Raw genomic sequence first — 243,793 nt, forward strand, 5'->3', positions numbered from 1 at the left:
GCTTGGCTTCCAAAAGCAACAGTCCAGGTATGGAAATAAAAACTCTTTGCATTAATTAGTACAAGTTGAATTTGGAGCTTATTTGTGAAAGACGTACCGATTTAATTTATTCAGAATAAAGTATTAAAAGTATCAATTGTGCCCATCTCTACCTACCTTGTGGGGCAATTTTCCCTTTTTTGCGTCCCCAATAAATCTAAAACCTCAAGGGGCCCATTTTTTACAACGACCGTGTTTTTAGTTCATTATCAAAAATTAGTGTTGGGAAAACTCTAAAACATTACTTGTGATTTGTTAAAATAATTTTGAGAATTTAATAAATGTTGAATAAAAGTTAAAAGCTAATCCACTTTTTAGTGAAAAAATTACAAACTGGCAAGAACGTATATCCCTGGAACATGATCTGATATTGAGGAAAATCTTACTTATTACAACTTATTACTTCAGTTCCGTAAGACAAGTATTGATCACGGCCGTTTCTTTGCAGCATGACAGAGTAACTTGTATGTTTGACAGGCTGCTCTAGCCCCAGACGCCCTGGACATGGTTCGCAAGTCTTCAGAGAACCCTGACCCTATAGACATTGACCGTGGAGAGCAGATCCTGACCATAGCAGTCCTCAGCATCTTAGTGACCGCTCCTCTAGGCTCCATCGGCATCACGCTAGGAGGTCCACACTTACTGTCTCAGGTAGATATTGTAACTCTAAAGGATTAAACTATTACATTAGTCATCATGAAGTTGATAGAGCATTGTACTTTTCCATTGTAAGGTCGCTAGTAGCCAAAAATACCCAATTTAGGGTTGGGATGGGCCAACAGTTGGCCAGAGAGATTGGTTCACAAAGGAAATAATTGTCAAGATGTTAAACACCTGCAAAGATGCGTTGACGATTATTCCGCTCTCTTGTATGATATGTTTTGCATCGTACATTAGGGGGAAACAATGATGATGTTGCTGCTACCAAAGAAAAAGTTCACAACTTTGCTGTGACTGCGGAAGATATTCACAAGTTTGACATGACCGCTGAAGACATTTAAAGATTTCCCCATTATCACAAAAGATCATGCAAGAAATGTTCACGATTTTGTCTTGACCTCAGAAAGTTTCACACTGTGGTAAGGTAGGGATCATTTACAAATAATGCAAATTTAGTATTACCATTAACATTTCTTAAAATCATTACACTTTTCCATGAATTTTGGCTTCGAGAAACCCAAAACTTTTTTACCGAATACAAAGTATAAAAGTCTGGCCCACAAATCCCTCCATGATCATATTTAAAGAACATATTAGAGGCTATATTGCAGAATCAAAAAGTAAAGGTAGATTAATTAGATAGCTAAGTGTAGGCTTAGGATCATTTGCAAACAAGATGAGTATCCTTGTCTAGCTGTAGGAAAAGTCCATAAAATTTACCTTCAAATTAAAATAATTTTACTTTGCATAGTGAACTTTAAAAACACATTACTGTACCATTACTACTTATATCAACATCTTTAAAAATACCAAAGTTCTTGTATTTTCTTCTTCTTCTATACTACACCAACCTGTTTCAGGAACATCCTGAATCGACCTCTGAACAAGACAAGTCCCATTCCAAAGAGAAAGAAGTGGCCGTGGAAAAAGTTTAAACAACTAGAATATGCTGCACGGGCAATAGCTACATTTCCTCAGGCTTAAGTTAAAGGTAAAGCAACATAATTGCATTGTCTTATGGTAAATTTAAAGCACTTCAACTGCCAAAAAGTGGTAAAAAATTTAATTTTTTTAAAGTCCTAAATGCTATCAAAAGTCCTGTATTTGGCCTAACACATATAGATTTGTAAAAATGATAGTACTCAAGTCATGAATTTGATTGTATAACTAATGATAATAATATACTGACGACTAAAAGCTATAATGTTTGAAAATACTCAGATCATTTTTGCCTTTTACCAGATAATTGCCTGTGCATTTATACTTCTTTGTTCAAAAATACGTAAGGGCAATTAATGTAAATATTGTTTAGATCAATAATAGCTTTAATGTTAGATTGTCACGTTAATTTTAAGCGTTTTAAACTTTTTTACTTTTCTTAGTTATAAAGAAGTGCAATATGACAACTATGTAGGTACTTAATTTATTCTTTGTACTTTGAAACTATATTACTCATCTGATTTTGAAACGCTCTCGTATTTTATTCCAGAAACAGAATGTGTTCAATTTTATAAACACAGGGATTTAACGAAAATAGAATTCAATCAAAATGTATCTATTTAATTTCTAACATTGTATACATTTATTTCACATAAGCATTTTATTGTAGATCCAACTGTGGTTGTAACAAGTAAGAAATGATTCCACGTTTTAGCTTCCTGTTTTTAGTATTGTTAGTCGTAACATTGATTGTTCTCCAATGGAGTAATGCATAGTTAAGTGTTCAAGAAGTTTTAGAATATGTATAGTGAAATTTTAATAGTGTTGATTTTATAGCTAGTTTATGCACCATTGGATTTTTTTGTATTTTCTCATTTATTTTGATTCATTCAATTATGAATAACTTATGGCTAGATTATCGTGGCTGCTGATTTTCAATCAGTTTATTTTGTTGTTTTAGTTGGTAGGATTTCCTAATGGCCATTATTAAAAAAAAAACCCCTTCTTACTTCCCCTTTATGAATTTTTACTAGATTAAAAATGTCTAACTAATTTAAATTTTTCCGGAAAAACATTAAAGTTTTTTAGTGGATCAACGCATTTGGTAAAAGAAAGTAAACTTAAACTAACTTTTTTTTGTCATGACTTGCTTCTAAATTTAATATACAAAAAAATCCAATGTGTACGAGTATTGTTACTGTATATTTTCTTTGTAAATATTGTACAGGGTTCTTGTTAATCTGTGGCATTACAGAATTTAACGTTAGTTCCTTAGATGTAAGTAGAATCTGTTATAACAATTGCTCTTTCAAATATTCTTTTTTATTTCTCCTAATATCATCAGTAACTACCTTAAAAATTCAGTTGGTATTTTCAAATTGGCTAATTTAATTTTTAAGTAGACAAAAAAAGTTTTATACACAGATAAAAACAGTAATAAGCTCTTTTCAGTATTGATATTGTTGATAGAGTTTGGCTCCCTTAATCAAGTACTGTAGTTTTTTTCTAATGAAACTTTCATTATTATCTATGACTTTTCTCTCCCTGGGGGAGGGGGATGAAATCCTTCACAATTCTTAATAACTTTAAATTTGAAATCTGTTTACTAATTGAAAAGTGATGAGATTGTTCATTTAAGAATTAAAGTTAAATCTATAATTTTAATAATCTTCTATCTAGAACTACAGTATTAAAAATATCGGATGTTGGAAATTGGTTGACCTGTTCATGTAATAGTGAAATTAGAAATACAACATTTAAAGGTAGAGTGAAGAGAGCTAGTTTCGCTCAAATTGAGGGTTGTGTTGTTTATATAAACTTACATACATACGATATAAATAAAACAATAGTAGTACTTAATTATTCCTCTTCCCATAACAAATTTGTCTTTTTGAATTAATGTGATAACAAAATATGTTAGGCAAAGTAGAATTTAGATTCAATGCTATTATTGAGAATGAAGGGTCGTTTTTATATCATATTTTCCATTTCTTCTCTCTCCCTTTTCTTCCTTTGTTTGTTACTATATTCAAACAAATTTGAAAAAAGATGTGCACAAAAATTTTAATCAATCTTTCATTGAAAGGGTAAAACAGTTGAATACAAAGGGATATGTAATATTAGTTTTGCTTATTAAAAAAATGTTTTATAATATTATTGTTGTTATTTAAATTAATATAAATTATTCATTGAGTGTTAAAAATAATAATTTTAAAAGATTTATATTTCTGTTAATTGTTTGTTCTGTAAAAATGTATTTTATCATAGTTCTAATAACAAAATGTTAAATTTTTAAATAGTTTTATTGTAAGTCGGTTAAAGTTATTTTGATCTTAATTTGTTGAAAAAAAATATCTTTTTTTAATTAATTCTAGTAAATATTTTATAAATGAAGATAATTTATGGAGCATTTTTTTTAAATATTAGTTGAATATAATCATAACATATTTTAAATAATTTATCCTCCATCTATAGTTTTTTAAAGAAAGATTGTCATAGTGCGTTAAATTTCAAGGTTAAATGAAAACCATAAGTTTGTTTAATATAAATATTAATCACACACTTCCAAAATACTGTTAAAAATAGGTACTAATAAATTAAAGCCTGCAAAGAATTTAAATATATACTTGTAAAGAAGGGCACAATTAGATAACCTTAAAAAAACTGTTTTCTTCTTTAGTTAAATAGAAAATTCAATTCTGTAGATGTTTTTCAAACAATAAAAAGTAGATTTGAAATAATTTGTCCAACCCTGTTTAATAACCAAATAAATTTAAATGTTATACTGTACTCTAAATATTGAAAATAAAACTTCAAATATATTTAAATATAAAACTAAGAATTAAGTGTCGATGTATAATTTACTTTTCATTTTTTAATGTTAATTTCCAATCAGTTTTGAATTCAAAACTCCGAACGCATGAACTGCAAATGTTTCAAACTATTGTTAGAGAAACGCCAAACAAAAATATTGAAATGTTTAGCCAAATAGAATATTAGGTTAGACTAGTTGTAGCCGTTAGATTTGTGTGAAAACCACTAATTTAGGTAGCTCTTAATTGTGCATGGAAAATGTTCTTAACTGTCTTTTATTCTCAAGTCGCTGTTAGTTGGATAAATTAAGTTTTAAGTCTAAATTTACAATTCTCTGTATAATTTTGTTAAATGACTTTGTAGAGGTTTCTAATATAGTGAGATTTGGGAAAAGAATGAGATTTAGCAGTGCAATATGCGCGATGATTTTTCTTTCGACTAGTCAATTTAAGGTGCATTATTAACGTAAAGTTTTATCGTGGGCTCTGCTGCTATATTCACTGACTATACATCTAAGTCTATGCTACATAGTGTTCTATATGCAGTGCCAATCAAACAAAACTTTAAGACATCAGATTGGTTAACATCAATGGTTTATAATTTTGATTTAATATAACATTTGAGTTTTAATAGGTTTAATATTTATTTGCCTAGTTGTGTTACCTAAATATACTTCATAGCATATCTTAACCAGAAAATGTGTAAAATACATTGTTTATTGAATCTAAAAATTTAAAAGGTATACATTTGAATTTTTGGCCAATTTTAAAAACACTTTAAGCACTTAAAGGCACTTAGGCTATTGGCAAAACTATTCTGGTATCCATTTTTATAATTTGTTTGTGCCTTTGCATTTATCTCTTAAACTTTGCACCTAAGAGAAACCGTTGTAAAATGTTTTGTTTAAAAACATGTCTTTCCACTTTCATTGTTTTCATATTGGCACTGCATTGTATGGAAACCACCCATATCAGTATTACTTGCAATGTAAAAAGCTTGGAAGAAATTTTCACTTGAAACAGTCACTACTCCAAAATCAGCACCTAATAGTGAGATTTAACATGTGCCAATCGATATTCACCCATATTCAATATTCGCTCAACTCAGGCATACTAACATGGCTCCGTTACGTTTTGATATATTTTATATTCTATGTACATAACAACAAAACTGAGTTTGACTCACATGTAGGTGATGTAATCATGTAGGCTGTGAAAATGCTTCTATTGGTTTTAATGCTCAGCAAATCTTAGTCTTCAATTCTTTTGTGAGCGATGCAACATGCAACCAATTATTAAGTTAATTCTTTATAATATAGGGCACAAGACCTTTGGTGTTATAGATTTTTTGTCAGAATGGCACTTACCTGAATGGAGAAGAGTCCAAATTGGCACAAGAAACACAAACCCTTATACTATAGACAAAAAATTAGAATATTTCACTGTCACTGGCAGGGTTCTCAACTGAGAAAGGTATGAGATGAAGAAAGGTTCTTCTTCACGCCTGATGGTGGCCAGTGTTCTGTGTTTCTTGTGCCGGTTTGTTTCTTTCCAATGTAGGTAAGCTTGCTATCCACACAAGAATCCTCATTCCTTAAAAGGTTCAGCCTTTTTCAAACTTGTTATCTATTTGTTTAAAGCTTTCACTACTAAGACTCACAATACTCACAAATAAAAAAAATTGGATCTTGGTAGGGAAAGTTTTAACCCATCAAACTCTTTCATACACCTTAATGCCAAGTTTATTTCAATAAAATAATTGTGTTCAAAAAGTTTTGCTTATGAAGCGAAGACACTAAACTTCCACCACTCATTTCCAGATAAATCTCCAGTTTTAGTTCCAGCAGTATTTATTTTGTTAGAGTTGCAGCTCCTTGCCAAATTTACGTATAGGAAAGTGTGTAGGGTAAGGTCGTAGGTTGTAATGTGGTCCCCTGAAAGAGATGTGTCGATCGTCAACTCTTATCGTCAATTGAATATTCAAACTGTCAAGCAATAAATGAAGTGAGTTTTTTTACAATTATGAATTTTAAATTAGAATCCACCTTGCTTCCCTCGCTTATTTAGGCCTAATGATTGTGTGATTCTAACCTATTTACGACCATTTTTTGTAAACGTATCACTGTTCATCTGTAGTTTTTTGACTCAAGATTTACTGTCGGAATTTTAGTAAAACAGCATTTTATTCTTTAAATATTTACAAATCTGATATTCTTATACAGATTTATTTAGTATAGTTATTTATATTAGTGTTTTGTGATCTGTAAATATCCAGATAAATAGACAATTTAAATAATAAAATTTCTTTTAATGTGTTTATACATTTTAACATGATTTTTTGCAATGTGTACTTAACTTTTGTAGTACTGTACTTATGTTCGCATATCAGTTATATCTTATTGTTGCATTTACTTTTTTATTTTCATCTCTAAATCTGGATGTTTACTTGAACAAACACGCTTAAAATTGCATTTACTATCAGTCTTTTGACTTTTTACTGTAGCACTGTAGACATTTGATTAGAAAACTACTTATGACCTAGATCTCTTCTACAGTTGTTCTAGTTTAGTTTAGAGTCGAAGATGGTAAGTTCAGTTCTGTGATCCCAAAGACCAATCGTATGTTTTCACTACACTGTGGGACACATCTCTTGAGTAGCGTTCGTTGTCTGGTGTACTCTGTACAAATTGTAATGTGTCTTTCATTTGACAAATTACATCTCAAAACTAACTTGTGTTTGTTTTTATTTAACCTTTCCTGATGTTTTAGATCTATGGGTTACTAAAAGTATTTTTTGTCTAACTGCGGCAAAAACGTCCGCCATTAATGTGAGACTAGCTCTATTTGTCTCCTTAGGCCAGAAAGGAATCAGCTAGAGCCGAGAATGCCAAATTATATTTTTAAACCTTTGAAATTTGTCAGCTGATTTTGCCAGAGGAAAAATTCAAAGAATAAAATTGTTGATTTGACCCTCGCTCATTTGGCGTCCTTGACATGATGAGCATCCCTAACTCATTGGAAGTGAATGTAAGCTTCTCAATTTGCTCATCCTGTGTAGATGATTCCTTCCTCAAATAGAGCAAGGTTTCCCTCCTAACCTCTTTGAGCTCCTCATAGTCAAAGATGACCTTCTCAGCAGCATCACACTTGATGGATAATGTGTTCTCCTCATATAGACCTATACTCCTAAGATTTTCTCTGACCAGTCCTATTGTCTGTCTCATTTGTTAAAGTGGTAACAATGTTCCCATATCAACCTGTTTGGATGACAGTTACACGACGGAGGTATATTCTAAATACATAGATTTGGTGGATTAAAAGCATTTCATAGGCTAAATAATGAACCAGTTTATAAAAATGGTATTTATTAACTAATAAAATAACATTAGGTATTTACACATGTACATGGCAGAGAGAAAAGAAGAAGTTGTTATAACAGAGAGTCTATGGCATGTATGACACCGTTGGTAGAGGGAATGTTCCTGGATATCACATTGGCTGCATTTACTTTGATCCGACCTGGAAAATAAAACATTGTTAGACGAATGTATCTCTAAACTATAGTTTGGCCGCTTAGAAAGTGACCTGCGCACTAATGCTAAACGAATGCTAGAGGAGGTCGCTTTCTAAGCGGCCGAACTATAGAACTATTTTCCCGATTGTGAAGACCGTAACACAGTTTAATAGCTTAAACATATTGTTCAATGATAAAATACTGATGAAGCTTTTGAGAACTCAATAAATAAACGGTATCAGCAATCTGACATACTTTCTCCCATAAGCTTCTTGTCAACAACCTTTATCATAGGCATGTGTAAGCGGTTGGGTGGGAGTAACTATGATATTTTATATAGAAACTCACAAAAGTTGATATAATCTTTGAATCGTAATGTTACAGCGATGGGGTGTTGCACTATTTTGTTTAGAATTATAAGGAGCATAACACACTAAACTGGTTATTTCCTAAAATCAGATTTTTTTTATTTGGTGGGGTTTTTATGGGAAAATAAAGCAAGTTAAAATAAATTTTACCAGTAATTTTTTTGCTAACCTTGATCTTTGAGCACAGTGAGTTGTTTCTGTTTATCGAGTGACTCCCTCTGCTGGTAGTACGTCATACCAGCGGTGTACAGTGAGCCTGTCGTCACGTGGCGCAACACCAGCGCTCTAGCTTGCGCTCGGTTCTCTTCTAACCGTTTTAGATCAGATTCTGTAAACGCAGCGTCCACTGGCGCAAACACCGTCAGTATCTTGCTTCCTGAAAGCAGAGGTGGAGTTAGATTTATTTGTGTTGCAACTCTTGGTAGAAAGTGATTTTTGAGAAAGTATTGTCATAGATATAACATACTCCCTTAGTTCTTAGTCTATGGTATTGTTTTGTAAAGATAGGTCTGGTTGAGGTAAGGTTGAGTGTTTACGAATGATTTACTAGTAATAATTTGTTAAATTTGAATACATGGACTGATTAAAGTAAGTTATGTTCTAAAGACTTTTCCACCTACTCTATCAATAAATTAGCCTTTAAGACTAAAATTTAAATTTGTGATGAATCCAGATTCTGTTGTGTTTTCCTATGTCCCCTTATTCTCATTAAACTTAGCTAAACACTATGCCCTTTACAAAATTAAACTCCAGGATTATTAAGACTTCTTTTACACTCACATTACTATAGTACAACATTGACATTTGGATGAAGAACACATGCCATATGGACCAGCGATTGCCTACTTTGTTTTTTATTAGAACATGGTTTAAAGAGCTCCACACAGGAGTTTATTATTGTTATAAATGCATTCTTAGTTATTGATTGGTAAATAATTTGACTTAAAAGGTGCTATAGTTTGTAATAAGTTCTATGTTTGGTTAAAAAGTTCAACTGGAGTAACTGACATCAGCATGCCCTGTTCGTTGTGGTTCATTTCGACTATGTTCGCTTTTATTTAATTATTGTAATATTGTATTACGATTATACACATTTTCTACACACTTACAACCCTGTAAGCACTCCCCACCTGTTAGAGTGGAAGACAGGCCAGTGTCCTGGATGAGTTGAAGGAACCTTGTGAACCTGTTCTCCCGGTCGGACTGCAATGTCTGGACAATATCTCCCACAGGAAGAGGGAACATAACCCGGTCCACAGCATGAGCCACTCCCTGGGGAATCACCATGTCTTTCTTGTCTTGGAGGACTACAGCGCCGTTGATGGTCACCACCTACAATACAATGGTTGTTAAACCTTTGAATCGCCAAGCCACCTCGTTTAAGAGTAACAAAACAAAACCGTTTCAAACTGTGTGAGTAAACTCAATAGAAGAGGGTGGAGGCTATATCTGTAATATCTGCTACATTCATCAGTATTTATGTTTAGAAGTACAGTACTACTTTGGATTTACCAGTGTTGTTAGAGCTCTAGACTGTTAGATCTGATTGATGGCAGAGCAGTCTAAGAAGGTGTCTCTTTGGCCCAGGATAGAGAGACAGCATTGAAGGTAGATATGAGGGTTCAAATCCAGTGTCAGTCTTGACCGATGTACAACTCTTAAGTAGTTTATCCTAGTGCTTGTGTGTCCACCACAAACTCATTTGATATGAATTTAGATTTTTTTCATACGATCATGACCAATTATTGTGATTAAAATATGAATAAATAAATCTATGAATAATTTTTGAGGCTTGAACGGTTACAGTGATGAAGATTTTTTGAAAAACCAAATATTACCTGTGGATGAATATTATTGAGATTGATAGCAATTTTGTTTCAACGGTAAATGAAAACAATTAAACATTGTAAAGAGTTGTTCTGAACTGAAGGATATGTATAACTACTGTCATCATTGCTTATGTAAAAGAGGTAAGCAATTTCTTATACTTGGATTGAATAATTTGAACTAAAAGAAAAAGAATATTAGTTTCAAAAGGATTACGATGCTTTTCTTCTAATGAATCTTTGACTTATTTTGCTACTTGGGGTGGTATTGTGAATTTCTAGTAATCCGTGGTGAAATACAGGACTTGATACCTTGACGTTGTTCCATTGCTCGTCCTGAGTAGTGTAGGAGTTGACTCTCAGCTGAGTTCCAGCCAGACTGACTCCGGTCATCTCGTCCTGGAGTGACTCCAGAGGGAAAGCTCCTGGGATAACGTGGTGCAGCAGCAACTGAAATCAACAATTTTTATAAATATTTCATTGTAAATACTGTGTAATCTTTGGCTACTCCACAGAGTTGTAAAGTACAGAATAAACAGGCTTATGGTGTTCTTTTAACTCTGTATGTTAGTTGGGAATATACTGATGACAAGCAAGGAAGAGCCCAAACAGCGAGAACTGTGCGGAAATTCCTATTGCACAGTACACAGCGCGGGTGTTCCTCCGTAAGCGTTGAGTACATGAGGGCGAGGGGGACTTTACCATAGACACCATCAGTAGTGCTAGACACCACCTAAGTTTACCATTGAGTGTTTCCTCTGTACCTTAATTCTCAAAAGCTACTCCAAAAATTGGAGGATAACCATGCAGTGTCTTGTTATTATCAGAGTTGCAAGGTTCAAAGTTCAGCGGTGCCCAGGCCACACTCATCACTGCCTCTGGTCAACAGTTACTTTCTCCGTCACTTCTCACGACAAGACTTCGCCTTCTGTCACTTGTGTGAATTAATGAGCTTGTCTAATGTCCATAACTCACACACAATGGGACTGATAGCCTTATTGTCATTCACATTCACTGATACGGTCAACTACATCGATATAATTAGACAACTCTCGGATCTTGTCCGTGGTATAATTTAATTGGTTTCTAAAAAGCGTTCGCGTCATTTCAGTTAGTTGACTATAAGATTTGAAGCTTAGCTTTCGAAAAAGTCTATAAACTTTTGATAATTTCACAATATTGGGAAATTTTTGTTGAAAGTTAAAATGTGTTGGTTTAATTTACATTCTTTTTATGGTGTGCCAGCGATAAAATACTCCGATATTTAATTAGGTCGTTCAAAATATTGAGCACTTACAATTCTTGTGTCTAAAGAATTATGAAAACGATCCGAGTAGTTTTTAACTTCCACTGTTGAATTATATCAAATATAGGCTTAAGTAGTTTTTTTCACTCTGTCAACGTAATGTTATGATTCTTTGGTTGAAGTTCATTGTTTGTGATGGTGAGTTAATGTTGTTCAAAGGTTTATTGCGGACATTTTCCATCACGATGGTAAAAACAAAAAAAAATACCATCGTGATGGAAATGTCCACAAAACCTTTGAACAATAATATTACAAGTTTCAGTTTTTAAAATACAAACAATGTAATAGTCCATTTCCTGAGTCCAAATAAAATGATATAACCAGTATTACCTCGCCATCACTGATCTGATACAACATTCAATGTGCGTGTGTGTTTGTGAATACTCACACACACGACGGAGGTATGCACACGGACATGGTCCTGCGTGTTAGACCGTTTCCGACCGCAGGATTGTTGTATCAACTATTTCCACACATCTGCATCGTCACCCTGTTACGAATGTTATCCTGCATTCCTTCGCTGATTGAATCTCTTGCAGTTGGATATTGTAGTTTGTTTGTTGGTGTAAAATAAGGAGTTTTCACTCTCTTTGGGTCGTATCGCTGGGTGCGTGTATTTGTTACATCAGCGTCGCAGAAATATCTAAAGATTGTTTTTGTAAACAATTAACTCAGAGTATTGTTGCCATTTCACACTGTACTTTATGAGATGAACACATAACATATCACATTTCACATAATACTGTGTTTTACGAATGCAGTAAAAAATACGAAATTTATTAATCAAGTGTAAGTCATCTTAAAATAGGTTATTTTATGTCGACATTGCATATTTATACAGCAAATACTAAATGTTAACATATAGCGTGTTACATTCAATCATGTTTATAGGATGATGTTTTCTTTTCTCTGTTAGCTATGCGGCGTTTTTAAAGGGAATTAATTTATTGTTCTTATAAAAAGACCCAGAATGACACTTTAGGCTAGGATTATACTAGGACGCTGGCGTCCGAGAGGCCAGCGTCCGGGACGCTAGCGGGGCATTAAATCAAATGGGGGCGATTATACTATGGATGCTAGCGTCGGATGCTAAAAAAAGCCACCGGACGCCCGAAGTAACTACGGTAATAATTATTACCGTAGGTGGCATGGTAAGACCGAGGCCCGGGACCGATTTACTTTTTCATTTTGATGTCCCCAGAGGCTAAAAACACTATCCGTTCATATATGATATAGATCCTTCTATAGATCTAACCCCCATCCTTCAATAGATTTAAATATTATATATATATGTCTGTAAACGCGATAACTTGAGTAACTTGTGTCCTATTTTGATTAAATTTGGTGTTAAGGTGAAGGGTGGGATAAACTTGAATGAGTTCGCGAACCAGCATGAACAGACCATGGGAACGGGGTTTTATGGGGTATAAAATGGGTTTTGTCATTTTTGACCCATAAAACTGAAAAGTTCCCAATTTCTCTCTAGACAATTTTAATGAGCTTAAAACAAATAATTTAGTATATTTAAGTGTTTTTGTACTGTTATCAGTTATGGAGAAAATTAAAAAAGAGTATATTAAAAATCGCCATGTTATTCTTATAGAAAATGTTGTTAAGTGTTGGCATTTGCTTGTGTATGCATATATTTTGATTAAACTTGGCCAATTTGTTTTATACTAAGTAAATAATACAGCATTTTACTAAAAACACACTTAATTAGCCATCTTAAAGCATCAAACCTTGGTACTCGTTAAACCTAATGTTATTTAAATAGATATAAATAAAAAGTGACTAAACATTGAAATAAAATGGCAGTCCGAGAGGCTAGCATCCCAACACAAATCACGTCATTTTTCGGCTCGAGGTGGGACGCTAGCCTCTCGGACGCCAGCATCCCGGACGCCAGCGTCCTAGTATAATCCGCTGGCGTCCGGGATGCTGGCGTCCGAGAGGCTAGCGTCCCACTTCGAGCCGAAAATGACGTGATTTGTGTTGGGATGCTAGCCTCTCGAACTGCCATTTTATTTCAATGTTTTGCCACTTTTTGTTTATATCTATTTAAATAACATTAGGTTTAAGGAGTACCCAGGTTTGCTGCTTTAAGGAGGCTGATAAAGTGTGTTTTTAGTAAAATATTAATAGCTTAGTATAAAACAAATTGACCAAGTTTTATCAAAATATATCCCAAAATATATCAAAATATATCATACACAAGCAAATTCCAACGGTTAACGATATTTTCTATAAAAATAACATGGAAATTTTTAATTTACACTTTTTTTAATTGTCTCTGTAACTAACAACCGTACAAAAACACTTTAATATACTAAATTATTTGTTTTTAAGCTCAATAAAATTGTCTAGAGAGAAATTGGGAAATTTTGTGTTTTACCAAAAATGACAAAACCCCTTTTTTACCCCATAAAACCCCGTTCCGAAGGTCCGTTCATGCTGGTTCGCGAACTCATTCAAGCTTATCCCGCCTCCTTACCTTTAAGCCAAATTTCATCAAAATCGGATAAAAATTACTCAAGTTATCGCGTTTACGGGCATACATATAATATTTAAATCTATGAACGGATGGTGTTTTTGGCCTTTGGGGACATCAAATTGGAAAAGCAGATCGGTCCCGGGTCCAGGTCTTACCATGCGACCCTATGGCTACGACCTCGGCCGGGAGGCACAAAATCGAGCATCCGGTGGCTTTTTTAGCATCCGACGCTGGCATCCCTAGTATAATCGCCCCCATTTGATTTAATGCCCCACTAGCGTCCCGGACGCCGGCCTCCCGGACGCCAGCGTCCTAGTATAATCCTAGCCTTACTGTTGAAAATAGTTTAATTATTTACGGAAAGTAAATAAAAGAAACGTCTTATAACACTTAAAACATATATTTACGCTTATACTGTTATTCACAAGACGGTAAATATACAAAAAAGATGGTAAGTGGTGATCGATTTCGATTGGACACTCCAATCATCATCAGACCCAATAGGCGAATGACAATTGTATAAGCTTAAATATATGTTTTAAGTGTTATAAGACGTTTCTTTTATTTACTTTCCGTAAATTTAATAACACGTACAATGCTGATCAAGAAGTTATTTAATTATTTGTACTAACATTGTATTTAATTTCTGCAAGAATTAGTTTTACCGTATTTTATTTATTGACTAGATTTAGTTGTGGCCAGCTTGCTTGAGAATTTCTAGAAAGTATTAATGGTATTACATTAACATAATAACACCTACCAGTTATGAACATATGCTTTTTAATTCAAGGACAGCGAAGTGGCGACTTAAACTAGATAGGAATTAAAAATATATATATATCTGTTAGACATCCCTTTCACGTTTGTTCAGAAAGTTAACAAACATCGAAGGGCTACTGTAACTAATAAATTTGGAGTGAAACGAAAATTTAGGCAGAACATTTCTACAGAGGTACGAGATATCTGGTTTCAACAATGTCTAATTCTTTAAAAAGTTTTTAAGTCTTTGGAAGCCTTCCTCAACACTTGCCCCCCCCTCCCTCCCCCGTCACGGGGTCTGCATAGGTGTTAAGTCACACCACTGTCCAGGAAGATAATCAACAAGGGTCAAAAGGCAGAAGGAACAAGAAATTCTACCACTAGACACGGAACTTTCTACAAGCCATCATTTTACTTGCACAAGCATACTCCAATAGGAATGCGGATGATGCATTTGATTGCATTTAGTGGCATTCTTGACTTATGTTATCTAAATTTGTTCCTACCATACATATTCACATTAAACTTTCTAAAGAAAAATATTTGAGAATTAAAAAAATAATCTTGTTATATTGGTGTGTAAAAGAAGTTTGACCATTATTTTTTCAGAAGTTGTAGCCTACTGTTCCAGGATTATAATAAGTCCTTTGAATCCAAGCCACCCTTAATCTTTTTTCCAAAATATGTATACAAGTTTTAATTTTCAAACAGATTTTTTAAACAAATATGAGACTACTTTTTACAGTATTTGGACGTAGATTCACATTTTATTGTAGGCCTAATCGTATTTCAATTCACGGTTCCGACTTTTTAATTGTATCAACTATTCGTGTTTCTTACTTCACTCTTTGCATAAATTAGGCGACAAGCATATCTACAATTATATTTTATTTAACAAAGAATCATTTCAATATCAGCATGTCGATGTGTGGGCTTTGTGATCACAACTCACAACTAAAATCAAGATTTATTTTAACATGTTTTAAACATTGTAACACTATTACTATAGTTCGGCCGCTTAGAAAACGACCTGCGTGCTAATGCTTAACCAATGCTGGAGGAGGTCACTTTCTAAGCGAGATGTATTCAAGTCAGTACCTTTTTTTAGCTGCAGTTAATAAAACAGCTGATAAAGATAATTTTTTTGCAATCTATGTATTTATGAAGGTGTATTAAAATGTTTTCTTTGTATCATCTGAAAATGGTTCACATTGATTACCGTGCATAATAAATTATATTTAATTTAGCTAAATAACTAATACATTTAATTGTTAATTCAATCCCGGTCTCCTGGTACTATAGTTCGGCCGCTTAGAAAACGACCTCCTCTAGCATTGGTTTAGCATTAGCGCGCAGGTCGTTTTCTAAGCGGCCGAACTATAAACATAAAATAACCATACTAATTCCAAACCTACCCACTGAAACAGCTGATTTATTGTAACTGACTTCTGATCTAAAATAAACCACAAACTAGTTAGATGAGTACAACTGTTCTGTGGTACAACCCAGCTGTGCCTAACTAACTAACATGTTTGGCAGCCACTTTTTGCAAGACCTCTCATTACGGAACCGGAAGTATGACGTGATGACGTCACTTCTTGTATGTTCGTCCGTCACTGGTCAGTCCTTTCATGGAAGGGTCAAGGGTCAGATGGTAATTTGGTCACTTTTCTTTACTTTCGCCGGCGCCGTGGGAGGTGGGAGGTCAAAACGCTTAATCATACTGGTTCTCGATCGTCATTCGTTTTAAGACAAGATTGTGATGGATTTGAAGTGTTAAGTGCTGCAATCGTGAACAGTAAGAAACAAAAAAAAGTTTGATTGCATAGTAATTTCGCAACAAAAATAAACACTACCTACAGGGCCGGTTTAACCCATACGCGAACTACGCGGCCGCATATGGCGCCACGAAAAATTGGCGCCGTGGCGCCAACGGAACAATTTTTTTTTTAGTGAACAACGTAATTTTGTTTATTTTTGCTCAGAGTTAAAGTATTCAAAGCACCACAATAAAGGCATTTATTCTGTTTGTATTAACAGCATATGAAAAATGCGTATATTTTTACAGCACTACAACTCAAGGACTTAATGCCATTTGTAGTTTCGATTTGTAGTGAGCTGACGCTCGGCAGTCGGCAGTCGGCAGCGTACTTCAGCGCGGCGCCTGTGGGTTTCATTTCATGACTCATGTTCTGAACCACATTCTGATGTTCTGAACCAGATTGATACCAACTCTGCAATTAAAGAATTTGCCAAGATCAAAGCTAGGAAAATTAATTTTTAACTGCTAAGAGCTTTTGAACTGTTCAAATTGATAATTTTGTATTCTTTTTGTCAAGGTAATAAATTTGGTTTTTCATGTTTTCTTCATGTTTAATGTGTTCAATTAAAAATTCCTCTCTTGTCATCTATCTACACCTGTTTTCATTGTAATAGGCTTTAACTTATATTGTATCAAAGTTATCCTGTAATAGTATATTTCGTACCTAGGGCCGAAAATTAGGTCTTTCCGGCTCGAGATAGTTTTTAAATCGATCGAGAGCTGCAAAACCATTTCGGTCCGTGGTAAGAACGCTATTTTTCACCACACTATACCCTATTACCACTATTCACAAAAAATCACTAGTCATAACCTTTAAGAGAGGTTATGTTTTTGTTTATAACCACTCATTGTCACCCAAATACAGTGTAATCAGCTGATTGGTGTCCGGTAGGGTGAAACTCATTACAGTACAGTAGTACGCAATGAAACCCCCATTTGATTAAGCTGGAGGCAAACAGCTGTTTTCTGGACTAAATCCTTAGTTCGTCAAAATAGTGTAGTGTGGCGTAAAAATTGTTTTCACATTTAGAAATAAATTGTTAACTTAGGCCGTGATGCTCGTCAAGCATGACGTCACGATAGAAGACCCATGGGGTGGTGGGGGGGATTCTAATTGGCGCTGATTCGGGAGTTCGCTTGACTCTGAAAAATTCCTAGAACCGGCCCTGACTACCTACATGATATAATTAAGGGTATGGCATGTGCTTAATTGTTTTTTGTCGTTTGCGCACAGTTCTGATTGAGTACATTTATGTAGCAGTAGCAGTGTACTGTACTGTAGCACTGTAGCACTGAATTAGGTGGAGTTTATCATTATCATTAGATTGATCAAGAAACCCAATGCTCCGTTTTTTAACCTGAAAATGGGTGAAGCATGAGTGGTGAGATGCCTCGTGTAGCTTTGTTACTGACAGACCATCGAGCTCCAGCTGTTTTTAAGCCTATACCTAACACCCTCAAGAGATAAAGTCAGATTTGATGATTCTCATTATAAGCTGATCTTCCATTCACTGTATTTACGCAGAAATTCTTTAATTTGTATCAGGTGTATCCCGACAGTACATAAAACTAATGAAAACATAAATTCAAACCAATTCAACAGGTGATACTGTAAGTATAGACTAGCACAACAATTGGAGTTCTCATCCCCTAGTAAATTTTGAACCTCGTTTTTCGTGTCTAGTTCATATATCCGTTGACATCGCTAGTGACGACAAAATTTTGTTTCTATTATTTTAGGGCTAATTAAATGATTTGTGCTTTACTGTTTAGTTATCTAGCTAGGAACGATTTAGTGTTTATAATAAGATCGTTCTATCTGGAACGAGGGTTTAAAAGACTAAAACAACAAGAAACAAATCGTTAACAAAACACGACCTCTACAGAGTGCAAAACCATAGACAAAAAGAATTAAATATAGACTGTCAGCGGTGTTGCGGTTACCATAGGTTCTGGCGCACACCGCTGGGAGCACCGTGCAGTTACGTAGTGCCATTGACTATTGGTTGTGCTAAACGCCGTAATTACATGGTGCTCCCAGCGGTGTGCGCCAGAACCAATGGTAACCGCAGCACAGCTGACAGTCTATATTTAATTCTTTTTGTCTATGGCTAAACTAACAGAACTAACAATAAAATTGGCTTCAGCTGTTCCATAAGGATGAGAAATCAGCTAATGGAATATGTTTTATCCATGCTGTAGGCTATTACCTATCGACGAACTACCCATTGTCCTACGAATCAAATCAATCTCTCGAATGCAAATACCCCATCAGGTTATGTAAACCAAATGAAACCAATCCCGAAGCGAACACAATCACTTGTAAACCAATCGCACCTAATTCGGTTACACTTTGTTCAACTCGTCCGGAAACAATCAGCGGAGAGCGTCATTTCAGTGTTGGTTGTACATTAGCAGAGAACGTGCGAAGGAGAAAGTAGTTGAATCAGATGCTGATCCTGCGGGATAAAAAGGACGTGAATCTGATCTTGTACATCAGATAGAATATTATAGTGTAAAATAGTTTGAAACCAGTCGGATGCACGTACTGACCACTTCTCTGTTTTCGCTCAACGATCGCCGTGGATTAAACACATTTCCACGTATTTGTCGTCATTTTGGATCAGCTGATGGCTATTTTTGTATTCAAGTTAGCTTGCCCAATTAACTTAGGTGACGGACTGCTATTTATATATTACTAGTGTTCTTACCAATAGAAAAAAATATTGCAAGCAAAAAGAATATTGATGAACTACTATTTTCTTCTGGTTTTCAACCAGGCAATCGTACACTGAAATTAACACCATGACATAGAGTAACATTTTTAAATAGACTTATATAGAACACTCAAGCATACACAAATTGCGGATGACCCGGAGCACCCGATGTCCTAACACTTTCAAGAAACTAATACGTATACAGTATAATTATATTGTTTGGCTTATAACATAACTATTAAAAAAGTATTATTTTTAGCGAATTTCCCATATAGGGAATAAGCTATTACCGTAGATCTCATGGTAAGTCCTAGACCCGGGACCGATTTACTTTTTCGTTTTGAGGTCCCCAGAGACCAAAAACACCATCCGTTCAAATTCATATATATATATATATATATATATTTATTTATTTATATATGTGTCCGTTAGCGCGATAACTCGAGCAAAAATGATCCGATTTTGATGAAATTTGGTACAAACGTGTAAACCTACGTTTATTTGTACGAGTTCGCGAACCAGCATAATCGGACCATGGGAACAGGGGTTTATGGGGGGTTTATGGGGGGTTTTATGTTTTTTAAAAACAAAAAATGTTGCAATTTCTTTCTCAACCATTTTGTAGAGCTTAAAAAAAGAAATAATTTAGTATATTGAAGCGCTGTTGTATGCCTAACGGTCACGGAGAAAATAAAAAAAGTGTAATTTAAAATTACCATGTTATTCTTATTGAGAAAATTAAAACTGTTGTAGTTTACTTGTTTATGGATATATATCTTTTTACCTTCCCCGTAGCAGCAAACCTAAGTACTTGTTAAATCTATTGTTATTTAAATTGGGAATAAATATGTCTTATTTATGGAAATATTTTAGTAAAAATGTAATCAGACAAGTTGAAATTCGCTTAGTATGCAGGTTTGCTGCGGCGGGGGTATTTAGTTAATTAATCGGGAACCATCATAATATACCAAGATTACATCGTGATTATAAGGCAAAAATTGAAGGGATTTTCATTGGTTCGTTTGATTGTACATGTGAAATAGTTTTTACATTATTACAAACTAATGTAATCGGTTATCTCATACATTCAATAAGAAGAGAACAAATCAGCAAAAACCTCTAAGTTTAAAAATTGAATTTAATGCTGAAAAGGTCAGTTAAAAAATTGATTAAAATCCATTTTGTGACATGTTCATCTAGTACCAAGTTTCAAGACTCCTTGGAGCAGTTTAAACCGTGTAAATTCATAAAAGACTCCCCCCTCAAAGGACCTCCATTAAAACGTCTATGGAAGTTCAGGTGGACAGGTTGTGTAGTCATTCAATCTCAACAATATAAGTTGATTAAGATTTTCAACACAGTCTCAACAACAAAACAGATCAAGCCATTTCAACATAATCTGAAATTACGCTATTTGATTCAACACCGCTCAATGCAGTCCGTTCATTGGAATCATTTGCTTCAACCACAGGTGCGGTTTGATACAATACGCTCGCCCGTGCGTGTGTGCATGCTTATGCACGTTTGTGCATGCTTGCATATATTTACATATGCCAGCAACATTGCAATCTAATTACTGCATACCAGGACGCTAACCTGCTTCAACTCGGTTACTTCATACGGTCCAGAGGTATTAGCGTAATTACTATCAGCCAAGATACTGATCTGATTTAAATAAACAATTATTGTATTTTCGTTGTGATGCAAAATTGACTGTTTTCAATACATGCGGTGCGGATCTAAAGAATCAGCTGTTGATGTTAATGACTTTAAAATTAGTTCACTAACTTGGTCAAAGAAAATAGTTCCATTTAACGGGTCAATCAATGTATTCGTTTTTATAATATTTTCAATCATACTGTCCGGAAAACAGCAGTTTTTAGTTCTTCAAATCGTCCGAAAAATCATAATTACCGAGTAATTACAAATAGGGAGCAAAAAAACATATGGTGAATGTTTCTGTTTGCTTACATCAAAATTTGTTTATTAATGTTGTTTACTATTTGAAACACACATAAATGACAAAAATAAAACAACGTAAGAAGGTGTTCCTGATTTTGTGTTGGAAGAGTCGAGGAAGGCGATGGTATGATTGCTTCCAAATGAGTTGAGAGGTGAGTAATTAAGTAATTTAATTAGTGGATTACGAAAACGCGGCTTTTCACAGGTTATTTTAAGTTGCATGTCTCAAACGGACTATATAAAAATTGATCTCAAATTTGTATAACCTCAAATTATGTGGTCTAATTTTGTTACGATTTGAAGGTTATTCACACAGTATGATTAAAATAGTTGTTCATCACAAGGAGCGAAAGTGTCTTTTTGGTACTAGTGTGGAAAGTGTCGTATTTCGGCTATTGTATTTGTATCTACACTTCTCTCTACATACAGATTTAAACTGAAAAGTACAAGAATTTCAGTAGAAATATATGAATGAAATATTGGGATTGGCGGTAATTTAAAAAGACAAATAATGTACTAAATCATTGTTTTGTAAATTACTTTCTTCGTTGAAGAATAGCACAGGATGACGTAAAATATACATCGTCACACGATCGAAAAGTGTATTTTCCGACCATCGCTTATTTTCCGACCTTAGGACCTGGTGAGGGGATATGCTACTGTATAAGTTATACTGAAGCTAAACAGTATGTTTTCAAAACACGCGTTGCGGGGCTAAAGCAGTTCTATTCACCCCTAGGGTTAAAAATAATTGACAGTCCATCTTTAAATTTTTCACTTCGAAACGTTGCCTGTTAATTAATCAAATGTACTGCAACTGTATCGATATCAAATTATAAACTCCATCGAATTTGTTGCTTCCAGTGAATTGGCGTGCTTCAAAATATTAAAAACCAAGCTATTTAAATAGTGAACAACTTGTAATACCGTACTGTGTTATGTCGAAACATATTTTTTGCTCATTTTCTAACCTTCTACTTAACGTCGGTCGTTGAAATTGTGCCGATTTTAAAAGAATCACTTTGGGTTCTAGTGATTAAATAATAGTGACAGTACTATTCTTTGAATATTTTATCTCTCGTTAGTCATCATTTTAAGGCAATCAAAACACAATTTAAAATTAAAGAAAACTAATAATTTGTACTTAGCTGTATCCAGAATTTTCCTTAGCATTCCTTTTCAAACAATGTAGAACAGTATCTAGACTTGTATACATTATGCTGGAGATATTCCGTAAGCCAAAACGTCATCCACGGATGAACACTACGTACTAATTTGAAAGTCCATCTCGACAGTTTTCGCAAGCTCGCTCCTCGCTTCTGAGGACTGTAAACACGTTCCGCTCCTTCCAATTGCAGCAATGTGTCATTAACAGTAATCTAGGTAATAGGTACCTCGCAGCGGTTGCAACGACTGGTTTCACTGTTCCACATACAGAAACTGTTCCAGCCGTTTGTTTGTGGAGTTGATAATGAGTGGTCAATGTGTCACTGAAATAGAAATTGCTTGGTTTCCCTTGAAGTCTGAAACTTGAGAAGGTGGTTATCTCGTGTTGGGAAACTTTTTGTATCGCGTGTAGAAAATAATTATGTTCAAATGTAAGGTAAGGTAGGCATACACGCTGATTGTGAGGGGATAGTTTAATTTATCAAGGTTTGTTTTAATGCGTACGGATGTATTTTAAGTAAGTTTAAAACTAATATTTACTAGAAAGGATTAATATGCTTAAAATAGAATAAACCGTTGAGGCGGCGTTCAGTAGCTCACTGCCAAGTTATTTTTAACAAATCGTTCCTTTGTCGATCGTCCCGTGCTTTTGTTTGACAACCACTAAATGTATGACTGGATATGAATCCATATGAATTAAGAGAAACTTACAATCGACACAAAACAAAAAGTAGACAAAATTATACTCGTAATTTAACCATGTGATTTATTTTTAATTTTTATGGGTTATCAATTCTTTTTAATTCAGTTCAGGTGAAAGATTTAGGAGGAATTTTAACATCAACAACAGAATAAGAAACGTCGAACATGACATTAACCACAGATTAACACATTTGTGTAACAAAACATGCACAAGTGCCAAGTTTCAGCCACGTACCCCACTCAGTAGTCTCGGGTTCTCCTGAAACTTCTCCTCAGCTTTGTCAGGACCTCCCAGCTGTACCAGGAGCGCCCTGAATGCTCTGTCTGTAGGGACGAACACTGTGTAGGGTCCTGCGAACAACAACAACAGTTATAATTATTGTCCTCATGGGTTAAAATACAATTCAATAAGCTATTACAAGCAAGCATTATTCTTTAACCCATCTCAAATTTGGAAAAGCCATACTTAGTTAACTTTAGAGATGTATTTCTTCAAATTTAATGACGATAGTTTAATATCTATTGCGATTACATAATGTTTTATAGAAAACTATCTGCTTTTGGCGTTGTTTCTTTCGCAATATTTCAATTTTCATTCCTTTCAACGCCATAGTCGTAAATCATTTTCTTTACGTGCATCTTAATACTGCAATATTATAAGTGTATGCACCTATAAAATCAACTTTGAAGTTAGGGCACAAAAACCCTTAACCTGACATTCCGCATGCTATTCCATTCAAGTATCTTTACCGAACTATTTACCTTTACCTTTAATTATTAGTTTTTGGGCCAATAAGGGCTGCTAACGCCCCGGCGCTCAGCCTCGGTAGCGCAGTAGGCAGCGCGTAAGTCTCATAATCTTAAGGTCGTGAGTTCGATCCTCACCCGGGGCATGAACTTTTTGTTTGAAAGTAAACTCGCCTTCAAATCATTCTTTATGACAGTGACTAGATTGTTTAACAAATAAGATAAAAAGCGTTTGGGAATCTTATTGATAAAATAATCAAGATTTGAATAAAAAATATTTTAAAAACAATATTTGCAAAAGATTGATATATTTTATTCATTGTGGTATTATAAAAAAGAAATATCACGAACTAATAAAAATCCAGCCATGGATTCTGTACGAATTTTCCATTTGCCAAGCAGTTTAATATACCGTCAGATTTACAACTGTATTATATGGGCTGATATTAAATGTTTAATAACTGTTTTAATAGCTATTACAAAGAATATAATTAGGGCCTAATAAATGTTACAATCGTTTTTATGAAAAACAATCATGAATTAAGTTACAATAAAAACCAACTACTTAAGGTTAAGCCAAAGATTGAATGATGACCTGTGAGTTCAAGAGGTTATCAAGGTTAATATAAAATGATATTCATATTATTATGATGACATGTGATAAGAGAAGTAATTCAATAATAATGACTTCAACGAGTTCCGAATTAAATTAATTTGCTTAGGAAGTTTTATGATCTAAGTTAATTGTTTATGAAAAGCAAACCATACTACTGTTACGGTCAATTGTTACGAGCTATTATCATCACTTCGAAAGGTTACATACACTAATAGCTGATGAAAAACTTTATTGTTAAGAAATAACTTAATATTATGCAATTTTACCACTGGTAACTAAGCAAGTATTGGCAAGTCTATAAAATATTAATTGCAAACTATTTTAATTTTAGGATTCGAGTACCTATTTGATAAGCCTATCAAAGATTTCCTACATTCTGCCGTTGAAGTCACAAAACCTTACAAAAATAAGTAGCCTAAGAAAAACATGTCACCATGGTATGAAACCCTCCTTGTAAAAGATCATCAGTTTGAATTTATCTAGCGTTTGGAAGGGAATATTAATGGGATCGTTGAAAAAAATCTACCATACCCTGTTCACAAAATTTAGGCGGTTTAAGGGGAGGGTTCCTATGATTCCCCAACACTTTTTTAGCTTAATCTACATATCAGCTGAGCAGCTGGCTGTTGTTTCAAAGTTAGGGTGATGTAGAGGAGATGGAATTGCTTCCTCTCCAGCCGCGTAAATTTTGTGTGTCAACGGAATATAACAATCAACGGGAATATGTGTAGAAATTGGCGACCGATAAAGTGAAGTTCAAACATTGAAGGTTCTACGCTTTAGTTGCATTCTTCAGGGATGAACCTGAGTAAGTCAATCGCAAGAATTGTAGTGCAGTTTTTAAAATGGTCGAGGTCTCGAGATTAAGATAAATGATTACAGCTGATAATACATGTTTTGATACCGTGGCAAACCAAACCTGGTCAACATTGTTCTATAGGTAGCTGTATAATCTCTTAACCTGTTACAGTATTTGATTACCTGTAGAGTTCAGTATAGAGTCAAGCCCAGATTGTCTCAGGAACTTGGACATGGCGTAGAGACCTTGGTTCCGCAGCACGTCCACCAACGACGTCTTCTCTGTCGTCAATATGGGCGAGGCCTCTTGGTTTACCTGGGTACAAAACATAACAATGAGTATGATGATGATACAATTCCTAACAGAGTAAAGCCTAATGTTTCTAGTTTTTTTATTAAGTTAAATTTAGCATCAACAATTATCGTTTAAACCACTTGTGTTCTTAAAAACTAAATTATACCATTGGCTATTGGATACTGAATTATCAATAGTCAAAGATTATACTAATTCCTAGCAAGCACGTAGTCTATCAGAAAAAACATCGTTTGCAAAAACTTTGAAATAAAATTGATCCAAAAACTAATTAATTACCGAAACAGTTAATCACTGGTTGTACCCAAAGTTCAGTAAATGCCAAACTGTTTAAATATTTGCCAGTTAGGATTTTGGTCTTTAAATGAGTAGAAAATGTACCGTATCTTAACATTTACTTTGAATGAGCTATAGTGATATATTGCAGTTTCCTAAAACAATCTAAGAACCGTGGTAATACAACCGACCTTGTTCGTACGAGTCACTAGAGCGGCAAGCTTGAAAAGGAACCGGTTGCTATACTTAATTTTGTTTGAGTTTAGGATAATTGACACTTTTTTGAACCAGTGACAAGGTAGATTCCAATCGGGCTCCAAAGACAGCCGTTTTTGATAGACTAGGCCAACGATGTAACTAGGCAAAACAAAAAGCTTATATAGCTTATGATGTTTTTTTTTTATCAGAAACGACCGTTCACTGGTGCACTCACTCTATATTAAAATAAACTCCATCTTTGTAAGACATCAAAATAAGTACAACTACCTGCTGAATGGGCACAGGCTCTGTAGTAGTCAACGTCAGGTCCACCTGTTGATTGATGACGTCAGGTTGGTAAGCGTCAGCCAATGTCTGTCCGAACTGGTTGTTAGGTTGGTACACTGTGTTCTGCTGGAAGATCTGCTTGTAGAAAGGATCATCGAAATTGTCTTGAGGTGAGAAGTTCACTTGACTGTAGTGAGAAGTTGTAGACACTGAAGGAGGAGGAGCTGTGGTTGGTTGAGTAGGAACTACGGAGTTGGTGGAGTAAGATCCTTCAGCGATATCTGAAGGCACGGTTGGCAAGAAGGAAGGAGTCTTTGAAGGAGATCTGGAAGTTGAGGTGTGATATTGGGGACTCACCGGTTGTTGTACTGAGGAAGGATTGTACAGGAAGGGTCCTGTGTATGTGTTGGGAGACGTGTTTGACGTTGAAGAAACCGAGCTAGAAGATCTTGACGATTGGACAAATGGTTGACTAGTGGTTTTTGTCACAGCAAAGTTTGTACTGTAAGTTGGTTTTGTGGATGACTCGAAATAGTTGGGGGCTGGTGTTGGTTGAAAACCACTGTACTTAGTGTTTGGAACTGGCTTTCCTGAATGCTTAACGTAAGATGGAGATTCGACTGATTCTTCCGGAGTGGCATTTGCTAAGGAATTTGAATACGTTTGATGGTCGTGTTCCGCCTTTGTGGATTTCGGTAGTTTAATTTCTCCCTTTTCGATCTTTTTAATTATAGAGTCTACTTCTTCACCCTTTTCATTCACACCGTTTTCATTTCCCCTGACCCCTTGGACCTTGAGTGATCCATCTGGTTGTTCTTCTAGGATAACGAAGGTAACCTTTTTCTGTGGTAACGTTTGTGGTACACTTCCGAGCTCTTCTAAGCCACCGTCTTGGTTTTGTCTTATTATTTCGAAGTCTCTGGGCAAGCCTCTGGTCAACTCCTTCAGTAGAAGTTCTGGTGGTCTAACCGTGGTGGTAGTGGTAGTGGTGGTTGGTTGGTTGATAACGATTGTTTTTATTTTTGGTGTCGGTTTCTTTGAATTGGGATCGATTTTACTTGGTACTTGAATGATCTTTATATTTTGCCCGTTGGGTAGAAAGATTGGCGATGAGGAATTTGAGTTGGACAAGAAGTCTAGATTGGGCAAAGCATCGATCTGATCAGATGTTGCTGGGATGGTGCCTTTGATTTCATCCAAAAGCCCTTGTTTCTGAAGTTGTTGTTGGATGTGCTTTTGCAGTGCGTCTTCACTATCAAACTCAATCACATTTTGTTTTGGCGTTTGTTTAGGGGCTGGTGTAGTCGATGTTTGTAATTTGCTTTGTTGCACTTCTAAAAGCTGCTGAAACAGTTTTTGACGGTCAGGTTTGATAAGAAGCTGAGTCGGTCTAATCGACACTTGTGGTTTGGGGCTCTCTGTTGTGGATTTATATTTATGCCTCAGCCTGTAAGGTATCCCGTAGGTTGTGGTTGTAGGGGGTGTCGTGGTAGTTGTCAAGGCAGCCTTTTTCTTTTTCAAGTAATTGTATGTCGTATGCCTTGTGGTAGGTTGAGTCGGTAGGAACGTCGGCGGCTGTGTCTCAAACCTGTATGGTGGTTTTGTCGGAGCAGGTTCAAATTTATAAGTCGGTTTTGTCTGCACCGGCTTAGGTGGAGCTGGCTCGAACTTGTAAGTCTGTTTTGGCGCAGACTCAAACTTATAAGTAGGCTTTTCAGGAGCAGGCTCGAACTTAAAACTCTTCGTGGGTATCGTCGGTGGCGCAGGTTCAAACTTATACGTCTGTTGTGGTTGAACATCTTGCTGATTGAAAAACACTGGAATCTCTTCGTTGAGACCTTGGTTATTCAGCTGGTTCGTGAACTGCTGCGAGGCAAGCAGCCTGTTGTACTCCTGCTGAAATTGAGCTCTTAAGTTTGAATTCGTATTTGATGGTAACTGGGAGAAATTTGGCAGAGAAGGAACATTTTGTTGGTGAGGATTGTTGAACGCTTGAGGAACCTGTTGAGGGAACGCTACTTGAGGATTTGATGATGTAGCCTGAGGCACTCTTTGTTGAATCACTTGCTGAGGTGTGTAGTGTGGTTGTCGCTGTTGCTGAGTCGGCGGCTGCAGATGCTGCTGCTGCTGACGTAGCTGAGCAAGATACTGAGCGTTCGTCAGGAACGGTTGTTGGCCGAGCCCCAGGGACTGTTCTATCGGCGGAGGGCGACTCTCCTGTGGTCCATGACTCTGGTCGTACTGGAGGTTCTGGAGATGCCTCTGGGCCGCAGTCAGTTGGAACCGGTGCTGCTGGATGTCGTTCAGGATCTGGCTTTGTTGTTGCGGTGATAGACTTTGCCTCGTCAGTTGCTGGTTGTATGGCTGAAACTGATAAAAAAGGCATTAATTTTGAAACTGAAATGTTATCTATATGATTAGTTATCAATATACGTAGCGTTATAACTAAGATTACAACTAATATAACACGTGTCTAGTAATGTTTCATTGTAATAAACTCTATTATAATAGTGTAGTCATTTTAAGTCAAAATTTCTCCATTACCTAAAAAAACTCTTAGAAGTGTAAAACTTGGTACGTATGTTGAGTTTTACTTCCTAAATAACATACTAAAAGTCCTCGAAAAAAAAACTTGTGCTACGGCCGCCATCTTGGAAAATGGCGCCCAAAAACCAGTTTTTTTCCCGATTACTCAAAAACTATTCATCCTATAAAAAAACATTAAACGTAAGAAATGTTCAACAAAATAAGAGCTACAACTTTTGTATTTAGAATATTTCGATATAATTAACCGTTTAGCCATTAAATGCAATATTTAGAAAATAAATTTGAAAATTCTTAAAAAAACATTAATTTCCATTAAAAAAAGTTGTAGATAAATTATTTAAAAATGTATTTTATTATTTCAATTAAAAAATTGAAACGTTCTGAACATTTTCATACCATTAACATAACTTTTCCTTTCCATTTATATTTGCTGTGACATTTTAAATGGTACACTGCTGGTGCTTTCGTCGATAGTGTTGCGGGCTTAACGGGTTCTTTACAATAAAAACTTGGCGATTTTATAATAACTATTTTATTCACACTAATTATTCTATATTTACAGATATTACAATTACCTAACACCTAACTAACCCTATCTAACCTAGCTAAAGCCTATTCTAATTTACAATGATTCTACTTACAGCTAACCTTTACAGGATTTATCACCACTTCTGTTACAGCACTGTCACTACACTGTCACTCGTGTCACTACACTGTATCTACACTGTTACTGCCACTAGCACTAGCACTGGTCACCGACGGGCGCTTGCCGCGACGATTCTCGGAAGGCTCGACTCAACTCAACTCCCGTGTGCTGGAGGACGGTCCCTTATATAAGTTTTTCGTGGAACATTCTAGAGTGGAGAGTTCGAGCATCCGTTGTTTACAAACCGGGGTAGAAGTAGAAGGTTCTAGGGCCCCTATTGAGGTAGTCCGTTGACATAGGTCTTTTGTCTATCAGTGGTGCGTTCTGAGAAACCCGTGTAAACAAACAATCCTTTTGTGACGGCGCCTGGCTATTGTTGCGCGGGGCTCCTGACTTGTAACACTGCCCCCTCCTTAAGACTGTTCTGACCCAGAACAGATTTCTCTCGAAGTTTGGGATCTTCTGGACCTATAATGTCTCCGGTTCCCCATGGGTTGTATACGCAGACCACAATGTCGATGCCAGTGTCCTCAAAAAGTTCCTGCACCATATTTCTTACAATCCTCCATTCCAGTCCGTCATAACCACATCCCAGCCTGGGAATAGCAAGCTTTTTGATTCCAATCCGAAGAAGCTTGTCTCGCAGGTCTTGCAGGCTTTTCTTCAGCGATTCGTAGGAGGGCTTCTGGCTTGACGCTTCCTTCGTAACGAGGTAGAACAAATGCTGTCCATTGCGCTTCAGGTGAAGGGTGGTACCAATGGCGGGTCTCTGACGCTCAAGATCTTCAGTCCCTCCAAACTTCTTCCTGAAGACTGTGGCTATACCTCGCGACGCTCTCAGATCTTCTGCTACGCAGTGGGCCAAGGCATAATCCACTGGCAAGGTGAAGAGGTCCTTATATAACAGTTTCAATTCCGCCTTTCCACGTGTCTCGGGCACGACGTCTCTTGGTTTGGTTGAGATGTTGCGAACTTGTTGTTCATTTTGTTGGCCGTGATCTCCTTTGTAGGGTGCAAGCCTGTTGAAATGGACTATTTTGGGTTTGCCATTTGGTTGCTTCTTAATCCGGTAGATGACGTCATTTAGACGGGAAATAACTTCATAAGGTCCTTCCCACGAGTTCTGGAGTTTTGGCGAATATCCACGACGCCTTCGGGGATTGTGTAGCCACACGAGGTCTCCAGGTGTGAATCCTCCTTTCTCGGCCTTCACGTCGTACCTCTGCCTCATCCTGTCACTTGCTCCAGATATGTTGTGATGGACCCTCTCATATATCTCGTCCATCATCTTCCCGTTCTTAGACAAGGGAGCCACATCCTGCCACGATGATCTTCCATTATTGTCCATCTTCCATTGCTTAGTGTGTTTTAAGTCTGGGCCCCACTTCTGGTCCTCTGACAGCTTCTTCCTGTCCCCTTCGTCGTTAATGGTGGTCACACGACGAACCGATGCAATATGGTCTTCCTTGCAAGCCCAACGATTGCCGCTGTCTCCACGTTGTCTTCTGGATGGTGCATCCGCCTTCTTATGGCTCGGCCCAGTGCGATGATTTGACTCGAAGTCATACTCCTGCTTCGATCCTGGAGGGGTTGAATGAGGTTTACTCCGGGGATGCCCCATCTCTCCGCAGTTCCAACAGCGTACCTGCCGGTGACGATTTTTGAGTGCCTCCAGAACTCTCTCTACCAGGTCTTCGATGTCCAGAGGAGTTGTAGGTTCTGCATCTGTCACACGGACTCGAGCCTGACCTCTCACCGACTGCCGTACAGCCTCGAACTCCAGCGCCTGTGTCAGTGCGTCACTCCGTGTCTTTGGTCTGGCGAGCTTCACTGCCTGTTGAGTCTCGGGTTCACGTAGTCCGTCTAGGAAATTATCCACCGCTAAGCTCTCGTAGACATCATCCGTGACTGAGGGATAAGCGTTTCTCACCAGGCGAGCAATGTCGGCTTCAAACTCCTGGAGTGACTCACTGGGCTTCTGGATCCGGTTCCGTAGCTGTGATCGGTAGAGCTGGTCCATGTGTCGATGTCCAAAGCGCATGTCCAATCTCCTTACTAATTCTGTGAAATTCTTCCGCTCCGCCATTGGCATAGCATGCAGAACAGCTAATGCATCGCCCCGTAGTGCAAGACACAGTGCTGAAGCCTTTGTCTCCTCGGTCCACCCATGAACCATAGCCGCTGTCTCGAAGAGAAGCATGTAGTCCTCCCAGGGAGTTTTACCATCGAAATGAGGAACGATGTTCTGAGGTACAGCGGCAGCAATGGTGGGCGCTGGCTTGGAGATCGTTTCTGGGGTGTTATCCTGCCGAAGTTCGTCAGTGCTAGCCGATGACGCAGGTGTGAAGCTCCCCGATGCAGCCATCTCCTGTCTAAGCTTATCAACTAACCTATCTTCTAGATTTTTTTCTATACAGTTAACTTTCTCATCGATTTCATTTATCCTACTTTCTAAACTATCAACTTTGCTAGAATATTCACCTAATTTGTTCAGCATTTTTGATTCTACATTTGACATTTTTGTCTCAATGCTAGTTTCTAAGTTTTTGTTATTTTCTGACATCTTTGACTCAATGCTAGCTTCTAAGTTTTTGTTATTTTCTGACATTTTTGACTCTAATGATTTGCTGTTTTCTAACATTTTAGACTCAATATTTGCTTCTAGGTTTTCTAACGTTTTACTAGTTTCCGACATTTTTGACTCTAGGTTTTTAAGCATTTTATTCATATCAGATGTTTCAAATAAAACATTATCTGGATCTTCACCTGCATCAGTCAAAGCTTGTTTAAGGCGTGCCTGAAGGGCTGATTTAGTTCCATTGGTATCTAGATCACGTTCTTCTAATTCTCTTCTAAGATCAGCTACTTTTAACTCATCAAGTTTCACACCTTTGAAAGCCATTTTTATGAAAAACAATTACAATTATTTTTACAATAAATTGTTATTTTTCAGATGATACAAGCTCAACAATAGCAATAAACTAATTTTTCCGTAAACAAATTTACGACACAAACTACTAATATGAAACAAAATCCCTGATTCTTACTAATCTCTAATACAACTAAAACAAAACTCAATATTTTACAATTAAAATCGCCAAAATAATGCCGCTTTCTGACACCAATTGTTGCGGGCTTAACGGGTTCTTTACAATAAAAACTTGGCGATTTTATAATAACTATTTTATTCACACTAATTATTCTATATTTACAGATATTACAATTACCTAACACCTAACTAACCCTATCTAACCTAGCTAAAGCCTATTCTAATTTACAATGATTCTACTTACAGCTAACCTTTACAGGATTTATCACCACTTCTGTTACAGCACTGTCACTACACTGTCACTCGTGTCACTACACTGTATCTACACTGTTACTGCCACTAGCACTAGCACTGGTCACCGACGGGCGCTTGCCGCGACGATTCTCGGAAGGCTCGACTCAACTCAACTCCCGTGTGCTGGAGGACGGTCCCTTATATAAGTTTTTCGTGGAACATTCTAGAGTGGAGAGTTCGAGCATCCGTTGTTTACAAACCGGGGTAGAAGTAGAAGGTTCTAGGGCCCCTATTGAGGTAGTCCGTTGACATAGGTCTTTTGTCTATCAGTGGTGCGTTCTGAGAAACCCGTGTAAACAAACAATCCTTTTGTGACGGCGCCTGGCTATTGTTGCGCGGGGCTCCTGACTTGTAACAATAGACTACCATAATAATCCCATACTGATTTCATTATGGTACAAGGATGGGATTAGGTATGTATGTTTTATTTACCTACTGGAATAACATAACAAAATCCCTCGCAAAAACACCTATGCATTGGCAATTATCTTAGTAAATGGATATTGAAATTTACAAAGGATTAAGGCATTAAAAGAATGCCATGATTTTAAACAGTCGTTGCTCGGGGACTATTGAAGATAATTAAATGGTTTGAACGTAAAATTGAAGGGAAAAGAATAACGTTTTTTCCCATTACTTGATATGATTCGGAATGATTTACTAAAATTCAGATTTTCATCAATCTTATATGAGCGTAAAACTGGCAAAGTCGCTTAAGGCGATCGGCGGGTTTATCTGATGCTCAATTAAATCTTTTTCGGCACAACGACTTTATCTTTTATGGATAACATCATCAAGTGACCAATTTAGGTTTGTTCAACTGAAGATTTCGTCGGTAAACCGACTTTTTCGGGCTTCTGGTGCAGAATTGTCGGATTTTTCTACTATGTCATCGCTTGTTTTTAGCTGGCCAGGTGAATGTCTTTTCAAAACACTTCGGTGCCACGAAACTCGAAACTTGAAGCTGGTTTGATGACTAGACTATAATTACCGGTATTGAATAAAATAAATATGTTTCTGAATCAATAAAACAAATCAAATTACATGGTCATAGGAATACTGAAAGGAATTCTATGTTTATAATATGGAGAATTCTCTCTACCCGAAGCTTATAATGTCAACTTAAATTGGGGTGAAGACTTATGTGTTAAAGAAAGGTTGAAGTTATGAGATATATTTTTTAAAGCGTCGAAATTCTATGAAACAAATGATTAACAAATGTTGAGACGAGATATTCACGAATGGCATTTCATCAACAGTGAAATACACGATTAGTCAGGAGATTCTCATAATACTGAATCCTTCATCTTCTCATCCTCGTCAAGTGTTAAACTGTTTGATTCTGATAGCTGAGGACATTTCCTAGCGTGTTTCCTCTCTCCACTTTCCCTGCATTGTTGGTTTCTCCCACACTGCCGAGTCTGGTGACCTTCCCGCGCTTTCCCCGCCCGTCTCGCGCCATTCCCGCCCCTGGTCAGCTGATCCGCCAATCACCTAATCAGCTGATTAGGTAGCAGTAGATCCGTGTAGTCACTCTGATAGCGGCTCCTAACTAGGAGTTATTACAACCGAGGAGTCTCCGTACAAAGGCTTAACAAAGGTGATCGAAGATAAATGATGACCAACGCTGTTTATAGTTCAGGGTGTGAATAAAAATAGATGTGGACTTAAAAAAATAAGAAGAAAGCATCTTGTTTACTATTCAACGGTAAAATGTCTTGTAAGTAGCCAATGACGATGTTTGATTTGAGTACTACTTTATATTATTTTATAAAAAAATTTACTTTAATAAAGAAAACATGGCCATCTACAAATGTTATTTGAGCCACTCAAGTTAAGTGTTACTAGTATTTGACTGTTTCGCTGTACATTTCTACAATAAAAAAAACTTCTTGTGAAACAGATACAAAATACCTTTTACGAAAATCATACATTCCCTTGGATTTGAATAAATGACGACTTTAGCCTTAGATGAATTGAAATTAAACACCCCCAGGGGGAAATTTGACATACTACTGTAATGTCTAACTATAGTAGCATGAAGGTACTATATCTTCATTGAGTAAGGTCATTGAAATTCTTCCAATTCAACAGAGAAAATGCTAATACAGAAACCAGACTATACGTTGTACTGATTGATTATTCAGTTACATGCAGTTAGCCCACAATTGTTCCACGACCCCAGATTAGCAGTATCAGTCTACAGCAACAGCAGAATGGGGAATTTCCTGTATCTCTAGTCGAAGTCTTGATATCGCCCATTATCATACAATGGCCCTGCATGCCCATTGGTCACTCCACACATGCTCGACCCTTTGACCCTTGCAATCCTTACATCACATCTGAGGTAAAAGTAGCAGGTCCACTTTCTGCACAGAGAGAGCTTCTCGACCTCTTCAGTCTTGAGGAAGAAGGGTCAGAAGTCAAGGTCATCCTGGGACGAAAGTGAAGTTACGCAAGGAAGAATTTACAAATGACAGGTTGAATGAGAGAATGTTACTGATTAGGATTATTTGTGAAGATCCATCTTCCTGTTTGCTGAAGATGACGGGAATTGCTCTGTAATTTGAATTAATGCCATGTTTCGCCCGTTTCGCCTAATGTGACGTTTGCCGTGGAAATTCGTTGTGGGAGACTTTCTAACTATGATTGTTTTCACGCAATATTGTTTTATACCGAGGCTGTATTTCGTGGTTCTGTGGATTGTTTTCGATAAGATTTTTTTGCGTGGACTGTTTCTATGTATTTTATCCAGACTTTTAAAACTACCGGTAACGATACAGCTAGTACAACTAATTTGTTGTTGAATTCTAATGGTGTAATCTTTGGTTTAATATTTAGAGTATTCTAATAGATGCACGATTAAATTTCTTATTAGATTTCAATACCGAAAGGTTGAAAATGGGAATTAGCCTCAATGAGAATGTGACTATTGAATAACTATCTTCGTCTGACTCGAGTATCAGCTAACTACTAATTTTTAACACCACGAAGCTTATATTTATTTCATCCACTTAACTCTGGGTATTCTTCTATTAGTCTAGTTTGCATTGGCCTTAAACATGACCTTAACCTGTATTATTCCAACCCATTTTCAGAACTTCCTAAAATATAAAATGCAAAACTACAGCCGTAGATTCAGTGTAATGGTCACCTGTAGTTTAGTGTTTTGACAACAGTTGTATTGAGACACAAAAAACTGTATTTTGAATAAAGCTGGCTCAATAAAAACGTTTTCATTCATTCATTCATCTTTAAGATAAACCTCAAAAGCATCACCTATGTTAAACTCTAACACCCTAGGTGTATGTATCTAACATCATGTGCAATACCAGAGGCATTTCCAACTTCTTTTCACCCTCAACTTTCCTCCCAGGAAGAGGAACTCCAAGTTTTCCTTGAAGGATGCTAAGTCCACTTACTGCAACAAAGCTTCTGTAATCGCCACTTCTTCTCTTGCACAATCCTCTTGCTCCGAATCCAGAACGACTATCAAGAGATTTAATAGCATTTTAAGAGGGTTGAGTGCATTCCTAACAAGCATCAACATCAAACTATGTGGTTTTATGGTCAGTTAAGGGCAAATTAGTATATGATGTAATGGGCTAGAAATGCAAAAATCTCAATTTTAATTTAGGCACAAAAAAGTATGAGATAGCACAGTAAAAAGGTATAACCCTTCAGTCTCTTCATATTGTTTATGTAAGCAGAGTCTGAGCTAATTATCTTCAACGCAACTGGAATAATTGTTCTGGAGTAAGTTTTGGACGAACATTATACTTCTAAACTAGCTGGGTAGCCGAGTGGTTATAGTGTTCACCTAACAATCAATAGGTTGCCAGATCGATCCTGTAAAGTAAGTAGCTTTTTCATGGTTCCAACCTGGACCCAGCTGTTTCTGATCATTGGGCTTTAAATAAATGATCCTGGTTAATGAAACAGCTGATCTTAGTCAGTGACAAAGCTACACAGATCATCTCACTCCAGTCTACACGCATCCTTCACTCATATTTGGGTTAAAATACGCATCTAGGAGGCGTCCCCGTGCCAGTCTCAATGAATAATGATATTGATATATAGTTTGGATTTGTCCACGGTAATATCGAATAGATAGCTGGTTAGCTGAATGGGTTTAGACGAAACCCCCCCCCCTAAACCCCTCACTAAGGTGTCCTAACCCCCCCCCCTCGTTCCCTAAGGCTCACTGGTTCAAATTTGAATAGTCATTAGCTTTTGGTGGCAACCGAACCCAGCTGTTCTTCGTAAGTTTTTTTTTATCAAAGACCCAGGTTAAAAACAGCTGACTTAAAAGTCTGTAACAATGAAATATATCATCCCATCTATCTATTAAACTCATCCCCCACTCGTCGTCCATCTAAACCACGCATGTGGCATTTCTATCTCAATCACTTCGATCTTGCACGTCACAGAACTTTAGGAACCCAAATATAGTGAGTTCCTGTAACGCCTGCCGTTTGGTCGCGTGGCTTGAACGTGACTCCCAGGTTAGCTACGTGACCTGGGTGCATGATAGACTACGTGACCTCTCCATCAGCTGTGAGGACATCACACAAAACACCGCCTCTCCTCATCTGCCTTTGTCGCAGAATTCTAAACATCCACCACGCTCTTACCCGGCTTTGTACCCCAGCGTTACACAAGCCCGTAAAATCCCCGGACAAAGTCAACGTGGGAACTTTAGAACGTATTAGCTTTTTCTATGAGGTAAAAAAAACTTAACGTGTTTGTTACCAAGGTGGCATTTGTCTTTGAATGGTTGCTTCTGTTAAGCGGTTCAATTTGTTGTATCTGAAGTTCTCATAATGAATTCGAGTTATAGTAATCTGTGAATGTAGAAAGAGTTTGTTGAAAATAGTAACATTTTGGGAAATTTATAGATTTATGCTATTGTTGTAGGTACATTGGATGATACAACTTTGTTTGTGATTGGTCATTTCACTCTCGGAGAGAGAATTTTTGTAAAGTTTCGACTCCCTAAATGCCACTTATTTGCACGTTTAAACAATGTATAGAATGATATATTCTCTACTACAAAAAAAATAATAACAAGTCTTGCTTAAAGCAGCCCCAAAAAGTGTAACTTCCTATGTTACCTACACTTTTTTCAATATAGCTATTGACCCTTAAATATTAGACTTAAACTTTTCGAGTTTACCATAACTGTTGAATTTAAAAACCAAGAGTTTAGTTTCCAAGATAATAAAAACACAACTTTGAAAACCAGTAAAGCAAGATACAAGCCGAAGACACACATGACTGTTATTTAATACCACACAGATCACCATTGTAAATGGAGGCGATAATTAAACTTTTTACATTCATTAGCATAAATGTGAAATAACACACTGCGGATGAAACCAGAAACAAAAACCAGCTCCTGAACTGGATCCAGGTCATGACATCTCAATTACCGACGCGTAGCTGGAGACAGAGAAACCACAAACAGCCTATCTAATGGCTGTTTCTCGCCATTAGCATGTATAACGTGTTCAAATGGTAATCTCTCAGCCGAATGGTTTGTTTGTATCTCGAACATTGCAGTTTATGGTAACCAGTTGGTGGGAAACGAGAAGTGTTTGATGTTTCTGATTGGCTTTCTTTCGCATAACGTCTCTTTAAAGCTGATACTAATACAAAATACCCTTTAGGATCAGGTAAAACACTAAGAAAATTTTATAATTAGGCCTAATCATTATTATCAATTGATATGGGGAGGCAACCTAGGTGCATATATTAAACCCAAATTATGAGTGTAGTAATTATTGACCATAATAGTCAAAGATAGAGTTAAAGATAGAAGTGCCTTGCAGTTGCCTTGTGTAACTTAGTTGCTGACTAAAATCATCTGTTTCATTAGATAGGGTCATTTAAGCTTAACATAACTATCTGAAGAATACTACTACCTTACTACGTAACTTCTTTTGAAAGCTGACAAAACACTACATACTTAAACAGCTGATTTTACACTTCTTAACCTCAATTGAAGGCTGATTACATACTGCATAGCACCTCTTGAAAGCTGATATAATTCTGCATAATCCCTCTTACAAGGTAGTCATCATTATCGAACAACATCTCTTAGATGCTGATAAAAAAACTCCTTTAGGGAGCTGGTACAATACTGAACAACCCCTTTTTAAACCAAGTAAAACATAAATCGCCCCTATGAGAAACCGGTAAAACACCACTTTGTCCCTCTTGGAAGCTACTACTGTACTAATATAATACTTACAGTAAAATACTTCTTTATTCCTACGACACTTTATTATTATTTACCCTTCTACTTTCCCTTTAAGCAGCACTGCAATTCTAGAATGACTGGTGAGAATATGTAATAGTAAAGTTACTACGTAAAGTAAAAGTAATTTGATAGATAGTTAAAGATGGTCGTGGTTAAACTGAAATAACCCTCGAATCCATAAATACTGTAAAAACCAAACAATACGTAATAACAGCAAAACTGCACGGAGGCAATCTAGGAAGACATAATCATAGCTGAAGCAGTAAAAGGCCAATATAAGACCTGCGGGTGTAATACTGTTCCTTGGTGGTCTGGCAGAGCGGTAGGAAGAAATGGAGGGAACTGTCGTGAGGCAGTCATTTTGGAGGGAAATGAGTTGTGATTGAAATACAAGTCGGCGAAAGTATAGACATTCACTGGGAGGTTAACGGTACTTGCTTCATGTGTGTTGGGCTCTGTTGTGTGGTTGTTTTTGCATAGGGAGACAGCATTGATGAAAGAGAGAATAAAAATTACTACAGTACATAGTAACCGTTGGTTGTGAATTAAATTCTGCTATGATAATCAATATTATATACAACTAGCAGAGTACCCGTCCTTCGTACGGGGTTGGAATATAAGTATAAAATGCTTATTGCAGTTATACTCAAGCTTTGCGTTTGCAATAAGGGAGGACACAGTTTGATAGTTTTTTTTTTTTTTTTATTTACAGTAGTTTGTAGTATTACACATCTACTATAGCCATAATGTTCTACCACTTCACCTTAACAATAGAGAAAAATAAATTATTAACAATTCGCAAAATATCACAAATTATTCATGAAATGAAAAACATAAACATAACTGTAAAAAATCCTACTTTGACAGTTCTCATTGCAAATCACAGTTTTGCTTAGTTCAAATTAGCTGTTTTCATAAATGCAAAAAAATATAGTGCTGCACCCTGTTGGTAAATCTTATAACTTTTTAATGCTTTTCCATATCATAGAACCAACTTTTTTAGTTGAAACAGCTGTTTCAACTGACTAAATTCTTTAATTCCCTTTAAATATGAATACTCATAAGGTTAACATGGGGAATTACAGAGCCACTGGGGTGGAGCCCGAAAGGATTTTTGAGATAAGAATATGCCTATATGTTAATCAGGAATGTAAGCTATCATCATGCCAAATTTCAGCCCAATCCGTCCAGTGGTTTATGCGTGATTGAACTTCAAACAAACAAACAAACAAACACACAAACTTTCACATTTATAATATTAGTAAGATATATTACAGTTAGGGCTATGCATACTTATGCATTGCTCAGTGTTAAGCTGTTTCTGGATATGTGTATTATTAAAATATCAACTTAGCGTTATACTATTTTAAAAGATATTTAACATGATCTCTCTGTCAATTCTAAATAATTATATTTCTTCTTGAAGACCTTTTCTGAAAAAGTTCCAAACATTTTTACTAGGGACATATAGCTTCTCTGGTATAAATTTTCATGACATACAATATAGTGTTTAAATTAATTGCATTAAGTGTTTAAAGTTTTCATCCTTCTGAGAGGTGTTTTTACGATCGGTTACGTATGCCTGTTGAGCGGTTCATTTTTTTACTTTGTGTTTCTTTTTACTTCGCCAAATTTATAGGTGTTTATACAAATAACACTATATTCTAATAGATTAATTTTTATATACTAATTTTATATTGTAAACAAAGCTTCCAGTGGAAAATGCTTCTCTGAAATAATGCATGTCTTTTTAGCGAATTTCCCTATAGGGAAGTAGCTATTACCGTAGGTCTCATGGTAAGACCTAGGCCCAGGACCGATTTACTTTTCATTTTGATGTCCCCAGAGGCCAAAAACACCATTCGTTAAAATTTATATATATATATATATATATATATATATATGTCCATCCGCACGATAACTTGAGTAATTTTTGTCCGATTTTGATAAAATTTGGTTTGAAGGTGTAAGGCGAGATAAACTTGAATGAGTTCGCGAACCAGCATGATCGGACTATGGGAACGGCCGGTTTATGGGGGGTACACAAAACTTCACAATTTATTTTTAAACCATTTTGTAGAGCTTAAAAAAACAAATACTGTAATTTAGTATATTGAAGCGTTATTATGCGCCTAATTGTTACGGAGAAAATTCAAACAAATTGTAATTTTAAAATTCTCATGTTATTCTTATGGAGGATAAGTCAACTGTTGTAGTTTGCTTGCTTATGAACATATTTTGATCATATTTGGAAAATACATTAATTTATTACTAAACTACAGTACTTTTTAACATTTTACATAAAAAAACTTTTTTACCCTCTCTGTTGCAGCAAACCTAAGTACTCATTAAACTAATTCTGTTTAAATAGGGAATAGGCCTAAATGTGATATTTTTAAGGAGACATTTTAGTTTAGATCCAATCAGGCAAATGGAAATTCGCTAAGTCTGCAGGTTTGCTGCGGCGGGGGTATTTCTCTATATAATAGAAAAAATGTTAGTTATATGGACGCCACTTAGGTGCGTATTTTATCCCAAATATGAGTGAAGGATGAGTGTAGAGTGTTGTGCGATCTGTGTAGCTATGTTACTGACTAAGATCAGCTGATTCATTAGCCAGGACCATTAAAGCCCAATGATCAGGAACAGCTGGGTCCAGTTTCGAATCACCAAAAGCTACTGACTTTTCTCAGGATCGATCCCGCAACATTTTGACTGTGTATGCGAGCACTATAACCGCACAGCTACCATAACACTCAACATACGGAGTTATTATACATCGATGACAGCTACCCAGCCAGTCCAATTGACGAATTTAATCCTAACCGTACTTGACACGCTCATAAAATGCTTCAGAATACAATAGGACGAAGATTCAATAGATGAATTTACCTAAAGAGTTTAACCTAATTTCCAAGTACCGAAACAATTAAATCCGGCGTTCCAATATCAAACGCTACTGTATTTTCTGGTCCTCTGTTCCCAATTCCAATATTCCAGCGAAGAGCTCCGAGGCACTTGATAACAGTAATTTGTCACGAACTACATTTCTCCGTCAGCTGATTATAGGCTCAAGGTCGTTGAGCTTTCCCGCCACTACCATAGAGGAAGATGCTATTGAATTAACCGACCGCGAATACTATATTCGGTGTGTAATAAACAACAGTGTCTATTTTGAGGTATAATATTGGTTAGGAGTGTCAGTGGTAATCTAGTGGTTGGTTTATAAGTGATTTTATGGACATTAAGGGCGTCTTTGCGAGATGGGTTGACACAGTTTTGAACAAGATGTTCATCTTTATTTACCTGACAGATTTGATTACTGGATATGCCTGTACTCATTATTATTGTTCTTACTTTTTTACCAAGATGGGTACGCTACTGGGTATATTTAAATAAAGTACAAACAAAGCATGAGTTTGGAAGATTTTTTGTGTAGCTTTGTTGCTGACTAAGATCAGCTAGGATTTCAGCTGATTTAAGTTTGTTTTTACTTAGTAAGCTGTATTAAGCTGTTTCTTATAACCAGTTAAAAACCCGACGACCCCAGCTGGTCCCCTGGGTCCAGTCTTGACCCATCAAAACGCTTCCAGACTACCTTCCTGTGTTTTTTCTACAACCACTCTCGAACCATAAGTGTGAATGATCCATTGTTGTGCCTTGCACTTTCGATATGCAGTTTTTCGTTGCATCAACGATAATATACAATGAACAAAAAACCTAATAGTGTTTCGTTTCCAAACACGAAAACATTGAGTAAAAACACGAGGTGCTAAAATACCGTTTATTGCGAAACATTAAGCTTGCGAGGGAACCAGTTTAACCGGGTCATACGATGCCATCTTCTCGCTACAGATGACCTGGAGTTGTAAAATAATCACAAGATGCAGTCTTTACATAACCGGCAATAAATGTTTTGTCGCAACTCCACCGCCATTCTCTTATGGTCTTACGTCAGATCCTGTGCGGACTGCCTCACTTGTTATATTTATGCAACACTTTTGTCTGTCTGTTACATGTCAATGTGCAAAGTGAACGTGTGTGTACGGTTTCCTTTAACTATCGATGGGTATTGTGTGCTAACTTTCGCTGGAATTTGTTTGACGAATATTGTTGACAAATTACTTAGGTTTCTGGGTAATAAGTGATCAGTTCTCGCTTTGTACTTAGAAGATTGACGGTTCGATATTGATAGATGACCGTGTAGCTCATTTGTAGCTCTAAGATAGTTCCAGCATTGGATTTTTGATAGATCAGCAACATAGTTATTATATCTATGATTAAATACTCCTCATCGACTTGAAATACACAAATTTTAGAATTTCATACTTTTGCCTAAAGGTGGCCGTTTTGTAGGCGCGCGATGCATGTAAAATTTTTAGAAAGCGGACTTAAAATTAACTCGTTTTCAGAAATCGCCATTCGCAAAACATGGTACTCGTGTTCAATGTTTTACGCTTTCAGCTCAATGAATAAAAAACTCTGAACGATTTGGAGGAGCGCGAATATTAATTGAGTTGTAAAACCGAAAATTTGAATACATAATTTGTCCAAAGTGTTATGGACCCTTCGGTGCCTAATTTAGGTTTTATCTCCCGCGAAATCTAAATGTCTCTAAAAAGAGAAAGATAGGACCAGCGGCGATTATAGGACCTGTCGCAAGGCTATTTCTCAAGGACTGAGATAGGGGCATCTACAATGGATAGCACTTTCATTTGGATTTATGTCGGTTTGTCAGTGAAGTTGGTCCATTAGCAGATATTCCATTATCATAGACTGCTTTCCCTTGCACGTGATCGATTATTAAAACAGCTGGTGGCTGTTCTACATAGAAATGGCTCCTGATATCTAATGATGGTTGGACATACAACTTCAAAAACTATTTTCGATGTTTTTAATCATAAAAGTGTCAAAAGTGGAACTATCTATGTGGAAATCAAGATTTTGGTTTAAAAGATGCCTAGTTGGATAGATGGTACCACTGGTACCAACTGTTTGCCAAGTCGTGTACCAAGTCATTTTGGTTTTATTCTTTTGTCGTGGTTAATGAATAAGGTGATTTGCGTCATGGACTTTGCTTATAGTGTAATATTAAACTTGAACCATAGAATAAACCCATTTCTATATATTTTGTCATACTTTATAATACCTATGCTGATGGCAATTTTAAGGGTAGCTTTGACCGATTGACAAAGACGTTGTTTTATTGTTTAATATTTTTTTCTTGCTATGTTACAAACTATTTTAAGTTATCGTTACCCTTAGGAAAACCAGTTACGTCTCCAGTTGTTAGGACGTAAGTGTAGAGCACATATTGTAAAATCTTCTCCTAAGTATGAAATTGAGATTTAATTGATATCAGAGTACTCAACTGTAAGCAACATAAAACACATATAAAATAGGTTTTAAATTTATAGGAAATGAAGTCTACATGAAATATTCCCTTTACAAAAAATTTGGTGGTATAAATAATAAGTAAATTTTGAGCAAATAATAAAGACCTACGTCATTCTAAAGCCAGTTCAAAAGAAAAAGATACAATCTCTGGTTCAAAATGCCTGAAAGAATTTTGTTTTCTTAACTTGTCATTCTTGTAGCATTTCCGGAAACGTAAAATTTTCTTAAGTTCATAAAACAGTCATCAAAGTATCCAAACATTTGCTACAACCTGTCCGTCACTCACTCCTGTTTCAAAAACAGGTTCCTTGTATTTGCAAGTAAACGACATCAGTAAATAAAGACCACTTTCGCCGAACACCATCCAATGTCAATGCTGAATGCAGATGTTCCGGCATGGGGATGTTCCTAGCATTGCATAACTCCCATAGAGGAAGATACTATAATAAGAATTAACTGCCATAGAGGAAGGTGCATTGTAGCGGCACCGCGGGCCTAGTAAAGGTAGAGGATCCTTTGTTACGTAATTCACCGAATATAATTTAACACGGGAACTTCCCAATCGTGACTCTAATGTCTTCGTGAGCGGAAGAAAGCACTTAAAATAGTTAATAATGAATAATTATTGTTTTTATAGCAGACACAATTTTGTTTGTTTCGGTACTTATAACTTACTTTCCTTTACGATATTATTATTCAAGATTACGTGCAGACAAAAAAAAATTAAGTGTAAATAGTAAAGAGTTCCGTACAGTGTTATTGTATACAAAAGGTACACTAGATGATAAATCATATTAGAAGTAAATTTTATCCACACATTTTAAAACTATATTTAATTTATGCTTATGCGGAATTGGTTTCCAAAATATATTTGAGATTTATTATGGGCTAACTTTTTTAACATTCAATGGGTAGAAGGTAATACTACTATCAAAATAAGTAAATGATACTATGAAAATATAAATTTTTCCACGAACCGATACAACAATATATTTACCACAAAAGGACCTCAAATATGTACAGAAAACCAATTAATGCTTCTCAAGTCAGTCTCGTACAAAATTATCTAACAGATGATGATCAGCGGTATTAGTTACAGTATAGTTTGGCGTAACGAGGGAGTCATGCTGACTGTCTGTCACTAGATTAGTGTGAACAGCTGACCGAACATAACCTCACTTTCATTCCCGCCGGCGCGCGTGTGGGACTCGTGTATGTGGCGCCATCGAACTAGGAGGACTTTCGCTTTCTGAGTTTCTGCCAGAATCGCGAAAAAGGGTGTGTCATTTATTACATCCTTGATAGATTTAAATACGAAATTATTTTGTGGGCATGTTATATCTTAATAAAACAAATGTTTTGTCGATTGAATTTTTTGTTTTGTTTATGTAGAGCATATCTTCATTCTGGAACTCAAAATTATCGCAAGGACTCTCAACAGATTATTGGAATGTCTTTTACGCCCGTACAGATTTTCCATTTCAAATCATATAAACACGCTTTCAAACATAGGCTAAATAGAATGGTTGAGAATCTGCAGGCTTGAGTTTTTTTGATAATTAACGGTCTTCACACGTGATGAAATCTGATATCAAATTTCAAATACATTTCGAATTGAACAGCCTTGACACCTTTAAAAAAAAAACTGGAATCATTGTGATTTAATGCGTAAATTATTAAAGAGTATTTTTTTTAAGGTGACTAAATTCTAAGTTTGACCAATTGCAGCCAAACATTCTACACCATGTTGGATAGACCTTTCCAAAGTGACCCTCAAAAACATTAATAGTGTACACATAGATTTTGACAGAATCTACCCAACCCTTGCAACAAATTCTAATGGTATTTGATAACGAATAAAATACCTACTAACTCTGGGTGTTTTATTTTCCAAAATTCTAATTTAGATTCAATTATCGTCATAGTTCATTGGGGTTATTAAAAACCCAATTAAAAAGCAGCAGTAAGAGATGCAGTTCCACCTTAAGGCTTGGAGAAAGCTTAAACGATTTCTGAAGCAGAGCCAACCCAACTTACAGATCACGAGTGTGTCAGGGAGAAGTTGTAGGACCATTGCTACATCTACACATTAATACTATCAAGATTGGTAAGGTCAGAAGGGAAAGTAGAAATGGAACTAGACTTTGGCACTATTTAGATGTGGATGAGCATTGAAAACGTCCGACTGCCATGTCATGAGCAATTCTGCAATGCAAGTTTAAGAAATGTCGTACTTATAAATTCGTGAGATGGTGTGTATGCTACTTATTAACTAATTTATATATAACCTCAAATGTAGGCACAGGACTTGTATAATAAATTAATTATTACACATTGAACAATCCTATATCTAGTTGTAGTACCAATGGGTACTGTCGATTGAAAACATGTTTACTATCTGCAAACACGAACACATTGTTAAACAGTGCCTAGGTAATAGCAGTTAACTCAAGCTTGTGAGTTCTGGCAAGTGTATTATTGTTTTAAGACAAGTTTTTTCCTACTTTTAATAGGTAGCTTACGTCTCTTCTTATGGTTGGAGGAGGTTAAGATAGTTATGTTTGGGGTAAAAGACACCCATTTTCAAAACCATGTCAACAGTGATACGGTGATCATATACTGCACTTGAATGCAACAGCTTGCATTTCTTTTCTGTTTTAAATTCTCCAATAGTGAATCTGTAATGAAGAGTTCGTGCATTTCTATCGAGAATAAGATTTACACCTTGGTCTTTACTTTCACCCGTAGATTCACGAGTTAGAATACAATTTACATGTCTTTCGCAGCTGGAAATATGAGGCGTGAAATGCGCAAGATTAATCGGGGAAAGGTTCAATCTATTGACCTTTGGAGGTCTTTATAAAGTTTTTAGAGAAATTACCGTTGGTTCATGGGATTTTTTAGTTCATCTTCCTTTGTTTGTGTATACTACTTATATCAACAATATATACTACAAACACAAAAAAGCCTTTCGTAATCGTTCTAATAAAATGGTCTTCGAATCAAGTAAATGTTGATTTAGCTTTATAGGTCAAATTAAATTAATTAGGTTGCAATTAATTTCGGAAAACCTTTTGCTACTTTTATTGCATCATAAAGGAGGTTTCTGTTCAGTTCTGTATCGCGTGTACTACGGAAGAACCGTATTTTTGTTCTTAGTAAATTCAATACTACATGGAGAACTATTGGAAACATTAGTGATCAAAGGGATTGTTTTAGGGATCGTTTGTTTTGATGATTTCCTTCATGCAGCTCCTTCGTTTAGGAGTGAGCCACGCTAAATCTGACGTTTACACACATCCTCAATATGAAAGCGATAGTTTGTCATATTCTTGCCGTGCAAACCTGTGATTGAAACTCCTAGAGTGACATTGAGTAATCCCTACACAAACACCACCAGGTGTGTTAGGTGAAACCTACAACTCATTTACGAAGAAACATTTCTAATCAGCCTAAAACTCCGACGACATATTCCAGCTTCAAATCCTCATAAAACTCGTCACTACCTCTGTTCGGGTTTCTCATTTGTTATGGCCATCACAGTCATCATATTTACAACATGTAGACCATCATGTAATCAACAAGTACGGCTCGGAAGCCATCACGTAATCAACATAAACGTTGAACGTAAAGCTACAACATCAATCTCAGTCTGTGAAGGTCAAAGGAAAGTGACCGTGACAAGTTCACTGCTCCTCAGTATTTCAACTTGGAAGACTCGCTGACTGCCATCTCTCTCCCTCTCTCTCTCTAATTGGTACCCAGAAGACGTCACAGTTGTAAAACGTACAACTATGGCTGACAATCAACTCACTGTGGAAGCTATGACGTCTTATTGCATATTTAGAAGCCGTCTGGACATTATCGTTTAATAACTAATCTTATCTAAATTGTTGGTTGAGCAAGTGAGGGTCTTATCAAAAAGAGGGTCTTCACTATTAAAATTCCCCCAATGCAAATGAATAGGTGACCTAACCTAGCCTCACATGAACGTATTGGAAAAGTATTGGGTACAATAATGATATACAAAACCTATAGGAAACAATATGCACGTGTATACTATACGTATCCTAAACGTGCACGTACATATACTAAACCTAACGTAAGCTAACTTCATAATTAGCATAAAGGATAATTTAACATGGTGGTCTTCTCTTTGAAAATACCAGAAATGGAAAGCAATTGATTCGGTTTTCCATGTGCGTGTGGATCTGTCAGGTAATTCTTGTTAAACAACCTATTCAATTAATTAACCTAGGATAAAGAAATCGCGAAACGTCATGCAATGAGTCAGCGGTAACCACGTCTTGGACTTATAATTGGCACATGCTCATTAAACAAAAATAAATAAACACGAGCTCTTTGTATATTTATGATACACATAAAAAAGAAATAAGAGCTGAACAAACTTTAAATTTTAAAAATTTAAAACATTTTACAACTTTGTAGGAGAGAATAGCAACACTATTTTCACTGTAAAAAATATGTAAATTTTCTCACATGTCAGCTGATATGCAAACACCTGTCAACAATCAACGATCAGCTGATCAACAATCGGATCCCACATGGCCCTTGTTCCTTTCTCCGCTGGCCCGGAAGGAAGAACAGAACATGTCGGGTTTCAATTTGCGATTAGTTTCTGTGGCTCACGAAAAGACGGCGGCACTTTCACAGTTCGGCTGTTTGTTTGCAAACTTCCGCTTCGTCTCTGCTAAGACAAGAGGTGTCTCGTGTTTATTATAACTTGTTACCAGAGGTGCGGTTAGCAACAGGTATCTACTTATCAGGATAGTTAGTGAGGTATTTCCTGGATGCTGCATTCCTGGTTGTGGAAGGTGGTTCGTTATGATTAATGGATAAGGATAGGATTACGTGTTGTGGACTAATAGGAGTTGTTATCTTGAACCAATCCCTCTGGCTGTTTGTTGCAATATTTCTTTTATTTTACTAAGTGCATTCAGAGTGTCCATAGAAAACTTCGGAGTTTTTGGATGTAATTGGTTTTAAAAAGGAACACATTCCGGTTTCAGAAAGTCCAAAATAGACATTTAGAACATGGCTGTACCATTTATAGTTGTCCACATAAAGCACCTTAAACCTGTCTTTTCCCACATGGATTTTTATATAGTTTCGCAAATTATTTTTCATTAATACAAGACGTAAACAAATTAAATGTTTTTGAAATATTTATTTACAATAGTGGATGTTTCAAAATGCAAGCCAAAATGACAAAAAAATCATTACATTTACGAAAATGTACTAGGAAGGAATTATGTTTTAATAAACTTAATTTGTTCTGTAACAAGACTGAAATGTTGAAAACAGGTTATGGGCTATTTTAGGAAAATGTATTGATGAACAATAAATTAACGTTACCTTTAGAATTTAAAATATAACTAGTGTACCTGTTGCTCGAATTCGAGCAATTGCTAAGTATTACAGGGGTTATTTAAAAAAAAATAACAGTCATAATTTCTGATGACTTTAAAAGACTCGACTCAAAGATTATGGAAATAATCAAGATGTACAAGATCTATATAATCAAATTTTTTTTAAATAGGCTATCTTATCATTTTTCAAAAGCTGATCTTGTTATTTTTCGTGTTTTATACAAATAGCCTTACACATAGCCACATTAGGTTGTCCATAAAAACGATTATAAATTTCTTGCTGGTGTTCTATGACTTTCCCATGTTTTCATGGTTTGCTAATCGGCTCTTTCAATGATTACTAAGAAATGCAGCACAGTGTTCTTAAGAAATTCAGTTTTCTTTTTAGTATATCAAATGATCAAGGCTCTCTCACTTTTTTCCATTGTAATATTTACGCCAACCCCAATTCAAATAGTAAATATTTCATTTTAACCAAGTCAGTAAATTGTGTGTAGCAAACTGTTAAATTAGCAAACTTATTGACTGTTTACAATTATCATATGCTCTTCTTCTCACTTTTGATTTGTGACAACAGCTGGAGTTTCATAACAATTTTTGTTTCCAAATCTTATGGAGAAATACGAAACTTTAAAGGGCTCCATGGCCTCACTCTCTCATTATTTCCCTAAAAAGAAAGTTTCCTGCACAACTTCACGTTACGCTCTTTCCAATGACACCAAAAACATGTCAATCAGTTCAGTAGTTTTGGAGGAGTAATTGTCACAAAAAACTTGCTTGCGTATTAAATAAGTATAGATTATGTTTAAAATGGACTGTACGTTATTTATCCAACCGATTTCCAGTTCTCTGTTATTACTACCACTATTTCCAAACAATTTATATTGGAACGATACCTACACCATTTATAATTACTATAATTAGTTAATTAAACCTATTTCTATGGGTCTTACGATTACTCCTCAGTACTTGAGTTAAATGATACTTACATAACCAACGCAATCCAACCGGTTACACTGTCCGGTTGACCTCTATACAAACACACCTAGGCAAGTGTCGTTTTCAAAATTGCACGAGAAAGTGATTTGAAGGCGAGGAGGGCCTTTCCCTACTTTCCTCGGGTAATTTACTAATACGATGGACGAATGTTTGGCCCAGATCGCGTCTAAGGCGTGACTGACCAGATATCATCAGACGAATAGTCCAATATGCATATCGCGGGCAGTCGCTTCAGGCGGGAGATCTGAAGATTTGGCGGCAACAATGAGCACGCGTTAGCGGGGATGACGTCAACAATGTGTTACCTCTGGCTTGTTGTGTGCAATTGCAGCGTCATTTTTATTTCGATTAGCTTATGAGTTTGGGCACGTATATTAAAATTAGAGAAAGGTATTGATCATATACATAAGAAATATAGGTTAGGCCTACCTATCCGATTTTTTTATATATATGTATATCACTCGTGGTTCATGACCAAATGAACGAGGAGATGGGTGTAGTGAGGAATCCTAAATTTTAGTTTTATAATTTTTACAGTCATCTCAAAGTATCACGTGATCGTTAAAGAAACTTTTGGATGAAACCAAAGCTAACAATGTTGAGTTTGCTCACACTCTGCCTATTGTGTTTTATGCATTTGTTTACTCCCAATCACCATAGTTATTCACGAGGCATCATGCGTTGCTGATGCGTTACATAAACATAATATCATCGTAACGCTTCACGCTACATCTTCAGTTACATAACGCATATCGAAAGTAAGAATATGTGATCAGATAGGTATAATTATGTCGTGGTGATTGTGCCATTTTCCCTTCTCATGTTGATTGCGTTTCAAAATAATAATTTACAAACTAGAAAATAGCTAGATTTATTTTATTTATTAGAAATTAGCTAGGGAAGGGTTTGATGATGGTGTTATTTTTATCCTGTTTAGTCGAAACCCAGTTTTCGTATAAATTGTATATAGCTGACATTATACGTAACCAAACTATAATTTACTCATTCTACATTCATTTTAGCCTTTAATACACTTCCCACCGCCAACATACCACATTTTTCATCAAGCCAAACGAAACAAACTAAATTAAACTTTCAAAAACTAATCTAAAAAATGGTTACGACAGTCAGGAAAGTGTAACCGAAAATAGCGCCGGTTTCGTGAGGATCTGTCATCAGATGACCATTACGGGACCGAGGACGGGACTCGAGGAGTAAGGGACCGAGGTGGGAAACGGTCGAAAGCGTGCAGGATTGAGAAAGAGCGGTTATCAAAATTTACTCGGCTTCTGTGGGAGATCCGCGCTATTTGCTTGTGGTTACCATGAGAAAACTCGGTGTGTGCACATACGTACACCTAGTAGAATTACACATTACACTAGGTGTGTTTTGAAACTTGGAGACCGAGCTTCGCTACAACATTAGCGAACTATTGTGTGATGTGTTGCACATGTTATCAAATATTGAGTTGCAGATGATCTAGAAGGATACACGCATTGACTATATATACCTTCAAGTATATATAGTCAATGATACAAGCCATACTGTGCCAAGAAGTAGGATCTACAGTAAATATATTTCTGTAAATGTGGTACTGTTGTATCAAAGTGTAACCTTACATCAATTAGGTACTTGTATACAACATTTTGCTGTTTGACTATTCCCAGCTTACAGTTTGGTTTTTACAAATTCTTCAAATGAAGGGTTGAATAATCTGGAGCTTAACATTTTAGATGACTACAAAAGGTTTGACACAAAAAGTTTCTTTCCTATTTGCCAGACATATCTTTTTACGAAATAGTTATTTGTGCAACTAGTGAGCAAAGTGAGCAATTGCCTCACTCGAGAGAAATCCATACATATAAAATATAATATGTATGTAAAATATAATAAATTGGTAAAGAAACGTGCCTTCACGTTGGAGTAAACAAAGTAATGGCCGATTTGCTTTCTCAAATCAGTGAGAGAATGTACATTGTTAGGTAACTGTAGGGAAATAGTTATTTGTGCAACTAGTGAGCAAAAAGAGCAATTGACTCACTCGAGAGAAATACTTACTCATGAGCCGTAGGTGAGTGAGGAATGGTTTCTTGAGTGAGGCAATTGCACTTTGCACTCGAGTTGCACATTATATTTTTCCTACAGTAACCATAAAACAAATAAATTGGTAAAGAAACGTGGCATATTTTTACACAGAAGTGAACTTTTAATATTATATTTAATGATACAAAAGTACAACAGCTGACCAGCTGATTTACAGCCAGTGCTGCCAACGTATTTCACGCGCATACGACCTTGTCTGCATAATACACGCTCACTATTTCGTGCCTTCACGTTGTAAATCTGGAGTGAGTGAGACAAAGTAATTAGAGTGAGACAATGTTAACATTTGACAATGTTAACAATGTATGTTTGACAATGTACTTGGACAATGTTAACATTGTCTCACTGATGAGCGAATTGGCCACTTTGCTTTCTCAAATCAGTGAGAGAACATGTACATTGTTAGGTAACTGTAGCAAAAGTATCTTTTTAACAGTTTACTCTGGTCCTATTCCCTCAATGTTCCTGGTAAGAAGATTTAAACTACAGACGTGGTTATTGAAAAATAGACAACTGTTTTGTCCGGACATTTAATGAAGAGGGGAAATGAAGCTAGATAAATATTTAATGACAGTCCAAATGGAAAATGACACCCTAAACGCTTAAAGAAGAGTTGTAGGGATTAAGTATCCAAAGAACATGAACACATGAAGGCTTTGATGAAGGAGATACACTGGCGAGGACAAAGCTAGTAAGGGAAGCCAATACCTTCTTGATTTCAAAACCATGAGAAATTAGTAGGTAAGTAAACGTAATCTTTATACCCTTGTTATTCCAGATTACCTACACCAAATCCCACTTCATTATTCATCCATTCACTCTACATTCGCCCATTCACTGTTCTGAATAATTCAACACAATGACTCGGTCGTTGTTGGGTAACTGCAGCAGTTGACATTAGCAGTAACTGGTCGTTGGTCGTTTGTGTTATGACCCGTGGACGTTATTGTAACGACAACGACAACGACGGTACAAGATGCGGACCTCGTTACTATCTCGGTCGTTGTGACGTAAATGAGAATGCTGTGGAAAAATAATTATCGTCATAATTGTATCTACAATGATGGGTTTCAATACGTCATTTATGGGGGGTAAAAAGTTATTTTTGTCGCTGAGGTAAAAAGGATTCAGTTGGAGCCAAAAGAACCATTAGCTGTGAATGAATCTCACTTGTAAACTTCGATTGTAAACAATATAATTTATCGAGAATACGTTAGTTAGATGCAGATTCCTGTTATCGATTGTAATTAATCGTTGTAATTATTTAAGCTGTACTGCTGTACATTTACAGTATTGTAACCGGGTTCCTAACCGATAACTGTGGTCAGTACACTAGCAGTAATTAATCAAAAACTGATGCATAAAAAAATAATACATAACGATTTTCCGTATACAAAACAATTCTTGCTCTGTGAATTATTAGGTATGCTCTGTGAAAAATTGGGTATGATGACGAAAAAAATCTTTCATCAATCGTCTTCAAACATGGGTTAAGACTGTCTTTATACCCCTCACTAATTTTTTGTGACTTGGGCTCGAGTCAAGGAGATACCCTTTGTTAAGTTACTAAAAGCATTTTATAGCCTAAATACAACATGTTTAAAGAATCAGTGTTACGCTTACTGGAACATTAAAAAAGTTATCCATGATTGAAAAAAATGTAAAAATGTAATGATTGATAGCATCTATTTACTTTAAAACGTGTTAATTTTCTATTATAATCTTGCTGTTACCACTTTTACTGTTGTATGAATTTAGCCATCTTATTAACATTGTATCCATTTTTGTAAACTGGTGTAAACCGTTGAGAAATAAATAAATGATAAGTTTTCCATGATAATTACTAAACATAGGTTAGATAGGACAAAAATATAGTCTTTAATTTTCTGTATCTTTTACTCCCTTTAGCTACTTTTTAACGACCTTCTACAGAAAAAGAATAGTTACGTAAATTTTAACGTCAAAGCTTTAACGCAATGTTACGCTAAGACACGAGAATTCTATTTGAAAATCGCAGCGTGAAATTAAGAAATTGAGAAGAAATGAAAAACATCGTGAGATGTAAAGGTGACTGACTCATTTCACAGACAGACGGATAGACAGAGGTCCTGCTGAGCTCCTTATATCCTTGGTCACGGTCAAGGATGTCTTGTCTTGTATAACAATGATGAGTCTAGCCTCATCCTGGGAGGTTAATGCCACGGTCATGTCTACAATACAGGATCTGTCACAACCATTCTAGTGCTAACTCGTTAATTTCTGCACTGCTTTCTATTTTAAAATAACTGTACATCTTGTACACAGTTCACGGATTCATTTTAATGGATGCGAATTTTCATTGTTGAAGTTAAAATAAAATATGGATTAAATATTTCCATACAGCAAATAGTATGTTAATGTTGTGGCAAAACTGTTTAACTATTTTGTGGGATAGGAATAAGCAATTAATAAAAGTGGTGACTTCTAAAATGAGCCTTTTGTTTAAAAAACAAAATCCTTTTTCAGTGGTGTATTTTTTTATAGGAGTTTTCATTTCTAATCATCTAATAATACGTTTGTTAATGACTAATTTCATACATATGACTAATTTCATACATATGTATGACCATTGATTAATCTTTATATTTGTGCTATAACTTATTTGTGAAGATTAACTATCACATGTTTTAATATTGAAAAATGAGTAAATAAATAGTCGTTGAAATGTACTGAAATTGACTATTCTTATTTATTTGACTTTGATAATTGACAATTTAATAACGTTTGTTTACCTTTTACCTTAATTTCAACTGCATTTCAAGTGAAAATTGTTTCTTATTTTATAAATGGTACCTCTAACTTACAACTCTTTTCAAAATAATTAAATTCAAACCGTCAGCAGATTTAATTACAACCACACGCCGTTCTGTGGTTGTGGTTTGTAAGTTCCGTGGTTGTGGTTTGTAAGTTCCGCGGTTCATCCTCAACTTCCGTCCTTTCTCTGGAGATGCAGATTTTATTACAACAGTTATGAAATTTCTCTAATCAGTAAAACGAAAGTGTAATCCTTACTCTGGTGTTTGGGCTTTGAACTGTAATAAATTATCGCTCCCTTGGTTGGAAAACTTTAACTCTTCATCAAGCTTTTGGTACTCCGAAGTTTCAACGTGTTCTTATTAATAGACTACTCCTTTATTTAACTACTGTATTGTATTAAAGTTTAAAACATACTATTTAGACATATGCCGTGCAAACAGATTTTTGATAATAACATTATAGTGTTATCAATCTGAGAAAGTGAACGTGTTATCTTAATAGTGTAAACCATACTAATCGAATCAAAATATAATAAATTATCTATATATTAATAGGCAATCATGTTTCTTTAAAACCTTTTTTCTCAGCTCGTGTGCATTGCAGGGAAAATCTACGCATACTGTTAGAAAGATATTTGCCGATAGATGTGCAGAATACCTTTATTTATAAATACCCCCGCTGCAGCAAACCTGCCGACTTAGCGAATAACCATTTTCCTGGACTGATTTTCAATTAATCTATTAAATTAACATGTATGTTTAACGAATACCTAGGTTAGCATATACAAGGAAACTAATAAAGTGTGTTTTTTATAAAAATATCAATAGCTTAGTATGAAATAAATAAATCCGCCAAGTTTGATCAAAATATATCCATAAACAAGCCAACTGCTGTACTATTGTATGACCTCTAGTTTTAATCAAATTGAGGCAAAAAATTGCAAAAAATAGCGGATAAACAAGAAGAATTGTATTAAATTAAAGTTTGTGACGCGCACCAGAATTGGTGGAGGAATTAACTTTTTCAATATGTATAGCTTTTGTGGAATGCTTTTGATTTACTGCATTTTTATAGTTAGCTTCATTGATTAACGGCAAATTTATTATAATATTAAAAACTACGACTGACCTCAAACAATACAGGTTTATCTCCAGCCAAAAGTAAAAGTCCAAACTCTATACTCATAACCCCCTCCAGAACACACAGACATGGGCCATTAATTAAACAAAGGAAAGTAATGGTAATAGCGAATGGCTAATGGGGTGCCATTGAGCCAAATGGTGGTGTGGAGGGAAAGGATCTTAATGAACCATTCTTCCGGATAACTCTGACCAAACTGGGAGAAAACATTAATTGTGCTTCCGCAAGACGGGGTTCAACGATTGCTTCAAGTTCAATGTCAAGTGATGGATCTGACGGTTAATTGTGAACGATTAATGATGATGAGGCTTGATGCTTGTCGTTAATTGATGTTAATTGTGATGGCCGCGTGATGTAGATAGTTAGTTTTCTTGAGAAGCATGTGATTAGTACCTCAAATTGTATCGGAGTGTTGTAACATTTATCCATCATTTTTTTAGAATAGATTACATAAATATGACGCTGACATACCAAGGGTGAAGATGAGTGAATGATGAGTGTAAAACGAATTATATTACAGCTTTGTTACCGAATTGGATCAGCTGGGATTTTAATCAGGATAATTTATTACAAATACAAACTTTCAAAATCAAACAAGGTTTTTTTTCTGAAATACAAAATACAATATTGATGAGGAGTTTCACAACATTTGTAGACAATTTTAGTACTGCAATAGAGAAGTCGAAACAGTTTTATAATTCTAAATACATATGATTAATTTTGATATTAAATAGTAAGAATCTTGAGTAAAATTTAAATCTTTGGCAGTTTACTCTGTTTAGAATAGTTTAATTTACATTCTAGTCTGTGTAAAAATTTTGTTCTAAATATTTTATAGGGTTCTGATCGGTTAATAACCAAAAATATTAATTTAATGTTTATATAACAAAACATGACCCAAGAGAGTGAAATTAATTATAACAGAAACAAGGAAAGTCCCAATTATTTTCACACTAAGATTTAATAAACCAATACAAATGTAGACAATTAATGTGTTTTAAAATTTTAAATTTGGATATTGTCATAGTATCTTACATGCAATGTACACAGTTTCTGTCCTCATCTGCTAATGGTTGTAAATTTGTTTTGTTGGCCATTTACAAAGAAAGCGCATTAACCAGAGTGGGCCATTTACTGAACATTTCAGTGCTTCCATTAATGTTATGTCTCATAATCGGCTGCCATTATCATATACTTTCGTGTTAATCGGTGCATGGACAAGCCGCCAAACAAGTCTACACATTCTGACAGCAATTTCGACTTCGAATTAGTAATTAATCCTAAACTTCGTTAAACAGAATAAAAAGTACTCTAAACTAATATATTAAACTGTTTATAGGCTGGTTTTCGTATTACTTTAAAATAGTTTCCCAGAATTATTTAAAAATCAAAACCCCAATTATTGCTTTAATTTCGATTCTATTTGCTGACTATTAATACGATTCTAGGGTTTTTTTTACAAAAAATAAATTGTCCTCGTGATGTTAGTGAGGATACTTCTAAAATTGTACTTATATTTATGATGAATAAATTATATCCAGTAATATTTATGAATTTATATTGAGTAATGGGTTAACATACCTAGATTTATGATACACCACTTTAACATTATATTTCTGTATTTGTAGGCATATTATAAACAGTTTAAGAACTTGGGGTTCACTTATTTATTTTGTATCTATCATTTTTATTTTTAAGACAGCTGACATTTAGTTTATTTATTTTTTTATTTTCAATTTACTTGTTTTAAAAACTAGATTATAATGGAACAATGCCTTGTAGTTAAAATGTGTGTACCATGGGTATTGTGTATGTTAATATTCGCTTGTATTTTTTTCGTATCATACACAAATACATAGAATACGACTTTGTATCGCTTTATTGGCCTGCTTGACCTGCATTTATTCTATTTATGTAGATTTTACTACAAACAATAATTAAAACAAAATGTCAAAATGGTTAATTTGGATCACGCGCTGTATCTGTAAATTAAAGAGCCATGAGTCATAAACTTGACAACAGTATCAAATCCGATGATAAAAAAATACATAAAAAAACACTATTCACCTAAACAAAATTTTATCATTTAACAGAACTACATGGTATTATAAGCATTTATTCAAAATATATTTTAAAAACTTGGTTGGATAACTGAAGAACACGATCACTTGATACTACTACAGATATTTTAACCTTATATTTGCATTTTAAAAATCCCTAGTGGTCAACTAATAGAAAAATGGTCTTAAAAGTAATACTGGTTTTTAACATTCTATTTAAAATTAAAAACTCCAGTTGTCATTGTACGAAAAATTGGGATAACTTAATTATATTATAGGTATTTTAAGCGTATGTTTAAAATGCTAGTGATCGCCTAATTCAAAAACAGTCTCACTTTACAACACTACATATTATAAAGACTTATATTTTAAATTCAATACCCAAGTGGTTGTGTGATTCCATGATCTTGTAACAGCTTTTAGGCAAAATAAATATTTTAACCTAGGTAACAAGACAGTTTTCACATTCAACCGTAAAAGTTGAACAATCATCACATACAAGTACTACATTTACTTGACCGTTTATTTAAAATTTAAAAAAATCAGGACTATTTGACAGTACTTCAGGAATTTAAACATTCTTAAAAATTTTCAATAATCAAGATCACGTCAGTGCTAGAATTTTTTAAACGGTCTATTTAAAAGTTCTACTTCAGGTTACAGTATAAAATACAAGACCAATGTTTACGTGAACTAAGGGTTTTTTAATGTCTATTTATTTTTTTTATCAATATTAAGTGTCTGTACTATAGGAAGACATGTAGTATATTTTGACAGTCTATTTGAATACATCCTACAAACCAGAAAAAATCTAGTTTACTTGAAAGTGTTTCAGGTAGCCCATTTATTTTATTTAAATGTATTTAAATAAACCCGTTTATTTAAAATCAGGATTCATCTATTGAAAACCCAGCTGTCACCTAATGTAAAAAGTCGAATCACTTTTATTACAGTTACGTTAGCATTTTTTTATTAGGTCCTCATGGAATTTTTAGGTATTTAAATGTTAAACCCCTACCTGTGGCAGGTCGGTGTATTCAGCACTATCAGAGTCCCTAGGTGGAAGGACGACATCCTGGTTGGTGATGGTTCCCCCAGCATGTACTAGCGCGACTATACACGCACACACACACAGGACACTCATCGCTCCTGACTCCAGGACCAAAGGACGACGACTGGCGCGGATCCTTCTCCCATCTCCTGCTCCTGCCTCCCCCCCCCCCTGGAGGACGTCCCTTATCACTGATAACAGTTAGGTAACAGATCCTCTCTCCGAGAAAGGTCAGAGTTCAAATTTTCGCTTTCCACCTTTTCAAGGTTTGCGGTGTTATTAATTTGGTTTATTTTAATTGCATAATTTGGAATAGTTGTTTAAATATGTATTCCTACCCATTGATTCCTTATTTTATGGTTTACGTATAACTTTAAACAAACATTCAGTATAAATTTGATTTGCATGTACTTAAATATGAGATTTTTGGTATTTAAAATTATTATATTAAGCATTGAGTTCAATAGAGTTTTTTCTTCTTATCTTTTCATCGGGGTTTGGTTTCTGTATTGCGAATTTGGTAATTTTAGATTAACGTATATGTTATAAGGTAGGTTAATTCCAGTGAACTGCTTTATATATACGTTCATAATTTTTTTTAGGGTGGCTGCCTTTTTGTGAATTTGTTTATTGTAATTTTAGGGACTTAATTTGATTCCTAATTTACAAACTAGTAAGCCCTAGCTAGTTCTTTTTAATTTTTAATTTTTTCAGAAATTGTATAAGTTTGAAGTGACGTAAAACACAATGTTCATAAAAATTAATTATTGAAAGCCTAATTGATTAGTGTTTACTGGTTTTATATTTTTTTTAAACTTTTGTTGCTATTTTTGTTTCGTATACAGGCAAATTCTATTTTTACTTATGTTTGAGTCACGTATGCCTTTGATTCACTTCCTGAAATCCTCAATGAGTGCATTGTTTAACTCAAATGCGAGTCGAAAATACGTTAAACGATCGCATTATCTTGTGTACAATACTGTATAGACTTCGTGTAGGTCAACAAACAACTCTCTGCTATTCCGCATCGAATTTTAAACAAAGGATGACGTAGGCGGATGATTTGTTACTCAATCACAGTGAAGAATATGTCAAAGATCAACGTATGTTTGAAGTATTTGACTACGATGAAGAGAAATCTCTGTGAAAAGGCAAATAACAAAAACTATGAACTACTACTACATATTGATTCATGTTGAATTCCCAGGATAGCAATACAGATACTAATAACCTGGTAACAATAAAAATATATGAAAACTACAAACTATGGGTTGTCATTGTTAACTCACTTTTTTCATGCGACAGTCATTTCCAAAAGTAATATAAAATACGTAAAAGCTTCTATGTCTTTTATTAGGTTAAAAAACTTTGCAATGTAGTGGAGAAAATTATTAATATTAATGTATAACTCATTACGAAATACTATTTAAACATTTTGGTTTATAAATCATTATCTCTGATTATAGTTAATATAAATTTAAATCTTAATAAATCCTATATATTAATAGGCAAGCATGTTTCATTAAAACATTTTTTCTCAGCTCGTGTATATCGTAGGGAAAATCTACACACATTATTGAAAAGACATTCTCCTAATCCCTTTATAAATTAAAATAGGCTCAAAAATGAGCACAACAAGATTTATTTAAAATCAAACAAATTAACATGGGCCTTATAGGTTGCCATGCTGGTGGTGAAATATAAACAGAAAATCAAAACAAATTGAAGAAATTCCAATCACATGTTTTATTTACAGCGTGGGGTGAAAATAGAGAAGTCTACATATTACGGTGCCTACATATTTTTGGTAGATTTTTCGACCTTTTAACGACCTCTAGTATAAATAAAATTAAACCCTCCTTTTTTAATACACGATATGCCTATATCGTGTATTTAAAAAATAATTTGTTTAATATTAGTTTTTAAACATAAAAACGCATTTTAGTTTAATATTATGCCTATAATATTAAACTAAAATGTGTTTAACATCATGTTTTCCCTGCAACACAATAACATTTACCTAATATAAATTTCGATTGCAAGAATGAGTTTGACTCAAATCATAGTGATTTCATTGTGGAAGACGTGAATCTTGATTTCTCAACTTACACTGATCCTCTTCTTTTTGAAAGGAGGAGAAGTCAATAAACATCGCAAAGTTTCGAATAGTAAAAGTTAAGATTGCTACATCTTCATCTTCGTTGCTGCAATATAAATGATCAGTTGTGGAGCCTTTTACTCTTAGGTAACCAACGTATAAAGAGATTATTGCTGTCAGGCTTATTTGGTTTGAAATTTACATTCACATTTAGAAACCTCCAATAATGATTAGGGTATATTGTTAAAACTATTTTAATGCAAGATTCTTCGAAAACTAAGTTTTTAGGCTCTGAGTGAATATTTTGAAAACGCTCTTGATACATGTGTACTTGCAAAAAGGTGAAGAAAAATAGTACGTATTTTTTCTGTCTTTGAAATTATTCCAGGACTAAACAAATAAGTCACTTATAAAAAGTTTCAAATATATAATAAGTTTCATACAATACAAGAAAACTAGGGAACCCGTGCGGCTCAATGAGCCGCCTAGTATGAAACATAACGCTGAGGAAAACCTTATGCTTAAATTCTAGTAACTTTAGTTACATCTTAGAATTATTTGAAAACTTGTTAGAAACTAATTTTAAATATCTCTAATGGCGTCACCAAGGTTCACCTACATCATTTCTGCTCTCGATTTTAACTGATAACTTCTAATGAATGCTAAACGATCTGCCTCAATTCAAGTGAATATGTTTGCAACAAAGTTTTTCCAGCATTGAGAATTATTGAAGAACACTATTGCCGTACTGATAACCTTTCTTAAGTAATTAAAGTTGGGCCATTTTATTCCTTTGATTTGAGACATCCCCCGATCAAACGAATTTTCTCCGTAGAGTAACCTGTAAAGTGGGGGTGATGTCAACCATTTCATGTGCTCCTTTTTTACCCACAAACTCGGGGTTACCAACTGGACAGCCATAACCTGCTTTGAATAGGCTAAAGCAGCAACACCATTGAAAGTTGGTTAACGTAATTTTAACAAAATGTTTTGAAATATCTCGATCTGTCAGTGTCTGAAGTAAACATTTCTTGTATGCATTCATTTGATCTGACATTTAGGCAAGTTTACTTTCCCACCGTGACAACACTATGAGCTTCGTATATTTTTTCACTTCCAAAGTAAGTTGCGTAGCAGAACTGGCAAATATTATTCATCTCACAAAGTGAATGTGTATCTGGATGGGTATCTGTTAGACCAGGTCTCTCTTTTTCTACTCTCCTCATACGCAAAAAATATCTTATTATTAATTGTGTCCTACTACCGTGTTCAATATTTCTTCTTTGAACTTGAGGCATTTTCTGTTCTTCCAACAAAACTGATTTGAACTGTTTAACTTGGCCTTAACCTACTAAATATTACAAACATCAATATTTACTCCCAAAAAGCTACAGTTTCTTATAAACAGCTGTTTTTTGGTTTTAAATTTGTTCTATGTATTTCTTATGGGGAAAACCCGACCTTTGAGTGGGCCTCACGCTCTTAAGGGCAGGAATTTTAGAATTCTAAAACCTTATTGCAAAACTACATATTGAGACGAATCTTTTGACACCTCAAACGTTGAAATTGGTCCACAAATAAGGGAGGAGTTGCGTTAACAAAAAACGGCTTCACGTATTATATATATATATAGATTTTTCGACTCTTAAATATTTTAAAATACTATCACAATGCTTACTTAGCTTATTCGTCAAACGATTAAATAAATAAAAAATATCCTAGTTTTAAAAAAAATACTGTAAAATTAAAAAAAAAAACTTACACCTGTCACCCTAACACACTAATTCAGATAGACTGAATTTATATATTGTAAACACCATGCTATATTATATCAGTACTCCTATCCACGTAGTTTCCAGTCATTTAACAATTATTGATTGCATAAGCATTATCTAATTGAAATTTGTATGTTTAGAAACCATCTCACTATTAGTCTAAGTAATTTTGTTAAATTTGGCTGAAATGAGTTCAGCCGTTATTGAGTGATGTTTCTCTATTTGTTGCATTGAAGTTGATCCCAAAGATTATAATTATATTATAATTATAATAATAATTATAATTATATTATAATAATTATTATAATTATATTATAATTATTTATACTATTATAGTATAAATTCTTACCTCCGGGTAAATATATTTCAAATTATTTACTGCCTTAAAAAAGTTCGAAAATTATATAAAGTAATAATCTGTTGGTCTCTTTCACAGTCAACACTATGTAGAAGATATCCACACTTCCACTAGAGCCAACCAGGATCTATTATTGAAGGATTACTGGATAGAATCAATCCAAAATGGTAATTAACTCTACTAACCCAATTACAGAAGTTAATTCAAAGCAATAACTCACATTATTGTAAACACATGTAATTTAACAATCCAGTCTTACCTCTTGTCAAGATGTCATGAGAAGAGAGTCCGGATTTCACTTATCTATAATATAAAAAAGGTAATAAATGAGACTTTCATCAGGTAAACTGTTTCCTTGTGTTTTTATGTATATACTAGTGTATTGTAAAAGTGAAAACTTTAACTTGGTTTCTTTTGTTTTTTGTCAGTCTCTTCTTAGATTTAAAATGTGTTATGATTCATTTGAGTTTTTTAAAAGTTTTTTTTATTAAGATAAAATACCAAGAACATAATTTCCCTTCAACACACATTTTATGCAATACTTAGATTGGATTTCGATCAAATAAATGTTGCTTCAAACGTTTTATTAACAAGTAATCAAAATCAGCGAAATTCTCACCAAAGGTAACTTTCCAAACCACGTGCTCTTTTAGAGTTATGACGAACGACTTATATGTAAAACTAAAACACTAACACCAAGGACAACTTTATGACAATAGTAGTACCTCCCGTTAATTCACTAAAAAAATAAACATTAAAATCACAAATAATAGACCTTTTCAATCTGACATAAAACAATTAATATTTAAGTGTTTTGTGAATCAATGCATCTAATTACAACTAGTGTTTCAACTACAATCAATTGACTCAGATTGTGTTGATAGATTTCAGTGTTAGATGATGTCTAATACCAACTGTGACGTCATAGTAGCCAACATTAGTCACGTGGTCAGTTTAGTTCACACGATCTCACCAACTCTGTTTAGTTTTGCAACGTGTTTTGTTATTCTGTAACTACGTTTGTTTTCACTTAGTGAAAAAAATCAGGAACACTAGACCAGGCTATGGGTGAATGGAGTTGTTTTGGTTTATCCAGTTTGTGAGGTTGATTATCCTGGGTAAGATCACTCATTAAATTTTGCAGAGGGTGAGATTGGTAGAGTGATGTATTTATACAGGGTGATCAACTCAAGGAGGCCACCATTGGGATATCGGAAACGGTAAGAATTAGAGAAAACTTTAAATGGGGGACATTCCTTTATTTTTTTTAGCAGTTAAAAATATGATTTTATTTTTTCGAAATTCAGCCGCCATTTTCCAAAATGGTGGCCAACTTTGAAATTTCTTATAGAACACCCTATATTTTATGATGTTTTCGGATAGAACAGGCAATTTAAAAACTTTTTTATTCTTGACATTTTTTCGATAAACCCACTCGTTTAGGAGTTACAGCCTATGGAAAAATGACTTCCGGTGTACATTTTACATCATGTAGCTCCTAAACAAGGGGGTTTATAGCGAAAATGCTAAAAGTAAATAAGTCAAACAAGTCTTAAAATTGCATCCACATTCCATAAAGACCATAAAATACACAGTTTTTCACTTTTCAAGTTTGCCGCCATTTTGGAAAATGACCGCCATTTTTGAAATAATAGAAATAATAGTTTTAACGAACTTTATGGTCTTTTTGGAATGTGGATACAATTTCATGACTTATTTGACATATTTACTTTTTGCATTTTCGCTATAAACCCACTTGTTTAGGAGCTACATGATGTAAAATGTACACCGGAAGTCATTTTTCCATAGGCTGTAACTCCTAAACGAGTGGGTTTATCGAAAAAATGTCAAGAATAAAAAAGTTTTTAAATTGCCTGTTCTATCCGAAAAAATCATCAAATATAGGGTGTTCCATAAGAAATTTCAAAGTTGGCCGCCATTTTGGAAAATGGCGGCTGAATTTCGAAAAAATAAAATCATATTTTTAACTGCCACAAAAAATAAAGGAATGTCCCCCATTTAAAGTTTTCTCTAATTCTTACCGTTTCCGATATCCCAATGGTGGCCTCCTTGAGTTGATCACCCTGTATACTATCTTTATTTCTACGTATAGCACATTTTCCAAGTACTGTTTGCTGAAATACTCATGGCGAGTTAACAAAACTCATTTAAAGGTTAAAAGTATTGTCATAAAAAATAGACGTTACATCCGTTCAATAATGGGATGAAACGATGAAAACATTTTATTTCCTGCAAACTTATTATGATGAAAGATTATTCGTGAGATTGGAAAGACTTCTTATACACACTAATTATATACTAAATATTAGTAGGTGTACTGTAAATTCTTCAAATAGGCATTTCAATAAATCTATTTGCTAAACAGTATAATTAAGTTTTTCATCATTAGAAAGACTTGGGTTAAACCCCAACTTACAACTACCTAGAGGACTACATTTAAGTCATTTTCAGTCATTTGAATCTTTAACGTTCTATTTTTACGCAATCGTACTTTCAAATTACACACGGCTATTACCAAAACACAGATTGTTAGTAGAACTACTAATTGTCTCCAGTGAGCTATGATTATAATTGTTAAACACAATAGTTTCACCTCTTCATCCGTGAGAAGGAAATAATTGAAGCATCTCTCTTGTTACATGTAATGGGTAGAGAACAACAATGTTGTTAGCTAAAATATCATTTTCAACATCCTCCTATCTTTTAAGTTTATACGTTTGATTTTATGTTATAAAAGATTATGTTTTTATTTCATTGTATTTAATACGACGATTTGGAGTTTAGTCCTTGTCCTAAAGCCACTGAGATTTTGGAATGGTGTTGGACTATACTATACTTAATACAAAACAAATCCGACAGAAAGGTTAAACGAAAATTAAAAAATTTACATGCTCCGATGTCTTTATATCATCCTCAAACCAAGCACGTATATTAAAAGCTTAACAGTTAGGTTTAAACTCCAGTAAAATTAAAAAAAAAAAAAAAAAAAAAAAAAACTACTATTTAACAGTTAGAACATTTTTAATAACTCAACGCGTTTCTGAATATTTGTGATCACTTCACTTCAACACTGAACCTTAACAAAATAAAACTAATAGGCTAATCTGGTAATTAGAGCGTAGGATCTCTGTCCTGGGGTCCAAGGTTCAAGTCCAGTCAATCACTATTTTTGCCATGTGTAGTGTTTGGACGTGGTGGCTCGGAGCCCATATTTGACTGCAGTTCCACCTATCTAGGAAAAATATTATACTTTATTATTTTATGAGAACCTTCTCTGTATCGTAAGAACTCACTCTACTAAAAGCAATACGATAATATAATATGCAATATTTTTATAGTCCGCTCTTTACTACGAATAAAATTAGAAACCACCTCTCACACTCATCCCATCCCTTCGTCGCACTTCAAGTGAAGTGTCCCCTGTCACCCTCCCACAACAATCGATTGAGCACCACTCGATGTCCAATGCGATACGATAATCGATAATGGTTATCGTCGTCTCTTAGAAGGGTGTGCACCAACTTTCTCATTATTGCTACCGTCTTTCACCTAACCTTTTTTGACCCCGGTTAGATCAGTTATTTGGTAGCTTCGGAATTGTAGCGGAACTCTCAAAAGTACTGTATTTCCTAGCTGAATTCCTTCAAAACTTAAATGTTGTTAAATTGCCTTTTTTCCTGTTTTCTTGAGCTAGAAGTTTTTGTATGCATTATTCTCTATATATTAATATATATAATAGTGTTAGTGGTAAGAGGATAACATGAGAAGGTGGTGAAATGTACAAAAAGTTATACAAAAATTCTAGCTCAAGAACACAGGAAAAAAGGTAATTAAATGCAATTCAAGCTCTAGAATAAAGGTTAGCTACAAAAATTATATAATTTAACTACTTTAGTTTGGTTAGAGTTATTATATAGAGTTATGTATTACATAGCATTATGTGGAAATGGTGTACAAAAATAATATGTTTTACTAACCTTTTTCATTTATATTTATCCTTTGGATATTGTAAAGCTAAAGACAGAGGTTAGTAACTCTTATTTGTGCACTGACAGAATCAAATTTGAATGCAACGCAATTTTAAATCAAATACAATGTTTTCATTGCATACAGGTATCTAGTGTAACACATAAAATGTAAAATTTCACTCTTAAATGCGCTTTGTGTGACCCAGAAAGAACCGTAAAGGAAAACCCCCGAAACACCAGGGTTTAAAACGCATGTGCTATGTCAATATTAAGTACTCCTAAGTCTTATCGCTTTCTGTAACGTATAAAGGTTGCAGTTTACAAGTTTGGAAGCATTAATTTCCTAAATGTTATGAGAAAAAAATAGTTCAAATCAGTGACCTTGAGGGCGCCCCAGTTACCCAGCTGACTTTACGTCTTTGACTTGTGCAGTTTCTCTTGCACTTTCTTCCGGCTTCCTTTTACAGAACTTTGCTCTCTCCGGTCCGCTTACCGAGTTGACGTGAGTTGTACGATTGCGCCCGTTCACAAAGGAACATTAAAATGTAATAGGTAAAACCGAACCGGGAAGGAATCCGGAAATCGAGAAGAAATATGACGACAGAGTAGTACTGTAGTTCAAAGGTTAAATGAGTTATAAAGTGTTTTGATTCTGTAAATGTTCGTAAAATTGGACTAGATTTTTATTTAAAGTAGTGTGTGTTATATGTTACTTCAGAACAAATAGTCTCTTACAACTTTTATTGTGTTGGCCCACCTGTTACACCCACATGTAAAACCTACTGTTAGCCTTTAGAAATTTGAAAATACTAATATTGACCTTGAAGTAGAATTTTTTTCTTTTTCGTATACTTTTAAAGTAAAATAGCTTTGTTACTTTCGTAAGACCAACTGTTTCTATAGCCATAACCATTTATAAAAAAAAACATTTATAAAGTTCAATGGTCTCGAACCACCAAAAAGCTGTTGACTAATCAAAAGATCAATCCTGTGCGACCTCCTTTATACTCCACACAACGATATATACTTCCAAGTCAAGATCTACAGTAGTTACAAGTTAGTGACTTTATAGAATTAACGCTATATGTAATTTTATTCAACACACAATCCAGTTTAAACACAGGGAAGTGAACGCCACGGAATAGAATAGGAATCAGAAATGCTTTATTTATTATTTTACAAAATCTACAAATAATGAAAGTCGTAACAATTTTTATGTTGCTAGAAATGATTATCAAAATACTAATGTGAATGAGTATTAATAATGGTTGATTTAAAATATACCTTCAAAGTCCTTTCTAAATGCATTTCCTTATGGTATTTATTTCCAGAAAATCTTTTGGTGAAGAGTAAAAGTAGGAAGAGTGTAGAACCCAATAATTCACATCACCTGACCATTACACCACCTTGTTGACAGGTAAGCCTAATCAGGTAAGGTTAGAGAATCACGCCGCTGTTCCATAATTATTTCAAATTGTCGCAATAAAACAAACTGGCTTCTCAGCGGTGCGCGGGGTGTGGGAAAGTAAAACAGGACAGAAGATGTCGCAAGTCAATGATTCCCTTCCGTCATTCACCTCTTCCTTGATGGCTGCCTCAATTTTGGAAAAGATATACAAGGCACTATTTCTTCCAGCGCATTTGTGTTTTACATAAGTTATAAGAGTAGATTTTAGGTTGTGAGGTAGATTGTGAAACATCAAACTGTGTGAACGAGTTTTGCGTCTATTGTTGTGATATCTTTAGACTTTTTTACTTGTCTGTGTAAATTTTTATTTAGGTAAAAACATTTTTAAAGCTTGTTATATTTTTTGCGAATTTCTTAAGAGAGAGAGAGTTAAGTCTAACTGTTTTTTTTCAATAAGGAAAATCATTTTCCAAGTTGTAATTGTATGTTCAGTACCTACTTCTTCCTTTACTTTACTTACTACCTTTACTCCTTTATGAAGTACTTCAGTGGCGGTTCTAGGACTTTGTGGGGGGGGGGGGTTTGGTGGCGTGGAACAAAGGGAAGGGTCCAGGGTTCCTCCATCAGAGGATTTGTTATTTTTAAAGCTGTTTGTTGACTTTCTTAAGCTATTTTCAACGTTTATAAATGTATCAAAAAACATCCGATACATTTTTAGGATGAAACAATTGTCTACATTTATTATTCCAGGGTGCAATGGGGGGGGGGGCTTAAGCTATTGTAGCCCCTCCCTTAGAACCACCACTGAATTCATAGATACTGAATTACACTAAAAATTTATATGTATTTTTTTAGTAACTATATTTTTGTACTGTAAATTGAAAATATTTCCACTATAGTTATAAATAGACATAATTGTAACCAATTTCCAGTAACGAAACACCAAAAACACTCGGATATAACAACTATCCCACCTCTGCTTTAATGACATAAAAAGTTGGCAATTATTGAATATTTGTTTAAATAATAATATTCATAAACCAAATATTTTGACAAAACCAGCTGGTTGACAGTATGACCAACCACACTATTGGTAACAAAAAAGACCCAAAGTGAGAGTATGCGCGGTCACCTGACGGTGTCACCACGCATGAACCTGTTGGTACAAGGCCGGAGTTGAGTAACGTAATGTTGTTTGCTCGGTAAATAGCCCGGGACGTGTAAATGGTAATAGTTACTTTCCCACAGCGAAGCTCGTCCCCCATTATCACTGTCTCCATTTACACATTGTACAACGTCGTGCCAGGTCTGTGTATGGACAAACCGCAGCCTGTCGACATGCGTGAGGCTTGAGATTGTATAAATCTGGTTGTTCAGGTTGAAAATATGGAACGTTATGAGTGGGAAGTATAGATGGATGGAAAGAATGAGTATGAGGAGGGAGAGCAGAAGGAGGAGAACAAGAACAAGAAAATAAGATGGAGAAGGATAACATGACGATAATAACTAGAACGAGGAGGGGATGGATAAGAAGGAGGCAAAGATCAGCCTGATGATGAGAATAAGAAGAGTAAGAAAGGAGGGAATAAGACGTCGAAAAGAGCAAATTTACAAACCTCAAGTTAAAAATATTGTCTGTGTATATTCTTACATCAGCCTTTCATTGCCATACAAATCATATCTATAGAATCAGCTGATCAACAATCAACATAGTGTTTGTTTTAAACCAGACAGAATATTTGAATATTCACATAATTTCATAATGGAATTTTCAACGGTTGGAAAAAATGTTTTCAATGAAGTTTTGCTTTTAAATTTGTAGGAAACCCCTCCGAGAATAAATCTATACAATGTGTTCAACAAACTAATGCCTGAGTTTGTTTCTAGATTCCCTTGAAGATTACCTCGTATCGTAGTTCCTATGTTTTTTCTCGTTCGTTACATAGTTTTATTTTTCTCTGCGGACTATACACTTTATACGATGGTGAAGGGAGATAAAAATGTGTGCTCACTATGAGTGTTAAAAGCATTGACAACTCGGAACGTTTAACGACCTCGTGCTACACACTCCGGCTGTTAAAACTCATCCATGCTATTATGGAGCTCTTAACACCATAAAGGTGCGTGAATGACTAACTCAAACATATTTCGAGTGGCCCAAAACCTTGGAACAAAATAAAATACTTGAAAAAATAATTGTATTTTTTCTTTAATTGCTTATTTAGGCCTAGAGTGTTTGAATGTGTAGAATGTCATGGAATAGGTTTATACACCATCAATTTCGTGATCCGTCCAATCGGCTCCGCCTCTGTGGCTCTGGAGTTTCCCATGTTAACCTTATGAGAAATGGAATTAATGAATCTTAACAGCTGTTTCAATTAAACAAGTTGGTTCTGTTCTATGACGTTCAATTAATAGCATTGAAGCTACAAGGATTACCAATAGGGTGCAGCACTATTATTTCTTTTACATTTATGACAACAGCTAATTTGCAACCAAAAGGTGAGTGAGCGTAGCGAACGAACTTCAGCCTGGAGGCGAGTTAGCGTAGCGAACGAGCTAACCTGAAGGCAAGTGAGCGCAGCGAACGAGCTCCAACCTAAAGGTGAGTGAGCGTAGCGAACGAGCTCCAACCCAAAGGTGAGTGAGCGTAGCGAACGAACTTCAACCAGGACTTGATTGAGCCATGTGAACGAGATCATCTTGAAAATTAAGAAGTTAAACGGGGCAAAGCCCGCGGGATTATAAATAGTCAATGGCAAGACAACGTCTGCCGGGTTCAGCTAGTACCAAGTAAAAGTGATATGACGACTTGTAGGCTGCATCTTTTACGTTACGCCCTCTACCTCAGTAACAAAATAAGGCAGACAATAGATTTTTAGCTGTCCATATAGATGTGAGATGTCCACTTAGGTATAAAAAATAAGTCAATTGAAGTTATCAACCAGCTGTTCCTAATCGTCAAATAATCCAAACAGCTTACTTATCTTCTTTATTCGTCACTAGCTGTGTGCCCGTTCTACGCACGGGGATCTTATCATAGTCAGTTAAAACCTTCTTATATAAAGCACAAAGCACGGCAGTTGGTTTGCATACTTTCAGATATGCTGACAAAACTATTCCTTCGCAAATACAGTATCTGACAGTTTCAAGCCAAAACTAATGCTTCGCAATTAAATGTCACCCGGATCTTGTTGGTCCATATGTTAAATCCAATGATTAAACTAAATAAACGGTATCAGCATTCTGACACATACTTTCTCCCATAAGTTTGTCAACAAACTTTATCATGTGTAAGTGGTGAGAGTAAATATACGGAAATGGGATTTGTACAATTTTGTTCAGAATTTAAAGGACAATAGCATAATGGTTAAAGGTATTTAAGGTACTACCTCAACCTCATAATTTATCACTTTATTCGGGTTGAAATTTTCATTATCAAGGTGCTCTTGTCCTTTCCGTGAAACACTGAGAAATAAGGACATTAATGCGTTACCAACAAACATACACACGAAAATACAGAACTTAATTAGGGAATTTGCTACGCTTTAAGCATAAAAAGTACATATAAAATTAGTATTTGAAATCTTTGTTAATGTCATAAAATTTTTTCATAACAATTTATATTTGCTTGGACCGGAGATGACCCGAAATTCTGTCGAAATGCTATCTGAATCGGTTTGCTATATGAAATGACGTACAGTAGGCCTACTATAGACGATTTAGATTGGTGATTTATAATAAAAATTACCAAAATAGGCCACGAACTATTGATACACAAACAACGTTCAAAGCGTTTGAACAATTCATGATGGTTTGCTGAATAAATGTTTTACTAAAATGCGTTATTGTTTTCTTAGCATAAACTAACATTTTGGAATCCAGACAGAAAAAGCAAAAATTATACAGTAAAGACATCAATAAATTGAATAGGCCTACGCCTGTAATAAATAAGGTGCAACACCAACGATAACTAATTTGTAAATTACTGTGATGTGTTGGTACGTAAAAATGATTCTTGCTGCTACCAATGGTTAAAAGGAAAAGAACCAGTACCGTACCAAAAACCAACGTTTACAGTTAAGAACTGTAGTACATCCGACCAATAGCCTAATATGAGTTAATCAAGGTTATTGATCTCTTGGTTTTGGATTTTCTCGTAAAAAGTTATCGGCAATCAAAGTTATTTCCCATTAATTGCTTTATTTTTACACAACTCTTAATGTAAACTTATCGGTGTCAGTTTGAAAAAAAAACAACCTTATAGAACAAAACTTTCTGTTATTTAATAGATTACGTATTCTCTAAACAATGATTGCTGGTATATCTATTAACATTATAAGGAAATGTGACAAAAATCACACAACGTTGGGTTTTTGGACGTTTGTAATTTTATTTCTTAAGTACCTAGGTAGGTCGTGTATTCTATGGAAAAGTACCGGTATCAAGGATCGTTGTCGAAAAGGTTGTTATAAATAATTGGGTAAGCGTACGTACCTAAGAGATGGGCTATGGGTCTATTGGCTGTATGGTCCAGCGATTGCATCACACGGTGAGTAGGAACTATTGACTATATAGTCAATGGTAGGAACAGAAAGTGACACATTGGAAAATCGAGTTTAGCATCATCCGTAAACCTCTGTTACAATCACCCTCTGTAGTTGTGATTTTTTACTTTACACTTTACACAACCGCCATTGAAGAGCCGTCAATGAGTGGAACCTTGTTTCTAAGCTATTGGTGACGATCATTAGTAAATTTAAGTTTCCCAGCCGTATACAACACTGATTCAATGTCTTCTTTCTGGTTATCAAAACTCCAGAACAATTTTATACACAAAGAATCTCTGGTTCCAGACCTGGATGATGCCTAGTTATTTAATTTACGATTACACTATATTATTCCACTTGCGATTAATTAAATCCTTTATGTAAGAAAAACGTTTTTAATCTCACTTGGATGGGATTTGCCTTCAAAACGTGATCGGAAATGGTTGCGGTGTTTGTAAACAACATTTGTAAACATTTCAGTGACAGCTAGAAAAAATAATCTTGATCCGAACAGCTGTTCCTTATTTCATAGATGATTATGTGATAAAAATTGGACAAAAACTTGACAAAAATCGCACAAAACTGCATTTTTGAACGTCCGTAATTTTAACTACAAAGTAGTGAGGCCATATTTTATTGGCTAAAGACACTCTCGCCAATCCAGTGAATACATTAAAATGACTTGGGTCTTGATAGGTACTCTCGTTTTCCTGGAGAAGATTGCGTAAAATGCCATCTTGAGTGTTGCAGAAAGACAGAAAGACAGACAGACAGACAGACAGACAGACAGAAATTTAGATGAGACTTGTTTCGGCTTCTTTAATGTATAAAACGTAAAAATAACCTAAAAATTTATGATTCTGAGCAATGTACAGACAAAACTCTAATTTTATTTATATAGATTACTATTATAGACTATCAGTTTTATCTATGACACTATGTTCCTCTCTGTATAGCCAGTTCAGCTTACACTATTGAAATGCCCAAGTCACGACGACTGACCGTTGCTAAACAACCAGAGAAAGGGCTGAGAACTTCGCATGTAACTACATTATCACTATTGGCCTTACTGCCCTAGTTTGGTTTTATATAAATCACATATAGTTGAAAAACGTGTGTTACTTTAATAATTATAACGTTAAATAAACCTATATTATGCAGTTGTGGGGCCTAATCATGAGGAACAAGTGTTGTTACCCTATAAAATGAAAGGGCGAAAAAAAGTAATTGTTTGAACCATACATTGCAAGAATGCATTATAGTTAACAACACGCTCCGCTCGTCAACATCTTCCTGAGAACATATCCTTTGAAACGCGTATATTTCTTTACAAGTACAGTGAGTAATGAGCTGCGCATAACCACGGCGCGTATGAGCCTATTGTATAACATCTCAATGTCTCCGGTTGTACATTATGTATACAACCTGCTTTGTGCGTACGGAACAAACCCTTCAGCCTCATTGGCTGTGCATTTCACAATTCTAAATCAATAGATGACTGTTGGGCTTCGACAACAGATATTGAGAATAGAGTTTAGATTGGTGAGTGTTTGGCGCTCGCTGCGTAACATCATTAGACCATCAGCTGTGCTGCGGTTACCCGTTACCATAGGTTCTGACGTACACCGCTGGGAGCGCCATGTAGTTACGGCCAACGCGCTACGTAACTACACGGCGCTCCCAGCAGTGTGCGCCAGAACCTGTGGTAACCAACCACAGCATGGCTGACAGTCTATAATAATTGATTCTTTCTGTCTAAGGTAACACCGATTACCGAATAAGAATGGCAAGATAGTATCCAATAGTCAATGATGGAACACTAATATTGTACGTTTGAACAAAGTTTGGTCTGTAGTTTCAAAAGCTTTGTAGAAGGTTATGCATTTAATTCGGTTTAAAAGTGTTGAGATCAAAAATATAATTAGTAAATGCACTTTTAAGGTTTATTTAATTTACTGTTTTTGATCAGTTGAATTTAAAAAAGTTTTGTTAGTAAATGTTTGAAACTTTTAACTTAAACAATTACTTCACTTTTTAATTATTCCATTGTTGTAACTCTTGTAACTGGTGTTTTGTTCTTGTCATATGTTTAAAATAATTTTAATTATTTCTTCTATTGTAGGCTACATGTGTGACATACTTCTTTCTTCTTGTGTGTGTATATACAAATGAGTATTGGGGTTGAGGGGTTGATTATGTATCATTGAAGGGGAATATTAATTGGGCCATAACATTTACTGTTATACAATTTTTGATTATGTGTTCTAAATAATCGTATAAAATAAAAAATTATAATTTAAATTCTATTTTTTTATGTTCGATTAAAATTACCTCATTTGGAAGCCAATCAATAGCTTTGATGCATTCGAAAAGTGTTACATAAATAACTAAATGGCCCCGATGATGATTTTGTAAGACATTACTTTCAAATATCAATAACCACTATAATCTATCCAATAGCCGCAATCCTCGCTGAGACACATCACTTGTCAGTTGGAAAGGAACATTACGTAATTCGCTTCGTCTCCCGCGATGACCTGACGGATTTACTTCAATCCTTTCACTAAAGTGTAAAAACTGAGAACAGGTTTCAAACCGAAAACCTATTACAGAATTATGTTAGTTGCACAATCGCTTGTGATATACGGAGATTACTCATCAAGACTAAATGTTGTAGAGATGACTTGGACAGCTTCCGTTGCTTTCCGTTGGAAGTTGATTGTTGGGGAGTTTAAGTGTTGAACACTCTTGAATTCGTAAGAAGGTTTATGCCATTACGAGATCTGGAAACGGGGAATTTATTTACAGAAAAAGTAAAAAATTAAGTTTTACACAATCACAAAAATGTTTTCAAATTGTAAATAAAAATTGATTACAAGTAGTCTATAGTCCTGTGTAATTTAATTACGTAGTATCTTCTTTAAGTGTCTAGCATACCTTCGAATTCGCTTAAGGAACTTTTTGCACTAAACAATTCCACCAACTTCAGAGAGTTGTGTGAGTTCGTGTGGATCACGCAAGTGTTCACACAACCCAACACAATCATACATACGGATATTTAATCAATGGCATGAGTGCCGGGGCAAGTTCTGGGCTGATTCTATAGTTAGGACAAAACTCAAGCCTGTCCAAACCATCCTGAAGGAAGCGCCTCCGATACAGGTATTTCGACAGTGACGACAGTAAAACAACGCAATCAATAGTAAGATACATTTTTTTTATATAAACTAATCTCAATGTCACCACTTAGCTGATATTATAATACCGTTGTCAAAATATTAATCCTGAACGGAGTGAGGTAGGAAATGGTAAACAAGCAATTAACGAGCTTTCCCGCGATGCTACAATTAGACAATTATGTTCCAACAATGGAGCACTTTCGCTGGGATTGACACACATTGCGCATCCACACATGAGGCTTTCACCCCCCCCCCCCCCCCAAATAGCAATACCGACCATGTAGGCTTGATGTTTATACTAACCCTACACAATGAATGGCTATAGTTGTTTATACTTTAATACTTTTAATACTTTTCATTGAAATATCGACCATACAAATTAGGTATTTTAAGCAAAGTACGAATGGAGATGAATGTACGATGAGTGGTGCGATCTTGTAGTCTTGTTAGTGACTAAGTCCGACATGTTCCTTAGACACAGCTGTTAATTAATAGCCCATACAGCCAACGGCAACTAAGGGACCTACAGTTTATAGTGGAATCCGAACCACATTTCTGCCTTGGAATTAACAAATTGGTCTAATTATCAGGGCTGCAGATAGTCGTAGTACACACTAGTGCAGCCGTTAATCCACACCAGGGAGTATCGCATCCACAGTACATGCCTATAAATATCCACAACTCGTGACCTCCTAGTAGCTGGATTACAAGACGACGCCCGTTTAACCACAGACTATAGAGTAACCCATTACAGTATACTATAGTCTGTGGTCTAACTATATGTTGCAATATGATGCTCCTTTCAAACGCATTCAGCCGTTTACTGGGCTGCAGTCTTGTAGATTCCCCAGGAGATAGCACTTGTGACCTTCGACTTGTAGATGTTTGTTGCATGCCATGTACAGCGATGAAAGTAAAAGGAAAGAAGTGGAGCGGCCGTGGAAACAACGGGAACGCGGTTGAAAGGAAAAGTAATTAGTCGTGTGAGAAAGATGCGACGATACAGTGAGAAGACAGGTGATGTGGTAGGCTTAACCTCAAGTTCATTAAGTCTGATGATCGTGAACTTTCGGTGGGTGGAGAGGTTGCTCAAAGGGTGCTTTTCACGCGTATCAACTCTGGAAATGAGTTCTCAAGCCACATGATACACACTTTAGAGGCTCAAACTACACAATGATTTGGTAAAACTAAAATTGTTGATTATCAATTATTTAATTGCTCAATTAGCGGTTGAGATGTTGACGACACCTTGGTGCATATTTTAACACAAATATGACTGAAGGATGAGTTTAGAATGGAGTGAGATGATCTGTGTAGCTTTGTTACTGACTAAGATCATCTGTGTCGTCAGCTAGGACCATTTAGAGCCCAATGATCAGGAACAGCTGGGTCCAGTTTCGAACCATCAAAAAACTACGGACTTGACTCAAGATAGATCCGGTAACCTCGGCGAGCACTATAATCAGTTACCCAGAATATTTAAGCTACACAGGTTAGGCATTACTCTAAAGATTCAGGAGTCAAATTTATCACTCATAGATGAATGGGCTACTACTAATATATGTTGTTCCAGTCTAAAATGCTATTTTCCCCCCTATAGCCGTTACTATGATTGTTGATGTGATATAAAATATGCCAAAGCTTTCAATAATAATTCCCCTTAGAGTTTTGCTTGATTCAACAGCTAAACTATTCTACTTAAATTTACATCAGCGCACTCTATGTCTCAACTATGTTCACATTTTCTAAAACTTACTGCAACTTTGACATGATAATAAAATACCTGGTACATCATAAAGTCACCACATCAAATGATCAATGTCGATACACATTGAGATACGATGGTACCACAATTCCTATTCTAAGTTATAATAGTTTCCCAGCTCCTGGGTTGGGGAAAGGACTGATGGACTGATGGTGACCAGTGGGCACACGTTGCATCAGCCCTCCTACAATCACCAGTTGATGGTTCATAGTTGATGGTTGATGGTCCATTTTAAACTCGCCACTTCCCACAATGTCCGTGATCCATCGTCGCTGTGATCGACACATTATTATGAGGAAGACGCAACACAATGCCGTGTTAAGATGATGATAGAAGAGTCAATTTGCAGGAAAGGTAGGAGGAAGTTGATGGTCCTTGTGGGAGTTGTGGGTGTGCGGGGTTCATTTACAGGTCTTGGAGGTGTAGATGATGTTTTGAGTTTGTTACGTGTATGTTTGCTATTTTTGAATATATAAAACTGTATTAAAGTAAATTATACGTGCCAAATATACAATAGTGAGTAGTCAGCTCACACCTACTATTATAAATTGCTATGTTTTAACAATACTTGCAAGTACACAATTCTTCGTAAAGTTCATTTTTGATTATGGTGAGATTATGGAAATGGTCCCGACATTTTTTTTAAATTTTTTATTACGATATTTTTTGATCTGGAATCTGATATTATAATCAGGTAAGAAAGTACCTAAACTATGGTAGAATTAGTACACAACCCCAGTAAGAGTTGGACAAATCATTTTGTTTTTAACTACTACACAGATCTGTGTTATATTGTGGTTTATTAAGATTTTTGGTTGGTTTTATGTGATAATCCTGTTATGCTTAGGTGCTTTATCACCTGAGGACGTAAAGAGATTCTAGGTTCCAAAATGACCAGAAAACTTTGTTATTTTTACTGCTCATAATGGAGTAAGTACTAATTTCTTAAATTACACACATAAAATTAAACTATTTATTCTTCACTGGGCAATATATATTTTTATGTTAGCCTATTTCAGCGTTATCAAATATAAATTGCACGAGTAATTTGTGTAGTATAACGTATATGAGTGGCTCAAGTGCTAGCCTGACAATCAGAAGATCGCTGGTTAAATCCTGATAAAATCAAAAAGATTTCTGATGGTTCAAAAATTGACCCAGTTGTTGTACTACATTATTATGCCTTACAAATTGAAAATGTTCCTATTACATTACACTTTTTTCATTTTATTCGATCCAAAATTATAAAATCATACTTTAAATTGTAAAGGGAGATGTATACAACTGGTGGGAGAAGATGAGTCCAGATCCTGGCATCACGTTTCTATAATGAACTCACTATCACTAACTCACCGCTCGCTCGGGTGGAGATGTATCTATTGAGCGAGGAAGGTCTAAGAAGTGATTCACGATCTGTGCAACTTTCATTCCAGATATTCAGCTTCGTATGATCCACTAGATGAAACTAACTCCATCAGATTATCATGATCTACTCAACTCGCTGCGATCTTGCAATTATATGAGTTAGTTGGCTTTTAAATGGGATCAAGTAAATTCCCTTAAATTTAGTACTAAGAAGAATATATTACAGTAAGAGTTTAATGCCAGATGCCTCAAAGCCCGCCCTGTGAAATGACAATTTTATGTTTAAACGGCATGGTTAGTCGAGAAATTTAAAATCACCCTTGAACCTAAAACTAACTGTTAGCTAGCTATTTTCTAAAGATATTACAAAAATCTAGCTACTTAGTGAAGAAACTAAGTACAAAACTAAGTTTAAAAGTATGGGATCGTCAAAAATAACCCTTTAGTTATAAGAATTGTTTACTGGTGAAGTAAAACTCTGTACCAAATGTGTTCTCTTGCAACCACAAAAGAACTAGTATACAACCTCGTACTAGTTCTAGTTAAGGTGGTAACCGGTAACCTATATCGACTTACTGACATAAGCTGATTAAATCATTTCGTCAACGATACAAAAGCGGTGCCTGTGAAGCTATAAGAATCGTTTGTAGTTGAAATCAGCAATCAATTTACCGTCAGTCTATCAGTTGAAGATTAGCATTCCATTACTGATATCTGATGATCGCTGGTCGCAACCTATGAGAGGGAAAGTGCCCCAAGATTTGACTAGACCCATTAGAAACACAATCGATGAAATTCTATCTCTTGGGCGTTCCCGCTTGCGAACTCGCTTTCCATCAGACAATCATGTAACTGAAGTCCATTATGAGCTACGAAAATAAACTGAAAACACATAATCATTTGGTCCCGGGATTAGGTTTAGACTTTACACTGAGGGTTACACTGTACATGGAGGTTTAAACTGCACGGATATGTTCAAAATGCAAAGAGAGAGTTAAACTTCACATAGGGGTTCAAACAACGCACAAGATGTATTCACAGGATTCAAGTTTGTTTCAATGTTCGCTTTTTACTTAGTGAAGTCAGTAGTCTATACAGGTTTACTGTTTCATCTGTGACAACTTATGCCTTGACTCATGGTCGATGCAAGCTTCTCCATCAATCCTAATCGATTGCGAGTTTGACAAATCAGTAACCACTTGTCTTGTCAGTTGGCATTTGCATGGTTTGAAACTGTTACACTTTCGGTTTGTATGTAACATTCTGTAACGATCAAGGTTTGTACTAACAATTTCATCACCGTAGAAATATCGGTATGAGAAATGTATCGGTTAGGGTTTTTGGGTATCATGATTAACCAATTTTTTCTTGAGTTAGTTTATTTAACACTATACCAATATATACTACGTTGTTGTATCAATAGTCAAAGATACTACTAATATCACTCTGTATTTTTTACCAATTTGGGGGCTTGCTGTCAATTATGTAATACTGTATGGATTGTTGTAAATATGCTTTATATTCTCTCGAAAAATTTTCTTTTAGTGACAATATGTCAATTTACTTTCTTAAGAGGGTTTTTCCCGGTCAATTCAAGATGGCTGCTAAACATGCCTCTACGGTACAAGCTCTCAACATCCTAAAACCAATTTATTTCCAATGATTGTGTGCTTTTTCTGCTCTTAACATATCAGAGCTTGAAATGGATGGGGATAAATTATTGCTTAACTATTATTAGAACCTAATATCACATGTGAAAAATACTAATTTATGGATTTTAAAAATTATTTTGTACATACTTACAGAAACAATTACGAAGTTTCAGTTCATCCAGAGCATTGTTTGGATCTTTTAGCGAATTTCCCTATAGGGAAGTAGCTGTTACCGTAGGTCTCATGGTAAGACCTAAGCCCGGGACCGATTTACTTTTTCATTTTGATGTCCCCAGAGGCCAAAAACACCATTCGTTCAAATTTTTATATATCTATATATAGATATATATATATATATATCTATCTGTGTGTGTGTCCATCCGCACGATAACTTGAGTAGTTTTTGTCCGATTTTGATAAAATTTGGTTTGAAGGTGTAAGGCGGGATAAACTTGAATGAGTTCGCGAACCAGCATGATCGGACTATGGGAACGGGGGTTTATGGGGGGTTTTATGGGGTAAAATAGGTTTTTCCCATTTTTGACCCTAAAAACACGAAATTTCACAATTTCTTTTTAAACCATTTTGTAGAGCTTAAAAAAACAAATAATTTAGTATATTGAAGGGTTGTTATGCGCCTATTTGTTACGGAGAAAATTCAAAAAAATTGTAATTTTGAAATTCCCATGTTATTCTTATGGAGAACTAGCAGAGTACCCGTCCTTCGTACGGGGTTGGCATATAAGTATCAAATGCTTATAGCAGTTATGAGTGAGGACATGGTTTAAGAAATTTCGGTTCTTTTTGAAGTTCGTTCGCTACGCTCACTCACCTTTAGGTTGGAGCTCGTTCGCTGCGCTCACTTTCCTTCAGGTTAGCTCGTTCGCTACGCTCACTTGCCTTCAGGTTAGCTCGTTCGCTACGCTCACTCGCCTCCAGGTTGAAGTTCGTTCGCTACGCTCACTCACCTTTTGCTGTTGTCATAAATGTAAAAGAAATAATAGTGCTAGTGCTGCACCCTGTTGGTAATCCTTGTAACTTTTAATGCTATTGAACATCTTAGAACAGAACCAACTTGTTTAATTGAAACAGCTGTTAAGATTCATTAATTCCATTTCTCATAAGGTTAACATGGGAAACTCCAGAGCCACTGGGGCGGAGCCCCGAAGGATTTTTGGGATAAAAATATGCCTATATGTTAATCGGGAATGTGAGCTATCATCATGCCAAATTTCAGCCCGATCCGACCAGTAGTTTTTGAGATTAGCTCATACAAACACACACACAGACACCACCTCTTCTTTATAATAGTATAGATAGATAGATAGATAGATAAGTCGACCATTGTAGTTTGCTTGTTTATGAACATATTTTGATCGATTTTGGAAAATACTTTTATTTCTTACTAAACTATTATCAATTTATAAAAAAAATCTTTTTTATCCTCCCTGTTGCAGCAAACCTAAGTACTCGTTAAACTTATTCTATTTGAATGGGAAATAAATGTGCTATTTTTATGGAGGCATTTTAGTGTAAATCCAATCAGGTTAATGGAAATTCGCTTAGTCTGCAGGTTTGCTGCGGCGGGGGTATTTACCCTTCCTGTTGCAGCAAACCTAAGTACTCGTTAAACTAATTCTATTTAAATAGGGAATAAATGTAATATTTTTAAGGAGGCATTTAAGGGTAAATTCAATCAGGCAAATGGAAATTCGCTTAGTCTGCAGGTTGCTGTGGCGTGGGTATTTGAATATTTTATAGTTTATTTTAACTCGATAAACACTTTAATAAGGCCACATGGTTCTTTTTGTAGGATCATGTTTGCGTGATAATCAGCCAGTTGGTGGAACCAAAAACAAAATTGGAACCCTCTTATATAGTATACTTTTTTTAATTGATCTAAATGTAAGATGCTTGTAGTATGAAGTGAGAATGGATGAACCCTATGCGCTTTATATAGATCAGCTGTTTTATTAGTCTGGACGATTTATTATTTTAAGTCTTGGTTTCGGTTAATCTTTCTAGGGACGAACCCGCCTCTACACTTCGCCAGTTATCAGTGGGTGGAATGACGTCCACGCAAGGAACGTATGTGGACACTGCCCAACTACTTTCACACTGAAGTGGTCGTAGATGTAACCAATGGAGGTTGTCATGAGAAATGACAGACGATTGATCTTGTAGGCGTTTCAGAGGTGCTTCAGAAGATGATTCCCTATGATGGTACTTACTCAAAAGAATCAATCCTTCGATGGCTTTGCTCCTATTTAGCTTTTGAATGCTCTTTAGACTCATTAAGGTATTTTTTTATGTAATTATATTGTAATGAAGGATTTTATGTCTTGAATTCCCTTCGTCGGCTGGTTGAATTTGTGTATTTTATTTTCAGTTCATCACATGAATCTTGAAATGAGAATACCACATCTATATATTTAATACACAGTTGTAACACTGTTTTCTCAGTAATTACTGGACCGATCTACAAGATTTATGTCTCAAATTAAAGGGGATAGTGTGTAGATTTGCCGAACTTCCTTAGAATTTACGTTTTTTCTAAGGGCCACGACCTACAGCCCTTTAAAGGTCGAGTCAATACAATTCTTATTGAAGAATATAATACACATCAGATTATAAATTATTCGTCAGCTGTTTAATGTTTGTCAGACATTTGTTATTATTTTTATAACCTCACTTTCAGTATGCAATTTTAAACTTGGAGTTTCTGTTTATAAACACACGATTTTGATCAAGGAAAGTGTATTTGTTAACTTATTTTTGAAATGTTTTAGTTTTCCTGCAAAGTGATCTGAAGGAAAGTGGTAATTGAGTTAAGTTTGAGTATGAAATGTGAAATAATACCCATAGTAGGGAACGGAAACTTATTGTTTTGATCAATATAATTTATTCTCTACGGCCACCAGAATAATCAGGGGGAAATCCGCTTGCAAGTTGTACATAAGCTAATGAGTGGGAAACATACAAACATTTTATAGTAGGTGACGAATCTTACTCAAGATCAGTGTTAGACGTTCAGTGGTACCAAACTTTACCTTCTCAAGATGGCGAGTATGCTGGGATACGTGGAACTACAATATATCAGTGATTTTTTTTTTTCAAGTACACAGGGAAGTTGCTTGAGAAACTGTGACTTGCCATTCGGTTCTGGCGAAGAAGTATGTGACTTGATGTTTAATGGCAATGTTGACTCGGGTCATTATAGCGTTATAAAACTTTATCATTAACCCCAGGGTGTGAAAAGTACAAAAAGAAAAAGAAAAGGTAATCATTAACCGGGTGTAAAGAGACATATATGAACGAAAAAAAATGTAGAGAACCATCAAACTAAAAAGGTAAAGAGCAGTGTTGGTGTTAAATGTGCTCTGGAAGTCCCTGCAAAAAAATACCAACTCTTTTGAATTGGGGTCGTTAGATTGGATTTGTCACTACTTCAAATCTATGAATTTCGAGTCAGAACAGACTAACTGGGGACACAAAAATGTTTTAGTTTTCCTGCAAAGTGATCTGAAGGAAAGTGGTAATTGAGTTTAAGTTTGAGTATGGAATGTGAAATAATACCCATAGTAGGGGACGGAAACTTATTGTTTTGATCATTATAATTTATTCTCTATAGCCACCAGAACAATCATAGGGAAATCCGCTTGCAAGTTGTACAGATAATTGCTAATGATTGGTAAACATACAAACATTTTATCGTAAGTGATTAATCTTACTCAAGATCAGTGTTCGACGTCCAAATTTTACCTTCTCGAGATGACGAGTACACTGGGATATTTGGAACTACAATTTATCAGTGAACTATACCCTAACTATATTTTTTCGAGTAGGCCTACACAGGGAAGTTGCTTGAGAAACTGTGACTTACGATTTCGGTTCTGGCGAAGAAGTACCTATCTGACTTGATGTTTAATGGCAATGTTGACTCGGGTCATTATAGCGTTATAAAACTTTATCATTAACCCCAGGATGTGAAAAGTACAAAAAGAAAAGGAAAAGGTAATCATTAACCGGGCGTAAAGAGACATACAGAACGAAAAAAACATGTAGAGAACCATCGAACTAAAAAGGTAAAGAGCAGTGATGGTGTTAAATGTGCTCTGGAAGTCCCTTCTAAAAAATACCAATTTTGTTGAATTGGGGTCGTTAGATTGGATTTGTCAGTACTGCAAATCTATGAATTTTTAGTCAGAACAGACCAACTGCGACACAAATATTTTTTCCTTATGTTGTCACAAGGGGAAGGTAAAATGAACTCCTTATCAACATTTTGAGTTTATGGAAAATCTTATCAACAGCGACTAACTTATAAAAAAGGGTCAAAAGAGACAAAAAACTATTTGAGTAAAATATAATACAAATCTGCATTTGAAATGGCCAGTTCTAAGTCTCACTTGAATAAAAATCTTTCTGGTAGTGGTAGTCATAGTGGTACATAGTTTTAAAATCCACGACTCCTTTTCCATCAAATTGGACCATTAATACCCTCTAACATTGAACAAAGTATGCCCAACTTTATATATACGACGTAAACACAGCTTTTACTTACAGTATGGGTCCAAGATTTGTGAAATGCGACCAACTGCTGATGCGTGATTTATTTACATATAGGCTGATTATCTTTATTCCATACAACAAATGTAATGAAAAAAAACGACGAATATAGGAATATACTTGAGCAAATTATCTAAATAGCATAAATACAGTAGCTGCTTATTAGGTTATCAGCATTGCCCAGATGGTATACTATTTATTTTTCAAATGAAACTCAAATTAATATAAAACATTCATTTAGTTAAAATAATATTATCGATTTGATTAACATAAAATAGTTTATACAGGTAAACTATCAGTTATATTTCATGTAAAAAGTTAAACAACCCCTAAATAAAATACAAAGATAAACAGTATTTGTTAATTATTATTTCTTTTATTGCTGACAATATTCCCGTGGCGGAGCACGGGCGGTTAACTAGTATGTTTTAATTTAAAAGTCCAAAGTATTACTTCTAGGTTTTCAACCAGAGAGTTAGAACATGAGGTTCACGCATTGATTTTAAAGTTAAACTTTAGGGTTTTTTAGGCAAATTTTGTATTTGGCAATAAACTGAAAATGGGTTGTATTATACATTAATCACAATATATAATTTTGTCAAATACTACTATTAATTGACACATTTTTGTGATATGAATAAAATATTAACTTCATTTTGAACAGTTAGGTGGGTTAAATAGAGTACATTAATTCTAAGAACCAAAACATTCCACAATTCGTGCTTTCAAATTAAATTTTGCATTATTAAAAGTAAAGAAAAGTTAGTTTGTACAATACTACCATGTCAATTTATAAAAACGGCTTATAAGTAGTAGAACCAATTTAAACCTAGTTTTGAAAATACATGTTTTTTTCTATTTACCTTGTAGTTTTTAAGAGGTTACTTTGAATGTGTCCAATTTCTCTAATCTTGCATCTCATGTACTTATTACCAATCACAATATACATTCTGTTATTAGTCGACAAGGCAGCACCTGCGCGTCGTACTACGTTACCGACCCTGCTAGCCTAGTGGACACTCGCTCATTCCCGCGGGAGATTCAGCAACTAACTGTAGTTTGTCAATAATAATGTGTTCTCCACAACACTGACAAAATGTTACCATCTCATCCTCAATGTTTGAAATTTTGTTGTAGAACAGAAATGATCTTTGGAAATTTTAAATGTTCACTCATAAAATAGAGCGATCCTCTTTGTAGTTGACCAAACACAACAACACTCTATCTTAATTCAATTTAAGTTAAGAAACATAGTTTGGTAATTGTAGCGAAATGTCTTTTATTTACTAACGTATTGGTTAAAACAAAGAGAGATGAGTGAATAAAGGCTGCGTTTAAGCAGTACAAGTGATTAGGGTGATTATTTATAAATACATTGTCGGCACATTTACATCCTACCATTCATTGGCTATATATACCTACATTTTACTAGTCCAAATGTTTCCTTAATGTGGGTAAAGATCCTTAAATACGAATAATTCGTGAACTGAGGTAGTAGAAAGTTAGGTTGTAAAATGGTTGTACCTAATTTTGCATTACAACTAATATCGTGTTATTTCGACTTTTTTTATTCGAATAAGTCTTTTTCGGATATTACATATTTTTAAATCACTGTCCGTAGTTAGGACATTTTTAAATCCTAAATATTAGTGTTTATGGCAGTTTTTCATAAACATCATCCATTGTAATGAAAGTTTTAAATAATAAAAATACCCTCGCCGCAGCAAACCTGCAGACTAAGTGAATTTCCATTTACCTGGCTGGATTTCTACTAAAATATTCCCTAAAAATTTACAGATTTATTTCCTATTTGATTAACATTAATTTTAGTGTGTACTTAAGTTTGTTGCTACAGAGAAGATATTGAGATGTGTTTTTTTTTTTATTGCGTTCCTCTTTATTCTGACCAATTTCGCGGGGTTTTGCTGTTTACTTATGGGACACTCTGTATGTGATGTTAATAGCCTGTAAATTTAACAATCGGAGACGGTACTGCCAAAGTACCAACAGTCCCAATCATAAACTGAGGTATTTTGTTATTATAAGCCAATCATAGGTCTCCCTGCACTTGGGTAGTACAGGGTACCCCTAGTGTGTAGTAGTGCCCTAGTCATCTACTAGCTACTCACAAACCCCTGCGAGTGTCGGCAGATACACAGGATTCATAGTAAACTACAATGGCTTTACATCGAAACATTCTCCTTTAGTTTATAAAAAGTAGTGTTTTTGTAACTAAAAAGCTAGTTTGTTTTGTTACGTTTATAATTTGAGATTCTGCGATTACTCCTTAACTGTACATCTTGTGTTAGAATTTGAGGCATTTATAATTTTATTTTATGATTATATCTATTTTTTTTATTAGTTAACCTTTATTTGATTTTTATCTATATCTTTTTTAAATTATCAGCAAGTTTGATTGGTTATGTTAGGTTATGAGAGCTTAATTTTATGACAAAAAATTAATTTTATAATTTAAAAAGTATTGAAATATGTTTAATTTATTAGTAAACCTTCATTAGATTTTTATTTTATATAACGTCAATGAAAAGTATTAAAGTATTATATTATCAGTAAGTTTGGTTGGTTGGGTTTAGGTTATATCAGTTTAATTTAATAATTAAATATTATAAATTAGACTTTTTAATCATCATTTTCTGACCAGGAAAGGACCCTGAGACGCCAGTTAACTGAGTGCACGATGAAGAGGGGTGTAAAAGTATATCCCTGACATCTAGTAGATTCGTGGGTGGACAAATGATCGAAGACGATTATAAGCCAATCTTCGGTCTCTAGATAGCGACAGAGACACAACTCTCAGCTTGTCAAAAATAGTTACCATTATCACGTAACTCAGAAACTCGGATCTTAGCTAAGCCACGTGCGTATGTAAATGGGATCTAGTCATTTCGCTACTCAAAAATCACTGCGAGTGTCAAAGCATAAAAATGATTCATAGTAAACTACCCAGCTTTAAGGCGCAAAAGTGTTCATAATTGTATGAAAAATAGTCTTTTCTGCAACTAAAACTAGCTTTTTTTATTGTAGCTTAATATTAGTAGATTATTGAAAAATAAACAAACTATCGTGGATTTGGATACCTGTTTGGTGACACCTAGCGGCAACTGGGCAAACTACAGCGCACTTTGGCTAGTGACACCTAGCGGCGACTGGGCAAACTGCAGTGCACTTTGGTTAAGTGTCGCCTAACTGTCGCCTAGCGGTGACTACATGAACTGCTGCGAACCACAATGTAAATTTCACTTAATTGTGTACTGTAATTAATTGTGTGTGTAGACATATCGATAAAGTGAAATTGATTTATCAACTTGTCAAAACCTTCAAACAACTAAGAGTAAAATACCGAAGCGAATTTCTATTTAACTGGAGGATTTCCACTAAAACACAACCTTAAAATTGCCAGATTTATTAATGACGTAAATTTTAATGAAAACGTAGGTTTTCAGTTACAGTTAAGGTAATGACATTTCTTATTATTGAAACGTTGATAAACAAATTTACCAAATTGTATTACAATATATCCATAACACAAGCAAACTAGAATAGTTTACTTATTCTCCATGAGAATTATGTGGACAGTTTTGGTTAAGCTTTTTAATTTTCCTCCTATCCGTTAGGAAGTTGTATTCCTGCAATATGCTAAATTATTTACCTTTTAAGCTTTACAAAATGGTGTTTACAAAATGCTAACATCCTAAGTTTCATGAAGTTCGGATTAAATAATCCGTTGATAAAAATATTTATTTAAATAATTAAAAACTAGAGCTTATATGGACTCAAGTCCCTGAAAAGCTCAAATGTAAAACAAATTACTGGATTTTAATATAAATAAAACTCATAATCAAAATATTTAATTGTCAAGAAGAACACCATGTACCGTACACCATATCTTTTGTGTAATAAGGTCTCGTTTTCGTTTTGTTGGTGTTATTTTCAATAATTTGAATCATACCGGAGGTTTCACTCTGCTAAAAGCAGCAAACAAATAAATAAGGCAGTTTCTGAATAAATACTAGGCTTTGGTTATGTGGTTAGTTATGATAAAATACCCGCAGCAAACCTGCAGACTAAGCAATTTTACATTTACCTGATTGGATGTTCAATTAAATCTATTAAATAACATTATGTTTAACAAGTACCTAGGTTCGCTGCTAGAAGGAGGGTTTTTTTTAGTAAAATATGAATAGCTTAGTATGAAATAAACAAATTTGCCAAGTTAAATCAAAATGTATACATAAACAAGCAAATTACAGCAGTTTACTATTCTCCATTAGAATAACATGGGAATTGTAAATTTGCAATTTATTGAATTTCCTCCCTGACCAATAACCGTGAAACACTTCAATATACAAAATTATTTGTTTTGTAAAGCTCTTATACAAGTTTAAAGAGAAATGGGGAAATGTTATGTTTCGAGGGTAAAAATTATAAAAATCAAGTTTTACCCCATATAAACACCCTGTCAATCATCTTATGCGATGATCCGCTGATGGTGTAAGGCGGGATAAAATAGTTATTGAATGAGTTCGCGAACCAGCATGATCGGACCATGGGAACGGTGTTTTACGGGAGGTATTCCCATTTTTACTTACAAAACACAAAGTTTCACCATTTCTTTCCAAACTATTTGGTAGAGCTTAAAAAATAAATATATTTGTATACTGTAGTGGTGTTGTACAGTATGCCAAACCATTAAGGAGATGATAAAAACAATTGTTAATTCCAATGTTATTCATATGGAAAATAAATAAGCTGTTTTAGTTTGCTTGTTTATAGATATATTCTAATCAAATTGGGCAATTTCGTTTATTTCATACTAAGCTATCGACATTTCAATAAAAACTCACTATAGGGAAATTCGCTAAAAAACACCTCAATACCTTCCCTGTAGCAGATAACCTTAGTACTCATAACAAGTAATGTTATTTAATTATTTAGGAATTAAATCAGACTATTTAAAGGGACCATTTTAGTATAATTCCAGCCAGTTTAAAGGCATTACGCTTCATCTATAGGGACAGTTTTGCCGGAGCAATGGCAATTAATTATCGGCCTCCTGATTAGAGGAGGCCTTTAAAAATTTTACATTACACGATACTCGTGCAATGTATTCCTAATACCAGTCTGAGTAAAGCAGTAATAATGTATCAAGTGAATTTGAATACCAAGTCTGGCCAAATGTAATATCAAAAAACCTTGTGAGACACCTTTCTTATACCCGAAGAAATAAACGCGAATATGTTATGAAAATAATTTAAATCTTAGTTAACTATTGAAAATGTTTGTATTTGTCAGTTTTTGATTAAACTCAAAGTATTTACACTGGTTGTAACACAAATATAACGTTTTACAATGTCCACTCAAGGGTTTGTAGGTAATTTCATATCACCCGACATCTAGCGGATTTCAACGCAAGCGTGTGGTTATAGTTGTAATGTTTACCGCCAGGCGCGCACGAGATGCTAACGCAACGCAGCCCAACGTCTTCTCAGCCCACTATTCTTTCTTGGTCTAGGTCTAGAGAGATCGATGGGTCTAGCGGGTAAACTAGTGGACACAAAACCATCCTCGAATTCATTTTAAATTAAATTGAATAGTAACATTTTGTAATAGCCAAACGAAACTGTGTATAGTTAATAGTTAGTTGTATGTTCCTAGGATTGTAAGAGCTAGAATGTAAAAGCTATTTTTGAATCATACTTTGAATCTACTTGGAAGAATCATAGAACAATGTAGAATATAACGGTAATGTGTGCAGTAAAAACTATCCAAGAATAAATTATTTCCCCAAACTTGTAATAGGTAGTTTATATATTATATTTTATTCTGCCAAAAATCCGCTCAAATTTAAAACCAAAATGAATTAAAAATACACGAAAGAATTGTTTTAACCGATGGATTGACAGTGCTCATACAGTATATACTGTGTCTATGTGTTAACATTGGTTTCTATTCACGTGTCAAATATTAAACCCGAAGTAGATTTGACTGTAATTACCGGTATACTACTAGCTGTTGTACCCGTGCGTTGCAACGGGAAGAGGACACGAAATACAAACATTTTGATCCGTCCATCTGTTAAGTATAAAATAGTTACACACCCGCCAACGTTTTTAGAAACTAATTTCAACCTGTATGGACTTTAGAGAAACGTTTGTTGCTTTGAAATCTTGTAAGTAGTGGAAACCGCCATTTTGGTTTTGATTAATTATAAATCTTGTGTAGGTGAATGTGAAAAAACTTAACGAAATTTCAAAATTTTGAAAAACATTTTCACATAGGCTACATGATTTACCTTCAAATCCCTTATTTCCATATATTTTCTTCATTTTTGACATTTCAAATTTAAATCGAACAGTTTCAAAACTACCTATTATTGAATTTACATTAGTAATTTTTAAAGGTCAATATTAAATCAAATTCATTTACAAATCCTCCCATCTTCACTCACAATAAATCATTAAAAATACTAACATCAGCTGTTATAAACTTTAGCAATATTGCTGTGCCTTATTAATAGTGTTTAGAAATATTATAGAAGTGATATCTATACTATAAAAAGTTTTAAATTATAATTTAACAGAAATACCAATCTATATATTTAATTCCGTAAGCGAATCTGTCTCTACGAAATATCTCGAGGTAGGAAGAAGGTAGCATGGCTGTTTTGGATTCATTTTAAGGTCCAAGGACGGTGGTGAAATGTCAGCAGAAGTGTCAAAAATTGCTATATTTAGGTACTATATTTACTATCATTATTATATTTTTGTTAACAGTCAAACTTATAATCTAAACAAAAATAAGCTGTTTTAATTCAACTGTCAAGACCATGTTTAAGCAATGACCCGAGTAGTTTTTATCATCGACTGTAAAATAAATTAATGTGTTTTGGATTGCCAGGTTAATTTCCATCTTAATAAATTGAACATGAAAAAAGCCTAAATTAGCTGAAAATTAGTTTATATGGAAATAAACTAAACCGAGCCATGGCTCTATCCCCAGGTACTTTCACATAACTTGCACATCACATTGAACTTGTTTTACATTTAGAGAAAAAAAGAGTTGTTGCGTTTTCTACAAAACTGCTTTAATTTAACTAGGGATAATATCACAAAACAAGCTGTTCGCAATTCACTTTTTCTTCTAAAATCAATTAACTGTAACTGTGTTCATTTACTCAATGGTTATCAGGTAAATTAATGTTAATACAATGAACTATGCACCAGTACGAACAATAAATGTTATGTATTATATATTGTTGAATTTCTTTTAAATTGATGAAATTTGTGCACTTTCTGACGATACAAATTTAATGACCAAATCTTTCTCTTCAATGTCGTGTCATCTCCGTTGCGAAGCACGGTTACGGCAGCTAGTTGGAAATAAATCTGACGATTAAGGTTATATTTTTATTTATTATATTCTAATCCAGCCAGTTAAATGGACATTGGCTGTTTACCTTAGTTAGCAGGTTTGCTGCGCTGCGGTGTGGGTAGTATTTTCTATTATTGTCCACCTGATTAGAGGAGGCCTTTAAAATTAGTATTTTGCACGATACTCGATGTCGAGTAACGTCCTACATTATTGTAAAATATTGTTATTGTACTATTGTATTTTTACTATACTATACTATTTTTAAAAAGAATTTGAATAACACCAAGTGTGGCCAAATCTAATATCAAAAGACCATGCGAGACACATTCTTATACCTGAAGAAAAAAACGTGAATATGTTATGAAATTAATTGAAATTTTAATAAACTATTGAAAATGTCTAAATATTTATCAGTTTCTGACTAAACTTAAAGTATTTACACTTGTTGTAACACAGATTTGAAGCTTTACAATGTTCACTTAAGGGTTTTTAGGTAACTATCATATCACCCGACATCTAGCGGATTTCAACCCAACCAGGTAATTATAGTTGCAATATTTACCGCCAGGCGCGCACGAGATCCTCACCGCACTAACGCGGCGCAGTGGATCACAAACTTCGAAAAATCTTGCTCTAGCAAATACATAGTGACACACTATCACCATGGAATTCCTTTTAAATTGGAATTCTATGTTCAGTTGTCATCATCCGATTTTTTCCCTTTGTACTGTGTTTATTTATAGGTCATGGCTTTATATTAACATATGGTATGACTCTTTGTTTTGTTTACATTTACGTCGTTATTTTGTAACCATCGTGGCGACCCATAAGACCGATGTTAAAAATTACAAACTTTGAGTTACTTTTAAATCATAGGCATTATCGGAAATTGAATAAACATTTGTCAAACAACCTTAGTAAGTTTGGCTAAAACACGTTCAGCCGTTATTGAGTTAATTAGTTAATTCTTCTAATGTGTTGGAAGTTATTATTGAAGTCGATCCCAAAGAGCTTCGCTTCGCTCCTTTTAACCCCAGAATCAGAATATAGATACCCAAAGTCAACTAGTGCATTCGTATTGGTTGACATTTTCATAACCAATCAAAATGTTGGTAAGTCAACAGACTTTCAAAAATAAAATGAACTATCATCACACCTAACCACTTATAAATTAATCAATTAAGTGATAGTTTGCTGAACAAAATGTTTTATTAACATAAGGTTAAATAAAAAAAAAACTATGATCAACTATTAGCTTACAACTATGATTATTGAATAAAAAATACATGGATATTACCTGTCTTAAATATGAACATGTACATTTAGGTTGTATCTTTTTTTGAAAAAACAACAACAAGCAAGGTCTTGTCCTAACACTGTTACACAGCTCAAAACTGTAAACGAAATTATGATTCCCTCTAAAACAAATAAAATAAGGAACAACAGTTGCGATATCCGAAATCCAATACAACCCTGTTACACCGAATAGCCCCTCACGGCGAGATTAAACCGTGATAATCGATAGCAACAACCGAACATTCGGTTGTGCGAGTACTAGTTAGAGGCAGTGCGGCCGCGACCATGTCCCCGAGCACTACCCTCCTACTGGTCGCTCTGTCGTGTACCTTGGTCGTTCCTTGGACCTCTGCCTCGGAGGGTGTCCAAGTGACCGTGGGAGGCCTCGGGGAAGTCCTGGGCTCCACCTCCTCATCGGCGTGGACCTCCAGGACAATCTATCAGTTCCAGGGAATCCCTTACGCCAAGTCTCCCTCCAAGGGAAATAGGTTTAAGGTAATTTGTTTTTAGAGAAAAACACTAATAGAAGTAGATTAATGAGAAATAACATAGTCTGTGTATGATTTACAACATTTCTGACTACTGACTAAAGTACTACAAATACCTGGTCCATAAAGCTGCTCCATAAATTACTATATAAAGTAGTATTTTTTGTTGGGTACTGAAACTTATCGACTTTCAACAATTTATATATTACCTTAGATATTTAGTACACAGTACTAAAGCATGTGGACAATACGGAAAGCTAATATTATTACAGGTAGTATTAATACATTGAATTGATTGATATAATTGGTGTATAGTACTCAACCGTAGCAAATTTGGTTAATTATTGTAATAGACTTTTGTAAGGGCTGAACCGGATTACGTGCCTATATAAACTAACTATCTTTTAGATTCTACAGATTGTAATCTAATTTTACCATACGATTAGAAAAGATATTCTAGGCTCAACTAAAAATAATATTAACTTCGAAGAACGTATTTTACTGCACATTCATCACAAAATTCTAAATGCAGTTTCCCGTGGGTGATAGTCCGTGCGTCATGGTGAAAAAAATAGATGCAGTGTCCAACAAACTATGGCAAGAGAAATGGAACCAAGGAATAAGAAAATAGGGAAACCTTTTGAAAAAAATGAAAATGAAAAACAATTGACAATTTTTAATTTGCAGTTGTCATTTTATATTCGTCTATTAGTAATCAAAAGTCTAAATGATATTTCGTAAATAAATATGTGAAAGATAAAGACAATGCGTATGGCCTCAGATACCTATTTGGTTCCTTCTTAATTGTTGGAATCTAAATAAAAAAAAGTTTAAAAACTAACACTTATAAATTAGCAATAATTTTATTGGCTTGACAGATACTAAAAGGATATTAGTGGACTGTATAAATGAAAACTGTGATGAACGAAGTGCTAAACCGAAACTAATGCGGTAAATGTGAATTATTACTAATGAAATACGTGGTGGGATCTGCCTCTCACGTCCTGTATGAAGCTATGAGTTGAACAATGTGATGCTCGTCAAAACACTGACAAAAGACACCTTCCTCGCCCCAGATTGGAGTTACAAAATTCCAAGGACTGGCGAGGAAGCATTGAGTCTCCCGAGCGCCGAGGGCAAATGAGTGTCCCAGCGCCGAGGGCAAATGAGTGTCCCAGCGCCGAGGCCATAAATTACCAAAGGTTCTGCTCAGTGGTGCAGAAGTGACAAGGGTTAATACCTTCTCTTTAAAATGGTATCAATGAGTTTAATCTGTGAAGCAGTAAAGGTTAAGTTAAGTTAATCATTCAAGATTCCGTGCGAGCATCTCCAAAGTACGAGAGTCAGTAAGCTGAATTAAAAAATATTCATTCAATGTTAATTTAGAGTTCGAGACGTATGTCTGCAATGAAATTTATGTAAAATTAACGTAATTCCAGTGCTGATTGTCTACAATGCTCAATTAGGCACACGCCTTTACCGCAGTTCGTTGCTTTTGTGAATTCCAATTCGGCTGTCAAAACTGTTAGATTATGCCAGATAGCCTGTTCGGCGCTGGGGAGACGCGGCGCTCGGGAGACTCGGCGCTCGGGAGACGGCATCGCTCCAGATTGGAGTTACAAAATTCCAAGGACTGGTCAGGAAGGGTCCGTTCTTTCGTAGAAGGGCGATGTTTATTACTCTGTACCGGTGCTAAAAGCCGACAAGTGGTCCTAATAGCAGGATCAGTGGTACCAAGAGTTTCTTACTGAATAACCCAGTACAAAAGTAATCATTTTATATTTTCAACATTGTAATCTGCATACGATAAACGTCAAACGTAAACAGAATAAATTTAACATTGTGTTATTAGTAAGGTGTATAAAAGTCAACTACATGAGTTGCATGTGTTAAACCATCAATTTGAATGCAAAACAAGGTAAACTTATTCAGAATTATTCTAATGAGCAAATCTTAGCACGAAGGTACCATGAAGACTAAAGTAATTCTATGTGAACTACTCACACAACCATAACCCGTCTAAAACTATGCCAACTAAATCATACATAATAATGTTTTATGTTTTACCTTGGGCGTTTGAGTTACAGTAATTGTCCATAGATCCTTACTTCATTACTTTGCATAGTGACGTACCTGTACACTTGGTTTAAGCTATATGAACCCAGGGCAAATAAGTGTATTGCTTATTGCTCCTAGTAGACACAAAAATAAGCTTTTATAGCCAAGACCAAGACCATGTATTAAAATCGCATTGTGCAGGGACAACTGGAACATCAAAAAGCTACTGGCTTTTAAGGGTTAGATAAGTTTCGTGTTGCCGACTTGCCTTGCCTTCATAGGCGAACATGAGCGAAGGACAAGTTGATTGAATTAAACGACAGCTTAGTTACAGCTGTTACAGGCTACAATCGCCAACAGCTGATCCAGCTTTGAGCCGCCAGAAAGCTACTGAATCTTCTCGTGATTGGACCTAAAACCTTAATGTTTGGCAAACACTATAACCATTTAGCACCCAAATACCTAACAATTAAGTCACACCAACAAACAATTCTTATTCTTATGGTCATAATAAGTAGACTTCTCATCCCATTGTACATTTTGAAGTTCATTTTCGTTGTTAATGATTATATCTCTTAAGCCGGGTTTTCCTAGGCGCGGAGTCGGCGAGCGGAGAGAGGAACGCGGAGAGCGGACTCCACTTGGTTAGGTAATTTAATGTTACTGTTTTCCTAGAAGTGGAGCTGAATGCCATGTTAATTTCAATTCCGCTCTCCGCGTTCCTCTCTCCGCTCGCCGACTCCGCGCCTAGGAAAACCCAGCTTTATTTGTAAAAACGATGTTTTAAATTACTGAACTAAAGCCGGGTTTTCCTAGGCACGGAATCGGCGGGCGGAGAGAGGAACGCGGAGAGCGGACTCCACTTGTCTTAGGCAATTTAATGTTACTGTTTTCCTAGAAGCGGAGCGGAATGCCATGTTAATTTCAATTCCGCTCTCCGCGTTCCTCTCTCCGCTCTCCGCTTCCGCGCCTTGGAAAACCCAGCGTAACAAGAAGAAAATGCAAAACCATCTCTACACTTCAACGGACAGAATTGCGTTCACCTGATCAATAGGATGAGAAATCTACTAAAGACTAAAGGTACGACTGGTTAAATTCTGTCTTCGTTTTTTTTTTTTTAACTATTCTATGGTAAAATTGAACAGATCTAAACTATGTTAACGGTAACCAAGTGAACTTACAACTTACAAAAATTAGAGCTAATATTTAAATCTATTCAAAATCGTGGAATATTATATTTTTCGTAAACATAATTGAAATAAAATCTTCCTTCCTAGTTTAGTTGGTTTAAATGTATAAACAATTCCATACAGTACTTTACCAAAATTAATGTATCCCAAGTTACAGTGAGAAGCAAAGGCATTAAACAATAATCGTACATGTAGATCACCCAATGTGTTTAATAATTGTTTAATATTTATTTTTGAGTTTTAGGAACACAAACGTATTTTATTTACCTAATTACGTAGCTTGTGTATGTGTAGTTCTAAATGGCCCACGGGTTTCCACAAGTATGCCAGCAAAGATGTTGGCGAAGCGCCTATTTCAGTTTCACAAGTTTGTGCTAAGATTCAAGTCTTAAAAGTGTTCTTTGTTTTCGGACTTGAAGCTTTAAAGTAAGTCGAAGACCTTTCACGAGTTAAACATTCTAAAGTCTTACTGTCACCTCCAAACATATTCTGATAAAGATACAAAATTCCATGAAAATATAATTGAACCTTTAATTTAACAACTTAAACGTCTAAAAGAGTACGAATACAGCTCAAGACAATCCTAAATTTGTGATTTATTTTTGTTGAAATTGTGAGGATATTTTGATTATTCAAAATGTACATATTCGTATATATCATAAACAAGCAACTAACTGTAAAATCTAATATATAAAATTCTCGTGTCACAGTGTTTGTCTGCAAACTCCTCCGGAACGACTTCACCGATCGTTATGAAATTTGGTGTGTAAATTCTGTAGGTATGCGAATCGGACGTAAACTATTTCCCGTTTCGAAATTCTTAAAAGGGCTCCGCCCCAGTGGCTCTGGAGTTTCCCATGTTAACCTTATGAGAAATGGAATTAATGAATCTTAACAGCTGTTTCAATTAAACAAGTTGGTTCTGTTCTATGATGTTCAATAGCATTAAAGTTACAAGGATTACCAACAGGGTGCAGCACTATTATTTCTTTTACATTTATGACAACAGCTAATTTGCAACCAAAAGGTGAGTGAGCGTAGCGAACGAACTTCAACCTGGAGGCGAGTTAGCGTAGCGAACGAGCTCCAACCTGAAGGCAAGTGAGCGCAGCGAACGAGCTCCAACCTAAAGGTGAGTGAGCGTAGCGAACGAACTTCAACCAGGACGTGATTGAGCGATGCGAACGAGATCATCTTGAAAATTAAACGTAACGGTACTTTCTTTCCATCGGTCTGTCTTAGGGGAAACCTATAACTTAGGCGATACGAAGTTCGCTGGGTCAGCTAGTATATATTATATAAAGCTCAAATACCACTGACTCATTCATTCATTCATTCACTCACTCATCACGAAATCTAAGAAACCATAAGACCTAGGAACCTGAAACTTGGCAGGCATCTTCCTTTTGGGTGGTAGACGCTCACTAAGAAAGGATTTCACCCTCCGACCTCTGGGCTCCACCCCAGTGGCTCTGGAGTTTCCCGTGTTAACCTTATGAGAAATGGAATTATTGAATCTTAACAGCTGTTTCAATTAAACAAATTGGTTCTGTTCAATGATGTTCAATAGCATTAAAGTTACAAGGATTACCAACAGGGTGCAGCACTATTATTTCTTTTACATTTATGACAACAGCTAATTTGCAACCAAAAGGTGAGTGAGCGGAGCGAACGAACCTCAACCTGGAAGCGAGTCAGCGTAGCGAACGAGCTAACCTGAAGGCAAGTGAGCGCAGCAAACGAGCTCCAACCTAGAGGTGAGTGAGCGTAGCGAACGAGCTCCAACCTAAAGGTGAGTGAGCGTAGCGAACGAACTTCAACCAGGACGTGATTGAGCCATGCGAACGAGATCATCTTGAAAATTAAGAAGTTAAACGGGGCAAAGCCCGCAGTTTACAGCTAGTAATATTCATATAAGAATTACTTTTAAAATTTACTTTCAATTGGTATCAAATTGCTGATTGTACCAACAATTTCACGTCGTTTTTCCTGTTACGATGGTACAAATTTACCTAATGGAAGTTGTTTTACTGATATTTAAAAACATTCAATCTTTTAGCTTTGGACTCTTCCCACGTATAATTATTACAATTCAAGGCACAAAGCTTTTACGTTTATTCTTTTTTAAATGTGTTAATCACATGAATGAACTTGCATGAGTCACCCACGTAAAACTATAAAACACTAATCTAAAAGATTTTTTAAATACCTATTTTTGGTGGAATATCAGAACCACTTTAATTATTAAAATACTGTATCAATAAATCACAAAGTGTTTATTTCCAATTCTCTCTGCGATTCATCGAAATAAACCAGTTAATTCTGGACCAGTGCTAATATTCATTCATTGCGCCATTTTTAGAAATTATTAAGTTATTTGAAATAGATTTACATTTTCCAACCGTCTATTTCAAATCATTTAACCTTAGTTAATTTAAAATGGTTAAGATTACGATTAATAGGTTAAGCATTAAATGGAAACGTTGTCTTTTCAATACAACGTTAGTTCTTCAGTGGTTTAATAACTTACTGACCAATAATTTGTGTTAAACGACAAGGCTTGATGAAATGGCCTTGAAATGAAACGTCAGTTTCGAAACTAGTCGCTTGAAAGACTATTCCAGGATTTACGACGTAAGGTACGTAAACATATTTTAAACTGTCTTAAATAAATCCTGAAGACAATGGTGAATAAACCAATAATTACATAAAACACATCTATAAAGCCCTAAGTACACATGAACTTTTAAGAAAACTACAAGTCACATCCCCATAAACCATATACTTAAAATGTTCGTCATGACGAGAAACCTTGAGCAAAACTATCCATTATTTCATAAATTGCCCTTTAAGGTCGTAATTCCTTTGTAAAATGAATTTTCTATATACCTAATGTCAAAATTACCTCAGCTGTACTTATTATTTCAATTTATTGCCTTATAGCCCAGGCAAATTAGACATATGCTCCCCAAAAAATCGTCTAAAGCTGGAAAGTGTTTAAATACCTTTTGGGGGTCCCAAATAAGACTCCTGTGAGTTTGCGACGGATTCTGTCGTCTGCTTAAGTTTTGGGAGTCGAAAAACTATGAAAATTTTGCACTTTTTTCAGTTTTTCGCTTATAACTCCTAAATAACGAATCCTAAGGAAAATAATGTTCGAAGGTGTCTTTTAGGGCATTAAATTCCGCGTCGATTGATGTTAAATACGTCAAAATCGGCCGAGCCGTTTAGCCGCTGTAGCTTTTCAAAGTTGGGATATTTTCATCAACATTGCCAAAAGGTTGATTATTTGACCAATCCTAAACGACGCATGCTATACAAAAATGCGCCTGTAGTTAGTTTGGAAAACACAAAATTTTGCGTAGAATTATGATTATGAATGGCTAGATAGTGGTTTATTTCATGGTTATCATCCAGAGGTTTATCCAAGAATGTGTGAAGGGAAGGGTAGCAAGACCCCCTATGCAATTTTAAATCTAATATTGTTGAGGGGGTTAAAAATATTCTAGGATTCGTCCTAAGCTCCCATTTATACGATCCCATCTCTGGACACTCCGGAATGATGTTAAGCGATTCTAATATATAATTAGATATTACAACGAGAAAGATTTTATTAAATATAGCAAAAATGTTGTTTTTTAGCTTAATAAACGAAAGATGATAATGGACGGATGTACAGTTGTACTATGTACTTAGTATTTAGCTATGTATTTACTATGTAATTAGCCGATAAAAAAACGATTGGGAGTTTTCGTAGATTTTACCATATAACTTTTCTACTTCTCGTCATTGGAATCTTAAGAATAAGGATTCATTCTTTGCTCTTATTTGTCTTGCCACAAATGGTGACATTCGGTACCATCTTTTTCGTCAGATATCGAATTGAGATAATCGTGCCCCTTGCAAGTCTTTCAGACAGTAGTGCATTATATCCCTGCATTTAATATGGAGCGAGAAAATGTAAACCTTTTTAACATGTACATGAGATAGGTAGACGGAGTTGAGAAGTTCTTATCGAACCGGTGGATTAGCCGTAGTGATGGGAGTTAACCCATTGACGTTAATTTTCCATACCTAGCTCTCTGAATTAAGTACAATTTTAAATAAGCTCTAAAAGATTGGTGGATGATCAGCCCCCTTTGTTAGAATCAAAGTCAAAATTAGTTGAAAGTGTCCTCTAGAAGAGACCAACCCTCACTTGATTTGGATATTTTCTGCTCCCAACCATGTATAGGGCCAACCTGCTTCTGCAACTTCGCCAAGCGTTGTAACCCGTCAGAACACAGTGAGATCCATATTGATTGGAGTAAACAGAATGAGTAGTTTTAGGCTACATGAATAGTTAGATTTTCGACTCTTCTACATCACGCTTTCTTCATCAAACTGCGCTAGTGGGGACGGACCTATTTTTAATCCAAAGTATGATTCAAATTGAGGCTTGGATTTAATGTGGAATATCACGTGTTGACTGAGGGGGCAGATTCTTCTTTAACCTTTGCTGTTGCCATCACAGCTCGCGATTAATGTCACCACTTCCTTTTAATCTGCACAGTTTATGGTCATTATAGGCTTGCCTATTTACGATTTTCTTGCAAGCTGTGCCTTTCCATTATGCTTTATACATATATCGCGTTGATGCTATCATATGGGATAACTGCTGAGCTGATTGACATGAGCGAACTATTTTCAGTAAATGGGTCGTGACACTGGAACCATTTGATGAATTTCTTTTTGATCCCACCGTATCCGTGGAGTTTATATTGTCAACTTGCTGATAATATGTTGACGAGGTGATCCCACAATATACCTTAACTTGATGGGTAGCATTCACTGCGATGGGCTTGCCAGCGAACCATCGGGCTAGGTCCACATCATTGATTCCCCTATCTCGGAAAAAGCTCTCCACAGTAAGATGTTGCTCTCATGAGCACTTACTTGTTCATAGGCCGTGCTGCACGATCCATGACGTCACACTAGTGGGTAGATTCACTGCCATATCCCCTATGTTTTTGGTAATTAGGCTGGTTGTTTGCCAGATTTCAATGGTAAGATTTTAAACTTGACAAGCATCTGATCCAGTGTTAACAATCAATAGCGGTTAAATGGTGAAGCCGATCTTAATGAATTGGAAAACATTCTACGCAGACGTTTATGCTCTTCAAACTAACTACAGGAACATTTTTTTCTATAGCATGCGTTAGAAGATGTAAGCCAAAAACTGAAAGATGAATACAGGGATAGATCGTATATAATGGGTGGTTGGGATGAATCCTAGAATTTTCGGAACCTCAGACAACAATATTAGACTTAAAATTACATAGGGGGTCTTACTCTCATCACACCTTGTTAGATAAACCTCTAGATGACCATCATGGAATAAACCACTATCTAATAATTCATAATCCATTTAAGGACGGGATCTATGTTGTTACCAATTTTATTAAAATTTCCCAACTTTAACTTTAATGCTTTTTTTAATGAAATGGCGTCCATAGAAAGTAAGTAACAATCAATTGCCATTATTGATTAATAAAAAAAACATAATATGCAGAATTTTGTGTTTTCCAAACTAACTACAGGTGCATTTTTGTATAGCATGCGTCGTTTAGGAGTTTTAAGCCGAAAACTGGTCAAATAATCAACCTTTTGGCCATGTTGATGAAAATATCACACCTTTGAAAAGCTACAGCGGCTAAACGGCTCGGCCGATTTTGACGTATTTAACATCAATCGACGCGGAATTTATTGCACTAAAAGACACCTTTGAACAACATTTTCCTTAGAATTCGTTTTTTAGGAGTTATAAGCGAAAAACTGAAAAAAGTGCAAAATTTTCATAGTTTTTCGACTCCCAAAACTTAAGCAGACGTCAGAATCCGTCGCAAACTCACATGAGTCTTATTTGGGACCCCCAAAAGGTATTAAAACACTTTCCAGCTTTAGACGATTTTTTGGGGAGCACACCCTATATTTGATCTAATTTGCCTGGACTATTATTAAAATCAGGTGTGATTATTTGTTTGTTTTACTGTATTTAGTTTATTTCAGGTTAACTTAACCAATCAATAGTTTTATTAATACGTTTATACTTATGAAGTCTAACGGGGTGAAGCCCGTGGGTAACAGCTAGTTGGAATAAATCCAATTTGGTAGCAACATTTTGCTGACATTTAGTTGTAAATTTGGTGTTCAAATTTCGAAGCGTTTACTATGTTAAAATTAAATTAGTTATACTAGATCTAATTTCCTAGTTGGGTTTCAATTTGATTGTTACGCATTTAGAAAACATTGTCATTGGGAATTCTAATTTGAAGATTACTTTCTTATGCAGGTTGGGTATTCTTCATGCTCTGTAGTAAATCGGCATTTGAATGCTGAGTAACATTTTGGCACTCCATCTTAGGTAAACAAGTTGATGCTTTATTGTTCTGTATCATGTTAGCACCCATGTAACATGTCTGTGCTTTTTTGTTCGGTAACATAATTGCATTCTAGCCGAGTGTACACGAGACCAGTACGCAGGCAGATTGCCTTAGGTAACGTGAAATATACTTTATAATTGTTTTCTTTTGACTTCTAGGCTTTTCAGGCTCTAGCCCAGGATCTTTATCCACATTACTTTAGGCTGAACCTACGGGTTTCGAAATTTTCACTTAGATAAAACTCTTTGGTGATTTGGCGGGATTTGAACCCGGGACCCCAGGGATCTACCACTAGGACGCTCTAATGCTCACTAACATGATAGCGCTATGTTCAGTAACATGCTGGCTTTCAATGTTCAGGAACATGTTGGCTCTATGATGTTCAGTAACATGATAGTGCTCTAATGTTCAGTAACATGCTGGCTTTCAATGTTCAGGAACATGTTGGCTCTATGATGTTCAGTAACATGATAGTGCTCTAATGTTCAGTAACATGCTGGCTTTCAATGTTCAGGAACATGTTGGCTCTATGATGTTCAGTAATATGATAGTGCTCTAATGTTCAGTAACATGCTGGCTTTCAATGTTCAGGAACATGTTGGCTCTATGATGTTCAGTAACATGATAGTGCTCTAATGTTCAGTAACATGCTGGCTTTCAATGTTCAGGAACATGTTGGCTCTATGATGTTCAGTAACATGATAGTGCTCTAATGTTCAGTAGCATGATGGCGTCCTAATGCTCGGAAACATTTTGGTGCTCTAATGTTCAGAAACATTTTGGTGCTCTTAATAGTCCAGGAGCTGAGGGGGTTTGAGCATGCATGAAAGTAGTACGCAATGTTATTGCTGATTATTGTAATATGGACTGTGGTGATCAAAATTACGTATGTCGCCTATTTCAAAAGTGGTCGATAAGGTGGGGGGGAGGTGGCAAACATGGCGGTTTGCGCTATGCGTTAAAACGCTGATGGTTCGAAAACGGTAAAAGATAGAACATCGGTTAAAACGTCGTTGGAATTCTAAAAATGTGGACAACAATAATGGTTATTGGGTACGAGGTCGTATCTCTATAAATAAACAAGTTATTGTATAAAATATGTAAAAATGGACTTTTCGTGTAGTTTTTTAACCGAAAGTAGAATTAAATTGTGAGTGTCGCAAAGAAGTAATATCAAATATCTTTGCTGATAGTTGTAATATGGACTGTGGTGATAAAAAATACGCATGTCGCCTACTTTTCAGGTGGTCGAGAACTTGGGGGGAGGGGGGCAAAGATAGCGGAACGCGCTATGCATCGAGACGACTGTAGCTCGAGAACGGTACGAGATAGGACATCGGTTAAAACGTAGTTTTAATCCAAAAAATATTGCCAATAGAAAAGGCAATTGGGTAAAATGTTGTATCTTAACTAATAAAAAAGTTATAACAATAATAAGTTTAACAAAATCTACGTCGTACAGCTATTTTTTTCGAAAATCGTATGGATTGTTGATAAATAATAGTGTAATTCCTTAATTACTCGGCTATATATTAACTAGATGCATTTTCCTATAAACAAAAAATATATTATTACGAATACATTTGGTTTAAAATGTAAAACACGGCCTCCAAACTACATATAATACTTGGGGTTTCGCCGCAATCAAATGCATAATACAGACTACCACTACAAATCCAATTTTAATTATTATAAAGTTGTAGGTTATTATAATATGATTATGTAACAGATTCTTATTCAGTTATTCAGTTCTTATTAACAGTTGTGCCGATATCAGCAGCACTGCGCAGCAATTATGACGCAACCTATCGGACGAACCCCAAGGCGTTTGGAGGCCGTGTTTTACATTTTAAACCAAATGTATTCGTAATAATATATTTTTTTCTCATAAGAAAATGCATCTAGTTAATATATTGCCGAATAATTAAGGAATTACACTATTATTTATCAACAATCCATACGATTTATGAAAAAAAAGCCGTACGACGTAGATTTTGTTAAACTTATTATTGTTATAACTTTTTTATTAGTTAAGATACAACTTTTTATTCAATGACCTTTTCTATTCGTAATATTTTTTGGATTAAAACTACGTTTGAACCGATGTCCTATCTCGTACCGTTCTCGAGCTACAGTCGTCTCGATGCATAGCGCGTTCCGCTATCTTTGCCCCCCTCCCCCCAAGTTCTCGACCACCTGAAAAGTAGGCGACATGCGTATTTTTTATCATCACAGTCCATATTACAACTATCAGCAAAGATATTTAATATTACTTCTTTGCGACATTCACAAATTAATTCTACTTTCGGTTAAAAAACTACACGAAAAGTCAATTTTTACACATTTTATACAATACCTTGTTTATTTATAGAGATACGACCTCGTACCCAATAACCATTATTGTTGTCCACATTTTTAGAATTCCAACGACGTTTTAACCGATGTTCTATCTTTTACCGTTTTTGAACTATCAGCATTTTAACGCATAGCGCAAACCGCCATGTTTGTCCCCTCCCCCCCACCTTATCGACCACTTTTGAAATAGGCGACATACGTAATTTTGATCACCACAGTCCATATTACAATAATCAGCAATAACATTGCGTACTACTTTCATGCATGCTCAAACCCCCTCAGCTCCTGGACTATAATGCCCGGTCACAGATCGGGAGCCAATCAGAGCTTGGATAATCAAATCACCAGTTCCGGCTGATTGGTTTCCCGCCTTGCCGCGACAATTGACAGCTGACACGACGCGTGCTGTAGTGTAATTAAACATCTAGACAAGCGCAGGTGAGTTCAACTTGTAACTAAGCAATCGGAAATTTCAACTAAGATCAAGTAACCTTTTAAACCTAGTTTCATGACCCTTAAACTAAAACATTCACCACTAGCCTACTTAATCGCACGTAATTAAATTACCACGCTTATTTTTTAAAACTATGAAATCAAGTTGAACTTGATATGTGAAACTGGCAGTGTAACAGTTATATAAAAGATTGTTGTACACATTTAGCTTACTAAATTACTATCACGCTTTGGTCGGTACTTGTATTTGGCGACCGTAAATGGACATATTGGCGTATAATTGAGACGAGAGAGGTTTCGAGGCATTCCTAATTGCCCAATCGTAGTTTATGTTTCAAAAAACAAGTGTTCAAGTAGTGAAGCAATGTGTTTCTTGTTATTCCACTTTTGAAAACAATCAACATTTACCCAAACTGTCACTTGTTAGCACTGACGTATTTCACACCTCGTCTGTGACTACAGAGAAAGTGTAAACATTAACTTTAAGTTAAACGGAAAAGTTATGTTCGAACCCGGAGCAGGAGGGTTTGCGAGAGTGAAAATTGGAAAAGGAAAGGTGTTGGCAATAGTGTTAGAATTTAATTTAAAATCAATGATTCTTTATTATGTGTGATTAAGTTGAACTACTATTTCGATTTTGAGTTGTTATTATTATGAGTTCAGGATTAAAATTTGTTCTGAAATACTTATGGATTTTTAATACGTTAGATTATATTTATCAACATTACTAAACGTTTATAACTCAAAACGTTGACATAAATAAACGAAAAAAGGAATAAAATATCCTTTCAATCGTCCATTGCTTACAGTATGTTTTTCTTTTGAATCGTAAGACAATCAAGTCATCCGTGAATTTTATTTCATACTTACTACCAGCTGTACGAACAATTAAAATCCAATATTTTGGTATCTAGGCAACACAGTTAATTCGAATTCAAAATTTAGCAGTCGTATTGGTATTTTCTTTTAAAATTATAGTGAAATTGTCCTCATGGCGAGAAAAACATCGAAGGCAGCGGTCATGGTGGTGGACGCAATACGAAGCTTACGTGCCAACAATGGATTTACTCCACGGGAAATCCTGAATTACGTACATGAAAACTACAAGGTAAATAGTAATACGGCTCGTTGTGTCTTGACTGCCCTCAGGCGAGGGGAGGAGTATGGTCTGTTGAGAAGAGAGAGAGGAAGGTACGCCCTCAAGGTGGCGGTGACAAGTCCCATCCTCCCCATGGACCATGTCGAAGGGGAAGGTAGTGAAGATTGCGGCTGTGGGAAAAGACATGGAAGTCGACATAGAAGAAGTAGAAGTAAAAAAAGTAAGGGACGAAGCCTCTGCAAAGCAAGGGGACTAAGCCGTAGAAGAAGGCACACCCGAAGGAGAAGTCACAGAAGGAAATCTAGCCATAGAAGGAGTTCTTGTAAAAGGGTGAGTCGGAGAAGAAGGTCAATTAGGAGAAGGTCGGTGAAGAGGACAAGATCATGTGTACCTGGAGGTAGAAGAAGGTCAATTAGAAGAAGATCGGTGAAGAGGACGAGATCATGTACATCTGGAGGTAGAAGAAGGTCAGTTAGAAGACGGAGGTCGATGCGGAAGACGAAATCATGTTCACCTGGAGGTAGAAGAAGTAGGAGAAGAAGTAGCAAAAGAAGGATGAGTAGAAGAATCCGCAGGAAAAGTAGGAGTAGTAGACGATGCGCACCAAAGGCCAGGAGAGTAAGGAGGATGAGAAGAAGAATCGGCAAGTCTAAGAGAAGGGCAAAGTGCAGATGTTGATGTATTTGAGATTGTGTAATACCCTTCTGTTTTGTATTGGTCTACATGTTGAACAGTAAATTATCCTCATTCTACTATAATTTCTTTATTTTTTATTTTGACTTACTAACTATATAGAACTAACTATAATAGAGGTATGGTAACTAAAAGGTAGCCAAAGAGAAATATATATATATATTTTTAATTAGATGTTTAATGTCTCAAATGACGATTTCTCTTCCTACAATTTGCATTTGACATTGTACATTTGTAGCTTGATTGTCTATTATCTGCGTCGTCTTGGAAGTGACCTGAAAGCAGTCAATTGAAAGCTCATTGATAGGATGCTATAGAGGGGGTGGGGTGGCTTAAACGCATAGAGTTAACGTGCAAATTGTAACAAAAATTACCGGTACTATCTACAAAAGACTAATTTGAGCTAACGAAAGCCAAACTCATATCGGAGCATAACAAATAATACATTTACCAACTCATTTTATTGCGTCTCTGTACCTTTGGATTTTTTTACATTTTTCAAGGGAACGGACTAAACCCTGATCTAGTTGCCATCTAACTTTGACCATTTGTTCGCACAGTAAATAATTGATTGATATTCCAATGACAAGGCGCACACGGGTCTAGAAACGATTCCACTTGGAATCAAACTAGTGATATAATAGTACCGTAGGCTTACTGTATAGTTTACTGATAGTATCTATACATTAATAGGGAAGCATGTTCCTTTAAAACCTTTTCTCTCAGCTCGTGTGCATCGCAGGGGATATCTACGCATACTGTTTGAAAGATATTTTCCTGTAGACGTGCAGAATCCCGTTATAAATTAAAATCGCTTATTCCCTATAGGGGAAATTCACTAATAGGCTCGAAAATAAGCACAAAATGGGTTGCCATGCTGGTGACGAAATAACAACAAAATATAAACAGAAAATCAAAACAAATGGAAGAAATTACAATCACATGTTTTATTTACAGCGGGGGTGAAATGGAGTAGCCTGTATTTAACATAGTACCTGGGGACCGAGCTTTGCTCGGGAAAAATCATTAGTTTACTCTGAAAGCAGTTTAGTATTGCAGATACATTAATCCACTCCCAAACTCCACACTGATCACCTTTACTACTTCCCTCACCACTCCCTACATTGTGGACCTGTTTGGCCTCCTTCCCTATACCATTTTAGAATTGCAGATACATAAATGCCACAGACAGTTCCCACACTCTGCACTGCTAGCCTTACTACTTCCTTCACCATTTCCTACGTTATGGACCTGATTTCCTCCCTTCTCATAGCATTTTAGGATTTAGATACCCTAATCTAATCCCCATTAACAATTCCCACACTCCAGACTCCTCACCTTTACTACCTACTTCCTCCACCACTTCCTACGTCGCAGACCTGTTTCCCTTCCTTCCAACGGCATTTTAGGATTGCAGATACCTTAATATAATAATCATAAACAGTTCCCACACTCTGGACTGCTAACCTTTACTACTTCCTTCGCCACTTCCTACGTTGCGGACCTGTTTCCCTCCCTTCCGACGATATTTTAGGATCGCAGATACCCTAATCTAATCTTCATTAACAGTTCCCACACTCCGGACTGCTGGCCTTTACTACATCCTTCACCACTTCATACGTCGCGGACCTGTTTCCCTCCCTTCCTATAGCATTTTAGGATTTAATTTTCCTGTACCTTAATCTAATCCTTAAAAACAGTTCCCACACTCCGGACAGCACGCCTTTACTACTTCCTTCACCACTTCCTAGGTCGCGGACCTGTTTCCCTTCCTTAACATAGCATTTTAAGATTGTAGATACCTCAATCTAATCGTCATTAACAGTTCCCACACTCCGGACTGTCCACCTTTACTACTTCCTTCACCACTTCATACGTCTCAGACCTTTTCTCTCCCTTCCCATAGCATCATAGGATTGCAGATACCTTAATCTAATCGTCATAAACAGTACCCACACTCATCCGGACAGCACGCCTTGACTACTTCAATCACCACTTCCTACGTCGCCGACCTGTTTCCCTCCCTTCCCATGGCATTTTAGGTTTGCAGATACTTTAATCTAATCGTCATAAACAGTTCCCACACTCCGGACTGCTTGCCTGTACGACTTCCTTCACCACTTCCTACGTCGCGGACCTGTTTCCCTCCCTTCCTATAGCATTTTAGGATTTAATTTTCCTATACCTTAATCTAATCCTTATTAACAGTTCCCACACTCCACACTGCTAGCCTTTACTACAATCATAGATAAAAAAAGTCCTGCAGCAATGTATCGAGTAATCTTCAGTATAATCTTTGCTCAACAGTAACAATTGATGTTTTTCTTTTTGTACTGTATTTTGTAATTGCTAGTATACTGTGGATAGACTACTTCATGGACTACTTACAAGTCTTTTGTTTACTTTTTCCTTGTTATTCAATTCAACCAACACGGTTACTTACCAACCCATAAGACTAATGTTAAAAAAATGTGACTTTCAGTTTCATTTTTCTACGTAATTAGATTTTTGTTGGCAGTTGTAACTGTAGTAAACTCGTTTTTAGGCCAAAATAATCTATTTACAACATTTGAAGAAAATCGTCGGAGCCGTTTTCGAGATCTTGGTACAAGCAAGCAAGCAAGCATACATACATACAAGCAAACATTGCTCGTATTAGAGTATAGGATTTTTGGTCGAGTTTTCGACCACTGGACGACCACTAGTTAATATAAATCTCCAAATGCAATTTCATCTATCAGAGTCATATTTCGTCTATATTTGCTAACAATACAAGCTACGTTGGTATACAACGTAAGTCATATAGTAGTTGGTTTTAGTTACACCGTGTTAAATATAATCAAAGCACTTTTCATAAATGATGGATTTGAAAAACTCCTTCATTTTCTAACTGCAATACTGAAGCTGTGCCTGATTTGCCTATCATCGCAGCGGCAGGCACTACACAAGGGAGCTATCCAACAGGCTTACTACAATAGAAAACTTACTCTCAAGCTAGGCATATTTTTCCGGTATGATATTTATGTAGCTACTAGCTGTAACCCGCGGGCTTTGCCCCGTTTAACTTCTTAATTTTCAAGATTATCTCGTTCGCATGGCTCAACCACGTCCTGGTTGAAGTTTGTTCGCTACGCTCACTCACCTTTAGGTTGGAGCTCGTTCGCTACGCTCACTCACCTTTAGGTTGGAGCTCGTTCGCTACGCTCACTCACCTTTAGGTTGGAGCTCGTTCGCTGCGCTCACTTGCCTTCAGGTTAGCTCGTTCGCTACGCTAACTCGCCTCCAGGTTGAAGTTCGTTCGCTACGCTCACTCACCTTTTGGTTGCAAATTAGCTGTTGTCATAAATGTAAAAGAAATAATAGTGCTGCACCCTGTTGGTAATTTTTGTAACTTTAATGCTATTGAACATCACAGAACAGAACCAACTTGTTTAATTGAAACAGCTGTTAAGATTCAATAATTTCATTTCTCATAAGGTTAACATGGGAAACTCCAGAGCCACTGGGGCGGAGCCCGAAAGGATTTTTGAAATAAGAATATGCCTATATGTTAATCGGGAATGTGAGCTATCATCATGCCAAATTTCAGCCCAATCCGACCAGTATTTTTCGCGTTCACTTGTCACAAACTTACATCCATACATCCATCCATACATCCATACATCCAAACTTTCTCATTTATAATATTAGTAGGATAGCTGTGAACATACAACTGTCTATAATTCCATGCTAGTGTACATTAGTACATTAATAAAAAAAATCAGTTAACTGTTTGTCCTACGAAAGACTACCTACTACACAAGGTTTCTTGTTATTTATTGAGAAATAATAGTAATAAAATCGGAAGAAATAAATACTACTCATTAACTTTTTTAGTGCTACCTAGCATAATCACTCTTTAAAATGGTCTTTACTTGATTGATCCTGGCTAATGAAACAGCTGATCTTAGTCAGTAACAAAGCTACTTAGATCATCTCACTACTACTCATACAATCATCCTTCACTCATATTTGGGTTTATACGCACCTTAGTGGTGTCCACATCTCAATGATTAATTGACAATAATAATTTGTAACGAGCTACATTTTTACTATAATCCTTTAATATTACGGTAGTAAAACAATTACAAAGCTGTATCAGTATTACAATTAATTATTATCGTCATACAGGAACATAAATCATAGGTGTTTAACATTGCTCGTGAACCAGCTGAACAATTTGAATCCAATAACTATTTGGATAATCTGAACGATTTGCAGACGACAATTTATCTCGCTCGGGTGGCGAGGTAGGGTTAATGTAGGGTTTGGTGGGGGTGGGGAAAGGGGTGGAAGGGAACCAATAGTTGGGAGGGGGGGGGGGTTTAGGTACCCAGGTGTGTACGAATGATTGTATCACAATTCCTACAGCATTTATCCTTATGTCTCGACAGTACAATACATCTATGTTATATTGAGGATATATCCCAGTTCATTTGGAATTGATCCTGACTTATCTCGCGATTAAGTCGTCTCGTGGATTATCACAAAAGGTCATATTACAGTGAATAGTTGTAAAATAAATTACACATTGTAAACTATGGACTTTTAAGACGTCTGTAGGAATGTGTAAAACTGTTACAGGTTAGAGCAAAGCGTCTTGATGTGAAGGTGGAATAGTATTGTTTGCACACGGAACTGTAAACGCTACTTTACAGTACGGTAGGCCTAACGTAGGGTCGGGGTTTAGTTGGTCTAGTGGTTAAGTAGAGGGATAATCCCACAATTGCCAAAAACGTGATATGAAATGATGTCGTGATTTTCTAGGTCTAGTGTGAAGTAATGTGGACTAGAGCCTAGGATGTATGGATGGGACATAGCCATATGTTTGTACGCAGTGTGGTTGGCAAACGTCAGAGAGAAGCTAACGTATTCAGTTGTAGATTGGTCACAGGGCGACGCGTAATTGGTCCCAGATTGGATTAGGGTCAAGTGTCAGATTAGGGCTGGTCCAGCGCAGCGACAAGTTAGCCGTAAATCTGTTCGTATTTCCCTTCACACTTTATTTCCGGCACATACAGGAATACTTAGTATTTTGTATACCAACACATCGTAATCCATCGTAATCATATATTTTAATATCTATTTTAATGTTAACCAAACATTTAATTTAAAAAATATTTTTGATTTTGCCAAATGACACATCTTTTATGCGACTTTGTCTAATGCACACTGGTCCTTATCCTTATTTCAATTGTTTCAATCAAGTAATTGTTTATTTCAGTTTAAATATATCGAAATGTTGTATGACTCATGCGTTTATTAAAATACAGCCACCCCTATTGGAAAAATAATACTTTTCCTTACATTTTATAGTTGTTTCGAGTCAATGATATTTTCCTTATCATCTAAATAATTCTCTAGCCAATACATACACATATATTATAATATGTGATCGTTATTTCGCGTTCATTAGTATGTTTAAAAATGTTTAAATTTTAGTAAATTATTTAATTCGTAATCTGTCTGACCTTTACGTTATTCAGTAATATTTTTACACATTTGTCAGTATTGCATATGTGAGTAAATCTGTAAATTACACAGGGATAGATTTGAGAGAATCAACGAAAACTAATCGAAATACATCAACTGAGAATTTAGCCATTTGCATTTCAGTTGTGATTTGTTATTTACTTGACTTTATTGGTTAAACCTTTTCTTTGAAATGGTGACCAAACGAAAGTAGGTATTTTAAGCCAATTATGAATGGAGATGAGTGTAGGATGAGTGGCGCGATCTTTCATACTAATCAAATACATACTTTTATTTCTACACGGCTCGGACAAAAAGTGAAATATTGTACTATTCAACACAAACAACCGTTTAAAGCTGTTGATGGACGTGAAAACCACTAAAATGATTTAAATGTTTAGCTAAACCCCCCTCCCCCCCCCCCCCCAACGTGTATGTTTGTTCAACAGTTAGCCACAGACTGTTATAATGTTTGTTTACCAGCTTTGCTGTGTACACGTGAATGTTGGCCACTACCAACAAACACTGATTTGACATTGTAAACGATGTGGAAACTCTTTGAACCACAATCTGGTTACTTGTACATGTGATTTTAGCGAATTTCCCTATAGGGAAGTAGCTATTACCGTAGGTCTCATGGTAAGACTTAGGCCCGGGACCGATTTACTTTTTCATTTTGATGTCCCCAGAGGCCAAAAACACCATTCGTTCAAATTTTTATATATGTATATATATATAGATTTATATATATATGTGTCCGTGAACACGATAACTTGAGTAATTTTTATCCGATTTTGATGAAATTTGGTTTGAAGGTGTAAGGCGGGATAAACTTGAATGAGTTCGCGATCCAGCATGATCGGACCATGGGAACAGGGTTTTATGGGGGGTTTTATGGGGTAAAAATTGGTTTTTCTCACTTTTGACCCTCAAAACACAAAATTTCCCAATTTTTCTCTAAACCTTCTTAAAGAGCTTAAAAAACAAACAATTCAGTAAATCAAAGTGTTTTTGTACGGTTATTGGTTACGGAGAAAACTAAAAAAATTGTAAATTGAAAATTCCCATGTTATTCTTATGGAGAATATTGTAAAATGTTGTAGTTTGCTTGTTTATGGATATCTTTTGATCGAACTTGGCAAATATATTCATTTTCTACTAAGCAATAATTATTTTACTTAAAACACACACTTAATTAGTTTCCTTGTAGCAGCAAACCTAGGTACTCGTTAAACCTAATGTCATTTAAATAGATCGATTGAAAATCAATTCAGCCAAATGGAAATTCGCTTAGACGGCAGGTTTGCTGCGCGGCGGGGGTATTATGATATATTTTCTTCTAGTCGTGAGCAGATGTGTTGTTAGCTGAGTATAGTTGTGCTCGCTTGGAAATGAAATGTGGTCGCAATTTCATAGAACAGTATTAACAGTATTAATCTATGAGTCACCGGTTCGAGCCTGAGCAAAACAGAAACTTTATGATGGTTTGCAACAGGACCCAGCTGACATTGAACTATAGGTTTTTCATAAATTAATATCCCTGGCTAAATAAATAGCTTGATTTAGTCAGTAACAAAGCTACAGATGATTTTACCCCTACAGTAATCTTGCATTCATTAGAACCTTATTATAAATTATGTTAGTCAATGGTTATGAGTTTCCGTCTTTAAAGTAATATTAACTTATCTATTTTGGTGAGCTTGTGACCCTTTCTTTCTTCTTAATTAATCCCTTAAAACTATTATGCACTAACATTATACTGTAAACTAACCGACAGCAGATTTGTACGATAAAATATGATCAAATAGGTACATGATCAAATAGGCCTACAGTTATATTTATAGAGTAAGGATTACTAAAAAGGTGCTGTAAATCACTGAACAGAAAAAAAATAGTAATGGATTTGTTAACAACAAAAGTCTACAGCCGAGAGCATTTAGTTCTCGCCTTCAAATCCGAAGGTCGTTGGCTCAATTCTATACGAGATCGTTTCCAGACAAAGACAAAATTACCATTTTTAATCTGGCCATTACTGAGCTATCTAAAAAAAGGTTCTCTTTTAAGATAGCAACAAGAACAGGCATTGGACCTTTCCACTATAATAAAGTAAAATAAATAGTTCTAGGCATACACAACATAAAAATGTTGTCATGTAAAAAAATATACTGAAATTATTACGCCTCATTTTGAGAATGTATACTTGTGCTTGCCAGGTATTAAAAACAAAGATTAAACTGTTTCATTTTGTGCAAAACCAACATTTCATAATAAATAATGTATTCTCGTGGATTTGACTTCATAGTGTATAAATTCAAACCAACGTAGACCTATAAAGAGTTACAGTATTGTTGTAGTTTGTTCCTGGTGTATGGGCCAAGAGGAACAGAGGTCAAGACGTTTGTATATTCAATGACGGACAAGTTCAATCAGTACAAACAAGAGCAATAACATTCCCTCCATCCCAACACTCTCCCCAGTCCAACATCTCACTCTAGTACTGCTACTGCTGACCTAGGATCAACTAGTTACAACTTCATGTTGAGTTTGTTTTAATATTTCATCTCGACACCCTCATTTCGTTAACTCAATACCACTGTTTTCTAAGGTTAAAATAAAAAAAATACCTAAAGCACGCTGCTGAATCACGAACAACGCGAAAATAGCAAGAATTTATCATCGATTTTGCCTGAAACCTCAACAGTAACAGTAGATTTCTACGGTTTATCCCTAGTATTGATCTCATTTATCAATATAATTTATTCAGACACAGAAAATCGTTACATCAACGAAATGTCAATACTTAAGATTTATATGTGGAGTCAAAGAGGTGCTTTATATCCACACCCACTTTTCAATGATCTATTTTATTTGGATATAAGGGAATGATAAAATTTGTGTTAGAACAAATCGTGGCAGTGAAAATATTTTTATAGAAGCAAATTATAAAACCGAATCAACATTGTAGGTAGCTAGGATGTTAAATTATATTTTAGAAAACTACCGGTCTAGTAGTTATAGCTTAGAATACCTAATTAATACGTTTACAGGGATGCCTCAACTTAGTTACAAAATTAACCATTTTTCTATACCTTAAAAATCCTTTTAGTCACCAAACTTTCCTAGGTGTCATGTTTTATCTCTGAGTCTACACACGAGGCATACTCTGGTGTTCTTTTGCCCCTGAGGTCAAAGACTACATTGTAACTATTATTATGTAGATAAGGCTAGTAACGTGAGCAAGCATACATCACCAAGCTGATCTTTCTGTCTCTAAATATGTCTCTTTCCTTCCTATCTCTTCACCTACACGTATGCAACTAACTGTCCTTAATGACAAAGTAAACGACTAGGCTTCAAAACTTTAACTCCCTTCAACGTTTTAAAATGAACATTAACTAACATTAGGTATGTTATAAACCGCTATATTGTGGTAATCTGGTATTATGGTATAGTATGGTGGGGTTAGGACTATTTTAATCTCTTTTTACAAAACCAATTGTATTTAAGAACCATTTGTTGAGAAACATATCAAAACCTGGACTTTTAACTACATCAACCTTTGACATTAGATTCAACATGTATTGAGATGTAATTTCCTTGAGCTTGTTTTTAGGTTAAACGTCTATTTGCAGTTTAATCAGATAAGTGTAAGCTATAGTTATGCATTTCTTTTAAATGTTAGGATTAAACTGTAATGTGATAGGATAACACCTAATTGGCATTTTTTTATGAAGACCAACTGTAAAAGTGGTGCACTTCTACCTGTAGAACCACATTTCCCACAACACGAGTCGTGTTAAATATTTGGGCAAGTGTGAGTTTACGGTGAGGCAGTAAAAAGACACCTTCTGTTGAATGCTGCAGAAACCTTCAGCATACAAAACAATGGTGTGTTACTTACAATCCACTTCTTGTTGTTGTTCTTGCTATTGCCTTAGTGAATGTGTGATTAAATTTATAGAAACTAATCCTTCATGTACTTGAACTTTTAAGTAAATTGAAAGTAACTCGGCTAACAAGTATCTTGTAGAAGCAATAAAATGTGGAGCCTTTCCTATACTTGGATCGTAATTAATACAAATTGTTTACAAAACTACTCATTATAGTGTAAATATGACATTAAACCACAGCAAAACTGCTTGTTAACTCTTACTTAGTAAGAAAACATTTCTGGTAAAATATATCATAAAATATATATTATTCTAATTCATTTGTGTTTATTATTCGTGTTACACTGTGTTTTCCTACCATAGATATTTGTTGTTGCAATATTTAAACTCATTAATGTCAAAAGACTTCATTAATTGAACTTGAATTTTTTGTTGGTTTGGCGAAGTGCATCAAACTTTCTTCAAATTAGCAAAATAGATTGAATGGTTGAAACGTCAGTATGCCTTGCAGCGTATCTATGATGAACTTTACAGAGTAATTAGCTCTTCACTTGATATTACTATTATGAATCAATATTAGTCAACAGGTTTGTTTATAATAGCAAATCGATATAAATATTATTTTGGAAGTAAACTGAGAAATAAGTACTATACACATATTTCTTGATTTTTGTGTTGGTTGTAGCTTCCCATTAATAGAACAAACACTAAATTATGAAGTATTGAACTATTACACATTAAATAGTCCTCATTTTACATGCTATGATTATTTATTTAATAAACATTCTACATTATTCTACATATATTCTGCAGTGAATAGTTTCAAGAAAAGCCTATTAAACGGTAGCTTTGTTTTCTTTGAGTTAAAATCTAGCAATTGATGGTCCTGATAGATAGGATGTCTCGTGAAGCTGCTGCAGTCAATGATGAACCAGGGTTTTGACTGTTAGCTTACAGTAAGCATAAAAAATGCTAAGTACAAAAACCGATAAAGCAATTATTTACACCATAAAAATTATTAATTTATGCCACACATAAAGTATGTTTTTGAAACATTCTCCATTATAATATAAAAATTATTTTAAGGTTTCCAAATTCAGAAACCTTAAACAAATTATTGTGATTGGAAACTACTTTCAAATAATGTTTGTGAATATTGAAATTCATGGTCAGAGCTCATGTATGCACAAATTTATCAGCAAATATGAGTCAAACCCAAATAAAACTCACTATAAAATTGGAACTGAAAAGACAAAGTCTGTAATGGCACTAAAACCATTATGAATTAGCCAAGGATTGTTGTAAGGGCAGCAAAGTTACTGGTTTCGTCAGTAAGGATGAACTATAACCAAGGACATGATTGCCACAACCAGTGCGAGAATAAAAGCGATGACCATCATTTGAGTGTCAGGCGGTGAGAGGAGACGAGAGAGCGCCCAGCAGGACGTGTCGATGTTGCAGGAATGGAAGATCTGGGTCCGAGGATTACCTGGCTCGTCTGGCATCTCTGCCGACTGGAATTCTGGCTCACACTCACATTCTCCTGACAAAACATCGGACAATTACAAATCGATTCTAAATCTCTAAATTTTTTACATCAAAGCAGAAGGTACTGCCACACAACTAACTTAAGACAAGAGTAAGTTTGTGCCATTTTAAAATTCTTTTAAAGAAGATTCCTTGAAGGGGCAAAGTTTAAAAAGGTTTTGCAAGTTATTTCTATATCGTCCATACTTTTTCTCTGAATGTATTCGTAAGCCAAGAGTTTTTTTCCAAAATGGTTAGTATATCATTTCAAGAAAGGTGCAACAAGCTTTCAAGACTGCTCAAAGGTTTTGTCTTTTGAAAATATTATTTTCCTAGCCCAAACTATAACATAGGAAGTGCGTTTGAATTTGAAGCACACTATCATTGAGTGTCCCTTGGAGTTTAAAGTAAACTGCCATGATTTGAAGTGTCAGGTTTCATTAAAACAGAATTTTGTGACAAAACATGGGTACATTCGATTACTTAATCACATTATAATACTCTTGATTGACATTGTCACACAAGAGACAACCTCAGAAGGAAGTACACAAAAGAAAACATATTCTTGCAAAAGCGCTAGAAAGGCGATAAACAAAGTCCATCAGAATGTGTGTATACTAACATTATTAGTGCGGTCGACATGTCTAAACATGAAAATTGAGATTTTTCAATGTTAAGCAATGGTGAAGAAGAAGAAGAAGAATTCCCGTCATCAACACTCAAAGTGTTAATAATATGAAATATCCTCAAACTTGTCGTTTAACATTGTCAAAACATCACCAACCAGAAACATTGCTGAGTGCCCCACGATGACAATCCAGATACGCCATCCTACTGCTGGAGTAAGGGAAGCAGTCCGGTTCTAGATCAGCGTGAGCCAGATGCTGAAGATCCTCTTCGTCCAAACAGCTGTTCATGTCAGTACATTGGTTGCTGGCCACATCGTACACAACGTCTGGCATGCCTCGTCTTTTGCTAGGCAGACACGCTGGGACAGGCTCACAAACTCTGGATGCTTTGTTGAAGAAACTCCGCAGCCCGAAGTACTTCATGTGACAGTCAACCATTTTGCAGTTGTTCAGAGCATCTTCGTCATAGGAGTTGCAGGGTGGACTTTCTACAATGTAGCCTGGGAAGCCTCTGACCATGCTGCATCTACAAAAATACAATTCTGGTGTTCATTCTTCATAGTTTGATGTGTGAATTAAATATAGTTTTACTAAGCGTGCTGGGCAAAACATATTTTTGAAGATGTTATACAAATTTTATTGATGACTAGCTGTTGTACCCGTGCTTTGCAACGGGAAGAGAACACATAATAGAAACATTTTAAAATCTTTACATCTGTTGCGTATACTAGTTACATATCCACCAAGGCTTTTAGAAACAAAATTCAACTTTCATGGCCTTAATAGAAACGTTTAAGTTATAACTTTTAAATCTGGTTAGTAGTGGATACCACCATTTTGGTTTTGAATAATTTTAAATCTTGTGTAGGCTGATATGAGAAAAACTGACCAAATCTTTGAATAAAACTTTCACATACATGATTTACCTTAATCTCCCTTAATTACATACTTTTTTCTTTATTTTTGACATTTTAAATTTCAACTTTGAAGTTGCAAAAATACTAATTATTAAATTTAAATGAACATGTTTTTAATTTCACTCTTCTTCGTATTAAATCACCAATCCTTCCATCTTCAGTTTCTTCACTCACAATAAATCATTAGCAAAACTAAGTCAGCTGTTATAAACTTAGAAATATTGTTGTGCCTTATCAATAGTCTTTTGAAATATTAAAGAAACTATATATATACTATAACAAAATTTAAACAAAAAATTAAGCATTAAGGACAGAAGACAAAAGTAATAAGATTATCAAAGCATCAAGGACTAAAAAATGTAATAGCAAATACAGTATGTTTCATTGCATCTCTGATTCTACTCTACAAAAATATCAACAATCAACTTAATATACAAACCAGTTCTTTTAATCAGTTCCATAGTTATTTATCAAATAAAGTAAATGGGAACTGAAAGCTATGTTAACATAAAATAAGTGTATTTTGTATTACCATTTGATAATTAAATATACTTACACATATACAAACGATTTTAGAACACAAAAATCAACGACGAACAATTTGCTTATTGATGATATTCTTTAGTTTAATTTAAGCATAGGTTTAGCAAAACACAATAACTAAATTTACCTAAATATACTGGTATATATAAAAATAAAAAAAATGTTATGTGCAAGTTATGTTAAGTTAATCTAACACATGTTAAGCAGCTCAAATTTATTTAAAGTAGCCTCTAAATTCATACAAAACATCTATACATTTTAATTGTCTTACTGTTTCCATGACAATATATCAATAACATAATTTTCATAACACTTTAAAATCGAAAGCAGAGCCATTATTTTTATTTCTATAATCATTGACATAGTTTTTGAATAAATGATCTTTGAATTTTTTTTTTATTAAATAAACCAACCACATAATTAATTGTCCAAAATATTATATTTAATTTCATTAGATCAGCTGTCTTAAATTGTAAAATATGCAATTTGACAGTTCTTGTTTATTTTGAAATGTCAAAGCAAATGTAAACATTGTGAGTATTCTCATTGCAGCCATGGTGACCAATCAATATTTACTTTTAAAATCCTCACCTCAGAACTTTTAAAGCCAAAGGGGCAAAACCCACGGTCAGTATTGAAGTGTGAATAGTCCTATAATGGTCCTTGGTATTGTAACTATATTTTTGTAAAATTTAAGCCAGGTTGTTTCAGTAGTTGTCGCACCTATTAGTAATACACATACAGACAGACACCATTAGATTTTTATATAATAGTATAGATTAGCCAACATATACATGACTCAATTTTTTTTAGTAACACCTAAAAAGATATACCTCCTCCTGCATCGCCAAGAGCAGATGATTATAACCCGGTAATTTCTTATTTCCTTGTAATGTGTGATCATTTAGTGTGTAAAGTGTTTGTAAAAGGTTCTGATTAGATTTTTTAGTGAAATCCTAGAAAATATTGTCAGCACAAAGCATGTAATAAAGATACACTTCACAATTGTTTTGTTATGATGACCTGATACAGTCCAAATAATAGTTCTGTAGCTACAAAAATGTGGTTTTAATCACAGCTATTTCTTAGTAGTGTCAAATTATAATTTTAACTACTCTCTATTAAAGAAAAAAAAAACTGTTGCTGAAGATCTTGTTCTCTGGGTCTTATCTATATAAAGCTCAAATACCACTGACTCATTCATTCACTCACTCACTCACTCATCACGAAATCTCAGAAACCATAAGACCTAGGAACCTGAAACTTGGCAGGCATCTTCCTTTTGGGTAGTAGACGCTCACTAAGAAAGGATTTTACCCTCCGACCTCTGGGCTCCGCCTCAGTGGCTCTGGAGTTTCCCATGTTAACCTTATGGGAAATGGAATTAATGAATCTTAACAGCTGTTTCAATTAAACAAGTTGGTTCTGTTCTATGATGTTCAATAGCATTAAAGTTACAAGGATTACCAACAGGGTGCAGCACTATTATTTCTTTTACATTTATGACAACAGCTAATTTGCAACCAAAAGGTGAGTGAGCGTAGTGAACGAACTTCAACCCGGAGGCGAGTTAGCGTAGCGAACGAGCTAACCTGAAGGCAAGTGAGCGCAGCGAACGAGCTCCAACCTAAAGGTGAGTGAGCGTTGCGAACGAGCTCCAACCTAAAGGTGAGTGAGCCTGGCGAACGAACGTCAACCAGGACGTGATTGAGCCATGCGAACGAGATCATCTTGAAAATTAAGAAGTTAAACGGGGCAAAGCCTGCGGGTTACAGCTAATTGTACATAAAGACAGATAAACCTATGACCAAAACGTAACCACCCCATGGGTGATGAAGACTTTTAAAGCGGAATGACAAATTAATTTATCTTTCATCTAAAAAATCCTTCAAAGTAAAAGGTATTTATCTGATGTTTCATTTACGTGTTTCTTTCATTGCAAATAGCAATGGCAAAACTCTTAACACAAGACTGTGCCAAAACAAAATAATTAAAACCACGCAATTATTGATCGTATTGATAGCCAATTGATCTTACTTGACGTTTTGTTCGCTGAGAGCCGTGTCGAAGGCTATGTGTTGTAGCGCCTCCTTTGACCGGTTACATGACGACATGTAATGCACTCCCAGCAGACATTCTCCTCGTCTGTTGTAGGGGTAGAGTGTCGGGTGGATGAGAGTGAAGTTCTGGTCCACGTTAGGCTCTACTATTCTTGTCTCTGGGATGAGGTGGATGTTGGTACAGTCAGTTTGTCCTCCTGGGAAGTCCTCACAGCACTGGACCATGCTCACTTGTACCTGAAACCATGTTCATTAACAGTTTTTTTTTACTTTATTTTCACAAGGGATCTTCTAACTTCTTACAGTTTTAATAATGGTAATTTCTCAAGTAAAATTTATTGCTGTAATTTAAACCTGTAATCGAACAATTCTGTAGTTGAAGTTAGGAAAGTGCCTTTGGTAATGTAATATTTGGGGTTAAATTGTAAAGAAAAAGTGTTTGGGGATGTTTTCCATGAAGGCGGAATGTGTTAATTTATTTAAACATTAATTGTCTTGCTTACCACCAAAAGTTTGTAATATATTTAAGAAGGTCAGTGTATTCAATATGAATATCAATTTGTGAGATGTGGTAGTGTGGGGTGTTTTAGACAAGAATCTCATAGAGGAGCCCAAGGTTCTTTAGCTTTTGTGTATATGTAAGGTGAAGTTTTTTTTTTTCAAATTGAAGTTGAATGTTCATCTTAACTCATAAGTAATATTATAGCTCTTTTCATGCTGCTATTTGCATTTTATTCTTTGCAATTTTGTCTTTGAGTTAAGACTATGTCAAATGGTCTGTTCTAAAGAGAGTGTTTGACTTTGATTTCTATGGTACCTATGTCTCTAAAATAATTGTGATTGAACTTAGGGGAGCCATTATAGGTTAGCCCATGTTACAGTAACCATGTCTGACGATTCCATAGTTAAGTGTAAACCGTACATAAAAACAAATCAAATAGATCTAAAACAAAAAGCGATTTTGTACGTAATTTGACACCCATCCATTCCCATGTAGTCAGTTTTAGGATAAAAAGAAAATTGTCCTACTGAGTCTCCTTTATAGGAGTTTGATGTCTATTACTGATTTAACTCCCATAATAAGCAAAACTGATAAGGTCAGCGTATTGAAAACATTAGCATTCCTTGTATCATAAAAGTTAATCATACAGAGTATCTCACTCATTTATGTTCTATTTGAAAAAAATTGGCTACAGCATTGCTGGTCCATATAGATGGGATTTCCACTCCGGTATCTAAACATTAACGGTTTACCAAGCTTTAAATATAATACCTGTAAAAGCAATCACATAATAAGAAGCATTCTTTGGTACACACCTCTGCCGCTTCATTCCCCTTGTTAACCACAGTTACGAAGAAGTGGATTCCAATGTGACCTTTGATAAGCGGAAGCAAACCTGCATCCACAATCTCCACACATTGTGAAGCACCCCGCACAAACTGTACTGCACTTAACAACACTACAGCCAATAGTACACCCATATCCTCAGGTTTAAAAAACAAAAATTTAAATTACATAACGGTTTCTTCAAAATATTTTTGTTGGATGGAAGTGGTTATTGTTTACAAATTATACATACATATGATGTTGATAATTGACATGTTTAAGTTAGCAAATTAAACTCCATGAAAACACATGATTAGTAAAATTTCAGTACCTAAGTAAATAAATAAAGAAAATTCTATGATACAAAAAAATTTATTTTGGTTTATTATTTTATCTGTCTTATGATTGTCTAAGTTGATATTATCCTCACTTAACCATGGTTAATGTCACAGAAAATCAGGGTTGAACAAAGAAAAACTATTTTGCAGCAGTTTCGTTGTGGTCTTGCATAGATTAGGACTATATTAGGTTCTCAAACCTTCTTCAAAACTAGTACTGTAAAAAATCTGTTTCTTTCTCTTTCAACCAAAACGGCCATTTAAATGAAAAATAGAGATAAAAAGTATCAAATATCATTTTGACAACTCTACCATGAAACAGAGAGGCTCAATTAAATCAATTAGACCAATTAACCTCTAATTATATCTGGTTTCAGCTGCCGATCCCGTCAGGAGGCTGGAGTGGTGTCCTGAATGCTACTGTGTTCAGAAACAAATGCCCTCAAGCCAACAACGAGAAGGAACTGCTAGAGCTGCAGCAGAGAATCGAGAGGAATGAAGATGTCGAGGACTGTTTGCATTTGAATATTTACACGCCTCGGGTAAATGTTTTAAAAGAAAATTTAGTGGATCATTAGTATATTTTGAATATGGATTGAGATTAGCTGGCTTACCTGAGGAAATTCAGGTGCTGATTACACAATATCAGTGTTTGGTTTTTTAATGTATTTTTATTGTGTATCTATCAGGGAGCCAGCTGGTCTAGTGGTTAGAGCGCGGGCCCAGAGGTCCTGGGTTGAAATCCCGCCGAATCATCAATGGATTTTATCTAAGTGATAATGCCGAAACCCATAGATCTATCCTGGGTGTAATGTGAAAAACAATCCAGGGCTCGTGCCTAGCGTCCTAGGAAAAAAATTGTGTATCTATTATGAGTACCTGGCCTCTAATTGTTACAGATAACCTAGCTAAGCTCACTGATGTATCCATCCTTAGGGAGGAACTGCTGGAAGTTGCTTATCTAAAGTTTTACGGTATTTCTTTTGTGAGTTCGTTTGAACCACAGACTGACACAAGCAGATTTCTCATTCTATAAAGCTTGTTCTTTATGCCTGTTCATGTTTGGTGACTGTGCCAACCAAATTTAGTGTTTTTTTATTTTAGGATTAATGTTATGATTTTACTTTACATTTTGGCTGTGACAAATGAGAATTAGCTACTGTTTCTGTTAAATACTGTTCTATGAAATGGCAACCATACAAAGTAGGTATTTTAGAGTGTAGGATGAGTGGCGCGATCTTGTAGTCTTGTTAGTGACTAAGGCCGACATTCCTTAGACACAGCTGTTAATTAATAGCCCATACAGCTAATGGCAACTAAGGGACCTACAGTTTAGTGGAATCCGAACCACATTTTTGCCTTGGTAATTATGAATTGGTCTAATTATCAGGATAGTACTGCAGATAGTCGTAGTACTCACCCGTGCGGACGTTAATCCACACTGGGGAGTATCGCATCCACAGTGCATGCCTATAAATATCCACAATTCGTGACCTCCTAGTAGCTAGATTACAGACGACGCCACCCGTCCCAGTCTTCATATAATTCATAATAATTTTATCTTCTAATTACGGTATCTGTTTATTTATTTCAAATATGGTATTAAAATAACAGAAAAAATGTTACGGTAGAAAAACATGCTCCTGTAGGCATTAGACTAAAAATGACAAATCTACTAAGGGACGTTTAGTTAGGGTTTTGATTGAATAAACTCGATAAACTTATCTATCTATATTATTAAAAGAATTTGTTGGATATTTGTATTCAGCAACTCGACCCCTAAATATTTATTTTCATTGGCATATTGGGTATCAATTTAAACCTCTTATCCTCTAGATGTGCCTTTTGCAGGTTGGGATGATATCCCGTGAAAGCCCTTCATCCTATAGGCTTTTACAATCTCAGAGTTTGTGCTGAATTCTATTGTCAATAATCTGAACTTTTAAAAAATGTACATTTGTTTACACCAAAACAGATGGCCATGTACAATTTTGTTTACAACCATACGAAAATGGTGTTATCGTTACAGTTGATGATGTTTTAGTGAATTCAAGTAAAATATTGTAATGCTATTTGTATAAAATGTAAAGAAAAAATCACTTACGTTAGATCTTGTGTTTTCATGGTATGTTTCATTAGTATTTTGTAATTTTCCTAAGATGCCTTGAAGAGAGCAGAAGAAAATTGTAAATTAATTCAAATATATCACAAATTTTGTACGCCAGCTGCTAGTAGCAAAAAAAAAAAAAAAAAAAAAAAAAAAACACGTACTTTGCTTAGTCTGCAGGTTTTTCTACATCAGGGTTATTTTATTTTCCATGTGTTTTGAAATGCAAATGAATTATTTACTTGAATATAATTTACCTATTCATCTTTACTTTACTCCAGGTTCCTCTCAACAATACTTGCAGCACGTACTTGCCTGTCATGTTCTACATCCACGGAGGAAGTTTTCGAGTTGGGTCTGCCAGAGATTTTCTTCCTGATTTCTTTCTGGAGGAAGACATAGTCCTAGTTGTGATTCAATATCGCCTGGGACCTTTAGGTATGTAACCTAGTAATCAAATTGTTTGTTAATAAATTACAGACTAACTTTAACATTTGAACAGATGAATTTGAAATGAATGAATGAAGGTTGTTTATAAGGCTTAGATGAATTAAAATTAAATTAAACATACAGTAGATAGTTTCCCCATGTTAATCTTTTGTAAAAGAATATTCCATAATTGATATTTCCTGGGGTTAGTACTTGTGTCTTTTATTTATCATTTGCATTGGTGTAGTTAGTAGTTTTAGTTTACAATTTAGTATGTGACCATCATACTAATACACATATTCATTAAACATAGGCTACATAGTTCATTTTGTGAGAATCCATATAGTCACAAAAAAAATGTTCGAAGAACATACTACTGTACTAGTACTGTGGTTAAATAAATTAAATCAATCAAATAAACACAAATTTTGGTTTGATTAAAAATCATGGAAAAGTAAAAACACACTCTAGAAATTAAAACAAAGTTTGTCAGAAAATGAAAAGGAGGTATGTTATATGTTAACAGAGTTGAAAAGGACATTTAAAACACTGACTTGACTTATCTTTCAACACTTTTGGCCAGGTGTAACGAGCTCCTTTCAATATAATGTGTGTTTGACTCACTTGCATTCATTTTCTTGGACTTGAAGTAATATAATTACATCACTAACAAAAACAATCATTAGATGGACTAAAATAAAGCTGTAGTTAAAAACCATTAAGTAAACTGAGTATTTTATGTGAATATTATTTTTTATTACAAAATAAACCAAAACCGGCGACATTAATACTATATTTACACAGCATCCCAATAGTCAGAAAGTACCTTCATTGGATGAAATGAAATGAAAAAATCTTTATTTATTCAGGCAAAGAAATATGCCTTTTCTTTTTACACTTTTCTTACACTTAACCTGGCTCAATGAAAAGTGTGTCTGAGTGGATAGGGGTTTGACTGGCATTACTTGATTTTGAATGCCCAAAATGATTAAAAAATGTTAAAAGCAAATAAAAAAATAGCGTTTTAAAATGAACAATTTTTATTGTTGATTTAAGTTTTAATTTACCTGAGACTTTAACTTGCTTGTAAATTTATTAACGTATTTGTATTTCTCGTAGGTTTTCTGTCGTTTGGAACCGAGGAAGCCCCTGGAAACATGGGTCTGCATGATCAGCTGATGGCGCTTCACTGGACCAATCGTCATGTGAATCAGTTCTGCGGGGATCCTCGTCAAGTCACCATCTTCGGACAGAGTTCCGGAGCTGCTGGCGTCACACTACTCATGGCCAGTCCTTTAGTGACTCCTGGTGTGTATAAACACATCTGTTTCCTCTGCTTATATAACCCAGTAACCTTGTTAAAAAATCAGGGTCTACCTTGCATGAAATGGGGTAGTAGGTTTCTTTTTTTTATGTTGTTTGTAATGATACCGAGATGCTAAATCCAAATTTTCGACCTCAGCGACCTTCCGGATCACCTCCAAAAAGCTTAAAAATCGGCGGAATTTCGCACTATTTTTACGTTTGTCCAATTTTGACCCTGAAGCATCACTTTTTCATAAAGAACAACCATAACCATTTTTAAAGTATATTAAATTACCTACCATATAAGACCAAAATGGTTATTACAGGCCTAATAGTTTTCAAGATATGACTCCGCAAACAACGGCTAAAATTACCAAATTTTGAATTTTTTTAAAGTTTGGCTAACGTTAACCCTAAAGCATAACTTTATCGTTATTTTTCATTAAAACAACCATAATTACTTTGAAACTGCATTAAATTACTCACAATTTAAGACCAAAATGGTGATTATAGGCCTAACACATTGAGATGCCTCTTCAAGGTTCATAAAATTAATGTTTGTATTTTAAGATTCAACTTTCAAGCTACCTATTCAATTTGGTCAAGTTTTATAAAAGAACCATAATAAGAAATAAACAAATTTATTTCATTTCGAGTACAGATTGTGTTATAACAATTTATTTTTAAATGGAAATAAATCTATTGTATCTATGTTCATAAACACACACGTACATTGTTACAATAAATGGTTCTCGGGTATAGAACACAGGCCTGTAACGAATTTATTTATTCTTACGTAATTTTGATTTTAAATTAAACTGTTTACAACATAGAAATACCTAATAATGGCTTAAATCCTATGATTTTGAATACAGATATGGCTTTTGTAATAGCATATAGAGTGTATAAAAGGATTACAATTGTATTTTTTCCAAATAAACCCCATTTAAGGGGTTAAAAACATTATGTAAATTAACTAATTTGGCCTAACAATTTTTCTGTCTTATACTTTGAAATGCTTAAAATTGGCTTAAATATTATAATTTTAAATACAATTATGGATTTTATAATTGCATGTAAAGAGTGTATAAAATAAAGACAACAATAAGATATAAAAATAAAGCTCATTTAATAGGTGAAAAACATTACGTAAACATTGATTTTGCGTAACAGATTGTCTGATTTCAACTTTAAAATGGCAAAAAGCTTAAATTTAATAATTTTGAATAGGATTATGGTATTTTAAATTACACAAAGAGTATATAAATGGAATACAATTCTAACTTTGACAAAAAAATCATATTTAATGAGTGAAAAACATTACGTAAACAAAATACTGAAATTATTTTTGCTAACATTTTACTTTATTTGTTTATTTTCTTACAGTTTATATATTTTTAACGCTTGAAAATGCTTCATTACACTAGAGGACTATATACTTAATGGTATAAAACCAATTGAGACTATAAAAAGTCAATAGTTTGCTTCATAATTCAAAAACAAAGTAAGATTTACAAGAATTTAAGCGAGTTTTGTTGTGCAAACTATACATTAATTGTTAATATTTTTCAAATTAATCACAATTGACTTTTTAAAACCTCATATATCAAAAGAGTACTAGTTGGAGCAAGGTAAGAAACCAAAAAATACCAATAAAAACCTATAGTTTACGCAGGCATTAAGTTTTAACACAGGAAAGAGCTAAAGACCACCCACATAGTGCCAAGGGGACTTATGGACACCTGTGGTCACTATTACCTACCAACAACCATGATATGACTCATGATAACATATAGTTTTTTTGGTCAGATATTGAATTATATACATCCTGCAGTTAATCCCATACTGATGGGTTGAGGCGTTCAAAAGTTATAGGACTTTGAAATTTCAAATTGAGACAACCTTTTTCACCCAAAAAATCATATTATTAGTCTTATTTTCAATTAAATTCTCAAAATTTGTTACAATTCGTCCTCTTGATTTAATTCTTAAAGGTATAGCATACCTAAAGGTTGTTTAATGAGTGAAAATTTAAAAACGTACGTTTTCATGTCCCTGGCCTTTTACTTCGTAGATACTGGATTTGTACTTTATTATTATGTGCTTTAATATTTTTTGGTACGGGGGCAACATGTTACACACATTTATTTGGTTTTCAATAGGTTTTAGGTATTTTTTTCGTATTTTTAAAGTCTCGAAATTCACGACCATGACGTGTCCCTAGGGTACATTTTCCAACTTTCACGCTGTTTTTAGACTAATTATTCATGCCGAAATATATAAAGCCATATTTTTATGTCATCAATAGTTATTAAACTTACAAAAAAGGAGCATATTATAATTTTATTGTCATTGCAAACTGACTACCATGACAAAATAAGTCTGTCCCTCCATTTGGCGTCACGACCATTTGGGAAAAATTTTCAACTTTGGAGCACGACAGTGGCAAGCCTGGCGTCAATTGTGTCAGTTCGTTTTAGAGACTAGTTCGGGGTGTACGTCAAGTTTTTTGTGCCAGTCGTTTTGTGTTGAAAGAAGTAGTTACAAGATTAATAAAGGTAAGTTTGTGTTTTTTGTAATTTTGGTGTGTCCATGACCGTACGTAGCCATTTGATGAAGTAGACGTGGTGTTAATTTTTGTTGATATGATATTTCAATTGCTACATTAACCTAGAAATCCACTTTGTATCCTCGAACATGAGGTGCAGGGCTACCGCTAGAACAGAGCCAAATAACACGTAATGTCACAACCAAAGTTTCACGACCACCGCGGATTTTTTCACGACCAATCCAGCCTTATGGATTATACTGTGTTTGGTCGTGACAATAACTTAAATATTATTCTTAATTGAACAGTTTAGTTCAATTGAAACACATATTTTTATTATAACTAACAATATAATTGAAGGATTGTTTAGAAATATTTATATTATTCCAGACAATTCACGACCATACCACTTGTCCCTGACCATCGCGTTTATGATTTCTATCATACAAATTTCAAAAATTAAAATATCATCATATTTCAATGTTATATACACAAAAGAAGCACACCTCTATAAAAACATTACGATTTTTCGGGACTCAGGTAAGTTTTTTCTGAGTTATACAAACTTAAAAAGATTTTATTGTTTTTTTCAATTTTTTGAGTTTTTTTATTTTTTTCTAGAAAGACCAAATATACCAACAGCTTAGTGAGCTGTTTATTGTATAATGGCCATAAAAGTAAATTAATTTATAGCAAATCATAGTTTTAAAAATAATATTAACTATTTTTAATATTCAGTTTTATGTCCGTGATGGTCGTGACAAAATTTTGTGTCTTTCCATCAAAGATGCTCTATAAAAAAAATCACCAAAGATATTGCGTTACCATGGACATTTTATGAAACTTCAAATGTCAATGAAATAAGAAAAATAAAAAAAGTTTCACAAAAAGGAACAACAAGTTTTAAAAGTGCTTTTCCTAAAAACGTATGTTTTTAAATTTTCACTCTAATCTTATTCCTTATCAAGAAATTGTGAAAATTCATTAGCATGCAGGCAGGCAGATCCAGTGTAAAAGAGTTCCTTATCTGTTATCAGGCTCATGTAAGGATACCTATATGCATGTCCTTCTAGTGTCTGTGCTGTAGTTTGAACAAGTTGGTCCTTCCCCCAGTACTTCTCAATTCATACAGCCCAGACAGGACAGGAGGTCCTGATGAGTGCCAGTAACTCCTGGCATAAAAGAAGTAATATATTGCATGGCAGAACGACAGTAAAGGTAAAACCTTTTTTCACTGTTGCATCTTCATTCTTTATATCAATTCCTCTTGATAGTATAAACATTTTAATTACAATAGATTTCTTCCATAAAAAAACTATTAATATGTTGTTGAAATGAAATAAATTTGATTATATTCTTATTATGGTTCTTTTATAAAATTTGACCAAATTGAACAACTTGATTCTTAAAATACAAACATTTATGGAAGATTTTATGAACCTTGAAGAGGCATATCTCTCAATGTGTTAGGCCTATAATCACCATTTTGGTCTTAAATTGTGAGTAATTTAATGCAGTTTCAAAGTAATTATAGTTGTTTCAATGAAAAATAACGATAAAGTTATGCTTTAGGGTTAACGTTAGCCAAACTTTAAAAAAATTCAAAATTTGGTAATTTTACCCGTTGTTTGCGGAGTCATATCTTGAAAACTATTAGGCCTGTAATAACCATTTTGGTCTTATATGGTAGGTAATTTAATATACCTTAAAAATGGTTATGGTTGTTTTTTATGAAAAAGTGATGCTTCAGGGTCAAAATTGGACAAACGTAAAAATAGTGCGAAATTCCACCGATTTTTAAGCTTTTTGGAGGTGATCCGGAAGGTCGCCGAGGTCGAAAATTTGGATTTAGCATCTCGGTACTATTACAAACAACATAAAAAAAAGAAACCTACTACCCCATTTCATGCAAGGTAAAATGCGTTAGGTTACTGGATTAATATATGATTGGTACATTTAAAATTTCATCAAAATTGGACCAAAGGTGTAGTCTGTAGATCTGTAGGCCTATGAGTCCACAAACACACACGCACACACATATACAAACACCCACAGAGAAATCACTTCAAAAAACTTTTTTTTAAGGGGACACTAAATGGATATTTTCATAAAAACTAAACTTGAAGATGTTGATATTAAGCTCTCCAAAACCACTTATCAAAGACCACTCCCACCCTACATTTTTCTCCTTCAATCCTCCTACCTTTCTCTGCTAAATTTCTTTTAGAGAACTTTTCTGTATCAATTATAGGGGAACAAAGTAGAAATAAAATTAGATAAGATTTTTACAAAGGCAACATACGAGGCGGGTGTGTATTTTAAGGTGACAAATAGTGAATCACAGGCTGTGTTGAATGAATGAGACGATCAGTGATGGCTTTGTTACTTATTAAGTTCATTTGGTTCTTTGGTCAAGGTAATTTATTAAGAGCTATGAATGGATATCAACTGTAGTAAACTCAGTATCAGTTATCAGATAATCCTTATTGTTTTACACTGGAGTGTGAGACTTTTAAAAACAATTTGAAATTATAACTACAGTGAATTTATCATTATCTGGTATACGTGAACTCATCTAAACCATTCAAGTAAGCCTGCTATTCTCAAAAAATATTGTAGAAACCTAGCTGCTTGTGCTCATGTTACATACTTCAATATTTATTAATTGTAAGTTATCCAACGGTTGTTTGTTGTAAGTAATGGCCGGTGGTTTATGAAGGCCTGTTCCAGCGAGTGATCGTTCAAAGTGGCTCCGCCTTGTGCGACTGGGCAGTAGACTTCAGTCCTGTGGAACATGCAGAGACCATCTCTAGGATGTCCAGGTGTGACCGGAAAACTCACCAGGAGATGGTGGAATGTCTGAGGAACCAGTCTGTCTACCAGCTGCTCATGGCTCATTCTGACTTTCTGGTCAGTTTTAGATTGAATTGCGTTCTTACATTTGTTTCAGATTAGTGTTTAAAGTGTCAACACATCCAACTTGCATCATAAAACCTTTGGTTGTTGTTTACCAATCTTGTTGCTGACAAAGATGCAGTTTCCTGCCGTTTTGCAATCCATTTTGCTTTTGAAAGACTTTTTCTCACATAAGCATATTTTGTTTCCAAAATAGTCAGCCGAGACTAAATTAGGATTGATGACGTAAAGTACATAAACCGATTTTACACGGCAAAAAATCAATACTGGAGGCAGAGGTGCCCATACCCTCATGGTCAGGGGCACAAAGCCCCCTCCCTCCATTTCATACTGCCCCTTGCTTTAACCCCCACAGAAAAAAAAAAGAAAAAAAAAAAAACGGCTTCCCGTCCCCTTCTCACATCAAAACCAACATTCATTTAAGGGATTTTCTAAAGTCAAAAAACCCCAAAACACCAGGTAACTGTCATTACAGAATTTTTATTAGGAATATTCATTTTCCAATTAAAAATTTTAAGGATGATAAAATAAGATGATTGATAGTTAGGTAATTTTGAAATGATGTAATGACCATGTTCATTTTAGAACATTTGGGCGATCTCTTAACCCAACCCAAAAAAAAAAATTAGCCTCAATGGACAAACGCTAGACCAGATAGCTGCTACAGGAATGAAGAAAATAGAACTATTTTCCTCCCAACGCCCTCTTCGAAAATGCAGGTTAAAGCAAGGTTTAACCCCCACAGAAAAAAAAAAAACGGCTTCCCGTCCCCTTCTCACATCAAAACCAACATTCATTTAAGGGATTTTCTAAAGTCAAAAAACCCCAAAACACCAGGTAACTGTCATTACAGAATTTTTATTAGGAATATTCATTTTCCAAAACAAAAATTTTAAGGATGATAAAATAAGATGATTGATAGTTAGGTAGTTTTGAAATGATGTAATGACCATGCCATTTTAGAACATTTGGGCGGCCTTTTAACCCAACACAAAAAAATTTATTAGCCTCAATGGACAAACGCTAGACCAGATAGCTGCTACAGGAATGAAGAAAATAGAACTATTTTCCTCCCAACGCCCTCTTCAAAAATGCAGGTTAAAGCAAGGTTTAACCCCCACAGAAAAAAAAGAAAAAAAAAGAAAAAAAACGGGTTCCTCGTCCCCTTCTCACATCAAAACCAACATTCATTTAAGGGATTTTCTAAAGTCAAAAAACCCCAAAACACCAGGTAACTGTCATTACAGAATTTTTATTAGGAATATTCATTTTCCAATTAAAAATTTTAAGGATGATAAAATAAGATGATTGATAGTTAGGTAATTTTGAAATGATGTAATGACCATGTTCATTTTAGAACATTTGGGCGATCTCTTAACCCAACCCAAAAAAAAAAAATTAGCCTCAATGGACAAACGCTAGACCAGATAGCTGCTACAGGAATGAAGAAAATAGAACTATTTTCCTCCCAACGCCCTCTTCGAAAATGCAGGTTAAAGCAAGGTTTAACCCCCACAGAAAAAAAAAAAAACGGCTTCCCGTCCCCTTCTCACATCAAAACCAACATTCATTTAAGGGATTTTCTAAAGTCAAAAAACCCCAAAACACCAGGTAACTGTCATTACAGAATTTTTATTAGGAATATTCATTTTCCAAAACAAAAATTTTAAGGATGATAAAATAAGATGATTGATAGTTAGGTAGTTTTGAAATGATGTAATGACCATGTTCATTTTAGAACATTTGGGCGGTCTCTTAACCCAACCCAAAAAAAAATAATTAGCCTCAATGGACAAACGCTAGACCAGATAGCTGCTACAGGAATGAAGAAAATAGAACTATTTTCCTCCCAACGCCCTCTTCAAAAATGCAGGTTAAAGCAAGGTTTAACCCCCACAGAAAAAACAAGAAAAAAAACGGCTTCCTGTCCCCTTCTCACATCAAAACCAACATTCATTTAAGGGATTTTCTAAAGTCAAAAAACCCCAAAACACCAGGTAACTGTCATTACAGAATTTTTATGAGGAATATCCATTTTCCAAAACAAAAATTTTAAGGATGATAAAATAAGATGATTGATAGTTAGGTAGTTTTGAAATGATGTAATGACCATGCCATTTTAGAACATTTGGGCGGTCTCTTAACCCAACCCAAAAAAAATTAATTAGCCTCAATGGACAAACGCTAGACCAGATAGCTGCTACAGGAATGAAGAAAATAGAACTATTTTCCTCCCAACGCCCTCTTCAAAAATGCAGTTTTTTGTCTGTCTGCATCATGAAGTCGTCATGGCAATAATCTGTGACCGTGGCAATGTCTTGTCATTTCCCGCGGTTGCAAAGAAATCATCACATCCTCTCGTGATCGTGGCAATATCACTTGACATCCCTTCACAGTTGCGAAGGTATCACCATCATCTCTCGGAATTACGGCAATATTTTGATATCCCTTTGTGGTCGCAGAGACATCACTACCTATCGTCTCTCGTGTTGGCGGAAATATCTTAATATCCCACCGCAGTGGTAGTTTGCAGTATTTATTTACCCTTTGAATGCTATTGCATTTTCAATTTACAGAGCCCCTTATACAAATAATTATATAATTTTCATAAAAATAGTTACTTTTTACTAAGTTGTAATATTATTCCGTACTAATTAAAACCACAGCAGATTTTGGGTTTAATGGTATGTATAATTTTAATTAAAATTTTTGCTCTCCAACTAGAATTACTCAAAATACAGTCACAAATTGTATTGATAGCATTTTATTTAGTGATTTTCTAGAATAGGTATCCAAAATTAAACATCTAAAATGTATATTTAATTAGGTGTTTCAGACCATAGGTGTGGTTATAGGTCTTTCAAATATCAGCTACATAAAAAAAGTAGAAAATCAGAAGATATTATATAAAATACCCTCGCCGCATTTTCCAGTAAGTTGCCCAAGAATAAAATTAGGTGCTGGATGAAGGTAACGTGAAAAAGAGAATTAAGTGTACTTGCTAAGACTAATAAGGATGCAAATTTTCAAAAGTATTACAAAAATTACAGAAAAATATTTAAAACTTATTTTGATAGAGCCCAGAAAATGTTTAGCTGTAAGGTAAAAACCACATCTAAAAAACAAGGAGCCAAGCAGTGTGGACTGTTGTCAATCTGAACTGTGTCTTGAGGTCTAAAGATATGGACTTCCCTGAGTTGTGTGTCAGAGATAAGCTGATAACTCATGGTCAGGCTATTTCTAACTTTCTCAACGAAAAGTTTGCAAACACTTCCAAGGACATTAATTAACTGTTTGAAAACTGCATCCGAGCAATGAATACAAACCCTTAGGTTTTGTATTAATTGATAAAAGTTAGTGATACATTTTATGATATTAATCAAAGAATAAAGTTTAAATTCAGACATGTATTTGTATCAGAAATAAGACTACCTACCTTAAAAAGTTAAAGGATAAATAATCAGTAGGTTGAGATGGAATTTTAGATTAAATAATAACAAATGTAATAAACTTTATAGATAAGCCACTTTTGTTTGATTTCAAATAAATGTTTTGATAGAGGGATTTTTCCATATGCATATAAAAAAAATGCTAAACTGAAACCACTTTTCAAAAAAAAGTTCTATAGATAACCCAGAAACCTATCGTAAAATTATCTTTATCAAAAGTTTTGGGAAAAAGTAGCGTATGAACAAAAAACAATACTCTGTTTACAGACAATCAATTTGGACATCACTCCAAGGTCGCAAAGACAGCACCATCGTCTCTCGACAATATGTAAAATGAAAACCCCCTATAATCTCCTACAAACTTCCCCCTCCCCCAAAACAAATCCCCGTGGCGCAAGAGCATCAACCTCCCTTCTGTGCACCCCTAACTAGAGGAAATGAAAAATAAAGTAGGGTCACAAGAAACTGGATAAATCAGTAACTCCGAGTTGAGATTTTATTTTTTAAAGTTGCATTGAAAATCTAATAAACCGGATTTAAACAATTGATGTGGTATCCCAATAGGTACCTATAGGCTTACTGTATGATTGTATTTTAGACTCAGGGGTTGATGACAAGTTTTACAAAAGCTAGTCTAAGTAAAGAGCTGGGTCTATGTACTTTGTTTGTTATACGTCAAAACAGAGATCGATAATCTTTCAACAAAGTTATCTCTGGATTTTCATTTTTATTAGCGAATTTCTCATATAGGGAATAAGCTATTACCGTAGTACTCATGGTAAGACCTGGACCCGGGACCGATTTACTTTTTCGTTTTGAGGTCCCTAGAGACCAAAAACACCATCCGTTCAAATTCATATATATGTGTCCGTTAGCGCAATAACTCGAGCAAAAATCATCCGATTTTGAAGAAATTTGGTACAAACGTGTAAACCTACGTTTATTCGAACGAGTTTGCGAACCAGCATGATCGGACTATGGGAATAGGGGTTTATGGGGGGTTTTATAGGGCAAAAATTGGTTTTTCCCAAATTTGACCCTAAAAACTTAAAATTTAGCATTTTCTTTCCAAACCATTTTGTTGAGCTTAAAAAAACAAACAATTTAGTATATTGAAGCGTTATTATGCGCCTAATGGTTACGGAGAAAATTCCCAAAAACTGTAAATTTAAGATTCCCATGTTATTCTTATGGAGGATAAGTAAACTGTTGTAGTTTGCTTCTTTATGATCATATTTTGATCAAATTTGGATAATGCATTCATTTCATACTAAACTATTAACATTTTACAAAAAAAAACACCCTTTTACCCTCCCTGTTGCAGCAAACCTAAGTACTCGCTAAACAAATGTTATTTAAATAGGGAATAAATGTGATATTTTTAAGGAGACATTTTAGTGTAAATCCAATCAGGCAAATGGAAATTCGCTTAGTCTGCAGGTTTGCTGCGGTGGGGGTATATTCCAGTCACAGCACAAAAATAAAAAGACTGCACCATCATGTAAACCTTATGTTGAATCTCCTCTATAAACTTATCTTAGCTTTGTAGTAAATGCGTTGTTTATATTTTAAAAATCAAGACAATTTTACAAAATATTAAACTTTCTGTTAGACAGAGGTTCTGATCAACGAAGGCAGAGCAGTGAGGGGAAACAACGGGGGAAACCACGCAGTGGTGGAAAAACCGGGGAAAACCAGTTTCTTGGTGGAAGATCCAAGAGTCAGTTTCCAAGATGGCCGCTTTGTCAAGGTGCCAATGATGGTCGGTGTGACAAAACATGAGGGCAGCTTTTTCCTTGGAAGTGAGTTTATAATCTAGATTAGATTAGATTTTATATAAACCCAACACAGCAAAGTTATAAGAACAGCTTTGTTGACTGACTAAGACCAGCTGGTTCCATTTACAGGACCATTCCATCCCAATGATCAACAGCTGGGTTCAATTTTTAATGCAAAAAAGATCATTATACTCAGGATCAATCTGGGGACATTATTACCAGACAAGCACTATAATATCCAGTCAGCTTGGTATCCTTATTTGGCATAACGTATACTACAGAAACTATTTGTGTTGAAATAACTACTGAAATATATTAGCCAAAGACCAAATTAAAAACAAAGTTTATTTGCTAAAAGAATTCAAGAAAATGCACATAGCACAGAAAATTGTAATTTACTTTTTAAGAAAAAGTATAATTTTGAATAAAATTTATGAATACTTAAAAACTCCTGTTATTAGACCAAAGGTCTTGTTTCAGATATACATGACTTCATCCTGGAAAGGAACAATGCAACAAATAACACAGATTATCTCATTAACGACTTCTTGAAAGCAACTCTTCAGTTTAGTGGTAAGTGAGTAAAAGCTAAAAATGTTTGAAAGCAGTCAGACTAGAATAATAAAGTTTAAATTAGCAATATCTCACACATACATACTGCTTGTTCGTACAGTATCGACGTTTTGGTCACTATATTAATCTTGTAAGTTATACCGTATGTAAATACAAAATATTGAAAGTACAAAATGTTTTGATACCTGAATCTAGTGAAATAACCAACCATTGACTAAACATAGCTGAACTTAATATATTTTCTTGGCTTCCAATTTTTACATTACAGTACTTGGGAAGTCTAGTACCTATGAAATAACCAACTTTAAAGGTACAAAGTTTCTCAAAATGTAAGTTTACACCAACAAATTGAATTTTTCCACATTTCAATAGAATTGCAGATCAAGTATAGCTACATGATTGGCTCTATCTGCACTGTATACGATACTGAAGCGAGGCAAGTCTGTTTTCTAGATACATTTTCCTAAAACTTAAATTTTTTTATAGGGATCGACGACACCACTGGAGCAATCACTGACGTTTTCTTAGACAAGTACTTCAAGATAGAAGAGATAGGGAACTTTACAGCGATGGTTCCAGGCTTAGTTGATGTAAGTGTAGAACACTTTTCATAATGTTTAACCTAAATATCCAACTGAGCATCAATCAGGTAAGTAGATTCATGTTTGTGTACCATCAAAGAAAATATCCAACCAGTGTTAGCTGTTAAAAAGAGCACTGTTAAAGAACAAAATTAAATAGTTCATGTTCTTTTATTTCTGCTTTCAGAAGTTTAAATATTACTGGCTATTGATGGTCATCTTTACAGTAATAACGGAGCTCAATTATCTACTTAATGCCAAAAAAAATAAGACAACGAACCAACAAAAGCTACATTGACAGGTTAAAAAACTAGTAACCATCTGCAATAATCCTAATTAAAAATACAATATTATTCAGAAATATACAAATAAACGTCTTTTAATCTAAATACAGTACCTTAATTCTAGTTGTATATGTTCCTTAGTTACTAAATTTGAAATAGTCGAATAGTCAGAAATATTATCTACTCATACAGTATAGTTTGAATTGAATAACAAATTGAATACTGACTGGAAGTTTGTCTAATCTTGTTTCAGATCTGCGGAGTGACTCTATTGAAAGCTTGCACTCTACAGCAAGCTCGACGCAACGCTCATCTGGAACCAACCTTCCTCTATACCTTCAACTACAAGGGACAGTACACCAAGTTCGGCCAGGGAGAAGAGGCCCATCACTACCCCTTTCCAGGAGGTACACTACTTGGTTGTGGATGCGTTTGTAGAACATTTATACGGTTAAATTTCAGTTGGGCCCAGTCGCATTCCAACAAAAAACTTCATAATTTTCTACTGATTGAACCATTAAGCCCTGATTTTATAGGTGTTTTTGATACACTGTGGGCATTTTTGTAACTTGAACTCCATATTCCAAAATACTACAGATTTGTTTACTGTTGTTATGGCAAGTAGCCACAAAAACGTGTTAGCTCCCTGAGAATTACCAGTTTCATTTCATACAAATTTTGGTTTATGTTCACTGTGCAGCCTGTGTTTGCGTCTTAAAACTTGAGAGTGGCCATCCTTGCGTGTATCTTTTCTATGTTTTTTTTTATGTTAACATCATGTGTGCTTATTGATTGAATGTGTCTATAAATTTGATTTTAAATTTGACAATGGGTTCTATGAATAGAAACAAGCCTAATCTTTAGAATAAAATGCATAAAACTAAGGACATAAAAAGGCACGTAATCTATCATATACTAGCATTATCAATCTTGGTGGCAAGAATCATTGTTTTATAAGACAGCAGTTTTTGTAAATGAATGTTCACGATGTTAGTATTTATGCTTTATGTTCTAAATGGTACTTGATAGTTAATTTCAAAATATCACCTGTCTCTATAGGTGTGGCTCACTCAAACGATCTACTCTATTTATTCCCCAACACTGACGGAAACCTGACTGGAACTGACAGAAAAGTGGCCCAGACGATCGTACAACTGTGGACTAGCTTTGCTGCAGATGGGTAATGTATTTAATATAATTTAGATATTTAATCCATGTCAAGTGTTTGTTTCTTATTTATACAAGGTGATTTATTTATACTTATATTTTGTGTGTACCCAGGGGTGTCATTTGGGGGGCTAGAGAAAAAAATATGCTGTACTAGCCAATATACAAATATTTTCTCCTGTCAAATCCTAAAAAGCACAGCAGACAACAATCTGTATATTCTTGTACCGTACAGTAATTTGAAACAAAAATTATTATTGTTGTATTGTCTTAGATAGCAAGTTTTGAGTTTACATAAATTAGTAGTTTTGTTATTCATTTACTTTTTCTGTTTGGTGCTGTACGATAATCCACTTACTTCTAGTTTATATATATACCCTACATAAAAATTCAGATTTTTTAGAAGCATTGCTTTGTCATTTACTTTTATGAATTATTCAAGCATTAAAATTATACATGTCTATAAATTTTACGTAATTTATTTTGAACATTGTAGACTACCAATTTATTATAGTTAAATAGAACCTTTTGTACTTTTGTGTCAAATTATTTTATTGGTGATAAAATTTGATTTGCTTTTAAGTTCTTGAATACTTGTATTTTATTTAAAAACCAAAATAAACTGTTATAAACTATATGCTATGAACAACTGTATTCATTGCTAAATGCTGTACAAGAGAAATTAGTCATGAATCTAATAACAAACATAATATTAATACATCATGGAACTATTGATCACATTTCTTAGATGACTAACTTACCAACATAAAATTATTGTGTTTTTGTCTGTTGTCAATAATTCTTAGTTTCATTAACTTTCTGCCTAAATTTAAATAAATTTTACTAATAATTTTTTTTTATTTGAAGTGCTTTTGACAATTAAAATAAGCTTAAAGCCCTCTTTTTTTGTTTCAAAACTGCTACATTTTCCGGGGGGGACCCCCAGAACCCCCTTGTTTGCTGGGGGGTATTCCATAACCCCCATGCCCCCGGTGTTTGCCCCCCCCCCCTAGGATTTGGTGAAATGATGCCACTGTGTGTACCAACAATATTTAGGTTTTTTCCAGATTGCTTTAAGTGAACAGTCCAAACCCTGGTCTTGTAACTATCTTATACGGTTGACCTTTCTTTAGATATATATCATCATTTGATAAACTAATGACAAATTACATTTGGTTCCACAACTGGCCCCCCCAGGCATGGATGTCCATCTGACTTTAGTATAGGGGCGCTGGGGAATGGGCTACGGAATAAACCCCAGTAAAAAGGGTGGTCTTTACTCCAGAAAAATAATTAAATTTAGATCAAAATGTTTTAATTGACATGTTATTAAAAAATTTGCTTTGTCAGCTTATGTTGCTTTAAATTAAAAATTTTACAGCTTACTACTGTGGCTACTGGCATAGTGTGAATTGTTTAACTTTCGGTTATTTCGGTCAGAACTTCTAGACAGAATTCACTGATTTTTCCAGGTTTACCGGCAGAAACCCTGACTTTTTGACTGTGATTCCTATTCTCCAAGTGTACCTTATACTATGAATCTGAGGGTACTCCATATTTTTGGGTCAGGTCGGACGAACGGTTGGGACGAGGGATCTATACGGACAGAAAATGTTTATCTGACCAAGCTTGGATCGAGTCGAGCCAAATCGAGTGTGAATTTCTGCGACCGCGGAGGGCGTTGAAAATTATGTGTGACGATTAAACCGCGATCGTGGGAGACGATGATGTCCAAGATTTTTTTACCTCCAAAGATGTGGATGATTTTGCCAAGACCACAGATGATGTTCTCGATTTGCCGTTACTGTGGAAGACTTTCATGATTTCGCCATGACTGCAGAAGATTTTTACGATTTCACCATGATCGCAGACAATGTTCTCGATTTGTAGAATATGTTCTTGATTTTAACGTAACCGAAAAAGACATTTATGGCTTTGCCAAGATAGTGGAAGATGTTTAGGGCTTTGTCGAGATCGCAATACGTATTTATGGCTTCACTGAGATTGCGGATCATGTTCATGATTTCACTGTGATGATGGAAGATGTTCTCGATCTTGTCATGGTCGCGGAATATGTTCTTAGTTTTGCCGTGACCTCGGAAGGTGTTGATGATTTCGCTATGACCACAGATGACGTTCGCAGACTTAAACTGGTTTTCCCAGTTCAGTTCAAAATTCCTGCATAGTTCCTGATTTAATAAATTTACGCAAACCTCCCAGGATTATCAGTCTGTATGGTCAGCCTGGTAAGTTCTCAAAGGGGGGGCTCGAGCCCATTCTGGCCCATATGGATGGACGCCTATGCCGCCCGGGACTAAACCAGAAACATTTACATTTTATTTAAGCACTAAACACACTTCTACCAAGAATATTGTATTTTAATTAGCTAAAACAAGTAACTTTGGTAGTAAAGAATATCTACACAAAGTTTACTTCATTTCAGTGTTTCACTCTCATTGAAAACTAACTCAAATCAATATTACTGCTGAGCTGTCGTGCTGGTGCTACATACAGAATAAAATACTACCGAATTCCACACCAAGATAAAAATTAGAGAAATTGGAGTAATTGGAATAAACAGTGTTTATTTATAAAATTACAGTGATTTTAAGGGTAAAGTATGATTATTTAGTGCCCCACTAATTAATTTAGTTCCAAATATTATTGTGTTTCCGTGTTAATTGATAATTACAATACTATTGTCTTTGAATTATATTAAGTTAGACATCCCATCTCCACCAGCCACAGGCAGTTCTTTAATCGAAGAAAACATAGTTTAATGGGCCTCTGCAAGTGAACTGTTGAGAAAATACCTGTACTGTAATTATTTTCACCACGTTAACTCCTTTTAACTCTAATATCTTCTAAATTATGCACTTTGGATAAATTGTGTGTTTATGAGAGGTAAGTAAAATTGTATATGCAAATGTAGCGGTACAAGTTTTGAATATGTTCTCAAAACTACAAACTTATTAAATTTGTTCACAGATATCCAAAATCATCACACATGAGGGGATCGTGGCTTCCTATGACCACTTCGGTCGGACCTTACCTCAGAATTGACGATGATCCGTCTCTAAGGGAGAACTTCTACGTAGAATACAACATAGCTGCAACCGAAGGGTTGGACGTGTACATGCAAGAACTATCTAGAGCTTCCACATTGAACTTTGTTCACATAAATATATTTGTAGTAATATTGATTAATGTTACTTGTAGATAAACTGTTAGGTTCAATAAATCCGTTGTGACAGGGTTATGAAAACTGTACTTAAAAGGTGATAGAAAAGCTTTTTCAGAGTTTAAAGAGGCCTAAGATGGCAATATGATGGAGTTCAGGACCTGCTGTATAATATATATTTTTGGCATTTATGCTGATTCCCATCCTTGAATCCAAAGCTTTAAAATTCTACTTATACCTAGATTTAAATTCTAGATTTTAAATTCTACTTTACCTAGAGGTGAAAAAGTTATTGGAAAGTTTGTTGACTAACTTTAAACTTACTAGGCCTGATATCAACATCTACATGAATTTTAACTTAATGTTTACTGTAGTAGTCACACAAGATATTCATCAGAAAAGTACAAACTAGCTTACAGTTGTTTTTAAGCATTTCATACATGGAATAGAAAATGACTACTTAGCAATGTAAATTGGGATGGCAGCAATGGACATTCCAAACTACAAAATGAAGGTTTTTGATTTCCAAATATATTTTCTTACTGTAATATCCTTCTAAAGACCTTTTTACTTTCAGATAGAGGGTAAGCCTCACATATTATACTGTCATATATTAGGCAATGTATATACACACATCTGAGTCGTTTGTAAAAAAAAATTGTAAAACAAGCCCTTGAATTTGAGGACCATTTAAAGAGAAATGGCTTAGAATTCAGACTTTTCAAATATTTCTTATTCTTATAAATTTCATCTAAGTATACAATAATATGTTTATATCTATGTAATTTACTGTAGGCGTATACATTTAAATTTGAATGGTACGGCAGGGAATAATAGAAAAATGAAGGGCTGTTAGTTAAACATACCTACCTATGATTTAGTGTTCTTAGTAGATTATTTTCTAATGACATACTATAGTTCGGCCGCTTAGAAAACGACCTGCACGCTAATGCTAAACTAATGCTGGGGGAGGTCGCTTTCTAAGTGGCCGAACTATAGTACTCTTATTTTTGCATTGAAACCACAAGCAAGTTCTAGTTTTACTGGACAAGAATAACCAATGATAAGTAAGATTAATGTGTATTAGTAATACAAACTAAATTTAAACTATAAATAGATGATATGTTTTATATCCAAATTTAGCTTTAGGTAGTAGATATGTATTTACTTTAATTCAGTTTGTAGTTTTGCTTTTAGTAGTAGGATGTTTATTTTTTTAATTTTAAACCTACAGTATTTACATATTTGTAAATAAATACTTGTTTTTGGAAAATGGTATTTTGATCTTTACCTTAATCATAAATGGTATTTAAATACATTATTTAACTTCATACCCTGGAACTCTAAGCAAAATAAATGCCGAGGATGTAGTTGGGTCGCATGACCGAAAGTTCTCGGAACGGTTGCTGTCGGACTGCACAGTATTTTACTGTTTTCACCATAAGCTCAGCTTTATACTTAATCAGATAAAAACAAGACTAGTAAATTGGGCCGTCATATTAGGAGAAATTGGTGCAAGATTAATGACTAGGCACTGTGTATTCCAAGTACTGTAGGCTATTCAGCCTCTTGACTCGCTACTGTCTCAGCTCTACCATGTGCATATGAAGTGCTGCTAGCCTTGGAAGTAATAAAACATACTCTCTACGACACACTATAACCTCGCCGCTCCCCTAGGTTGAAGATGGTAAAAAAAAAGTTGTTAAAGTTGGTAAAAGCCAAGAGTTGCTTTCCAATGATATATTGTAGCTCCAATGTCTTTGTAAATGTAATGTATAAAATTATGAGACTTGGCTTTTAGAAAAGATTCCCATCCTCATTAAACACTAGATCCAACTCTCTACTTGAACTTTCGTACCATAAGTAAATGTGCCAGTTAAGATTAAGGTAGGAAATTCGGGTCGCCGGAATTTTATCCCCCTGGAATTTTACCCCCTGGGCAAAGCTGACGTCACTATGACGTAGTAACCTGAGAGGCCAAAAGTTTGTTCGCGGCCGGAATTTTACCCCCGCGGATTTGGAAGTCTAATGAAAATAGTCAGAGCGTGATTAATTAGATTAGCGATGAAAACCGGAATTTTACCCCCTGTCCATATAACTAGCGCTTAGACAACTGAAGATGTACGGGCCGGATTTTTACCCCCGGAATTTTACCCCCTGGCCGATTTTAGAAATTGAATGATTGATTTTCTTATTTCTGTTTTTAATTAATTGTAAACATTTCATTATTTAGTAGCCTATCTTTATTTATTTTGTAATCTCAACTAAGTAAACAGAATTCGCTGTTTTATTTTGATCATATTACCCAACAGTTGGCTTCAAAGATCGAACCCTGATACTCGAATCTCAAAATTAAAATTAAAAAGCTGTTCGATTAGTTAATGATACAAATAAATTAAGATAGGCCACTTAATAATAAAATGTTTTAACTATTAAATTGAAACTGAATGAAGATAATTAATCATTCTCACTAATTTATATATCTGGCAAGGGGGTAAAATTCCGGGGGTAAAAATCCGGGGGGTAAAATTCCGGGGGTAAAAATCCGGGCCATACATTCTAGGTTTTTATAATTTGATGTGTTCTGATTAAATTCACAACCGTGAAAATATATGTTTAATTCCGCGTTTAATCCATCGAGCTGATGTCGAGAAACTCAAAAGTTTGCGGTCGGAATTTTACCCCCTGGTTTGTTACGTCACGTTTGCCCAGGGGGTAAAATTCCAGGGGGATAAAAATCCGCTACCCCGGAAATTCTGCCTACTCTATGTATGTGGCTAATGGGACTTTCTAATGCTTGTTAGGCTGCGTTTAAATTGGAGGCACGCTCGGGCAATTAAAATGGTGACGCACGCTTGGCCAAGCTTGCCCTTTGAAACAAAATTGTAACAGATTACTGAAAACCTGCGGCGTCTTGTAAAGTCGTGATTACGATGCTCACCACCAGCAAAGTGCACGCAGGGACAAGCTTGCGCCTCTCAAATCACCAAAGAAAATTTGTTTTTTTAAGCGTGCCTCAGTTTTTGTGGTTCACTGACAAAGTAGCATCTGGTTACATCTGAAACCTGTTGTTCTTTTTTATTTAAATGTTGTTATATGTTTTTAAATTGTTCAACATGGATACTGAGGCCTGGATTGATGCAGTTCTGCTTTTATAAATGTTTTATAGTTACTGCACTATCTTTATTTATACGCTATTTGCAAATGGATTTTAACTTGTCAACCAAAATAATATCTAGGTTATATTGAATTGATTTTCCTGCCAGAATAGACCTAATAATAATCCTAGTAATAGTCCTATGATAAAAAAACTAAGCTCCTCTAGGCTTATTAAAATTATACTCTTTTAGTTAGTAGGCCTATAGTTATGATGTAGGCCTATAAAATAATTATACCAACATTACATCGACTCCTACAGTTTCCCGTTCCCCTTTAGCTCTTTCGGATATGTAAGTTTAACTCCATTTTCAAGCACAATGTCCTCATCATCTGATATCTCCACTTTGACTGATCCGTGATGTAGGCCTACTGCGTTTAGTGGTGGGGGGAGCGACCACTTGTTCTTGGTTGCTCTGCTCTAGTATAACCACAACATCAGCAACGACACGCTTCCGCAAGCATGAGCCACCATTTAACTTGCCCTTTAAGCGTGCCTACAATGTAAGCGCAGCCGTAAATACAAAATAGGCCTGCCCACAATGGCAGTATGGAGTCATCAAATAAAAAAATTACTATAGGCTATATAAAAGACTATAGACTACATGAATTATTAAGTTTTTAGTCTTGGTTTTTATATTGCATTTACATTCCATGTATCTTTTTGTTTAAAGTCTCTTTTATTAAATCCTTAGGCTATTTAGTTATTTTTAACGTAGGCTACAATTTTTTAGTTTATATAACTTAAAGACAAGTTAAGTCAAAGGCACCAAATGCTGATTATAGATGAGACCAGATGTATTTTATTTTATTTCAAAAGGCGCATCCGTACATGCTGCATTCACCAAGCACCGAAGCAGCTTTTTAAACGACTAGTGTCGATGGGTATCTGTCTACTCGTAATTTGACAAACAGCAGTGCTTGTCGTTTCCTGCTTCATGTCAGTCTTTTCCGTACACCATAGAAACAAACAGACTGATCGGAGAGTGAAAACGTACTCAATTTAGTCACTCACTTGTTGGTAAACGGTGCTTGGATAATGCTGCATACTTTGCGGCCCTGCCTCAAACATTTCTCATATTTTTTATTTAGCTATGCTTAATAGTTTTAACTAAGATTGACTTAAGGCAATAATAATAACATAATTTTTACATATCAATTTATTCTAAGTAAATAAACAACAAATTGCCAAACACTCTCCAGGCAAGGCCAACGAACAAATAAGAAGAATATGGTAACACCTTAACTCAATGTTCTGTCAACTAAAATAAAAATTATAAACAATGATCAAAAAATAAGTATATATGTCTTAAACTGCAAAATGACCACACTAGTCTATATAGGCCTTAAAACACTCAAAACAAACATTTACTATTAACTTATGGAGTTGCCAAATATTGAAAAAAATGTTTAACTTATTTTTTTTTTGTGGATTACTACCTATGTACAAAAATCCTTTGATTATAATTACAATTTCATTCAAATAACAAAAAAAATAATGTAAAAAAACATATCATTAGGTAAGTTACAAGTCTTCGTCTTACTAACATTAATGAAATGTGTACTTTACAATTATTTTACCTGTGTCGGTACCAGTAAGCATTGTACTGCACTGTAACCACTCAATCTAGGCTATTGCAAATTATTTGTTGGCCACAACGTAAAATTTAAACCAGAGTTGAAATGAACATCAAACATAATTTAAGCTAGTGAATCTATTACTTGAGAGAAGGTTTCATAACTTACTTAGATTTGCGTTGAGTCATCGGTTACAGTAAAAAAATGATAATTCAACGGAAAACTGGGTCTCTGGTACAAGTTAAAATTTACATCGATCATAAACCACATTAGGCTTTGGTGTGCGGTAGTAAGTTAGGGCCTAATGCAAATTTGACAAGTGATTATTGTGTGATAGCACAGAAAACTAGGCTAGGGTCCTATAAGTTAGCTTCAACTTAAGAACTCAAAAAACATTATTGGCTAGGTACAAATTATTTACAAAGGAAAAAACTTCAAGTAAGATTAAAATGTCTATTGCGACTGAGAGTAACATGATGTAGCCTAACTTAAGTTTGGTCTATCGGTTCTAACACATGTTACCGCACTAGGGAAGTCATCAACCAGATTTAATGATGAATAATCTTGGTTATGACCACATTAATCTAGAACTAATTTACAATCAATATAAAAGAGTCCATATAGACACTTAGTGAATCAAAAAACTCTATTAAAAGTTCCAAGTCGGTTATAATATGAATAGGTACCCGTAGTAACAAAAAGAGTCTTTAAAATCAACATTTAGGCCTATATACAACACCTTGTGGATTTGTGGAAATTGTTTCAAATCTTTTGGATCTTTTGTCCGGTAACAACTGGATTTTTGCGGCGAATTTCTTGTACTCCAAGCTCACGGTAGTCAAATTTGCAATCATGTTTATCGGAATAGCGGTGTGCTGAACAATATAGACCACCACAACGACAGTCAAAGCCTGTAAGTCCTACCTTTTTACGGCACAGGGCACAACGGTTTTTCTTCTTCAATACTTCCGAGTCACTTTTGTTTTCATTACTTCCGCCAGCCTCTTCACTGCTGAGGGCCATTGAGGTGCCAGCTGTAGCACCTTCCTCGGTATCTTTGGAAATAGAAGAATCTATTGTAGATTTAGTAGGCGTCTTAGGGGTAGGCTCCTTGCCAGTGTCTGTTAAACTTGAGTTTGGAGCAGGAGATGGTGAGGATGATACATTTACATCTGGTGACTGCTGTTTCTTCTTCAATGAATCCTTAAAGCACTTGGAACACATTCCATCTGTAGCTGGGCTTCCAAAGAAACCACATCCCGATGAACATAATCGCATTGAATGGCTTTCACCCTCCATTCTTATGGGCCTTGTAAGTATGGTGTAAACTTATCTAATCTGTCAATATGGCCCTACTTCTTTGTGTAGGGTGAATCAATTGCGTAAAAATTTACAAGTTCTCTATCATAAAAACTGATTCATTGTTGTAAAAATTGAAGAAATGTGAAAAATATAAATTAAAATACAACAAAAATAATCTAAATCATAAACTAACCTGGCTGAAAAGAACTAGTCAAAGACAAAATGTCAGAGTCTACAATGGAATTTTCAGAGAAGCAGAAGAATAATAATGAGAACTTTGATTAGATGATTCAACCAACAACATTGCCAACCATACGGAAAGTGATGGTGGGGGGGAGGTATCTCCTCCGTGATATGTATATGATAATTATATGCATAATATTATGATATCCGTGATATAATAACGAATACTTTATAGCGTAGATAGAAAAAATCATGGTCTTCCACCATGTATAAAAATAAGACTATCGAGTGATTTTTTGGTGGCCATGCTACTTCCCAATAGGGAAATTCGCTAAAAATTAAAAAAAAAAAAACAATGACCACGTGAGAATGATGAAATGAGAATACTTTTTATACTTTTTAATTCTTTTCAATCAAAATGGCGACCATAAAAAGAAAACTAGTGTGGGGCCTTGCTAGGTGGCCGTGATGGAGATGAGTGTAGGATGAGTGGAGCGATCTTGTAGTCTTGTTAGTGACTAAGGCCATAGATAAAACATACTCCCTTAGTAGATTTCTCATCCTAATGGAACAGCTGAAGACAATTTTATTGTTAGTTCTGTACGGTTTATAATAGAGGTCGTGTTTTGTTTACAATTTGTTTCCCGTTAATACAGTCATTTAAAACCTCGTTTAACCAAATAATACGATCTAATCATAAACAATAAATTGTCCCCTAGTTATTTAACCAAACAGTAAAGCACAAATCAAGAAATTAACCCTAAAATAATATAAACAAAATTTCGTCGACACTAGCGCCCAGTGTGGCGTACATGAACCACACATGAAAAACGAGCTTCAAAATTTACAATGGGATGAGAAGTCTACTTGTGTTGGTTAGTCTATGCTAAGGCCAACATATTCCTTAGAAACAGCTGTTAATTATCATTTCGTGGTTCCAAGTACATTTAATTCCGAATAAATATAATTGTTATTGATCACATAAATACCCATATAGATTATAATATCTAGCTCTCACAATATTCCAAGCTTTATCTTAACTATGCCTTGGTAATTTTTCTACTATTTTCTGGAAACTTAGACTTATTTTGTTGCTGACATCCATGTTGTTTATGTGTTTAAAAAAATCAGATTATCTTCATCTACTTGGTATTGTTACAGATATTTAGGAGAAATGTATTATCATGTCTCTAGTCTAAAATACTGGAGATGTCTATTGGTATGTATTATAAAATAAATATTGACTGCAGGTATGGGTGTATGGGTATTAGAATTTGAATAGCTTATAATCATAAATTAAAGAAGTAAATTAATCTTTAATCTACGCTAATCCTGGAATCTATCACGGCCACGGCCACCTATATCGAAATTACACAGTCTAGTAAGGTATACTCTTACTCTATGCGTTGCTATAACAACATAACATTCTTTATGTTTGTTTGTTTACACACGACATGTCAAAAGTTGAAAGTAAAGCCGACAACTTATACAAGTTTAGTGTCACACGATTAGTAAATTTTTCGTAGTACAGTATCGCAATTTAATTTTTTATGAACAATGTAATTTCATGACTATTACTATTAGTCTACTAGGTTAATTTTATATCAATATTTGCCAGGTAAACGTAATTACAATTTTGTCCATTATCGTACTTCATTAGCTTAGGTTAGACTTTAATCTTGAGCCTATTGACTTTGCATTTGCAGGATATGTACTTTTACCTTTTACCTTTTACCTCTTCTTTCTTCACCACAATCCTCAGATCGGGGAGTCGTCAAAATTTCTCCTTCATCTTCTTGGCAGCCTTTCAGCTAGCCCAGTGTAGGTGTGTGTAAGTGTGTTCTTGTATGTATTCCTTCGTTGAGTAATAGGGTTTGTTTATAAGGTAGTTTTTTAGTGTCTTTACAAATGTGGTATGATTTGAAATGTTTTTAATTTTTTCTGGCAGAAGATTTATGTATTTAGATCCTGTGTATGTTGGGGTGTTGCTGAATTTTTTTAGTCTGTGTTGTGGCAGGTTTATATTGTTTTTGTGTCTGGTGTTGTGATTATGATAATGTGACCGGAGTGTTGGATTGGATTTTTTTGCTAGGGTTATGGTTTCTAGGATGTATTGTGAGAAAACGGTGGGGATTTTGAGCTGGATGAATAGGGGTCTACAATGTTCCAGATAGTGTGTCCTGCATATCGTCCGTAGTACTTTCTTTTGTAGGATAAAGTAGTTTGTCCATATTGTTTGCAGATGATGATCCCCATGTTGCAATTCCGTAACTCAGGTGAGAAGCAAAAAGCGAGAAGTAGGCTATTCTGGAGGTTTCTTCGTTGGTTATGGTGCGGATTCGTTTGATGCCATAGTGTGTGGTATTAGAGGCCAGTTTTTTACACAGATGTTCGATGTGTTGCTGCCAGGATAAATTTTTATCAACAATTATTCCCAGGAATTTAGTGGTTTCTTGCGTTGTGATACTGATGTTGGTCCAGTCGCTTTGATCTTCTAGGTTGTTGCTTGGTTTGAAATTAATGTGTGTAGTTTTACTGGTATTAAGTTTTAAATTTAGGTTGATGCATATTGTTGTTGCTTGTTCTACTGCTGTGGTTATGAGTTGTTGGTTATTTTTATTTCTATCTGTAGGTATTATTATGGTGGTATCATCTGCAAATAGAATACATTTGAATTCTTTTGATAATTTTTCCGGTACATCATTTATATATATCAGGAGGAAAAGTGGGCCAAGTATGGAGCCTTGAGGAATGCCTTTTGTATTCTGTTTAAGTGGTGATTTGGTTGTTATAATTATGTTGTTCACTTGCTGATCGGTTTCAACATATTGGTACCTATGGTCAAGATAGTTTTTTATTAGTGCCAATGCTTCTCCTTCAATATGTACTTTTTTTAGCTTTTGTATAAGTATATCCCAGTCCAATGAGTCAAACGCTTTTTGAAGGTCTAAGAAAAGTCCCGATGCATTTTTTCTGTCTTCCCAAATACTTGTTATGTCTTCGCAGAGTTCTGCAATTGCGGTATTTGTTCCTCGTTTCTTCCGGAAGCCATGTTGACAGTTTGTGAGTAGGTTGTTTGTTTCTAGGTGATTTATGGTTTGGTCGTATATCTCTCTTTCTAATAGTTTGGAATCAATACTGGAGTTACTGTACTGGATGCTTGCAAGTCGACAACTCGCCAACATATCTATCTCCTTCCTCTTCAGAAATTGCACTAAGGAGTGCCCGGTGTGTGCTTAGTTATTGCCAAGTTAACTCACATCACACTTATCACTAATGTTTGATGAGAATAATAGGTAACTTAATGTTTAATTTAATTATCACATTACTCTTCACTCATTTACACACCTGAAGAAGTATTCAAACTATTGTACATACTTATAAAATAGGCCTTCCTACAATACTAATATCCCACACACTCATAAACAAACATCCCACACTGTGTTTAATTCAACCTCTATGCTAGGTTACCATAGAAGTCGGAGAATTAACAATATAATGTACGTTCACCCTGAGTATTTAGGTACACTTGGATAGCCTAACATTTATGTTTTTTTAGATAAATGACGCTCTATTTTGATTATCGAGTAAAGATAGAAGATATAAGCTCTACTACAACTGCAGTGGAATGGCATCCACAACACCCTTTCTTAGCCATTGCATCCTACAGTATTGAGCAGGGTGGCTGTGTCAATATATGCAATGATCAAGTAAGTTTTAGTTGTTATTTTTTTTTTTTTTTTATGTTAGATGCACATGATGTACATCTAGCAGCCTAAGTTTATGTACATATAAGGGGTAGACTTCCGTATCTGTTGGCAAAAACAACCGATTGAAAATATCGATCGTAAGGCCTATAGGCTATATGTTTGTGCCAACAGGAACAGATACAGAAGTCTACCCCATAAGATTGAACATTATAAACTAACAGGCGATCTACCTATCTCTCAGCAACTCATTCATGTTGTCAAATGGTGGACTATCAACAGTGAACTGAAAAAGTTACCAAAGAAGATGATTCTGTTCTAAACTTTTGAATGTCATTGGCCTTATAAAAACCTGTTTTTATTTGTGTTTATTTTGGTTTGTTTTTCTATGCTATTAAAATGCTTTCGTCATACTGCAGCAAAAACAGCCGTTTTTAATACATGCGTTGCAGGTCTAAAGTAGCATTTTTACTCTCTAGGGAGTAAAAACCAGCTGTTTTAAACAGTTGTAGATTTTGATTGTGGCAATTGTATCGATCAAAATTATCTATCGATTTATTTATTATTTAAGGAGTTAGCCTATTGTTTGTGGATCGTTCGACATGTCGATGGTATAATGTACTGTACCTAACACATCGGTAATAGACAAATTGATTGAATCTTTTAAGCTGACAGCTGCTTATTTGCTTTGGCAGAATTGAAAACAAGCTGGAAGTCGTTTTGAGAGGTTATATTTTCATGAAAATTATTTTGTTTTCTAGCTTAGTTTGTTAATTAATGATGCAATACGATAAATATAGTTTACCACATGAGCTTAAAGTGTCTTATTAAACCTCGCTCATTTTCCGACCTCGGCTTCACCTCGATCATAAAACTTGACCTTGGGTCAAAAAGAGTCACTTTATGCCCTGGTAATGAAATATAGGTACTAGGCCTATTTATGTTTTGTCAAAGGAATAATAAAAACCTTACTTTTTCTTTGTTGTGTTAACTGTTTATTTGACCAGTAAGTACAATTTAATAAAAAAAAATTAGGCCTATGTATAATGCACTTTTATTTGAAGAAAGATGTTATTTTATCAAATTTCCTGTTGTGACAGGGAGAGATAGTGCCAGATGTGCAGCCAGTGTGTGTACCGTCGTGCCAGGCACTGGGACTTGCGTGGCACCCAGTACGCAAGACTCTGGTGGCTGGTTGGGAAGACGGAAGTCTCCGTGTGTGGAATGGAGAGAGAGACTTTGCGGCGATGTCGTCGCCTCACACCACACCCGTCCTGGTGCTCAAATGGAGCAAGATGGGCGGACGGCTGGTCTCTGTGGACGCGGTATATACTTATTACAATTTGCCAAGAAATAACACCATTTATATAAACATATATAAATCTGGAAGATGACTTTTTTGTAGAGAAAAAACAATATTATTAACCACAGATAATATAATAATTAATTTATTCTTTAGAGTTTTTCCACCTCTGTTCACAACAAACTATAAAAGTATGTATGAGGACAATGATGTTAAATAGTCAAGGTTAGAATACTGATGTAGGCCTATTTTAACTTAATAACTGACGTTATTTAGTACAAATCTGCATGAAATAAGTAGGCCCAAGGAATTTTCTATCTGATTTGATTACGGTTTCCATCACCAGAGTGGACTCATGGTGGGTTGGAGACTAGATTCACGTTGTCAGCTGCAGTCAGTCTATCAGCTGGCGTTACCTAGCATTCCTTGCGATGCTGTTTTCCGAGTTTCTCGTCCTGGACCAGACCTGTCGGGATTGGCACGGAGAGCTGTTGCTGGAGATCAGGTAATCCTAACTATTGTTTGTTCACTGTTACAGACCATAAATCAATAACTGAGTAATACTCTCATGAGAAAGAAATTGTAGTAAAACTTCACTTGTTTTCTGTCACATTATTTGCTTTGAATACTTTGCTGAAAGATAAAGTTATCTAGGCTAGTGCTATTGGATTTTTACCATCATATCTATATATCCTATAGTTGAAAGAAAAAAAACTCGCACCTAATGCTAAATTAATATTTCCTGATATTCAAAATTTTACTCAACTATTGTATTTTCAGCACATTGTTGAATAGCACTATCTGGGAAGAACAAAAAGAATAATAATCAACTATATTTTTTATACTATATTACTTCATCACACTAATTTCTAATCAAATCTTAACTCAAGGGGGAAATCAATATTCTTTCTCATTATATAGGCCCACCTACTGAAAAATTAGGGCCTAATAGAAAATGATTGTTTTAAGTCGGGTGCGGAAAAGCGATTAACATGGCATTCCGCTCCGCTTCTAGGAAAACAGTAATATTCAAGAGGAGTCCGCTCTCCGTGTTCCTCTCTCCTTGCTCCACTTCCGCACCTAGGAAAACCCGGTTTTAAGTTGTTGGATACAGTAGAGTCTTATTTACCCAATTTTCCGGTTAATTAACCGTCCATGTTATCTAATCATCCTGCAAACATTGAAGAAACCAGAAATGGTGTAATATACCCAAGTACTCTGACTGTACTCCCTAGCAGGTAAGTCGATACCCTCTCTATACTTGGGAGATATGTGCTAGGCTAGGTACCGTACTCGCAATTGACTATTTCCTAATTATTTAATCGTACACAACATACCACACAAACATAGATCTATGGCTGGGTTGTCGAGAATTGCTTCATCTAATGTTTTACAGTTTTAATAGTGGCATTTTTCCTTTGTTGTTCAGTCCTTTCCATGGAAAACCAATTTCAAGCCTTGAACAAGTTTGAAAACAGAAGCTGCATCAATTGAATTATTTCTAAACATGGTTACAATGGTTTATTTTATTTTTTATAGGCTATTCGTCTTTACATGTAATGCTTATCAGACCTTTCTGATGCCAGATTATAATTGAAACTCAACTGTAGGTAGGCCTGATAAAAATAATTAAAAATAATTTTAAAAAGTATTAAATATGCAGAACTCGTTTTTTACAACTGAAAATATCTAGGCTTTTATTTGTACTTCATTTAAATATCTACACTTTACACACCATGATTACCTACTTGATTACTAACACGGAGATGTTATCTAGATGGCATTGGACATGTTCAGTGCTTGGAGGCCACGCACAGCTGGCAGACATGTGTCTGTACATCAGGACAACTTGGCGCTCTACGTGGCTACTGCCCAAGGTAGACATTTGTGATTTTATATTAGTCTTTAAACGCTTGAGGCATTTTTTATGGATGATATTGGCCTACTCTACTCTCTAACTTTTTGTACATGCCAGGGAACGTGTACCTAACCCCCTTGCACCAAACCATTAGGCTAGTAGATCAAGTAAATTACAACAGATTGTTTTTTTTTTCAAATCTAACTGTTTGTGACTAACTGTTTCAACAAAAGGTTAGTGTAAGATATGTTACTTACTGTTATGGCCATTTATATCAAAATCAGATGTACATTGTAAACAGTAAGATGTATATTGAAGCATTTTTCTTTCAATTATTGAAGGTTACAACCTACATCTAAAATTAGCCTACCATGTTGTTCTTATGGGGGAAATCTGTTATAGGTAATCCAAAAATCTGAAAGTAGATATTTGCCTTGTATGCTATTTTTTAAATCCTACAGGATAAGTTTTTGTTCTTATAAGTTAAGACATGTTGACGCTGTTATGCAGACAATTCTATGCTCAGTTTGACTCAATTAAACTCAATTTGAGTTTTGTTTTATCGATGGAGAATGATATTCATTGTTTGATCGCTAAGGATGTGGGTTGTAAATATTTCAATCCACAATCTTTTTATATTCCAGGAATTGTCTTGTACGTCAATGAAACGGGCAAAGGCCAGGAAGTGTTACAGTTGCCAGGGAGAATTGAGAAATTACTGTACCACGACTCCGAGGACGGCCTGATAGTTGTGGGCCTGGGACTCAACCTCAGTTACTACTCGGCTGAATCCAACGGGACCTTGAGTGAAGTCACAACGGTAAATACAACTTACTGACACAACATACCATGTTGTGTTTCCTCTGTAACCTTACTTCTCTATGGTGGAAATCTTGATTCCTAGTGAGGTCAAAGTTATATGTACATGATAACTGCCTAGAACTGTTTTAAAATTTACGGCTGAACAAACTTCTTGAAAATGTCCTACAAATTTGCATTGTAAAATAGTAATGGTCACCGTATGTGTTTAGGTCAAGTTGAGTGGTAGTGGCAATGTTGTAGTGTGGGCTGGGAACAACACAGTGGCTTGCACTGTCAGTGACACAACAGTAAGATGCTGGGAGCCTCATACAGGGGAGACTTATGTTCTCAGTGCTCAACTACCAGACGTCACAGTACAGACAATCACAAGTCTGGCATACAGTCCCAGTAAAGGTGAGTGACATTGGCAATGTTGTAGTGTGGGCTGGGAACAACACAGTGGCTTGCACTGTCAGTGACACAACAGTAAGATGCTGGGAGCCTCATACAGGGGAGACTTATGTTCTCAGTGCTCAACTACCAGACGTCACAGTACAGACAATCACCAGTCTGGCATACAGTCCCAGTAAAGGTGAGTGGTAGTGGCAATGTTGTAGTGTGGGCTGGGAACAACACAGTGGCTTGCACTGTCAGTGACACAACAGTAAGATGCTGGGAGCCTCATACAGGGGAGACTTATGTTCTCAGTGCTCAACTACCAGACGTCACAGTACAGACAATCACCAGTCTGGCATACAGTCCCAGTAAAGGTGAGTGGTAGTGGCAATGTTGTAGTGTGGGCTGGGAACAACACAGTGGCTTGCACTGTCAGTGACACAACAGTAAGATGCTGGGAGCCTCATACAGGGGAGACTTATGTTCTCAGTGCTCAACTACCAGACGTCACAGTACAGACAATCACCAGTCTGGCATACAGTCCCAGTAAAGGTAAGGGTTATATTTTTGACCATGCTGTATACTGGGATTTTTTTACACTATTTCAGACTAGGATTAGAAGTCGCAGCACTATGACTATAGTCCTTTGGCGATTGGCGGGATTAGAACCCAAGACCTCAAGAGGTCAACACACCACACTCTACCACTAGTTCACTAGACTAGCATGCTCCTGGTAACAATACAGTGGCATGTACAGTAAGGGTCAAAATAGTTGTGGAAGTTAGCATTCCTAACCTAATAAGGATACAAATTTAGGATAATAAAAGTTGTATGGTTAATTACTGCAATTGTCGTTGGTTGGGTGAAGTTTACCCAGATTAGTTCAGGTTTAGGTAGGTAAAGTTATGTTTCATAGCTTAAATCAAATCTAACTGTACCATCAACTCATAACTTAGTTGAACATGCTGTCATTGATAGCAAAATATTCTAATATTTTGAGTATGGTGATAGTCTAAAGTTTTGTGTTACATCTACAGTGCCAGTTTAGACTCTTTCCCATTCAGGTACCCTTGCTATCCTCACAACAAATCCTAAAAACCTTTGTGCTCTTTGGTACATCCTTGACCTTAATTTAAGTACAATACATACATTTTAGACACTATCTTTCAAATTTTATTAGATATTCTCAAACCCAATTAAGTGTTATTTTATAAATCTGAAACTTTTGCATGCTGAAAAACTTATTACAAACATTTATCCTATACTTAACCCTTCCCGGACGGGCGAAATCGTGACATAGGACGGGCAAAAATCATAGGAAAAAATAAAAATTAATTTTCCTTTTTTGTGTTTTATTATACGAATATACATAAAATAAACACAATGGAACACTTCATACTGTCCAAATAATTTTTTACTCGTTTTTATTTGAAAAAAAATTATGCGGATATATCCGCTCCCCGTCCGCAGATGAGTAGAAAAGCTGCGGATATATCCGCCACCCGTCTTTGAAGATATGACTATGACAACGTTAGGTAATAAATAAAGAACAATATGTTGTTGCGTTGTTTATTATATAAAACTGTTTCAAGAAAATAACACTTCAAGAAAAAGTTTAACTACAATTTCAGTTTTCAAAAAGTTACAAAATCATTTTACGGGGTTTTAAGGTGCCTGTAAATAGTCCATTCTTATAAAACAAGAAAAAATAACAATAATTTCAGTTTTCAAAAGGTTACAAAATCATTTTACGGAGTTTACAAGGTGCCTGTAAATAGTCCATTCTTCTAAAAATAGTCTTTTTGGGTGTGGTACACCTCAAAACATGTGTCTGGATGTAAGTACGGTTTTTCGTCACATGTTTTACAAAAGTACACAGTTTCCTTACGAACTTTGTTCTTTGCACAAACATGACATCTGAAGGACCCCTTCGGTGATTTGCCCATAACATGGAGTTTTCCGTTCAGCCGTTGAATATCATTTTTCGGTCGTCCTGGTCGTCTTCATGTAAAATTGCAGGTCTCCTGAACGTAGTCTCTTACTAAATCTTCCACAAGGCTAAGTCTAAACTGTTTGTGAGACATTGCTACTCTGTTGTTGTCTTCTTGCAAGGATTTATATAGAATATAAGAGTTTATAGTAGACACTTCAAGGAGCCAAAAGAAAAGTTTGCGATACCATTTTTTAGTACGCCTCATAAACTGATAACTAGATATCACGTGGTCAGCACGATCAACTCCACCCATGTGTTTTGTGTAATCTAAGACAACATCAGGCTTTAGAACAGGAGGTTTATTTGGCCACTTGCTGGGCTTCTCTGTCATCTCATTCCGGCTTATTTTGTGTTTGGTTGTAAGCATAGTTACCACTCTTTTGTCCTTCCAATAAATAACACCCAAGTCTTTGTTTCTTCGTGCTTCTACATCACCACAATTGAGCGGTTTGCTTAGTGTTGGCATTTCCTTTCTATTATTCATAACCGTTCCCGTAACAAACATATTTTTCTTCAGCAACTCTTTAGCCAGTTCAGGGCTATTGTAGTAACGGTCGACGTATACATGGTGACCAGATGGAGGGTCCAGGGGATCTTTTACTAAAGAATCGCAGAGTTGTAGAACAGTATTTGTTGTTTTCAAAAGCTCATCCTCGTTACCATCACTTTTACCGTAATATGGGCTAAAACTGTAAATATACCCATTCAGAGCATCAGAAAGAACAAACACTTTTAGCCCAAATTTTACAGGCTTGTCGGGGTTGTAAACTCTGAATGAAATCTTGCCCTTGAATGAAATAGTGCTCTCATCCACTGACACATACGAGCTTGGCGTATAGAATAGTTTACATTGCTCTTGAATTGTGTTCACAATATTTCTTATTTTGAGGTCACGTGCGCTTCCCTGTTCATGACTAAAGTGTAATCTCCAAAACAGCATCAAAAACCTATCTCGAGTAAAAACATCGGAAAAAAAGGGCATCTTGTTTACCCAGGACAATGAAAAGTAGTCCTTTATATCAGGCAACGGGTGAAGTCCCATATTCAGTACAACCCCGAGAAGAGCTCGGATCTCTGTGGCTGTTGTATCAGCCCAAACCTTTTGTTTCCTTTGGTTTTGAATAGGCAAACTTTGAGCATATAGGTTGGTTTCATCACAAATCAATTGTATTAGATTACTATGAAAGTAAAGTGAAAAGAAATCAATTGGTTTTGAAGTGAGATCAAATTCTGTAGGCAGATTACGACCGTAATTGCAGTTATAAATAGGAATAGTACTTACAGGTCCACTGTCACTGTCGGTCACAAAAGCATACTCCTTATCCCACTTCATACGAAGGAGTTTAGCTTTAGTTAGATTTGGTTGTTGTGCCTCTGTAGACCTCTTTTTAGATGGATTTTTAGAGTTCTTTGCAAATGACTTTTTGGACGCCATTGTAGATTCATTGGTTGAACTATGAAGGCTTTCTTTTTCCGAGTCAATAAAACTTGAGGCATTCCCAATATCGTCCTCACTAACTTGTTCATCACTAATACTTTCCACTTGAACCACATTACATTCATCTTGAGGAACATCAGTGTCTTTGTCATTTTCGGATACAAAACCATTTACTATATCAATATCATTTCCATCGATATTTGCATTATTTACATCACAACTACGCACAGATATGTTGTCATCTTCGTCCAATTCCATCCCATCAACAGCAACATCACCCTCCGAAAAACTCTTGTTCAATAACTCAATAATATCACCAGAAAAACTAGTACTATTTACGTTATAAGCCATCGTGCATCACTATCTCATTCTGCTAGACAGACAACTGTAACGTTTGGCGCCAACACACAGACAACGTGGTTTTGAGCGCGAAACGTCGTGGGGGGTGTAGGAGAGGTGGTTGGTGTGAGGGAGAAAGGGGCGGCGCGGGAGAGAGGGGCAGCGCGGGAGAGAGGGGCAGCGCGGGAGAGAGGGGCAGCGCCTGAGAGAGGGGGAGTGCGAGAGAGAGCGCAGCCATGGATAGAGCAGGAAAGTGGCGCCTTGGTACCGCGAAACATCTGGTTACTGTTTAAGTACCTGCCAGTCTGTCTGAAAAGAAGGCGGATATAACCGCTTCCCGTCCGGAACATAAAAAACCATAGGCTGATATATCCGTCACCCGTCCTTAATCGCTAATGACTTATGTGGATATATCCGTCACCCGTCCGGGAAGGGTTAATATTTCTTTATGAAATAGCAACTATACGAATGTAGGTATTTTAAGCCAAGTGTGTATGGAGATGAGTGTAGGCTGAGTGGCGTGATCTAGTTGTCTTGTTACTGACTAAGGCCGACATGTTCCTTGGACACAGCTGTTAATTAATAGCCTATTCAGCCATTGGCAACTAAGGTACCATACCTACAAGTAAAATTCGAACCACATTTTTGCCATGTAATTAACGAATTGGTCTAATTATCAGGATAGTACCGCGGATAGTCGTGGTACTCACTAGTGTGGACGTTAAACCACACCAGGGAGTATCATATCCACAATTCGTGACCTCTGATTATCTGGATTACAGGATGACTCCACCTTATGAGTCACTAAATTAATGAAAATAGAACTAATTTAAGTTATTTCCGCAGGTGTTCTCTGTGGTTGCACTACGGCTGGTAACATAGTGTTCTGGCGCTACTCAGCCGGGGGATGGGACCCACTGAGTCCTGCCAAGGTGGCCGGAGTAGCCAAGCTGTGTGCGTGGGGTGGGGGCGGAACCTTGCTGGCCGTCAATACTTCTGCAAACACCTACATCATGAAGGAACACAACCTGTGCGCAGCGTACCATCGAGGGGTAAGATTGCTGTATCACTGTTTTACACATCTGGGCCTCGAGGGTTGCGGCATTATCACTTAGTTAAAATCCATTGGTGATTGGTGGGATTTGAACCCGGGACCTCAGAGATAGAAGTCCTGCACTCTAACACCAGACCAGCTTATTCCTCAGTTTACTGACGGCCAGCTTGGGAACCTTGTATATTTTACTTGCTAAAAATAGGCCTAACAGAGGATAGGTTTGACCATTGATGTGTAAATACACAGATAAATAAATAAGTGAAATGAAAATCCTTTATTTCATATTTTATTTTTAGGGCCACATAGCCCTTTCTTACACTTAACCTGCATACATATATAAATAAATATAAAATATAATAGGTACACAATTTAATAGAACACTATATTATTTACACGAAATCAATAATCAATACTTTTGAAAACAAAAACACAATGTCTAACAAAATCTCCCAAACACTCAGTCAGCAATTACGCAAGTGCCAAAACAGTCCTAGGACACACCAGCAGCTGAGGCCATACGCTCTAAGTACAATTTTTTCAGTGCCACCAAGAACCGAGGACGATTATCAAATCAAGCATTTTAATGGATAAAGGTAGGTTGTGCTAAAGACGGCAGGCAGTTACAACAAAGGCCCTGTTATTATGCTGTACTCCTATGATGAGGTATGCGCAACATGAAAGATGCAGTGCGCTACATAAGTATATGCATAAATAGTTTTGAAGAGCTATAGGGTACAGCTAGTTTACCTGAGAAAATTAGGGGAGTCAAGGAACTAAATTACAAAATAAAATATCACAACTCATAAAACTTTTTTTCCTTACATACAACTTTTACAGCATATAGATTAAAACCTATTTTTAATTTATTTTTCTCTTTAATTCATTATCTGATAATGTCCTATATCAGGGCGAAATATTAATATTATGTGTTTTAAATTCTATTATCTTTTATTTGTGTGTCTATTTTGCGACTGGACTCTAATTTTCTCATATAAGCCAGCTAAACTCTTATCACTTAACATTAATTGTTATGCGTTTACATAGTCTATGTCTGTATATAGATAGACTATGTACCTATATAGACTTACTCATATCTATATCACATAATATAAAAATAAAAACCTATACATGATATATATGTACATACAAACATTTTGAATAAGAGTGTTTTTTGTCTCTAGTCTCTATGGACATCAAAATGAAAAAAGTTAATTGGTCCGGGGCCTAGGTCTTTCCATGCCGCCCCCACCTACAGTATTAGCTACTTCCCTATAGAGAAATTTGCTGAAAAAAAACACAAAACATAAATAGGGTAGACCAATATGTTTATTTATTAAATTGTTTACAGGGTCGCCTACTCAGGTATTTGTTTTAACCAAACAGAATTAGAACAGGGTTCTATCTTCCATTCTGCCTGGCGGGGTACGGCCCTTGAGGGAACCATTCCGGCATTTGCCTAAGTGAGGAAAGAAACCGTACAAACTTTCCTCAGAATGGCCGACCTGATAGTCAGACCTCCCGAATGTGAAATGGCATGATGCCACCTCACTCGGTCAGATTAATAACATTACAAAGATACTTACCTAATTCTAGATACATAAGTTACCTTATACTAGATACATAAAATGTTTAAGACACTTAACGCTAAAAGTCCGTCCTAAATCATATTTTACATTTTCTTCCTCCGCATCCCTGAATGCTTTGATGTCCTGTGTTTTCCGCTGCAACTCATCCTCAGGCAAAAATTTAGTTGCTATCTCTTCGGCGTTCTATTCCTCTTGAAGTTCTCAGATGTTCCATTATGTGCCTTAATTTTCTTCTATACATGTTTCTTCTGATTTCTTCAATATTTTGCTAGAAGAACTCTTTTGTCCTCTCAATACTATTTGTTCTGAAGAACATCAAGTTGCGAGTATAACATCAGTAGGCCTACTATAAACTCCCAGGTTTTCCCGGAATCTTCCTTTAGTTGCATTTTAGCTGTAGGTACTCTGCAAGATTTCTTTTTGGAGCAATGGGATCTGCCAATGGACAAACTTTGTCATGTATTCCACAGAATTGCTTTGCTTGATCTTACTCTTAAGAATCCACTCTGATCACATGAAGTTACCCAAATTTGACTCAAAAATCCAACAGCACCCATTTAGATTTTTGTCAGAAATTTAATTTCAGACTTGAATTGTTTCCATAGAAATAAGTATTTATGACTTGTTTCTTGGTTTGTTTACTTTTAAGTTTTAACTTCTCTTGTTGTACAGTAATGTTAAAATGTACACTCCACATGTGTGTTATAGGCTACAATATTAAATTTGAAATGAGTGCAAAAGAGATATAGATTGATATAATTAAAGGTGCAATTAGTTAAATCTGGTTGATGCTTTTTCATCTGAGTTTTCCTAAAATTAAAATTAGCAACCAATTATAAAATATTGGGCTTTAAGTTTGTTTTATTAATTATGTTTTTTTCTGTAATTCAAGGCTTTTTTAAATACATTAACAACACTTTGCCAAACAAATTAGATATAAAAAAAAATGTTAATTTACAGTCCAATTTTATTGAGCACACATTGTAATTTCTTACAATGTAATATGAAATATTTTATTGTTGATAAGCTTTCTAAGATTGGAAAGACACATTTTATTTTTGAATGATTTGATTTAGATAGATATATAGTACCTACTTCCAAAAAGAAAAAGAATTACAAGTAAACAAGTGGAAGAATGTTTGTGCTAAAAGTGAATGTTGCATTATTTGCATTCATATTTATAATCCCCCTCCCAATCTTAGCTCTGCCATTTTGAAACTGAATGCATTGTTTCTAGACAAAACTTCAATTTATAACGTTGTTTCTGTACTCTTAACAACAAACTTGCGGCGTTTTCAATTGTGACAATGAGCACCACTGAGCACATCGAAACTCCCTCTGTGACCGCTAAACGGTCATTGAGAAGGCAAACATGTCTCTACTAGAAAGTGTGCAATCAGCACAGATTGGACAAGGATCAGGCAGAAACGACCCTTACTTCCTGAATAGCCCTCTTATTTTAAATAGTCCATAGATTGATTGAGCGCTGCTCAAGGAAATCAGTGCTAAGTAACATGTGGTTGTATGTTTCAGTTATCAGTGGTACAAGTGTCTGCGTCACAGCTGACTGTCCAGTCTGGTTCAGACACAGCTGATCTCAACACAGACCTGCAGGTGTTTGGTGTCTGTTTGTCTAGAGACAATGCAGCTGTTTGGAGCAGCAAAACTGTGGCTGTTTATGTTATCAATCCTGTCTCTGCCATCAATGCTATGGGTGAGAAAGATTTATAGTATGCAATGGAAATAATATTTTTCAAACATGAATAAATGTGATTTCAAGTTAGTCTCATTATATCCAAGAAAATATCAGATTTAATTGGCAGATATCAGGATCGATTGGCATACGTCTGGCATGTTCAGTAGACGCTGGCCTTGTTTGTAAGACGCCAGGCTTATTCAAAAGATATCAGGGGCTTTCAGCAGACGTCGGGAGCAATTGGTAGATATTTCAAAAACTCCGACAAATAAAATATTCACCTCGAAGATTGGGAAAATATTTTATCCCCTGAATCTCTAGGTCTTGATCAACTCTAGACTGGTTTTTCCAGGGTCATTCAACTGTGAGGTGGAGTCAGCAGTTATGTACGAGCAGAGCCTGGTGACCTTGAGTGATGCCAAGCTACAAGTCCGCACACTTCAGGGAACTGTCAAACAGACACTAGACACCGAGGGACAACCTATCACCGTCAGCTTGACCAATCACTACCTGGCTGTGGCCACCATCAGTGGCTATATTCATCTGTGGGACGTCTCACGCAGGTAATTGTTCAAGGGATTCCCTGGTTTGAGCTTTGACCAGACCCCAACATCTCTTTCTATCTGTATACTGTTTATTTCCTCCAACATTTGCCATTTAACTTCTTTCTTTTCCACGTCCCTTTTCACCTCATCTACCGAACCTCTTTCAAGTCTTCCCCTTAATCTCCTTCCTTTATCATCGCCAACTATATTATGTTTGGTATGTTCAATTCCCACATTCTTTCTAGTCTGGTTTATCTACTCTCTCATAAGCTTTATTCAACTAACTCTCTCCTAATGGCTAATCTCTTCATTGAGGGGTTGTATAAGAGTGCCTGGTAAGGATGAAAAAAAGAAAAACTTGAAGAGAAGAAACTAAGAAAGACTACAAAAGACTCTGTTCTTAGTAGGAAAACTGTTCAGGGAAGCAGCCTGGTGAACATAAGTCTCCAGCTAAAACCAATGGTAGAGAAGCTGCAAGATTCAGCCAACCACCTCTCTAATCTTTTAACTCCTGACTCTATCCCTTATTTTCCACTTACCCCTAAAAAAAAAACCCCAATTTTGCCCTACTCTCTTTCATTCCATACTTCCGTCTCATACACAACTAATGGCTGGTGTGTCTAACTCGAGTCCAAACTCAACAAATTCCTGCTGTATAATTATATCGTAATGTGTTTTTAAACCTGTCATATTTGTCTTGTTGTTAAATAAGAAAATTCTATTTCGTTTTCAGAGAGGCAAAGCTACATGGAAGAGCCAAAGACTTAGCTGACAGCATATCAGACTTTGCCGAAGTCATTTGTGCAAGAGCAAATGCTAATGGAACAAGGTAATAATTGTATTTTTTTATTGCAGTGCATTTTCTCTGATGTCATTCATATGAAGAGTAATAAATTGTTGTAAATTTTCTGATAATGGCTGCTCAATGGAAAGAATTTGAAATAATTGAAAATTACTTTGTTTCACAGCAGGGTCCTTGATAAAAGTTTCATAAAAATACTGTGTCCCTCCTTTTGCACAACACCTATTAATCATTGAGTCTGCAACTATTCATTTTTTATCTATGAAAAATACATTAAACTTGTATTAATTATAGTCAGTTAATTTTTTTTCTGATAACTGAAAATTAGTCAAGGTTTGGTGTGTTATCAAGGTTAGCCTATAGTTTAGTTTAAAATATGTGAAACATTCTTGAGATATGTATAGTTTCTGTTCTGTGAATTCTCTGGCCTACCTGTACTTCTTTTTATGGCATCTCTTTAATCTATCAATCAAAATCCTGGCTAAGAGTATTTTCTTGTACAAAACCGTGATTGATTTTATCCATCTCCCCTATCTTTTTTACTTAGAAAAAGAGTTTATGTATTTTGTACTGCTTTTTCTACCCAAAACTGCTCCTTCATAAAAGATTCTTCCCTAATTCTGTCCTTGATGTAGTGTTTCAATAGACAATATTCTTATGAGATGTTTATACTGTGTTTGCTGTACAGAGTTGCTCTAAGTGTAGCGGGCTCCAATCTGCTTCCTCTCCCTCAAGTCTATGTTTGGGATATGGAGTCTGACACAATACTCAGTCATAGTTTTGGTCCTCAAGATATGTAAGTTGAGTTTACTATGAAATAAGTTATGATTAGTTAAAAACCTAACTAATTAAAATTATATATCGGGCACCGTGCCTAGATTTAGCATCCCTTTAGCCACATTTACACAAAGCTGTTAGGTGGGCAGGTAACCTAACTCAGATGACATTCGAGGCAGGTAATCTGCCGGCCTATAGGCCTTGTTTAAACATGGCTTTTCTGAGCTGTAGTCTTTAATAATATGTTGTTTGAACAGTTCCTTCTTGTTCTGTATTGGCATACCATTCTGTATTGTTCCTTGCTTTGCTTTATACCTTACCCTCACACAGGCCTGAGACACATGTAGATGGGAAAGTTCATAGTATAAAGAGGCAGCCAAAACCTCTAAAAAAATCATCATCTTAATAAAAAATTATTCAGATCTGTAGTGCATATTTGTAATTTTTACTTCCTAACAACTTCGCAAAAACATACTGCCTGAATTGACACCTCCTATCAAAACATTTTCTACCAAAATTTCACAATATGCAACTATATACATTACAACCAATGCTTTATACAAACATTAAACGATTAAACCTGTATTTTTGTATTTACTTAGACTTAAAATTGTGAGACAATGATTTTAAAACTTGAGTATCAAGTTGTAATGAATTAACAAATTTTATTTTTTAAAAGGGAAGTGTCGAGGTTTGTTGTCAACTTGTTCTGGGATTGGGAGGAACCTCGACTTTTGGTGTGTGAGACCAGACGACCCCCGGGACAGACTCAGGTCAACAATGTGCTGAGAAAAGTAGCCAATCCTCTGGTCAGCAACAATGTGAGTCGTCAAACTTAATAGACTGTCAGAAACTAAAGCGCAAGGAATTTGAGAGTTAAAGTGTATCGATAGTGTGGTGGTTAGTGTCTCAGACCTCAGTGCAAGGGGGAGGAGGGTTGATCCCTGACACAAAGGTTTGATGAGTTTACTTAAAAAAAAAACACTTTGCGTTTTTGAAGCGTTTGTGATTCCTACAAAATTCCACTAGTTACACCCTCACTAACAAATCTTTATGGAAAACGGATCAAACAAATTGACTTATTTCTACAGGACAGCAAGCAAGACTTTTTTACCCCAGGTTCGGTCAAAAATTTTGGGTCGGGCCAAATTGGTTTGCTTTGGTTAATAAATATTAACTGTAATAATACAATCAATCTATACATAATAATGCTCTTGATCTCCCCCATTAATATCGACAACATCTTCTGCGATTTTGACAAAGTCATTAACATTTTACGCAGCCTTCTGAGGTATTGGCAAAATTGTAAACATCTTCTGTGGTCACGGGAAAATAATGATGGATGTCTTCCTTTGCCACGGGGAAATCTAGAACATCTTTTGTGGTCGCCTAAAATCATGAACATATTCCGCAGTTTTAACAAAATCGTGAACATCTTCTGCGGTTTTAAGCAATAAATTTGTCATTGTTCGTTTGTCCAGGTGTTGGTGAGCCTGATAGCGTCCAGTGAGCATGGTTTGTTGTTACAAGACTCTCGAACAACGGACCAAGAGTTTGTCTCTCTTTTGGCTGTGGACACTCCCAACTACATCGTCTTGAGCAAACCGACCAATCAACAGGTGGGTAAACAGGCAAACTCACTGCAAACATGTTCATTAAACCAACATTTTTTCTACAATATACATTATTATTACTATTCAATATTGTTTGGACAAATTATCGTTGTAGATTAAGATTAATGATAATTATTATGTTGGGCTCCTGTGAAAGTTTTGTTCCATCCAATTTTCTTTAAATATAAGATTTGGGTTTGGATCATATCAATTAAATTGGCGAGCAAGATATAAATGCCCACATCTGCCACTTGTGTTATTTTGTACAGTCATTTGCTTAACAATTATTTGCTGATGGATTGATTTAATTTTCATTTTCAATACCACTAGCACCTGTCTAGTGACTTGGCTCTCAGTGTTGTTGGAACTGTTGGAAGCCTTCGCCAGAAATAATTGGAAACTGTAAAGATAACTATTTTAACTTACCCAATTCAATGGACAAGTTTTAAATGTGTTTTTTCTTATCATAAAAAAATTGTCTTCTCTATTATTAGAAAAAAATAGCTAAAGACTAAAAAGTCTTATTGTTCATTTCAATCAAAAAAAAAATTTCATGTTAAACCTGCTTTATTTTGTAGCTTTACTACATTATAAGAAGTTGAAAATATACCCTTTTACTTCAAACATAAATCGTTCAATCATTTTCAAACCTTATGAACTTTCAAATAGTATGATTCACAATTGATTGTTTATTTTCCAGAATATATCAGTTGAGAAGATTCTGATGCGAGACTTCGAAGGACTGGAGAACTGTGATGCGGCCACTAGGAGCGCTGTCATCAAGTTTAGCTTCAGTCTCATCATTGGCGACATTGATCATGCATTCAAAGCCATCCACAACATACACAGGTAACAATAATAGCTTGAAGCAGACAATAAGAATAATAATAAGAATTACCATTGATAATTATTCCATTGATCTTTTTACAAAGAAGTAGGGCACGTCATATACATTACAAAATAATCATCTAAAAACAATCAAATTTCTGATACATCAAAATATTACATAACATATTGGCATAATAACTTATTGTATTTAAAATTAAACATCAAAATTACACTTGATAAAGTCACTTAGGCTGTAAAATGGATTTTGAATTAGCCAATTATAAATTATATTTAAAAAATATCATAATCAACAAATTTTGCACTGTCAGGTAGTTCATTAAAAAAGCGAATTGAGTTGATTTTGAAGGAGTCACCTGTTTTAGCCAGTCTATGAGGTTTCATGCTGAGCTTGCCTCCACCCCTAGTGTCCACTCATGAGTGTCAGATCTAAGGGGGAAAGAATGCAAGTTAATGTAAGTTAACTACAAAAGTTTTGTAGGCCTAAGGTTTTTTTTTTAAAGAGGTTGGCGGCCTCTTTAAACCTTGCATTTGCCTGTCCACATAGACTAACTGCCCGTGCGTGGAACGTATACAGCAAAGCAAGGAGTGAGCCGGTACAGTACAAAGGTGAACTGTACTGATAAAATGTTTTCGGCAGTGACCAGGATCCGAACCCACGACATCGCTGCCTTGGGCCCGAAGCCCACAACGCTACCGACTCACTATTCTGGTTTGTAATGTATAGCTCTGTAATTCACGCGTACACTGCAACGAGGCTCCCCCTCACTTACAGTCATCATTTGTGAACACAATGGAACCATTTGCAGCTCTGTAGCTGATGTGTATACTTTGCTGCATGTTTTTGAACATTACTGAAAATACCGCCGCATGCGAGATAAGGTCGGGGATAAGTTTTTTTTGACCACAAGAAACACATCTGATGCCGACAGTCATCGCCAGATGACTGAAGGTTATAGCCTTAGTACAATGAGCGAGTGTAAATACGTAAATGGGTTAGGCAGTTAAAAGTATCTCTGAAAATCCTTTTCTTTTGTGGTCTTTTGTGAGAAGTTTGGGTACCTACCAAAAACACAACTTCGTCTAAAATTAACATTTTCATGGCCCTTTTAAACTCTCTAACCTATTTCTGCACTTTACTCTCGCTCATTGCACTTTGATATGGTTCTTGTGATGAAATAATTCAGGTATTGTTGTTGATGGTTGCAGTGTGCCTGTGTGGACCAACTTGGCGCGCATGTGTGTGAAGGCCCGTCGTCTGGACGTGGCACGAGTGTGTCTGGGCAACATGAAGGATGCTAGGGGAGTGGCTGCACTGCGCCAAGCTGAAATACATCCTGAGATACAAGCTCGGGTAGCTATGTTGGCTGTACATCTGGGAATGTTGGTGAGTTTAAACTTCTATGTTTGTTTTCAATTAAATACTGGTCTGCAGGCCCAAATTGTTAGTTTCGCACATGTCTTCTATGCCATTATCAAACATCATTCTTCTTGAAAGAAAATTAACAGCTGTTGCTTTCTTGACGAGACAGATTTAAAAAGACATAATTAATACAATAACAGTCTGTTCCCGCCTGTTACTGCATGTTGACGAAAACCGCAATAAATAGGTCTATTTCAGTTTCAATACGATTGTAACCTCTTGATCTTTGAGAAAGCCAACAGCTGCAGATATAACGTTTTTGTATCATCTACCAAAAGAAATATTTATATAAAATATTAGGTCCTAAAAAAAAACTTAAACTGTTTCTGTTTCTAATTGATAGAGCATATTACTCATTTGAAGAGTTTTACAAGATGTAATTACATTAATTAAATTTCCCTGTTTTATTTAGCTTAGGTTATTAAACCGAGTATTTTTAGCGAATTTCCCTATAGGGAAGTAGCTATTACCGTAGGTGGCACGGTAAGACCTAGACCCGGGACCGATTTACTTTTTCATTTTGATGTCCCCAGAGGCCAAAAACACCATTCGTTCAAATTTTTATATATGTATATATATATATAGACTTATATATATATATATATATATACGTCTGTGAACGCGATAACTTGAGTAATTTTTGTCCGATTTTGATGAAATTTGGTTTAAAGGTGTAAAGCGGGATAAACTTGAATGAGTTCGCGAACCAGCATGATCGGACCATGGGAACGGGGCTCTACGGGGGGTTTTATGGGGTAAAAATAGGTGTTTCTCACTTTTGACCCTCAAAACACAAAATTTCCCAATTTCTCTTTAGACCTTTTTAAAGAGCTTAAAAAAAACAATTAATTTAGTATATAAAAGTATTTTTGTTCGGGTAATAGTAACGGAGAAAATTAAAAAAATTGTAAATTTAAAATTCCCATGTTATTCTTATGGAGAATATTGTCAAATGTTGTAGTTTGCTTGTTTATGGATATATTTTGTATTTTGATCAAATTTATTTATTTTGTACTACTACTAAGCTATCAATATTTTACAAAAAACACACTTTATTAGTTTCCTTGTAGCAGCAAACCTAGGTACTCGTTAAACCTAATGTTATTAAAATATATTTTATTGAAAATCAATAATTAAGACAAATGGAAATTCGCTTAGTCGGCAGGTTTGCTGCGGCGGGGGTATTAATTAGTAATAAGCTGTTTTGATGCCATTTTGTATTTATGCATTTATTTCATGTATATATTGTATAAATCTTGAATAAAGCTTTTCTGATCTTTGATCAGTTGTCTGAACTTATGTGTTGCTCCTCTCTGAGTTACACAGAGAATACTCAAATTTTTCTTAACAAGGCATTCCTTCTAATATCACTTATTGCTTGGCAGTGCTCATGGGTGTTCAGAATATGTTATTGTTCTCAAAGGAGAATCCCAAATTGGCCACTACGTGGCTGTGAATTAGTGTGTGATTGTCAGTCCATACTCTTCAGTCTGATCTTTAGATTGTATCATGTTTGTGATTGTAGGAGGAGGCGGAGAGGCTGTATGCAGAGTGTGGCAGATGGGATTTGCTAAACAAACTACTACAGACTTGTGGCAAGTGGCCTGACAGTGTCCGATTGGCAGAGGACAAGGACAGAATACATCTACGACACACGTGTCACTGGTGAGACTAGAGTTAATGAATAGATTTCGGTGTTTCAGATAGAAAATCACCTGAAATTAGGAGTCTGAGGACTTTTTAAGGTCGGGTTGAGTAAAAAATGTCAGCCTGGGGACACAATCAAGTTGCTTTGGAAAGTATTGATTTTTAAAATATTAATTTTAATATTGCAATTGTTTCATACGTAATGGTATACTTGATCCCCTCACACATCGGTGAAACTATGAACATCTTCCACATCCCAGCAAAATGTAGAACACCTTCTGTGGTCTTGGCTAAATCAAGATCATCTTCTGAGGTCATGGTGAAATTTGGAATATCTCCTGCGTTTGCGGCGACATCATCACTGTCTCCCACGATCACGAGAAAACCGTGAACATCTCACATGCGATTGTAGCATAATCGTCAATTTTAGATGGCACATCTTTGTAGACACTTGTTCCAATCGGGAAAATAAAAGCTAAATCGAGCTTGGCCCACAAATTATTTCTGGGCAGAAGCAATCCTTCTGGCCAACTGTTAGCCCTGAGTAAAATATCGGGGACTTACTTAAGATAACATCAAGAAAGAAGAAACAGATACAGTACTCTTAGGGATGAAACTCACAGAGTTCCAGGCAGTTTATAGCAGAAAAATGTCCATTAGATAAGTTAAATTGATATTTGCTTATATTTTGTAAATTCTTTTTACTACTTTCTTCTGAATAAGCTTACTTGCAGTTAGCTGAGTTAGTTGTGTATCCATTTCTTCTTCCTTCTAAAGTTATGTAATGTATTACATCATTTTAGTTTTTCCTTGAATCGTAGCAAAAATTGATGTGTCAGAAGTATTTGATTTTGTTGTGGATTAATTTAGACTAGATAACACGTTGCTCGAAATCGAGCAAAACTGAAACTTGTATGTAAAAAATAAACAAAAAACATAAACAGCAAGACCTCAATCAAAGATTTACTCTAAAATAAATCATATGACTGATTATAGAAATATTAAAATATTATGATGTAAAAAATATAAAAGTAATCTACAATATTTAAATTTACATTCACTCTCATACTACTTTGGCTATCTCTTATGTACAGTAGGCGGGTGCACTCTATGCGCACGTAGATGTCAACCACACACTGTAAATTTTGACCTAATGTAGCTCAATTCCTCTCTTGACGCCAACCATAGCTCCTATTATTCTTGCATTGTTAAATTATTTCTTTGATGTGTTCTAATTTAGGCGTGTTTAAATTAGGGGCCCGAACCCAAGTCTCCGGTTGGTAGGGGTTGGTAGAGGGTAAAGCAAGTGTTTTCAGCTTTAAAAATTTGCTGCGACATCAACACAGGTAGCACCATTGTAGCGAGGGAAGACACTTCTTCTGTCTCTTATCATGTACATTACAACCTCACTTTGACTCCTCAGAGCTCTCGTCCCTACATAATGTCACAGAAAACATACTATAATGTCTGCCACAGTCTTCAAAGATTTGCAAATGGGTTTGCGTTGTGACCCTTTTTCCCGCTTTTTTTTTTATCAAATTGTTTGTTTAAATTGTGCTTAATTCTCTTTTGGTTTCTAGTGACATTGTCGTATTTACTTATATATCTATGCGTATTCAGGATCATCACCTTATTGAGGAATTAGAGGACTCACTCGGAGATAAAACGTGTCACGGACCTTAAAATTGTAGATCCCCTGAGGAACTTTCTCATCTTAATGAGCTTCGGAGCTGACAATGGTAAAAGCAGAATTGAATTAACAAACTTTATCCAAATAATTTCTGGATATAAGTCTCAGAGTCCTATTTTCGGATTGGGAGTTTCCAATAAGAACCCGAAGGTATGGTGAATTGCACAAATGAGGTAAACGAACCTTTCATTTATATGGCAACAAAGATTAAAAACTTAACTGTCTCGGCCAGTCTTTTCTTGCTTAAAAATATGTAAGCCACTTTAATGTAAACATTTAACGTTCATTTTGTCCGAGATTGGACTATCACAACAGTGGTACTACCACTATGTACCCATCAAATGTTCAATTGAGAGTCTGATGCAAGTGGTCATGTTCGCGTTCCCTCCAGCCACTCAAGTTCTTCGTCGTACTGGCGGCATCTGATTTTAAATTGAAATGAAATAAGGAAGTTAACCAAACAACAGAAAACACTATAAAGGAATTGGAATTTTGATTCACATTGTAAATTACATGATAATATGGTAATGTAACTAATGATAACTGCATAGCGAATAATCACTTTTAAACATTCACTTCATCACATCGAACTGTAACTACATGATAATCAGTAAAATACGATGTAAAGTAAATCAATTTAACCATAGACAAAATAATTAAATATTTATTCTTAAACTCTTTATTATGAACCAGACTTAGTTAACAGATTGAAACAAAATATAAATTCCAGCTTTGCTCTGGAAGTTTTAAGTCCTGCAGTCTGTGGTTAACCTTAAAACTATTTCAAACTGCGTCCATATGTTATTTGTAAACAAAGGGAAATGAGTTTGATCAAATGTCAACAGAGAGCGCCACCTTCCAAACTTTAGCCCTTTAGTGTACTTAAGTGATGCCCTTTCTTAATATTCTGAGACGTATTTGCACATCTACGTGGAAATACCTTTAATTTGACACCTCAAACGTTAAAATCCATCTAGCCGTTCTTGAGTTATGACTGTGAAAAGAAAACTGCTTGCGTATTAATATATAGATTATACATTAACATGGCATCTGGATACTTGGCTACTTGCAGTTGATCTGTTCTAACACTTTATCATGGTTGCAATCTTTTAAATTATAAAGTAAGTTTTATTTTGTGTGGCAGGTACGGGAAACATTTAGAGACGGAGGGAGATGTGGAGGCTGCTGCAGAGATGTACAAGAGAGCCGACACTCACAGACAACAAGTACCTCGGATGTTGCTGCATGACTACACAACTCTGGAGAAATACATCATCAAGTCTAGTGACCCGTATGTGATTACAATATTGTGAACCCTTTTCAATAACCATTAGGATGACATAAGTAAAAAGCTCGGAAGATAGGAATAGTCCCTAAGTTAACTTGGAATTGATTTTAGGCCTGTGTGTAACATATTTAATAAAGCAAGGGGTGGCCCGGTACAGTGCAAAAATTAACTATAATTTCTTAAGTATATCCCAGGCTCAACAATTTGAATTAGGTATATTAAAATAGTTACTACCCTTTTCAGTGCCTGTGTTCTTTAGTGGTATATTATTATTGTATATTCTTGAGTAGGGTATACACATACAACTTAAGAACACAGGCAACAAAAAGAAAATAACTACTACAGCAAAAGTACTTTTCATACAAAAAAATTTAATTGGCAAAATTAAGACTAGAACCCCTGACATCTTTGACTTAGCTTACAGTCGATTACACTACCATGTTTTCAAATAGAGTGTACTAAATGTTTTTAAAACATTCAGGATTAATAGTTTATATGTCTACTGTAGGGTTTGATGCCACGGAAATCGGACAAAGAATAAGTAATTAATTTGGAACTAAACATTTCTCGCTGATTGTTTTGAACCTGGTTAGTTTATCTAAACCGGACAGCACTAAGACATCGCAAGTCACATTTTTGTATGTGTACCTAGAGCACTGATCAAGTGGTGGGCACAATACATGGAGAGCACAGGAGATATGGAGTCTGCCATGAAGCATTATACGGAGGCCGGTGATCATCTGTCTATGGTACGAGTCATGTGTTTTCTAGAGGACTTTGACAGAGCTGCGGAAATCGCCAACAGGTAGACAATACACTTTTTTCATCATGTTGTGCTATATGATGTTGGGTTGGAAATAAAAAATGACATCCTGGATTTAGTCCTTTTACTGATGATTGGTGGATCTGCTTAAAAACTGAGATCCGACTATTTAATAAGAGGATTCTGCTACAATCTTGCGTAAATTTTTAAATCTATTTTGGCCTACTTATTAGGCTACAATGACAGTTAACATTTTGATTCAGGCTAAAGGTAGGATTATCCACTAATTTCACTTTTGTAAAGAGATTTAACCAATTTTTATGCATTTTACATTCATTTTATGGAAAGCTATGTCTGTTAGATATTTGAGTTTCCAGTTCCATTACATTAATTCATAGATAATTTTACATTTCATGATATGATTCAAAATGCAAAATTTATGTTTACTAACTCAAATTGACAAATTAGTGAAACACAATATGTTAATCTTTCAATGTATATGCAGCAATCGACAGTAAACTTGTTTATAGTTCTGGAGATCGAGCAGCCTGTTATCACCTGGCCAGGCAGTATGAGAACATGGGTCGGATACCTGAGGCTATCCACTTCTTCACTAGAGCCACAGCCTTCGCCAATGCCATCAGGATCTGTAAGGTAAGTGGCTACAAGACAGTTGGTAGTTTGAGAAACAACTATTGTTCTTTGGAATGATCTACATTAGTACAAATAAATGGTATCATCAAACAGACACATACCACACTCTTGAGTAATACCTTTGACTATAGACATTCCATCCCCATGTTAAAGTTGTAGCCAGGTTTTAAATAAAATTTGTCTTAGTTGATGTGAGCCACCTACAGATTGCGCTGATCTAAATTACTGATTTCTGCAGATTACACGATGGTTTTTACCAAATCAAAGTAATATAATGACTCATTATGAGCTATAGCAACTTTTGTGACCCAGCAACTATGTCAGTAACAAAAAATAAGGTACAAAATAGAGTTTTAGACACTAGCGCAATCTGTGACTGGCTCACACAACTACATTCTTTTTTAGTAAAAAATTGGCGACAGCTGATCCATATAGATGGGATGTCTTTAATACACAAACTACTCCTAAACACAGGCAAAATAAAATTCATTGCAAAATTTGTACTGGACAAGAAAGCGAGCTAATAAAAACGTTTTAAAAAAAAGATAACAACTATAACTGATCTTACTAAAAAAAATTAACTAGAACCTTTGATCCATGCTTGGCTTACCGTCCATTAGACTCCCTTTTAACTTGACATTAAAACTTTACTACTTTTGTTATGAAATTTATAGGTTTTTATGGCAAAACCATTAAAAACAGAAATTTCAACAAGATGAAAAACGTCTGGAGATACCACAAGCTAGTAGTACCCACATACCAAATTTCTTTTGGGCCACAGGTGTAGTAGTCTGTAGCTCTGTACACATCCACATACACACAGACATAATTTCAAAATGGTTCAGGGAGATCCAAAACAAATATTTCCACCCAAAACATTTTTACGGAAACAATTCTTTCTCTATTTGTACTATGTATAAAAGGAGAAAGTAAAATAGTTTCTTGTATAGAGAAAGGAAGGAATATCTTCTATAGCAGTCACAATTGGTTGTTAACAGGAGCAAGGTCTGGACCAGCAGCTGTGGACATTAGCCCAGGGTGCAGGTCGTCGAGAGCAGCTGGAAGTTGCTGGCTACCTCGCTCCCTCTGCCCCAGACAAAGCTGTACAGTTGTACCACCGCGCAGGCATGTTGCATCGCGCTCTAGACCTTGCCTTCAGGTCTGTACTCAGAATACCCTACCATTAAGTAGCGAAGAAAGTCGTTTTGATTCTAAATTAAGAGTCTTCCATAGTGGAAGCCATGTTGGATTTCTTCCCCATAAGAACAATGTTAACTTTGGGTCCAAATATCTCATCAGCAAATTGTCATATAATTATGGATAAGGAGTTAAATTTAAGGAATTGCGGTCCTCTAGAGATTGACTTTTTTATTTCACAATTTTTAATTTTTATAATGAATAATTGATTATTAATTAGCTTGAAATTAAGCTAATTATTAAAAGGAAATGAAAATGGATTTTCGAAATTCAAAAACCTCAGTCACGAGTCTATTATGTTAAAAATATAAATTATAAATTTCAAAGCTATATCTTAACAAATAACGCCGTTACGTGTCCACAAATGATGTAATGTTTAACATTGTTCTTATGGGGAAGAAATCCAACATGGCTTCCACTACGGAAGACTCTTAACTATAAACATTTATATCTAGGTTCTTATCAATATCGTGATAATTTGCAATTCTGTACCTTGTACATGGAGTAGACAGATGTTACCAAACTAGATCATAAAGTAGGTGTCCATTGTGATTAGTAGGAATATTTTTCTCTTTGCTTTTAGGGTGTTTATGCATTAGCAATATTATCAGTATAATATTAATAGTATAGTGAAAATACTTATCAACTAATTATTTTGTTTAAATGGGTCTGCCTCACTATTTATATTTAGACAGTACAGTACTGCAACAAAACCGCAATATACCACTCTCTTATTCACAAAACCAAAATTAGGAATTTTTACATATTCAGTTTCTTTAAACCAAAATTTATCATAAAGGTTAAGAGAGAGTAAAATTTTTTACTCTACTCACTAAACCACTCTTTTACTTAATATAAAGGCCCGGTTTCCCCAACTCATTTAAACTTTGTTTTAAGTTAAACGGCGATTTAAACTTAGTTTAACTTTGATTTGTGTTTCCCCAAATTTAAACTAGGTATTAATCTAAGTTCAAACTAAACCACCTCTCAACTTGGTTTAACTACTGGGGATAAAATAAACTGAGTTCAAATTAGTAAATTACAACAGTAACATAACCTCAAATCAAAACAAAAAGTAGGTGTTAAAACAATAATAATTGAAGCTACTTCAAATTCATTTGAACGAAAATAGGCTTGGTTTAGGGATAGTTAGTTTTAAGTTAAGTTTTATTTATATTTTAATTTATTGTTTTTATTAAGTTCTTTTTTTAGTACATTTGATTTTATTTCAAGTTAGGCTACTATTAATTAATTGCAGTAACTTATTTACCCCCTCAAATGGAAGAGTTAATAGACATTTCCGAAAAAGTAGAAGATGAAGATTATGACACTTTAGTACCTAGAACAAGAGGGCCTACTAAAATAAGGGACAGAATTGACCATTTCAATAAATGGAATGAATCTGAATTTGACAACAACTTGTAATAACTTTTTAACATAACCTTAAACAGTGATGTTATTCTATAGCTGCATTCGCACTTTGCTGTCTGCTCTACTGAGTTGTAGCGTAGCTTTGTGGTGGTTGTAGGAAACACTAGCCCAAAGGCCACCGAAGATTCCTTACAAATACACATTCAGGATTGCCAACCACTCGAATTGCCATTTATCTTAAACGAAGCCAGTAAAATGTTGGAGAAACCGAACACACATTTTAAACGGAGTTTAAAAATAAACTAGTTTATTATAAACGTAGTTTACACCATTTTGGGGAAACCAGGCCTAAATATCTATCAAATTAATTGTGTCAATATCCTCAACACCACATATGTATTGTATAGGTATGAGCAAGTTGAAGCAGTCCAGATGATCGCCTCAGAACTCAACTCTGACTCGGACAGTGAACTGTTGGTAATGTGTGCCCAGTTTTTCATTGACAAGCAACACTTTGAGAAAGCTGTCAGACTTCTAGCCATTGCCAAAAAGGTAAAACATTATGGTTTAAGATTTATTTTCTCATTTTTAGCGAATTTCCCATATAGGGAATATTAGCGAATTTCCCATATAGGGAATAAGCTATTACCGTAGTACTCATGGTAAGACCTGGACGCGGGACCGATTTTTTTTTTCGTTTTGAGGTCCCTAGAGGCCAAAAACAGAATCCGTTCAAATTCATATATATATATATATTTATATATTTATATATATATCTAATATATAAAATTCTCGTGTCACAGTGTTTGTCTGCAAACTCCTCCGGAACGACTTCACCGATCGTTATGAAATTTGGTGTGTAAATTCTGTAGGTATGCGAATCGGACGTAAACTATTTCCCGTTTCGAAATTATTAAAAGGGCTCCGCCCCAGTGGCTCTGGAGTTTCCCATGTTAACCTTACGAGAAATGGAATTAATGAATCTTAACAGCTGTTTCAATTAAACAAGTTGGTTCTGTTCTATGATGTTCAATAGCATTAAAGTTACAAGGATTACCAACAGGGTGCAGCACTATTATTTCTTTTACATTTATGACAACAGCTAATTTGCAACCAAAAGGTGAGTGAGCGTAGCGAAGGAACTTCAACCTGGAGGCGAGTTAGCGTAGCGAACGAGCTCCAACCTAAAGGCAAGTGAGCGCAGCGAACGAGCTCCAACCCAAAGGTGAGTGAGCGAAGCGAACGAACTTCAACCTGGAGGCGAGTTAGCGTAGCGAACGAGCTAACCTGAAGGCAAGTGAGCGCAGCGAACGAGCTCCAACCTAAAGGTGAGTGAGCGTAGCGAACGAGCTCCAACCCAAAGGTGAGTGAGCGTAGCGAACGAACTTCAACCAGGACGTGATTGAGCGATGCGAACGAGATCATCTTGAAAATTAAACGTAACGGTACTTTCTTTCCATCGGTCTGTCTTAGGGGAAACCTATAACTTAGGCGATACGAAGTTCGCCGGGTCAGCTAGTATATATATATATATATATATATATATATATATGTGTGTCCGTTAGCACGATAACTCGAGCAAAAATGATCCGATTTTGATAAAATTTGGTACAAACGTGTAAACCTACGTTTATTTGAACGAGTTCGCGATCCAGCATGATCGGACCATGGGAACGGGGGTTTATGGGGGGTTTTATGGGGTAAAAATAGGTTTTTCCCATTTTTGACCCAAAAAACATAAAATTTAGCAATTTCTTTCCAAACCATTTTGTAGAGCTCAAAAAAACAAATAATTTAGTATATTGAAGCGTTATTATGCGCCTAATGGTTACGGAGAAAATTCCAAAAAACTGTAAATTTAAAATTCCCATGTTATTCTTATGGAGAATAAGTAAACTGTTGTAGTTTGCTTGTTTATGAACATATTTTGATCAAATTTGGAAAATGTTTTTATTTCTTACTAACTATTAACATTTTACAAAAAAAAAAAAAAAAAAAAACAGTTTTACCCTTCCTGATGCAGCAAACCTAAGTACTTGTTATACTAATTCTATTTAAATAGGAAATAAATGTTATACAGGGCGTTTATAAAAGAATCATCAGGTTTTAATGGCGTGTACCTCACTCAATTTTTGTCCCACATTAATATTTGAAACGTATGCTTAAAAAGCATGCTTCCAAGTTTTATAATCAGCTATTCAATAATCAGTCTTGGTTTTTTCTTGGACGTGTTTGCATCATTTTCAAAATGATTACAATTCAAGGAAAGACATTTTGTGTTTTTCATTATGACTCAAGTTCATCTTTAATATCCGTCCAGTGTGAGTTTGGGGGGCATTTTAGACGGACTCCTCCTACACACCAAAGCATTTTAAGGTGGTATCGCTAGTTTAAGAAATGTGGTAGTTTATTAAAACGTAGAAGCAGTGGTCGCGCAAGAGCTCTCTTAAAAACTGAAATGGATTGGCAAATGTAACGATAATGACTTTACCCTTCTCAAATGGGTCCCTAGATCCCCTGATCTTTCTGTTTATGATTTTTCTTCCATGGGGCTATGTAAAAGACAAAGTTTATATACCGCCAAAGCCTTAAACACTTCAAGAGCTCCGTGGACGAATTCGCAATGCCGTAGAATCAATTAATCTTGCGATGCTAGCCGGTGTATTAGACAATTTACAGCATAGATTGGAAACTTGCTCCACAGGTAATGGACGTCACTTTGACAGCTTGTAGTGGTATCTATGAAAAATTTAAGAGTTCTTCTTAATGTTAGTAAATTTTATATCCGTATTTGTTTAACATTAACGTCAATAAAATGTTTTAAAACCTGATGATTCTTTTATAAACACCCTGTATTTTTAAGTAGACATTTTAGTGTAAATCCAATCAGGCAAATGGAAATTCGCTTAGTCTGCAGGTTTGCTGCGGCGGGGGTATTTTAATGATTAAGTATAACTTTATTTATATTTTATTTTATGATTTTTTAATAGAAAACTGTGTAATAAGTAATGTAAAAATAATTTGTGCAAGTAGTGACCTGGAATTACTCTTGAACATAACTACAACTCAACAAAAACTTCATCCACTATTTTCACCAATTCACGGCCATCTACAGGAAGACCAAGAATGGACAGATGACTTTGACCATAGGAAAAGCCTATCTCAAGATTAATCCGTCAAAATTTAATCACAAATTCTATTACTTGCCCATCTCCTGTTTACTGTTAACTTTATGTGTACATCTTGCAGTATGACGAGGCTATAGCGTTGTGTTCAGAGCACGCTGTGATCTTGACGGAGGAGTTGGCTGATGTGCTCACACCTCCCACTAGCACACCTGGCCGTGCTGAACTACTAGACCTTCTAGCACAATGTGCAGCTGCTCAAGCCAACTACCATCTGGCTACCAAGAAATACACCCAGGCAGGCAAGAAGGTATGTGACTGTGGAGATGAAGACATTGTGTTGATGTTTTGGCCGGTTGTATGATGAAAATAAACGTACTAGTCGAATTGAGCCTCTGACAAAGTGTGAATTAATGGATCAAAACTTTCTTAAGTTTCGGATATTTTGATATTTTGTGACCAGCAACAAAAGTTTATAGTTATTGTACAAAACTATTTTGTGGTATTAATCAAATTTATAGCGATTGACAAGTTTATTAAAAGTAGCTGAATAAATATATAGATTTTACTGGATCAACTAGTCCTTAGCTACGATTTCATTCCAGGTAAAGGCAATGAAGGCTTTACTGAAGTCTGGTGACACAGACAAGATAGTGTTCTTCGCTACAGTGTCCAGACAACAAGAGATCTACGTGATGGCTGCTAACTATCTACAGTCCCTTGACTGGCAAGCTAAACCTGATCTGCTCAAGAATATCATCACCTTCTACACCAAGGGCAAGGCTCCTCACCTGCTGGCTAACTTCTACATGGCCTGCGCTCAGGTATACAAGTCTAAGATTACTGATGTAATTGGTTATTTTGTTCTACCTTTAATCTATATCCTTGCAACATATTCTAAAAAAAAAGTAAAGAGGAAGATCTTTCAAAACAATTTCCAACGATGTGACTTTGTAAGGCCTAGATAAGAGGTGAACACACAAAATTCCCTGTCATTTAACAGGCCTTTGTGGTAGGGGGAAGGAGGGGAGGGCTTAAAGATCCTATTTTTCGGTTTTTCGCTCAAAAGTTCTAAAAAAATATGTATAGGCTACTAGCGAAATAACTGTCTTGTACAGCATGAAAGCTTATTAATTCTTAATTAAGCTTATTAATATTTATTGTGTTAGTTATTTACCATCAAAATTTAATTAAAAGAAGTAAATTTATAACAATACATAAATTGTTTTGACACTTTTAGACCACATAACTCTTGAACTATGACACCAAAAATGATTTCTTTGAAATTGTTGAAATACAGTAATCAGTTCATTAGGAAAATCCAGCAACCTATCCCTGGTTTATCAATTCGAGCTTGACCTTATTTAACAACATTACTGCCTGCCGAATGATTCATACTATTCATTCACATCAGGTAGAGGTGGACGAGTATGGTAACTATGAGAAGGCGCTGGGAGCTCTGAACGAAGCCTCCCGCTGTATCGCCAAAGACGCAGATCAGTACAGTCAGGTAGCAGAGGCTGTCAGCAACAAGATAGCACTGGTGAAGAAGTTTCTGGACGTTCGAAGGTAACCGACACAAATGTTAGTGTTAGTCAAAGTATCAGATGCAGGGCTCAACTTGAGGAAAACCTGGTAAATGGTGCTCTGGGGACTAAAAAACTATTGAGTATAATTGTGTATTAGACTGCTGTTTAGAATATTTTACTTTAAACTATAATTTCTTACTGGGTATCGTCATTCTCATTTACAGGATGTTTGACAGAGAGGTGAAGGACAAGCAGGGCTGGTCCAGTGTCAACACTACCTCAGACCTGGTCAGAACAGGGGATGTGTACAGTCTAATGATAAACATACCACTAAAGCTAAGGGACTGTACACTGGTTGTATTGTCATCCTCATTTACAGGATGTTTGACAGAGAGGTGAAGGACAAGCAGGACTGGTACAGTGTCAACTGCTACTCAACACTACATCAGACCTGGTCAGAACAGGGGATGTGTACAGTCTAATGATAAACATACCACTAAAGCTGGGGACTGCACACTGGTTGTATTGTCATTCTCATTTACAGGATGTTTGAGAGAGGTGAAGGACAAGCAGGGCTGGTCCAGTGTCAACTGCTACTCAACACTACCTCAGACCTGGTCAGAACAGGGGATGTGTACAGTCTAATGATAAACATACCACTAAAGCTGGGGACTGTACACTGGTTGTATTGTCATTCTCATTTACAGGATGTTTGAGAGAGGTGAAGGACAAGCAGGACTGGTACAGTGTCAACTGCTACTCAACACTACCTCAGACCTGGTCAGAACAGGGGATGTGTACAGTCTAATGATAAACATACCACTAAAGCTGGGGACTGCACACTGGTTGTATTGTCATTCTCATTTACAGGATGTTTGAGAGAGGTGAAGGACAAGCAGGGCTGGTACAGTGTCAACTGCTACTCAACACTACATCAGACCTGGTCAGGACAGGGGATGTGTACAGTCTAATGATAAACATACCTTTTAAAGCTGGGGACTGTACACTGGTTGTATTGTCATTCTCATTTACAGGATGTTTGAGAGAGGTGAAGGACAAGCAGGACTGGTACAGTGTCAACTGCTACTCAACACTACATCAGACCTGGTCAGGACAGGGGATGTGTACAGTCTGATGATACAACATGCCACTAAAGCTGGGGACTGGAAGTCTGCTGCACAATGGGCTCATCAGCTACGCAGCGCTCAGCCTCTTCACAATCTGGCACTGTATGTGCCTAGAGGTGGGTAACAAATTGTATTTGTATTGCAAAGTGAAAGTATTAGGTATTACTTGCTATATGCAGTAGGCCCTCTACTGTTCAGTTAAATTGCTGAAAGTGAGGGTTTTTTTCTGCATAGTCATCAGAAACTATCTTCCGTTGTGGCATAGCCTCTGAATCACAATGATATATTATAGAAATAATAGGTTAAGTTTGATTGTTTATAGCCAAGTGGTTTTTTGGACCAAGTTAATTTACCATGATTTCCAAGTCCTTGATGGTATTATTTTCAAATTTGCAGACATGGTGAATCCTCTTCAACACAGACGGAGTGAACATTGTACAAAACACAGAACACTCCCGAAAACATATAAAATCAGTGTGACCACAATTAAAAACTTGCTGAACAAAGAGGGTGCGGAACCGTTGGAAGTTTAGTGAAAATGAAACCATTAAAGTCTTCAAAGCCATGATAGTTTAACCATGGTATACTTCAAAGTAGCACAGCAAATTACTTAAAAAAAATATATTTTATAAGTACTACAGTTCTTACAAAATGTACCGTAGTTGAAAATGTCCACTCAGTCATATATTAAAGTAAAATGTTGCCTTACATATAATACAACACTACTAGCTACTAGCATTGACTAAATATACCTATGCTAGTCTTTACTCTATGTGCGACTTTTTGTTCAGATATTCTTGAAAGACTTGGTCTAGCTAACCAGACTCAAGGCAAAGAAGAAGAAGAAGATGGGCAGGAAGTGGAAGAAGAAGTAATTGTCGACATGACATAACCTCCAAAACTTGCACAAAAATATCTTTAAGTATTTTTTTAAATGATTTAGGATTAATATTAGGTTAGTAACGCCACACCTTAGTATCTTGTTATTTAAAAAGATCTCATAATTTTTTTACTGACTTTTTAGAAAATTTTTCATTTGAGAACATATAAATATTGTTTTAGTTATGTATTTCACATAAGGTACCCTCGGTAAAGTGTCTTTAAGGGAAATTAATGGTATTATAGTTTCTGTGATATGACTAATTAATTATGTTTAGGCAGAAGTGTAACACAGCAAGTTTTTGTCAATTAACTTGTTGTTATTTATTATTTAAGATTCTTATATCGTTTAGTTTTAGGATTAGCACTCAAGGCTTTAATGTAAACATCATTCCGTCCATAAAAATGTGATGTAAACTTATTTTGTCTTTAAATTTTTACCACACAAACATCATTCAAAATTAGTTTTCCACTGACTAAGTTACTGGTGCTGTTAGAAGAAAGCATTTTCTGGGTAACAAAAACACTTTTGTTAAAGAATGTGTCCCCACCTTTACAATTACTTAAACCTAATGGTATCCGCATAGCCACCTTAAGATAGGGTTATCTATCTAAAAAACAGACACAAGATTTGTCCCATTACCTTGACATTAAATCAGATCTTAAAAGTTCTTGCCTATTCTTGTTCAGCTCGCTCTGCCGGTTAATTTGAGTTCATGACCAATTTTGGCGTAGCAAATATTTTTTCTGTTTTTCCACTTTTCCGAAGATTTGTGGGGGAAAAACTATAATTTTAGAATCAAGGCTTTATTTTCTACATTTTGATAAAGGAAAATTTAATTTTCCGAGGGTACTTGGAGAAGGTAATAAGATTTACCACACACACACACCACTGGATCAGTTCCAAAAACCCAATTTGGGGTTTAAGGCAAGAGGGTTCAAAACAAATATTTCCACTGAAAACTCAAAAACACAAACATTTTGACAAAAGGATGCTTTCTCCATATAGGCCTGCTCTGTTCAGGAAGAGAAAGTAAAAAGTTCATTAGGGTGTCTACTACATTCTGGATAAAAAATTCATGGACAATTCCCGTAAATTAAAGGACACTTTGCCGTAACCTTTGTCGGTGTCATTAGGCCTACCGAATAATTTTCCTGATTTGTCAAACTGTATTAATCTTGTTATTCACTGTAGTTGTACCAGAGAGAAAAGTAAATAATAATAGATAAGAGTTAAAAATTACAAAATAGACATTTATTGAAAGTAAACAAACATAAGCCTACCTATACTTTAGGTAAAGCTTGTATAGTGTAACAGAGAAACGCAATCATTGTCTCCTGCGATAGCGACAAATATCTCCATCGGTCACGTAAACTTCATAACATAGCTTATCCGATCCAGGCCGATTAATTTGGCATGATTCGCCCTGGCACAACGTTAGGTTCTTGACTAATTTTGAAAAAACATCTTTAATGCATATTGTTACTCAATTCTTAGTACAAAATCAAGTTATGGATTATTGTATTTTCATTTGCAAAGTTAATATCGACACATAGCAATCATTAGTTGTTTATCTTAGGCTCAATTACATTTTTTTAATATACTTTACAGCTCTTTCAAGAATCAAAATACCCAGGCCTAGACCTAATTATTTAGGAGGGCCTTTATATAAACTGAGTAACAAACAATGAGGTTATAATAGCAGCAAAGTCACTATCATCATTCTAGTTCATAAGATTTAGATTGCTTAAAGCATACAACTCAATAAATAAATATATGGGAAACAAAATACCCCCGCCGCAGCAAACCTGCAGACTAAGCGAATTTCCATTTGACTGATTGGATTTACACTGAAATGTCTACTTAAAAATATAACATTTATTCTTGATTTAAATAGAATTAGTTTAACAAGTACTTAGGTTTGCTGCATCAGGGAGGGTAAAACTTTTTTTTTGTAAAATGTGAATAGGTAGTGAGAAATAAAAACATTTTCCAAATTTGATCAAAATATGTTCACAAACAAGCAAACTACAACAGTTTACTTATTCTCCATAAGAATAACATGGGAATTTTAAATTTACAATTTTTTGGAATTTTCTCCGTAACTATTAGGCGCATAATAACGCTTCAATATACTAAATTATTTGTTTTTTTAAGCTCTACAAAATGGTTTGGAAAGAAATTGCTAAATTTTATGTTTTTTGGGTCAAAAATAGGAAAAACCTATTTTTACCCCATAAAACCCCCCGTAAACCCCCGTTCCCATGGTCCGATCATGCTGGATCGCGAACTCGTTCGAATAAACGTACGTTTACACGTTTGTACCAAATTTCATCCAAATCGGATAATTTTTGCTCGAGTTATCGTGCTGACGGACACATATATATATATATAAATATATAAATATATATATATATATATGAATTTGAACGGATGGTGTTTTTGGCCTCTAGGGACCTCAAAACAAAAAAAAAATCGGTCCCGCGTCCAGGTCTTACCATGAGTACTACGGTAATAGCTTATTCCCTATATGGGAAATTCGCTAAAAACATTGAAACCTGAATAGCCAACAATATAAGACAAAGATACAGAAAATGCAATGACATAATTTGAAACCAAGCAGGCTTACATAGTGATAAAACATTAATGCAAACAACAATGCTTGTGGTTTTGTCAATTGAAAGATAAAATGTCCATAAAAAAGGGGTTAACTTACAAAATAATAAGACTGTAGATTATTTACAAGTTTAATATGAAACCATAAACAGTTTTATGGCACTAGGCACTGGCCGCGGCAAATTGAATCTTCAAGCCGAAAGTACAAGTGAAGTAAGAAGTGAAATTTAACAGCCATTATAAAGCTATTATTTTCACGATAAAATAGGTTTGGGATCTAATAATAATTACCCTAGTAATAAAAAAAGAAGTTGTAAAGGAATAAAAGTGACACAACTTTTATGAGCTAGCTGCTGAGTCAAACAGTTCTTGGAAGTACTTGACTTGACACTTGATTGTCGTGATAAAATATTAATGGTTTTGAGATTGTTAATGGGATTTTTATTGCATAATTACTCTAGTAACAAATTATGAAAATGTAAACAAACATCTGATAAACCTTTTATGTGCTCCTAACCAACTAGCAATCAATAAAATTATGGCCCATTAAAAATTTAAGGACATAGTCTGGCATTTAAGGACAATTCCCGTACATTTCATGGCCAGTAAAAATTTAAGTACAATTCCCGGTTTTCCGGTTGGTAGACACCCTGTTCATACAATCATGTTCCTTGAACGAGAACTACAGTAGTCGCAGCTAGTCTAGGCGCGCGGCCGCGCTATGGCGGGGGGTGTGGGGGGGGTGTTGTTTATTGCTCATTTCCAATAACATCTGGCCCACACGGCTCTCTGGGGTTGATCAGCGCCTCAGCGCTGTCTTCCTGGCTTTGGCGTGGGGGACGGTTAGTACACAAGGGTCCGCGCGCCCAGACTAACTGCAACTACTGTATCATGTGTATCAGATTAAGATTGATTTCTTCAGTCCACACAATGTTTATTTTAAAAACTCCTGTAAAATGAAACGTAATTAGAGATGGAAGTGTGAAAAAGCAACTACAGTGTTTTTGTGTTGCTAATTTCCCTAGCGTTCTTTCCATTTGGTTTGCAAACTTGTGTTTTAAGGCTAACTGTTGGTTCCATTGGATTTTATTGCATTCAATTTAATTTAATAAATACAAAATACAAATTTTTTACTCTTACAGAAAACAACAATTTTGCACCAATATGATGGACCTTAAAGCTCAGAATAGAAAGATAAATAGGCAACAGTTGAGGTAAAATTGAAACTACAAATAAATTTGCTGAACCGTTTATCACAATACAATTTTTTACGGTTAAATTATATTATAGTCTGAGTAGGCTAACAGGTAACAAAGTAACACGAGTTCAAATTCGGCATTTATATACATATTACAACTACATTATGCATAATATATTGTATAAAAACAAATTATATTTCAAATCCTTTATATTACTTGGCAAATAATATTTGCTAGGACTACGATCCCACTGGATCACCCTTTTCACTGACCCCCCCTCCCACCAAAAGCGATCATGAGCCGCCACTGCTTGTGGCCCGAGGAAAATTTGATACAAACCAAATTAATTTCTGAGATATTCTGTTGAGGACTCCCTGCTCTATCAAAATAAAAATTAAATTTTTAAGTCTTATAAAAGTATTCAGTTTGTATTGTACATGTAGATCTGTAGATCTAAACCTGTAAATAAAAAATAATACTTGCCCTTCAACTTAAATAGTACGTACAATCTCTTTAAATTCAATCAATATTCAAATACTTATGACTATTCCTTTAAAGGATAAAAAATAAAACTACATTTCAATAAAACTATTGTCCAATGAAAGCTCCATAACAAATTATTTGAAACACGCACATATCATGTATCTATAATTATGTACATAAAAAAAAACATTCCTCAGTAAATGTACCATGAGTTAGGTCTGATACCACTTAAAATACATTTTTGTTAAATAAAAGGAACAAAAAACAATTATTTATGGATACAAGAGAGAGATATTTCAATCCAAACTTGATCAGCAAGATACAAGTTTGATTTAATATATTTTCTAAATACAGTGGACACAATAGAAGAGCATTTAGCAGGAAGTTGGTTATTTTTAATGCTAGATTTGCAATAAGTATGTGAAACTTACATTCAATTCTATGATATCACATTTTGAAGGTAACCACTATCTTGCATTATGAATTAGTATCAAGCTTTTTTTTTACAATACTATTATTACAGTAGAGTGTGGATTTTCTAGAATAATGGGTACCAGATATGATCTGAACAATAACAAATCCAGATAGAGAGGAAAAAGAATAAAACAGGATGTCCACAGAAAATTTGTCATTATAATTTCCATGACTGACCCTTGCATAATTTTATTTTAACATAAGTGTTTTTATCTGAGATAAGATTACATTATTTGAAAACATTTAAGAATGAATCTCTTTACTGATTTATAATCATAATTACAAACAAAATGAATCATTATTTATGTATTTCATACATAAAAAAAATTAAATTAGCTCCCCGTTGACCTGTAGAGTTTACGATTTGTTGGTTTTTGTGGGTAAAGTTATTACAGAATTATTCAAAAAAACAATTTTAATTTAACTACTCAAACCTCTTGACTTAAAGAATATTAAAGTTGTGTTTGTAATTCCTGTGTTTTTATGCGTATTTGTGTCATAAAGTGAACTTTTCATAAAAAATGTGACCAAATTATTGACTGTAAAATAGATTACTTGGTAAAACTAAAAATATACTTCAATTAAATGACGGCTATAGACCCTAAACACTTTACAAAATCATGCTTCAAGGCTCACTATCACTGATTCAACACATTATCCATTCCTAGTCTCCAATAGTACAACTTGTTTACATCCTATTTGTACAGGAAACATGGTACTTAAAACAGTGAAAATATAGACTTATTATTTATATTTTCAGCTGACGAAAAACTAAATCCTACGTCGTTCACTGAGGACCGTTTCACGCAATATTTAAATACTCCGTGTCTAATGTGCTACCAGTAATATAAGGGGGGATTATTTTAAAGTTCTGTCCGTCTTCTGATGTGAACTCTAATGTAGAGATTGTTTCGTCTGCTATGTCGTGTCCTACAATCGTGTTGACAGGTAATTCAAGATTAGCAGACGACAGTTCGGTGCTCAGTGGTTGTCCGTCCGAAGTAGTTATTTGCACAGGGATGATTTGTCCATCCTTAGTCGTTACTTGGAGGTTCTGTCCATCCGTTGTGGTTATCTGGATGGACAAAATCAACTTTAGTTTTCAATTCAATGATTTTTTTTTATTTAATACCAATAAAATGACAAAGGGCATTATAACATTAAGCTACATAAGTCTCATAAAAGGCTCGTCCGTAGCATTTCTTGATTTAACTTGAGCGTCTTTTCAATGCACCACAATGAGTCAGCCATAATTTATTAGTTTTCCCTTCCCAAACAGTAACACAGTGAAACAAAAAGAACTTAAAACTTGCCCTTCTAATGTTTAATATATTTTTCCTACAGTTACCTAACAATGTATATGTTCTCTCACTGATTTGAGAAAGCAAAGTGGCCAATTTGTTCATCAGTGAGACAATGTTAACATTGTCTCACTCTAATTACTTTGTCTCACTCACTCCAGATTTGCAGCGTGAAGGCACATAATAGTGAGCGTGTAACATGCAGACAAGGTCGTATGCACGCGAAATACGTTGGCAGCACTGGCTGTAAATCAGCTGGTCAGCTGTTGTACTGTTGTATCATTATAATGTCATATTAAAAGTTCACTTCTGTGTAAATGTCACGTTTCTTTACCAATTTATTTGTTTTATGGTAACTGTAGGAAAAATATAATGTGCAACTCGAGTACAAACTGCAATTGCCTCACTCGAGAAACCATTCTTTGCTCGCCTACGGCTCGTGAGTAAGTATTTCTCTCGACATAATCATAGACAAAACAGTTTATGATGAAGGTTGGCTTAAAAAAAACTAGCCGAGGCTATTTTTAGTGATGGTTGTAACCTGGTTGTGGTAGGAAAATCAATCTTTTTGGTAAATCTACGATAAACAATTTAAATTTATTTAGAATTATTAAATTACTATTTTTATTCACCTAACAAATGTCCTAAACAAACATAATCTTGGGAAAAAAATATTGCAGCATTTGGTATCAATAACGAACGTTTTTTGAAATTTGAACCCCAATAAAAAGCACAATTTGTGCACCATAACAATGCAAACTACAAGTGTTTATCTATAGCCTACTCCAAAAGAATAAAATGGGAATTTCAGTCCCGGGTCTAGGTCTCACTATACCATCTACCAAAATTTGCTAATACAGTACTAGATGATAAATTCACTACAAATTAGATTTCAAATCCAGTTGTGTAATTAGCCGCACAATACTTAGTTATCAATAGTAAAACACTACAATACTTACATAGTTATAATAAATGTTAACACCTTTATACAAACTTTAGGTTAGCATAGGATTGACGAGGAAAGGAACAGGTCAGGTGTTTTCAAAAACCTCTTTATCATCTGTAAATTGACAAATGAATTGTACAAAACAAATGGAAACATGTTATAAATTTACTTGAAAATTAACCGTAACATTAATTTGTAGTACGGTACAAATATTTCCAAAACAATGTTTTATTGTTTTGTCCACTTATTCACTTGGTAGCACCTCTGAGAAAAATGATAGAATAAGTGGGTTACTCCAAAACCCTAATAGATGGCCAATTCAAGATTGATTTTTTCAATGCTTATAGTAGGTACTTTTTTGTAAGGGTAACAAGGGGGTTGTAACAACATCAGGGGTTGTAACAATCCATTGGTCTTGTTACTTTTGAATATTTACATGTTGTAAGAAAGCATCATAAATAAATAACCTGATGGCAAATTGCGACTGGGTCAAGGAATTGAACCCAGCAATCTTTAAAACTTAACTTGTCAAGTTAACTTTGTGAAAAAAAGGTTTACCCTTAACTGAAACAAGAAAATATTATTGAAACTATTTATTTATTTCTGAAACAAAATGATATTTTGTTTTTCAATAAACAAATCATCATCACAATGTCTGTAACATCTTCTAGACACAGTTTTACCTTTAGATTGTTTAAAAAGTCAATGGTTTTGTTGGAGATACTTTATTAAATTTTTAGTATTAGGCCTATTTGTTCCACAGTTCATTTCTTGCTGGGAGTGTTGAAACCTCAACCCACTTTCTTAACATTATGTAGACTCTTTGATGCTTGGATTCACTTAAGTAGCACTTTTGTTAGTGATAAAACAAAGGTAACAACTTTCGAATACTGCTACAAGTAGTGTAGTGTTTACCTGAAGTGAGCTGCCGTCCTGCATGGTGAACTGTAGGGGGTTGCCCTGGTCGTCTGTGACTTGTAGCGGCTGGGTAGGCAGAGTGATGTTGTCATTTTGTAGGGTCACGTCTCCTCCCATCAGGTTAGGCAGGATGAACTTGGGAGTTTCCTGAACATAAGTTATAAGGTGATTAGCCTACTTTGTTAAATTTACATTCAGTGGCGATTCAAGGTGGGCGGGGGGGGCTGTAGAGAATAAACCCCTCCTCCCCCGCCAATTGGACCCTGGAAGTATAAATGTAAACATACATTTTGTCATAAAAAACGTAACGGAGGTTTTTGGACTAAGCTCTAGATGTTAAAAATTACTTTAAAAATAGCAAATTTTCTGGGAAAGGACCCCCAAACCCCCTTTTCTGGTATAGAACACCCCAGTTAGCTGGCCCTTGACAAGATCCTAGAACCGCCACCACTCAAAACAGCTACATTCCTTAACACGTTCGCTGCTGAGCGCTAGATGCCGGGACGGCGCCAGTTGCTGAACTACGCTCGGCCGCTGCGTGACATTGCCACCAATACACTGAATTACAGTAAAAACAACAGTAGTTATACTGGATGGCAATGTTCTGCAATAAAACTGGCTTTGGATATAGTACTAAGTGATTCTGATAGATAGCAGCACTACCCAGGTTACAGTCGGTAAAGTAGTGTCGCTATCTAGCAGGAAAGAGGTAAAACAAAGCCCTGTTCCAAACGACCCTGGTGGTGATTTGGGAAACTATATTTTTTATTGTCAGAAAAGTACGTCCCCACGAGCTGCAAAGAAATATAGAACGCTTGTGACGTGCTGGCTTATCCATAGCAACGTTAAACAACAATGAACGGTGACGTTCTGGAACGTTCTTAGCTCCTGGCGCCGTGGCCCGGCTGACGTTCCGGAACGTCCGTAGCAGCGAACGTGTTAATCATAAAAGAGATAAGTTTGTACAAATTAGTGATGTGGCAATACCAAAATTTGTCAATTCTCGATACTGATACCAAAAAGTCAATCCTTGATACCTATAATTTGTTTTTACACAAAGTAATTTTGTTTGTCAAAAATAAAGCAGCAATAGAAAATTTTAACTGGCCAACTCAAATTAAAACCCTAGTAAACATTACATAAATACCATATCAAAGGTAACTAAATATCTTGCAAACAAATATCAAAAAGAAAATTTTATTACAGCAAGAGGTCTGCGAGCCTGTAGTTTTCGATCAAGCTGAGCTTGAGTTAATTTCGTGATCATCCCCCACAGTCGTGGAGACATCTTCATCGTATTCCGCAGTAACTGCAAAATCCTGAATATCTTTCTCTGTCATGGAAAAATATTACTGTCTTCTGTAGTCACAGTAAAATCCTGAATACTGCTCAGCGCAAATGGAACCAACATCTTCGTCACGGCAAAATATTGAACATCTCCTGCAGTCACGGGGGCGTCATTATCGTATTCCGTAACTGCGGCCAAATCCTGACTATCTCCTGCGGTCTTGTTGACATCATTATTGTCTTCTACGAAAAACCCTTAACATATCCTGCGGTCACTTGATCATTATTGTTTTCCATGATAACGGACGCAGTCATGGAAAGATTATTGTTGTCATCCACGTCTGAACTTTTAAATCACTTGTTCTTCACGTTCGTGTCGGGTATCAGTATCGATTCTTGACTGATTCTCAATACCGATACCAAAGTCCAAGAATCGTTGGTACCAACAATCTACAAATACCTATTAAAAATAAGTCACCTTGAGTTTGACAGGTGCAGTCTCAGGTACAATCTCCTCGTTGTCCTGCTGATAGGTGACGTAGAAGATCTGCTGAACATCGTCACTCTGCTTGAGACTGTCCTTGTCAGCCAACACTGTATTCTCCTGAAGATGTGACTGTATGATGTTCCATACAGTGAGATCCACACCTTCAATGCCCGACTGTTCCTCCTCCACGACCTTCACTTCTCGAGCATGAACCTTCAAACAGACCAAGGCAACAACTGCTAAAAAATATCCATCAAAAATTTTAGTGGAAAAAGTCAGACATGTACTACACATGGTGTTCATCTTACAGAGAAGTTATTGGTTTTTTGTTAATAACAATACTGTATAAGAGGTTTCTAGAGATTATTAGATAACAGGAGTTGGGGTACAAACTTTCAAGATATTTTTTACAGATTAAATTTTAAATTATGTTTGTGGTGGCAAACTGAAATCACATGCGTAGTTGTAAGAATTTTTTTTTTTTTTTATTTGTGGGGATACTAATAAAACACCAGTTTTATATAAGTAGTATGAGGGATAAACTTGCCTGTGCATTCCTAATCTAATAAATAGGCACGAACCTAGGATTGTTATAGCCTACATATTACTTCATGCTAAGCCTAGTGGTTGTGGCATTATCACTTAGATAAAAACCATTGGTGATTAGGCAGGCTTTGAACCCAGGACCTCAGTTACCAAAGTCCCTCGCTGTACCACTATACCAGCTCACTCTTCTGAGCGTTAACTATACTAACAGTAGTAGTATATTACTATATTAACTACAATACTCTCCAGTTAGTTTGCTTAACGTTTTTCCAACTATTTTGTTTATTTTGTTGTATATTGTTTATATCATAGGAAAGCTTTTCTTCTTTTTGGGTAGTTGAAATGTTGCTGATTTTTTAAAATTTAAAACAGTTCAAACTGACAAAGTATTTACCTTTTTGTGTTTTGTGAGATTTGAGCAATCGGCAAAAGTCTTGCCACAAATTGTGCAAGAGTATGGCTTTTCACCTGAAATAGAAATATAGTAGGTTAAAACCACAAAAAATAAGTTTAAAGCAAAGTTACATGGTGAGGTTTACAGTAAATTGGTAAATTAAACACAAAACAATTAGAAAGTAAGCATCTTCACTTTTAAACTAAACCAAAAATAACCAGAACATAGTAAACAAAACCTCTTATACTAAAAACAAAAAAACCTTATCCTCATTACTCCAAAATTTCAAAAGAAAACACCTATTGCGGAAAATCTTATTTGAACCACACTAACAAGAGATCCCTGTTGTAAAATACAAAAGATTTAAAGATTACACAAATTGAAACATTTTCCTCTGTTTTTTGTAAGGAGCTTGACAAGCTGTTTGAGAAACGGGTTATAATTAAAAACATAACTTTGGTTTAAGGAACGACATGAATGGAATTCTTCACAAAACGGAAACATCAATGTTGTATATCGAGTAGAAATTGTCTTCCGTCTTTAGTCACAAACTCCAATCTTCATCTAAGCTTATTAAACTCCACCTTTTTCAAAACAATCCTTTATAACTATCCTTGAAGATTCAGTAAAATTTAACCTACTCAAAATAAAAGCATGCAAACAACTATTTTTCTACAATAAACTAAACAAATACCCACCCGTGTGCAGCCTCATGTGTTTCTTGAGTGCCCACTGCTCAGGAAAGTCTCTGTTGCATACGTTACACTGGAATGGCTTCTCTCCCTTGTGTCTGCGAATGTGACACTTCCAAGCGTCCTTGTGTAGGAACGACTTTCCACAGAACTCACACTTCCACGGACGCTCTCCCGTGTGTCGCTTCATATGCAGCTTGTACTGCGCAGGTAAAGACAATTTGTTATTACACAACGGTGTGGTAATTTGACTGTGGTACAGTTGACTGGGTAAAAATTTATTGTGTAAACAATTCAAGAGGAACCCTGCGATGGAAATTACTGGGAATTCTTATAAAAATGGGAAAATTTGAATTTTAACTAAATTAACTCAAAATAACCTGTTTACATTTGTGTTCTCTTTTTAAAATGTACACACAATTTAACGTGGTTTTTGTTTTCAGCTCTTTCTAATTTTACTTTGTGGGGATAAACAAACTCTTTCACTACTATTCAACTATCCTCAGAAAAAATCAGACTAGAGGTCACCCTGTGGTCAAAACCTCTCTTTCATTTGTTTTGATTTTCTGTTTATATTTTGTTGTTATTTTGTCTCCAGCATGGCAACCCATAAGGCCCATGTTAATTTTTCTATTTTATTTTAATTTAATTTGTTGCGCTTATTTTTTAGTCCATTTTAATTTATAAAGGGATTCTGCGCTTCTACAGGCAAATATCTTTCTAACAGTATGTGTAGATTTTCCTTACAATGCACACGAGCTGAGAAAAAAGGTGCCCAAGAAACATGCTTGTCTATTAATATATAGGACTAAAATCTGCTATTTCTTTAACCAGTACCTCTTATTAAGGTCAATAATCAAGGACAGCTGGGCCCAGTTTTGAACCATTAAAAATCTACAGACTTTTCCCAGGATTGAACCAACAACACGACAACATTCTCATTACTATGCAAGCACTAGATTGCACATCCTACACACCAATGGAAATCACTCCCTCTAAGAACAGTTGTGCTTGAAACACTTTATGTGTTTACTCCACCTGAGACGATGTGGTGAATTTCCTGCTACAGATGTTGCAGTCGAAAGGTTTCTCCCCTGTGTGGATCCTGTAATGTTCCTGGAGGTTGCCCTTCTGTGAAAACATCTTCTTGCAGACAGTACACTGGTACGGCTTCTGACCTGTGAAAGAATCAAGGTTAACATACCGTTGGTAGAGTGTGTATTTTTACTTCGTCACACAAACTAAATATTTCAATTATTTTTTAATATTTTTCTTGGTCTAAAGATTTAGATATTAAATATAAGTTTATAAATTTTAATCTTCCTTTCTTACAATTAAATTATAAATTACAACCGTCTTCCCACTTCCGCTTGGACCACAAATAACACATCCAATATTGGTAGGAAATAGACCCAACTTCTTTGGTATATTTTCCTTAATATATGTGTTATTTTAAATTTGTGTTTTTGTTGAATAAAACAATAAAAGACATTTTTTATGTAATAAAAATGGTATGAAATGATAGAGAACATGTAAAAAAGGGCAAAGGTTTATTCTTAAAGCCCTACAGGGGTCGAGGGTTATTGAATACTCTCATAAATAACCTTCCATTCCCACTTCACATGATCGTATCGGTACTGTGGGCCTGGAACTAATATACGTGAAAATCTAGGCAAAAATGTACCTCCAAAAAATAAGCTAGACTCTTATTGTAAAGAGCATGACATATTCTACATGAATAATCCTGATATTTTAAGAAAGATATTTCAAAGGAAGGTTGGGGATTCAAGCATGGTGGGAAACTAAGTAACGTGTTTTAAGCACCAGGTGTAGTTCAAAGACCAAAAAGAATATTTGAGATGGGCCAGATAAGTAGAAAAATAGGGTAAATGAAGCTATGATAAAATAAATATGGAAGAAGACCTCCTGTACTTAAACATGAGATGGAAAGAGGAAGTATAGCCAAAAACAAGGATTTTTTGAGAGTAGAGACCTGAAATTTTGGTAAAAAATACTCCCGATCTTCAGGTGGGATTATATTTAGTTCGGAACTTTCCCAGGATGGGTTTTATCTACTGTTAGTGGTTGCAAATAACAATGATCTTTGTTATAATGGGAGATGTCCAAGGATTCGCCACTATGGTAACGATTGTTCTGTGATTGTGGGAGATAGTAATGATTGAACCATAACCACCACACCACCACTTACAGTCATGAAGTAGAACAGTCAAATAGAGACTGATCTTATTTCGTCATTATTTCCATTTACAAGATTTTCCTTTGTTTTACAGAAGCATGATCCCATTCTGTTTACATCCCAAAAAAAAATCCCCTCCTTTTCACATCTTGAAATCCTAATGCTGTTTTGTTCACTTTCTTTCTGAAATAAAAATTCAGTCTTGTTTTGAATTGAAAGTACAACCCCGCCACTGACCAGAATGCCACCTGTAGTGCAGTGTGAGGCTGGTCTTGTGAGCAAACTGTTGTCCACAATGTTCACATTTATGCTTCTTCTCCCCAGTGTGTGTCGCGTGATGGTTCATCAGGTTGGCTTTGGTCTTGAAACTCGCTAAGCACACGTTGCAAGTGAATGGCCTGCAACATCAATCAACCTAATATAACAGACAATGAAATCAAAAGTAGGCATACATAGCTTTTATGGAAATTGGCATGCCATTGATTGACTTAACGTCTCTTAACGATGTCCAGTCTGTGCTCAGATGTAACTTATATTTTGTAAATACAATTTCAATCTATACATTTCTTTATATTTGCACATTAATAAAAAATATTCTCTTCAACAGTCTGTTACAGCAATAAGTATAATTCTTAAAAAAAAAATTTGTAAATAAAGTTGCAAAGTGCATTTAGATTTGTAGATTACTTGAGTAGTTTAATTTTGACCTCTCTTGACCTTGCATTAGCTCGTCCACATTGAGAGAACGTATCAAGCAAGGCAAGGGGCAAGCTGGTACAGCGCCCCTGTAAGTTGTGTTAGTAAATATTTTTTTTTTATAAGAATATTTTCTGAGGCAAAATAAATGGCCCACCTTATATCCGAGTGGACCAGCTGATGTCTTTGTAACAGCTGTTTGTGTTTGAAGCTTTTACCACATTTGTTGCACACAAAGCGTCTGCCGTTGTTGTGTTCGGCTTCACGATGGTACAGCACTGAGCTCGGGTGGTTCAACTTCTTACCACACAGATTACAGGGGTAGCCCTTCTCCCTACTGCCGACCTGGGACCACTTTTCTCTTTTGCGGACTTGAATGATTTTGGGCTTCTTCTCCTCACTGCTGATCTGAGAGGGAACAAATATTTTTTAAAGAGACAATTTAAATTGTTAGTTAATCTAAAATTCAAAACAGTGTAAACATTTTTCATCCAAATATTTGTGCTTGAGGCATTTGGTTGTCAAAGGCTTTGTTAACATTCTGATAACAATAAATGCTGGACAGATTTGTGGATAGACGAAAGACCAGAATTTGATGCCTCTCTAATGTTTTTCTATTTTTTTCAAGGTAAATTTTACATTGGACGCTTTAATCATTGGTTATAATACCATTGAGGACAAGCAGTGGTCTACAAAACTATTTTTTTATATTTAGTCATAATGATTTTAAAGTTGGTCAAATTTAGGAAAAGTTTAAAATTTAGTTTAATTTTAGGAAATTAAATTAATATAGGAACACACCAAATCAACTGTAGCTCGGCTCAGCTGTTTTATAAGGGGTTTTTAAATTTACAAAAAGCTTCTTAATATAATGTTGCACAGCAGAAATTTCCCGAATATTTTAAAATTTCAATTTTATCCTACCTAACTTTAAAGTACCAGCCTAATGAATGTTTCAAACAACAAAACAATTTACCTCTTCATGAGTGAGTAAATGAGTCTTCAAGGTTGCTCGGAAAGCAAAGCTTTTCTGGCAAATGTAACATTGGTAAGGCTGCACTTCTTCACTGTGGACTTCAGCCAAATGATCCTTAATGGACAAAATCAATAAATCACTCATCAATATTGTTGATGTACTAGTTTGACAGCAACACGTTTCAACAATTTATTTTTAGGGTAAAACAATCAGGTCATCATCTAATCCAAGCCTAAGCCTAACGTGGTGACGGTAGGCTCCCACAGTCACAACAGACTCTCGATAGTGGTCTTCAGGAAATGAACGCATTGTTGAATTATAAAAAAATAGTGGTTAAATTGAATGGGTTTAACTGTAGTTGAATCGGATGGGTTGGATTGTAGTTGAATCAGATGGGTAGATAGGGGATCGGATGGGAGAGGTCTTTGTTGTGGGGGTGTGGTTTTCCCTGAAGCCGGAATGCTGCAAATCATGCGAAACATCACCACTAACTTTGAAAACCAAACGGCGTGGCCATCTTCCGAAGACCACAATTCATCGGACTACACCTAACAACATTTTATTTGTTAGAGGAAATAGCACATTTTATCCTAAAGGCAACAATGTAAAAGTAATAAGTTGACAAATAAAACATAATAAACGTTGACAAATAGAAACTGAAAACATTTCCAATATTAATTAGACATACAGCAGAGTCCAAATAGTCCGAAGATCTGCCTAAAGTGAACCGGACTTGTTCAGATTTGTATCCATTAACTAAAAGGAGTAATTGATCAATTATTTTCAAAGGAGAAGATATTTTTATTTTGTACTTACAGAAACAAACCAACTTCATATTATACCACTTGTACTGATATTAAAAATAATTACTAACAATGCAAGTTACTTCTAGAATCCACACATTAATATCATCTTCGAGTTTAGTTTCCTTCATTACTTTGTTTTTCCTCCCTTTTGGACAAAACTTATAAATCTACGTGTGTTTCAAAAGTTAGCAACTGTACCAACTGGTAGATTAGAAAATATAGATAGAAAACCATTCTTTTCTTTTAGGAGGTTGCCGGCCTCTTAACCTTGCTTTTTCCTGTCCACATAGACTATAACTACCCGTGCGTAGAATGTATCCAGCAAAGCAAGGGGTGAGCTGGCACAGTACGAAGGTGAACTGTACTGATAAAATGTTTGTGGCAGTGACCAGGATCTGAACCCACAACATCTCTGCCTTGGGCCCAAAGTCTGTGACGTTACCATCTAAGCCACCGACTCACCATGTCAATCTAAAATTTACTGACAAATAAAGATTTCTACCTCGTAGCCTTGTTTAGAAGGCAACACTTGTTCACAGTGTTTACAGCTGATTTCTGAAGACTCTTCTGTGGTTTTCTCTCCATTTTCTTCGTCAAAGTCTATTATATCTACAACACAAAATACAAATTAATGATAATACAGTAATCTTAACTGATAAGGAGAACTTATAAATGCCAAACCTAATCTATATAGCCTATTTAATATACTGAACATGGCAAGTTTGTTCCCGATAATGGCTTTTTGTTTTTAAAAAGCCTTACTCCACGTATTATATATCAAAACACACGTCTGGGTGTTTGATTTGCAAACTGGCTTTAGATTTTCGATTCAAGCCATAAAATTCTAGAGAAACGCAAAAAACACTTGTTTACATTCGTTTGTTAACAATGTAAACGAAGGCTTTACTTGTTATACATAATTTAAATATAATGGATAACGTATAGCGTTCATTTATTTATTATAACGATCTTGAAACCATAAAATATAACATTTGACCTAACAGACATGCCTTAATTAATTAAAATGAAAACCGATTCAAAAAATTACATTTTGAATCTAAGGAAGTAAAGCAACTATTGTTAACGTCCATTTTTTACCATCCTCAAATTTTAGAGACATCCGAGCATAAGGCTTTGTAGAGAAAAACAAGTAAAACAAATGTTTACTTGTTTAAAATACCTACTAAAATAATTACTTGTAATAGATAATAAATCGACCTACCTTCGCCAGTGTGACCCGATATCTTCTGATGTAATTCAAAGTTTTCCTTTGTCGAGAATCTTTTTTGGCAAGTTGTACACTGGAACTTAACTCCTTTATGTATAGACCTGAAACCAGTTAAACCTTTTACTTGGCAAGCTTACAAAGCAGTGAAGATCCTCATCAACTTTGGGCTAGAAATATTAAAATGTTATTTTATCCTCACCTGCTGAAACAGTTATAGGCCTACCATAGAGACCACATATCATCTGCCATAGAGGCATTTTGTCATGATGTTCTAGCATTAGGCCTACACGGTTTTTAACTTACATTAACGATTGAAATATTCAAAACGCCTTTCACTGATTTTATCTGCCACATCAGCAGACAACCAACTAAATGGGTTGATTGATGAAAAATGTGATAGCCTAGTGAACTAAACTTTTTTATTGTATCGTAAAAAATCAATAAGTAGCAATTTCACAGTAATTTGCCAAGTTTTAAGTCTTGAAATTAAGATCTTTGTTATTTTCACCAGAGTTATAAAATGCAAGGATAATATACAAAGCATTAATATTTTTAAAATCCTGGTTTCTAAAACAATTTTTTTTTTAAATAACTCATAACAAGATGTTAAAATATATTTTTTTAATACACCCATTCAGGGCCGTACCTAGGCTGTGGCAAAGGTGGCCCCTGCCAAGGGCGCAGGTTAGACAAGGGCGCAAAATGGGCGCCGGTTGGGCAAGAACGCAAAATGGGAAAGAGGGACAAATTTTACTTTTTTTATGAGCTAGATGAAAAAAATAGAAATTGACGTTTTACACTTATGTTACGGTAGCTATAATAACGGTTATATGAAATTATTTTATGTTTTTTAATGTAATTTATTGATTTATTAACAATTATTTATTACAATGTCAACCATTGTAGTTGTACAGAAAAATGGGCGCAGGGACGTTCTCACAAGGCCCGGTGGTAAGCATGACACTATTTTCGTTTTAAAGTTAATAATTCTAAGTTGGCAACGCTGGGCGTATTATTGTTTGATTTGCAAGCCTGTCACTTCACTTGCCAGTTCTCCTCCACACGCCAGTCCACTCAGTCCAGTCCCAGTGCCACTTTCAGTGCTAAGCCTTTATAGTCTACTTAGCCTATGTAGGCCTAAACCGTATTCGTATTGCGTACATCGCTTCACTTCATCCATCAGATCTCACTCAATTAATTAGGTAAGATTTGTTTGAAACTAATTACATTGAATAACCCTTTAGCCATAAGTTCCGTTTTAGCTTTTGGTGATTATAGGCCTAGAGCAAAACTACTGCATAACCTTTAACCTAATCTTAGGCTTATATGTCATGCCATCAACAACATCTGCCTTTCTGCCTTGTTTTTCTGGAGATTAAATTAACTGCCCCAACTTTATACTGATTGCAATAAGCCTACTCGCATATTCCGACTGCCTATTTCCTCTCTATTTTCTGTAATACTTCCATTCCTTGGTCCGTTTGTAGGTTATACTATAGTAGTATAAGTGCTTGGGTGCTGCTTACAAACTCTCACTGTTGGCCTATACAAAAGAACGAATTATTGGCTAGTTTGTATGTTCTATAACAATGGGCTATGTTTGTTATTTGTATTTGTAAATTTTCCCTTAAAATCCACGTCTAGCAAGCTTAGAAATCAACTTGTCCCGTCGTTTTCCCTCCAATTGGCCATGGGACCCAGGGAGTGCTGCTATCTGTGGACGCTTTAGCGAACTACGTTGACTCTCGTCGTAACGCAGTACAGTAGTCGCAGTTAGTCTGGGCGCGCGGACCCTTGTGCACTAACCATCCCCCACGCCAAAGCCATGAAGACATTGCTGAGGCGCTGAACAACCCCAGAGTGCCGTGTGGGCCAAATGTTTTTGGAAATGAGCAATAAACACTCCCCTCTACACCCCCCCCCCCCTGATTGTATGTCTTAAGTTTATGCAATTCATTTTACTGTTCTGTAAAATTCTGGTTAAGAGCCCACTTCCTGATATTATTTTTTTAGTAAAAAATAATATATATTTTTTGAATTGGGGAACAATAAAATGCATTTATGGATGCTATAAAGCATCCTTGACAATCTACAAGAATTGGTATTGCCTAATAGGATTGGTGACGATGGTACAAATATGGATTCTCTATTCTATTAGGAATTGAATTTTTTTCAGAAATGGGTCCAAAGAAGAAACTTTCTGGATGTCAGTTTAAGAACATCCGAAAAGAAAAACAAAAAGAGGACAAGAAGCTAGCATCAGCACTTGGTGGCTGGCTTTTAAATGAAAATAAAGAAATGAGAAAAAAAGATACACCTTCTCAAATACAAGAAGAAGTTAAAGAAGAAGACATCAAAAATAATGAAGGCGAAGAAGAAGAATGCAGCATGATACCTTTATCAGAAGAAGGTGAAGACGACGACAACCGCAGCTACATAACTCCAACAATACCAATGGACGTTGACACAAACCTCGCTACTTTAGAAGAAGACTGTGGTCCTCAGCTGGAACCATTCACAAAGAATGAACGTTTGCGTGCTGCTGTTGAGGAAGAGGAAGGGTGTAGTTGTACGCCTACAAATGAAGGCAAAGAAATTGAAATAATCTACGACGACCCCAAGCAATGGCCTGAAAATTTTCGATCTGATGCAGTACGTTGTAAACTTGTTGAACGAGGTCCTCAAACTGTTGACTTAAAAAGCTTTAAATTTCCCTGTACAGATGATGGAAGGCACTTTTCCCGCAATTGGTTTTTTAAAACTATAAGAAATGGTGAAACTGTACAAAGGCAATGGTTGTTGTATAGCCAATCTAAGGATACACTGTTTTGCTTCCCTTGTCTTTTATTTAAAGACGATAAGTCAGCTTTCTCGGATGTAGAAAAGGGGTTTAATGATTGGAAACACCTCAATCCAACACTTCACAATCACGAAATTTCAGCATCTCACCTACAAGCATATGGCGATTGGAAAGAACTAGCTACCCGATTGCAAACTGGGCGTACAATTGACGCAGAGAACCAAAAATGCATAAAAGCAGAAGCTGAAAAGTGGCGCAGTGTTCTCAAGTGTATCGTAGATGTAATTCTTCATTGTGCCAGGAATAACTTACCATTGAGAGGGGGTTCTGACTCTATAAATGACAAAAATTGTGGTGTATTTTTAAGTACTCTGGAACTCATCAGTCACTACAATCCTCAGCTAAATGAGCATATAGCTAATGTAAAAAGTGGAAAATATGTCCCAAGCTATTTCTCTCCAAAGATACAGAACGAGGTTATTGAGATTTTAGGTAAAAAGGTTAGGTCTGAAATATTGCAAGATATCAAAAATGCCAAGTACTTCTCAATTATGTTTGACTGCACCCCGGATACAGCACGTTTAGAGCAGATGAGTCAAATAATTAGATATGTAAAAATTGTGGATGGAGAGTGTGTAATAGAAGAAAGCTTTGTTGACTTTATCATAAGTCATCAGAAAACTGGAAGAGGTTTATCTGAAGAAATATTGGACAAGCTGATGAACGACGGCTTAGATATCCAGAACTGTCGGGGGCAAGGCTTCGATAACGGTGCAAATATGGCTGGAAAATATGAAGGTGTCCAAGCTCATATATGCCAGCTGAACGACCTTGCCAAATTTATTCCTTGTTCAGCTCATAGCTTGAACCTAGTTGGCGTGCACGCAGCAGAAGTGTCAGTTCTAATGATGAATTTTTTTGGAAAAGTGTTGGAGTTTTTTAATTTCTTTAGTAGTTCTACAATACGTTGGGAAGCCTTACTTGATTGTGTAAAAACTACCCTGAAGAGACATTGTGAGACAAGATGGTCTTCTAGACGACAAGCCGTTACAGCACTGCAGAAGAACTTGCCATCAGTATTTAAGGTGCTACAAAACATGGCCGATAGAAGCAACAATTGGAACTCTGACACTACATGTGGTGCTACAAACCTGTTAAGACAAATTGATTTCGAATTTGTATGCCTCCTAGAGATTTGGACTGATGTGTTGATCAGTTTGGACTGTACCAACAAATCACTACAAGGAAAGACTGTCACTCTTGATGTAGCATCAAGTTTACTATCTGGCTTGGCAAAACAGATTCAACATCTACGAGAACAAGGTGTACAAAAGTACATAGACAATGCCAAACTAATCTGTACTTCTATGTCCATCGACAGCAGTTTTGCCGAAAAACGACTAAGAAGGGTCAAGAAAATGTCTGGGGAGATGGCTGAAGATGAAGCGCATTTAATTAGCTCTGAAAAAATCTTTGAAAGAGAGTGCTACTCTGTATTTGACAAACTTATGAGTGAAATGGATAACAGATCCCATATTTATCACAACATTTCTTCTGACTTCAGTTTCTTGTCTGGCAAATCTTTAAGTAGGAACTCTGTATGTGACCTTCAAAAATGTGCAGCGGACTTGGGTGTCAAATACAGCAGAGACATTGACACTTTTTAACTAGTAAATGAAGTAGCTGCTTTTAAGTTCCAGGCAAAAGAGCTTGTAAAAGACTTGGAGAAGGCATCTCACTTGGATCTCTTAAAGGCCATTTCAAAATACGAGTTGAAAGATGCTTATCCAAATGTAGAAATATCCTTAAGGATATTTTTAACGATGCCTGTCAGTGTTGCATCTTGCGAGCGTAGTTTCAGCAAGCTCAAGATAATTAAAAACTACTTGAGATCGAGCATGTGCGAAACTCGACTGACAAATTTGGCAATTTTATCAATCGAGTATGACAGAGCATCCAAAATTGATTTCAATGAAGTAATCAATGAGTTTGCTCTCGTTAAAGCAGGGAAAGTGCAATTATTGTAAATATTGATGAAGTCAGAATACAGTTGTAAATATTAAAACTTATGTAAATAACTCTGTACAAATTGTACTTATTGTAACTTATTAAATTCCACAAAAAGGGATAGGCCTACTTTTGTTTACTACCTTAATATACATTGTGGTGAAATTGGGTTAACGGATCATTATGTTTTATAAAAATATATTGTTTAGCCAATCATTTAAGCATAAACCATAAAAAATCATTATAGTGTAGCAAAAAGTTAAATTTTCAATGTCAAAATCAGAATTATTTCTTGATGTTTTAAGAGCCAGAATTGCTTAAAAATGTGTTTTACTGATGTTAAAATTTAAAATTTTTTCCCGGGGGAGGACCCCCGGACCCCCCGCCTTTCAGGGGGGTATTCCATACCCCCCAGACCCCCCGGAGGGCGCACTTACGCTGGTTCGCCACGTACAAAGGAGCATCTAGGTACGGCCCTGCACCCATTGGGCTCAAGGTTGTGTGCTAATATAAGTTCCTGACTTACTTATGGAATACGTATCTTCCATGGTGTAGAAAGCCTCTGCCACAAATCTCACATTGATAACGTATCTTCTTTCTCAGTCTTCTCCTCGTCTTCACTTTGTTCACTATGACCACTTCTCCCAAATCTGTGCCTTCTTGAGTTTCCAAGTGACCAATCACTTCTGAAAAGAGAAACTTGGCAACTGAGTTTGATTATCATGACAGGTTGGCAAAAAATACTACATATTCATTAACTATTTAACAAAAAAAAACAGATTTTTCTTCAGCCATAGTAGTAATGTGTAGTATTTATCTACGAAGTGTCATTTGCAAAATTCCAAGGCCAACGCTTAGCCAAGGAATCTTACATCTTCCACATTTCCAGCCATCACTTCTATTTCCAACTGAGCAAAAAAGATTTGTGTGAAATAACAACATTGTAAAGTTGATCTGTGTGAAAACTATAGGTCGTTATCTATCAGTCAGGCAATTTTTGGTCAATGAGTAAGTTTGAGGGAAAAAATCAAATTAAATGTCAATATTTAAAAAAACTGTATGGCTTTTGTTGTGTATGCAGGGCCGTATTTCCCTAACGGCGTACACGGCGGTTACCTGGGGCCTTGTTTACAGGGGGCCTCAAAAGATTTTTTAGGTTCCTTTGAAAATAAATTTCTCCGATGATTTGCTAGAAGGGAACAATTTTCGACTTAAGCTTTTATTCTTGGGATCGCCAAAAGCATTTGCGAAGATTAGGCGATCAAAAGTTAAGTGTTTGCGATCACGGGTGACAATAATCAAGACTCAGCGACCGCAAAAGATGTTCATGATTCCTCCGGAACCATAGAGACCAATAGGCCTACACTCACCACTAACTGGCTCCACAGTACTAGCTGCTACGGGAGGTTCTTCTGGCACTTCCAAAGTTATTGTTACTGCCTCCTTCTCTTCTTCCTCGTCAATAACTCCTTCCTCCTTGAATATCCTCTCCAACTCCTTGCCTTGAACTGCTTCTTTGTACCTGCAGCCAACACAGTGAATACCTTATTGTTTTCTTATTATTTCTACAATGAAATGATTGAATAAAAAAACCTAATCCAATTATTAACCTAAAATTTATACACCTAGGTTTAGCCATGGCACATTTTGATCTTCTTATCAAATTAACTTGTTATAAATGGAAAATCTTGCAATTGGTAATATTTTCTTTTTGTGTAAAAATATTAATGACATTAATTATGTACAAATTGAAATACATCGTTTAGTGCAGATATCACACAACTACAAAAGTATGTTGATTATGGGGTTTCCGCAATAAACAATTCTGCAACACTCACCTCTGGGGAATTTTTCTTTTTCTTCGAGTTCTTCCTTCCACATCATCATCCTTGTTGTTTTTATCATCTTTCCTCTGTTCTTCATCAACAACATCAGCCGAGTTTTCGTTCAGGACGTCTGGTGCACTTTGAGCAATTTTTTTAGGTCTTCCCCTCTTTTTTCGGGGCTTCTCGAGACCTTCAGCTTTCAAAACGATTGGTTCTTCTGGTTTATACATAGCTCCGTTTTCACCAAAAACTGTAAATACAGTAATTGCTTATTTTTCAAACCAATGCTCTATTAATCTATTTTTAAGAACCTAAAAAGGTATCTCATGTTTTTAAATCACCCTTAAGAGCCAATATTTTTAGCTTTTTTAATCACAACCGGCTCCAATTCTGCAGACTTCTTAAGTTATCTATATATTTAATACGCTAGGCATATTTTTGTCGTAATTGTTTTGGAGTGGTGGTGTTACCGATCACCATGTTCAAGGTGTCGTTAGAAAGCTCTTAGCATGTAGTTTTGCCATCAAACAAAAATACTTTGGAATTCCATCAGGGCTCTGCCCCAGTGGCCTTCAAAGTTCCCATGTTATTCTTAGGGAGAAAATGTTTGTTTATATTTGAACAGATGAATACTTTGAAATTGACACTAATATTTAAACAGATGGTTATACAAAAATTTTGCACAAATCAAAACATAACCAAAAAAACGTTTGACATAATGGAGACTATAAGACGTTGACCAGGACGGCAAATAGGAAGAGGCCGACGAACTTTAACTGGTAGACGGTAGACACGAACGAAATACAAATGATACTATTGTTGATAGCCGAATCCAGCAAGCACCCTTCCGTGTCAGGTTTAAGTGTGCTTTCCAACAGTCGGCTGAAGATTTCACATTCAATTTAGGACTGTTGGATAATCGCTGCATAAGCTGTTGATTTTGGAAGACAAGAAGGAGGGTAAGACTAATTTGAAAACATAAGAGAGGAGATATGAGATGAGTGGCAAATGCGTTGGGGAGCAGAGTGTTTTATGTTAACGTTTTAAGGGTAAACGTTCGTTTATATACCTAACATCAGAAAGAGACTGGAACAAGATTGGGAGATGGGCCATTATGAAACGCAGTTGTCACAGAACATTGAAAATTTCAAGGCGATTTCGTGAAGATTTCACATGGTGGAAGAGGAAGTATGTAGATGTGGTGAAATAAAAACCACGAGTCACGTATTTATAAATTGCTCACTTCAGGAGACAAATAGGAGAGAACAGGAATAAGTCTTGGATAAGATAGGCCTAGAGAGATGAGAAAATAAAACATGATGAGTGAAAAGGAAGCAATTGAGACGTTTAGAAAAGTAGCTAGGGAAATAGGAAAAGACAAAGGATACATACAGGCATTAAAATTTAAAAAAAGAAACAAACAAAAACTAAGAAAGAAAAGGGATGAAAACTTGCCCATGAAGGGAAAAGGAAAGGTTAGAGCGAATCTCAATGATCCCTATCGCTCAGAGGGCGGTATGGGGAAGGGAGTCCTGCTTTTGGACACACAATGTGTCTGGAAACCCAATGCAGCTATGAGTAAGGCTATTTTTGTAGAAAACACTATTTACAATAAATGTTGATTATATCGATCTATTAAGTACATCTTTAGTATTTCCATAATCAGTATTTCCATAATCTTTAAGTCGAATATTTTAAAGTCATCAGAAATGATGACTGCTATTCGTTTTAAAATAACGCCAGTAATACTTAGCAATTGCTCGAATTCGAGCAACAGGTACACTAGTTTTTATTATTAGCCATACCATAACATATTGATCAACAATTTCTACCAGTTAATTATTTTGATTTATTAATCTGCAAAAGATGTGCTTACCTCAGCATACCATTAAAGATCTGAAAATCTCTTATTCATCTAGGGGTACTCACGACAATCGCAGACTGATAATTGCAATCGTAAACTGCAAATTGAACCGAAAATATCCATTCTTCTAGACTGCCACAACAAAGTTGTTACTTCCTGATTCAAATCAATTACCCTTATTTCCAAACTTCCCGACCAGTAAACATCACCAGGAATTAGCCACATTTTGTACAATGCTTTACCTGCTAGGCTATAGTATTATTCAACCCCTAATTCAATCAAACTTTTGAGTTTTTGTTTTCAGAAATATTATTTTTTTGATGTAAAAATGTTTCCTTTTAAATTTTAAATTTACAAAAGAAGGCCTAACAATACAAATGTTGGTCTAATGTTCCGCATGCTCGTTCGAGTGGATGAAAAAAAAAACATAGCCTAACCTCTAACAATCAATAACTATGTAAAGAGCAGATTAAATTAGGTACGGTATTTATTATGTTAGCTTATCATTAGCAGTTCTACCATTTCCTTATCACTATAAATAAACAGTTTTCAAAGAGTTCTCCATCTAATAAATTCAAAACAAATACATATTTTGTCCCTTTACCTTATGTATCTACATTTAAACATGACTTTCTCAGAGGAAATAAAAGCATTACCTTCCACACTAAGCTGAGGTTCGTAATCTTCCAACAATCCTTCCACAAACTCCGCCCCCTCTGTGGCAGTAGTTAACATCTCCTCTTGGCTGTACGAGTGTTCGGACACATTGTTCGATGTGCCTTCCGTAGCGGCTGCTCTAGGTAACTGAGAACTGGAGGGTGTCTCCCTTTCTGTCTTCTTTTTACGAGCAACCTGGACATTTGTAACATTATCACCTTCGAGATTTTAGTAAAAACTCAATGATCATTTCCGCGTAGGTCACAGGTAGTCTCTTTTGACTGTCGCTGTTAGGAACAGGACATACATAGACGATAGGATAGTCAGCATTCAATACCACACATTGAGGTTACAGTGGTTGAAATTTTTAACAGTAAAATCACAGGAGAATAATATTAATTATTAAATGTACATAAATAATATTGGAACAAGATTAGTGTACAGTTACCGGTAATGCTTAACTCTAATTTTCAAAACTAATGTGTCTAACATGAGTAATACAGGTAGACAGTAGCTAACTTAGTAGACGGTAGCTAATGTGCAAAACCAAGATGATGAAGTCAACACAAGCTATCAATATAGGCTACTCTATTTAAAATCCTATTTATAACATTTGTACATTCCAGCGGCTGCTAAACCACCACAATGTGATTGCAATACAAAAAGGTCGTAATCTTTACATTATTTATGTGTTTATTGATTCATTCATGTTAGTGAATCATCTCTCCATCATGTTACACTCATCTTGATTTATATTTTTCTTATGTAATTAATTACCTGTTGCTTCCACATTTCCCGGATTTTCTTCTGTCCTTCAATAACCAGATCAAAGAACTGCACAGTTGCTTGTACTTGAATATTGCAACCAGGACAAATTGTTTGAGGCAGTTTTCCATCGCTCTGCACCTATAACAGTCATTACTGTGGGTTACCATGAGTGGCAGGAGCGATTTTGGTGTGTCGTGGAAAGACACCAAATACTAAAAATGTGCTTTTTTTAACAGGACCTGTAATTGTCAACTCCTGAACGTTCGGGTGAGCACCAGATTAGCAAGGGACAGGGCAGTACGGTACTGTATATTAAAATATTTTCAATATTCACAATTCAAACGTGATTATCGTGTTCTTAGCATTAAACTAAGAATTTTCAGGCTTCCAATTCTAAAAGTTCAAATGCTGAGTTTATTCTTAATATCGGAAAAAAGAAAAACAATAATTGCTTGGGAAATTTTTATGACACTGGCTAATATATTTATTAGGATTAGGCCTATTTATTTTTAACTCTTTGCATGTATTTTTATTTATTTAACTGTACAACTATTTGGTAATGTCTGTGATATAGCCTAAATGTGACTGTGATAATATATCACTATTGAGTAGCCTATATAATGTGTTTCTGACGAGGTCTATTGTAATCAGAGATTATTCAACGATTACCTAATAAAATACTTGATTACTTTATAGTTTTAATGTGTGGATTTGAATAGTTTTGAGATTTTTTGGGTGTGAATAGCAGTTCTGATAATGCAATCACAGAAAATGTCTTGAAAGTTTTCAGGACCAAAATGTACAATATAGCTGCTGTATGTAAAGGGCCTACTGTCGGGTCAAAAAGTATAGATACTGAAGTTTGAGATAAACAATAAAATTGAATGGTAGCTCCACAGAATACTCAGACAGTGATTATTAAGATTATGAGTAATGTCATGTAAAACGAAAAAAAAATGTAAATAATGTCTTCTTCTGTACTACATATAATTATTTTGGACTATACTTTTGTAAATAGATCTTTGACAACGGCTATCTAGCCAGCAAACCATTTTTAAACCAGCCATTGGAGGTCCAAAGCCCTCATGAGAAAAGCTGATGGGAAATGGTAATTCGTGTAACACGATCCCAGATATGGTTTAGGGGTAGGGTACTATTGTGGTGATGAGGTTCGGCGGTTTGGTCCGGGCTGCCAAAAACCGGTCCCGGGCAGGGAGAACTCCCTGCCTGCGAATCGATAGCGGTACAAATTTCACGCACTATACTGCGTTCCAAAACTGCTTTGATTATACGTACAATATAATTATTCAATGCCAATTAGCTAATGTGTGACTTAACTTTTCATTTATATATTTTTATGAGCTTTAATTCAAGCTTTCGTCGTAGTTTCTTACTTGTTCTGTACCTGAAGGCTGTCCAAGTTTAATGATGATTGGATCAGTTGTAGTTTTTTTGTTAACTTATAAAGTTTTAAAATCGCCCGTTGTTAGAAAAGTGCCGAAAAACGTATACCTACTTTTTTCATTCAACTCGCTGAAAGGATGGGTTGAAACTGCATAAAAAATGCCTAGATAGGGCCTACTGTTAACTTTTACTAGTAATATTGGACTTGTGTAATATTGGTGGTGTCTACATCTCTAAATTCGTTGTCATGATTTGGTAACTTAATTTGACTTAGGCCACATGATTATTGAAAATAACATTTGATTGAATTTTGAATTTAACTTAAACCTCTTATCTATGGTAGGCCTAAGGGTCGACATAAGTTTATAGCCTAATAAGTTAGTCTTCTTGGACTAAAATTAATTTTAAAAATTAAAAGATAAGCCTACTCTGTAACTTAGGTCTACAGTAGGGCCTAGTTTTCAAATCCAACTTGATTTCAAATAAATTCAAATTGTTTAAGTTTAACTTAACTTATTCAGCCATTAAACATTACAGTAATATGCTATGTAAATACAAAATGTTAATTTAATTAATATTTCCTTTGCTAAAATTAGGGTTTTGAGCATTTTACTTTGTTACGATTAAAACTAGCATTTTATAAGTGCCATATAACAATTTTGTCCTTCTAAAAATGGATTTGAATTTCCCTCTTGATTTATATTAATAGTGCCTGTCTGCTAGGCTACTTGCTTGCTTGACGGGATAAAAATTGAAGACCACCATCAGATAGAACTAGGCTAGGTGGAAAGTGTAAAATCAAGCTAGATTAATTAGAGATATATTTCATATTCATTTAAAGTTTCCATTGAAAATATTGATTTACTATGATTATTCAAAACAAGAATAGGTAGAAGTTGATTAGAGTTGTAGCCCAAGATACTCAGGTGCAACGTTGATCAGTAAAAGCTCCATTTTGTTTTCAGAGTAAGTCAAGTTGTACACTTTTACAATCTTAAAATATTATAATACCTTGAAAGGGAGGTACATGTTGATGAAAGATCCAAGGTCCCCATCAGTTGAATTTTCGTCGAACAAAAGAACTCCATTTGGATTATTTTCAGCGCAAAGTCTACAAATTGTAGAAAGATTGAGATCAACAACTTCCATTGTGTTGACTACCTATCCTAACCTAGCAGAAGCAAGCAAGCCAATCAGAGTTGTCAATTCTAACAGCTGAAATCCTTTGCGCAGAGGCGACGTTATCGTTCTCTGATTGGTTATGTTTAATTTTTGGCGGGAAATGCGAAAAGTTCAAAACACAAACAGCTAAACAAGATTAGCTATCCACAACATTACGTCGCACATAAAAAAAATTAATATTCAATTTTATCACTAACATTATCGTTGAACAAGTACTAAACAATTTCGATCCTATATATACAGTACCTGAAAAATTTGCTCCAGTTTCAATCTTGATAAGTAAGTCGCCATAAATTCGTTCAATAAAGTGGAATAGTCTCACCAATTATTTTTTTGTGTAAATAATTAAGTAAATAAACCATATAGGAAGTGATTTATCAAAGATAAAATCAAGCTATTTTACAAAAAACAAATTAATTCTTACCGATTAATATGCTATTGGTGTACTAAGTGCACATTATTAGAAAATCAACATAAAAACGTACCTATGTAGTTACTTTGATTCAGTATAGAATTTGCACATAAATTAGTTAATTTGATGACTTTAACTTTCATTTTTAGTAGTTTGTTAAAATGTATTGACGAAAAATGATACTGTCACCACTCACCATTCGCAGTGTTATTTTAAGGTGATTGAATGGTTATGGGTACCGTAAATTGGTTAAACTGATGTTATCATAATAATGAGCAATAGATTTTGAGTTGTTTTGATTCAGTACATTTTGGGTGTTTGTTAAAACTATTTAATTTAAAAAAGGAGCATAAGTGGCCTAGCCCAGTTCATAACCTTTGAATACCAAATCGATTTATTGAACTAGAACGCCAACTATATTTTTACTATGAAATATTAAAGAGAACGCATTATGAAGTTGAGCCTTCAGGTTTATTTAACTTTTATTTTTATTCCTCAATATAAAAGTACAATAAATAGGATAAAACCTATCTAACTATCCCATACCGTCATACTTCCTAGTTTGCTATAATTCTACCGTTTAAATCCCTTTCCCGATAAGCTCAGGTCGTATATGTGATATCATACACTAACCCGACACGGAGATAGCATAAAATAATCAACATATGCTATGCTCAATCTATGGTAATATTTATGTATTCAAACATTAAATTAAAATCGTTTCAACAGAAAATAGTTTTTATTCTGCTCACGATTTTGTAATCTTAGGTTGTAAAGATATGGGTTGTGTTTAAGGTTATGGGTATTTTTTTATAATTTATGCACATGAATAATGTGCCTTAAGCCATTGATGTTAATGTGTTTACCAGCAATGAGGGAAATCACAGAAAATGTATATGATTTAAAAGAACGCTATAAAATATATTCACAATTTTAAATATTTATAACATTTAAGTTTATAACTTACGCTATAGCAATGATGTCAACAGTCAACACTAATTCGTCAATCGTTGTTGGCTATACTGATGACAAGACAAGAAACTTGAAAAAAATCTCTTTTGAAATAGCGTCTACTGCTTTTTGCCTTGCTTTGCTGTTGCTGTAGATATGTCAACAATAACAATAACCTAATAAATAACAATGTTTTATCTTTTCTTTAATTAGCCTAATTTTTGTTGACGTTTAGTTATAATCTTAATAAAAACAGTTATTAACAGTTTTTTGTCAGATAAATGTTCAAAACCCGCAGAAAAGTAACATCAATGATTACACAAATCTTAGTTAAACTAAAACGTTTTTTAAAGGTATCTAGTCTCACATCACATTAAAAAATGCAATCTTCTAAAAAAATGTCATCTTTCATATTGAAATTATCTGGGCACCAAAACTACATTAGACTAGTGGATCATGCTATAAAGCCAGGTAGGCGTACTTTTTTCAACTAACAAATTGCTTATCTAACTTAAGTTATTTTTTGACTGAGCCTAGGGTCTCACTGTGAACATTCTAGTTTATTTTTGTTCTTCAACAATACAGTTTATTAAGATTTTATGTGTCATTATAATCTTAATGGTTAGTGAATTTGTTCTAAAATCCACTTTAGGCCTAATTACATAAAATACTTAGTAGGCCAAAGGTAAGTTTTAAACTTATGTTGTCTGATATGTACATGTTGATAATCTGTAGGCCTGAGCAAAAAATACAGAATCCAACTGTAAGGCTAGGTGCACACAAGCGATTATTTCATCGGCCGATCTGTGCATCATGTATTAGAACAGAAGCGCGCACCCAGGCGTTCGAGAACTGCGCCGATTTTAAAATCTGGGTTTTGCCGCAGATTTGTAGGCGAGGCGATTGTTGCCCGGAAATCTGTAACGTACAGGTTGTTATCAGTCCCGCGCACACAGTCGACTAAAAAATCGGCCAGTCGCTTGTTGTTCTCCACAGGAGTCAGTGAACTTCAGTGTTAGTTGTGTTGTTTTCTTTGTTAAAATGGCCACAGCTGTTATAATAAAAACTGAAACTTTCAACAGAAATTCTATAGTAATTAAAGAACTTTTTACCGTCATCACGTAAAGTGTATAGTTTATAAAACTGTCGATTTAAAAGTCTCTGACTTACTATCGGATGAACCCAATATTTATATTATCTTCTTTTTTTCTTTGATCTAATTGGAAGAGCAAGGTTAAGTTAATTCAACGAAGTCCATTTTAGGATATCTTAAACACACTAAAAAAAATCCATTTCTCGACTAAAAAATCGCCACGTGTGCGCCTAGACATAAATCAAGGGTGATTTAAATCGGCCGATCGAAAAATCGACCGTCTGCGCCAGGCCTAAGAACTCGTTTACATAATCTGTTTTAGAACTGGAACCAAACGATGGGGGGGGGGGTAAGTTAAATGGGCTTCCATCGTTCAAAACTAATAGGCTACCGTAAGTTTAAACTATTGATCGTTGGTATTTTTCAGTCTTTAATATACTTAATGGGGTAGGCCTACAGTATAAAAGAGATCCTACGGTATATTTTTATTGTATGAAAAATTGTTTAATAGGCTATACCTATAAGATATAACTATTAAAGCCTACCTAATTATAGGCCTCTTGTTTCGGGTATAGCTTTTACACAATAGTGAACAAGTTATATAGTTTTAGACTAAGTTATGTCTTATAAAATTTAAAGAAATTTGTATTAATACCAAAATGATATTTAATCCATCCAATTCATACAGTCTAATTTTCAGTTTTGAATATTAACAAGTGCAGTAAAGCAATATTTCGAGGAGAAGGTTATGGCATGATATCTACCAGTTCCAGTCCTTACTTCAGGATAACTACCTTGGAGAACAGTTACGAAGGTAAGGAATTCTTTACCAAGGTCCAAATGCTACTTTAATTGGTGCGGACAATCACCTTTTAATTAATTTATCCGTAGGCCTATCCTACATGCATTTCTGATAGTAGATTAGTGAGTTGGTGGTTCAGTCGGTAGCGTCGCGGACTTCGGGCCCAAGGCAGCCATGTCGTGGGTTCGGATCCTGGTCACTGCCGATAACATTTTATCTGTACAGTTCACCTTTGTACTGTACCGGCTCACTCCTTGCTTTGCTGTAAACGATCCACGCACGGGCGCTTAGTCTATGTGGACGGGCAAATGCAAGGAGTGATATATGAAGAGGCCGCCAACCTCTTTAAAAAAATAAATAAATAAATAAAGTAACAGTACAAACCACTGTAAGTGCATCTCAAGTTGAAAAATTATCTATGTTTGTTTCTTGTAGGTGCCGTACCGTTGTCAGTATGGCACAAACATTTGTATCCTAGAGATTAAATTATCCTGACCATAAGTATTTTCCCATGACATCTTTCCTTCATGTTATGTTGCTACAAGATGAAGCCACTCATCTCCATTCATACTTGGCTTAAAAAACCTACATTCATATGGTTACCATTTCAGATTAAAATATTAAAGGCTATTTTTAACACATATTTTTTACTATTCATAGTATTTTATACCTTGTAAATTCAGTTTTGATTTTCAAACTGTAGTTTTCAACGTTTTACTCATCTCTGTTGTCCTCAGGAGATGTTAACAGCTACACAGGCCGCAGTCACACGTGTGGTCAACTGAGAAGCAGTCACGTAGGAGCTGAGGTCACGTTGTGTGGTTGGCTTGACAGTCAGCGAGGTAACAGGTTCGGAACACTGCGTGACGGTCACGGGAAAACTCAGATCTTGATTCCAACAGAGGTTTGTTGTCTTCTTTTGCGGTAGATGGTAGGCCTACATATGTAAATCTCTCGATAACAATTTTGTTGGTTAAATTTTTGTATGTTTAAAACACTCTACTCTTGTTTCTGATGAATATGTTGTTAAAAAGTATGATTATTTTTAACTGTTAGCATGGTGAAAAAAGTGACTAAGTTTAGAAATTATCTGTAAAATCAAAATTCTTGTAGACTTAAAACAATTATGTTTTAAATACCTATTGTGGAACACAACTTTGCAAATTGTGTAGGCCTACACATTTTTTTATAAAACTGGTTTATTGTAAAAAATAACATGATTGTATTTTTGTTGATTGTATTAGCAGACCCAAGTGTAAGTTTTGCATGGTATTTTGTTGATATTTTAATTGCCTAACCAACCATTTCTTTTTATTTGAACCAACTTAATTATTGTAGCTGGAAGGAACTCTGGGGAAGAAGTTGGGCCAAACATCGTTGGAAAGTGTCATCAAAGTTATTGGAACTGTGAGCGCCCGTCCACCTAATCAAATAACAAAGGTAAGGTAATTAAATTGAATTCTAATCCTCTATTCTTGATAAATATTTAAAATTACATGTCCTTTCTTGCAGTTAATCTTAGAATAAAACCACGGAACATAAAAGTGATAGAGATTTTCAGTAAATCCCTAGGAGAAAAATTGAAGTTTAAGGAGAAGCAATTATAAGTTCTTCGCAGATTAAATTTATTTACAATATTTATATACTTTCTGGGAGCATATAAAATATTTACTGTCAAAAGAGACTTGAAGATGCAGTGGACAAATGTGATATTTGAATAGAAAATAATTATTAACTAGGTCCTCATGTCAAATTTACGTCACTGCTACCTTAGGATCGTCACTTTTTAGGATTTTACGTCACTTTACAATTGGATGCCTTGCAGGATGGTCAAATATACCTGAAATCGGGACTTCAAAAGTAGAATTAAGAGTGTTGGGTGATGCACATATTGGTTTTAGAACATCTCTCAAAAGTTCCGACTACCATTTTTACGTTCCGATCACTACCGATAGCTAAGCTTATTTTTACGTAATTTTACTCTGTTGTACATTTAAATTTATGAAATACATTTGGTCAGTCATGGTATTATGTACGTACAGTATGTTATTTATCTCTTTATTGTCCCTAATGAGCTTCTTTTTCAGTTACAAGGGACTGGTGAAGTGGAAGTCATAGTCAAAGAGTACATAGTGTTGAACTCAGCCAAAACAGATCTGCCTTTTGTGATCAGAGACCATAACAAGGTATTTACATGTGTGATCTGTAAAATCAATGATTTCTTGATTTGGTATGTCAACTGTTTATAGGATGTATTTTCGAACTCTTGGAGGTGGGAAAATATGAAGGCAGATTCTGTAAGGCACCCTAAGGGTATACGTAGGAAACCTTTCCCACCTTCTTCCAGACGACCCACTAAAAACAACCCCTCTTCTCGTCTCTTCTTTGACCGTGGGATTACCTTTCGCTTTCGGTATCACTTGTTGGTTGGCATATAGTCTCATAATATCAGATCTTCCATTTTCTCTCCCACGATCCTGCAGATATAGCTTCCTATCAGGTCCCAGCTGGCCTCGCATCTCATCCAGGCAAAACTTAGATCAGATCTAAAACTTTACAAACTCAAAGACTTATTAATAGTTTTTTTTATATACTGTATTTCAATTAAACATTTAAACATTTTAACAATTGGTAAATAAATGCCTATAATACATTGTACTGTAGATGTTATATGTATTGTGATTGAAATTTGGGAGGGATGCTACTTTTTTTCTGCCAGTTTGGTCAATTTAGCTTTGATTAGGCCTAGTTATTTTTATTACTGAAGAGCTAATTTCTTAGAACAATCAATTAATTCTTGCAAAATTTCCTCTTTTTGGGATCATTGAATAAGACATATACTGTATTACCCTACATTTCTTCATTATTCGTTCAGAATCCAAATATTATGTATTGCCGGTAAATTCCAAAATGCCCATAAAAACCTAAACTGAAACTGTATCAAATTATTTTTGATGATGACTCAATATTTTATCACAAAGTAACTGACGTATGTTTGAGTGTGCAGCCTAAGGAGCCGATGCGTATGAGGTATCGCTACCTGGACCTGAGGTACGCAGACTTGCAGCGCAGGTTGAGACTCAGGTCTCAGGTACTCATGAGGATGAGGGAGTTCCTCACCAACCAACGAGGCTTTGTGGAGGTGGAGACTCCTACGCTGTTTAGACGCACACCAGGAGTGAGTACTTTTATTGTCGTTTAGTTTTTGAAATTGCTGGTTTCATATTAGAAACACAAGATTGGAATCTTGTGGTTGATAGATTGGTACGAGTTTTTTTTTTATTTATGTTTGGTGTGATCAAGGGAGATTTTCAGATCATTTTACAGTAGTGGGGAAAGCGTAGTAAAAGATTGTGAGTGGTAGGAGTTTCATGGATGCTTATTGTTTATATTCATCCAGCCAAGAGTGTAGTGTGTACATGATTTTTGTATTTCCCTACTTGTGCAACTATTTGCAAGCAGGTCCTCACTTAAGTAATACATTTTTAAAATTCAAATTCTCCTCACATGATTCAATGAGTTACGTAGGAGTTCTAACACACAGTTCATCTTACAGTTTTGTTACCCCATCACTGAAGCAAAAAGCTTATTTTTGAGACTAACTACACATAATAAGTAAGAGTAACAGACATGGTTGGAAAACCAGGATGGAACAGAATCCCCTCAAAACCCCCAAGAAGAGGTTGAAAAATTAAATATTCAATGATATCAGAGTGTTAAAAACAGGGATGCACAGGGTTGGAAGAAGGGGAGACAGATTCTTGGTGAGGCTAAATAGTGTGAATTGCAATGGGGAAAGAAATTGAATATTAAAAGTAATTAAATGCTGTGTAATAAAATACCCTTTAACATTTCATAGTATTATTTCCCCTTGTAAATTGTCAGCTTGTGATCTATATGCCGACTATCCATGTTGCAGGGAGCTCAAGAGTATGTAGTACCTACAAGACAGCAGGACAAGTTTTACTCCTTAGTCCAGAGTCCTCAGCAACTGAAGCAGCTGTTGATGGTGGGAGCAATGGACAGATACTTCCAGGTAGCCAGGTGCTACAGGGACGAGGGAGCTAGGCCAGACAGACAGCCGGAGTTTACTCAGGTAGGAGTCTGCAGGTCTGCTAGGGATCGGTTCAGGCGGGAAATAATTTTTGGGTCAGGTTGGGTCTAGTTTTCATTTTTGCAATTGCAGAAAGGGCCCATGAAGGCGCACAATAGAAAATTTATGATTTTTTCGCAATCATTGTTTTGCTGCGAGCTTGGGAGACGATTTAGATGTTGTAGTAGAAGAATTTCACGATCATGCAAAGACCGCATAAGATGTTCACGATTTCGGATTGACCTTAGAATATGTTCACAATTTCACAGAAACTGCTGAAAACGGTTGCAATTTTTTACAAGACCGCATAAGACGTTGCTTTCATATTTTGTCTTGTCAGCAAAAAATTATAACGAATTAATTCACCATGATATGGGGGAAATCATGTATACTATTATGTGTGAACGATTGTATTATTACAATTAATATTTTCTCATCAATACTTTCCAAAGCTAGTCAATTTTCACTTGACCTAATTTTTTTACCCAAATTTAATTAAAATAATCTGGTGCCCAGATCCATAATTATTTTTGATTTATGGTGTACACACCTGATGACACCGTTGTTACTGAATAAAACCAGCAAGTTCTTGAGCCAGGGCCATTTAGTGAACGCCCAATGATCAAGGCTGTAGTCTGTAATCAATTTCAGTAAAAAAAAAAAAAAAAAAAAAAAAAAAAAAAAAAACGGTGCAGCATATATAATTTTGATTTGTTACTAATGTTCAAAATAATGTAGAGTTTTATCAGATAAGCTAATCTCCTTTTAATCTTGAAATTATCTGGTTATAATATCATAGATAAAACATACTCCCTTTTTGTTGATTAGTCTATGATAATATGCTTAGAAACGGCAGGCGGTATACTGGACTTAATTTGAAGTGTGTAAAAATTAAAATAATTGCTTAAATAGTTTCATAAAAATATACACCAATTGTATTTCACAGTTTCCTTGTTGCAATTGTAAAACAGATGCAGCCTAATTTGATTTATTTTTTTGAGTAAATTTGGCTTTGGCTTAAGGGTGTTGTGTCAAGTATCTTTATCAAGGATTAAATTTATTGAGGAACAAACTCTCCTCGCCATAAACGGGATACAGTAATGTGTTTTTAACAAAAATGTCTCAAAACAATAATGCAAAATGAATTTAACAAATGTGGCAGCAAAATACTTATTGATGAAAAAGGTTTCTTCCAGATGGACATTGAGCTTTCGTTTACCAGCAGGGACGACATCTTGAGTTTGATCACGGATTTGCTGAGAGCTAGTTGGCCACAGGATCTTCCACCACTTCAAACACCCTTCCGTGTACTGACGTATCACGACGCGATGCATCTTTACGGCAGCGACAAACCTGATCTCAGCTTTGACAATAAGGTATAACTTACTGAAGTAGACATCGAGGAGTGAGCAGGTCTTGTGATAGAGCATGGGGCTTTGGTCCCGGGTTCAAATCCTGCCAGTCACCATTGGATTATATCTATGTGATAATGCCACATCCCTCTAGGCCTGAAGTAATGTGTAGAATGGATCTGGGCTAGAGCCTACGTTCTATGATGCAAAGGTGGGAGATTAAAAAAAAACCTTAAAGTAGACATTCCATCTAAAGAATGTCACACTCTATTCTATTTTCCCCTACATTTTAAAACTAACTTATGATAGTTGATTTAGCATGAAAAAGACATGTCTAGTTCGTTGTATCAATAGTCAACAGCATAATTGATTCATTGCATCAGTGAGTTCTATACAATTTTTCAGTCGTTAGGAATTGTTAAGAAGAGTCAAGCTGCCAACAGATTTGTTTCAAAGGAGCGAAAAAGTCACTCATTACCAATTACATGCTTTGAAAGTCTTGTACGATTATAAATCATAGTGCACATATATATATATATACTGTTGCAATAGTGGGTTGGAATCTTAAATCAAAATTATAAGAAATTGTATATGCATATTTTAATCAAAGGACCCTTGAAAGATTTCTCAGATTTTTAATGTCAAACTGTCTTTTTTACAGCTTGTAGACATTGGCCACTTAATATTAGAAGAACATAAGGAATCGTTAGAACAAAATTTGAAAGATGTCAAGAACTTCACTGCCAAAGCTTTAGTTTTCAGCCCAAATAATGTAAGTTATAGAATACCATGCATTCTAGTTTTATGGTGGATCCTAATTGGTAGTTTAATTCATGGGTTCAAATGATAATAATCAGAAGCACTCTGGCAACTGATTAAGTGTAAGGAGCTATTTGCCATAACTTTTCCTGATTAAATACGGAACTTTTCATTCTCAATAATAACTTGTTTTCAGATGCCCAAGTTAAAAAGTTCATTCCAAGAGTGTAAAAATCAACTGAAAGAAAAGAGAAGTGACAAAGCCAAGTTAATACAGGTGAAGTGTTCTGACGAGATTGATCAAGAGCTGGCCAGTGCTTTGCCGTTTGTCCAGATCTCCGAACTGAAAGATACTCTTCAGCTGCAGCCCCGGGACTGTGTTGTTGTAGGGATCGGCAAGAAGAGTGTTGTAGTAAGTGTTAAACTCCTTAGTAATAATTTAGTGTTCTCCTTGTGTCAAACTTAAAACAAAGTCTAAAAAGACAGTGTCAAATCAAATCAAATCAAATATATTTATTTCCATTCGGTACAATAAAGTACGATAGGATAGGTCAGATTGCATTTTACAAATTGTCATGAAGCAAATTAAAGTAGATGTGAATATAAAATTAAACTTAAATTATATAATATATAGAACAAAACAACTAAACAAACAATTTCTCCTTCAAGCTGGCCTGGAACATCAATAACAGATAAGATATAAAATAATTTCTGGTAACATCATATCTTGATAAAAAAAGAGAGGATTAGTTTTCAATAATAGTATTAATGTGAAGAATAATTTATAGAGACTATTAATTAATAGAGTGTAGGGATTTGTATTTAAGTGTTTAGAACGATCTAGAAAGCAATTTGGCAAGAAAAAAACTCATTAAGTGAATAAAGTGGGTTTATTAATAACCAGTTATAAAACTTTCTCTTGAATTGTTTGACATCATATTTTGAGATAAGGCCAATGAGTTTATTGTAAACCTTTGGAGCTACAACAACATGGCTGTTTATAGATTTTGAGAGCCTGTGGTAGTCAATGGAAGTATGATTTTTATTTCTAGTATTATATCTGTGTTCATGGAATTTTAGTATTTGTGTGTTATCTATTACATATACAGTTAAATCAAAGATATACAGATTAATAATAGTAGGAATTTTCATTGAAAAAAAAGAGGTTTACAATGTTCATCAAGTTCAGATTCAGCGATAACCCTAACGGCTCTTTTTTGGAGAATTAAGATTTCATCCACTCTACTGCAGTTACCCCATAGAATTAATCCATATCTAATTATTGATTGAAAGTAGGCAAAATAGGCAGTTCTAACAGAATTTGTTTCCAAGCAATGAACCAGGCGTCTTAGGAGAAATATTGTTCTTGATAGTTTTGGTGTTATATAATCAATGTGAGATCCCCAGGTAAGAGTACTATCTATTTTTATGCCCAAAAATTTCACCGAATTAACTGCGATATTGATATCAGTCCCGCTATTAGGGAGGGGTCTTAGGCTGAAAACAACATTCTGTGTTTTACTTTCATTTAAGAGAAACCCATTTGCTTTGAACCAGTCCGATGATGTGGTGAGGGTATTTTTTGATAATAAATTTAGCTGTTCAAAATCATTATTACTGTGGAAAAAGGTTGTATCATCTGCATAAAGAATAGTTGAGGAATTAACTGAATTTGGGAGATCATTAAATGCATATTAAAAACAAAAGTGGACCCAGGACCGAACCCTGGGGCACACCCACATTTATTGATATTTCTTGAGACCAGAGACCATCAGTGTAAACCCTTTGTCTTCGATTGGATAAGTAAGATTTTATGAGCTTTAGAGCAGAGCCTGTAATTCCATAGTAATTTAATTTTTTTATTAGGTCATTTGGATCAACACAATCAAATGCCTTGCTAAGATCACAGAACGTGGCCTGGGCATATGACTTGGTCTCAAAGGAAGAAATAATTTCACGAACTAGTTTGTCTACAGCTTGGACTGTTGATTTGTCCCTTTGAAACCCGAATTGACAATGATTAAAAATGTTATTGTCTTAGATAGATTTGATCATGAACTATATTTTCATATATTTTTGAAATTACTGGAATTATTGAAATTGGGCGGTAGCTTAAAGGTTCGTTCCTTGGGCCCTTCTTATGAACTGGGCATATCCTGGATATTTTTAACTGATCTGGAAAGACTCCCTCAATCAATGAAAAATTTATGTAACATGCCAAGGGTACTAAAATACTAGGAATAATACTTTTTAGGCAATTGTTACTCATATTATATACATCACAGCTGTCTGAATTACTAAGTCTTTTAGCAACCCGTATAATATCTTCAGGATTTACAAGTTTCCATTGGAAAAGATCTGGGGTTATATTTGTATTTCTTAGAAAGTCACTGGAAGTAAATTTAGTGTTACCGATTTGTTTTTTAATATTTGCTACACTTTCTACAAAAAAGGTATTAAAGACATCTGGTGCAATGTGATGGTTGTTTGCTTTATGTAAACCACAACTATGATTTTTAATTATGTTCCAGGCCGCTTTACATTTATTTTTACTTTCTTCAATATATTTGGCATTGTACACCTTTTTAGCCTTATACAAAGATTGCCTGTACTTTTTTTTATAATCATTTAAATAATTCATAACATTTAAAACTGGCTGACTGGAAGTTTTCAGCAGGCTCTTCAGAAACACAATTCTTTCCTTCATAACTTTTAAGTCCTTGGTGAACCAACCAGATTTTTTGTTTACTTTACTTTTATGAAGTTTATTTTTTTTAACAGAAAATTGCAATAGGTTGTTAATTATTGTGTTAAAAAGCATATCAAAGGCTTGTTGTGAATCTGTGAAGCAGTTACCAAAGAACTGTTTTTCCCAATTATAAGACAAAAGGCTTAAGTTAACTTTTTCAAAAGCAGACTTAGGAACCACCAAATCTATACATTTACCTCTCTCATCATCCATTGGGTTGTCTCTAATTTTTTGAGATGGGGGCTTATTTTTCCTAAACTCCATTCCTACCAAAATACCATCATGATCAGAAAAGGGAAACGTAAATATCCTGCAAAACTTAACCTGGCCTTGTGGGCAATTAGCAAAAAAATTATTCAAACAATTTTTTCCTCTGGTTGGGCTGAAATTATAACAATAAAAAGTATATTGCTTTAAAAGGTTAAGAAAACATTTTGATGTTTTTTTGTCTTTAAGTACATCAAAATTTTCATTGAAATCACCTGTTACAACAGTCACTTAGGTTTTCCACTGAGAGATTGAAAACAAAAACTTATCTAATATGTCAAGAACAATTTTAGGGTTGCCAGCAGTTGAGTGATATAATGCAACAACAATTAATTTGAGCTCATGAATAATAACTGCTGTTATTTCAAAATTAAACTCGTCATAAAAGTCTATTACATCAATAGGTCTACTTTGGAAGTTATTTCGTACAAATATCAAAGAACCACCTCGGATATGGTTGGTTCTACAGCTTGCACCAGCACAGTAAAACCCCTTTGGTGATGAGAGATCAACAACATTAGCATCGATCCAGTGCTCAGTTAGACAAATAAAAGCTAAATTAGGTTGGTTATTAATAAAACTTTCAAGTACTGACGTCTTACTATTTATACCTTGTATATTAAGTGAAAGAAACTGAATGATATTGTTTTCTGAGTTAACTTTACTACCACCCTGATAAGTTATTGATCTAAAAAACTACTGCTCGGTATCTTATTAACTAGACTACTTTCGTTATTACATTGCATTTTTGCAGCACACTCTCTAAGATTTGGGCTCATATTACTACCACTTATCACTTTACTCTGCTTTTGTTTCACATTTTCTTGACCACTATCTGCCTGTATCCCGCCAACCACTTCGTTATACTGCAGATGTCCAGGGACGACTCTAGGTGTTGTAGGGTTCACACACACTGAACTCGATTGTGGCTGTAGTGATAGAGCTGAACCATAATGTTGAGTCTGAGCTATGATGTTAGAGGCGCTGTGCGAAGGCTGGGCAGGGGTGTTGGAAGTGCTCTGTGAAGGCTGGGCAGGGGTGTTAGGAGTGTTGTTTGAGTGACAGGCTGGAGTTGTTAAAGAGACTGTATAAACTGGAGATGAAGCAGGTGACCAACCCCTGAAGGGACTACTATCACTCAGATAAGAAAGATTAAATGCTTCCTGTGTTAACATCTCACTCACACTCCCATTGGCCTTTGACCCCCCCCCCCCCCCACACATCACTGATCACTGCCGCTGCAGGTGTATGGCATTCAGATGTCAAGGAACTACTACTGATGTCAATGGTATTTTCATCCAACAGTGTGAGGTTGGGCTGAACATGTTGCAGAGTAGGTTTACTGTTTATCTCAGGTATTGAAGTCATGTCTGTTGGTGATGGTAATGTGTCCGTTGGTGGTGGTGATGATGTTGGCTCTGATCTTGGAAGTGCAGTGTAATTTGGAGAAAGTTGTGTAGGGTACTGTGCACCAATTAAATTATGCAGCTTTTTTACAAAAGTGGTATGTGGAATTCCCCGTCTCAATCTTTGCCTTGAAGTATCATCCGCTGTCACAACAATCACAGATGCACCAGTGTCATTGATGAAATCGAATAAGTTATCTATAAAGTGAGATGGACTGATGCAATCACGTACACAGCCTAGCGGCGAGCAGATCAATGTCTTAAATTTGTTTGTTTTAAAATCAGCAGCCAATTGTTTAAAAACTGAGTTATATGTTTCTCTGTAGTTTAGATGGTTGTTGGCATTTAAGAAATATTTTGGTTTAGTGACCAGTCCATACACAGCAACGCCATTGGAAGAATTCTGACGTGTTAAATTCCTATCGCAGTAGTCAGTTACCGTGGGTTTACCAAATCTCTTTGCAAAAACTACAGCCACTCCTTCACTCATGTGTTTAGGAGATTGGAAATCAGCGGAGATGCAGTGAGCGAAAGCGACATCGGATCTGTTACAATTCTCAGTGATGACATCATCCATTTCAGCTACTTAGATTGTGACATTTTTAGGAGAAAGTGTAGACAGAGTTTTCGTGGTAGTTCTAATTTCTTTAAGGACTAGGTCTGCTATTCTTCTACATAGAACACGTTTGCCAAACTTGTTCAAGTGATGGCCGTGCCCAGTAAATAAAGGTCGCTTAAAGTCACTAATGTCAATCAAGTTTAAGTTTGAATGTTTCAACTCCATATTGACCTTATAGATTTCACGATTAATTAGGTCGTTCCATGGAAGATCATGTCTATGTGGTTGAGTGACATAAACAATGTTGGTATGTTTATTTTTAGCAGCAAATTCATTAAAACTTTTTGCTATCTCCCTAGCTGACTCTCTGTTTGAGTGTCAAGGGTTTAGAAAATTTTCAGAGTATTCGAGGTACCTTACCTCACTGTTGCGATAGTTTTAGGAGATGTACTATCAGTTCAACAATCTCTCTCTAATATACTCGTTAATAGACGCTCAAAGCCAGCCTTCTACAAACTCCACACATCACATGCATAGTTTTTATGTCCATGCACTTTTTCTCAACACTTTGCGTCATTTTTCGGTGGATTTTAGTTTTCCCTATAAGTAATACCTGAAGACAAACGTTTTTTTTTTTTAACTATCGTGAAATAAATGGAAGACATTGGTGTGCTCAAGTGTTACTCTAAATAAACAAACATAAAATAAACTTGTCATAGCTGATTTATGACAGTGATTAATGATTAATTATGTTCAATCATTGGCTATTGATAGAGATAGACAAAGCATCCCCAATGTTAAAGTTGTTGTCATTTTTAGAATAAAAAAACGGACGTACTTGATTAGAGCCTTTGACAGTGCTTATGCAAATTACAGATTTTTGTTGAAAATGCCACCTGTTGCAATGTTTTATTGTTAGCTATAGCATTTTAATGTCACATCAACTACTGTATCTCAGTTACGAAAACTAAGGGAGAAAACAGAATTTAGACAGTAACGTACTCTAGGAGTGGCTCATTCAGCTACGTTTAATTTGTTTTGATTCAGTAACCAGAAATAGTGAATGTTTTTACAGCTCCCTCTGATGGGTAAGCTAAGGCAGGATGTCTTCAGTAACCCAACGACAGATTTCCACTTTGCCTGGATTGTGGACTTTCCCCTATTTCTGGAGGGAGACGACGGGTCACTAGAAGCAGCTCATCATCCTTTCACTGCGCCTTTTGAAAGTGACAAGCACCTTTTAGACTCAGATCCCTTAAAGGTTTGTAATTTATTTTGAGTAAAAATATCTTATCTGTTGCTTTGTCAGTCGTTAAAATAAACAGTATTTCCGTATGAGTAAGTTGTCTTAGGCAGGTTCTATATTGGAAGCGGACTTGCCGCGGCATAAATTAAACAGAATTTAATAGTTCTAACTAAAACAATATAACCAAACAGTAAAGCACAAATCTTGATATTAACTCTAAAATAACAGAAACAAAATTTTGACACTAGTAATCAGTGTCATCGGACATGAACTAGACACAATAAACAAGCTTCAAAATGTACAATGGGATGAGAAGTCTACTTGAGTTGGTTAGTATATGTTGACAGTCAGTGTAGGTCTGACAAAACAAACCCCTGTGGAGTCGTCTCTTCTCCTACACGGGGGCCTTTTGTAGTGCTGGGAGGGAGGGACGGGTCTGAAAAAAATCAAACTATTTTTTTTCTCCCAGACAGTCCCAGCTGCTTCGAAAATTTGACAATGTTAGTGCATTCAATTTTAATTTTTACATTGCAGCTTCAAAAGTAAAATTAAAATATTAAATTTGCCCAATATCATTTTCTTACTAACAACTGATGGTAAAACAAAATGGCTGCACATTGTTGTGATAACTTTTCAGCCATACTATAGTAAAAAAAAACTTTGAAATTTCCTCTTTTTATTGGTGTAACGTTAATGACTTACCCGATTTACACTTTTTGGGATACAAAGTCATGAAATCGGGTCAATATTTTTGAATAGCTCTATATTATGATTATCGTTCAGAAATGAAAAGGAAAATACTATCAAAGACACTTATTTTACATATTGCAAGTTCAAATCACAAATATTTAGCCTTTTCGTTACAGGTGCGAGGTCTCCATTTTGACCTGGTGTTGAATGGCTACGAGGTCGGTGGAGGTTCAATTCGTATCCATGACGCAGAGTTGCAGACCAAAGTGCTACAAGACATCCTCAAAATCCCTACTGACAGTTTAGAACACTTACTAGAGGCCCTTAGATCAGGGGCTCCTCCCCATGGCGGAATAGCACTCGGTAATCATTTCTTTCAAGGTTTACATATTCCCTAGTTTAAAAAAAATTATTTCGTCAGGAATACCAAGTCCTGTTGCTAAAAGTATGCTTTCTATCTACTAAAAGCCTCCTAACCTTGCATTTGCCTGCCCACACAGGCCTCGAGTCTTTAGACAAATGAAAAATTGTGTCCAGATGGTTAATTGTATAAAGCAGTTCTTTCAAACTTATTCTTAAAAGCCGCAATCAAATGGTACATTTGTTTCCTTTGATGTAATTAAAAATCACAGCCCGATTCAGTGCATAATCTAGGAATTCCGTTGTGCCATGTGGAGCATGTGGTAAAGCCACTTATCTACCTTGATCCAAACAAATAAATTATAAATTAAAATTGTTAATTTCCAAAAAAATATATGTCTAAAACAGTTCTTATACTGGAACAAATACAAGAAATAGTCTCCACAAAGGGAGATCACGATTGTGAATTTTATAAGCCATTTATATGAAAAATAATGCTATATAGTACAATAGTTTTTGTGCCAGGTTATTATTCTATCAGCAACATAGCTCAATTTCATTTTCCTATTTTAAAATTAATCTTTCTAGCCCAACATCATTACTGAACAAATAGTTGAAAGTAAGATGAAAAATTTTAGAAAATAAGGTCGTGTCTTGAACCTTTTATCTGGATACCATTGGTGGATCAGTTACAGCCCACTGTGCATCTGCAATAACCATTATGCTATATTAAACATATCCTACAAGAGTTTGTTTTACAGGCATGGACCGTTTATTGTCAGTCATGACTGGAACATCAAGTATCCGAGACGTTATTGCTTTTCCGAAAGGAGTTGACGGCAAGGACCCCCTCAGTGGCGCTCCATGTGACATATCGGACGAGGAGAAGAAAATGTACCACCTGACACTAAAGAAGTAAAAAAAAACTTACCAAAGAATGTGAATGTACTGAAATATGCTTAATCAGATTGCTTCAGTTGTTAGGTTAGGTTGAAAAGTGAAAATTTCCTTTTCAAATAATCAACTTTCTACCAATATAGACCTTGATGGTAATTGGGTCTACATTAAGGCAGTATCATTAAAGATGATTGTCCAAACTAGCCAATTTAATTTTATAATTTATTTTACAAATATTATATGGTGTACTTGAGAAGTAAATCGACTCTTGCCATGACGTTTGGAGATGATTTAAAAGATTCAAGACTTATGCATTTAATAAAAGTGTGGTGATTTGTCCTGCAGGGCAGACATTTTGTAATCAGCGACTATTTGGATGTGTTCACTGTTCAGAAATTAGTGCTTCAAACCACAGAAAACAAACTGCTATAACCCAGAATGCCAACCACAGCATAGCAACGCTGGTGGCGCCGCCTACGAATTGACAGGCAAAGCTCTCTCAAAGTACTTAACGCTTTTTACCATGCAGTTGGCATTCTGGGTTATAGTAGTATGTTTTCTGTGTTCAAACTTAGGTGCAAGAGATAGGCCTACTGGCTATTCCAAACATATCCATAAACATTTGAGGGGTTTGGATTTTACTTTATTTTAAAAGCATGTGACACCTCTATATAAAATGCCTTGATGTAAGTTTAAAAAAAAACAACACCTAGATAAATTACTAAATCTGATAACTAAAGCATTCTTTTTAATTATTGTGGATATCCAAAGTATGTAAAGGATCATACTGAGTGCACGTTTCTACAAATGTGTAGACCTAAAGGTAAATTTTGTATTATAACTTTATAAAATGTATGTAATATTTAGATATTGTCAAGTATCTGAATAATCCAGATTCATAATAAAGATAGTATACTTTGTAATTTGATTATCTTATTAATTCCTTTCTTGTTACCTACTACTGATTCTCCAAATTTAAATTAATGCTGAAGTTTATTGTTCCGGTTATTTTTATTTGGTCTTAAATGTTAATTTCAGTTGTCATTATAAATCTTTATTGCAATAGCTTTGTAAAACAGTAACCAGGTCCGAAATTCTAGCATCACAATTAATTAGTTTTCTATGATTACTTGTTGATAAATTGAATTAGTTATTAGTTTTAACCTAAAGAGCATAACATTTTAACAAGCATAACGCTGACAATCTCTCTTAACTATAACACTCCAATAACAAATACTTCAGTGATATATAACATAACATTTTGATACTAGACAGTCCCTAATCATATAAATCAAAAAATACTTTTATATTTTACTAAAATTAAATTTTACATCACTCGAAGGGTAGTTTCTTTTGGATTTCAAATTAGAGCCGTCAAAGTAACAAGATTCGTCAATCACTGGTTCTTTTACTTCGTCAGGATAGGTCCAAAAAGACGTGTTGTGTCTTCGAACTTTCAGCTTGTACTCGTCAATCACATTATCATGGTTATAAACACACTGAAAATAAAACATTTATCATCAATTTTAGAAGAAAATATTAATATCAAACAGTGAATGAAGATTAAAAGTAAGTAGTGTAAGTGTAAATGCTTAAACCCGCAAAGAAACTTACTAGAGTCCAGCTAATCCAAACTAATCGAGACTAACCACAGTTTGAATTATCAAATTGTTTGGATTAGCCGAAATGCAGTAAAATTGCATCAGAAAACTAAAACCGCATAATTTTATGACATATAAATGACCATCTACAGCTTCTACAATCATGGCAACCTCGTGATAGATTCACACAGTAATTGCCTTTAATGGTTGAAGAAGTATTCATGGTAATATTACACCTATGATTGTCTTCCGAGATCACATTCTTATTACTACAAGACGACCTTTAACAATAACCAACAGAATACTGTTATGAATAAAGCCATACGCTATTGGTGATTATTCAACATTTTCCCGTTCTAAACAAAATTCAATTACATTCCTGTTTTCTCAGTTTTCTGGCAGGCTGAAAAACTGGCTAGTATTTCAGAAAACAAAGCCTGTGGTTTTTTTAAATGCGGTAACCTTAGTTTGGATCAGCCGGACTTACAAATTAGCAGGACTCAGGTGTATTTAATTTTTTTCAAATTTAAGTTGGTTAGAAAGAAAACTATCTATCATGAATCTTAATTTGTTGTTCTACCTCAGGTTTCATCTTGTCCCCTTCAACAGAGGAATGTGAATGTACCATGTTGACTCTTATTAACACCAAATTTCTTCGTTGGAGAGAGTCCATTTTTCATATTTTAACAAATTTGTTGGCGTTGAAAGTGTTTTAAAAGCATTTGTTTAAGGCCTACCGGTACTTGAAAACTCAAGTCAAGACGCCATACCTATACCGTTGAAGAATAGTACTTGGTTAATTCCATTTAAAAGCCATGAAGTAGGCCTATTATACATTTAACAACCTATGGTGATGCAATACCTATTAATTTTTATATTTTATCTATCACAGTGAAAAATTACTGTCTGAAAGTTATGTTCATCAAAGATGTTGTCTTAAAGGATATATCAACATTTAAATAAGATAGGCCTACTAAAAAACACAACTTACATGCCGGCAAGCATTTCCACAGCATTTTCCTCTAAGATAGTGTCTTAATCTTGTCAATATCCTCTCATTTGTTTTTGGATCGTAATAGGTAAAATGACCTTTAGTTATTGCATCGTGATGTAGATCGTGAATGATCTTTTCTTCTTCATTTAGTGATTCATATTTTAAGTTTGCAGTAAGCAATCTCTCATTTTCCCAAAACTTTTTCATTTTTTGAAAGCTTTCTTGATGCATTGAGTTTGAGTTTGAACTAATTCTATTACAGGGGCAGTAGTTGTTGATCCTTGAGTATTTTGTCTGAAGCAGTCGGAAAAACACCATGTTTAGGCAGTTTGGATTCTGTAACAGATGACATTAAATTAAGATAGCTGGGTAGGTGAGTGGTTATAAGTGCTCAAACATAGTCAAAAGGTCACCTGTTTGACCCTGAAAAAAATTATTCCGTAGTTTAGCTTTGAGAAGGATCAAAACTCTGCACAGCCACAGCTGGTCTTAGTCAAGTAACAGGGCTTCTCACTTCATTATTTTTCATATTTTTTAAAAATTTGGGTTAATATGCACACCTAAGTGGGGTTTCTATCTTAATTGGTACCTACAGTATTTCAAAGTTATTGGTATTTGGTAAATTAAAATGTAATTCAGAGATTAAAATACTTATGTTAGCTTAACGACAAATAAAGCTCTTGATAAAAAACTGTAACAGGTACTGTAAGTAGTAGTACTCATTGAACCAAAATAGCTAATAAGTTAAATGTTAATTTAACCATATAAACTAACTGCAGACATGGGTAATGCAAAACAGCCTCATGACCTTTAACTTATTTCAGTTAGTCATAGGGGTTCAAACTGGATATTACTTTGTAAGCGTTGTACTAAAAACTATGCCATTAACAACTACTAAGTTTTAGAAGGTCTGTCTATTCAAAGCAAAACAAGTGAGTAAAGAGGATTGACAGACGCTCTAAAGTTGTAAACAAATTCCTGCCACTCATTGAAGCCGCCTTAGGATACAGTTGATGACTTTGTATTTGCATTTTACATATAGGTTATCAACTACTGTTACAGCTTTTCTTAAACCCATGACCAGGAATGTCACTAGAGGAATTAGTGTTGCAGAGATTGGAATTAGACTTAGAATTTTTGTCAAAAGTAAAAAAACTGCCCATTCCCAAATAATATCCTCTCTAGGCCTATAATCCCTGCTGTAAATTACTCCAGTAATGAGCTCAGAGCCCTGCAGTCCAAATGACATTCATTTACAGTTCTTATATGTTAAATAGTGGAGTGGACTATTAACTTAACTATCATTATAAAATTAGCATAAGTCCTATCAATGATTCCACTTACCAAAATTTGGTAATAATCAAGATTAGGCTAGGCCTATTCCCTCATTACACGGTACAAGTTATGCATCATAGTAAACTCTAATACTAACTAGGCTCTTTTCAATAATTAATTAACTTATTAAATTAGGCTGCAGGGTATTTTAATTTTGTCTGGCAACTAAAACAAAACACCTTCATGAATGACAGATGCAGCAAAGCAGCAGTTTGTTTTGTGCTGGTAGTGGCAGACGACGACAGAGATTGCTAATTTAAAATGGAAAACGAGTTGGCCAACTCTACAAAACGTAATGCTTAATTTAATATATAAAAGTTAATATATAAATTTACTGTATATTATAAATTCTTTATGATAGTAAATGATATGATAGTAATTCTATGGATGTGTTACTATGCTATGATTTGTTGAAGGCAACAAATTATTAACATGGATAAGAATTTAGAGTATTCGGTAGGCATTAATCATACATGAAACATCTAGCTTAAAACATTTTACAAACTTAACTGTAGCCGATCTATAAAGTACGGCAACATGCATTGTCGTAAAACTAAACATCCATTCATTAACTGCTATATCCATTCTTTATTGCTAGGAAATTATTTAGTGTATTTCATCAGTTAATTCATATTTTGTTAGTTTAGTTCTCTGCAACTATTATGGATGGTGGGTGACTGATTTACTCTGTAAAGCTGCCCGTAAATTGTACTATATAGCCTTAAAGTAAGAGGGACCTATGCTACTGAGTAGTTTGTAAGCGACCACTGGTCAAATAAAAATAGAAATAGTATTTTATTGATTTAACTTATGATTAATTAATAGATATAATTAGGAAATATAAATTAATGAATTTCCTTTTGGTACCGGTAGCCGAGTATGCATCCTAGAGTCCTAGACCAGGCTGTGGTGGACCTGGTTGACTTGGGAAATCAGAGAAATTTATCTCGGCTTGAGTTGACTTATGCACACGACCGCCTTTAACTCCGGAGTTAAGGTGGCCGTGCTTATGTAGCGTTGCCGAAAGTAAGAATTATCGAGGCTTGGTGATTGAGCCATTTTCAAATTTTCGATGGAATGAGTCAACTACTGTACTAGCATGATCAAGAAACAAGAACCGTACATGGGAAAAAGTAGAAAGGAAGGAAAGACGCAAGAATATTTCTTGTAACGTCATGTTCTAAATGAATTAGATTCTCATAAAGTATCGTATTGATCATTAAAAGTTTATTCCCTTTTTTGTATCATAATCTATGATTTAATAAAATTAAAACATGATTTATATCAGGGCCGCGTTAAGGGTCAGTGGCGCCCTGGGCAAACCCAAAAGCAGCGCCCCCCCTTATACATATATAACTAAAAGGTTTTGACCACAGCGGTGTAGGGAGGTGAAAAGGGAAGGGGGTTGACTCATCAGTTCACCAAAATCCACAGTAGGTGGGTTGTGGGGGGGGGGGGTATTGAACTTATCAGTTGCTATGCGGGCGATTGCCTCTTGCCCTGCGCCAATAGCTAATGCACTACGCAGTGATTATTG

General features: G+C 35.3%; 7 protein-coding genes, 2 long non-coding RNA genes and 1 other non-coding gene across 12 annotated transcripts; 5 read left to right on the forward strand and 5 right to left on the reverse strand.

Moving 5' to 3' along the window:
- The first annotated feature begins 1 nt into the window (after position 1).
- Positions 2 to 7,181, forward strand: LOC129000133 (uncharacterized). Its single transcript, XR_008491342.1, has 3 exons — positions 2 to 27; positions 517 to 690; positions 1,560 to 7,181. It is a non-coding gene; the product is annotated as an uncharacterized LOC129000133 (long non-coding RNA).
- Positions 7,182 to 7,817: 636 nt separating this feature from the next.
- Positions 7,818 to 60,158, reverse strand: LOC129001660 (uncharacterized). Of its 2 annotated transcripts, none has more exons than XM_054429035.1 (8): positions 60,023 to 60,158; positions 26,322 to 28,691; positions 25,430 to 25,562; positions 23,321 to 23,436; positions 10,472 to 10,609; positions 9,464 to 9,665; positions 8,503 to 8,709; positions 7,818 to 7,970 (listed from the first exon to the last, which is right to left on the reverse strand). In XM_054429035.1, the coding sequence occupies exons 1-8, from the start codon at positions 60,146 to 60,148 to the stop codon at positions 7,882 to 7,884; spliced, it is 3,381 nt and encodes a 1,126-aa protein (XP_054285010.1). In that variant the 5' UTR covers positions 60,149 to 60,158; the 3' UTR covers positions 7,818 to 7,881. The 2 variants fall into 2 exon arrangements, with proteins under 2 accessions (XP_054285010.1, XP_054285009.1); XM_054429034.1 differs by having other exon boundaries at positions 26,319 to 28,691.
- Positions 23,906 to 23,978, forward strand: Trnam-cau (transfer RNA methionine (anticodon CAU)). Its single transcript has one exon. It is a non-coding gene; the product is annotated as a tRNA-Met (tRNA).
- Positions 60,159 to 95,736: 35,578 nt separating the features above from the next.
- Positions 95,737 to 148,491, forward strand: LOC129000443 (glutactin-like). Its single transcript, XM_054427407.1, has 11 exons — positions 95,737 to 95,946; positions 127,329 to 127,493; positions 129,340 to 129,496; positions 130,607 to 130,795; positions 136,060 to 136,250; positions 141,318 to 141,507; positions 141,964 to 142,056; positions 142,543 to 142,646; positions 143,175 to 143,328; positions 143,981 to 144,101; positions 147,077 to 148,491. The coding sequence occupies exons 1-11, from the start codon at positions 95,737 to 95,739 to the stop codon at positions 147,309 to 147,311; spliced, it is 1,809 nt and encodes a 602-aa protein (XP_054283382.1). The 3' UTR covers positions 147,312 to 148,491.
- LOC128999797 (uncharacterized) lies at positions 120,842 to 126,856 on the reverse strand. Its single transcript, XM_054426477.1, has 4 exons — positions 126,604 to 126,856; positions 125,264 to 125,523; positions 121,922 to 122,292; positions 120,842 to 121,153 (listed from the first exon to the last, which is right to left on the reverse strand). The coding sequence occupies exons 1-4, from the start codon at positions 126,766 to 126,768 to the stop codon at positions 120,939 to 120,941; spliced, it is 1,011 nt and encodes a 336-aa protein (XP_054282452.1). The 5' UTR covers positions 126,769 to 126,856; the 3' UTR covers positions 120,842 to 120,938.
- Positions 148,492 to 151,840: 3,349 nt separating the features above from the next.
- Positions 151,841 to 153,549, reverse strand: LOC128999799 (AN1-type zinc finger protein 6-like). Its single transcript, XM_054426478.1, has one exon. It carries the CDS (start codon positions 153,300 to 153,302, stop codon positions 152,766 to 152,768), a length of 537 nt encoding a protein of 178 aa, XP_054282453.1. The 5' UTR covers positions 153,303 to 153,549; the 3' UTR covers positions 151,841 to 152,765.
- Positions 153,550 to 155,040: 1,491 nt separating this feature from the next.
- Positions 155,041 to 191,328, forward strand: LOC129000444 (intraflagellar transport protein 140 homolog). Its single transcript, XM_054427408.1, has 30 exons — positions 155,041 to 155,106; positions 157,048 to 157,198; positions 158,296 to 158,520; positions 158,845 to 159,003; positions 160,276 to 160,375; positions 161,001 to 161,176; positions 161,388 to 161,565; positions 161,597 to 161,749; positions 161,866 to 162,105; positions 166,170 to 166,375; positions 169,497 to 169,677; positions 170,012 to 170,222; positions 170,938 to 171,033; positions 171,695 to 171,802; positions 172,463 to 172,604; positions 173,265 to 173,402; positions 174,097 to 174,245; positions 175,452 to 175,629; positions 177,191 to 177,330; positions 180,147 to 180,293; positions 180,943 to 181,095; positions 181,584 to 181,707; positions 182,706 to 182,866; positions 184,683 to 184,827; positions 187,525 to 187,710; positions 188,006 to 188,224; positions 188,815 to 188,969; positions 189,637 to 189,726; positions 189,922 to 190,172; positions 190,848 to 191,328. The coding sequence occupies exons 2-30, from the start codon at positions 157,052 to 157,054 to the stop codon at positions 190,946 to 190,948; spliced, it is 4,659 nt and encodes a 1,552-aa protein (XP_054283383.1). The 5' UTR covers positions 155,041 to 155,106; positions 157,048 to 157,051; the 3' UTR covers positions 190,949 to 191,328.
- A 3,461-nt stretch (positions 191,329 to 194,789) lies between these two features.
- On the reverse strand, positions 194,790 to 220,660 carry LOC129001576 (zinc finger protein 709-like). The gene is made up of 17 exons (XM_054428917.1): positions 220,520 to 220,660; positions 218,114 to 218,242; positions 217,336 to 217,531; positions 214,828 to 215,065; positions 214,360 to 214,511; positions 213,516 to 213,675; positions 208,177 to 208,283; positions 207,457 to 207,563; positions 206,149 to 206,262; positions 205,330 to 205,580; positions 204,714 to 204,874; positions 203,318 to 203,457; positions 202,286 to 202,481; positions 201,588 to 201,661; positions 200,639 to 200,860; positions 198,871 to 199,020; positions 194,790 to 196,783 (listed from the first exon to the last, which is right to left on the reverse strand). Exons 1-17 carry the CDS (start codon positions 220,655 to 220,657, stop codon positions 196,511 to 196,513), a joined length of 2,808 nt encoding a protein of 935 aa, XP_054284892.1. The 5' UTR covers positions 220,658 to 220,660; the 3' UTR covers positions 194,790 to 196,510.
- A 1,641-nt stretch (positions 220,661 to 222,301) lies between these two features.
- LOC129001534 (aspartate--tRNA ligase, mitochondrial-like) lies at positions 222,302 to 239,223 on the forward strand. Of its 2 annotated transcripts, none has more exons than XM_054428860.1 (13): positions 222,302 to 222,524; positions 223,847 to 223,960; positions 224,686 to 224,852; positions 225,287 to 225,388; positions 226,036 to 226,134; positions 226,956 to 227,126; positions 227,868 to 228,044; positions 229,238 to 229,417; positions 230,055 to 230,165; positions 230,349 to 230,564; positions 236,209 to 236,394; positions 237,246 to 237,432; positions 238,191 to 239,223. In XM_054428860.1, the coding sequence occupies exons 1-13, from the start codon at positions 222,434 to 222,436 to the stop codon at positions 238,346 to 238,348; spliced, it is 1,959 nt and encodes a 652-aa protein (XP_054284835.1). In that variant the 5' UTR covers positions 222,302 to 222,433; the 3' UTR covers positions 238,349 to 239,223. The 2 variants fall into 2 exon arrangements, with proteins under 2 accessions (XP_054284835.1, XP_054284836.1); XM_054428861.1 differs by having other exon boundaries at positions 222,304 to 222,524; positions 223,835 to 223,960.
- A 141-nt stretch (positions 239,224 to 239,364) lies between these two features.
- Positions 239,365 to 242,465, reverse strand: LOC129001535 (uncharacterized). Its single transcript, XR_008491470.1, has 3 exons — positions 242,266 to 242,465; positions 240,919 to 241,257; positions 239,365 to 239,825 (listed from the first exon to the last, which is right to left on the reverse strand). It is a non-coding gene; the product is annotated as an uncharacterized LOC129001535 (long non-coding RNA).
- Positions 242,466 to 243,793: the final 1,328 nt, after the last annotated feature.

The sequence above is a fragment of the Macrosteles quadrilineatus genome, unplaced genomic scaffold, assembly GCF_028750875.1.
Source record: "Macrosteles quadrilineatus isolate MER2022 unplaced genomic scaffold, UCM_ALF_1.0 Scaffold_8__2_contigs__length_117827958, whole genome shotgun sequence".
Taxonomy (NCBI): domain Eukaryota; kingdom Metazoa; phylum Arthropoda; class Insecta; order Hemiptera; family Cicadellidae; genus Macrosteles; species Macrosteles quadrilineatus.

Coding starts and splice junctions, on each gene's coding strand:
- LOC129000444 (XM_054427408.1), top strand. CDS start 157,052: ATGACGCTCTATTTTGATTATCGAGTAAAGATAGAAGATATAAGCTCT. Junction 158,521..158,844: donor GGCTGGTCTCTGTGGACGCG/GTATATACTTAT, acceptor TTCCATCACCAG/AGTGGACTCATGGTGGGTTG. Junction 188,225..188,814: donor TCTACATGGCCTGCGCTCAG/GTATACAAGTCT, acceptor CATTCACATCAG/GTAGAGGTGGACGAGTATGG.
- LOC128999797 (XM_054426477.1), bottom strand. CDS start 126,768: ATGGGTGTACTATTGGCTGTAGTGTTGTTAAGTGCAGTACAGTTTGTG. Junction 125,524..126,603: donor AGGGGAATGAAGCGGCAGAG/GTGTGTACCAAA, acceptor ACATGGTTTCAG/GTACAAGTGAGCATGGTCCA. Junction 122,293..125,263: donor CTCAGCGAACAAAACGTCAA/GTAAGATCAATT, acceptor GTATTTTTGTAG/ATGCAGCATGGTCAGAGGCT.
- LOC129001576 (XM_054428917.1), bottom strand. CDS start 220,657: ATGGAAGTTGTTGATCTCAATCTTTCTACAATTTGTAGACTTTGCGCT. Junction 206,263..207,456: donor CTTCTAAACAAGGCTACGAG/GTAGAAATCTTT, acceptor TTGTCCATTAAG/GATCATTTGGCTGAAGTCCA. Junction 196,784..198,870: donor AGGACGGCAGCTCACTTCAG/GTAAACACTACA, acceptor TTGTCCATCCAG/ATAACCACAACGGATGGACA.
- LOC128999799 (XM_054426478.1), bottom strand. CDS start 153,302: ATGGAGGGTGAAAGCCATTCAATGCGATTATGTTCATCGGGATGTGGT.
- LOC129001534 (XM_054428860.1), top strand. CDS start 222,434: ATGCAATCTTCTAAAAAAATGTCATCTTTCATATTGAAATTATCTGGG. Junction 223,961..224,685: donor CTTGGAGAACAGTTACGAAG/GTAAGGAATTCT, acceptor TGTTGTCCTCAG/GAGATGTTAACAGCTACACA. Junction 229,418..230,054: donor ATCTCAGCTTTGACAATAAG/GTATAACTTACT, acceptor TCTTTTTTACAG/CTTGTAGACATTGGCCACTT.
- LOC129001660 (XM_054429034.1), bottom strand. CDS start 60,148: ATGAGTGTCCTGTGTGTGTGTGCGTGTATAGTCGCGCTAGTACATGCT. Junction 10,610..23,320: donor ACCCGAGACTACTGAGTGGG/GTACGTGGCTGA, acceptor TGTTGATTTCAG/TTGCTGCTGCACCACGTTAT. Junction 7,971..8,502: donor CACTGTGCTCAAAGATCAAG/GTTAGCAAAAAA, acceptor TTTATTTTCCAG/GTCGGATCAAAGTAAATGCA.
- LOC129000443 (XM_054427407.1), top strand. CDS start 95,737: ATGTCCCCGAGCACTACCCTCCTACTGGTCGCTCTGTCGTGTACCTTG. Junction 130,796..136,059: donor CAGTCCTTTAGTGACTCCTG/GTGTGTATAAAC, acceptor TGGTTTATGAAG/GCCTGTTCCAGCGAGTGATC. Junction 136,251..141,317: donor TGGCTCATTCTGACTTTCTG/GTCAGTTTTAGA, acceptor ACTTTCTGTTAG/ACAGAGGTTCTGATCAACGA.